This window comes from Musca autumnalis, unplaced genomic scaffold (genome assembly GCF_047663935.1).
Source record: "Musca autumnalis isolate F117 unplaced genomic scaffold, ASM4766393v1 scaffold_4, whole genome shotgun sequence".
Classification (NCBI taxonomy): Eukaryota; Metazoa; Arthropoda; class Insecta; order Diptera; family Muscidae; genus Musca; species Musca autumnalis.
In genome coordinates this window covers 144,115,496-144,403,853 of record NW_027411977.1, presented here as the reverse complement: position 1 = coordinate 144,403,853, position 288,358 = coordinate 144,115,496, and the positions used below count along the sequence as shown (strand labels likewise).

Sequence of the window (288,358 nt, the reverse complement as noted above, 5' to 3'; positions counted from 1 at the left end):
CTGCATTTTATATTTTGTCTTAATGTAGGTATAGTTGGGCTTTGATTCATGAAATAAAATGTTTTTTTTTTTTTATAAAATGCATGTGTAAAATTGCATAACAAATGCATAACATCAATAGCCCACATTAAGTTATATCCCGGAACAGCTTCGAACATTATGCGTTTTACCCTTAATGGGTACAATAGTTGCATATGGATTGAGTCCGCGTCGCAAGTAACCAGAACTATTGTGGCATTAATGCTTGCCACAGCTGCAAAAATTTGATGGAGCATGCTCCTAATATTCTCATCGGTATATTTTGGTTCTGCTGCCACCCCTACCAAAATATGCCAATCCGAAAGCAAACCACTCAACAGAAAAGCATATACATATCTGTATCCGTCATCGCTTACCTTCAGTCCGTCGAAGGAAAGAATGCATTGCTTTTCCGCTGGTGGTTTGCTATCGAAATATTGACGAATAATGGATTTTGTGTTTTCTTCAAAGCCCATTGGACTGTCCGGTAGATATAGTTCGATATAGTCTATGGGTGGGTACCGAAATAATTTTTCCTCCATTTTATAGCTTTTGTTCGAAACTAGCAGTTTGGTCATTAAAAATTTTATTTCTCTGTGGGAAAAAGGGTAAGTTGATTTGCCCGTAAGAATATCAATCCACATTTCAGTATGTGACCGGTCGTCGATGTCATCATCATCATCGCGATGATAGTATGATTCATTTAGATCAATTTCCATAACATCATCGCTATCGCTATCATTGTTGTGGACGACGACAGATTCAACTGCAGCTGTAGATGTAGATGCAGCTGAAGAGGTCATTTCGGCTGGAAGGCTGCAGTTTATTTCGACTTCACTATTGTGGCCATCGGCACTGGCTGCAGATGGCGCAGGCAATATAGTCGGCGTAGCCCATCGATATATATATTTTTTCCTTGATATTGCATTTGGGTGGAAATGCAGAGAGCATATATACATTTTTCTCAAATTTGAATTGCTGTTATATTGCTGCCCATATTGTTGTAATATCGCAATCCATCCAGGCCTGACAGAGTGAAATCTTAGGCCATTATCATCGCCGGTTGGCCAACAGCTCTCCTTGCTGTTACATGCTGGAATGCAGCATTTCTTTCTTGATGGCATCTGAAAATATATAAAAATATAATGTTATTAATAAATTATTTATATACTGTATGCGGAAGGAAATAACAAATTTGCAAATTTGATAACAAAACGAACAAAAAACAGGAGTTTATTTGAACAGAGATTAAAAATAGGGGGGAAAACTGGTTGTAATAAGGGGGAAAGCAGGGTTCGTGAATTCACTTTTGATTGTTGATTAGGGGGTTTGTGAATTTGTGTTCACTCAATTACCCAAATACCATATTTTAATAATAATTTTAATATTCAAGCATAGAGGGCGTTTATGTATTGTGTCAGACCACCAGCGCCATCTGACTGACTCTGACGGCAAAGCTGACTTTTTTATTTGTTTTTTATTCCTTGCATACGAAGTACTTACTTACTTAGTTGGCCCATTACAGAACATTTGTTCCATAGACCGAACTAAGAAAAGATCTCCATTCCTCTCTGTTTTTCGCTTGACTTTTTGGAATACCGCGCCTTTCCATTTCTTCATCCACTTGTGTGCTCCATCGAAGCTTAGCCGATTCTGCGTGCACCGCCATGTGGCATGTATTCATACGCCTTTTTAGCGGGTTCATCATCGCTCATTCTCATGATATGGCCTAGCCAACGCAATCGTTGCATCTCGATACGTTTAACTATATGCATGTCTTTGTATAGCTTATATAGCTCGTGGTTCATACGACGTCGATATTCACCGTCAACGCAAACCGGCCCGTAGATCTTTCGAAGAATTTTCCTCTCAAACACACCAAGCACTGCCTTATCTGCTTGCGCAAGTACCCATGCTTCGGAGCCATACATTAGCACGGGTAGTATCAGCGTTTTGTATAGTGTTATTTTTGTTTGACGAGATGTGGCTTTGTTTTTAAATTGCTTACTTAATCCATAGTAGCATCTGTTGGCCAATACAATTCTTCTTCTTATTTCACAACTGATGTTGTTTGTTGTGTTTATGGCAGTGCCGAGGTAGACGAAGTCTTTAACTACCTCAAAATTATAGGTACCAACTTCTACGGTTGGTCCGAGCTCTATGGACGCTTTGCGCGTCGACACCATCAATTTGGTCTTTTCGCCGTTTACCGCCAGACCCACTTTCGCAGATTCTGCTTCGACCTTCCTAAAGGTATCAGTTACTTCCTATACTGATCGTCCCATGATGTCTATGTCATCAGCATAGGCAAGTAACATGTGGCTATTGGTGTAAATTGTGCCATTTCTTTTGACATTTGCATCTCGTATTACCTTTTCCAGCAAAATGTTGAATAGGTCTCACGAAAGGCTGTCTCCTTGTCTGAAACCTCTTTTGGTACAAAATTCTTCGGAGAGGTTCTTTCCAATTTTAACTGAGGACCTAGTATCAGTTAGAGTCATCTTACAAAGCCGGATGAGCTTTGCGGGAATACCAAATTCAGACATTGCATGGAATACCTTTAATCGGAGGGGACTGTCGAATGCTGCTTTATAATCGACAAAAAGGTGAAATGTGTCGATCTGCATCTCTTGGGTCTTCTCTAGGATTTGCCGCAGGGTAAATATCTGGCCAATGGTGGACTTGCCAGGTCTAAAGCCACATTGGTATGGTCCAATTATCTTGTTGACCATAGGCTTTATTCGTTCGCACAGTATCCCTGACACTATCTTATAGGCAATAGGGAGTAGACTTATGCCCCTATAGTTGGAGCATACAGTCTTATCTCTTTTCTTGTGGACGGGACATAGGATGCTCAGGTTCCAATCGTCGGGTACGCGTTCTTCCTTCCAGATGGTGCTAACTAGCTGATGCATACACCTTATCAGCGCGTCGCCTCCGGTTTTAAACAGCTCGGCTGGTAAGCCATCGGCTCCTGCTGCTTTATTATTCTTCAGCCGGTTGATTGCTGTTTTTACCTCATCTTGGCCGGGTGGTATACATTCTATACCATCTTCTGGGATTGGATCTGCGGTATCATCGTCTTCGCCACTATTGGATACCAGCAGATTGGAGAAATGTTCCTTCCATATCCTGAGCACGCTATCTGTATCTGTTACCAGATTACCTTGCTGGTCTCTACAGGAGGATGTGCCTGTACCAAAGCCATCTGTTTGATGTTTCACTCTTTGGTAGAATTTTCGGACTTCATTCTGGCTCCTGTACATCTCGATTTTTTCACACTCCCGCTTTTCCATTTCTCTCTTTTTCTTGCGGAAAAGACGTTTCTCTTCTCTCCTTTTCTCCCGATATCTCTCTCGTGCGCTACGCGTTGCTACTGATTGTAAAGTAGCTCTATATGCCGCATTTTTATCTTCGGTAGCAGCACGACACTCCTGGTCATACCATGAATTCCTTTGTGGAGGTCTCTGGAATCCAAGTATGGATTTTGCGGCTGTTTGCATGGAGTGGGCAATATTTTGCCATTGTGTTGTTATGTTATCGGGACAAGGAGTGCTCGCGTTAAGCAATTGGGCTAGTTGAGTGGAATATGCTGTGGCTATCTGTTGTGTTTTCAGCCTATCGATGTCCAACTTCCGCGTTGTGTCTGTTCGTGCTTTATTTGCAACGTTTAGACGGGTACGTACCTTTGTTGCAACAAGATAGTGGTCCGAATCAATGTTTGCGCCTCGGAACGATCGTATATCCAACACGCTGGATGAATGTCTTCCATCTATCACAACATGATCAATTTGATTACTTGTTCTTTGATCTGGGGACAGCCAGGTGCCCTTATGAATATCGAGATGCTTAAATCTGGTACTGCTAACTACCATGTTTTTTGCAGCTCCAAAGTCTATCAGCCTCATACCATTGTCAGATGTTTCACTGTGGAGACTGAATTTCCCGACTGTTGGGCCAAAGATATTCTCCTTTCCAATTTTGGCATTAAAATCGCCTAGAATGATTTTAATGTCATGGGCAGGGCAACGGTCATATGTTTCTTCTAAGCGCTCGTAAAATATATCTTTGGTCTGTTCGTCCTTTTCTTCAGTGGGAGCATGAGCGCAAATAAAGCTGATGTTGAAGAATTTAGCTTTTATTCGAATTGCAGCAAGTCTTTCATTCACTGGGGTGAAGCTGGATACCAGATGTTTTAGTCTCCGACTAACTACGAATCCGCAACCAAACTCATGCTTTACATCATGGCAGCTATAATACAGTGCGTCACCTTTAGGTGTTGTTGTGACGCCTTTCCCAATCCATCGTATTTCCTGTATGGCAGTAATATCGGCCTTGTACTTTTCAAGTACGTCTGCCAATGCGAAGACTGCACCTTCTCTATAAAGAGTGCGAACATTCCAGGTGCAGATTCGCAGATCATGGTCCTTAAAACGTTTGCGGGGTTCGTCAACTTTAGAGGGGTTTGTTTTTCTTTTCTTTCGTTTTTTCATAGTAGGCTGTTTTTTCTAGGGGAGGGTTACTAACCCGACGCCCAAACCCAAGTTTTTAACGTTCTTATGGGTGAACGCGCGGCACATGTTAGCTCACTACCTTTAACGGGTGTTAAAGGCAGTTCCCCAGGTGACACCACGAGGAGGTCAGTGTCCACTTGAGATGAAAGAGGGACCAAGATAAATCCTGGGCTTTGCCATGTTAAAACCGGTCAGGACCGTTCCTTGGTATCTTCCATCCCCTACGTCACCCCTTGCATACGACTTAGTAAATTTAAAACTATATAAAAATACATTGAAATAGGAACTCACCTTAGTATATGAGTATATGTAGTATATGTTATATAAACGAATATTCAATATGTATAATATATATAATGTTCGATGACAAATCATGAGTTATGAGTTATGCATGGCTTTCCGCTTTTCTGGGTACTTTGTTATGATGTAGGTAGGTAGGTATGATGTATATGATGTAATATGATGTGATGTAATGTGATGTAAGTTGATGTAAGGTATGTAAGGGCTGAATACGAAAATGTGGGAATGGGAAAAAATTCCCAACTCCCATGCGTTCAGAATAGGGCTGGTTATAATTTCCAAATTAATGGTATGTATATGTTAATCTTTTTAGTCTGTATTTAATTATTCTAATTTTATACAAAAATTAGATTTGCACATTTAAATCCAAGAATACTCACGTTTCCATCATTACCGTGCGTCTAAGTAATGTAAATTCGAGATTATTCATTCTATGATAATTATTAAATAAATATATCATAGGATTTTTAAACAAACCATCAAATACAACATGGAACCATAAAGAAAAATTAGAAATGCAGAGGAAAAAAAAATAGTCAATAAGGAAAGGATCATGTCGACCGGGACCGACTATATGATACCCTACACCACTGTGAATATGTTAAATTGTATTTGGGAGCTATATCCAAATAGAACAATTTCAAAGTCAAGGCTGTAGTTAATTAAAACAATGAAAGGACAAATGAATCTTACAAAATTTAATATTTAAATATTCCCGTGCGACTACCGTCATTCCAGTGCTTTGAAAAATTCATTAAAATCCATAAATATACTGCGGGTCGTCTTTACCCCAGAGCACTATAGGTCAAACGGGCCATTTTATTGACCAAAAGTCTTAAAGTTAAAACAAGTATTTGGTTTAAGTTAATGTAGCGTTTTTAGATTCAGGGAGAAAAATGGAACAACGTGGGCCAAAAAATTAACCCTTTATGGACCAAATACACAAATGGTACCTTAACCCTTTGGAGGCAAAAACTGGAAGGTCTGTTATTTGTCTACAGAATTAAAGGCATCGACATCCGATAAGTTCAGAAGTTTTTTTGTAGTGTTTCGTTTTAGTTTTAATGTGAATATGCCTTAAAATTATTACCTTGAAAATCCCACACTATGATGTGACATATTTTGACTATAACTGTCTATATTTATAAAAGATTTGTAAATAATTTGACTTTAGAACACAGCAGAATGCTGTATACTCCAATTTGGCTAACATTATTTGGTAAGAGGTTTAACCCTGACTTCAAAAAAAATCAATATTATGGAAAATATGGTAACCTAAAAAAGTTGTATAATTCTTGTCGAGCAAATTTACGCAAAATCACATAAAATTTTCTCCATTCGGCACGAGTTAATGAACCAATTTCAATTTTCACTTTCATTGCCGAACGTTGCCGAGACTTTAAAAGCGTACATAACCTCAAAATGTTCTACTTTCTTCGAAAATTCAAAGTTAACACCCATTTAATAACTATTTATACACATAAATGATGATAGGAGGACATTTTTGATAAATAGATATCGAATACTTTCTAATCAAATCGTTACTTATGCTAATGTTGAACGTATACAAGTAAACATACAGTATGCAAAGTTCATATTCGTACACCCCTAAAAAATGAATAAAATCGTTATTAATTCCATATTTTATGTGCAAATATGAAATAATTGATAGGAATTACCATAACGAAGAAAGATTTAAGAATAACAAAACAAATTTTTAATTTATTCCGTCATTTAGGTATAGATGGCGCCTGTGGGGTTGGCAAAGTTCGTATTCGTACACCTATAAGCACTATATATTTGGAGTTTCTAAGGATTTTCAAAGCAAAATACCGCAAATTGTTGTTCTTTTCTTCTTTTGGAATGACTCTGCTATAGAAACATGTAAAAATAACGGTAATTTTATTAAAATTTTTGTATGAATAAAAAGTCGGACGAATATTTAAAATACTTACGAAAAATGTGCTATATATGATTAACTATTGCAATTTATTCCCAAATTTGGGACGAAAATAGCTTCTGTTACAATATTCGAGGTCTAATATGAAAATAAATTTTTTCAGCGTTTGGAAATGCAAAGAAACGTAATCCGGGCTTAGGTAACGTAAACACATTTTTGGTTTTTACTTGGGAAAAATCGCAAGTTTCGTTTTATATTTGACATAAAATGTATTGAAGTTTTAAAATACGGTTTCGAAAATCATTTTATGTCGAAAAATTAGAGAAATTATGAAGAAAAATGAAACTGTACAAGTTTTCATACTGTCTGAGTACGACTGAAATTCTACGCTTACTATGAACGAGGGTTATGACTGTGAAAATAATGGTTTTTACTTCTTGAAAATTATATTTCTTTACAGAAGGATCCAAAATGAGTTCAAAAATGTCGAAAGAATGAAGTAAATTGTCCAGAAATGAACGAGGGGCAAGCTTTTTAAGAAATGTAATATTTTCGGGGAAATTCTCTTCCTTAAAAATTGATTATTCCTCGTAATTTCCGCTATGTCTTGACATAAAATGATTTTCGAAACCGTATTCTAAAACTTCAATACATTTAATGTCAAATATAATACGAAACTTGTGATTTTCACCAAGTAAAAACCAAAAATGTGTTGACTTTACCTAAGCTCGGATTACGTTTCTTTGCATTTCCAAACGCTGACCACATTTTTTTCATATTAGACCTCGATTATTGTTACAGAAGGACTGCTATTAGCTATTTTCGTCCAAAATTCGGGATAGTTAATCATATCTAGCACATTTTTCTTAAGTATTTCAAATATTCGTCCGACTTTTTATTCATGCACAATTTTTAATCAAATTACCGTTATTTTTACATATTTCTACAGAGGCATTCCAAAAGAAGAAAAGAACAAAAATTTACGGTATTTTGCTTTGAAAATCCTTAAAAACTCCAAATATATAGAGCTTACGAATACGAACTTTGCCATTCACACAGCGCCACCTATCCTAAATGGCGGAGTTAATTAAAAATTTGGTTTGTTATTCTTAAATCCTTCTTCGTTATGGTAATTCCTATCAATTATTTCATATTTGCACATAAAATATGCAATTAATAACGATTTTATTCATTTTTAGGGTGTACGAATATGAACTTTGCATACTGTATTTCGTTAACAAGTTTTTAAAGATATTTGGATAATACATATTTGGCAGCCTGCCATGTAACGGTATAATTTCTCATACAAAAACAAAATTTATTTTTATTATATTTGAAGTGTTTCTTATAAGAAAGTAACACAAAATAAGTGAAAATACAAAGTGCGAAATCTGACTTTTGGCCAGTGAAATGGGCTGTTTGACCTATAGTGCAGAGGTATCCCGGAAAAACAGAGGTTGTTCGGTCAGAGTTAGAAGAAGACTCAAGGTCATCTGAGTATAGCTTTGTGACGGTGTCCGAGGAACCCAGTTTCGAATGGTGGACACAGTATACTCATAGAACCGAAAAACGCACCAAAAATAGATGTTCGGATTCCGCCGTGTCAATACACCACAAGCCACAGCACCAACCCAAACAAACCTATTAGCCGTGGATGAAACACATGCCAGTGAAAACTTTGCGGAAATAAGTGAGTACCCTACCCCTCTGCAAAGTCGCATCGATAAATTGAAAAGCAAATGGAAGGAAGGCCACAGAACTAAGCTATTGGTTAAGCAAGATGGGTAGCACTACCACATCATCATTTCAAACGACGGGGCAGTGAAAGTATTTCTTCGGACCTCTGTCACATTCGACACAGTCGAACCCAAGTAGTAATGTCTCTGAGACTACGACTATTTGAATGTCATTCCTTTAGGCTTCCCTGCTATTGGAAAACAATAACAACGCGTAAGCCCACCACGGGGAACAGAAAGAAATCAGAGGGACGAAGGGAGGCCATGTAACGCACAAAATTCACCATGTTCGTTTTTGGAGTTCATTATTTTATTTTCATAAAAATTTACATTAATCTATTTTTCCTGTATGGTAAATTGAATTTAAAATTATGTTTCATGGTATAACTGAAATGAGAATGAATTATATTCGAATGATTTGGACAGGTACAGAAAGTCTTAATTTTCAATAACTATTATCCGTATGCAAATAAGTTGGCAATAGTCAACAAACGAACACGAAAAAACTATAATAATGGTGCTCAAATTTCCCTAGAATTTTCTGATAATCGTCCATTGACAATAAATCCAACACCTGAAATCGCATCATCGGTGCTCTAACCACCGTACCCACACGATGAACAAATCGAGCCCATCCCTAAAGTGCAGTACACATTGTCAGTTTTGAATGCCGATTTTTCGCAATTATCGATAACTGTCCAACCGTCCAGCAACCACAAAATATTTTGTGGTTACATGATGAATGACAAAAATAAACGGCCACACTAGCAAGCACCCGCAAAGCTGACATTTAAAGATGGCAATGTGTACCCACCTTAAAGCCCTCGGCACATACGGTCCGCTTAGTGACACGTTGGGACACCCGTTGTCCCAAAAAAGTTAAATTACGTTTAACTTGAATGCGTCAGCCACATTGTTGTTTTTCAAAAAACTTGGCATCACTTACACTTTTTTCATGTGGTTGTTGTACCGCGACGCTCAACGCATCGTATGTGCCGAGCGCTTAACAATTAAAAGAAATAATCGTTGTTGGTAAAGATAAATTGAACGGCGTTGTGAGACTACTTGAGTTACAACATCGAAAGTCCGAAGAACTTGTATAATTTCTAAATGAAAATATGCTATTAGTTCCTAGGACAAAGGTAACGGGATGCCAATGCCGACAAATAGTGCACCAAAAACTTTTCAACGAGACTGATGATAAAAAGTCTGCATTTCGCCTAAATGTTGGAAAACTTATAGATGTTGTGGATATTACGTGCAATGCAGACGATTGGATGCTGTTTATTGCCACCTCCTAACACTCGTAAGCCCCCGGCACATACGATACGTTGTGCGACGCGTTGCGCGTTGAAAACAACAACCACATGCAAAATGTGTAAGTGATGCCAAGTTTGTTCTTGAAGTTTTCATGTGGTTGTTGTAACACAACGCTCAACGCGCCGTATGTGCCGAGGCCTTTACAGCCTAAAAGCAGTTATGCTGCACAAACGGAATAAAGCGCTCAGCACATACAGTGCGTTGAGCGTCGCGCTACAACAACCACATGAAAAATGTGTAAGTGATGCCAAGTTTTTTGAAAAAGAACAACATTGCTGACGCATTAAAGTTAAACATAATTTAACTTTTTTGGTACAACGGGTGTCCCAACGTGTCACTAAGGGGTAGTTTACACTATATGTAAATGTCATATGACACAAAATAAAATCATTCCATATCTATCCACGGAGGCAATGTGGAGCAGAGAATGACTTCGATCACAAAAAATTTCATCACACTCGTCCATTTACTCGATTTTTGTTCATAACGTTGTTGTGTTTGATCTGCATAGAATGATTGTTTTTAAATAGGCTCGAACAAAACGATCAGGTTTGATGAGTTTTATCCGCACACACAAAATGAGCGTTTGTGGTTGTGTGTTTTGTTCAGTAACAAGGGATGATCGAACATATGACTCGTTGGTAAACGTTCATAAATCTGATTTTCGTTTTCAATCGAGTTTGCTCTGGCTCAATGATTGTTCACGTGTTCGCTCAACTCAGTGTTTTTTTTAACATTTCAGTAAATAGCAGTTAGTTTTTTGTTTATGAATTCTCATTGCATGAAATGCAAAATTAATAGGAAATTTGAACCTATCAAATGAATTTACGGTTATTTTTATAATATTTATAAAATATTTACTTTAAATAGCATTTGCTGTAGTATGTATATAGTATCATATACTTATATGAAACATATGAAATTAATTTTGAATTAATTAATTTATTAAATCATAATTTTTAAATCATATAGGTACATACTTTATTGAAATTAATGTTTGTTGTACTTTTATAAGAACTACTGTTGTCTCAAATCCAAATGAAATAAACGTTTTTTTTGTTTTTTATATATATTTAATTTCTACTAATTTATTAATTTTTTGTGTATGTACATTTTAAATATTGTAAATCGAAAATATCCACCATTCATACAATTATTCACTGTAACTCATTTTTTAACACACACACATACTATTTTCGTCTGTTGTGATTTCAATCAGATTAAATATTCTGAGTTTGAGTACGATCAAATCACTCACTTCACAAGGAAAAATCAAAATAATCACATTCGCTGTGGCTGATCGTCCCGTTAGTAGCAATCAAATATGAGTTCGTAAACAAAGCAATCAAGCGAGCCACTTGAACGTTAGCCACGTTCAAGTTAGGTCACAACATTTTTTGTGTTTGTGTGAGCGACTCGAATAAACAATTTACAGCCGACGGTCTGATTGAATTGAATTAGTTTTTTGTTATGAGTGTTCGATCATACACAATCGCACTCAAAGCCAGTCTCTGATGTGGAGACGTAGTTTTATTACATTATTGCTGGTGTGGACGCACAGAGTAAATTGCGTAAGGAAAATCTCCAATATTGCACATATTAGCGAATATATGTATAACGATGGAAAAGTTCATGTCATATGACATTTACATATAGTGTAAACTACCCCTAAACGGACCGTATGTGCCGAGGGCTTAAGAAACCATCTGTAGTACCCATCGCTTATTGCACGGGCACAGACGATTCATAAGAATGCTCAAAAACCATACAGGCTGCGGTACATACGGCGCGTTGAGCGTCGCGTTACAATAACCACATGAAAAATTCAAGAACAAACTTGGCATCACTTACACATTTCTCATGTGGTTGTTCTTTCCAACGCGCGAAGCACAACGGACCGTATGTGCCGAGGCCATAAGCAATTAATTACTATGAACATACAGTGAGTCACAGTCAAAAATATCCACTTCAGTTTCTTTCATTAAAACAGCGATTGCTAATTGTAGGTTAATAAAATGGTTTTGTTCTTTTTTATATTTTTACATTAGTGTCTTAACTTAAAGTTAATAATATAAAATTAGCAAAATTCATGTAAATTTAGATAGAAAATGTTAAAAAAAACATCTCTTTCTACCTCACAGTGAAAAGTATCCACACTATAAAATTTGATTAAACAAAAAGGATTTCTTAGGTGTTTAGCACTTGGTATGAAATTTAACTAAATTTTCGTTGCAAGAAATCTGAGTCTTTCCCCATCCTTCTTTCAAGGCATTTTTCAGGGTTCCTACACTTTGGTCTGTTCCAGTACTGATTTTTATTATTTTTTTCGATAACATAAAGGAAAAAATGTTATCGTAGTAAAAAATAGTAGCTTTTTGCAGGCTCTGGAACAGAGCAATTATAAAATAAAATTAACAAAATTCAGGTAAGTTTATAGCCCGTTTCCACGGTACGTCGTTCGTTCTCTATTCGTTGTTCGACCCATAACTACGAATAAATTACTTATTTCCCCACACAAAATTCTATGAACGAACGACGATTTTTTTACGTTGTTCGATTAGAAATACTCTCTGAACGACGAATAAGTATGTCCCATCCCTAACAAATGAGAGAATTTATCGAAAATATAAATAAATAATAATTATGACATGTCTAAATTCAAAATTGAAAAATTTGCTGAAAACACAAAAATTTTTAGAAAAAAGGTGAATGAAAATTAATGAACAAAACATTTTATATACATACAGTGAGTGTCAAAAATATTCGGTTTTCAACAATATTAACACCACAGTATTTTAGAAACCCCTGCCCAATATCCAAAAATCCAAATACTAAAAAAAATGTTGGTCCTGTGGCAATTAAAAAGTGTAGGTAACATGGATCCTTGGCAACCCTATAAGCGAGTATAACAAAGAAAACGTTGTTAACCCTGTTTTCTATGCGTCAAAAATATTCGGTTTTTGTAACTTTTATTAAATATTTTGGCAAAAACCGGTCAATATCGAAAATTTTCTGCAATATGAGTATAAATTTCAATAATTGCGAACAGAATCTTTGGTCCTGTGTGCAAAAATATTATAATTCATAGCAAATTATTAAAATTTAGGGCTAAGGAAAAACGCCATCCTAGACAAGAGAAAACTTTTTATATTTCTTTATAAAAACTGCAGAAAAAAGGGAATTTTTGCTTATTTTTGAACATTAAGTCGAATATAGTTGATATAATTTGCAAAAGTCACGAAAATACAGAAATAATCGATTTCGTGAAACACGTAAGCCAGCCAAACCAAGAACTGCGAGGGAAGGTAGAGGAATCTCCTGAAAAATTACGGCTAAACCGCCCTTAATTTTCTTGAAATTAGTCACCGAGTCCTAAATGAGATTCAGAAGATAAAAAATATGCACTTACATTCCAAAAAAATCGTAAGGATAAACCCTTTCATGGCCTTGTAACACATCACACACCATCGGCTTATTTATAACCAAAAATCTAGTTCAAATTTCGCCTTGATGTACCTTCAAAACTTGATGTGCATCAGAATCTTGTTGAAATGGAGTTAGTTTTGAATGCCTAAGCAGGAAAATCAGTATACCACCAAGTTTCCTGCCTTTCTGTGCACTCCAACACAAAAAGTACGAAGAAGCTTTTGGGAGCAGGTATTTATCAATGACTTATGATGTGTTACAAGGCCATGAAAGGCTTTATCCTTTCTATTTTTTTGGAATGTAAGTGCATATTTTTTATCTTCTGAAAGTCAGTTAGGACTCGGTGACCAATTTTAAGAAAATTAAGGGCGGTTTAGGCGTAATTTTTCAGGAGATACCTCAACCTTCCCTGTCAGTTCTTGTTTTGGCTGGCTTATTTGTTTCACGAAATCGATTATTTCTGTATTTTCGTGACTTTTGCACATTACATCAACTATATTCGACTAAATATTCAAAAATAAGCAAAAAATCGCTTTATTTTTGCCGTTTTTATAAAGAAATATAAACAGTTTTCTCTTTTCTGGGATAGCGTTTTTCCTTAGCCCTAAATTTTAATAATTTGATATGAAATATCATATTTTTGCACACAGGAACAAAGATTCTGTTCGCAATTATTCAAATTTATACTCATATTGCAGAAAAATTTCGATATTGACCGGTTTTTTGCCAAAATATTTAACAAAAGTTACCAAAACCGAATATTTTTGACGCATAGAAAACAGGGTTAACAACTTCTTCTTTATTATCGCTTATAGAGTTGCCATGGACCCATGTTACATACATTTTTTAATTGCCACAGGACCAACATTTTTTTAAGTATTTGGTTTTTTGAATATTGGGTGTGGAGTTCTAAAATACTGAGGTGTTATTATTGGTGAAATTGAAAACCGAATATTTTTGACACTCACTGTAGATGCAGAAGGAAGATGGTTGTGTTTCCTTCTTAATTCCACACACATTTCTTGTCCATTAGTTCAAAATCGCGTAAAAAATCAGAAACAAAAAGGAAACAAATAACTGAAAGTCTGTATACACAAATATTGTTTTGACATGTCTCTCTCTCTTTAATTTTGGGAATACAAAATTATTCAGAATTTATGTACAGTGGCACAGGAAAGTATACATACACCCTACAAAAATGCAGTTTAGGCTAAATCGTTGGGTTTTTTACAGCAACAACTGCACTCTGTGGCTCCTTGGTGACAAAATAACCATAATTATAGGCCGTTTACATATAACCGGGTTAACCCAGTGGGTCTGGGTTTCAAATGTCATTTCCATTGTGTATACTTCAAATAAATCCTCATAAAGAAGGTTAACCCTGCAAAAAACTATAATCTAAACGCCGTATTACACAAATTTATTTTAATCTAATACGTACATTTAATACAATTAAAGAAATTCAATTTCCACAACACAGAAAAGTATACATACACCCCAAGGAAATACGAGTATTATCGTAAAATTTATGGAAATAGTAGCAAAATTTATCAATTTTTTAGTTTTGGCGAATGTCTCTGGGTGTGTGAGATATATTTTAGAGAAAAGACAATAATTTTTGGGGATCAAATGCCGTTACTTAGGGTCAAATTTCATATATGCCTCGTTAAAGCTGACCCTTGCTTAATTTTTTGCGTTTTTAGGTATTGTACTTTATAAAAAGCACAAAATTCGTATCAGATGGCAAATCTTGAGACCCTAAAAAGCTTTGAAGTTGTTTTTGTGCATAATATACCTTCCTGAACGTCGATAAATGCACGTTTTCCCTCAGATTTTTCAGGAAGTGAATAGATTCCGCCGAATTCTTGGTGCAAATTACATATAGATGGCCTTGAATTGCCTTGTAATATTGTCGGATACAATGCCTGGGCATTAATTGAATCAGAAATGTGACATATTTTGTTACAAACCTGTTCCCAAAGCTTCTAAAGCAACAAAATATAATCACTACCAAAAAACCATGAAATTTGTACTGTGAACAACGTCGTTTTCGTATTATGATCATTACCGTTACTATAGGCGCGAAACGTTTCGTATAATTGTACATTTCTGAGTCAATTGATGCCCAAGCATTGTATCCGACAATATTACAAGGCAATTCAAGGTCATCTATATGTAATTTGCACCAAGATTTCCGCGGAATCTATTCACTTCCTGAGAAATCTGAGGGAAAACGTGCATTTATCGACGTTCAGGAAGGTATATTATGCACAAAAACAACTTCACAGCTTTCTAGGGTCTCAAGATTTGCCATCTGATACGAATTTTGTGCTTTTTATAAAGTACAATACCTAAAAACGCAAAAAATTAAGCAAGGGTCAGCTTTAACGAGGCATATACAGTCAACCAAAAAAGTCTACATACACCCTATAAATCTCGGGTTTTAAGGGTAAGGAAGCATTTTTATGAAAATTCAAGTACATAGTTCTATCTCATATCCCTAGTAAACAATATTATATACAACAAAAATATATTCCATTATACGAATAACGGTAAATTCTATAAAAATAAAAAAATTTTAGGGAAAAAGTGTACATACACCCAATGAAATATTAAGATTACCGTAAAATTTATGGAATAAGCAATTCAAATTTTACATTTTATAGCATATCGAATGCCTCTGGTTCTCTATGATATATTTTAGACAAAATAGGAACATATTTGTGGATTAATTGCCGTTAGTTGATGTCAGACTTCGCGTATAGCTCGTTAAGGCGGACCCTTGCAGATTTCTTTAAGTTTTTCAGTCTAGTAGTTTATGAAACCCCGGAAAATACAGTGGGACTAATAATTTTGGGATACAAGAGCGCTATGAAGTTTTTCTTGTGGATAATATATGCTCTTGAGCTTCGCTTAATATACGAATTCCTGAGTTTTCTCATAAATTTTATAGTTTTCACAACATTCCAATGGGGCAAATTACATGCAGAAGCCTTCGAATTACCTTGTAATAAGGTCTGGTACAATCCTCGAGCATCCATTGAATCGGCAATGTAAAAGTATCCGACATTTATAGCGCTTCAAGTGACCCCAACGATCATAATACGAGAGCATACTAGTTAACAGTGTAAATTTCATACAAATTTCATACATTCTTTGGTGGTGCTTTTATTTTGATGCTTTGGAAACTTTAGGAGCGGGTTTGTAGAATAATGTTGTACATTTCTGATTGAGTTAAGGTCCAAAAATTTATTACAAAGTAATTTCAAGGTTCTTGCTTGTAATTTGACCCATGGCATGCTGTGAAAACTATAAAATTTATGAAAAACTCAGGAATTCGCATATTTAGCGAAGCTCAGGAGCATATATTATCCATCAGAACAACTTCAAAGCGCTCTAGGATCTCAAAATAATTAGTCCCACTGTATTTCCTGGGGTTTCATAAATTACCAGACTGAAAAACTCAAAGAAATCTGCAAGGGTCCCCCTTAACGAGCTATACGCGAAGTCTGGCCTTAAATAACGTCAATTAAATCACAAATATGGTCCTATTTTGTCTAAAATGTATCATAGACAACCAGAGACATTCGATAAAGCCATAAAATGTAAAATTTGTATTGCTTATTCCATATATTTTACGGTAATCTTAATATTTCATTGGGTGTATGTACACTTTTTCCCTATTAATTTTTTAATTTTTATTGAATTTACCGTTATTCGTATTATGGAATATATTTTTGATCTTTGTAATATTGTTTATTAGGGATATGAGATAGAACTATGTACTTGGATTTTCACAAAATGCTTCCTTACCCTTAAAACCCGAGATTTATAGGGTGTATGTAGACTTTTTTGGTTGACTGTATGAAATTTGACCCTAAGTAACGGCATTTGACCCCCATAAATTATTGTCTTTTCTCTAAAATATATCTCACACACCCAGAGACATTCGCCAAAACTAAAAAATGTATTAATTTTGCTACTAATTCCATAAATTTTACGATAATACTCGTATTTCCTTGGGGTGTATGTATACTTTTCTGTGTTATGAAAATTGAATTTCTTTAATTGTATTAAATATAGGTATTAGATTAAAATAAATTTGTGTAATTATGGTTATTTTGTCACCAAGGAGCCACACAGTGCAGTTGTTGCTGTAAAAAACCCAACGATTTAGCCTAAACTGCATTTTTGTAGGGTGTATGTATACTTTCCTGTGCCACTGTATGTTAAAAATGAATGAAATGTGTGTAGTTAAATATAGAAGATACATTTGAAGGAAAGTCTATTACTTTTCCTATTCATTTAATGTATATTTTATGTGTTTTCGGTTCAAATTCTCGTGAAAACAAGGAAACAAAAATGAAGGAAATTTTGTTTATGTTTTTGTTAATTACGAATGGTGTCGTGGAAACGGGTTAATTCGTGTACGTCGTTCGACAGGCGAACAACGTAATTGAAACGCTCGTGTGAACATGACATTAGATAAAAAAATAAAAATTGTTAAACAATATCGATTTCTACCTCACAGTGAAAAGTATGCACTCTAAAAGTTTCATGAAACCAAAAGGATTTCTTAGGAGTTTAGCACTTGGTATGACATCCTTTGTTATCCTTTACAGCTTTTAGCCTTTTTGGCAAAGATTTAACTAAGTTTTCGGGGCAAGATATCGGAATTTTCCCCATTCTGCTTGCAAGGCATATTTCAGGGTTCCTATACTTTAGATGTTACGATTTTTTATATTTGTCTCCAAAATACTCCATAAATAATCTATAGGATTCAAATCCGGGGATCGGGGAGGTGTTTGAATCACTTTTGGGCAGTTACATAGCATCCATTTTGGAAAAATATGTGATTTTTGCTCGGGCTCATATATTGATAAAATTGTAATGTTGTCCCAAATCCCATTTTTTCAGCGCCTAAATTTCAAATTATCCTTTAAGAATGTTTAAATAATTCATCTTATCCTTATTTCCTTCGATAAAAACAAGATTCCCTACACCGGAAGCACTTATACAACGCCATACCACAACAGAGTCTCCTCTGTGCTTTACTGTTGAAATTGTGTGTTTGGGGTCCAAGGCGGTATTTGCCCTATGACATACCTTAATTGGTCCATATGACCAAAACAGGCTGCCAATGAAAGCAATGAAGACAACTTTAACCTGTTTTGGTCATATGGACCAATTACAGGTACAGGTACAGTGAGACAGAAAAGTATACATATACCCTACAAAAATGCAGTTTTGGCTAAATCCTTGGGTTTTTTACAGCAACAACTGCACTGTGTGGCTCCTTGGTGACAAAATAACCATAATTACACAAATTTATTTTAATCTAATACGTACATACAGTTAGGCAAGAAAAGTATTGCAAAAACCAAAATTGTAGAAAATTTCATATCAATTGTTCGTTTATGGTAACAACTTATGTTAAAACTATACGGTTTTTTGTGCAAATCTCTTGCTATAGGTCCTTACAACAATAATCCGTCAAAATATGCAAAGGTTATTTTCGATTTATAACAAATACGGTCAAAAATAAGAATTAACTACTATTTGGGGGTGACAATAAAAGTATTGCAATGGGAAAATCAGTACTATAAAATTATAAAATTTTTGCAATTTTTTGCGGTCATTATGCATTTTTATGACTTTTTCGGCTAATAATAGACTAACAGTATTGAATGCAATAAAGTTCAGTGATAAAAAATGTGGTCATGGAGGGTCTTCAGACAGGTAAAAAACGCATGGGACCATATTAACAATAAACAATGACGAAGAATGAATATTTGACTCAATATGTATTGTAGGATAATGGAAGAATGCAAAACAGTCCGATTTTGGCTTTGAGAACATCGAAATACCTCTGGAAAGTATATGGAAAAAATTGACACTAGTGTAGTATTTTGAAACGACCTACGACAGAGCACTATTTCGTCTCTCAATGGTATTGATATGATTTAATTTTTACTAAGTAGATAGATATTATCCTCTGCTATCATAATAAATACAAAAAATTGCGCCAAATCCAATAAAACCCATCAAATATGGAAATTAAACCGCTACTGGAGAAGCTGGAATACCGAATATTTGGGTACTATATTCTTTACATGGAAAATAGTATGCCAAATTGGCCAAATTGGGTTCACGGATATAATAATGATTAGGAAGACATCCCCACTGACATCATTAGGAAATATTTAATAGTCATTAGTCTGAAAGTCAGAAAAATCGATCCCGAAAGCTCAAACAAAGTCAACTACCACCATTCCAAAGACCAGATCATGACATGTTAATTTTATTTGTGTAAATTGCCGATGTAATATAACAACACAAAACTCCTAAATACATCGAGCCAACATCCTGATATCAACCCTCATAAAATGTTTGGGTCCAATTTAACAAAAAACTCCAAAAATATCCTCCAACGAAGGATCAAGATTTACTAAAAATTGGGGAACCAGTATCCTTAGAGTGGAACATACCGAGCCTTAATTTTTGGTTCAACTAAGCTCATTAATGCTCCAATGAATGAATAAAGTGGTTAGACAACTCATTAAGGAACACACCTTTGGTAATTCTCGAAGAAACCATCGATTTGGCAATTTTTGCAATACTTTTATTGTCACCCCCAAATAATTTAATTTAATTTTTTGCGTTTTTAGGTATTGTACATTATAAAAGGCACAAAATTCGTATCAGATGGCAAATATTGAGACCCTAGAAAGAAATATTCGGTTTTCAATTTCACCAATAATAACACCTCAGTATTTTAGAAGCCCATGACCAATATCCAAAAAACCAAATACTTAAAAATATGTTGGTCCTGTGGCAATTAAAAAGTGTATGTAACATGGATCCATGGCAACCCTATAAGCGAGAATAACAAAGAAAAAGTTGTTAACCCTGTTTTCTATGCGTCAAAAATATTCGGTTTTTGTAACTTTTGTTAAATATTTTGCCAAAAAACAGGTCATTATCGAACTCTTTCTGCAATATTAGTATACATTTTAGTAATTGCGAACAGAATCTTTGTTTCTGTGTGCAAAAATATTATATTTTATAGCAAATTATTAAAATTTAGCGCTAAGGAAAAACGCTATCCCAGAAGAGAGAAAACTGGTCATATTTCATTATAAAAACAGCAGAAATAAAAGGAAATTTTGCTTATTTTTGAATATTTAGTCGAATATAGTTGAAATAATGTGCAAAAGTCACAAAAATATAGAAATAGTCGATTTCGTGAAACACATAAGCCAGGCAAAACCAAGAACTGGGAGGGAAGGTAGAGGAATCTCCGGAAAAATTACGGCTAAATCGCCCTTAATTTTCTTGAAATTGGTCACTGAGTCCTAAATGACGTTCTGATGTTAGAAAATATGCATTTACATTACAAAAAAATCGCAAGGATAAAACCTTGCTTGTAATATTGTCGGATACAATCCTTAGGCATCAGTTGACTCAGAAATGTACAATTATACGAAACGTTTCGCGCCTATAGTAACAGCAATGATCGTAATACGAAAACGACGTTGTTCACAGCACAAATGTCATGCTTTTTTGTTAGTGATTATATTTTGTTGCTTTAGAAACTTTGGGAACAGGTTTGTAACAAAATATGTATGTCACATTTCTGATTCAATTAATGCCCAAGGATTGTATCAGACCATATTACAAGGCAATTCAATGCATTTTGTATGTAATTTGCGCCAGGAATTCCGCGGAATATATTAACTTCCTGAGAAATTTGAGGAAAAACGTGCATTAATCGACGTCCAGGAAGGAATATTTTGCTCAATAACAACTCTCAAGATTTGCAATCTGAAACTAATTTTGTGTTTTTTATAAAGTACAATAGCTAAAAACGCAAAGAGTTAAGCAAGGGTCTGCTTTAATGTGCTATACAAAAAGTCCGACCTTAAATAACGGCATTAAACCCCAAAAAATTATTTGTTTTCTCTAAAATACATCTCAGACACCCAGAGACATTCGCCAAAACTAAAAAATGTATAAATTTTGCCACTAATTCCATAAATTTTACGATAATGCTCGTATTTCCTTGGGGTGTATGTACAGTGAGTGTCAAAAATATTCGGTTTTCAATTTCACCAATAATAACACCTCAGTATTTTAGAACCTCATAACCAATATTCAAAAAACCAAATACTTAAAAAAATGTTGGTCCTGTGGCTATTAAAAAATGTATGTAGCTTGAATCCATGGCAACCCTATAAGCGAGAATAACAAAGAACACGTTGTTAACCCTGTTTTCTATGCGTCAAAAATATTCGGTTTTTGTAACTTTTGTTAAATATTTTGGCAAAAAACCAGTCAATATCGAACTTTTTCTGCAATATTAGTATAAATTTCAATAATTGCGAACAGAATCTTTGTTCCTGTGTGCAAAAATATTATATTTTATAACAAATTATTACAATTTAGGGCTAAAGAAAATCGCTATCCTAGAAAGAGTAAAAATGTTTATATTTCATTATAAAAACGGCAGAAATAAAGGGAATTTTTGCTTATTTTTGAATATTTAGTCGAATACATTTGAAATAATGTGCAAAAATCACGAAAATATAGAAATAATCGATTTCGTGAAACACATAAGCCAGCCAAACCAAGGCCTGGGAGGGAAGGTAGAGGAATATCCTGAAAAATTACGGCTAAACCGCCCTTAATTTTCTTGAAATTGGTCACCGAGCCCTAAATGACTTTCAGAAGATAAAAAATATGCACCTACTTTCCAAAAAAATCGTAAGGATAAAGCCTTTCATGGCCTTGTAACACATCATAAGTCATTGATAAATACATGTCTCCTATAAGCTCCTTCGTACTTTTTGTGTTGGAGTACACAGAAAGGCCGGAAACTTGGTGGTATACTGATTTTCCAGCTTAGACATTCAAAACTTACTCCATTTCACCAGGTTTCTGATGTACATCAAGTTTTGAAGGTACATCAAGGCGAAATTTGAACTAGATTTTTGGTTATGTAAATAAGCCGATGGTGTGTGATGTGTTACAAGGCCATGAAAGGCTTTATCCTTTCGATTTTTTTGGAATGTAAGTGCATATTTTCTATCTTTTGAAAGTCATTTAGGACTCGGTGACCAATTTCGGGAAAATTAAGGGCGGATTAGCCGTAATTTTTCAGGATATTCCTCTACCTTCCCTCCCAGTCCTTGGTTTGGCTGGGTTACAGTCAACCAAAAAAGTCTACATACACCCTATAAATCTCGGGTTTTAAGGGTAAGGAAACATTTTTATGATAATCCAAGTACATAGTTATATCTCATATCCCGAATAAACAATATTACAACCAACAGAACTATATTCCATAATACGAATAACGGTAAATTCTATAAAAATTAAAAAAAATAATAGGGAAAAAGTGTACATACACAAAATGAAATATTAAGATTACCGCAAAATTTATGGAATAAGCAATACAAATTTTACATTTTATTGCTTTATCGAAAGTCTCTGGTTGTCTATGGTATATTTTAGACAAAATAGGAACATATTTGTGGATTAATTGCCGTTATTTAATGTCAGACTTCGCGTATAGCTCGTTAAGGCGGACCCTTGCAGATTTCTTTAAATTTTTCAGTCTAGTAGTTTATGAAACCCCAGAAAATATAGTGGGACTAACAATTATGGGATCTAAGAGCGCTATGAAGTTGTTCTTGTGGATAATATATGCTCCTGCGCTTCGCTAAATATACGAATTCCTGAGGTTTCTCATAAATTTTATAGTTTTCACAACATTCCAAAGGGTAAATTACATGCAGAAGCCTTCGAATTACCTTGTAATAAGGTCTGGTACAATCCTCGAGCATCCATTGAATAAGCAATGTAAAAGTATCAGACATTTATGGCGCTTCAAGTGATCCTAACGATCATAATACGAGAGCATACTAGTTAAGAGTGTAAATTTCATACAAATTGCATGCATTCTTTGGTGGTGCTTTTATTTTGATACTTTGGAAACTTTAGGAGCGGGTTTGTATAATAATATTGTACATTTCTGATTGAGTTAAGGTCCAAAAATGTATTACAAGGTAATTCCAAGGTTCTTGCTTGTAATTTGACCCTTGGAATGCTGTGAAGACTATAAAATTTATGAAAAACTCAGGAATTCGCATATTTAGCGAAGCTCAGGAGCTTATATTATCCATAAGAACAACTTCAAAGCGCTCTAGGATCTCAAAATAATTAGTCCCACTGTATTTCCTGGGGTTTCATAAACTACTAGACTGAAAAACTCAAAGAAATCTGGAAGGTCCGCCTTCACGAGCTATACGCGAAGTCTGACATTAAATAACGGCAATTATTCCAAAAATATGTTCCTATTTTGTCTAAATTATATCATAGACAACCAAAGACATTCAATAAAGCAATAAAATGTAAAATTTGTATTGCTTATTCCATAAATTTTACGGTAATCTTAATATTTCATTGGGTGTATGTACACTTTTTCCCTATTCATTTTTTTAATTTTTATAGAATTTACCGTTATTCGTATTATGGAATATATTTTTGTTGTATGTAATATTGTTTATTAGGGATATGAAATAGATCTATGTACTTGGATTTTCATAAAAATGCTTCCTTACCCTCAAAACTCGAGATTTATAGGGTGTATGTAGACTTTTTTGGTTGACTGTATGTGTTTCACGAAATCAATTATTTCTATATTTTCGTGACTTTTGCACATTATTTCAAATGTATTCGACTAAATATTCAAAAATAAGCAAAAATTCCCTTTATTCCTGCCGTTTTTATAAAGAAATATGAACAGTTTTCTCTTTTCTAGGAAAGCGTTTTTTCTTAGCCCTAAATTTTAATAATTTGCTATGAAATATGATATTTTTGCACACAGGAACAAAGATTCTGTTCGCAGTTATTGAAATTTATACTAATATTGCAGAAAAAGTTCGATATTGACCGGTTTTTTGCCAAAATATTTAACAAAATTTACAAAAACCGAATATTTTTGACGCATAGAAAACAGGGTTAACAACTTCTTCTTTGTTATTCTCGCTTATAGGGTTGCCATGGATCCATGTGTTATGTTAACCTACCATAACTTACGTTACGCCAGCCACGGCGTAAGGAGCGCATTTCACTGCCATTTAGGCAAGGGTCCATTTTCGTTTTTCGCGCAATGTGGCAATACCGCACATGCACAAAAGACGATCACGACCACCAAAAAGAACACGAAGAAGGCGCCATTAAAATATTGCATTTCATTTTTCGAACGACACCAATAAGGAGCAAGACGTGCTCAAACAAAAGGTAACACAACCTAAAGCAAAGTTGCAAATTCTAATTTGCAAATATTTGCAAGTGCAAAATTAATGGTGCCGTGAAATTATAATTGTATTCCTGGCTTGCGAACACAAAGTAAAATTACCCAAAAGGGGTAGGTGAGTTTCTTTCATCCACGATGTGGGAAAGATAAAAAAATTAATGAAATGGTCTTGCAATTTTTTTCTTGTGGTTTATAGAAATAACCAGTGACGACACAAAACCTCGTGGTGCCCATATCACGTTACCGTTACCTGGCACATCTTCACAGACCACAAGTTGGGAATAATTGGAATTGTTTCTGCCTTAAACCACCAATCTGCAAACATTCCCAGTGGACGAAAATATTTCGTTGGTGTCCTTTTACAATTTGGACGCAAAGCAAATTAACAATTGCTTGCAAAAATTTGTGCTCGTCTTGCTCAACCTTTTTGCCGTGACATCATAAGGCAGAACAATTCCCCACCAACCGACGTTTGATTTCATTTTGCGTTTTGTGCGACACACATTTCTCTTGTTAGAATGCCAATAAGAATCCAAGTACCCTGCCGTAACACCAGCAGCGGTGGATACTGATCATACTCAATTCCATGAAACATCATTGTATCACCAGACCACACAACGTTACGAGTGTCCAGTGATATAACCATATAACCACCATCTCAATATTTTGTCGCAGCTGATAATTAATTTGAAGTGCTACCCCCCTCCACCACTACCATAGTCAGTAGCAGTCAATTTGTAGCAGCGCAGAAAGTTCCAGAATTCAAGTTGAACACCAGATAAGTACACACTTTGAAGGAAAACAAAAATCATCATTCCCGTAAGTAGAGTGTACTTGTGCAGTTTGTGTGACAGTGATTTTTTTTTTTGGTTACCCTTTGTTCTTCGCCACAGGCGGGGAATATTGCGGTCCACATTTTTGCAAATTTTATTGACGGTCAGCCAATTTTATAAACAATTCCATAACATATTTTGCCAGCCATGTACCATGTTGGGTACATATTTATGTAGACGCGCAAAAAAAAAACATATTTTGATAGTGGTATATGTAATAATCAGATGTACGTGTAAAGGTGTTCCTCCGCATGGAACGGGTTAGGTCTAATCACGTGTTTTATCATACCGCGTTTATACCTATAAGGTTAATTAATTTATTTTTATGCTATTCTAGATTTAACCTAGATTAACCACGCTCTGAGCATGTTACAAAATGCTATAGAGGCATGCCAACGACACCTCAGCATACCATAATGTAACTCAACCACGCTCTGAGCATGTTACAAAATGGCGCCCAACGTAGAAGCTTTTTGTTGAAATTAACAACATTTAAGCATTTTCGAGTAAAAATTTTGAACTTTTGTGCAAATTCAGATATTTTGTTATGTAGGTCTTGAGTGTGTTTTTTTATGATGACACTCAATTGCGACATTACGAATAATGATAAATAGCACTATTTCTAGAATATCATCCTAAAGAAATATATTTTGTATGTCTTAAGGGAATGATTTTAAGGCATTCCTTATATTTGCAACAAAGTATACAAAGTTCAAGTTTTTTTTTTTGACATTCAAAGCATATAAAGTCATTCGTAGTCGATTCGTTTAAGGTCGACGCGTAATTAGCGGTATGTTTGATATGTTTCTTTCAATTCCAAGTCGCAAGTAGAGCGTTTTTAGGAAGTCATTGGCACTCACTGCCGCAATTGTGTTTTGTTTTCTGTTGTTGGCTTAAACCAAAGTTTTACCTATAACCTTAACCATATTTATACATCTTTGATCTTGGAAATTTGTTTAAAGCAAATAAGCAAATATTTTGACAGAATTGCACTCATTTTTTTGTCAATGTAATAACTATTGAAATCCGGTTTCAGAATTTTGGGATTCAAAGTTTTTCTTTTGAAAAAATAATTTAGATTCTGGGGACGCTGATTAGACCAACGTTAGTTGAAAGTTCCTGCTTACTACATCCTAAACCTTTTGACCTACAATTATTTGGTATTTTTCTGCGAATTATTGAACATAAATTTTGACGTTGATTCATTTTGATTGTTGGCACTTGATGACTTTGTCGTTTTTTTTTATCTGGCACCTACACTTTTGTACAATTTTATTTCCTGTCCGGTTTGAGAATTGAATGTGGAGCATCGTCGTGGAACCTGGTGAAACCTTTCGAGATTTCAATTGGGATCCGTGGTGCATTAGTTTTTGTCAGATTTTTCAGAAGTGATAGTAATTTACTATTCACTTTGCTGGAATTTTCTACAGTGGTAATTACCATTCTATTTCCGATTGCGTGAGGCATAGGGTCGTCGCCCTCAAGACATTTGTTTTTCTCTTTTTGATTAAAAGACGGCAGGAGGGGTTTGATAGGCTCAAGCTACCGATTGCTAGTTCTTACTTTTAAATATATAAGCTTTAAGTAGTAATATATTTTTGTTTGTTTTCACGTACACACAGGGTGTACACAGAACTGGACTAACTGTACCCGAAGACTGGTCTTCAGTTCGACTCGAGGTCAGCTGAAGTACCTTAAGGTTGTAGGGGCGGTTAGTCTGGAGAGCCTTCGGACGGCAGCGCTCAACCTTGAGTTGGAGCATTCTCCGTAGGGCTGATTGCTGTCTGGTTGTCGATTTCCCAGTGTATCTTTAGAAAGCCGTTCTATGCTTAACTAAAGATACACTGAAGAGACCTCGAGAAACTTTTGGAGGAAATTCTAACCGGCAACAACCACTCTCTACGTTTGAACAGTTTACCCCATAGAACAATAGGGGTAGGCGAAGAGAACTGAAGAGCCTATCGAAGTTCTATATATATTTTTTTTTTCCTTTTACCAGCCAAGACTTTATTCGAATATTATTCGAACTAATTTTACCCGGACTTACAAACATTTATACTGATCTACCACAGCCTAGAGAAAATAATTTATTGCCTCGATTTATTCTGTTCTACAGAATTTCTGAGCATTTGTTCTGGTTTCGAGATACTTTGCAAGACTTATTGATTTTTGATTCTATTCTTTTCGAAATACCTGACCTGTTGTAACCATTCAGTATTCTGGTTGCGTTTTGTTGCGGATGAGAATTGCAATATTGGATTTTACTATCTCGGCTATATATATTTTTGGAATTTTGTTGAATTTATGGTATCATACCTACCTTTTGGATAACCTGTTGATCATTGGAGAAGACATACCATTGAATTTTGATTTCTTGAACTTTTATTGAGATTTTTATTCGGACTGGTCAGTACAATAACTTTTTTGGAAAGTTTATTGTTTTTTTTTGGAGATTTCGTTTTGTTTTTGGAAACCATGCAGCCTGCTACAGGGGCCAAGCCAAAAACTTACAGCATTATTACCAGGTCGACAAGCCAAGCAGTGGGAGAAGCTGCTGGAACAGAACAAGGTACTGAATCTGGTAACCCTGCTAGCGCTGATGGTAACGATCCGCCGACACCAAACGAATTTGCAAGTCCACCTACTCTTGCGCAGGTAAATGAGCAACCAAGTACCATTACTAGGCCTTCGTTTAGTCCTTTGACAATTCGAGGCAATGATGAAGATCAGGTTGATAGACTTAGTAGCACAGGGGTTCTTGACGTTGTTCAGTCCGCTTTAGAGGTCACCCAAGCATCAATGGTTGAAACCATGAAAAAAGAAATGCAGACAGCGATTGCTGCTGCAGTTAGAGAAGCTTTTTTTAAAACAGTCCCTCCAGGGAATCCAAATGATAGACGTGAACTACCTTCTCCGAGCATTGATTGGCCCAGAGAGTTGCCACCTTTACGAACTGAAACAGCACATGCAGGTTCAGGTAGTCGTAGCAATGAAGTTCCAAATCGTTATAGGGAAGATTTTTGTAGACCCAGACATCCATACCTCAGCAAGTGGGGCATTAAGTTTGATGCTACCCCAAAGACACCGAATGTTGAAGATTTTATATTTCGCGTAGAGCGACTTTGCAGAAGCTATGGTTGTTCCGAACAAGAATTAGTAGACGAATTTCACCACCTGTTAGAAGGCCGTCCTTGCCACTGGTATTGGGGAAAGATCCGACAGTATCCAAACATGAACTGGGAAAGTTTAAAGATCAGTATAGTCCATGAATTTCAACGTTTTCAATCCAACTTAGATGTGATGCGGCAGATTATGGATAGAAAGCAGGGTAGGAATGAATCTGCTACACAATATATCGATGCAATCAATAACCTGCGCACTCAGTTGAGGGAACCTTTGAAGGATTTCGAGGTTATTGACATCCTCAAAGCTGGATTGAAACCCAGTCTTGCTCATTTGACATTTAGTGGAACATTTTACTCCGTGGAACAATTTAGGAATGAAGTCAGGAAAGCGGAAGAGTTTCTTGAAAGAGAATCTTCATCGAGATTTAGGACAAGTCCACCCACTCGTATGGTGAACGAGATAAATGATAACGATTTTGATGATTTAGTACAGGAAGTTGAAGAGTTGAGGCTTCGGCCAAAGGCACCCGGTGTTTCTAAAAGTGAACCGATGCGTTGTTGGAACTGTAATGACAAAGGTCACACTTTTAAGCAATGTACTAGTTCTCAACGTTCTCTTTTTTGTTTCCGCTGTGGTTCACCTGGTGTTACAGCTCCTCAATGTAACAACTGTAAACAAAACAGTCGCACTTTTGCTTCTTCTAAGGCCGAATCAGTTTCTACTCAAACAGTGGACTGACTAGTTTCTCATGATGTTTCCACTTCTACAGATTCAATTGTTCCTGACAATTCTATTTCACCCGGACTTTCTCATAACTCTGCCAGAACCAAACCAGATTTAACATTGCCATTTCACATCCGCATGGCAAATTATCTGAAGACTCGTGAACGCATTTTTAATTCAGAGATTTCCGCTAATGCAAAAGCTTTTGTTTCGAATCGCATTCTGAAAACTCGTGAGCGCTATAAGCGTAGACGATTACATCGTCTTTCCGTTTCATCCACTACCTTTTCTGATTTTAAGTCAAATGATCCTCGTCCTTTTCGGGAAGTTTTAGTAAATGGAGTATCTGTTTTGGCCTTATTCGACAGTGGAGCCACTGTAACTTGCCTCGGCAAAAGTTGTTTCTCTTTGGTTGATAAATTGAATTTAAAAGTCACTCCGGTGTATAAATGTAGTGTAGGTACGGCTAGTGGACAGCGGATTTCTTGCGCAGGAAAGGTTAAAGTTGATCTCACGTTCGATGATGTGACGAAGACCATGGATGTATATTTGATACCTGGTCTTGAAAATTCCATGTACTGTGGCGTCGATTTCTGGAAAGTTTTTTCTATTGCACCTAAGCTCATTAGCAGTCTCGAGATCTCTTCGGTAGTTAGTGATTCCGATATGCATCCTTTATCGATTGACCAGTTAGCTATGCTTGAAAAAGCTAAAGAAAGTTTTCGAGATTTCGAAAAGTTTGGTCTTGGGAAGACCCATTTACAAGAGCATGTCATCGATACGGGGAATGCAGTCCCGATTAAGCAGCGCCACTATCCGGTGTCGCCAGCTGTGGAATCATTAATTTATCAGGAGTTAGATCGCATGCTGAGTTTAGGTGTAATAGAGCCCAGTACATCTCCGTGGAATTCGCCTGTCACTCTCGTTCGTCGTGGAGAGAAGAATAGGCTGTGTTTAGACGCGCGCAAGTTGAATGAGGTGACAGTGAAGGATGCTTATCCTCTGCCCTTCATTGACGCTCTGCTAGGCCGGCTTCAGGACACCTACTACATTTCAAGCATCGATTTGAAAGACGCTTTCTGGCAAGTTCCCCTTGCAGTTGAGAGTCGTCCGAAGACTGCGTTTACAGTGCCGGGGAGACCGCACTATCAATTCACCGTCATGCCGTTTGGGTTGTGTAACGCAGCTCAACGGTTATGTCGGTTGATGGATAGTGTGATCTCACCGGACCTGAAAAACAAAGTCTTCGTGTACCTCGATGACTTGCTGGTAGTCTCACCCGATTTTGAGTCCCACGTTGAGCTACTAAGCAAGGTTGGTGAGATGCTGTCAAGGGCGAACTTGACCATTAATGTGAAGAAATCGAAGTTTTGTCGCCGAGAGTTGAAATACCTTGGGTACATAGTAGGTGAGGGCAAACTTAAGCCAGACCCGTCGAAAATTAATTCCATAACAGATATTCCGATTCCTAAGACGACTCGGGAAGTTCGTCGTTTCCTAGGTATGTGTTCCTGGTTCAGGAGGTTCATCCAGAACTATGCCGAGATCACAGCACCAATGACCAACACCTTAAAGAAGGGTAAAACTTTTTCTTTCGATGAAACGGCAATTGAAGCTTTCAATAAACTGAAGGTAGCTTTGACTACCAGTCCCGTACTCAACCATCCTGTTTTCGATAAGCGTTTTTACGTTCAATGTGACGCTTCAAATATCGGCCTCGGTGCAGTCTTGTACCAGCTAGATGCTGAAGGTCTGGAACGTCCCATCGCCTTTCATTCTGCGCAACTCTCGAAGGCTGAACGTAACTACAGTGTCACGGAGCGTGAGTGCCTGGCTGTCATAAGTGCTATTAAGAAATTCCGCCCGTTCATAGAACTTATGCCCTTCACTGTAGTTACGGATCACAGCGCATTGAAATGGCTGATGGGGCAGAAGGATCTCAGCGGACGGTTGGCAAGATGGAGCTTGAAGCTTCAGGCTTTCAATTTTGATATTCAGCACCGCAAGGGATCTCAAAATGTTGTCGCCGACACACTGTCACGATTGCACATGGATGAGTTGAATATGTTTGTGGATGAAAAGCCTTTAATTGATCTGTCTTCTCCCGAATTTAAAAGTGAAGAATATTCACAATTGGTTGCGATGGTTCTCGAGAACCAAGAAAGTTTACCCGATTTAAAAGTTTCTGATAATTTTGTATACAAGAAAACACTTCCTTCTGACGGTACACCGGTTCATGAAAATTTTACTTGGAAACTTTGGGTTCCCACTGGATTGACCGAAACTTTAATAGAAAATGCACACACGTCTTCACTTAAATGTCATTGTGGTATCGGACGGACGATCGCGGCACTTCGTCAATATTTTTATTGGCCCAAAATGGCGAAACAAGTTCGTGATTTTATCAATTGTTGTGTTCTTTGTAAGGAGTCCAAAGCTCCAAATAAAATATTGAGGGCCAAAATGGGTAACGAAACAATAACAGACCGACCGTGGCAAAAGATTTTCATTGATTTTATCGGACCGTTTCCGAGATCGAGATCGGGTAACGCATTTATTTTGATTGTTTTGGATCACTTGACAAAGTTTGTTTTATTAAAGCCACTCGCGAGAGCCAATTCGAAAAGTGTGGTTAAGTTTTTAGAAACCGAGGTATTCCACAAGTTTGGTGTGCCACAATTAGTCCATTCCGATAATGGCAAACAATTTGTGTCATCCGAATTCACGTCATTCTTGGAAAGGTACGGATGTAAACAGATACGGAACGCGGTTTACTCGCCCCAAGCGAATGCTTCCGAGAGGGTCAATCGGAGCATTATCGCGGCGATTAGGACGTACGTTTCCGAGGATCAAAAGGATTGGGACAAATATTTATCCTCAATCGAATGTTCTTTGAGATCCACTTTGCACACTACACTTGGCTGTTCACCGTATTTTTCTTTGTTTGGTACACACATGGTTACACACGCGAGTGAATATGAATTGGCACACAAACTTGGAGTTTTGGAAGACGGGACGGTTGATATTTTACCGAAACACGACGTTATGCAGTTGGTTCGAGACAGGATTAAAACAAAAATGCACGATTGTTACGAAAAATTGGCGACGCGTTACAATACTCGATCTCGCGACATCGTTTTCAAACCGGGACAGGAAATACTCAGGCGGAACTTTATTTTAAGTGATGCCTCCCGCCATTTTAATTCTAAACTCTGTCAAAAATTTGTGAAGTGTAGAGTTGCCAGACAGGTAGGAACGTCCTTATACGAGATTGAAGACCTACAGGGTAAAAAGATAGGGGTCTATCATTCTAAAGATCTACAGCATATGGTGCCTACCAAATAATTGCCCGGCTTTTATAAATTTGTTTGTGAATTTTTTTCTCAGGGTCGTAGTTCTTCCCCACCCCTTACATAGTCCGGTTAACTTCCCGAATCAGTGAGGCTTCGGCAGGCCTCCACCCACGTGTTCGGGTTTGTTATGTTAACCTACCATAACTTACGTTACGCCAGCCACGGCGTAAGGAGCGCATTTCACTGCCATTTAGGCAAGGGTCCATTTTCGTTTTTCGCGCAATGTGGCAATACCGCACATGCACAAAAGACGATCACGACCACCAAAAAGAACACGAAGAAGGCGCCATTAAAATATTGCATTTCATTTTTCGAACGACACCAATAAGGAGCAAGACGTGCTCAAACAAAAGGTAACACAACCTAAAGCAAAGTTGCAAATTCTAATTTGCAAATATTTGCAAGTGCAAAATTAATGGTGCCGTGAAATTATAATTGTATTCCTGGCTTGCGAACACAAAGTAAAATTACCCAAAAGGGGTAGGTGAGTTTCTTTCATCCACGATGTGGGAAAGATAAAAAAATTAATGAAATGGTCTTGCAATTTTTTTCTTGTGGTTTATAGAAATAACCAGTGACGACACAAAACCTCGTGGTGCCCATATCACGTTACCGTTACCTGGCACATCTTCACAGACCACAAGTTGGGAATAATTGGAATTGTTTCTGCCTTAAACCACCAATCTGCAAACATTCCCAGTGGACGAAAATATTTCGTTGGTGTCCTTTTACAATTTGGACGCAAAGCAAATTAACAATTGCTTGCAAAAATTTGTGCTCGTCTTGCTCAACCTTTTTGCCGTGACATCATAAGGCAGAACAATTCCCCACCAACCGACGTTTGATTTCATTTTGCGTTTTGTGCGACACACATTTCTCTTGTTAGAATGCCAATAAGAATCCAAGTACCCTGCCGTAACACCAGCAGCGGTGGATACTGATCATACTCAATTCCATGAAACATCATTGTATCACCAGACCACACAACGTTACGAGTGTCCAGTGATATAACCATATAACCACCATCTCAATATTTTGTCGCAGCTGATAATTAATTTGAAGTGCTACCCCCCTCCACCACTACCATAGTCAGTAGCAGTCAATTTGTAGCAGCGCAGAAAGTTCCAGAATTCAAGTTGAACACCAGATAAGTACACACTTTGAAGGAAAACAAAAATCATCATTCCCGTAAGTAGAGTGTACTTGTGCAGTTTGTGTGACAGTGATTTTTTTTTTGGTTACCCTTTGTTCTTCGCCACAGGCGGGGAATATTGCGGTCCACATTTTTGCAAATTTTATTGACGGTCAGCCAATTTTATAAACAATTCCATAACATATTTTGCCAGCCATGTACCATGTTGGGTACATATTTATGTAGACGCGCAAAAAAAAAACATATTTTGATAGTGGTATATGTAATAATCAGATGTACGTGTAAAGGTGTTCCTCCGCATGGAACGGGTTAGGTCTAATCACGTGTTTTATCATACCGCGTTTATACCTATAAGGTTAATTAATTTATTTTTATGCTATTCTAGATTTAACCTAGATTAACCACGTGATATATTACAACACGTTTATATTTACAAGGTTAATTTATTTTTGCGATTTTCGATCTAAATTTATTGATCACGTGTTATGCTAAACCACGTTTATACCTACGAAGTTAATTTACCATTGCGATTTTTAGATTTGATCCGAACTGATTATTAAGATTAATCACGTGTTTTATTAACACACGTTTATACGTACGAGGTTAATTTATTTTTGCGATTCTTGATTTATACAATATAATTCAAAATAGTTTGTTTTTGGGTATTTTTACCCAATTTTCCTTAATCTAGTTTGAGATTTCATCAATTATAATCATTCGGAGGCACACGCTTATACCCAATATTATTTCAACATTGTTTTTAATACTTTTTTTTTTCTGCTTCCATAAACTAAATCAAAGAATTGATCTGTCGTTAAAACTTAACGTAGTGAATTTTTATGTGTTTTCTAAATAATTTTTAAGAAATATTTGAATTATTGATCGTTAAATCTCTTTGGTTAACTGAGGGTTATTTAGCCCCACAATTTCTTGTCCCAAATATCTTTAGGATGGAAATTTTGCACCTTCTCATCGAGCTCGATAGGCAGGATTTCTTTTTTTTTAGAGTATAATTACCACAAAAACAAAAAACCAAATGATTTAATGAAATAAAACAAAAAAAAAAAAAAAAAAAGAAAGAAAGAAAGAAATAACAAAACAAAAGAAATCAGAAAACGAAAAAAAATATACACAACTCTTTTAAATTGTTATACTTAAGTCACAAGAGGACATGCCGACCCCTGCGAAGCAGTCTTCAGGTACTTGTATAATTTCTTTTGTTTTCCCCCTATTTTGTATACCCCGTAGTATACTAGAGAATAGTCAATCACAATTATTAACTAATTATATGATCCCTATAGAATTAACACTTATCTGATAAGTTATATATATAGTTGTTGGACTATTTAGTCCTATAATAAATTTATTATAATGAATTCTGAAATAATCCTGGATTTAAATATGATGAATTGGTAATCAATTAATAAGGTAATGTAAAGCTCGGTTAAGCCAACAACAGTTAAGGGGGCTCTCATACGATATGAGGCCCGACAGGGGATTTCATAATGGAATCCAGAGGGAGGGCTACATAGTATCCGAAACACCTATGGGATACTAGAGATTACAGAATGCATAATTAAGTATGGTGATTGCAGCCTTCTTGCTTATTGAACGAGTGACTTGGGAGTTTGTACATGTCAGAGCAAGGCCGAATGAGCAAAGCCGGGATAAATAAATATAGAGGCATGCCAACGACACCTCAGCATACCATAATGTAACTCAACCACGCTCTGATCTTGTTACACATGTTACATACATTTTTTAATTGCCACAGGACCAACATTTTTTTAAGTATTTGGTTTTTTGAATATTGGTTATGGGGTTCGAAAATACTGAGGTGTTATTATTGGTGAAATTGAAAACCGAATATTTTTGACACTCACTGTATACTTTTCTATGTTGTGAAAATTGAATTTCTTTAATTGTATTAAATATACACATAGCCCAGAAAGTCTGCGTTCACCTTACTACTTTTTAAAAATCATGCTAAAACTTTAATAAATAGGTAAATGAGATCAGTTTTTCTTTCATAAATATGTTATTGGCACTCTTTAGTACCAGAATGAAAAGAAAAATTCCAGAAAATATATTATTATTGCGAAGATAACGGTAGAAAAGTGTTACAACTGCTAAATTAAAGCCCCAAAAAGTCTGCGTTCACTTTGTATGTTGCAATAATACCGTTAGTTTTTTTGAATTTGTTTGAAGTTTTCTCCCATTTTTAATCAATATTGTCACAACTGGTCATTCTGTGAGGTCGCTTGCATACTTAACTTAAAAAAGTAAGTTATTTCAAGAATGGAAAACAAGGGCAAAGAAATTGGCATAGATAAAAGGAAATTTCTAGATAAATTATGGAAAAAGATATCGAAATATTGGCGAAACTGTAGGTAGAACATATTAGTCCATACATAGAGTGATAATTTACTATAAACAAACCAGAATTTTTACGTCAAAACCCAGATCTGGGCACTATATAGGAGCCAAAACCTTACAGTCTCAGCAGTATGCTTTGAAACATTATGTTGTTGCAACCAAAATTTCGTGGTTCTTCTGCATTTTGGTTTAAATTGCGCTTCATGATGTTTAGGTAACCATACTTGTCCATTGTCGATTCAATAAATACAAGTTGGCCCACTCCAGAAGGTGGTACACACCCCAAACCAAAACAGCACCCTCGCCAGTTTTTACAGTGTAAAACAAGATTTTGTTTTTTCAAGCGCTGTTCGAGCTTTCCCCAAACAGTTTGAAGTCCTTTCATTGCAAACATATAGAACATGCTTTCGGCCGAAAATATGACTTGATTCCGGAATACTTGGAGGCTTGTTTATGTATTCATTAGCAAATTCAATATGCTTCTGCCTGTTCACTAGTGATATGTACGGCTTTCCCCGTGCGACTATACCATGATATCCAGCTTTATGCAGTATTTTTCTGGCGGTTTGTGCACAAATACTTTTTTTTGATGCCATTTTCACATTTTCAACAATTTTTGAAGTAATTATCGGTCTGTTTGTTTTAACTATATTAGTTATGTTACGCTCCTCCCGTTCTGATAATATTTTTGACCATCTAAAACTGAGCTTTGACCGTCCAGATCTGGGCATTGACTTCAAAATTCCGATTTTTTTATAGTTAATTATCACTCTATGTATAGACTAATATGTTCTACCTACAGTTTCGCCAATATTTCGATACCTTTTTCCATTATTTACCTAGAATTTTCCTTTTATCGATGCCAATTTCTTTGTCCTTGTTTTCCATTCTTGAAATATTTTACTTTTTTAAGTTAAGTGTGTAAACGACTTTACAGAATGACCAGTTGTGACAATATTGATAAAAAATGGGAGAAAACTGCAAAAAAAAATTCAAAAAAATTAACGGTATTATTGCAAAATACAAAGTGAACGCAGACTTTTTGGGGCTCTAATTTAGCAGTTGTAACACTTTTTTACCGTTATCTTCGTAATAATAATATATTTTCAGGAATTTTTCTTTTTATTCTGGTAGTAAAGAGTGCCAATAACATATTTATGAAAGAAAAACTGATCTCATTTACCTATTTATTAAAGTTTTAGCATCGTTTTTGAAAAGTAGTAAGGTGAACGCAGACTTTCTGGGCTATGTGTACATACATACGTATTAGATTAAAATAAATTTGTGTAATTATGGTTGTTTTGTCACCAAGGAGCCATACAGAGCAGTTGTTGCTGTAAAAAACCCAACGATTTAGCCTAAACTGCATTTTTGTAGGGTGTATGTATACTTTTCTGTGTCACTGTATGTCATAGGGCAAATACCGCCTTGGACCCCAAACACACAATTTCAAAAGTAAAGCACAGAGGAGACTCTGTTGTGGTATGGTGTTGTATGAGTGCTTCCGGTGTAGGAAATCGTGTCTTTATCGAAGGAATTAAGGATAAGATGTATTATTTAAACATTCTGAAAGGATAATTTGAAATTTAGGCGCTGAAAAAATGGGATTTGGGCAACATTCCAAATTTTATCAATATATGAGCCCGAGCAAAAATCACATATTTTTCCAAAATGGATGATATGTAACTGCCCAAAAGTGATTCAAACACCTCCTCGATCCCCGGATTTGAATCCTATAGATAATTTATGGAGTATTTTGGAGACAAATAAAAAATATCGTAACATCTAAAGTATAGGAACCCTGAAATATGCCTTGCAAGCAGAATGGGCAAAAATTCCGATATCTTGCCCCGAAAATTTAGTTAAATCTTTGCCAAAAAGGCTAAAAGCTGTAAAGGATAACAAAGGATGTCATACCAAGGGCTAAACTCCTAAGAAATCCTATTGGTTTCATGAAACTTTTAGAGTGCATACTTTTCACTGTGAGGTAGAAATCGATGTTGTTTAACAATATTTATTTTTTATAACCTCAGCCTTTAGGCTAGAAAGGGTATATACACTTTCATACGGGCAAAATGTGCCTCATCGAAATAATGGTTTTAGACCCCAAGTATGTTTGGACGAAATGTGTTTCAGACAATTTGGAGTCGATTTAGCAATGTCCGTCCGTCTGTCTGTCTGGCTGGCTGGTGCGCACGATAACTCTCGAATGGATCAACCGATTCGGCTTTGGTAATATTTTGCCCAAACTTAGTTTAAGTTCGAAGATGGGCTATATCGGTCCACTCCTTCCGGTCCACCTCCCCCACAAAAGTTCGAAAATGTTCGGAAAATTTGTGGGCATGATAACTCTTGAAGGGAATAACCGATTTGGTCCATACTTTGCACATCGTAAAATTTCTACCAGACTTGGTGGGGTTCCAATATGGACTCAATCGGCCCACTCCTTCGGGTACCTCCCACACACAATTTCGGATAAGTTCAGCTTAGGACCTGCTCTCGAATCGCTTCGACTTTTGTTGCAACAACTTGTATTAACTGCCCTCCATACGACGGTACAAATTTCATCAGGGGCAAGTCCATACTTCCTGAGAAAATAGCCTGAAAGATGCAAAAAGCCCCTACGGCACCGTGTGTAGTGGTTGGAGCGCAAGATAACTCTCGAAGGCATCTGCCGATTCGGTCCAAAATTTTGCCTTCGTAATATTTTGTCCAAACATAGTTTAATTTCGAAGACAAGCCATATCGATCCACTCCTTCAGGTACCGCCCCCACAAAAGTTCAAAAATGTTCGGAAAAAGTGTGCGCACGATAACTCTTGAAGGGAGTGACCGATGTAATCCATACATTGCAAATCCTAATATATCTACCAGATCAGGTTCGAATATGGACTATAGTTGTCTACTCCTTCTGGTACCTCTCACACAAAATTTCGGATAAGCTCACTTTAAGACCTGCTCTCGAATCACTTTTTTTCAGGGGCAAGTCCATATTTCTTGGGAAACAGTCCGAAGGTGTAAAAAACCCCTATGTCACTATATGTGGCGGTCGGAGAGCACGATAACTCTCGAGCTGTTCAACCGATTTGGTCCAACATTGGGGTTTCGTCATATTTTATCCAAACTTAGTTTCATGGCGCTATGACCAAAATGCTATGACGATATCACTTGAATGGGGCAACCAATTTTTTCCAAACTTTGGATTTCCTTATATATATTGTCAAAATTTAATTTAACTTCTAAAATGGGCAGTACCGGACCTCCCTTAGGGTACCTCACCCACAAAAGTTCAACATTTGTGTCTTAGTGCAGTTCATTCCTAATCCAGATTTTTGTCGGCAAGTTCAAATGTCCAAAAAGGGCCCCACAATTCTGAAGAGACCTTAAATACATTCGATCTGTCCGCAGGTTAAAGTTTCACTTCACATTGGCTGAGGGTATATGTATATCCGTCGGCAAAGCCGACTGACACTTTTTTACTTGTTTTATCTAAACTTACCTGAATTTTGTTAATTTTATTTTATTATGTTTAAGTTAAGACACTAATGTAAAAATATAACAAGTAAAACGTCGTTAAGTTCGGCCGGGCCGAACTTTTTATACCCTCCACCATAAAATAGTCTTAATTAAAATGGAATAATTAGGGTCCTTTCACAATTTTAGGTGAAACAGCTTTTCGACAATGGATAGACTCCTACTGCCTCCCAATATTGCTTAAATTACACTGTGAACACAAATGATGGGGCAGAGATAAAAACCCAGAAGGACAGATGCGCCGTGAGTCGAACTTCCGCGTTATGGCGTGATGAAGTTTTTGTAAGAGACCCTGTAAGCCATCATGAATTAGCATTATATCTTTGTTTGTTGTTTTTGTAGATCACTTAAGCAACCGTGAACAAAGATATAACGCTAATTCTGATGGCCCACAGAGTCTCTAACAAAAATTTCATCACGCCATAATGCGGAAGTTCGACTCACGGCGGATCTGTCATATGGGTGGATATACCAAAACATGGACATATTTATATTGACGATTATTTTTGAATAGACAAAATTGTAGCTAAAATTCTCAAAATACCGATCATTACATCTAGTTCGGTTAAAAATTGCAGCAAAAATTCTCAAAATACCGAAAATCGGAAAATACCGTTTAATGGGGGCTATACCAAAACATGGACCTATGTTGACGATGTTTCATTGGAGATGTTTTATGACCGCTGAGAACTTCAAATGTCCAATTACAGCTATTTTGGTTAAAAACTGTAGCTAAAATTCTCACAATACCGAAAATCGGGAGGTACCGTTATATGGGGGCTATTCCAAAACATGGACCTATGTTGACGATATTTGGTGGAGATGTTTCATGACCACTGAGAACCTCAAATTGCAAATTACAGCTGGTTCGGTTAAAAATTTTAGCTAAAATTCTCAAAACACCGAAAATCGGGAGGTACTGATATATGGGGGCTATACCAAAACATGGACCTATGTTGACGATGTTTCGTGGAGATGTTCTATGACCACTGAGAACTTCAAATGTTAAATTACAGCTATTTCGGTTAAAAACTGTAGCTAAAATTCTCAAAATACCGAAAATCGGGAGGTACCGTTATATGGGGGCTATTCCAAAACATGGACCTATGTTGACGATGTTTGGTGGAGATATTTCATGACCACTGAGAACCTCAAATGGCAAATTACAGCTAGTTCAGTTAAAAATTGTAGCTAAAATTTTCAAAATACCGAAAATCGGGAGGTACCGATATATGGGGGCTATACCAAAACATGGACCTATGTTGACGATGTTTCGTGGAGATGTTTCATGACCACTGAGAACCTCAAATGTCAAATTGCAGATAGTTCGGTTAAAAATTGTGGCTTAAATTCTCAAAATACCGAAAATCGGGAGGTACCGTTATATGGGGACTATACCAAAACATGGACCTATGCCCATATCCTTTGGGATATAAGTTTGTTGATCACTAGGAACCCTAAGTGCCAAATTATAGCTAATTCGGTCTGCAAATGTGGCGAAGAACGTCAAAACACCTCAAATCCGGAGGTACCATTATATGGGGGCTATACCAAAAAGTGGACCGATATAGCCCATCTTCGAACTTGACCTGCCTATGGTATTTCAGCGCTCTATCTCAATTATTGCGGACGCGAGAGTGATTACAACAGACGGACATGGCCAGATCATCTTAGAATTTTATCCTGATCAAGAATATATATACTTTATAGGGTCGCAAATGATTAGTTCGATGTGTTACAAACGGAATGACAAACTTAATATACCCTCCATACTATGGTGGAGGGTATAAAAAGGAATGAAATCGCTATCATTAACCAATTCTTAAGCCCTCGGCACATAGGGTCCGTTTAGTGACACGTTGGGACACACGTTGTCCCAAAACAGTTAAATTATGTTTAACTTTAAAGGCCTGCGTACATAAGCTGCCTTGCCTGCTTACCTTGCTTACTTCTGATAAAAGAATAAAAAAGAAAAGGGCAACCCAGTTCGAAATTTCCTCGGCCTTCTTTATTCTTTTATTTTTATTATGTCAAAAATGAAGCAGGAAAGCAAGGCAATCAGACAGAGCAGCTTTTGTACGCAGGCCTTAATGCGTCAGCCACATTGTTGTTTTTTAAAAAACTTGGCATCACTTACACTTTTTTCATGTGGTTGTTGTACCGCGACGCTCAACGCATCGTATGTGCCGAGCGCTTTAGCAATCGCAGTTTTAATGAAAGATACTTTTGACTGTGATTCACTGTATTTTATTTTTTTAATTGTAGGTTAGGACACTGATGTAAAATATAAAAAAAAACAAATTAATTTTACTAATCTACTCTTTGCAATCGCAGTTTTAATGAAAGAAACTGAAGTGGATACTTTTGACTGTGACTCACTGCAATTGGAAAATATATTCCGACTTGAAAATAGTCGCAGTACTAGCCGGTCTCTAAAGAAAATGTCGCACAATGTCGCGAGTTCATATTTACTGTGGCCAAAAATAGAAGGAGTTGTCGTAGGTGCATCAATTTTGGTACACGTACCTATTATCGACTTACAATCTTCAGGACAAAAAATTGGGTTGGTCGGTCCACGTTTTGATATAGCCCCCATAAAACCGTACCTCCCTATTTTCGGTATTTTGAATGTTTTAGACACAATGACCAACCGAAAGTATTCAAATTTTGTGGTTAGTCTTCGGCAAAGGTATCAAACATTCCAACAGAGAATTGTGGGCTTAGGTCAACGTTTTGATAAAGCCCCATACAACGGTACCTCCCGATTATCGGTATTTTGAAGATTTTAGCCTCATTATTACACCGAAATTGCTGAAATTTGATATTTAGTCTTTGTAGGGGCATTATACCTTCACCTTGAAATTTGTCTGCATAGGTCCACGCCTTCATACAGCCTCCATAGGACGGTATCTCCCGATTTTCGGTATTTTGGAGGTGATTATCACACCGAAATGGCTGAAAATTGTTATTAAGTCTCCGTTGGGGGACTTATAACTTTCCACCAGAAATACATATGTCGGTATAGGTCCTCGTCTTCCAATAGCCCCCATAGAACCGTGCCTCCTCATTTTCGGTATTTTGAGTGTTGTGGCCTCAATATCCACCCGATATGACTGAAATTTGGTGTTTGTCTTCATATTGTTTGTGAGCATATTGAATTTATCAAACTCTTGTCTTTATATATGAGAAATTTCCTTTAAAAAAATTTTGTACCGATTAGTGGTCAAAAAACGGTCAATCTTTTGTAAAAATCGAATTTTGATTTTCGCTGTTCACAATTTTTTTAAAAATTGATATTTTAAAATTCTCTCGTTTTAAAGCAGGATTATTAGGTACTTAATAAGCTCACAAAAATATATGAGATAGGTTCATTCGTTTTCGCGCTACAGCCATCACGCAAAACGATTTGTTAAAAAAGGGGGTATCCTCTCAGTGAGGTGGTCGCTGAAAAAGAGAATGACCTCTGCAGCTGGGACCTTTATATATTTGAAGTACTCAATTTTTACTACTCATACAGCAACAAATATCGATATACACTTTTATACCATTTTTTCCCACTCCACTCAATTTAAATTTTGTTTCAAAAAATTGATAAACTTAGTAATACATGTTTGGGTAAATGTAAACACTATAGCTCTGTTCCTTTACGTGCAAGAATCTTCAAGTTTTACAACTTTTTACTCGAAAAGCGTTCCTTTACTTCAGACACCATACAATTCATTTGGAAGCAGATTACAACTTTTGCTACTTTTGCCGGTTTTACCACTTTCAAAAGTAAAGGAGCAGACCACATATGATTAATATTTACATGCACACAAAAGTGTAGCCAAGTTTATTACATCCCAAGAGAACTTAGGAACCATTTTTGGAGCGACCGTTACTTTTAAATTTTAAATATTAACGCATAATATAATTTATTAATTTTAGAAAACACAAAAATACGTATTAACTAAAATTGTCGGATTTAAATCCTCATATAGCAAAAACTACTTCACGTATCAGTACCAAAATTCAGATTCTTCTTAATTAATATGTTTTCTATCACTCGCCATCAATAAATTTGTTCACGGTCGTGACACTGTGTGTCGGGGTATAGGGCAGATGTGCTTTATTTGCGATTGGAATTCACGATATGTTGGGGATCTATACGAATGCCATAGTTGGAAAAAAAGAGATATAATTTTTTGTTCAGGAAAAGGCTCACAACCCATTAAAATGCGATTATCTCAAAACGGGCAAATGGCGTATGACACCGGCGAAATGTTGCCAAAACGGATGGAGTACTTGTAGCTTTCAAAAAATATCAAAAACCGAGAAACTGTAAGATTTTATGGCTTCGCCATGTTAGTTATCAGATTGGTCTATTGTGGCCTGTTTACTCCTTGAGCCATGGTAAAATAATAAAAGGTAGTATGTCAAATTGAGTTAAAAAGAACCCTGTATGTCTGTACGGGAGCGTGTCAAATACAGAACAACAATAAAACGAAATGACATTTAACAAGTAGGAAAAGCGTTAAGTTCGTCGGGCCGAACTTTTTATACCCTCCACCACAAATTTCAGTCATTTCGGTGGATTAATGTGGCCACAACCTTCAAAATACCGAAAACCGGAAGGTACTGTTCTATGGGGGCTATATGATGGGGTGGACCTACATATACCTACGAATTTCTAGGGGAAAGTTTTATACCCCAAACGAATACCAAATTTCAGCCATCTCCGTGTGATAATGAGGCCAAAACCTTCAAAATACCGAAAATCGGGAGATATCGTCCTATGGGGGCTATATCAAAACGTGGACCTATATAAACATTTTATGGTAGAAATGTTTCTTAGCCTCTGGAAATGCAAAATACAAAGTTACAACCGATTCTGCTGTCAAATGGGACTAATACATTAAAAATATATTAAAATTACGCGTACTTTATATGGGGCGTTATATGGGGGTAATACCAAAACGTGGACCTATATACCAACATTGGTAGGAATGTTTTTTGGCCTCTGGAGACACAAAATACCAAATTACAACCAATTCGGTGGTAAAATGGGACAAAAATCTTAAAAATTCCTTAAAACGAGGACGCGTCACGCGTCTTTTTGTATGGGGGCTATACGAAAGCGTGGACCTACATAGCCCGCTTTCAATACCAAAAGTCCGTAGTACATATAATAGATTTTCCCAAAATTTCATCCACCTACGTCAATCCGTTGAGTGATTTCCACAGACGGACGGACATGGCTATATCGATGTAGAATTGCACGCTGATCAAGAATATATATAGTTTGTGGGGTCTACAATGATTATTTCCAGTAGTTACAAACGTAGTGACAAACTTAATATACCCCCATCCTATGGTGGAGGGTATAAAAACAAAATATATGGTCTGTTCCAGTACTGCAAGAATCCACTAATTTTTACTATTTTTTCCGATAACATAAAGGAAAAAAATGTTATCGTAGTAAAAAATAGTAGCTTCTTGCAGGTTCTGGAACAGAGCAATAGTTTGTTTGTTCCTACATATTACGAGTACGTATGTACAATCAACCAAAAAAGTCTACATACACCCTATAAATCTCAAGTTTTAAGGGTAAGGAAGCATTTTTATGAAAATCCAAGTACATAGTTCTATTTCTTATGCCTAATGAACAAAATAAAATACAAGAAAAATATATTCCATAATACGAATAACGGTAAATTCTATAAAAATTAAAAAATTAATAGGGAAAAAGTGTACATACACCCCAATGAAATATAAGATTACCGTAAAACTTATGGAATAAGCAATACAAGTTTTATATTTTATTGCTTTATCGAATGTCTTTGGTTGTCCATGATACCTTTTAGACAAAATAGGAACATATTTGTGGATTAATTGCCGTTATTTAGGGTCAGACTTCGCGTATAGCTTGTTATAGTGGAACCTTGCTGATTTCTTTGAGTTTTTGAGTTTGTTACTTTATGAAACCTCAGAAAATACAGTGGGACTGATTATTTTGAGATCCTAGAGCGCTTTGAAGTTGAATGAGAAGCCTTGGAATTACCTTGTAACAAGGTCTGGTACAATTCTCGAGCATCCATTGACTCAGCAATGTAAAATTATCAGACATTTATAGCGCTTTAAGTGACCCTAACGATCATAATACAAGAGCATAGTATTTAACAGTGTAAATTTCATACAAATTTCATGCATTCTTTGGTAGTGCGGATAGAGTGGATTTGTAGAATAATGTTGTACATTTCTGATTGAGTTAAGGTCAACAAATTACATCAGAGTTGTAATAAAGTAATTCCAAGGCTTCTGCATGTAATTTGCCCCTTGGAATGCTGTGAAAACTATAAACTTTATGAGAAAACTCAGGAATTCGTACACGCAGAAAAATTTATGTTAGAAATATGTTTGGATCCAAACAAATATATGTTTGGGACCGGTTGCAAACAAATTAATGTTTGGATCCAAACATAATATGTTTGGGTCCAAACAAATATATGTTTGCAACATTTTGTAACATATCTCAATTTGATATGTTTGGGTACCAACATATTTTTTATGTTAGAACATTTTTTTCATGGGTGGAGAGAGGATGTTTGTCAACGAGAGTAATAACAGTGCTCTCGCGGCTGTGGATTGCTGTTTTATAATGAAGAGTTGTGTGTATTGTATAATAGAAGACGTAGAAGCGAAGAAGGGGGCTTTGGTGGCGTGTATGCGACAAACTCGTGTGTTTCTTGTTTTGTTGTTGTTAACCAACTTAGGAGGAGAAGAAGAAATGATATGAATTATATTTTATTTCTTTCTTCAGTGTTTTAGATGCCTTTGTAGAGTCAAGACGGTAAAGTGAGTGAATAAATCAGTGTTTTGTGTTTTCTTAAAGAAATTGTGCTTTTTAGTAAATTAAATGCCCAATACATTTTATAATTGAATCGGAAAGTTGAATGGAATTATTTTATTGGACAAGGAAGAAATCGCATTTAATATTGGTAATTACATACATACTTATGTATATTTGAAATATGGCATATCCATATTTATTTATTACATTACATAATCATTTGATTCTAGATGCCGATTCCCCGCTGATGATTTCAACTATGAGGACAATTTGTTTTATTTCACAACAAAGGAGAAGCGTTCAACTAAGTTTCTATATATTTTTTCTTTTTAAAAGTGTGACTATTTACAAATTATTTCAATCAATTGTTCTTTTATTAAATTGTGTTATGTATTTCTTTGGAATTTTGTATGTACCTATGTGTTTGTTGTTCTTTTGCCTTCCAATAAACAACCTCAACATTTGTGTGTATACTATGGAGATAGCCAGTGAGTTCTTACTGAGAGCAAGTGAGCACACATTTTAAAGTGTTTTACATTGAATTTTACGCTCCCTTGCTCTTAGTAAGCGCTGACTGGTGCATGTGTTTGTTTTTTTTTGTGCCTTTTGGGTTTGTATTTTTTTGCACCCAAACATATAAAATGTTTGCACCCAAACATAAAATTGTTTGCACCCAAACATAAATATCTTTGCACCCAAACATATATATGTTTGCACCCAAACATATATATGTTTGCACCCAAACATATATATGTTTGCACCCAAACATATATTTGTTTCCACCCAAACATATATTTGTTTGCAGACCCAAACATATATTATGTTTGGGACTGTTGCAAACATATATATGTTTGCTGCAAAATATGTTTGGGACATATGTTAGAGAGGCCGATTTTTTTTTGCGTGTATATTTAGCGAAGCTCAGGAGCATATATTATCCACAAGAACAACTTCAAAGCGCTCTAGGATCTCAAAATTATTGGTTTTATAAACTACCAGACTGAAAACCTCAAAGAAATCTGCAAGGGTCCGCTTTAACGAGGTATACGCGAAGTCTGACCTTAAATAAAGGCACAAATATGTCCACAAATATGTTCCTATTTTGTCAAAAAGATATCATGGACAACCATAGAGTTTCGATAAAGCAATAAAATGTAAAATGTGTATTGCTGATTCCATAAATTTTACGGTAATCTCAATATTTCATTGGGTGTATGTACACTTTTTCCCCTATTCATTTTTTAATTTTTATAGAAACCATATAGGATATATAGGAACCAGACAGCATCAGTAAAAGTATCCGGTGAAACTTCAGATGATGTAGTAATATCAAAAGGTGTTCGACAGGGGTGTATACTTTCACCATTATTGTTTAATGTATATGCTGAACAAATATTTCGAGAATGCGTAGAAGGAAAAAGGATTGGGATAAAAATACATGGACAATTCATTAACAATATTCGATACGCTGATGACACCATGATAATAGCGAGTTCTTTAGTTAGACTCCAAAGTCTCTTAAGTTCCCTCAACGAGATAAGTAATTCATACGGATTATACATAAATCTTAATAAGACAAAATATATGATCGTTAGTAAAAGTACCAATTTCTACAACTCCACACTAAAAATCCGTGAATCAGAAATAGAGAGAGTAAAATCATATAAATACTTGGGAGCACAAATAAATGAGCAGTGGCAAACTTCTAATGAAATTTCGTATAGAAATGGCGAGAGAAGCGTTTCTCAAATACAAAAAAAAATACTAAGCAACCACGACATCAACATTGAGATTAAAACCCGCTTTATCAAGTGCTATGTATGGTCTGTTCTATTGTACGGGGCTGAAACATGGACTGTAAAATCAGCAGACGAAAAGAAATTGGAAGCATTTGAAATGTGGGCATACCGACGTGTGCTCAAAATTCCATGGACCGATCGAGTGTCAAATGCCGAAGTTCTGCGAAGAATGAATGTACAACGGCAGCTAATTAAAATCATCAAACCCCGGAAAGTTTCCTATTTGGGACATTTGATGAGGAACAACAAATATAAGATCCTGCAGATCATTTTCAAATCCCAAGTTGAAGGAAGACGTGGTAGAGGTCGACGAGAATTGTCCAGGCTAAAAAATATTCAAGACTGGACCGGATACCGCGATGAACTCAGTCTTCTAACAGCGGCTAAAATCCGACAATTATCGCTTTCCACATAAACTAGATATTTGCAAGAACAATGTAATAAAATGTAATATTGTATGATCGCTTAACATCCGGATAACGGATATGCAAATAAAGAAGAAGAAGGAATTTTTCAAAGTACGGGAATGACGGTAGTCGCAGGGGAATAATATTTAAATATTAAATTTTGTAAGATTCATTTGTCCTTTCATTGTTTTAATTAACTACAGTCTTGACTTTGAAATTGATCTATTTGGGTATACAGTGAGCGTCAAAATAAACTTTACACCACTCAACGTTTTTTTTGATTGCATTAGCTTTGTTCCTTTACTTTTTTAGTGGTAAGAGTGGTAAAAGAGAAAAGTGTCAAAATTGCTCAAAGTTGCTCTCTCTTGAACATTTTTACCAGAAAAATAAAGGAACGGAAAAATGGTAGATCATGTCAAAAAGAAACATAAAAAAACTATTTTCGTCTTTTATTTCACAGTTTTTAATTTAGTTTTGTCAGCGTTCGACTTTTTCTTCTGTTTTTCGTCCATTTTCTTCTTCATTGTGAAATAATCGTTAAACAAAAGTCGAAAAATTAGTTCTGCCATTTTCTACCTGCAGAAATCTGTCTGGTAGCCTGTGGTAGAAGAGAAAGCCATTTTCGCTCTCTCTCCTCTCTCAATCTCTTAAAAATTGCTTCCCGTTTTGCCACTTTTCGGGGTTAAGGAACGCTTTACAGGTTAAAAATGGTAACAAATGGTAAAAATAGTAACCACAGGTAAGTAAAGGAACACATATGGGCGAATGCGTCAGATCCCTGCCCATATGTTACGTAAACCTTTGGTATTAGCCCCATTACTCTAGACTAGGGTCTCTAATATCGTGTCAATAAAGGTGGAAGATATTGTTCTCATATCCCGGAACCTATAAAAGACATTTATCCGCACTCCGTTACTGTCATGGACCCCCTGGAGATACAGGAGGCTCTTAGCTTAATTTTCCTGCTTATCTTAAGGCCTGGGTACATAAGCTGCCTTGCCTGCTTGCCTTGCTCTGCTTCATTTCTGACATTACAAAAATAAAAGAATAAAGGAGGCCAAGCCAATTTCGAACTAGGCTGCCTTTTCTTTTTTATTCTTTTATCAGAAACAAGCATGGTAAGCAGGCGAGGTTGCTTATGTACCCAGGCCTTTATTTCTTCACTAGGCCGTTTATTTCTTGGAAATACACATCGAAGCGTAAAATTCATTATTTCAATATATCAAATAAAATTCCATTTTTTAATATGAATAGTTCCTAAATAATTAGTACCGGACATATGTACAAATTACAGCCAAATTCTATTTTTCAGATTGAACACGTGTTTATATCAAATTGAATGTCGAAACAAAATGTCAAAGGTGAAGCAAGGCGAAGAATTCAAAAGTTCAACAATTTTCAACTTTGTGGCCTGAAGCCTCGCTTTGTTATGGCCTTTCCTATTGAAAACAATACAATTTCACTTTTGCGATTTGAAGCGAGGCAGAAAAAATAAGCAACAAAAATCCATTGTGTTCTCGCCTTAGTCCCGGTCCACACTAGCGTGAATTTCATTAAAAAATTGCATGAAATTGGGCGTTTCTAGATCGAGTTCCTAAGTAGAGTAAAATCACCAAATTGCTATAGTAGGGAATTCGATCTAGAAACGCCTAATTTCATGCAATTTTTTAATGAAATTCACGCTAGTGTGGACCGGGACTTAAGGTCTTTCGCATTGTACTGGAGAGTAAACGAACAACATCAAGCAACAATTTGTAAAAATGTTGAGTAAACGAACACACGCAATTTCATCATGCCTTCCATGACACAATTTACCCAGGTATTGGCATCGTAAAATGTTGAATATGTTATGTCAAAAATGTCTTTATGTTCTTGGGGAAATTACAACAACAACAAAATTTTATAAAGGGATTGACTTTTCATATTCGATCAGCTGGTGTGATACCATTACCTGGGTAATTGTGCCATGATTCCTTCCATGGTACAATAAAGTAGAGGTAGGCCAGGTATGAAAATCACTTAAAAATGCTACCCTGCAGCAATGGCTTAAAACGTCAAATGGCATGGTACAATAATAATAAGACATCGGATTTCTGCATGTTTTTTATTTCTCATCCGATTGGACTCAAATTTTGGATCTAGGCGTTTTGAGGGTCAATTTTTCGATATTTGGGGTCATATCAAAAATATGCAAAAAATATGCCAAAAAATATGCAAAATATGCAAACAGTTTTTGGTCGAAAATCGTCAAAAAAGTCGTAAAATTTACAATTAAAGTTGGAAAAAATCATCAAAAAACTTTAAAGTGACCTAAATTAAGACTGTTGGCCATTTAACGTCGATTTTTTAGCAGATTATTGTGTTACTGATACCTCTTACGACGGTGTGGTGTAGGGTATATGGTATTGTAATACTATTTTTATTGTTAAACTATGCAAAAATATAAAATTTGATAAAATATTAATAATTTTATGTAAATTTAATATTTTCTTTGTCTTAGTTTGTAGCTTTAGGCTGGTTTTAACTCAAAGGGAAGAAATCGATGTCGGATTTTTTTAGGCGGGGGTGCCGCCTAAACTTTTTACTTAGGTTAGATTTTAGATAGATTTAAGATTAAGATTGCCAATTGAGCACCATTGGAATAAGCTAACACGTGCTACTGGAGCCTCGAAGTTATGAAAATCTCGTCTCTCTCGGCGACCCATATCTGTGGAACAGTTAAAGCTATTTGCCCGTATTATTCATTAAATTTCCGACAGAAGAGATAGACTTTCCTTTATCATTAGATATTGAAATTATTGCAGTAAAAATCCGCTTGGGAATGTTATCAATGTATATCTCGTGCTCGTATATACCGCCTTCTTCAAGTGTTGATCTATATTTGAAGCATACTTCATCTATTATTCATGCTTTTCAATCAGCCAAACCGAATGATGTTCTTGTAACTCTTGGAGATTTTAATTTGCCTGAAATAAAGTGGTCTCAAAGTTCTGATAGTAATGAACTTCTTCCACATACAACTTGCGAACGTATAAACCAAAGCATTAACCCTTTACTCAGCATTGGTCTATCACAAATTAATAATGTTTACAATAACTACGCCAAATTGCTTGATCTAGTATTTGTGAGCCATCCCTGCGATATCTTACTCTTCCCATGTAATCCTCTTGTCTGCCCCGAAGATAAATATCATCCCACATTAACTTTACAATCTTCCTTGCCGTTTCACTGTAATAAATCCACATCCGTTAATACAAAAAATAATAACTACTGCTTCTCCCGTACAGATTACAATAAGCTAAATTCATATCTGAGCTCTGTCGACTGGACTTCACTACAATCATTAAAATCCTTAAACGAAATGTTAAAAAAGTTTTATTCTATCTTAGAAAGTGGTTTATCACAAGCTGTTCCCAAAAGAAAAATAGTAATGAATACTGGACCCCCATGGAATTCTGCTTCATTGTCAAAAGCAAAAAACAAAAAGAACAAACTATATAAAAAGTTCAAAAGAAGTGGTAATCTTTCAGATTTTGCAAATTACTCCATTGCAAGATCAAAATACACTACCTTAAACAGACAGCTATATAATATGTATATAAATAAAATAAAAAATCAATTGGTATCTAATCCCAAATCATTTTATAGTTTCATTAACGACAAGCGTCGGTCTAAAGTGTTCCCCAAGATTGTAAAATATGGTTCGGTTTCTGTCGATGATGATATTGGTATCTCAAACGCATTTGCATCATTTTTTAAATCAACTTATTCTGATAAGTCGCATATTTATGATTTCCAATACCCATATACAATAGCTGAGTCTTCTTCAATAAGCCTTCCTTTATTAAACGTCACAACAATACTAAAAAACATGAAAAGTTTGAAAAATAATACTACCCCTGGACCGGATGGAGTCCCTGCATGTATTCTAAAATACTGTGCAGATAATCTTGCTTTTCCATTATACATACTATTTAATAAATCTATGTCAACAGGACACTTCCCTCCAATGTGGAAGGAATCTTTTATTGTCCCATTATTCAAATCAGGAAATAGATCAGAAGTATCTAATTACAGAGGCATTGCCAAGTTGAATGCGATTCCAAAATTGTTTGAAAAAATAGTAACAGATTCACTATCTTTTCAGGTTTCATCTATCTTGTCAAATTATCAGCACGGTTTCCGAAAGAATCGATCCACTGTCACAAACCTTTTGGAACTTACTACCACTGTAAACGAAGCTTTCAGATGTCGCTATCAGACAGATTGCATATATACTGACTTTAGTAAGGCATTCGATAAAGTTAACCACAATTTATTACTCCAAAAGATACATCTCATGGGATTTTCCAATATGTTTGTGAAGTGGATAAAGTCTTACCTATCAGGGAGAGTTCAAATGGTTAAATTTGGAAATGCTATCTCCCACAAAATTTCTGTACAATCCGGAGTTCCGCAGGGAAGCCATCTTGGGCCTGTCTTATTCACGTTATTCATAAACGATTTACCAAGTGTTATAAATCATTCAAATATTTTGATGTATGCAGATGATGTCAAAATTTATTATTCGTTTAATAATTCTACAAACCACATTTTCCTACAATCTGACTTAAACAGATTTTATGAATGGTGTGAAACTAATTTATTAGAATTAAACTTACTGAAATGCAAACATATGTCATACTATAGGCTAAAGAAGATAAACACAACTTATTACCTACATGATCGTAAAGTTCAATACGTTGAGTCTTTTAACGATTTGGGAATACATCTAGATCACCGATTGGATTTTAGAGAGCATATCTCTTTAATTACTAACAAAGCTTATAAAACGTTGGGATTTATTAAGCGATATAGCAAGGAATTCGCCGACCCTTTAGTAACAAAGCAATTATATATATCGTTTGTACGTTGTACTTTAGAGTATGGATCGATTATATGGGACCCACCCTATACGATTCATTCAAATGCAATTGAATCAGTACAGAAACAATTCCTTCTATTTTGCCTCAAAGGTCAAGGTTGGAATCCACAATCTCTACCTTCCTACGAAGATAGACTGAGCATAATTAAATTACCTACACTAAAGAGTCGCCGTGTTATGCTGAATGTAACATTCCTTTTAAATATTCTACAAGGAAAAATAATTTCGGATTTTATCTTAAACAAAATCTTTATAAATGTCCCCTTCAGACAATCACGAAGCTACCAGCTATTGCAAATAAATTATTTTAGATCAAACTATGCAAATAATGACCCGCTACGTCGAATTTTTGTTGATTTTAATAAATTATACGATCTTTTCGATATTTCAGATAATCGCAATACAGTAAAACGAAAAATTATATTACATTTAAATACCTAATGAAACATATATTTATTGTAAATATTTAGTTGTAACTTAGTCTGTAAGGATTATATAATCTATAGACTTAATAAAAAAAAAAAAAAAAAAAAAAAAAAAATAAAGGCCATTCTGTTTATTTTATATTCAAAAACAAAATGCGTAAGTATTACTGAATTCGAGATAGAAAGCCAGTGTCCCGATTAACGTGACTACGTACGCCTTAGGGTGAAAATGGAGCCTATCTGGGTATAGCCGACTACTTGGAGAACGCATTGTTTTAGTTGTTCGTCCTTTGTAACTAATTGGTTGTAATCTGTGGTGAGCTCGACTCGGAGTTAATGTGACTTTTTTATGAATTTCGAACAGTTGTTCTTTTGTAAGTTTGGGTCCAATATTTCCATCTTCTTCTGCTTGCTTTGTTAAGATTTTTGTCGCCATTTGACTCTTTACGGTGTTTTGCACTGTCGGATCAAACAATGCCAAGCCAACAAGTTCAGGACTAAGATACCACAGGTGATTTATCATTTTTATTTCCTTTTTCTGTCTATGTTTTCGTATTTCAATAGATTTTCAATGAGGTCTAGGTATTCTTTTGATTCTAAACGCTTCGTAGAATCTGAAGAACCATCTGTCCCGAAAATAATCAAGCGCAGCTTCAACAAAAACTCCTAACCATGAATTGTCATTGCTGCTGGATCCCTGTAAAGTGTCCTATAGGAGCGTTAGTCGTATCATTTTTTCTACAGTAGAAGCTCTCGGAGAGGGCCCCAACAAATATATGATCTTTAGAAGCTTTATCCGTTTATTCCGGAGAATAAACAGTGAAAAATACTAGCAACAACTTCAAGGAAGATACCCCAAAACAAGGCTATTTGCGTGCACTGGCATGGAAAACTATTACCAGGTATTCCCAAAACAGTGCAGAAAGAACGGGTTGCTGTTCTGGTATCATCTGGTATGGGGGTAAAGAACAACTCCTGGGCGTTCCTGAAACTGACAGTAGCTCAGGGGCGAAACAAGACTTAGCAGTGTACGAATGCCTAGAATAATGGGGTCTTACCAGCTTGAGCAGATGTTAAGTCGAGAGCTTCTGTACCTGCGTACAGATTTATAAGGAATATTGTTGAGAGGGATTTTTGACTGCAAGTTTGGCAGCACATCCGGACATCAAACAAACATATTCACGTGATTTCTATAAGAATAGTCTGCGATTGACAAATCCAAGTTTGATGTAGGCGAGAATGTTTTAAAACTACTTCCCATTATTTTTCGAACCCGGTTTAACGCGCCCAGAACGTTTCTTATTTCGTTTATTTATTTTGTATCAAAGGACAACAACTGAGTGTTATAAATGAGAGTGTGGGTTATTGATTTTACAAAACCTATAATGAACAAGATAATGGTTATGTAGATATAATATTGGATGGATTGGGTAAACATAATCAATTGGTTGAAAAGGATTAGAGACAAAAAATTGAGTTTAATACAACAAATAGTGAAAGCGAAATTCAGAAATATTTTTTAGGTCCAAAAAAAGACCTAAACCGCATTGAAGATTTATTGAAATACGAAACAAATATCAGATAAAGGAAATAACAAAATGATATATCATCTGTGGTATCTTAGTCCTGAACTTGTTGGCCTGATCTGATGGTTCAAACCACCGTAAAGAGCCAAATGCTACAAAAATTTTAACAAAGCAAGCAGAAGAAGATGGAAAAAACCAAACTAATAGTACGGTTACACTAGAGTTTTTATGCCGAGTTAACCCACTTCGAGAGAATTAATTTGACGTTTGCGCTATGGAATTGACATTTGAAATCTCCACCCACTGGGTTAATCCGGCTAAGTGTAAGCGGGGTATAACAAAAGAACAACTGCCGAAATTTCCAGAAAAAGTCTACCAGGCGTAATTACAGGGTATACTTACTTGTTGTTCAAGAGATTAAACATTAACTCCGAATTTCTTCAAAAAGATCCTGTAACTTGTCCGCAGAACATCAATTGCCAGGAAGGGTAAAGGATGTTAAACAACTTGAAAGTTGTGAACGACATAGCAGAGCAAGGAGTCGAGTTCATCACCAAGTAGTCATCTTTACCCAGATGTCTCCAAAATCACATTATGTCAGCCCCTTAAATAAATTTAAATATGAACAAAATGTAAAAGACATTTGTTTTCATTCCCAAAAATTGATAATATGGGAAGAAATAACAAATAATTTAAAAAATTAAGTTACAATGTTTAATTTATAAAAGCACTTAAAACTAGAACATAATTTTTAATGATGGATTCTCTCAAATAAAACGCTGGTGGCCGTTAATTATTGCCACAATTTTTAATTCAAATGCAAGCGTTTTATTTGAGAGATTTAATCATTAAAAAATAATTTCTAGTTTTAAGTGCATTTGTAAATAAAACACTGTAACTTATTTTTTTAACTATTTTTTATTTTTAACTTTTCAGCATTTAATTTTTTTGACCACTGCGAACCTCATAACAAAATTATAGCCAATTTAGGCCGAAAATGTAGATAAAAACTTTAAAATACCTGAAATCGTGTTGTACCGTTATATAGGGGCTATACCAAAACCTTGACCTGAGTCCAACATTTTTAGTGAGGAAGTTTCTGTACCATTGGGAACCCCAAATGCCAAGTTATAGCCAACTCGGCCTAAAAATTTAACCAGAATCCTTAAAATACTTTAAATCGGGTGGTACCGCTACAGTGCCCGAAATAAACATAGGTTCACATGTAAATTTCTAATTTTTTCATAATTCAGATGAATTTTATAGGATTTTATAATTTTGTATTATGGAGTTAGGCACTCCCAATAATATCAATATATAAATTATTTGATTTTGCCACAAAATAAAAATGTGTAAATTTTTAAACTTTTTTCCCTTATTTTTGGTGCGAAATAATGATAGGTTCAGGGCAACTATTGGGGATTTACACGTATAAATTTGGGGAAAACTTTTTACAAATCGTTGTTTTTTTAGATCGCCGATGTCCAGCGAGTAATTTAGTTTAGAAGTTGTCCCCGAATTATTTTCAAAATGCAGATTTGTTCAACACTTTACAGCAATTTTCAAGAAACAAATTTTTAACGTGGGAAAGGAGGTGAATCTGTGTTTGTCAGAGGCAAGGATCATTTCAATTTGCATGAAAAGAGTACCAATCAAAAAACTAAATCCAGTTTTTAAAAAGTTTCATAAATTGGGCGCAAAATTTGAACGTCAAAAAAGTCTAGAGGGTTCTCCAACCACTTTGACGGCAAGAATCGCTTATTTTTCAATTTATTGGAGTTAAAATAATTTTGCATCTCAAAACAACAGTCAACGTGATCTTCCGTTATCGAAAATGCGATGTGAACAAACGTTAGTAAGCTCGAATCGACCTAGGAAGAATACAAAAATTGCCAAGGGAAACAGCAATCGAGCCTGAAGAAGAACAGACGTAGGTTTAGGTAAAAATGCTTATGAAAACTGGATGGGAAATTGTTTGAGTAATAGACAAAATCCATCCTAGCCATTTTGCATGACAGTTCACAGAATTTTTAGTCGAAATCTGGCGGTTATCTTTTTTGGGCTCGGTTGCAGTTTTACTTGACAATTTTTGTATTTTTCCTAGGGCGATTCGAGCTTACTAACGTTTGTTTACATCGCATTTTCGATACCTGAAGATCAAGTTGACTGTTGTTTTGAGATGCAAAATTATTTAAACTCCAATAAATGGAAAAAATAAGCGATTCTTGCCGTCAAAGTGGTGTTGGAGAACCCTCCAGACTATTTTGACGTTCAAATTTGCGCCCAATTTATGAAACTTTTTAAAAACTGGATTTAGTTTTTTGATTGGTACTCTTTTCATGCAAATTGAAATGATCCTTGCCTCTGACAAACACAGATTCAGCTCCTTTCCCACGTTAAAAATTTGTTTCTTGAAAATTGCTGTAAAGTGTTGAACAAATCTGCATTTTTAAAATAATTCGGGAACAACTTCTAAACTAAATTACTCGTTGGACATCGGCGATCTAAAAAAACAACGATTTGTAAAAACTTTTCCCCAAATTTGTACGTGTAAATCCCCAATAATTGCCCTGAACCTATCATTATTTCGCACCAAAAATAAGGAACATTTTTTTTACATTTTTATTTTGTCGCAAAACCAAATAATTAATATATTGACATCATGGGGAATGCCCAACTCCATCATACAAAATTATAAAATCCTATAAAAGTCATTTGAATTATGAAAAAATTAGAAATTTACATGTGAACCTATTTTTATTTCGGGCACTGTATATGGGGGCTCTAAGAAAAAAAATGGACCCTTATTGATTTTGGTTTCATATTCATGTATTGTCATCCAAGTCTGAAAAGTGTGCAAAGTTTTAGTTCGATTGGTCAACTACAACTGTGTGGAAAATAAGTTACTAGATTTGAACTAAACAGACACAAAAGCAAGTTAAATTAAACACTGTAAAAAGTGTTTTTTCACAATAGACTCCATTTTCACCCTAACTGCTAAACCTAAATAACGACGGGACGTACACAAATATTTCACCAACCTACCAAAACAACGCTCTCTGAGCGTCCGTATTACCCAAATACGTTGAGTCCCAAATCACATTTAAAACACAAAATCCGCGGCCGAAACTTACTTAAATGTTTTCATTCGTAAAACAAATAATTTTCCTTTGCAATGAATTGTATTTCATGTTTTGTTGGGCTTTTGTTTTTAAAATACAAAACACACAGAAATACAAACAATAACGTTCTGTCATAGTTGAATTTGTTCAAATTACAAAAAGTATACGCTCGACGTATTTCGGTAGTTCTCATAAGAATACATGTATTCTACTTTTTTCACCACACACGTCCTGGGTATACGTCCGTATATAGGTATGGACCTAAGGCGTTTTCGGGACATTGGCTTTATTATCTTGAATTCAGTATTACTTACGTATTTTGTTGTTCGGCAAGAAATATTAAGAATAGTATGGCATTTAATTTAATGCATAACAAGGGCAAATAGTTTTAACCGTTTCATAGATATGGGTAGCTGAAATCGTCAAATAGCCAAAAAGTCGAGATTTTCATAACTACGAAGACCCAGTGGCATCTGTTAACATATTCCAATTGTGCTCAAACTTTAACAATCTTAAAATCTAACCAAAACTTAATACTTTAGGGGAGTGCCGCATAAAAAATCCGACATCGATGTTTTCCCTTTGAGTTAAAACCAGACTAATGCAACAAATTAAGACAAAGAAAATATTGAATTTTAAATAAAATATTTGACAATTTATCAACTTTTATATTTTTTAATAGGTTAAATAAAAAATGGTATTACAATATACATATAACCATATTTTTATATCCACACTGTGGTAAGGGGTCTCAATAGCATAATAATCTGCTAAGACCGTGTTTAGACATTCAAACTGGAAAGAAAATTTTTCTTCTCAATTTCTTTTAAAATTTCCGTTTTGTTTAGACACGGAAATCATGTTTGTGTCAATTTTATAATTTTTCTTATTCTTCTTCACACTCATTTTCTCATTGCGCCGTTCAAAAACAAAGCCAAGGCAAAATTGTAATGAAAAGTAAAAATGGACGTGTGTGATAAAAAAATAATTATTAAAGGAACCCTTGAATTGCATTTTAATTTTGATATTTCCACTTATTTCGAATTGTTTTTGCTTAAAAAAATAGTTTTCCTCCAAATGGTTTTTTTCCAATCGCTCCGCTGTTGTTTGTTTCTCGACAGAGAAAATAAAATGAAAGAAAATGCAAAAAGAAATCTGCAGCCAACTTCAGGTTGTATACGAAGAAAAACGAAACAAAACAGAATTTGCCAGTACAGAGGTGTGTGTACCCCCTCTTATTCCTCTCTACTCCCTCGCCCATAAACTCAATTTTCTTTCCCATCAACTTTCCCTGTATAAACAGGGACTAAAAAAGCGACGTTAAACGGCCAACAATTTTAATTTAGGACACTTTGATGATTTTTCCCAACTTTAATTGTCAATTTTACGACTTTTATGACGATTTTCGGCCAAAAACTGTTTGCATATTCTGCATATTCTTTGCATATTTTGCATATTTTTTTGCATATTTTGCATATTTTTTGCATATTTTGCATATTTTGTGCATATGCAAATATGCAAAATAAATACAAAATATGACCCTGCCATTGAATTTAGATTTCTTTGAAACGAATTTTGATCCAATCAGAATCTTCGTATCTTTATTATTAAAAAATATGCAAAATCCGATGTCTAATAATAATGGTAGATGTATCTGCATAGCTATCCCGTTTTACAAAAACATATGGAACTTAGAGCTTCACTTTTTATATGTTAGAAGTGCCAAATAGAGTAAAAAAAAATTCTTTAGCTAGGCTCCAGAATATTCTTGTTGGAAAAGTGTTCCAAAAATAGCAAAAGTTCTCCCAAACTTATGACAGTGAATAATTTCATTCACTTATTTTCTACTTGACAAGTTTGGCTAATCTGACATCGTGATTACTGGTATCCGATTTGCAGATAAATGTCAGCAGAATTTTTACAAAAATTGTAATTTTTACATTCCCGTACCTTTGGAAATTTTAAATTAATTAATTTAAATTAATATCAATATTTGACAAATCGTTTTGCTGAAAAAATCAACAGTTTTATTTTGCCACGCGAATACACATTTTTTGTCCTTGTTTTCAATTTCAAGATATAGTGTTACATCAAAAGTTTTTTGTTGAAACAATTCAGCGATGCATCTACCTTTATGATTGCATAATGTCAAAAATAGTACAAAATGTCAACACGGCTTTTGACAGATTAGGCCATAAAAAGAAAAAAATTGTTATCAGCTGTTAGCTGTGGCCTACCTTTACCTTATTTTACCATAATTCCTTCCATCTACTGGTTTACGATACTTTACAACTAATCACTCATTGATGTAAATAAGCAGTTTGCTATCAGTCTTGTTTGAATTTCACAAGTGTGTTTAATGTTTATTATTTAGTGTGTGTTTTGAGAAAATGCTTGCTACAGCATCCTTGGCAACTGCGTCGATTCCTGACAAATCATGGCAGCCAAACTTTGTCACTCTGGAAACTACGTAAGTTGGGATAAAATACACATTGGGGAGACTAAATACATTGCATTCACTTACTATAGAATGGGCGAGATAACCATTGAACTTTATTGGAAACATGCTCCTAATACATGTAGAAATTTTGCGGAACTATCAAGACGGGGCTATTACAATAATGTAATATTTCATCGCATCATTCGTGATTTCATGATACAAGGAGGTGATCCTACGGGCACGGGGCGAGGTGGATCTTCAATATATGGAGCTGAATTCGCCGATGAAATACATCCGGATTTGAAACACACCGGTGCCGGTATCCTTTCTATGGCAAATTCTGGACCCGATACAAATGGTTCGCAGTTCTTTATCACATTGGCACCAACACAATGGTTAGATGGCAAACATGCTATATTCGGTAGAGTTTATACAGGAATGCAGGTAGTAAAACGGATTGGTATGGTGGAAACGGATAAAAATGACCGGCCTGTAGATAGTGTTCGTATAATTAAAGCAAAAGTTGAGAAGATATAGCTGTGCAGTAGTGAACGTGAAGTTTTATTGTAATTATTTTTATTTTAATACATATAATAAATATTATACACATAGATAGGACCGTTATTAAATGTTCTATTTTATTATTGGATGGATTTTAAAACGCAAAATAATCCAATCTGAAGGCATTAAAAATATAAGTTTCACATTCGGAACGCTATAAATCACTTTGTAAAATCAAAACTTTAACAAAAGAAGACTTATAATAACGGGGGATAGTATGCTACGTTTAAATATACATATAACGTAAGCTTATATTGACTAGCAAACCATTGCAACCAGATATATGCTAATTATAAATAAAAGATACTTAAATACAAAAAGCTTATAACTAAATTAAAGGACATAATGGAGCAACGAAGGATTCATCATTGAGTTCATCCTTGGATTCCTTCTATACTGTGTTGTCTAACATATCAACAAGACGCTTTATTTCTCGGCTGAAATTGAATTTTTTAAATAGACAAATATGTAAATGTTTATTAGAAGAGCATTTATTAAAATATTAATAAAATTATAAAAATTGAAAATATGCTACAGACTTTTAATATGTCATTAAGCGGATATCGAAATGAGTGGACCAAATTATTTCACTGACATATCCAACACTATTGCTTGGTTTACATTTACGAAATCCCCTCGATTTCAACTGTCAATTCCATTGCTTAAACGTCAAATGAAATCGAGTGGATTTGAGATGAGTTTTCATTTGATGTATACACGAAGGAATTGACAGTTGAAATCGAGTGGATTTCGTAAATGTAAACTATGCATATGATACGAAAACGTTGCACATTTGTTCAGGAGGTGTCAGAAGGAATGTTCCGATATATTCGATTAATTAAAAAAAATTGTGTCTCTAGGGTTGTGAGATAGATATACAGGGCTTTTGACTTATACGGGTATGTGATGAAAACCGAATCGACTCAATTTGCAGAATCGAAATGGTAGGTACTCGTACACTCTTTTGCTAAACGGCACCATACAAACACTGGATATGTGGGGTATATAAATATTCAACTCACATTCGTCCTCCAAGCTGTTCGGTAGGCTGCATAGATTTGGAAATTTCTTCCGTTTTTGCCATTATTGTGTACATGCATTTAATATTGGCATCCATGCTATCCGTTAACTTATTCACAGCATTCTTATGCACTTCAACATTATCTGCTGTAATCGAAGATATGGAATGCAGTAAATTGCATAAATTTTCCGTTAAATTGTCCACAGAGGCAGCCAAGTATTGAGCTTCGATTTCAATATCATTTAAGACATTGGCATCAATTTGGGGTATGATGGGCGTTTGGAAAAACTGTTTTGTCATGCCAACATTTCCGCTAATCGACGCACAGGGAGTGCTCTGATGTGACTCTGTTAAAGTAACAACATTAAAAGGATAAATAAAATCCATCATAAACATTATTTGTGTCCTAAAAACTCACCGTCACCAGCTTGTGGACTAGCCAGACGTAATTTTTCCTCCAGATTCTCGGCCACAAAATGCCTCATCTGACCTTCCGAGTTCTCAGTACCCTCCAGTTCATATGGTATTACATCACTTAGAAGGCTTTGCGGGCGTTTTGGTGTCTTACTGCTGTTGTCATACGAGCTGCTTTTGGAATTTTCTTCATCGTCGTCTTCATCCTCCACACTCTCATCATCCTGTGTTGGATTCGTAGCAGTTGGTGTCAAATCATTCAGTACACTGTCAGGTACCGGTCCAGCATACTGGGCTAAGAAGGGGATTTCTTTATACGAGGAAACATCCGAATTGGATGTAGAAGTTTTTCGACTTTTAACTGTTTCCGTAGTGGTTTCATCGCCATCAGTTGCTTCTGGTGGTAACCCATATCTTGGTCGTATGGGTATATCCTGAACTCGTCGAGCCATTTGTATTGGTAACGAATAAGGAGAGGTTGTTCTGTAGCTTACTTTATTATCATTAACAAGTTTTAATGTATTTGTATCTATTGTTTTTTTTTAACAAAACAACCTATATTAGAGTTCTGTAGCATCGGAACGAACTAGTTCATTGGAACTATTCCGATACTGGAACGATAGGGAACTACATCCGGCTCTTGCATTTATTGGTTTGTTCCTTTACTTTTGAAAATGGTAAAAACGGCAAAAGTAGCAAAAGTTATAAAATGCTCCAATATGAATTGTATTGTGTCTGAAGTAAAGAAACGCTTTTCGAGTAAAAAGTGGTAAAACTTGAAGATTCTTGAACGTAAAGGAACAGAGCTTATATAAGTATAAGTAAGTCTTATGACTATGAAAATTTTCATTTACGTGAAAATGAGTTTTTAGGCAAGAGGTGTGAAGGGGGTGAAACAGTGTACACAAAGTTCTGTAATTTCCTTTTGTTTAAATTCATAACTCTCAAACCAATGTAAGTAAAGCAATGAAAATATCAATATTTTCTTTTGATTTCATATACATATGTATGTACGTGTGTGGATGTCAATGAAATTTTCGTAGAAAATGACAGAGTTTCCAATGAAAATGTTCATAGTCTGGCATAAGACTAAAGAGCTATATTTAAATGAAAACAATTTATAGAACCCTGATTTTTTCTGAATTCCTAAAGCTGAAAACACATCCAACGTTTGAGTAAAGTTTTGTGTCATTTGTGGTAGAAGAATAAAGAAAAATTCAATCAAACTTGCTCCATGAGCATCTAATCATTCTTGCACTTTTTACCAGTTTTTTACCCGTATTGTTGCTTAATCATATTAATCATACTTGCTCCATGAGCATCTAATCATACTTGCACTTTTTTACCAGTTTTTTACCCGTATTGTTGCTCCACGAGGATCTAATCATACTTTGTCTTTTTTATCTAGCAGAAATGACACAAAACTTTACTCAAACGTTGGATGTGTTTACAGCCTATTGCTTGGTTTACATTCGGCGTCGTTTCGTGATTTCGCGCGGAATCAAGCAAAATTAGGTATCTATTTTTTGTAGGGATACGCAGTGAAATGCAATAATCGGTTTTTCGATTATACGGTTTTCGTGAAAAACTTGAAAGTAGATTTTCGGTTAGTCGATTATTTGAGAGTGTACTAAAAGTCGACTTTTGATTATTCGTTAACCGCCGAAAACCGATTATAATCGAATATATAATCGACCATTTTCGTTGATGCGGTCCGTTATGTAAATATGTATAACAAAGTACCGTCCATTACGCGTTTTTAGCAAACCCAATAGTAAACTACGACTAATATTCGACTACAAATAATTATAGACTACGACTAGTAAGTAAGTAAGTAATATTTTATTCGAGTCTTCTTCTTTTTCGTTGGTATAGATATACAAAGTAAGATGTTGACAATTTGTAATTCTTAGAACTATTGTTGTCTTGCTCTAATAACAATGAATGTAGATTATATGCTACATGCGAATTTTGTGAGAAAGCAAAATGAAAATAAAAACAAATGAAATGTCAATAAGGTATGCTCGAGGCCTAAGCTATGACGAACAGAGCTGCGTGTCTGAATATAATAAATAATAACATTTTAAAACTAAATAACAAAAAAGAGAGCTGTTTGCGATATGAAAAACAGCGAATATGTGTATAGATCACAGTTGGTAAGTAAATGTAAAAGTATAAACGAGCGCTCTTAAAATACTAGAGCTGTATAAATATACAAACAATTTGCAATTCTGTTCCAGAACTGCAAGAATCTACTATTTTTTACTATTTTTTCCGATAACATAAAGGAAAAAATGTTATCGTAGTAAAAAATAGTAGCTTCTTGCAGGTTCTGGAACAGAGCAGTAATATGCTTAAAAAGCAACATAGTATAACTAATATTTTTTTTTTATATCACAGATTGTAGACTATTTATCCTCTATGGGAACCTGGAAGTGAGGTGGCGAAGAAAGGTGGCGTTGTATAGTCATCATTATCGTCCTCTGGATTCTCATTCAGGATTCCTACCGATGAAAGATAAGGCAAGTCATTCCAGGAGGTATCTTTTTCCAAGTCATATATTGAGTTTAGTAGGGAGTTTTCATGTTCAGCCAGCGTTTCTATGAACCTTCTATGATGCTTGAATTGTATATGTAAGTATTTGAATATTTTTTATGTGGGGTTTCAAAATTTTTATCCACGCATTTTCTTAGAACTTTTCTCTCCAGTATTTCCAACTCTTTGGCCACTATTGGAGAAATAGAGAACCAGATTGGAAAACCATAAATAAGGATGGACCGTATCGCCACCTTATATAGCAAAAGCTTGGTATTTTGCGGTAAATATTTGCTATTAAGGATAAATGAAAATCTCCCTAACATTTTCTTTGTTTTTTTCCATAATTGAGCGTACATGGACGTTGAATTTCAGCAAGTTATTGAATGTTATGCCTAAGTACTTCATTGATGTCTTGAAAGGAATATCTACGCCATCCAGTGAGAGCCTAAGCATTTTACTTTCTGGCACCACATACCTGGGGCACTTCCCCGATGCATTACGAATGCAGATCGCGACAGACTTTTCAGCATTGATTCTTATACCCCAGCGCTTGTAAAAATCGTTGATTATGTTCAGGTGAGTAGACGCGAAGTTCAATGCACATGATGGAGACATATCATGTGCGTATATTAGACAGTCATCTGCATATAGTATGGCTTTCGAATGCTGAGAGACATGTGGAAAATCGTGCAGAAAAATGTTGAACAAATATGGCGCTAAAATGCTGCCCTGAGGGACACCACTTTTCACATCACCGAGAGAGGAAACTGCGTCTTTAATTTGCACCATGAATTTGCGCGATGTGAAAAAACTCTGCATGATTTTGACAATGAATGGATCAACACCAAGTTCAATAAGCTTATATAAAACTCCAAGGTTGTTGCATGGTCAAGCGGGGCTCCTCAGCTGGTGATGTTACCAACCCCTAATGATCATATTCAGGCGGCTCGTGGTCGGACTTGGCAAGAGGATGAGAGCATAAATGAGTCCCATGCTGGAGTGCCTCCCAATTATTCAACTTACATGCCAGTTTATTGTATGTCCAAGGGGGACATGACGTTGATTAATGATTCAGTAGAGGGAGTGTGGGGTGTCCACAAATAAGTTTAGTGGCGTCACAATATATGTGCAGCGGTTGTGGTATTGCAAAATTCGTATTATTCCTTTCTTTTTGTTAAACATGCTGCGTTTCATGAAGACCAAACAAGCTGTGATTTCGTTTTTTTTATAGTTGGTTGGCGGCGCAGAAAAGTTCGTGTTCCCCATAGATAAAAAGCAATTCTTGTTAATTTCTTTTCTTTGCACGTGTGCTTTTTCATAGAGGCCAGAAAATTCTGACAACGAGTGATGTGGAATATGCATTAATTGAAATTCAGGTACCGATTATCCATGTGAACAATTACTTGTGAATACAAGGGACACCTAACTTCAAGCGGAACTTAGCGTAAATTCCGACGTAAGCGTAGGCGTATATAAAAATAATTATTGTTTTTTTTAAAAAAAAGCGAAAGCAAAAATATCCTCCTATACAAAAATAATTATATAGATGTATTGATGGGATTAATGACGTAATAGGGAATTTTCACCAAATACCATAAATTGCCAAATAAAAGGCGTAAGGGGCTGAAATTTTGAAAGAAACCGTACGATTTGTTGGAGATCAGTTATTTTTTTGTGTGTTGTGGAGTGTAGCCTGACAATTCACAATAAGCTGACAATTGATGTCAATAAAAAAATGGAAAACCGCCATGAAAATTCCAAATGAAACGAAAAGGTAAAGGAAAATTGGTAATAAAAATGGTTTTCTCGGGAAAAATAGCATTTGGCGGGAATATTCTACCCTTATAAATAGCCGATGAGAGATAGACAAACCGTCGTTTTGCAGCAGCGGACGTTACATACTAAATCCTCGTCAGTGTTAATAAGTGCCAAACAGATATAACCAAGAGTGGCAATAACATAACAAAGTAAACAAATTGTTTAGTTCAAAGTAATAAACGTTTTATTGTGAGTAAATAAAAACTGGTGTAGCTTTTGTTACAGTTGTTGATTGTGGTGTTTGTGGTGTTTTGTTCTTTTTATTTAAAGAATCTGCCGTGGAACTGCTGATTTGGTGTTGCACTGGCCTTCTTATTGATTTTGACAAAGGCCAGTGCATAAACTTTATCCCCATACACATAGTCTGCGCACGACTGTGGCTACGTTGGATGTTTTGACCGTTGATGGTTTTTTTGTTTGGAGACAGGAAATTACGATCTCGTCTGAAGGCCAGGAAGGAGAAAATATTTATTGGCCCGCCAAGTGTATTGTGCGAGAAAAGAACCACTCCATTCGTATGTGATAGCCCCTCCTTTTGATTGAAAGGTGCGCTAAAAATAAAAACCCAAACCAATCAGTATACCGAAAGAGGCGATTATAAGGTAAAGTGTCTTACCGTTAATGTGTATGTCCGTCCTTGTTGGTCGAGTGCAAAAAGATTATAACAAGCTGGAGCGTTGATTTCAGCTGCTAAAAGAGAAAAAGAATATCGATTAGAAAAGAAATCTGTTTGAAAGAGGAAATAATATATTTACATATAAAAGAAGAGCATTTGATGATAAAAAGAAAGCGTATTCCATATTAAATAAGGTCATAATAGTGTGTAAGTTTTCGTTCAAGTAAATTGCTTATTTTTGTAAGGGAATAATACTACACGGAAAAATAGAGGTAGTGTACAGGCTGAGTAAATCAAAGAAATAGGAAAGATATTAGGACTGCAGATAAATTCTGTTTGACAACATAGTGGTTGTAGTTCCGTCTAATTGAGCTCCATTAGTCGAAGGTAAAGAATTAAAGTGTGCCGATTAATTAAGGCGAATTTGCAGGACTAAAAAAATTTCTAGGATCTATGATTGACTCCAAATGAGCCATTATTGAAGATATTGCGAAAGATAGTATTATTTCTAACTGGAAACTTGGAAAGATTGTTAACAGCATAGGATTTAAGAATTTGTTCAATAACTATAAAATTAAATGTTTTTTTAATAAAAATATGTTTGTGTAATGTTCTGTGAAGGTATATAAATATGGTTGTTTAAGTCAATTTGAGTGGAAGGTGATTGGATGAGGTAAGTGTAGGAGCGTGGTGTGTGGTTTTTGGGGTCCGAATAGAAGATTAGGGGAGCCTTCGGACCATGGAAGGGAGGGCACAGTGTGGGATTGGAAAAAATCAAGGTCCCCGTGTAAATGAAGAGCGAATTGGGCATGTTATTGTGGATCGTTCAACTATCATGTTAGTCCTCTGGGATTGATTCGGCGGGTTGAGTTCCCATGACCATATGAGACGAAAGAGCTAGTTGGCAAGCCAAGAATCATCGCCGTGAAGGAGGTACATAATAGATATGGCGCCCAAGCGAAAAAAGAAGAGAAATAGGCTAATGGCGCGGGGCAAAATGGCGGCACAAAGTGACGCTATTAGGCAAAGGCGTTGTTAGTCAAGTTAGTATATGTACAGAAAGACCAAAGTACATCCAATAGAAGACTAGAATGTGAAAACAATAAACCAAATGAAATTAAAAAAATGTCATGGTTTGACCTGGATGTAATAGAGCATCCAAACTGATAGTACGGTTTTGAAGTGCAATATTATATCCAGAACGACAAAGATATCAATTTCACCATAGTACACCGAATAAGAGCTATAACTCGTGAGTTCCTACTATTGACCACGACCGTAATGTAATTATTCGATTTTTTTTATATTTTGATCCGTTAAACGATAGTTGATATAGGAAACTATAGAATGGAAAAAAATGCAAATACCTTTTGGCAAGAAGTATCCAGAATTGAACATTTTGCAAGATTCATTTATACGTGAACAGCTTCTGAATTACTTTGAAAAGAAAGTCATGTGGAATATAGTTACTGTTACCTGTTAAGATAAATTGTGACTGGATCTTCATTAACACGACCCCATGGGGGAACACTGTCATTTATAATGTCATACGAAAAACAAATAATATACCACACAATGCTCTATATGAACCTCTGAAAATACAATCATACCTTCCACGATTATAATATATGTTTTAACTTGTTGAATAGTAGAAATAAATGTGTTTATATATGTTTTAAGTGTTTTGGTGGTACATCTATATATGAAAACAGTGATATTAAGAATCACATTACTAAGATTGTCTCTGAATATCAAAATTGGTTAATCTGATGAGATAACGTGGCACATAAAAAGATCAGTGAAACATATAAGACTTGTTAGTCCATTTGATATAGTTTGGGTCATGAGCTATTACACGCGCTATCAGAAAAAAACAACTAAAAGAAGTAGGCCTGAGACATTTGACATCAATAGATCGGTTTATTTTCCAGAACACAGTAAACAAAGAAGAACAAATATGGCCGAGAATAATAATAATGGCATGAACGGTTTTCAATTTATTGATATGGCAAATTCCATTTTAAGGCGGGATCAAAACAATGGTAATGGCAACAATAATAATGCCGTAACACAAGTTGGAGCTGAAAATGATGATATTTTGGACTCTAGTATTAGAAGTTTAGTCCAAAGTGAAGCAGCATCGGTTCAAAAATCTTTGGAAGAGAAAGTTCAAAGTCTAGTTCAAAAAGAAATGTCAGATGTTCGTAAAATGATAGAGAACTTATCTAAAAATGTCCAGGATTTAGCAGCAGCGGTTAGTGTAGTCCCAAAATCTAATCAAGAGAACCAAAACGGTAAGGAAAGATCCACTAATAGTGCTTCCAATAGGTCAGCAAATAACTTGGCGAATGCGACAGCAGAAAGTAGCTCGGCTAACAACAATATGAACTTCCTCAATGAAACTCTCAAGATCAGGGTAGACAAATTAGGACTCAGTTTTAGTGGGGATCCTCGAGACATACGAGTCAATGATTTTATATACCGCCTTGAAGAAATGCGTAAACAATACAACATTCCATGGAACGAAGTACTGAGAGACTTCTCATTTTTAGTTACCGGCCAAGCTAGGGAGTGGTATTGGCTTCATAGGCAAACATACGTAAATATAGATTGGGAGGGTTTAAAACAAGCTCTGCTAAGTCAATACCAAAGCCCCCAATCCAAATTTGACATCCTGAGGGAACTCCTAGAGCGTAAACAAAAACCCAATGAATCGGTGAATGCGTATTTTCATGAGATGGGGCTTCTGCGATCTAGACTTATGCAACCCCTATATGAACATGAAATTATTAAAATTATAAAAGGAAACATCAGGGAAGACATAAAACGTCATGTTTATCAAATGACGATTTCTACTGTTGAACAGCTTCGTATAGAATGTATCGAGGCAGAGCGGAATTTTCCTCGCCGCGATACAAGGCCTTTGCCAGCACCCCCACGTCAAATAAGGCAAGTTAGTGAAATATATGATAATGAGGCCGAATATGTCTCTGGCGATTACCAACCAGAAAATGAGGACAATATATCTGCCTTGCGTGTACAACAGCAAAGAATGCCAGTAACCTGTTGGAACTGTCGTGAGCCCGGACATGTTTTCATGGAATGCCCTGCTGAATACAGAAAACTTTTCTGTTATCGGTGTGGGAAACCGGATACCACTACCCCTAAATGTCCACATTGCCAGGGAAACCCGAAAAGGGGCGTGGAGAAGGCAGGAATTTCACGTCCGACGGACAATCCTGTCAATCAAAACAAATAAATTTTGGAAACGTTAAGATTTTAAGTAACGATAGAAATAAGAACAATGTAGTTAGGAATAAGATTAATATTAGTAAAGATACCTTTTATGCCGGAGAGCGACATTATATGCCTTTAGAAACACGTCAACAAAATTATGAAAGGGTCAAAGATCGAATTTTTAATTCAGAAGTCAAACCAATACCTAAGAAAGTGATGAAAATGCGTGAAAAGTCCTTTCAGTGGAGAAAACAAAAACGGTGTTTAGTTGAATCTATTCAAACAGTCACCAAACAGAAAAATGATCCGCGAGTTTTTGCAGAAATAAATATTATGGGCAAACCCATTCAAGGCTTGCTAGATACAGGAGCGTCTGTTAGCATGCTTGGAAAAGACTGTCAGAAATTGGTTGAAGAATTAGATATTCCCATAATTCCAATGAAGAGCAAAGTAACAACAGCTGGAGGAATCGCATACACAGTACTAGGCAAAATTAATGTAGCGGTTAGTTATAAAGATATTGAAAGAGAGATTAGTCTATTTCTTTGCCCAGAACTGGAACAAAAATTGTATTTGGGGATTGATTTCTGGCGTGCATTTGAGTTAGCACCGGAAGTATTAGGTGTGGCTGAAATTGATTCAGAGAAAGTTCAGCAAGACATGATCCAAGATAAGTCCACATCCAAACTAAATCCGCACATTTTGACAAAAGAACAATCGGAAAGGCTAGAGGAAGTTAAAAAGAGCTTCATCACCTTCGAAGAAAAAGGTCTGGGGTGTACAACCTTGGAGAAACATGCGATAAAGTTGATTGAAGGGGCGGAGCCGGTGAAAGATCGTCACTATCCGATGTCACCTGCTGTACAGGCCATAACCTACGCTGAAATAGATAACATGCTAGCTCTTAAAGTGATTGAGGAAAGCGATAGCCCGTGGAGCAACCGCACTACAATCGTGAGGAAGCCTGGAAAAAACAGATTCTGCCTCGATGCGCGCAAATTAAATAAACTAACGGTCAAAGATGCGTATCCGCTACAAAATATCGAGGGTATCCTGAGTCGAATCGATGAAACCTATTTTATTAGTAGCGTGGATCTAAAGTATGCATTCTGGCAGATCGAGCTTGAAGAAGAAAGTAAACCGTACACCGCTTTTACAGTCCCAGGTCGTCCATTGTACCAGTTCCGCGTGATGCCATTCGGCTTGTGCAATGCCGCACAAAGATTGTGCCGACTGATGGACAAAGTCATTCCACAAAGGCTTAAAGAGAATGTCTTCGTGTATTTGGACGACCTACTGATAATTTCGGGTGATTTTGAAACACACATGCGGTTGTTAAGTGAGGTGTCAGAATGCTTACGGAAGGCCAACCTTACTATTGGATTAAAAAAGTCGCAATTTTGCTTTAAACAATTAAAATATCTAGGTTTCATCATCGGCGAGGGAGTCCTGAGAACCGATCCGGATAAAATAGAAGCGATCAGGCGAATCAAAATTCCGAAAAATCAGCGAGAAGTCCGTAGCTTTCTGGGAACAGCCGGGTGGTATCGGCGTTTCATAAAAGACTTTGCATCGATATCTGCACCTCTGACCGACACCCTCAAAAAAACTAAAAAGTTCAATATAGACCAGAAAGCGATAGAATCGTTCGAAATGTTGAAAAAAGCGCTTACAACAGCGCCAGTACTTCGTCACGCAGACTTTTCTAGGCGATTTTTCATTCAGTGTGACGCTTCTGAATACGGCATAGGCGCAGTATTGTTCCAATTGAACGACCACGGCGAAGAACACCCAATAGCTTTCTTTTCGCAGAAGCTGAATTCATGCCAAAGGAACTACAGTGTCACGGAAAAAGAATGCCTCGCTGCCGTGATGGCCATTAAGAAGTTCCGCCCCTACGTAGAATTAATGGAGTTCACCGTGATAACTGACCACGCAAGCCTCCAGTGGTTAATGAACCTGAAGGACCTAAGCGGACGTTTGGCACGATGGTCTCTCCAACTACAGAGCTACAACTTTGAGATCGAGCATCGAAAAGGAAAGGACAATATTGTCGCTGATATGCTCTCTCGGCTTCCAACAGCAGATGAACTGGATGTAGATCAGGTTTTCGACTTCGAAACAAATGAATTCGACAGCGAGGAATACCAAGAACTGCGTGAAAATGTAGAAAAAAATCAGGAACGACTCCCAGATTTGAGAATAGTCAACAATATGATTTTCAAGAAAGCACTAGCTACATCGTATAATGAATTGCACGAGTTTCAGTGGAAACTATGGGTGCCGGAAACATTAACACATACTTTGATCGAACAGGCACACGAACCACCGACGGCGGCTCATGGAGGTTTTCACAAAACCCTAAACCGTCTGAAAGAAAAATATTACTGGCCTAGAATGTCATCTCAGGTGCGACAATACGTATCCAAGTGCACGACATGCAAAGAAACTAAACCAGCTAATGAGTATACCCAACCTACCATTGGGAACGAAGTTGTCACCGACCGTCCCTTCCAGAAACTCTACATCGATTTCTTAGGTAAATACCCCAGATCCAAAAGCGGAAATGCATTTATTTTTATTGTCGTGGATCATTTTAGTAAATTCACGTTCCTAAAGGCAATGAAGGAGGCAACTGCGTCGAATGTGGTGAAGTTTTTGATCGAGGATATATTTAGAAAATTTGGGGTCCCTGAAGTCATCCACAGTGACAATGGAGCGCAATTTATAGCCAAATCGTTTAAAGAAATGATTGAGACCTATGGTATTAACCATATTCAGACAGCCCCGTACTCCCCACAGTCGAATGCTTCGGAACGGGTAAATCAGTCAGTATTAGCCGCGATTAGAGCATACCTAGAATCCGATCATAGAGACTGGGACTTATACTTGACCGAGATAGAGTGTGCATTACGTACCTCTGTACATACAGCCACTGGGGTGACTCCATTTTTTTCTTTATTTGGGTACAACATGTACACCCATGGGGCAGATTACAAACTTGCCCGAAAACTCAAGTCCCTAGCTGACCATGAAATATCCCAACTAGATCGAAAAAATAGGTTGGAACTCATACGTGAAAAAATCAAGCAAAACATGCATAAGGCATATGAGCAAAGCGCTAAACGGTACAATGTGAGGGCCCGTCAAATTCAATTCGCCCCCGGTCAAGAGGTCTTTAGACGAAATTACGCACTCAGTGATTTCGGGAAAAATTTCAATGCCAAGTTCGCTAGAAAATTTATGAAATGCCGCATAACTAAACCGGTAGGTAATAATATGTATGCCATAGAAGATGTGCAGGGGCGACCGCTGGGTACATGCCATGCAAAAGATTTAAAAAGGTAGATTTATTGTCTGAATAGGAGTTATATCACAATCAACATGACGTCGAGTAAATATGCAATACTGTCTTATTTTGGGAAGTTGGTGCGAGATGGGGTATCTAACATGCCGTAAGACACCGAGCTTTACGCGCATGACTATGGTTTACAAGCTTTCTGAAGTGCCCAAGAACTCCGAAGCAATATACACGAGCTATGTGTGTACAGTTCGAGTAATAGGCAAAAAGAAAAAAAAACATAGAAAAGAAGTTGCTGTAGGAACACATGTTTTAGAAAAAAATCCTTACGTTGTATTTAGCAAGAAATATTAATCAGTTGCAATCCTCGATATTTTATTCGTTTGCGAAAGTAAGAATTGTCCCACCCTTTTTGCCACCCTTTTTTCCTATTTTTGGGGTAGAGAATGGGAATCGCAAAAAAAAAATAATAATAAATAAGGGAACAGTCTGCTTTAGCTTAGTCCTTATACCATACGTATAAATAAACCAAGAACGACTGTCACGTATTGAGTGTCTAATCGTAATTCGGACGTCTAAATTCCCCCATAACCCAAACACGGTATCAAAAAAATAAAGCAGTAAGCTATTCTTAATTGTAATCAGAACATTTCTCTGTATGCAAAGATATGGGGCGTTACCCAGGTTTAGGATCCGTATGGATTTGATCACAAAAAAAAATAACCATAATATAGCAAAGGGAGTCAACGGTTTTATGACAGTCACCTGCGTAAATAACATTTGTGATATCTGTGCATATATGTGCTATATACCCCATAATTACCCAGCAAACCAAATGTCGGATGTCCGACACGTCTTAACAATTTCGGAAGCAACGTCGTTCAGATTTCGTTCCGATTTCTAAACGATTTTTCGGACCGGAAATAGTTCAGATTTAGTACCGATGTCGTTCCGATTTCGGAACGAACGTCGGAAAGAAATTTCCTTTCCTAATTTCCCAAGGATTTTCTTCAGATTTCGTTACGAAATCGGATCGAAATCGATACGATGTCGCTCCGACAATTCGTTCCGAAATTCTGTCAACCACTTCATACAACTTTCGTTAAGATTTCGTTAAGATGTCGGTACGATTGGTTTGCTGGGTAATTACCCCTTGTTAAAGAGCAGTGTGTGTTCTACAAAATACGTATATGTATATGTTGGAAGTTGTATTTTTTTTACGACAAACAAAGACAAAAAATAGAGAATCGCACCAAAGAAGAGTAATATGTTGTACACACACACCCACACACACACCAACAACATAGGGTGGAAAGTTTGCGGAAGAATGTAAAAAGTTTCTTACCAAAACAGACAGCTAACTTTTCTATCTATAAGTGGAAGATTTTGGTATAGAGTGTGAGCCATTAGAATCCCATTAATGTAAAGACAGAGGGAGAAGATCACTACAGAGAACTCACATCTAATAAAAAAAGTAGTAGAATACTCCACTCAAGCAATCGAAAAAAAAAATAATAATTTTATGCTGATCTACAGTTATAAGATGAAAAGAGGTTGAGTTTCTATAAAACCCAAGTCCTCGCCCGGCAAATTCTGGAATAAAAACATATTGTAAGATGCCAGATTCTGGTACTTTATAATATAAACATAATCTAGGCGAAAGACATACCGTCAAGAGCTCAGAGGTTTAAGTAGAACGGGACAAGTCTGTTCTCTATCTAATAACCTGACTAATAGTTTCTTGTATGGCTACTACAAACCGGTGGTGGCAGATAGAACAAATTCATGACGTATTTACTTATTCATTTATGTTCATAAACAAATCAGGGAACGAATAAAACCACGCAAGGCAGGTTTATATAAGGTAGAAGTGACAATCAGCGGTTTTCATTTTTTTTGTAAATTTAGTTTTCAAAATGTAATAGGGTCTTCTCATGAAATTCGAAACGTGTTACCATAAAATAATGTTTTCCATCCTAATCGTCTAATGAAAAATGCCTACGAGTGTTCTGAGTGCGTTATATTTACATTTTGATTCAAATTTGATCTATTTTAGAGGTTTTTCAAAATGTATTTATGTTTTCCTGGAAATTTTTTTTGGAACGACCCTATTATTCAATAGTTTCTTGGACAATTAATTTTCAATAATAACCATGTAGTTTTGTAGATTTGGTAGTTGTTGTAATTCATACATATACCTTATATAAATTTGCCTTGAGATCATGTAGGTACACCAAGTATTATATGTCCAAAATATTTTAGACGGAGGTAGTCTTTCCTGTATGTGTACCCTATTAGTTGGATTGGGGATGTTTGGCATGTAGTCTTTGACGGGAGAGAGTGTCAATATTCATCTAGGCAATACTTTCAGTAGATTTGAAATATATTATAAATATATGTCGGGAAATATAATATGGTTTCGATTATATGGAGGTGGTTAATCTGTCATGCCGTTCTGACAGGTTCGGCATCACATTATAAGGATATCTTGCTTGAGACCACTGAAGTATTCTCCTTGAATATATATGTTCAAAAATACTCAGGTACATAGTAAAGTTTCAAAGTGAACTGTAGGAAGTTGTAAAGTAGTAACTTAACTAGGGTCTCCAGCCCGTTGGGTCTTTGTAATTGAAAGCGGTCAAATTGAGATTGCAAGCACTGAAGATTGGAAGACATAACAGCATACTATTTAGGGGCAGATGTCATAAAAAAAAAAAAACACCGACAGATCGGGTTTTGTTTCTTTGTGTTGTATGCACGACCACAATTAATTAATAACCTTCAATTCATTATGTTAGGAATAATTCTGGAAAGAAGGACGAACACGAAAAAATAAACACTGTCACTAAGAACCAAATGAATAAATAACACACACTTCACATGTATTAGAACAGTCTATTTTGAGCAAATAAAAACATTGGATGGTTATGACATGCTACCTTTAGATTACATAAAACATCGGTGAGGCACATAACACCACATAGACACACATCCACATACCGCAAATAGAACTGGGGGTAAATTCACGTTGCAAGATGCAAAAAGGCGCCGTTCCTAGGGAAACGATAGGTTAATGCCGTAGTCGCTGAAATATAACCAGTTTTACTTACAGGCTTCAATCATAGTGCCCGGCATGAGACTGGCAGGGTGTGGGAGTTCCCCACGTGGAACGTAGACGTACTGCCATGCACATCGATGTCTTCATTGTGACCTCTAAGACCTCGAAGTTTTGTTGCATGGTCAAGCGGGGCTCCTCAGCTGGTGATGTTACCAACCCCTAATGATCATATTCAGGCGGCTCGTGGTCGGACTTGGCAAGAGGATGAGAGCATAAATGAGTCCCATGCTGGAGTGCCTCCCAATTATTCAACTTACATGCCAGTTTATTGTATGTCCAAGGGGGACATGACGTTGATTAATGATTCAGTAGAGGGAGTGTGGGGTGTCCACAAATAAGTTTAGTGGCGTCACAATATATGTGCAGCGGTTGTGGTATTGCAAAATTCGTATTATTCCTTTCTTTTTGTTAAACATGCTGCGTTTCATGAAGACCAAACAAGCTGTGATTTCGTTTTTTTTATAGTTGGTTGGCGGCGCAGAAAAGTTCGTGTTCCCCATAGATAAAAAGCAATTCTTGTTAATTTCTTTTCTTTGCACGTGTGCTTTTTCATAGAGGCCAGAAAATTCTGACAACGAGTGATGTGGAATATGCATTAATTGAAATTCAGGTACCGATTATCCATGTGAACAATTACTTGTGAATACAAGGGACACCTAACTTCAAGCGGAACTTAGCGTAAATTCCGACGTAAGCGTAGGCGTATATAAAAATAATTATTGTTTTTTTTAAAAAAAAGCGAAAGCAAAAATATCCTCCTATACAAAAATAATTATATAGATGTATTGATGGGATTAATGACGTAATAGGGAATTTTCACCAAATACCATAAATTGCCAAATAAAAGGCGTAAGGGGCTGAAATTTTGAAAGAAACCGTACGATTTGTTGGAGATCAGTTATTTTTTTGTGTGTTGTGGAGTGTAGCCTGACAATTCACAATAAGCTGACAATTGATGTCAATAAAAAAATGGAAAACCGCCATGAAAATTCCAAATGAAACGAAAAGGTAAAGGAAAATTGGTAATAAAAATGGTTTTCTCGGGAAAAATAGCATTTGGCGGGAATATTCTACCCTTATAAATAGCCGATGAGAGATAGACAAACCGTCATTTTGCAGCAGCGGACGTTACATACTAAATCCTCGTCAGTGTTAATAAGTGCCAAACAGATATAACCAAGAGTGGCAATAACATAACAAAGTAAACAAATTGTTTAGTTCAAAGTAATAAACGTTTTATTGTGAGTAAATAAAAACTGGTGTAGCTTTTGTTACAGTTGTTGATTGTGGTGTTTGTGGTGTTTTGTTCTTTTTATTTAAAGAATCTGCCGTGGAACTGCTGATTTGGTGTTGCACTGGCCTTCTTATTGATTTTGACAAAGGCCAGTGCATAAACTTTATCCCCATACACATAGTCTGCGCACGACTGTGGCTACGTTGGATGTTTTGACCGTTGATGGTTTTTTTGTTTGGAGACAGGAAATTACGATCTCGTCTGAAGGCCAGGAAGGAGAAAATATTTATTGGCCCGCCAAGTGTATTGTGCGAGAAAAGAACCACTCCATTCGTATGTGATAGCCCCTCCTTTTGATTGAAAGGTGCGCTAAAAATAAAAACCCAAACCAATCAGTATACCGAAAGAGGCGATTATAAGGTAAAGTGTCTTACCGTTAATGTGTATGTCCGTCCTTGTTGGTCGAGTGCAAAAAGATTATAACAAGCTGGAGCGTTGATTTCAGCTGCTAAAAGAGAAAAAGAATATCGATTAGAAAAGAAATCTGTTTGAAAGAGGAAATAATATATTTACATATAAAAGAAGAGCATTTGATGATAAAAAGAAAGCGTATTCCATATTAAATAAGGTCATAATAGTGTGTAAGTTTTCGTTCAAGTAAATTGCTTATTTTTGTAAGGGAATAATACTACACGGAAAAATAGAGGTAGTGTACAGGCTGAGTAAATCAAAGAAATAGGAAAGATATTAGGACTGCAGATAAATTCTGTTTGACAACATAGTGGTTGTAGTTCCGTCTAATTGAGCTCCATTAGTCGAAGGTAAAGAATTAAAGTGTGCCGATTAATTAAGGCGAATTTGCAGGACTAAAAAAATTTCTAGGATCTATGATTGACTCCAAATGAGCCATTATTGAAGATATTGCGAAAGATAGTATTATTTCTAACTGGAAACTTGGAAAGATTGTTAACAGCATAGGATTTAAGAATTTGTTCAATAACTATAAAATTAAATGTTTTTTTAATAAAAATATGTTTGTGTAATGTTCTGTGAAGGTATATAAATATGGTTGTTTAAGTCAATTTGAGTGGAAGGTGATTGGATGAGGTAAGTGTAGGAGCGTGGTGTGTGGTTTTTGGGGTCCGAATAGAAGATTAGGGGAGCCTTCGGACCATGGAAGGGAGGGCACAGTGTGGGATTGGAAAAAATCAAGGTCCCCGTGTAAATGAAGAGCGAATTGGGCATGTTATTGTGGATCGTTCAACTATCATGTTAGTCCTCTGGGATTGATTCGGCGGGTTGAGTTCCCATGACCATATGAGACGAAAGAGCTAGTTGGCAAGCCAAGAATCATCGCCGTGAAGGAGGTACATAATAAGGTGACATACGGAATCAAAGGCTTTTTGTATATCCAGTGAAATGGCAACCGTACAATTTTGATCATTTAAGTTTGACGTGATGTCGTTATGGAATTTAAGCAGGGCATGTTGAGTAGAGTGGCCTCGCTTAAACCCAAATTGAAAATTAGGAATTGGGTCAAATGTAAATTCTTTTTCCAATTTCTCTTTCAGGACCAATTCAAACAATTTCCCAATATTTGACAGCAGAGAGATGGGGCGAAAATTATCCATACTGTCGGTGGTGGCTTTCTTTTTAATGGGAATTACTTTGGCGATTTTCCACTGCGAGGGGAAGTATCCGTTGTTTATGCAATTATTAAAGATACAGGTAAGTAAATTTATTGTGGAGTCAGGAAATCTTCTGATGATATAATTAGAGACTCCATCTGGGCCACAGGATCTTTTTGTATTTACATTCCCCATAATGCATCTTATCTTATCAGGAGAAACGAAATGATATGAATCGGCATTTTCAAGTGCATTAAAAGATTCATCAAATGAATAAATGTGCGAAGATGTTGAATTTACACATGACCACACTCTATTATTAAGATCATCAACAGGAATTACAGGAACAGTTTCTTCAAAAATTGATGAATAAAAATTTTTGAAATTATGTGCAATATCAGATGTGTTTGTTATGATATTATCACCAAGCTTGATTTTATTACAGAATGGGGCCTTGGATTTTCCTGTGAACTTGGCAATTTCTTTAAATGCAGATGGACTTGGTTTGATTTTCTTCAATCTATTGTTGAATGTTTCTGATGTTTCAATATTTATGAGCTCCTTAATAATAGTTTTTAGTAGTTGACCAAGAACCTAGTACAAACTCAATCGACATCCAAATTATCTAAAACGGATTTGGTCTTAGCATAGTCCATATCTACATTAGGCAATTTTCTTTGCGGCAATTGTCTGTGAGAGAGGGTGTTGAGAGGCTAAGGGTTAGCATATGCCTCACCTCTCTCTCCATCAAAATGACAATTGCCGCAAGGAACATTGCCTAATGTAGATATGGACATAACCACTATTTCTATGATACACATTTTTAACCTTATCAAAGGGCATACAGGTACTCGTACACTCTTTTGCTAAACGGCACCATACAAACACTGGATATGTGGGGTATATAAATATTCAACTCACATTCGTCCTCCAAGCTGTTCGGTAGGCTGCATAGATTTGGAAATTTCTTCCGTTTTTGCCATTATTGTGTACATGCATTTAATATTGGCATCCATGCTATCCGTTAACTTATTCACAGCATTCTTATGCACTTCAACATTATCTGCTGTAATCGAAGATATGGAATGCAGTAAATTGCATAAATTTTCCGTTAAATTGTCCACAGAGGCAGCCAAGTATTGAGCTTCGATTTCAATATCATTTAAGACATTGGCATCAATTTGGGGTATGATGGGCGTTTGGAAAAACTGTTTTGTCATGCCAACATTTCCGCTAATCGACGCACAGGGAGTGCTCTGATGTGACTCTGTTAAAGTAACAACATTAAAAGGATAAATAAAATCCATCATAAACATTATTTGTGTCCTAAAAACTCACCGTCACCAGCTTGTGGACTAGCCAGACGTAATTTTTCCTCCAGATTCTCGGCCACAAAATGCCTCATCTGACCTTCCGAGTTCTCAGTACCCTCCAGTTCATATGGTATTACATCACTTAGAAGGCTTTGCGGGCGTTTTGGTGTCTTACTGCTGTTGTCATACGAGCTGCTTTTGGAATTTTCTTCATCGTCGTCTTCATCCTCCACACTCTCATCATCCTGTGTTGGATTCGTAGCAGTTGGTGTCAAATCATTCAGTACACTGTCAGGTACCGGTCCAGCATACTGGGCTAAGAAGGGGATTTCTTTATACGAGGAAACATCCGAATTGGATGTAGAAGTTTTTCGACTTTTAACTGTTTCCGTAGTGGTTTCATCGCCATCAGTTGCTTCTGGTGGTAACCCATATCTTGGTCGTATGGGTATATCCTGAACTCGTCGAGCCATTTGTATTGGTAACGAATAAGGAGAGGTTGTTCTGTAGCTTACTTTATTATCATTAACAAGTTTTAATGTATTTGTATCTATTGTTTTTTTTTAACAAAACAACCTATATTAGAGTTCTGTAGCATCGGAACGAACTAGTTCATTGGAACTATTCCGATACTGGAACGATAGGGAACTACATCCGGCTCTTGCATTTATTGGTTTGTTCCTTTACTTTTGAAAATGGTAAAAACGGCAAAAGTAGCAAAAGTTATAAAATGCTCCAATATGAATTGTATTGTGTCTGAAGTAAAGAAACGCTTTTCGAGTAAAAAGTGGTAAAACTTGAAGATTCTTGAACGTAAAGGAACAGAGCTTATATAAGTATAAGTAAGTCTTATGACTATGAAAATTTTCATTTACGTGAAAATGAGTTTTTAGGCAAGAGGTGTGAAGGGGGTGAAACAGTGTACACAAAGTTCTGTAATTTCCTTTTGTTTAAATTCATAACTCTCAAACCAATGTAAGTAAAGCAATGAAAATATCAATATTTTCTTTTGATTTCATATACATATGTATGTACGTGTGTGGATGTCAATGAAATTTTCGTAGAAAATGACAGAGTTTCCAATGAAAATGTTCATAGTCTGGCATAAGACTAAAGAGCTATATTTAAATGAAAACAATTTATAGAACCCTGATTTTTTCTGAATTCCTAAAGCTGAAAACACATCCAACGTTTGAGTAAAGTTTTGTGTCATTTGTGGTAGAAGAATAAAGAAAAATTCAATCAAACTTGCTCCATGAGCATCTAATCATTCTTGCACTTTTTACCAGTTTTTTACCCGTATTGTTGCTTAATCATATTAATCATACTTGCTCCATGAGCATCTAATCATACTTGCACTTTTTTACCAGTTTTTTACCCGTATTGTTGCTCCACGAGGATCTAATCATACTTTGTCTTTTTTATCTAGCAGAAATGACACAAAACTTTACTCAAACGTTGGATGTGTTTACAGCCTATTGCTTGGTTTACATTCGGCGTCGTTTCGTGATTTCGCGCGGAATCAAGCAAAATTAGGTATCTATTTTTTGTAGGGATACGCAGTGAAATGCAATAATCGGTTTTTCGATTATACGGTTTTCGTGAAAAACTTGAAAGTAGATTTTCGGTTAGTCGATTATTTGAGAGTGTACTAAAAGTCGACTTTTGATTATTCGTTAACCGCCGAAAACCGATTATAATCGAATATATAATCGACCATTTTCGTTGATGCGGTCCGTTATGTAAATATGTATAACAAAGTACCGTCCATTACGCGTTTTTAGCAAACCCAATAGTAAACTACGACTAATATTCGACTACAAATAATTATAGACTACGACTAGTAAGTAAGTAAGTAATATTTTATTCGAGTCTTCTTCTTTTTCGTTGGTATAGATATACAAAGTAAGATGTTGACAATTTGTAATTCTTAGAACTATTGTTGTCTTGCTCTAATAACAATGAATGTAGATTATATGCTACATGCGAATTTTGTGAGAAAGCAAAATGAAAATAAAAACAAATGAAATGTCAATAAGGTATGCTCGAGGCCTAAGCTATGACGAACAGAGCTGCGTGTCTGAATATAATAAATAATAACATTTTAAAACTAAATAACAAAAAAGAGAGCTGTTTGCGATATGAAAAACAGCGAATATGTGTATAGATCACAGTTGGTAAGTAAATGTAAAAGTATAAACGAGCGCTCTTAAAATACTAGAGCTGTATAAATATACAAACAATTTGCAATTCTGTTCCAGAACTGCAAGAATCTACTATTTTTTACTATTTTTTCCGATAACATAAAGGAAAAAATGTTATCGTAGTAAAAAATAGTAGCTTCTTGCAGGTTCTGGAACAGAGCAGTAATATGCTTAAAAAGCAACATAGTATAACTAATATTTTTTTTTTATATCACAGATTGTAGACTATTTATCCTCTATGGGAACCTGGAAGTGAGGTGGCGAAGAAAGGTGGCGTTGTATAGTCATCATTATCGTCCTCTGGATTCTCATTCAGGATTCCTACCGATGAAAGATAAGGCAAGTCATTCCAGGAGGTATCTTTTTCCAAGTCATATATTGAGTTTAGTAGGGAGTTTTCATGTTCAGCCAGCGTTTCTATGAACCTTCTATGATGCTTGAATTGTATATGTAAGTATTTGAATATTTTTTATGTGGGGTTTCAAAATTTTTATCCACGCATTTTCTTAGAACTTTTCTCTCCAGTATTTCCAACTCTTTGGCCACTATTGGAGAAATAGAGAACCAGATTGGAAAACCATAAATAAGGATGGACCGTATCGCCACCTTATATAGCAAAAGCTTGGTATTTTGCGGTAAATATTTGCTATTAAGGATAAATGAAAATCTCCCTAACATTTTCTTTGTTTTTTTCCATAATTGAGCGTACATGGACGTTGAATTTCAGCAAGTTATTGAATGTTATGCCTAAGTACTTCATTGATGTCTTGAAAGGAATATCTACGCCATCCAGTGAGAGCCTAAGCATTTTACTTTCTGGCACCACATACCTGGGGCACTTCCCCGATGCATTACGAATGCAGATCGCGACAGACTTTTCAGCATTGATTCTTATACCCCAGCGCTTGTAAAAATCGTTGATTATGTTCAGGTGAGTAGACGCGAAGTTCAATGCACATGATGGAGACATATCATGTGCGTATATTAGACAGTCATCTGCATATAGTATGGCTTTCGAATGCTGAGAGACATGTGGAAAATCGTGCAGAAAAATGTTGAACAAATATGGCGCTAAAATGCTGCCCTGAGGGACACCACTTTTCACATCACCGAGAGAGGAAACTGCGTCTTTAATTTGCACCATGAATTTGCGCGATGTGAAAAAACTCTGCATGATTTTGACAATGAATGGATCAACACCAAGTTCAATAAGCTTATATAAAACTCCAAGGTGACATACGGAATCAAAGGCTTTTTGTATATCCAGTGAAATGGCAACCGTACAATTTTGATCATTTAAGTTTGACGTGATGTCGTTATGGAATTTAAGCAGGGCATGTTGAGTAGAGTGGCCTCGCTTAAACCCAAATTGAAAATTAGGAATTGGGTCAAATGTAAATTCTTTTTCCAATTTCTCTTTCAGGACCAATTCAAACAATTTCCCAATATTTGACAGCAGAGAGATGGGGCGAAAATTATCCATACTGTCGGTGGTGGCTTTCTTTTTAATGGGAATTACTTTGGCGATTTTCCACTGCGAGGGGAAGTATCCGTTGTTTATGCAATTATTAAAGATACAGGTAAGTAAATTTATTGTGGAGTCAGGAAATCTTCTGATGATATAATTAGAGACTCCATCTGGGCCACAGGATCTTTTTGTATTTACATTCCCCATAATGCATCTTATCTTATCAGGAGAAACGAAATGATATGAATCGGCATTTTCAAGTGCATTAAAAGATTCATCAAATGAATAAATGTGCGAAGATGTTGAATTTACACATGACCACACTCTATTATTAAGATCATCAACAGGAATTACAGGAACAGTTTCTTCAAAAATTGATGAATAAAAATTTTTGAAATTATGTGCAATATCAGATGTGTTTGTTATGATATTATCACCAAGCTTGATTTTATTACAGAATGGGGCCTTGGATTTTCCTGTGAACTTGGCAATTTCTTTAAATGCAGATGGACTTGGTTTGATTTTCTTCAATCTATTGTTGAATGTTTCTGATGTTTCAATATTTATGAGCTCCTTAATAATAGTTTTTAGTAGTTGACCAAGAACCTAGTACAAACTCAATCGACATCCAAATTATCTAAAACGGATTTGGTCTTAGCATAGTCCATATCTACATTAGGCAATTTTCTTTGCGGCAATTGTCTGTGAGAGAGGGTGTTGAGAGGCTAAGGGTTAGCATATGCCTCACCTCTCTCTCCATCAAAATGACAATTGCCGCAAGGAACATTGCCTAATGTAGATATGGACATAACCACTATTTCTATGATACACATTTTTAACCTTATCAAAGGGCATACAGGTACTCGTACACTCTTTTGCTAAACGGCACCATACAAACACTGGATATGTGGGGTATATAAATATTCAACTCACATTCGTCCTCCAAGCTGTTCGGTAGGCTGCATAGATTTGGAAATTTCTTCCGTTTTTGCCATTATTGTGTACATGCATTTAATATTGGCATCCATGCTATCCGTTAACTTATTCACAGCATTCTTATGCACTTCAACATTATCTGCTGTAATCGAAGATATGGAATGCAGTAAATTGCATAAATTTTCCGTTAAATTGTCCACAGAGGCAGCCAAGTATTGAGCTTCGATTTCAATATCATTTAAGACATTGGCATCAATTTGGGGTATGATGGGCGTTTGGAAAAACTGTTTTGTCATGCCAACATTTCCGCTAATCGACGCACAGGGAGTGCTCTGATGTGACTCTGTTAAAGTAACAACATTAAAAGGATAAATAAAATCCATCATAAACATTATTTGTGTCCTAAAAACTCACCGTCACCAGCTTGTGGACTAGCCAGACGTAATTTTTCCTCCAGATTCTCGGCCACAAAATGCCTCATCTGACCTTCCGAGTTCTCAGTACCCTCCAGTTCATATGGTATTACATCACTTAGAAGGCTTTGCGGGCGTTTTGGTGTCTTACTGCTGTTGTCATACGAGCTGCTTTTGGAATTTTCTTCATCGTCGTCTTCATCCTCCACACTCTCATCATCCTGTGTTGGATTCGTAGCAGTTGGTGTCAAATCATTCAGTACACTGTCAGGTACCGGTCCAGCATACTGGGCTAAGAAGGGGATTTCTTTATACGAGGAAACATCCGAATTGGATGTAGAAGTTTTTCGACTTTTAACTGTTTCCGTAGTGGTTTCATCGCCATCAGTTGCTTCTGGTGGTAACCCATATCTTGGTCGTATGGGTATATCCTGAACTCGTCGAGCCATTTGTATTGGTAACGAATAAGGAGAGGTTGTTCTGTAGCTTACTTTATTATCATTAACAAGTTTTAATGTATTTGTATCTATTGTTTTTTTTTAACAAAACAACCTATATTAGAGTTCTGTAGCATCGGAACGAACTAGTTCATTGGAACTATTCCGATACTGGAACGATAGGGAACTACATCCGGCTCTTGCATTTATTGGTTTGTTCCTTTACTTTTGAAAATGGTAAAAACGGCAAAAGTAGCAAAAGTTATAAAATGCTCCAATATGAATTGTATTGTGTCTGAAGTAAAGAAACGCTTTTCGAGTAAAAAGTGGTAAAACTTGAAGATTCTTGAACGTAAAGGAACAGAGCTTATATAAGTATAAGTAAGTCTTATGACTATGAAAATTTTCATTTACGTGAAAATGAGTTTTTAGGCAAGAGGTGTGAAGGGGGTGAAACAGTGTACACAAAGTTCTGTAATTTCCTTTTGTTTAAATTCATAACTCTCAAACCAATGTAAGTAAAGCAATGAAAATATCAATATTTTCTTTTGATTTCATATACATATGTATGTACGTGTGTGGATGTCAATGAAATTTTCGTAGAAAATGACAGAGTTTCCAATGAAAATGTTCATAGTCTGGCATAAGACTAAAGAGCTATATTTAAATGAAAACAATTTATAGAACCCTGATTTTTTCTGAATTCCTAAAGCTGAAAACACATCCAACGTTTGAGTAAAGTTTTGTGTCATTTGTGGTAGAAGAATAAAGAAAAATTCAATCAAACTTGCTCCATGAGCATCTAATCATTCTTGCACTTTTTACCAGTTTTTTACCCGTATTGTTGCTTAATCATATTAATCATACTTGCTCCATGAGCATCTAATCATACTTGCACTTTTTTACCAGTTTTTTACCCGTATTGTTGCTCCACGAGGATCTAATCATACTTTGTCTTTTTTATCTAGCAGAAATGACACAAAACTTTACTCAAACGTTGGATGTGTTTACAGCCTATTGCTTGGTTTACATTCGGCGTCGTTTCGTGATTTCGCGCGGAATCAAGCAAAATTAGGTATCTATTTTTTGTAGGGATACGCAGTGAAATGCAATAATCGGTTTTTCGATTATACGGTTTTCGTGAAAAACTTGAAAGTAGATTTTCGGTTAGTCGATTATTTGAGAGTGTACTAAAAGTCGACTTTTGATTATTCGTTAACCGCCGAAAACCGATTATAATCGAATATATAATCGACCATTTTCGTTGATGCGGTCCGTTATGTAAATATGTATAACAAAGTACCGTCCATTACGCGTTTTTAGCAAACCCAATAGTAAACTACGACTAATATTCGACTACAAATAATTATAGACTACGACTAGTAAGTAAGTAAGTAATATTTTATTCGAGTCTTCTTCTTTTTCGTTGGTATAGATATACAAAGTAAGATGTTGACAATTTGTAATTCTTAGAACTATTGTTGTCTTGCTCTAATAACAATGAATGTAGATTATATGCTACATGCGAATTTTGTGAGAAAGCAAAATGAAAATAAAAACAAATGAAATGTCAATAAGGTATGCTCGAGGCCTAAGCTATGACGAACAGAGCTGCGTGTCTGAATATAATAAATAATAACATTTTAAAACTAAATAACAAAAAAGAGAGCTGTTTGCGATATGAAAAACAGCGAATATGTGTATAGATCACAGTTGGTAAGTAAATGTAAAAGTATAAACGAGCGCTCTTAAAATACTAGAGCTGTATAAATATACAAACAATTTGCAATTCTGTTCCAGAACTGCAAGAATCTACTATTTTTTACTATTTTTTCCGATAACATAAAGGAAAAAATGTTATCGTAGTAAAAAATAGTAGCTTCTTGCAGGTTCTGGAACAGAGCAGTAATATGCTTAAAAAGCAACATAGTATAACTAATATTTTTTTTTTATATCACAGATTGTAGACTATTTATCCTCTATGGGAACCTGGAAGTGAGGTGGCGAAGAAAGGTGGCGTTGTATAGTCATCATTATCGTCCTCTGGATTCTCATTCAGGATTCCTACCGATGAAAGATAAGGCAAGTCATTCCAGGAGGTATCTTTTTCCAAGTCATATATTGAGTTTAGTAGGGAGTTTTCATGTTCAGCCAGCGTTTCTATGAACCTTCTATGATGCTTGAATTGTATATGTAAGTATTTGAATATTTTTTATGTGGGGTTTCAAAATTTTTATCCACGCATTTTCTTAGAACTTTTCTCTCCAGTATTTCCAACTCTTTGGCCACTATTGGAGAAATAGAGAACCAGATTGGAAAACCATAAATAAGGATGGACCGTATCGCCACCTTATATAGCAAAAGCTTGGTATTTTGCGGTAAATATTTGCTATTAAGGATAAATGAAAATCTCCCTAACATTTTCTTTGTTTTTTTCCATAATTGAGCGTACATGGACGTTGAATTTCAGCAAGTTATTGAATGTTATGCCTAAGTACTTCATTGATGTCTTGAAAGGAATATCTACGCCATCCAGTGAGAGCCTAAGCATTTTACTTTCTGGCACCACATACCTGGGGCACTTCCCCGATGCATTACGAATGCAGATCGCGACAGACTTTTCAGCATTGATTCTTATACCCCAGCGCTTGTAAAAATCGTTGATTATGTTCAGGTGAGTAGACGCGAAGTTCAATGCACATGATGGAGACATATCATGTGCGTATATTAGACAGTCATCTGCATATAGTATGGCTTTCGAATGCTGAGAGACATGTGGAAAATCGTGCAGAAAAATGTTGAACAAATATGGCGCTAAAATGCTGCCCTGAGGGACACCACTTTTCACATCACCGAGAGAGGAAACTGCGTCTTTAATTTGCACCATGAATTTGCGCGATGTGAAAAAACTCTGCATGATTTTGACAATGAATGGATCAACACCAAGTTCAATAAGCTTATATAAAACTCCAAGGTGACATACGGAATCAAAGGCTTTTTGTATATCCAGTGAAATGGCAACCGTACAATTTTGATCATTTAAGTTTGACGTGATGTCGTTATGGAATTTAAGCAGGGCATGTTGAGTAGAGTGGCCTCGCTTAAACCCAAATTGAAAATTAGGAATTGGGTCAAATGTAAATTCTTTTTCCAATTTCTCTTTCAGGACCAATTCAAACAATTTCCCAATATTTGACAGCAGAGAGATGGGGCGAAAATTATCCATACTGTCGGTGGTGGCTTTCTTTTTAATGGGAATTACTTTGGCGATTTTCCACTGCGAGGGGAAGTATCCGTTGTTTATGCAATTATTAAAGATACAGGTAAGTAAATTTATTGTGGAGTCAGGAAATCTTCTGATGATATAATTAGAGACTCCATCTGGGCCACAGGATCTTTTTGTATTTACATTCCCCATAATGCATCTTATCTTATCAGGAGAAACGAAATGATATGAATCGGCATTTTCAAGTGCATTAAAAGATTCATCAAATGAATAAATGTGCGAAGATGTTGAATTTACACATGACCACACTCTATTATTAAGATCATCAACAGGAATTACAGGAACAGTTTCTTCAAAAATTGATGAATAAAAATTTTTGAAATTATGTGCAATATCAGATGTGTTTGTTATGATATTATCACCAAGCTTGATTTTATTACAGAATGGGGCCTTGGATTTTCCTGTGAACTTGGCAATTTCTTTAAATGCAGATGGACTTGGTTTGATTTTCTTCAATCTATTGTTGAATGTTTCTGATGTTTCAATATTTATGAGCTCCTTAATAATAGTTTTTAGTAGTTGGATTTGATTTGATTTGATCCCCAGCGATCGAAGATTTTTTTTAGGTTTCTCTGCCACTGATGTTTTATTTTAAGGAAGTGTCTCACTCTGTCTGAAAGCGGTAATTTCCCCTCCTTCAATTCAATTTTTTGCGAGTGTATGTCATGAACTTGAGAAAAACCAACATTAAAGTTATTGATGACGCTATCAATTTCACCATTCTCTAGGTTTCTGTTGAATGACAGCATATATTGGCGTGACATTGTGTCCAAATCCTGACGGAATTCCTCCCAATTTGTTCTTTTGTAGGATGTAAAAAATTGAGGAGGATTTAAGGTGATATTTGCATATTCTAGTTTCAACTCCAACTTTACAGGAAAATGATCCGAAAACGTCGGTATGGTGGAAATGGCATAGTTTTGATTTATAGTATCAATTAAATGGGAACTGATTAAAAAATGGTCCAGGAAAGAAGAACCATTTGGGTAAGATGGATTCGAATCACATATCCTGATGACTTCCATCGAATTATCATCAAGCCAAGAAGACAGCAGTCTACCGTTTAGGTTTTCGTAGGTATCACCCCAGTATGGGCTTTTGGAGTTTAAGTCACCACCAATCACAAAACCATCGACATTATTGGAGAGTTGCATTAGTTTGTTCAGATCCGATTCGAGCCTTTGTGTGGGAAAATTACATGGAATATAAGCTGATCCAACCAAATATTTCTTTGTTTGACTACTGGAACTCATTTCCAGTTGGACGAACGAGGTATTTATACTCATATCTTCAGTGGATACCCGTTGAAATTGAATAGACTTTTTTATGCATACTGCAACACCAAGAGGAGAATTGTCATATATAAAATTGTACCCATTAATCTTGATGAATTTGTTTCTCCTTAAATGACATTCTTTAATGAATGCGACATCTATATTGTTATAGTGAAGCATGTTGGCGAGTTCAACTTGTCGGCTTTTGTCCACTAGGGATCTAACGTTGAACGTCAGGAACTTAATAGATCTATGGTCCATAATTAGATCTAACCTTTGATAGAAGCAGCATAAATTGCTTTTTCGCTTCTTCCTTTGACATTTGTTTATACTTAGATAAGAACAATTGGATTTCTTCTTCTAAGGTAAGTTTTTCTGGTTCCATGAAAAACTTTGCAAGCTCCAGGAACTGTTCAATGATTTGTGGTTTTTTATTTGTTTCTTGAACAATACTATTGTCGGTTCTGAACATACTAGCAAATGACTTACCAGGGGAATACTTAGCCGGGTTGAGAATTTTAGACACATTTCTTTGAGCAGTTGCTTTATCTTCCTGTGCTTTAGCTATCTTATTTTTTCTGGATGCAACATATTTTTTGTAAAATGGACAGCCTCTAAAATTTGCGGGGTGCCCATGTTTCTCACAATTGATACAATATGGTTCTGTTGTATCAGAACTCGTCCGTTGGCATTCACCAGGAAGATGAGTTTGGTTACACTTTACGCAATTGTACGATGAGTTACAATTACGTGAAACGTGTCCCCACTTTTGACATCTAAAGCATTGGAGATCGCCACTTTTCTTTTTTGGTTTCTCCCAGTATATTTTTTGACTATAGATTTCGTCAATATGTGTAACTTAACCGAATTTCTTCCCCGGGTGAAGTGAAACCAACATGAGACCCGTGTCTCTATTATTTTTAACGGACGAAGGCGTTTTATATTTTGTTACCTTGTCCACTGTGTGTGGAATCAGTATATCCAGTTCTTGCTTAACTTGTTCGGGTGAAGCGTGATTATAAAGACCACGAATTATTAAAGAAGTCTGTTTTAACTCCTTCGGCGTAAAAGAATAAGATTGCACATTTTTGTCTTTTAAAATGGCCATCATTGATGCATGAATTTTTGGATCATTGAAGTAAATTTTGCTTTTGTTTTTATTAACATTCTTGACTTGGAATGAAGACTCAGGAATTGATGATCTTAATGTCTCTATTAGTGCGTTAATATTGACATTAAACACGAAAATGGGCGGACACCAAGAAGTCTTGGGTTTGGTGTTCACATCCTTGGCTTTGGCTGGTATTGGGTTGCTGACAGGGGTTGGAACCTCAATGTCAATGTCGGCCAAAGCTCCTAGAATACCATCTTTATTCTGATCTTGTGGGATAAAGTTCTTTATCCTTTCATTGAGATCAGAAATGTCAACATTGACGGGTGACAATGCACCTTCAATCCGTTGTCTTTTGCGTTCATTTTGTTTTATACATTTTGTTTGTGTTTTTAGCGCATTTGCTAGCGCCGGTACAGGAATATTTGATGTTGATGCAATTACTTCCGCGCAATCCAAATCCATGTCTGGAGGTATGGAATCAGGCTCCTCCATTGCAAATCAATGCAATAAGGAAGCCTTCGCTTTATTGTTGTTTGAAAACTCAATATATATTGGAAATAATTTGTGATTAAAAACAATACGTCTTGTATGTTCGAATGTTGCCACCTTTTTTCAGACTACGACTAATGGTCAACGAATAATAGTTGACTCTGTCTTTCGAAAGTCGATTAAGAATAATCGATTATCCGGTTTTCGCACAGTCAATAGTCGACTACGACTTTTAGAAATTTTGCTGCTAATAATCGATTAACCGAAATCGATTTTACGTATCCCTAATTTTTTGCAGTCAAAAGTCTAAAAATCTTAAGCTGGGTACACATTGTCAGTTTTGAATGTCGATATTTCGCAATTATCGATAACTGTCAAACCGTCCAGCAAGCACAAAACATTTCCTGTAGTGGGATTCTGTAACTCTCTACCGATGGAATTAACGACAAATGTCGATAGTTAGCGATATTTGTCGGTAAGTGCTATTCTGTATACAAATTCTACCGATTTTTATGTCGGTAATTATCGAAAATCATCGGTCAGTTACCGACGAAAAAAAAGGAGTCGTTAAGTCTACCGACATAAAAGAATTTTCATATTTTAAACAAAAAAATCAATAAAAAACAAAATTTTAAGAAATGATTTTGGAATATATATTATGCCAAATAAAAAGGTAAGCTGAGGTATATTTTTCTTTACGCATAAAAAAGAAAATTCTGCTACATATGGTGGATCCTTTCAGTTTAATTAATAGGAAGCTTATGACACTTTACGAATTGGAAATGTATATATTTTATAAAATAATGGATGAAATTGGGGGTCATTTGGTAACCTCCAGAATTGCGCGAAAAATTTCTGAGAAAATAATAACTATTTTCAATACGAACAAAATATGTTTAAGGATATATTCCGTAACAGTTTCTACCCATATAAAAATTTATTGGTGGCTTTGATTAGCATCAACAATAAAAGAAAGAATATCACCATGGTCGTCATATTCCCTGATAATACGTAATTCTGAAATGACAGATCAATAAAAAAATCCTGTTCAAAATACACATATTAGCTTCGTTCGTACCCATATAAAAATTTATTGGTGGCTTTGATTAGCATCAACAATAAAAGAAAGAATATCACCATGGTCGTCATATTCCCTGATAATACGTAATTCTGAAATAACAGATCAATAAAAAAATCCTGTTCAAAATACACATATTAGCTTCGTTCCAGAACTAAAAAGTTTTTACACATTTAACACATTTTGCACATTTTTACTCGAAATGCGTTCCCGTACACCAAAAAAGTTGCAAAATGTTCACTTCTCTTTGAACAAAAATGGCGCTGAATAGCTTTCTCTTTAGAAACTTTTTACACGACAAATTTGAGCGAGCAAAAATGTGCAACATGTTTGCCGCCTTCCGATTGGCTGACATGCCGACTTTGACATTTGTTCCAGATTTTTTGACGTTTCTGCCATTTTTTCGTTCCCGTACATTTTGGAAAAATGTCAGCGTTGAACTCATTTTTGACAGTTTTCTCTTTTGAACATTTTACCATTAAAAAACTACTGGAACGAAGCTATTAAATGTTAGAATTATACATCTTCTTTTTCACTCTATATTCGATCTTATTAAAAATACCCCTCCACATCATAAAAATTCTGAAAACAAAAAACAATTCAACCAATTTGTCGAATATTACACCACGTTTACATTAGAACTTGTCGGGTTATGAGAATTTATATGTACGTATACCCAATGGATTTGACAATAAAAATCCACTGGAATAAATAAAAAAATAAAATATATGTAGTTATAAGTAAACGTACATTTATAGTTTTAACTACGATTTTTAATATTTAGTTTGAATTTTTCTACATGTAATTTGAAAAATAATCATTTTATATACAATTGTGATTTAAATAATTTCATTAGCAATTTGAATTATGTTAATTTTGAATAAGCATTATGTCGTTTAAAGTGTGATTTTTTTTCATTCCATTTTGAAATAGCCTTCATCTTCTTTAAAGTTCCGTCATTCTACCGATATTCGTCGGTAAAATTTTTGTATCGATAACATTGAAATACAGAATAGCACTTTCGGTAATTCAACCGAAAATTTTCGTTAATTGTCAATATCGGTTCGGTAGAAAAAAAGTTAGAGAATCCCACTACTGGTTGCATGATGAATGACAAAAATGAACGGTCACACTAGCAAGCAACAACAAAGCTGTCATTCAAAACTGACAATGTGTACCCAGCTTTAGTCGACTTTTGTCTGGAGGGAAAATCGCATAATCGATTACCTTGTGATCGATTTTGAGTCTGCCCATAGATTGTTGACTTGGTCGAAGGTCACACTAGAGTGGTTTCATTGAAACTTTTAGGAATTTATAGATCGAGTTGCCCACTACAGCAACTTCATGATATCACTCTATTGTGGAACTCTACCTAGGAACCCTTGTTTTCATGAAATTGTTTCAATGAAACACTCTAGTGTGACCTTCGACTTGGCGGTTTTACAGTTTCAAAAGAAAGCTCGGAAATCGACGAATAATCGATTGCAATTGATTTTAGTATCAAAATTTGTAAACAATGTGAAAAAATATTTAATTACTTTGTTACAATGCTATTTCTCATTGTATTCCCGTACTTTTTAATGGTAATGTTAGAAAAAAGAGCGAATTGTCAAAAATCGCTTTCCCATAGTCGATGGTCAGACTAGCACGATTTCAACATGGCGACGTCATGTTTATAGGCGAGGGGTATGAAGTATTGAAACCCATGTACATGGTTTTCTGTGTTTGTTGTGTTGCCTCTTCTTGTTATTCGTTTCAAGTTTGTTTCATCCATTTTCTTTCATTTTATTTTCGAAAGCAAACGTTAACAACAAAACAAGCATAAAAACATATAACAAAAACATTTGATTAATGAATGAGTGAAAATTTAACTATTAATATTAATTTAATTATTAATGTTAATTATTTTGTGTTGTTTTTTAGTTTATTTATGTTTGTTTTGTTTTTATTGGTATGAGAAACACAACAAACGCGAATGGTAACATAAAGAGGACACGCAAAAATCTTAAATTTCACGTTAACGTGTGTGGACACTAACGAAACTTGAAAAGAAACTTTAACGAAATTGGTTTCAAGAAACCTTGCTAGTCTGACCATCCACATACAAATTTCTTAAAAAATTCGGGAACGGAAAATTGACGGAAATTTCAAAAACTCCAGCAAAAATGCCAAAATCCGCGTATCAGTTATCGTATTCAGATGCAAATTAACATGCTGCTAGCTTCTACTAGGCCAAATTTTTATAGCAGAGAACAGGAGAAGAGGGTGTTATTCACAAAGAAGTGCAAAACGCCTGTTAGACTATGAAATTATACTATGATTTAAACTGTGAATCCCATACAACATACGTCAAATAAAATCCAGTGGATTTAGAACTACGATTTATTGGACGTATATACTATGGAATTGACATTTGAAATCGAGTGGATTTATAAATCTAAAGGTACTACAAGTCTTGCTAGATTTCGGAATATTGGAACGCATTTCAGGCACTAAACGGGAAAACTACTGCAAGTAGTAATATTTTGCAGGTTCCGAACAAAACTTTTATCTATCAAAACTTATTATGATGTCTCAACGATAAAATCATTTTTAAGTTTTTCATTTGTTAGTATTATAAACAAATAATACGATATATAGATAATTTGACGATAAATTTCGAAATAAAGCTAACTAGGCGTTTACACCAGTTTGTCTTCAAATACAACTCTGAATAACTAACACATATATACATTTGCCGGCTGTCTTCCAGCTGTCCACCATTTTTTCACAGACAGTCGGGTTAACAAATTTTTGACATTTTAGTGGAAAAGAAGTGAGATGATAATTCAAATGTGTTGAAAACAAAAGAATATTTACAAAAACAAAATATGTGAACGGAGAACGGAAGGAAGCGTTGATTTTCAATTATAATTTTACAACTGTATTTGCAATTGTCTGGACGCCTACGTCACACAGGCAAGTTTTAGGTTTTTGACAATCAATACATGAACTCAACTGTCCTCTCATGTGTAAACGCAGGGTAATAGTGCGGTTACACTACAGTTTTTTGCCGGGTTAACCCACTTTATGAGGATTTATTGCTTAATCTGGTCAAATCTGACCAGATTTGCCATACAAAAATTAAATCCTCTTACGACTGGGTTTATTTTAAATCCGGCACAAATCCACCAAAAATACAGTGTTGTATTTGGTATTTGTGCAAAAAAATCCAACTCTACTCAAAAAGTACCAAAAGTTGCAACTGTTTTTGCAACAGAGTTTGTCGTGTTTTACACGTTTACGATTGGTCGCATGAGATTTTATAGAGTTAATAAATCTAAAGTTACTTGAAAATCATAAAATTATTTATTTTTTTACATTAGACACTTTTTTAACAAAAAGTGCGCTTGATACCATGACACAAAAATGTATCCCTGTGTGTAAAATATACCAATATGAGAAAAAAGGGGACGATATCTCATACGAGAAAATGTAAAAGTGTAAAACACGACTTTATTAGTTATTTTGTGTGTATACGTAAACAAACATCAGCTGACAGTTTATATCCTCGAAAAGCTAAGTGTAACCAGCAAAGATTAACCCACTGGATCTATTAAACCCAGTGGGTTAACCTTCAATAGTGTAACCGGGGTATAACTCTATTTACAACAACTTTTTTTTAAAAATTCATGTTCGATCAGCAGCGCATATGCATCTACCTTTATTATTGTGATATGTTTAAAATCAAGAAAAAAATAAGTGTAAACACCGGGGCGTATTTCATGATTTCGTGAAATCCAGTGGATGTTGGAGCGTAATAGTACGGTTACACAAGAGTTTTTTTGCCGGGTTAACCCACTTCGAGCGATTTATTTGACGTTTGCGCTATGGATTTGACATTTTAAATCCAAACCCACTGGGTTAATCCGGTTAAGTGTTACCGGGGTATAAGTGGTACTTTTACCATTAAAAAGTAAAGGAACAAAACTATTAAAAATCGTGCTAGGAAAATCGAAAATCCACTACGAAAAAACGTTTCGACTTTCTCAATAACCAAAAATCGACTTTGATTTTTAGACTTTTCAAAACCCAAAATACGACTTTGATTTTTAGACTTTTCAAAACCCAAAATACGAGTTATCGATTAATCGAAAACTTCACGCAGAAGAACGCGTTTAATTATAGGAAAAAATACGACAAATTTTCCAAAAGATTTTAGAGTAGTTTTAAATAAGAATTTAAGTGTAAAAAACGAATCAAATAGCTGTAAAAATTTCATAATGTGTGAATTCGTCGCGTATTGAAAAAGATTTACGTGCAAATCGAATATTTACACAAGAAAAAAAAACAAAGAATTTCTCCGTTTTATTCGACCAAATTGTGTTTCGCCAATCCACATATACAATCCAAATCCACATACATACAAACACACACAAACGGAGACTCCTCTGTACAATGTGTTTTAATTGTATTAAATTACAAATAAAAATAATATAAAAATAAAAAAGTTCAAATTGAAAATCTCAATTTTAAACTATCAAAAACCCCATACTGACTGAATTCAGTGCAGTGAAGAAAAGTCAGAAAAAGAAGAAAAAAAAAAACTAAACCTATTTAAAGTATATCAACCCGAAAGCATATGTGTGGTGGAAAGAAGTACAATATCTCCTTACCACTGAAAAGAATGAAGAAATAAGTGGAGTGGATAATAACCACAAAAAGAAAGAATAATAAAAATCATAAGAAAATGTAAGCAAATCATATTTTTTTTATTTCTTTGTGGCTAAATATTGTAGATGTGTTGTGTTAGCTGACCTGCGAATACAGATATTTACATACATACAAACTGTTTTTTTGTTTTTGAAAGAACGAAAGAGAACAGCCGTATCGTTTTCAGTTGTTCAGTGGTGGTCTTTCAACGAAATATGAAGGAAAAGCTATATGAAGAATAATTAAAAATCCCAATTTTTTGTCAAATATTTAGCAAATAACAAGATTCTGCTAGGTGGAGACTTAAAACTCTCCACCTCTGCGTTGTGGTTTTATGTAAAGTTAGTCAAATGTAATTGGCAACGTAAACGATACGAAACAATAACATTGTATTTACATATAAAAGTATTATACGTAACTGGATTTATTTATAGCCAAATTTACATGACAGTTTGAATGACGTTTAGGGCTGAAATTTTTACCATAAGTAAGTTTTCCTGGGATATGGCAAAGTGGGACAGAAATGTCTTACTTTAACGCAATTACGCTGCTTATGGGAACCCTCGTATCGCGTTGACATTTTTACCATAAGTAATCTTTGGGACCCTGATCACAGCGATAGATTGGCAATCCGAGCGGAAGCCTATACTTCTCGAGATATCAATTTTCTTTGACTTCCTTGCCCTTCTGGAAGGAGCTTTTACCTAAAGTCCCCATATTGGAATAGTTTCAATCATTCAGATATTTACCATTTGACCTCCCGCTTAAAGTCATCTTCGGAGGAAAACCATTTTGTAGTAATCTGTTAATTGTAGTTTTTTTCGGAAACTATCTTCTGGAAATTGATGACAATTTTTTGTAAATTGAAAAAAAAAAAAAAACAGAAAATTTGATCTTAACAGCTTTCGAAAATGGGTCGGTAAAGGAAAGAAGTTCCGAAGATTGTCGAAGACTTCTTTAAATATCTTCGAATTGTGAACATTGTGGATGCGCCTGTATTCGATAATGAAGCAAGTAAATATGCGATGGCGTTTGACGGAGATAATTTTAGATAACGTTCTGTTAAAGGTGTCACCAATAGACAAAAGCAAAATTTTGCTTGTTGGCTAACAGGTTTTTCCGGAAGTATGGAGTTTTCTAACAAATATATAGCGTTGTAATAAGTACTAAAAGGTCTTTTTGCAGTAAGAAAATTTATATAATTTTAGTGAAGGATTCTGTTCTTCTGCCCCAAACTCAGAAAGTCTCCTACCTGGAGCGGCTATGTGTGTCCATTAAGAATTGGAAGACTTCGATGGGTTGTAGCCACAGAGCTACTGGAGTTAGTTGAGTTGGATTGGCATACTGGGCAGATGTTTTGCTCGGTGTGATCGATCATCCGTGTTCCAGCCAGCGACTGCCACCTCAGTGTACACATGTTTATAAACACACATAGGCAGAGCATTTGCCTTGGAAGCTGACTTATTCTGCTACGATAGATGGGCGGTTTCTGAGTACGGCACACACACAATTTTTGTACTGCCTGGATGACTACATCAGTGTGAATGCCATTTAAGCCTGCCTGATAGACCCGTTGATCTAGAGGTTTGTAAACGAAGAAGATCTTCCATGAAGTGCCAAGATTGTGGCAAATATGTACGTGGCGATATATCGCAAGCAGGTACTGCATTGACAAAATCTTGGTGTGTTGATCATGTCATTAAGGTGATTCACTGGTGTCATTCGAAGGCATCTTATTATAGCATCCATCAGCACGATGCTGGCCGACAGCTTACTTACAAAGAAACATTACTGACCTCTTATAAAGCAATAGGCCGATCTGTGATAAGCTATGCGGCGCCAATATGGTAAGCAAAGCGCCACGAAGTGGAAGAATATTCAAACCTGTCAGAATGCCGACCTGAGATCTGTTACAGGTTGCCTCCTCGTGACACCAGTGAACCATTTTCACGAGAGGACTGATATTTTACCGGTACAAGATGTTGCAGAGCATCCGTGAACATCCTTGCAATCTAGTGGACGGACTTCGTCCACCCAGTCACGTCAGGAGATATCTTCATCTATCTGTCACGCAGGCACTACAAAGGTACATTGTGAATGCCGTATTTGGAGACCACCCCCATCCGTCGTAGCGGAAGAACGCCAGCTGCCAAGGAAATCACGAGAACACATTACTCCAGTTCAGATCCGAACGCTGCAACCGCCTCAGTTCATATTCATGTGGTTTTGGACCGCACGACACGCTGCATATGTTTAGTTGCCTAGCTAACACCAATCACCTGTCTTTTGATTCTTTATGAACGCAGTCTAGGTTGCAGAATTTTTGAATCTGGACACAGAGGAACCTGAACCAGATAACTGAGGGAGCATATTTGGATTACTACAGCAACAACTCTTTATTTCTGAATACTACAAACGACTACGTCCGCAATTCAGTTAAGTGCTAAACGTTTCCAACACGGCTGGAGTAAAGTCTTCTCTACGTCCTCGGACTGTTGTTGTATGGTCGACGGCCTTCGTTAGGTCAAGAACCACTACGACTCTTCGGACCTATTTTGTATTTGGGGATAATAAAATAATGGTAAACCATTACAAATTAATTTGACTGAATGAAAGGTGCCAATAAAAGTTGACAACACTGTAGCTATCGGTAATACTTAGCAGCAACTTTATTTTATACAATTACTAGCTGAACACGGTGCGCCTCCCTACCCAGAATAAGGTAAAATATATTTTGACACATTTATTGGTAGGACAATTTTAGTCACACATTCCAATTTTCACTAAAATCGTGTATATATAGCGTGTTTGGTGCATCAAATACATAAAATCGGCCGAAAATATATATGGGACCTACATCCAAATCTGAACCGATTTCAATATACCTAATTTGGCAAATTTATTTCTCGACCAAATTCCTTCACACATCCAAAATTTGTTTGGAGACATCTGTTACCATTCTATAGATATTTTCATAAAGATCTAAATTTTTTGGACCTACCTCCGATGAGTTACAGAATTCAACAACAGACCCCGAAGTCGCATATATTTTAGATTAGTACAAGCTCTAGTTGAGTAAAAAATTGCTTTGCTATATCAAAAAGTCCATTGAACATTTGGTAAATCGATGCGGTTAAAAGTCTACACCGAATTATTTTACCATTTGCTTTGTTTGTTCTGTTATTTCTTTTATTGTTTGTTTATCATAATTTCTTTTGGTGTTTTCGTTTTGTTTTTTGGAAACCATTCGGCAACAACAACGACTACTTTTTTGTAAACACCGATGCAGAAAATAAACAAACAAAAAAACAGAGTTTATGAGTTTGGAGACTTTTTTATTTTTTGTTGTGATTACTTTTAACCTGACCGACCGAAGATGATGAACAAACACAACCACCCAACATCCACAAAGAAGCATAAAATTTGTATAAACACGAAAAACACTTACCTCCACCCTAGTCGGGATCGTTGTATACCTTGCTACCACTAAACAGTGTTGCTTGCCAGCCAACATTCTCACTCATTTCAACATTTTACTTGTTTGGCTTGGCTTTTGGTGGCTACAGGGTGTGACAGTTGACGTTATTTTCTTGTTTCCTGCTGTTTGGTTGTCTCTGGCTGTAAGGCATTCAGTCAGTCAACCACACCAAGAGACAGGAATTCAAGCGTATTTAAACAAATCGTATAACGAACGACGCAAAGAAGACAAAAAGTGACACAAAAACTGTTGACGTCTTTGGTGTTGTGTTGTCAGCGAATCAATGTTGAGATGTTTTCTCGAATACAGAAAATTTAGAAATATAAGGATGGACAAATGCTGCGGTATTTTTATCCACATGAGTGTCGTATTTTCTTCCGTGATGCGTGCTGCTTCTTAAGGCAAAGAATTTTGTAGTGACGTATCTATTATAATAACACTTGGCATGAACCCATGTGAACTTTCGAAATTCCAAATTAGGCAGGTAATTCAAAAGGGCATATTAACTTCAATGTTTGTTTCCACCATTAGATATTTGGTTTGTGAAATGGGTTTCTACAAATGGTAAAGGCCAAAGCCCACCACGGAAAAAGGGTAAATTTCATATCATTGAACTAAACATGAGTCGAGAGTGCACTGAGAGAAGTCTCCCATGTCCCTTATGGAATGTTTGTGCGAACATATGTAATTCAAAGAACTTCTGGATACAATCATTGTTTAGGCGTTGGGTAACGTAACGAACTAGGATATGGACTAACCTCAAATGATAACGACCACTAATTGGTGTTACAATCCCACGGCAGCGGGTTCTTTCGTACCGGATTGACCCGGAACCATAGTGTTTCGGCCAGCGGCTGCCAACCCAGCATTAAACTTATACTTCTACGTAGGTTTAAATGCTGCTACAACAACAACAACTAATTGGTGTTATATCGGCATATGTCAATAAAAAACAGATTTCAAGGAAATATGCAAATGAGGTATTGACAGCAGATGCAAATCAATATGTTTGTAAGTTCATTATTCTGCTTAATCTGGCTCTGGGTCTATCTCCAGTTCTAGGAATGTGGCTGCTTCAATGGGATGTAACCACAGATCTACTGTAGTAAGTTGAGTAGGTTTTGCAGGGCAGTTGAAAAGGTGATGCTTGTCGTGCGGGCCTGTGCAGCATGTTGGACAGATGTTTTCCACGGTGTCATCGATCCTTGCCATATGCACCATCCCGAGCGTAGTTGGGCCAAAACTACTCTGGTTTGTCGTGGCAGCTGACGCTCCTCTGTTGCGATAGTAGGGGTCCTCCAAGGGTCGTATTCATACGATATTTGTTTATGGCATATGCGATTGCCCTGTCCTATCCACCATATGGTGATAAAGATGGTTCTCACGGTAACACCCGAGCAAGTACCGCAACGAAAGCATGCAATTATGCTGCTGTACTGGAAGAATCTTTGCCTCTTCTTGTAGATAGTACACTGGAGATATGAGGAGGCACCCTGTTGCTGCCAAGGGCAGCATTCTGACTTGTTTATTGTTTGCAGGAAGAAGAAGAGTTGCAAGTGCTTGCTGGAAGAAATTTTATCGAGCAAGAATTTGCAAACTCTCAGTAAAATAGCTGTCAAAATGTCTCTCTCGATTCGCTCTCTTTTGCTGGACTTTTGTGTTAACAGACGACTTCCAGCAACAATTGGTACAAATTGTTACAAATTTTAGGGTAACCAGACAAACCTATTGTACTTGGCGGTTTTATAGTTTCAAAAGAAAACTCGAAAATCGATTGATGATATTGACAAAAATGTTCGTGAGTTAAAGGGTGATGTGGAGGCATGTAAACAAGTTTCCTCGATTGTTAATGATCTACAGAGCAAATTGGATAGTATGAAGAGACAAAATAATGTACTGCAAAGGCGCTTGAAGCAGAGCAAATAGTATAATTATAATGAATTGCCTCAAGGGCTAAAAGGCATTAGTCAGGCTGTTATCAAATTGTGTAGCCTTTGTAATGTAGCACTGAATGTGTCCGATTTGCAACACTGTTGCTAGCTATTTCGCCAAAGGTAAACCTATCCTGGTGAAGTTCAACTCTGTGTTGACCAGGGACTTGGTTATGGCGAGCTACCATCGTGCGAGCAAAATTAAAGTTAATGATGTCATTGGAGGTGAATTACTGTCGAGGGTCTACCTTAATGGTCACCTTACTTCTGATGCTGCTAGGCTTGTTTATATTTGTCGTCAGCTGATTCGGCGTAAGCAGATAAGAAAATATAAGCAAATAAATGGTGATGTACCGAGAGTAGAAATTTCTTATTCTAATAAACCAACTCAAACACTTAATGTGAGAGAATGCGAGAGTATATTTGGAGATTTTAATAATGAATAATTATGTGATTTTGTATTAGAACTTTTCGATGTATGTATGTATGAATGTCATTAAATTAAAAATTTTCAGGAACATTTTTATGAATATTTTTGAATTTGTTTTCATGATTTATGTATGTTATGTTTTTCAACATTTGCTTTGTTCCAGAACCTACAAGAAGCTACTACTTTTTACTACGATAACAATTTTTCCTTTATGGTATCGAAAAAAATAGTAGAAAATAGTAGATTATTGCAGTACTGGAACAGGCCAATTATTGTTATAATGGTAAATTTTTGGTTCCCCAGCAAATTTTCTTACACTTTTCTCAATGGCACATAACATAAACATTGGGCCCATAGTTAATAATGCGGACTTTTTTAAAAATTCTCTTCGCAAGTATAAGAATAACATATACTTGGCACATCTGAACTGTCAAAGTATCTGCCCGTCAAATTACAACCTGAAGTTTTTAGAGGTTAAAGATTTGATTAATGGGAGTAGTTTCGATATTTTTGGTCAATCAGAAACATGGTTAATGGACCATATCTGTTCGAGGTCTATATCCATTCCTGGCTACTCTTTTGTAAGAAACGATCGACCAACTTCTCGAGGAGGGGGAGTCGGAATGTACATTTCCAACAACTTGAAATTTCGTGTAGTATATCGGTGCCAGGAATATGGTGTCTGTGAGTCAATTTTTGTCGAATTTTCTTCTAACAGTGACGTGATCCTTTTCGGTAAATCTAAAGTAAATGTTTTTGAAGAATTTCATTATGAGCTTTTTGTCAGGTATTCGAATATAGTCCTGGTTGGAGACTTTAATTATAAACTATTTGACCTAAACAGGTCTGAGCATATGAGATTATGTTCGCGCTTAGGATTATCTGTAGTGCATAATTCTTTGCCAACTCATCTCGATGTATCGCACATTCTACTTCATTAATAGATTTTTCTTTATTAAGTCGCAGCGAATTGTTGGAATACTCAGCACAGGTTCTATGCCCATCGATCTCACATCATGCACTTATTTTCGGTTCATTGAAAGTTTTTGTGCCTCAGCGTGATGCATTCATTGAATATCGTGATTATAATAGAATTAAATGTGATGATTTTTATCAGTTTTTATTGACTGTTAATGTCGATTCTTTCTCTTTTATAGCAAATGCCAATGAACAGCTCGAAGTTTTGAATTATATTATATCAAACCTGCATTCATTTGTACCTGTTATTAAAAAGAAAATAAGCAGTTCGAATGATATGTGGCTTAAGTCCAAATCCATTTTGTTATCGAAGTCCTTAAGGGATATAGCCTACAAGGAGTATGTGCGTCGGCCTACACCAGAAAACTGGGACAAAACTGGGACAGGAACAGATCTAAATCTGTCCTTCGTCGTGAAAGAAGAAATTACTTCACTATGTTCTTTAGAGGATTAAATCCCTCACAAATTTGGAGTAGGTTGCGCGCAGGGGGTTTAATTGGTGATGATGCTGGATGTGTTGGTGGTCAATTTGATGTTAATGAACTAAATGATTTTTTTGTCCAGTCTGCGTCTGATCCAATTACTGAGAGAGTAGGCTTGTCTGGTTATATTGGAGAACATTCCTCTTTTTCTTTTGACTGTGTATTTGAGGACGGTATATTCAATGCACTGAATGTCATTAAATCTCAGTCCTTGGGTATTGATGGAATACCAATTTCTTTTATAAAAATGATATATCCATATCTGTCAAATTTATTTCTTCACTTTTATAACACAGTATTTACATCAGTATTTCCTACTGCATGGAAGGTTGCCTGTGTAGTACCCATACCCAAAATTAAAGGTTGTTGCTCTGTTGACAACATGCGCCCTATAAGTATTCTCCCTTCACTTTCCAAGATTTGTGAGCATCTTATGAAAAAGCAAATGTGTAATTTTATTGAAAACCATAAATTACTAAATCCATTTCAATATGGTTTTAGGCATGGGCATAGTACTTTTTCCCACCTATTGTATCTTACAGAGACAATTAGGGAAGCAGTAGATGTAATAGTGGTGTATTAATTTCGTTAGATTTGTCTAAAGCTTTTGACAGAGTAGACTATGCGACCCTAATCCAAAAATTGAGTAGGGATTTCTTCTTCATTAATACTGCTTGCAGACTTATTTTTTCTTACTTAAATAGTCGCTCTCAATTTGTTGATTATAATGGGCCTGAGTACGTTGTGTTAGTAGTGGGGTTCCACAAGGCTCAGTTCTGGGCCCCCTGCTGTTTATTTCGTACATTAACGATTTCAATGTTTCCGTTGATATGAATACCTGTCTTCCATTTATATATGCTGATGATATCCATTTATTTTTTCAGTCTGCTAATGCTATTAGCTTGCTATAGGAAAACTTGGATGTAGGAAAACTCTAGCCATTAGAGCCAGGCTGAAGCGAGATATGTCTGTAGTGAATAGACTGGTGCAATAGGAAAGCTAAACCCTTACCTCCACATTTGGTGCGATTCTTCCTTAGTACGTTGTAAACATCACTACGCTGTAAGCTGCAGTTTTTGTTGAGCTTTGTTTTCTGCACCGGCCAAGTCTGCAGTTTCCGTGAAATTGGCAAAAGAACTCTAAAAACCCTATAGACGTCAGAAGTATTGTGTATACTTCTTTTCTTAATGTCGGAGGCTGAGGGTATATATATATATATATATATATATATATCTGTCGGCACAGCTGACTGATAATTTCTTACTTGTTTAACAAAATAATTTCTCTTTTGTTTTCAATAAAAATAAAATATGAGTCTGGATTTTTTTCTTCCGCATTCACATTTGAAATGGCACGCAGGAAAGCGCTTTAGATCTTTTTTTAAGTTTTATATAAAAATGTAAAATATAGTTCTAGGGTAAGGTAATTACATGTACCACCACACTTTGTTTTCAAATTTCTAATTCCAATTTTTGTTTTGTTTTCAAAATTACAGTTTTGCTTTGTTTTTTTTTATAGCTAAAAGTCGACTCACAATTAAGCTGCCTCTAACCCTTTGTTTCATCTGCTGCTTATGCCGCGTTTATTTTTTAGCTTAAATTAAAATAGTTTTTGCATTTTGTGTGCGTAATTTTCGTTATAACCAACCACCCCTTTTTGACTGGCTTCATTTCCTCTTTATTGTAATGGAATTTCCCCTGTGATTCAAGTTGGGCGTACACTAAACGGCATACTCTCTGTGCATTGCAATTAAAGTACAGGAAGTTGACTTTTACACACATCAAGGTATGGATGGACACATACTGTCCTCGCTTATTATTTTCAAAATTACATCCTGAGTTATTTCTTTAACGAAAATGTATTTGCTGTTGTTTAGGTAATAAACAATACTTGCAAGAAATTCAATTTTTTTCTCAACCACTAATAAATTTCTATTTTAAAGAGATTTTCTTGCTAGAACAGAGTCACAATGCACCACTCTGTGGCTTATGTATTTTATTAAATGACCTAAGCTATTCCATTAAACAGAATTTTGCCGAACCGTATTTGACAAACTAATGGCTATCCGCTCGGTCATCTTCGTTACAATTTAGTTGTAAAGTGTAGTTTACCTTGCACCGTAAAATGCTATGAACCGGATTTTACTTCAATGGTTTTAGTTTTAATTGCGAAAAGAACAACCATTTCAGTAATGATGACTATGGCAATATTATTGGGCACGGTGATGACGGTTTCTTTTAACTTGTAGAATTATCGAATGACTGAATGATCCAATGGTGTAATAAATAATTAGGCTTGGAATAAAGAACATTTGAACAAATTAAGGGTTATACAGGTAGTGATATTCTATTCATGGTTGCGATGTTGGAATCTATGAGTCGGAGTCGAACAATGTTGCTGGAGTCTGAGTCGAAAAAAATAACTCTACTTCGACTCCAGACACATATACTATAAAGATATGAACATTAAATTTTTGTGGACGTTTATTAATATTTATAGGAAAACTATGAGAAAGCATGTAAGATAAAAGTAAGTTATACTCCGATAGAGGATGATTTAGAGGGTACTTTCTACCATCTATTATTTTCATATCTATCTTGATTAGTAAATTAATGTCGAGAACTTTTTTGATCCAATTGATCCTCTTCATCTTTGCAAGCAAACCGAAATTGGCCCGAATCCGAAACACTGCTCCAAACAAAAAGATATCTTCTAATCCCGTAGTATTAAGCAGAGTACGTAAAAATACTTTAAATAAAATTTCCAATCGTTTCGTTTCGTATTTTCCATAGGAACAATACAAAACGAAACATAACCCTCGTTGGCCGAGCTCGCTGTTTAGTTTCGTTTTGTTTACATTCGTGAGTACGAACAAAACGAAAAGCGAAAAGTACTCAACTCCACAACAACAGATAGAAAACTAAATAGTACTTAACACATGTGAATAAATCAAAAACGTTTGGTGGTTGATAAAATTCACTGTGGTATGCTGATGTTAACTTATAGGGTTGTTAAGCAATCACATGTGTGTGTGTGTGTCATTGACCATAACGCACGGCAAACGTTTCCCAAAAATACTTGTCGTTTCGGTGGTGAATGAAACAACTTGGCAAAGCATAGCCGAAGTTACATTTCACCAATCGTACGGTTTCCATCTTTTTACGTTGAAAAGTTTGTGTTTTTGTTTTGGTTGTGAGAATGAAACGATTCAGAGAAGCTGAAAAGTTTGTGGCGTTGTGTGATTGGTACGGGAATAGTTTTGTTTCTTTCCGTTCATTGGTATTAAGCGACCACGTGTCCATCGGTGTCTTAAGGGGTTTGCAGTACAGTTCCTTTGTGTCCAGATTAAAAAATCCTGCAAACTGGACTGACTGCGTCCATGGAGAATCAGGAAACAGGTGTGTGCAGTCAGCTGGACAATTAAACAAATGCAGCGTGTTGTGCGGTGCCAATCCACATACTGGTCATCGTGCCATCAAATCGGGCCCAATATGAATTAAGACGGCCTGTACAACTGTATCAGTGTGACTTCTATTACGGGTGGCCTTGTAGGCTCGTTGATCTAGAGGTCCTCGCTTATACATCTAGACCTTTCTCTCTAGATAATGAAAATCTCTGCTGCCGTGTCTGGGTGGGTGAAGCTTGTCCACTTGGCTATGGCAGGTAATGCATCAACAATATCTTATTGTGCTTATGCCCAGGTAAAATCTTCGTCAACTCATGAAGATGGCTGTTGCATTCCTCAGGAGGTATTCTGGCAGATTTGAATATTCTTCCACTACGTAAAGACCTACCTATTGCCTACCAAGGTTTATTTGTCTGCACCCCTTATTCCTATTTTTGATCTTGTGGCATATAGCTGTGGCAGACGACTTAAATATGCTAGCAAAAGTTACTCCCAATATTTTGGTGCAGTTTGTAGTCAGAATCCATGTGGTGGACAGTGTGGCAGTGGATTTAGCGGCGGATATTTTCATATTCCTCAGATGGAAGAACTGCACTAAGTCAGTTATGTAGATATTTAACCAATCACATATGTCCCGACGCCAAGATCGTACAAACATCCGCAAACATTACTATCTCCATGCCGTCTGGAGGGTGTGGAATTTCAAAAAGGTAGAGGTTAAACAGTTTTGGAGATATCACCCCATCTTGGAAACTTCATACTGTACGGTTATTAGACTTCTAATATCTAAATTAACCAAACGACGCCCCACACACGTAGTTGATTATCCAACGTTTCAAATACGGCTGGAACAGCTAGACATGGTTGACGGTATCATAGGCGTTCGATAGGTCAAGAGCTACCATGTCTGTTCGGTCGCATGACCTGTTCTGATTCAGTCCTCGGCTGATATGTGTGGAAATGGCGTGTAATGCTGAAATTGATTCTCATCATGGGGAGAATCTTCGCGACTGAACGATCGGCCTGTGTGTTCGCCTATACTGGCGTTGTTGCTTGGCTTCAGTAGCGGGACCACCCAAACACTTTTGCTTGGGAACACTTGTCAAATACTCATCTCCAGATTTTTCCAGTTACTTAAGCATTACCATTAAGTTTCCGTTTTGTTCCAACGCTTTGGATGAATTAGATAACATCTGATTCATCGGTCATGGTAAATTGTGCTACTGAGAGAGCTCTTCTATGGCTTCCCAGCAAAAAGTTTGCCTCCAAAGAGGCAGTTAAATGATATGTACAAGTGATCTGGAAGTGCATCAAATTATGCATTTTCACTCATGATTTTTACAAGAGCGTGACTACGGAAAGACGCACTCCATTGCACTGCATTTTAACTGACCCTCTGGCACTGCATTTTAACTGACCCTCTGGCACTGCATTTTAACTGACCCTTTGGCACTGCATTTTAACTGACCCTCTGGCACTGCATTTTAACTGACCCTTTGGCATTGCATTTTAACTAACCCTTTTGGGTAGAATAGGAGGCAGTCCAAAGCACGTGTTTTGATACAGGCATTCTGCAGAAATTGTGCAAGCCATTACAAAATATGCCAGAACAAATAAAATGCATTATTTGTGTAAAACAAAAATATTAAGAACTTTATTACATTAACACAAATTATGAAAATTCCCCATTGAATTCAATCGCAAACATGCGCGTTTCCTCTGCTCTCCATTTAATCCAAGCTGAACTGTTTTTGCTTCATCTGCTAAATGGGTTGTCTTCCCATCACCAGTTTGATTTCCACATGTACTCCAACAGCACTCCATTCGGAAATTTTCTCCTCGTGAGTTACCGGAAAATGTTCACAAATTAAATATTTTTTATTTTGTATTAACAAATATTTGGAAATGTTACACGCTTATCTCTTTTTGGAAAATGTATTCCGCTGCCTGTAGAGATGTACAAACTGATTTATGTACATGTAGGGATCTCTAACAACTGCTAATAAAATGTAGCGAATGGAGTGCCTTTTTCACGACTCCGTTTGGACTGCATCCGGATGCTGTTAAATTGTGGGGAATTGGAGTGCCTTTTTCACGACTCCGCTGAACTGCATCCGGATGTTGTTAAAATGTGACAAGTGGATGTGATTCTTTGGATTGCATCCAAATGCGGTTAAAATGTGAGGACTGGAGTGCCTTTTTCACGACTCCGGTTGAACTGCATCAAAACTTGCCGTGACAGAACTAGTCCACATTGCACTACTTCCAATTTATTTTGCTGGGTTAGCACGCTTTCCATTACCCTATCACTCTCAGGTTGCTCGCTCTACAAATTGCCGGTTAAAAAAAAAAAAAAAAAAAAAAAAAAAAACAAGTAAATAAGTATCAGTCGGCTTGGCCGACAGAGATATACCCTCAGCCTGTGTATATTGAAAAGATTTTTTCCTAAGTTTTAAAAATTTTGGGCGTATGAACCGACAAAACTGTTGATTAGGATTAAAGAGCAAAAGTTTTGCGGACGAAATACTTAAAGGAATGGATCGACAATGGACCATTATGGAAGTGGATCTCCAGCCAGTACATATGGTGCCATAGGAAGTGTGGATTTGCCCCTAAAAACTTTTACCATCGTAATTGAGGCAGCGAATGCAAGTTGCTTCAACAAAAATCAAAGTGATTCGATAGCAGGTCTTAAAGTGAACTTATCCAAAATTTTGTTTGGGAGGTACTGGATGAAGTGGACAAATATAGTACATATTTGAACCTGATCTATATCTGGTAGATATATTAGGATGTGTAAAGTATGGAACAACTCGGCCAATCCCTTCAAAAATTACCGTACGAACAATTTTTCCGAATATTTTTGAAATTTTGTGGGGGAGGTACCTGAAGGAGTGGACCGATATGGCTTATCTTCGAAATTAATCTATGTTTGGACATAATATTACTAAGGCCAAATTTTGGACCCAATCGGCAGATCCGTTCGAGAGTTATCTTGCGCTCCAACCACCTCACACGTTGTCATAGGGGTTTTGTGCAACTTTCAGGCTATTTTCTCAGGAAGTATGGACTTGCCCCTGATAAAACTTGTACCGTCGTATGGGGGGCAGTGAATACAAGTTGCTAAAACAAAAATCAAAGCGATTCGAGAGCAGGTCCTAAACTGAACTTATCCGAAATTTTGTGTGGGGGGTACCCGAAGGAGTGGACCGATTGAGTCCATATTGGAACCTCATCTAAGTCTGGTAGACATTTCACCATTTGCAAAGTATGGACCAAATCGGTTACTTCCTTCAAGAGTTATCGTGCGCACAAATTTTCCGAACATTTCCGCACTTTTGTGGGGGAGGTACCGGAAGGAGTGGACCGATATAACCCATCTTCGAACTTAAACTAATATTACGAAAGCCAAATTTTGAACCAAATCGGTTGATCCGTTCGAGAGTTATCGTGCGCTCCAGCCAGCCAGACAGACAGACGGACGGACATTGCTCAATCGACTCCAAATTGTCTGAAACACATTTCGTCCAAACATACTTGGGGTCTAAAACCATTATTTCGATGAGGCACATTTTGCCCGTATGAAAGTGTATATACCCTTTCTAGCCTAAAGGCTGAGGGTATAAAAATAACACGCGCACTTTTGCGGATATGTCACCTTAACGCCGTTGAACATAACATATTATTATTATACCAATCATGCATTGATTCTGGTGGTCTAGCCACTTCAAGTCCTCTAACACCAGACGGTTTGTTATTGTCATCGAAAAACGAACTAATATCAGACACATAGCGCAGGGCACAACTATTCATCGAGGTTATGTAAACATTAAACTACTCTACCTCCGCAGTCCCACACTTTACTGCTACCATGTATGGGTCACAATGGGTTCAATCAAACCAATGGAAAAATGCTTTTTGAACGCTTTAACAGCATCTTCTGGCGAGGAAAATCGTTGACAACGCCTTTTTCTTGATGTGCGGGAATAAAAAGAATGACCCATGAATACCACGTTTTGGTCGGCCAAAAGGCGGTGGAGGCGGAGTCGATGTGTGAGAACTCGCATTTTCACGGTCCAGAGCAACTTGTGTCTCTTGTTCGTTTTTCGAATATCTCCAAAGGCTTTCAGGCAAACAAATTGTTGTGTACCACTAATTGGTACAATTGATCTCCTACGTTGCTTAAGCGGAATAGTCGCCATATGGCCAGTTTTGCCGAAGATACAGGTAACCATTTGCTTCGAAGTGCTTCTTCCACGAACAATTTTAGTTGCATTTAGCTCGTCTTTTTAGATCCACCCGGCCGATTGTGGTTTGTTTAGGGCTCATACGCTTTCTAAGTTAAAAATGGTAAAACTTTAAGAAACTTTAACGTAAAGGAACAAAGCTATTGTATGTATGCTGGTGGAAGAAATGCCCAAGGGATGACTCTATTTCACGGTATCTCACTTGACGATCTTGAATTATCAGTTCACTCACGGCATCAATGTTTTCTGTCACAACGGCCGCTTTTGGACGACCTTCACGACTTTCGTATTTGAGTGAGCGTAGGAAACGATTGAAATCATTAAACCAGTTTTTCGCAGTGCTATAGCATTGAATTTCATCGATGCACTCTTGCCGGGACAATCCGCGTCGGAAGTTGTGGAACATGGCCAGACGAAAATGTTCACAAGTAAATTTTTAGCAAAGTGATTTTTTACAACTGAGAGTAGATCCAGAGGCTCCGTCGTTCCGCTAAATATTACCAATGGTTCTCAGCCTTTGATAGTATCTTGCAAGACCTGTAAAGTCTTACTTAATAATTTGCTGAGCCTCCTGAGTGGTGGTTTTTTGTTATTCGGCTCATGTGGTTGCATTGTAGCCAGCATTTTTAATCCAATTTTCATCACTAATGGTTTGTGCTGCATATATTTTCAATTTCGAATTAAATCACTATGAATATTGCGTTTTACATTCGCAGGATTATTTTTTGTCACTATCGCATTCGGGAAGAGATTACTTTACCATAGCGAGTGATTACTTTTTCAAATCTTTGTCTAAAACTGTTGTAATTTATTTCTCCAGTTCTCCTAAGTGTTTTGAAAAAAATCAATGTGTTGGAATTTCTGTACCTGATATTTAGGCCTCTACAATTATTTAAATTCGATCCCACAAAGTATCATGCGGAAGACTAAATTTTCAATGGAAAACTGACAGATGCTAAACATCAATGTTTGTTGTTTTTACTATATTTGGGACGTTTTTATCAGCGTTTACATACATTTATGTTGTTTACGTTTGATTTTTTGGTAGAATCAGAAGAACAGGTGGTATCAATATTGAATAACCTATTACAAGATTTGCCAATTTTATTGTCTGTAGTTTTCCCCTTTTCTATAGTTAAAAAAAAAAAAAACAACAAAACAACGTTTATAGAGCATCTTTCACATTTTTTTATTTTTTATTGTCAACTTTTTTACTTAAAAACACACTTCGTTTTTAGCAGTTTTATATAAAGAACACAGTGTTCATTTATGTAGGTCTCAAAACTGGTAACAATTGTTTTGTTTTTCTTTTTCTGACTTTATTATTCTACAAGTGTGAGAACTGGTTTTTTCAAAATTAATACGACAATGAGTTTCGATTTTTTTTAATTTTTTTCTACCTTCTCAGGCCAAAAACAAACATCAACAACCAGTTAATTTCAGTTCAGACACATATTAAGATGCCGAAATGTTTCATTGGAGAGGAGGAAATAACAACCGAAAAAAAACAAAACCTAAAATGATGGCTAAAGCAACAACAAGTACAAGTTGAAGAATACACGCATCGGCCATAACAACAAATGGACTTGATTAACCAGTCAGTTAGCCGTCATTTGACTGGCCTATAAATCGAAACGATTTTTTTCAAGCCCTTCTACAAAAATAAGTACAAGCTGAAGTCAAACGCAGTACATACTTGCTCTGTACCAAGATGTTGTTTTTGATTCTTTTTTCATCTCATGAAGTGGGGACTGTACAGTTAGATTTATATTTCAGTTTATGCTGACAGGAATATTCTATGAAACACATACATATTTCTGAGCTAAGACTGTTTTTTTCTATAAATACACATTTCAACGTTTTTTTTTTCAAAATTACTGCCTGGCATTTAGCATTAATAAGGGCATCACCTAACCGAAATTTAATGTGTATGTGTATTGTTGTATACAGGGGATGTGGAGATGACAACGTAACCTTACGAATGTCTTAGTCCGTGCGCTTTAGTAAATCTCAGGTCCCAGTTCAGGGAAACAACACCATATCAAAAACGAAACCAAAAAATCGGGTCTATGATCCAAAACGAAATCTGAGCACGTCAGTTAGAAGACAAGAGTTTTTCATTTCAGATTTGCGGAGAGAGATGTACGGATAAGTTGAGGTAATTGAAGTTCTTAACAAGATTAAAATGCAAAAACGAAACAACGCATTATAAGAAGTTAACAATGTCTTCGTGAATTTATGAACTTATAAATTTTGAAGAAAATAAAATATGTACATACATATGTATGTACAGTGCTGCTCAAAACATTTGCAACTGGAATGACTACTTCACTTTTTATATAGTTCTGAGGTAATTTATGGATTTGAAATGCAAATATTGTTGTAGGTTGATTGTTTATTAACCCCTTTTTAAAGATTTAAAAAAGAATTGGCAATAATTGCACTTCTTTTACAAAAATACACGAAACAAAGCTCGGACTCACTTTTGGTCCTGCTCAAAACATTTGCAACTTAGAAAATTTGATTCAAAATCTGAAGATATTTTTTGTGTTTTGATAATATATTGTGAGCTTAACCTTTTATTTATTACCTGGACACATCATGAAGGTACCCAGGTAACTAAATAAATTAATATATCCTTTTGAATCCTGTCTCTAAGGATAATTATTAAATACAAAAGTTGTATTAGATATTTAATAGTGTAGATTCCATTTTAGGGTCCCGGAGCCTTTTATATGAATTCAGATCACTTAAGCTGATCGGGTCCGATAAGAACACAAAAAATATTTGCAAAAAATTTCTACTTTTACGTGGTTATACATACGTTTTGTTTGGGTATTATGCCAAAAAACTCTCTTATACGACATCTGTGGTATGTACGTGGTGCGGTCTCAACATATTATATGTCTGGTTAGTTTTTAAATCCAATAAATATCTCGACCTCATGCCTCTAGTACCATCTCTGTCCATAAAAATACCTCCAGGTCAATATAAAACACCATCTTCGTTTTGGGTCAACTTTTTTGTATAAGGAGACAAATTCGATTATCATTCGATTTGGTGATCAAGTACATTTTTTCAAGTCATATAACTCAAAGATTGATTTAAGTCGACGAAAAATACTCGATTTTATTACTCCAAAATCAATTCCAAACATTTTTGGCAACATTTATATGAAAAATTGAACGTTTCCTGGAAATTACTGTTTTCCTAAAATTTGCCCATATTGATACACCGGTATCTATGGTATGTATCAGAGGGTTTTGTATAGATTTATCGATGTAAAGCGTTTATTTAACGTCTGTTGATGACATCTAAGGGATCTGATTAATAATTCGCATCATTATTTGATTATCCCCTGCAGTGGATCTAGTTGTACATTCACCTCCTTTCCATCATATCGCAATTTTAGTACTTGTTACGCAGTATACAGCTCAATATTAAATATTGTCATGTTCTTATATTTATTTCTGGACTGCGTTGGATCCACAATTTTCAGAAATAAACATTTTTCATATCTTTGATACAAATTTCGGACCATAACTTTTGATTTTATTAAAAAATTAGAAATATCTTGTTTTCGGCAAACTTGTCTGTCAAAATTAAACATAGGCGGCATAAAATGTATTCCTCATGAAAGCTTTTTGCCCTCTTCTTCTGACTAAAACCCATCAAATGCCAATCAATACAAAAAACTCAACAAAAATTAGCTAATAAATATTCGAACCACGGAGTTGCATATGTTTTGAGCAGGCTAAAACACGTGATCCTCCGACATTTCACACATTTCTGTAACATAAGTGTTAAGAACTGAATAATCATTTTAAAATCTTGAATGTAGGGTCAATAAAGAATCAAATTGCAAAAATAAATATATTTCAAAACATAAAATGTCCTTAAAAATAGTCTAAATGTGATATAGGCATCTGAGTTGCAAATGTTTTGAGCAGCACTGTAGGTGAATAATTCAAAACTAGATTTCTTCATGGCCGCATTAAAAACATAGATAAATATAACTTACTAGCAAATTGCCCGCTACTTCGTATGCGGAAAGGATATAAAAAAAACAAATAAACAATATATAATATGGAAATGGCGAACACTGAAAATTTTGTTGTACTTATACCAATTTTAATCAATATTTATTGTTATTTTAGTAGTGTTCGTATTTTCAAAAAGATCAGCCGTATCTCACCCTTACATGATAACAGATAGACCAACATTGTACACCAATACTCACACTAAATCCAAAAAATACAGATTCCAGCACTGTCCCTGCACCCAATAGTACGATTTTCCAAAACTACCTCAATCCTTCACTTCACCAGTAACCTTAATTCCAAAAAACAGGCTTCCACCGCTATCGGTGCACTCAAATTGTACCATTTGGTATATTTCGTGGCCATAAGTACGAATTTCAAAAACTACCTCCATGTCTCAATCCTTAACTCCAATCGTAGTCTTACCAAATTCCAGGATTCCAGCTCTATCCGTTCCCCCAAATACCCACTGTACCAAATTTAATACCATGTAGTACTTTTCGTACCCATAAGTACGAATTTCCAAAACTACCACAATCCTACACTCCAACAGAAATCTCAATTCCACATTACAGGATTCTAGGTTTATCCGTTGACCCAAATCCAAATTATACCAAATTTAGTGATTTTCGTATCCATAAGTACGAATTTCCAAACTACCTCAATCCTACACTTCAACATTAATCTCAGTTACGAATTTAAGGTTTCCAGCTCTATTCGTTCACCCAAATCCAAACTGTACCACATTTAGTATTTTTCTTTACAAAACTAACTCCATCTTACACCCCAACAGCAAGCTTAATCCTAAATTTCATTATGCCAGCTCTGTTCGTTCACCCAAAACTACTTCCATTTTACACTCCAAATGTTGCCTACGAAGTACGAATTTCAAATTATCTCAATCCCATACTCTAACATCAATGTTAATTCGAAATTTCAGGGCTACAGCTCTATCCGTAGAAACTAAATCAAATTGTACCAATTTAGTATCACTTAGTATTTTTCGTAACCTTAAGTACGAATTTTCTAAACAACTTCCATTTTACAATCCAACAGTAGCCAATCTTATACTCCAGCAGCAGTTTTTATTCCAAATTTCAGAAATGCAGCTCTATCCGGTGACCCAAATCTTAATTGTACCAATTTTATTACTTTTCGTAACCCATAAGTACGAATTTCCAAATTATCTCCATCCCATACTACAACATCAATCTTAATTCAAAATTTCAGGATTCCAGCTCTATCCGTTCAACCTAAATCCAAATTGTATAAAATTTAGTACCATATAGTACTTCTCGTACCCATAAGTACGAATTTTCAAAACTACTTCCATTTTACACTCCAACAGTAGCCTTAGATCAAAATTTCAGGATTCCAGCTCTATCCGTTCACCCAAATCATAATTGTACAAAATTTAGTACCATTTATGTACGAATTTTCAAAACTGCTTCCATTCTATTCTCTAATAGCAGCCTTAATTAAATTTTCAGGATTCCAGTTCTATTCCTTAGCCCAAATCGTAATTGTAATAAATTTAGTACCATTTAGTACTTTTCATACCCATACGTACGAGTTTTCAAAACTACTTCCGATCTACTCTCCAACTGTAGCCATAGTTCAAAATTTCAGAATTCCAGCTCCCTCCGCTCGCCCAAATCGTAATTGCACAAAATTTAGTACCATTTAGTACTTGTCGTACCCATAAGTACGAATTTTAAAAACTACATCCATTTCACTCCCCAACAGTAGCTTTAGTTCAAAATTTCAGGATTCCAGCTCTATCCGTTCGCCTAAATCATAATTGTTTCAAATTTAGTACCATTTAGTACTTTTCGTACCCATAAGTACGAATTTTCAAAACTACTTCCATTTTACACTCCAACAGTAGCCTTAGTTCAAAATTTCAGGATTCCAGCTCTATCCGTTCACCCAAATCATAATTGTACCAAATTTAGTACCATTTAGTACTTTTCGTACCCATAAGTACGCATTTTCAAAACTACGTCCATTCTAATCTCCAACAGTAGCCTTAATTCAAAATTTTAGGATTCCAGCTCTATCCGTTCGCCCAAATCATAATTGTACCAAATTTAGTACCATTTAGTACTTTTCGTACACATGTGTACACTTTTCCTAAACCACCTCCTTATGTCAACCGTTCCTCTTAACCTTGATTCTCACACCAAATTTCAACCTTTAACCTTTATCCGTTCACAAAATACGAATTGGTACCAAATTTAGTACACTTTAGTACTTTTAATACACTTATAGTTCGAATTTCTAAAAACCCTTTAGCACATCCTTCCTACACTCCATCAATGACCTTCATTTCAAATTTCAAAGTTCTAGTTCTACCGGTTCACCAAATACAAACGGAACCATATTTAGTACATTTTAGTACTTTTCGTACCCTTCCAGTTCGAATTTCCAAAAACCCAGCCTTATCTGACCCCTTCGGACCAAGAGTCATCCACACCCAAAATTTCAGGATTTTAGCTTCAGCCGTTTCGTCTGGGCGTTGATGAATCAATCAGTCAGTCTGTCAGTCAGTCAATCACTTTACTCTTTTATTAATATAGATATATCTTCTCTTTTTAATAGGTAGTGAATATTATTTGTCTTTTTTATTCCTTCAAAGCACACACGTCATCGTCATTTTTCATAAAAATGCATACATACATACATCTACGTAAAAGCTTTTAGAATTTAACATAATCTGAGAATTAATAAACATCTAAAAAAACGTTTCTAACTTGCTGGCCTTATTGTTTTTTGTTTGTGTTTGATTGAAAACAATAAAATCAATGAAATTCATTGCTAGTTTTGTAGACGAATTTTTGCTTCACATCGATTAGAACAAATTTTGAGAAATTGCATTTACTTTTCAATGTGAGTTTATGTACTTTTACTACGATTACAACTTCGGTGGTAAGTGGTTAAGAAAAATTAAATATAAGATTAAGCAGAAAACTGTCAATCAGCACACTTTTCCTAGTGTCTGATTGCTCATGCCTAACTTTGATCAAACGACACACGGTGCGAAAAAAAAAAACAATTTAGCGAAACAAATTAATTTTTGATTTAACAGATCTGGTTTGGATCGATGATATGAGACCTTTTGTTCATGGTCGAGTCCGAGTGGTGTGTCGAACGTAGTACGAAATGACTTAAGATAATGTTTTCATGTCTAAAATACTCTAGAAATGAAAGTCAAAATTAGGCAACCCCACAAAATATTAAAAAGTTTTGCTTAAATGCAGAATATGATAACATTTCAGATCATGTAGATTTTTCTTATGTTAAGCCTAATGCCAAATAGTTCACATAATATAATCAAGTAGTACCAAATTACAAAAATAAGTGCCGAAACATAAGTTGAGTTGTTAGAGAACAACTTAATAGATTTTGCTGGAGAACTGTACGGATATAATTGGACTTTCCAGCAGCATAATGCCTCGAATCACACTGTTCGACATACAAAGGTGTTTTTAAATGCACGAAATGTACCGTTATTGGAGTTGCCTGCTGTAACCTATGGCCACAAACTCATTGAAGACCTTCGCCAAAGTTTTAGCGAAGTCTAAGTAGTGCACGACGCTGAAAGAATTGAAATGTGCATTATTGGCGGAATGGGAGTATATCACCACTAACACCTTAAGAAACCTAGTCGGTTCTATGACACGAAGGCTACAACAAGTCCTAGTCCACAAGGGCAATACAATATCATGTTAAATGTACAATAATTTTGTTCATTATTATGAATTTTTTAAAAATTTTCGTTATTGCACATATAAATATTTTCTATGAAAAATTTTTTATAAGTTATTTTTCTTTAATATGAAATTAATAAGAACGCAATTTTCTTTTTTTTATATTTTAAAAGCAATCGTAAGCACTAACTGCAATGTAAAAATAATATTGGAAATATATTTTGTTTTCGACAATAAATATCACAATATTAGTTTGCACATATAATTATTTTACGTAGGTACTTCAATACAACTCGTGGTGGAGGGTATAACAAGTTCGGCCAGGCCGAACTCAACGCCGTTTTTACTGGTTTTCAAATGATTATTTTTCAAGAAAACATTGTGTCATGCAGTATAAAGATTTAATTAGTTTTTTAATGGGGTGTGCTTTACTTATATTTGCGACTAAAATGCTTTTTTTAACATGTTTTTAATTCAGAATTTCATTAGTTTGTGTTTTTTTAATAATAGAGATATAAATAAATAAAACAGAAAAATACAAAACAAATATACAACCTTATTTTCTTAAAAAATTATCATTTAAAAAAAATGTACTGAGGGGGTGCTTTAGTTTTGGTCGATCCTGTACTTACTTAGCTGACCATGTACAGAATAGTTGTTCCATAAGCCGAACTAAGAAAAGATTTCCTCTCCTCTTGTTTTGTTGCTATATTTTGCCCATTAGGGATATCGTGCTTTCTGATTTTTGGTTCCACTTGTTGATTCCATCCAAGCCTTGGCGTTCCAGTTCTGGGGCTCGTATGTATACGCTCATTCTCGAGAAATTGTCTAGCCAAAGCAATCGTTGAAACTCGATACGACAAATAAGACAGTATACTCAGCGATCCCACTGAGTTGTCATTGCATTTGCTTTTCTCCCTCACGTACACTATGCGTGAACAAAAACAAACAAAAAACATCATTTGGTTGTTGCCTTTTTTCACTCATACATTCACACATGCATCCGTTTTGTTTGTATTCCTCTGGTCGGCGCTGAACTATACTGATGTCTTTGTATAGGCGATACATCTCGTGGTTCATAAAATGTCATTTTCAGCGTCGACACGGATTGGGCCATAGATCATTCGAAGAATTTTTCTCTCGAACACACCAAGCACTGCCTTATTTGCTTGCGCAGGTACCCATGCATCGGAACCATACATTTACACGGGTAGTAACGGTGTTTTGTAGAGCGTTTTTGACGAGTTGCTTTGTTTGACGAGATGTGGCTTTATTCTTAAACTGCTCACTTAGCATCTGATGGCCAACAATATTCTTCTTCTTATTTCTCAACTGATGTTGTTTGTTGTGCTTATGATGGTGCCGAGGTAGTCGATGTTCTGTTCTACTTCAAACTTCTTCTACTTCTTCTCTGTTGGGTAGTAAAATCTTCGGAGAGTTTTTTTCATACTTTAACTGAGGATCGAGTAAAAGTTAATGTCATCTTATAAAGCCGAATGAGCTTTCCAATAATACCCAAATCAGACATGTGATTGTGATTGCAGCTTACCGGTGTACAGTGGTTGAGTATAGTTTTTTCCTGGTCAAAACTATGTAACTTGTGAAAGGATAGAGATATTTTCATATTGCAGTATTCAAGGTCAAAGTTAAAAATTTGATTTTTGTCGTATTTTGCATTAAAATACGAGTGTTTTTGAGTTTTTCATATGTTCTAACTATTTAATAAAAAATAAAAAATTAAGCTACGGTGTTTTATTTATAAATGCACTAAAATCTAGAAAATAATTTGTCGCTTAGCATCAAGTAGTATATTCTTCATGATGGAATCTCTCAAATAAAACGCTTGCCGCTTACCACTGATAATAACCAAATTACAGCCAATGTTGGCCGAAAATGTAGATAAAAACTTTAAAATGCCTTAAATCCGGTGGTACCGTTATTTGGAGCTATACCTAAACCTGGACCTATGTCCACAATTGTTTGTGGGGAAGTTTCTGTACCATTGGGAACTCCAAATGCCATGTTACAGCCAATTCAAACCGCTATATGGGGGCTATAGGAAAAAAGAGGATAAATATAGGAAAAAAGAGGATACATATTGTTATTTCATACTCATGTATTGTCATCCAAATCTCAATAATGTGCAAAGTTTAAGGGTCTGTTTCACTATGTTGAAAGAAAATGAATGCGAACGAAAAACACCTAAACTTTGCATTTCATGGTAATATTGACTTTGTTTTTGCTTCGAAACAACTAAAAAATTTGAAAATCATACACGAGTTAAGTAGTTTTTCATTCGTTTTCATTTTCGTTCGACATAGTGAAACTGTGTGCAACTGTGTTAAAAATGAGTTACTAGATTTTAACTAAACAGACTGGAAATAAAGCAAGTTAAATAAAACACTGTAAAAAGGTCAAACACCAATAAACCAATAAAAATACAAAAAATTATAGCCCGTTTCCACGGTACGTCGTTCGTTCTCTATTCGTTGTTCGACCCATAACTACGAATAAATTACTTATTTCCCCACACAAAATTCTATGAACGAACGACGATTTTTGTACGTTGTTCGATTAGAAATACTCTCTGAACGACGAATAAGTATGTCCCATCACTAAAAAATGAGAGAATTAATCGAAAAAATTAATTATGACATGTTCAAATTCAAAAATTTGTTGAAAACACACAAATTTTTAGAAAAAAGGAAAAAGATGAATGAAAATTAATGAACTAGGCATTTTATATAGATGCAGAAGGAAGATGGTTGTGTTTCCTTCTTAATTCCACACACATTTCTTGTCCATTAGTTCAAAATCGCGAAAAAATTCAGAAACAAAAAGGAAACAAATAAATGAAAGTCTGTATACACAAATATAGTTTTGACATGTATCTCTCTCTTTAATTTTGAAAATAGAAACATATAAAAATATATTGAAATACAAAATTATTCAGAATTAATGGAAAAAATGAATGAAATGTGTGTAGTTAAATATAGAAGTACATTTGAAGGAAAGTCTATTGCTTTTCCTATTCATTTAATGTATATTTTATGTGTTTTCGGTTCAAATTTTCGTGAAAACAAGGAAACAAAAATACAGGAAATTTTGTTTATGTTTCTGTTAATTACGAATGGTGTCGTGGAAACGGGTTAATTCGTGTACGTCGTTCGACAGGCGAACAACGTAATTGAAACGCTCGTGTGAACATGACATTAGAAAACAATTTTTGAAACAGAACATTGTCGGCGTCGTTTTTATTGGGATAGCTAATACAATTTTGTTTCTTCAAAATAGTCTGCCTTAATCCCATTGTTGTTGTTTTATTATTTTAAAACAACTAATTTATTAGTGGAAAAGATTTGGCATTGTTCGCCAAGGGTTAAGGCAAGGAAGACTAGATTCGATCCACGCCACTGACGATTGATGTTTGGGTATAAAAAGTTTCTTGTTGAAGAAGTTATTGAAAAATAACTTCGGTGGAGAATATCCACAAACAAGAAGATGAGATCCAGTGGCGTGGATCAAAACTAGTCTTCCTTGCGAACAATGCCAATCTTTTCCACTAATAAATTAGTTGTTTTAAAATAATAAAACAACAACAACGGGATTAAGCCAGACTATTTTGAAGAAACACAATTTTTCAAACTTTTTTTTAAATTTTTTTCAAATACATTATTTTTTTTCAAAAAATTTAAATTTTTTTCCAAAACTAAAAAATACTCCTTTTGATTTCATAAAACTCTTATGAAAACTCATATATTAAAAAATGTCCATTTGTGTAAAAAAGCTGTAATTTGTATGGAAAAAAAAACACAAATTTGTACCCATGTAATTTCAAAAAGTGTTAAACGGCCGGAGCGCTTACAAAAGTATATATGGGCTGAAAGAGGACACTCACGGGCATCATTCTTTGAAAACGAAAATTTGTTCCAAGCTTTTCCCTAAAAGTTCTAGTCCACTAGAGTTGGAATTTCACTAACATTTAGTACCTGAGGAAAAATAAAATAGCTTACTTCGTGTAAACGCTACAGTAATTTAAACGTTTCTTAAAGACAATAATCCCACCTTCCTAACAAAATACAATGAACGCAATATCTGTTACAGTTTTCCAGAAATATCTATTTTTTCTCCAGAAATTTGCAAAAATTACGTTTTTTCCAAAATTGCGAAAAAATGGTCGACTTTAGGAGCTCGCCACGTCCACACCTTTCAATATTTTGTCCTAACCTGAAGGTTTCCTTCATTTCAGTATGTTTACTATCGAATCTCTTATAGAAATTAACAATCGGTGACGACAAAAAAATAGGGTTTTGGCCTGGAAAATCGATTCCTGAATCACTGTGCGCAATGAGCATTTTTGCCACGATCTATGGCAGGCTTTACTTATAGTATAGCCTTCCAAAAACAGGTTCTTATTTAACCAATAATCACCAACAATGACACAAACATTAAATTTCACAAAAAAGGTACGAATTTCTAAACCCACCTCGTTATCTCATGCTACACTGCAACATTTAGCCAAATTCCAAACATTACAATTCTTCCCTTTACCAAATTCGCTACCGATTAGTATTATCGAACGCATAATTGCGAAACGTATCAATCAGATCAAATGATACAAAAAACCCTTTGGTACATCTATTTGGCACACCATCCAATGACCTCCATTCCAAATTTCAGAATTCTAGATCCGATTCTAGCCCAATACAAATTTTTAGTACATTTTAATACCCTCTTAGAACGAATATTTCAAAGTCGTTCAGCCGTTTCGTCTGGGCTTTGATAAATCAGTCAGTCACTTACCACTTTACCCTTTTATATACATATTTCTATTATCTATTAGATGTTTTGTTAAATTCCTATATCAATATTCATAACTCATACTTTGAAATTATTAGTTTGTATACAACCAGAAACGAGCGTGTATTCATACATCTATCCTAGACATGTTTCTGTTCGGCGAGGGTCAATTGTGAAATTGCTGAACAGGAAACAAGCATAATAATCGCAGAAACAACATCAACTTACTTACTTACTTACTTAGCTGGCCCATTACAGAACATTTGTTCTATAGGCCGAACTAAGAAGAGATCTCCATTCCTCTCTATTTGTTGCTTTGCTCTCTGGAATACCGCGCCTTTTCATCTCAACATCCACTTGTTTGCGCCATCTATTCCTTGGCCTGCCAATTCTGCGTGCACCGCCATGTGGCATGTATTCATACGCCTTTTTAGCGGGTTCATCATCGCTCATTCTTATGATATGGCCTAGCCAACGCAATCGCTGCATCTCGATACGTTTAACAATATTGATGTCGTTGTATAGCAGATACAGCTCGTGGTTCATGCGACGTCGATATTCACCGTCAACGCAGATTGGTCCGTAGATCTTTCGAAGAATTTTTCTCTCAAACACACCAAGCACTGCCATGTCTGCTTGCGCAAGTACCCAGGCTTCGGAGCCATACATCAGCACGGGTAGTATCAACGCCACCTTTAAATCAAGCTAAAAATAACAGAAAAACAACAACATTAACTCACCCATCAGATGGACTCACAACTCGCCTTGTGTTTTTTGCAACTTGTGGTTCCTCTGCCGGCTATTCTACACATTCCCATTATTATGACGGTGATTCATTATTTGATTTGACTTTGTTGAATGTCCTGTTTTGTTTTGTCTGCATATGTGTTTGTTTTGGTTTGGTGGTGGTATCATTGTTTAGTCGTCGTGCCTTTTCATTCCTCAGCATTTGGTGGTATCCATCCATTCAAGGAAATCGCTTTCTATTGCGTCGTTGAAAATTTTGTGTTGTCAGCAACAGTAAATGTTGTGAAAATCCTGCTGTTGTGGTCGTATAATACAATGGTGGGCCCAATACCGACCGACTAACTTTTGCGATTGTTTCAAATGTAAAACATGAACTCATCCATCTAACTTTCCCCGCCTTTATCGGGGGAAAACCCATTACATGTGTATGCACGTACATAAATACAACAAACCATCCTTCCACAATTGTTTCCAATCTCGACCTAACTTTATCAACATCAACCTAGTCTTCCGTTTACGGTTGGTATTAGAGCTGGGCGCGTGTTAGTGTGTGTGTGTGCGAAGTATACATTGTTAGTTTCCTTCCAGGCCAACGCTATCCCACCCACAATCACGTTGCCCTGAACCACCTTCGCAAAATGATTCACGTTTAGCAGGCAGTTTTATATAAGAATTCCGTATGTATCTCAAAAATAATTTTCATTCAAAAAATCTTAAAAGGGAAATTGTTTTCGTCGTCATTGGGATTTTCTTGTTTTTCTTTTTCTTCCTTTTCCACTGTTTCTACTCCACTCTCTTCTCCTACTCTAATCCATAAGTATTTGTTTTCCTAATTTTCCTTGATTTAGACATTATTCTCTTTATTTTCATTATTAATGTATGAATGCATGTCTCCTCTCCTGGAATTACTCTCGGAATGTTCTCTGGTTTGTTTGACGTGGTAATTGATTTGCCCGACACGGTGTTGCCATGTATATGTATAACTAGGGAAATAAATTTAGATGTATTATGGTACTTTCCCCACAGAAGTTGTCCATACTTTCTGAGAAAATGGTCCGAAAGCTCTAAAAATTCCTATGGCCACCACGTGTAGTGACAGGTGGGCACGACAAATTTTGAACGGATACCGCGTCTTTATAAACTTGTATAAAGTTCAATGATGGACATCTGTCCACTACTTCGGGCAGCACTCTCTCTCTCTCTCTAAAGTTTAAACAATTTCGTCGCCATGCAATTAATACCTTACCCTCAGCCTTTAGGCTAGAGAGCATGTACACTTTGTTTAGAGTTGCGTCGTTCATGAACGAACCGGCTCAAAGGAACGATTCCGTGAAAAGAACGAACGGATCCGTATCCAGCTCACTCTTTTATATCGTTCATTTAGATCCCCGATGGACGAATCATTGCTGCTTACATTGATTTTGCAGTCAAACTCTAAACAAACGGTGGATTAGCGTAAGCAGCACAAATTTTCACACAAAACAAACAATGATCCAGAGCTCTCTGAGAGCTACTCTCGCTCAGTAACTCACTTCATTCAGTAGCACATCTCGTTCATATCTTTCTTTTGCATCATTCGTTCATCTGGTTCTTTCATATCAAAACCACCACCACTACGTTCAGAAACAAAACCACCCCCTTAGCACACAAACAAACAAACAAGCAAGTAACACAACAGTTGTGTCATTCGTGACCGAACATTATCAAAAGAACGATTCGGTGAAAAGAACGACGGAGTCATATGCAGCAGAGAACGAATGACTTCATAAGAAAATAAAACATTAAAATGTATTGTTGAACGAAAAAGAGCCAACGAACGAAGTAAACGACCCGGATCTTTTTGGTGAACGGAATGAAAAAGATCGATCCGCTCAATGAACGAGATTGCCCAACACTAACTTTGTTAGGATAAAAATGTGCACACGTTAACTCTCGAAGGATCAACTTATTTGGTCCAATATTTCTCGGATTTGAATATGGATTATATCGGCCCACGTCTTCAGGTACCTAACCCACAAAATTTTAAAATATTTTGGAAAAATTGCTTACGTGTCTACTCTTGGTTTGAAAATGTTTGTAGTATTTGTCTTTGCGGTCCCACTACACTGCCATAATTATTTAGGGAATCAAATCCATACATCATGGGATAATGGATCAAAAGCTCTAAAAACTTCGTCGGCACAAATTAAAATGACTAATGAGCACGAACGTACGAATTAAGCATTCGATTTGGCTGAAACTTGACTTATCGTAAAACTTCTTCAAACCGTGCATGAAGTTCCAAGAGGGTCTATATATCTTCGGGTACATCTTTCACAAATTTCAACAATTTCGCTTAAGTGCAATTTAAGATCTGTTCCAGAATTCATTGGAATAACTCCCAAAATAATATTTATTTCCAAAACGGACTATGTCGGTCCATTCATTCAGGTACATCCTAACTACTGCGATTTCAACAACGCTGATCCCCTCCTTAGACGAGTTTCAGGTAGACCAGGCCCTGGGGAGCTGGATAAATCATATGCTAAGTAATAGATGGAAAAGCTATGCCCTACACGACGTATCAAAAAGAAATTATTTTTGGCCAAGAAACGTCACAGGAGGGATCTTATCATCATTACTGTGGGTTACTACCCTAAATAGTCTATTAAGGACCTTAACCGATGAGGGATTTGAAACAGTCTGCTACGCAAACGACTTTATAGAACTTCGTACGGGAGATAATCCAAAATTGCTTTATAGAAGAGCTTAAACGGCTCTTAAAATATCTTATAACTGGGCCAGACGGAGAGTTAACTAAAGAAGGAGATTTCTCGGAACCAGTTTTCGTTAATAAGATAATGAACATTTCGCGAACAATTAAGTACCTGGGGGTAATTCTGGATAGGAAACTTAAATGGAAGGAACATATTCAGAAAAGGGCTAATAAAGCCTACAGATGTTGCTCAAACTGCAAAAGGGTTATAGCCTCAAAATGGGGTTTCAATCCCAGGATGGTTATACAGAAGAGTTATTAGAACGATTCTAACGTACGCAGCTGCGGTATAGTGGACAGTTATGGACAAAAAATGCAATGTGAAAATATTGCAAAAAGTCCAAAGAATGTGTTGCTTAAGCATTAGCGGTGCAACGAGGACAACTCTAAATAGGGCAGCTATAAGACTTAAATTGCAGCTATAAGACTTAAGTTGAGTTATGTTTGGCGACGTTACGCTGACTGATCTGAAGTTATTTCAGTAGACAGTTTGTAGAGCATCCCGAAAGCCACAGGGCGAAGAGAAGAGTACTATGTTGCATTAGATCTTCTCCTGCCGAGGACGAACCACCACAATTTACAATGGATGATGTTGTGAATGTCATCAGGTAAGTCCCCAACCCAAGCATGTCAGGAGGGATCTTCATGATCTAGAAAGATAGGTTCAATGTTACAAGCGAGAACCCCTAGATCAACAAGCCTATCAATCAGGTTTAAATAGCTTTCATACGGATGCAGTTGCTGATGCCATAAATAACTATCGTGTAAATGCGGTAAAGTTGTGACCAATTCGGTTACTCCCTTCAAGAGTTATCGTCCGCACCATTTTAGCGAACATTTTTGAATTTTTGTGGGAAAGGTACCAGAAGGAGTGGCCCGAAATGGCTATTTCCGAACTTAAAGTAAGTTTCGAAAATTTTATAATTGAACCACAAAGATCTCATACGGGACAAGGGAGACTTCTCTCATATCAATGAGTGCACCCCGATTCATATTATCTCAATGATAAGGGACCTACTGTGTATTGCCGAGTCCGAACGGCGTGTCCTAAAGACACCACTTGTAGAGAAGTTTTACATGGCTGAAATACTCAGACTAATTCAGGATAGGAAACATAAATGGAAAGACCATATTCAGGGAAGGGCTAATAACGCCGACTGATGATGTTATGGGATCCTATGTGTATATACCAAGCGTAACTCGAATGACCGAAACATAAGAGGCAAAAAATGGCAAATGTGCAGTGGTGCCCTGAATATTGACAATTGAGCGGGAGATGAGACCTATTCCATTTATCATGGGACTCCATTTATTATGGCGCAAATACCTATAATTTCTCAATCATTATTAATCTTTTCTTTAATTTCTTTGCAGGCACGCTTATTAAACATACATAAATTGTTTAAAGGTAAGTGACCAATTATATTATGAATTAAATATATTAAATCGAAAATATATGAATCAGAGGTACTTATTATTTTATTATTTTCAATCGTTCGACATTCGGTGTGCTTAATTATATGGTATTCTGCTTGATAGGATTCGAAATTGTGTCTAGCCCTAGATTAATAAATTAGATTATAAAATATAGGTATGGTAGGACAATTGTAAAAATGCCGTGTGTCGTGCGGATCTGCACCGTAGGCTGGGCAGATATTTTGCACGATGTCATCAATCCTTGCCCTATAGGAACTTAAATGCATACATCATCCCAAACGTAGCTGACCTAAAACAACTTTGTTTAGTCGTGAGAGCTCTTCAGATGGGGGATGTTTTCCGAGGACGAATTCACACGATAGTTGTTTATGAGATCTGCGATTGCATAATCTAGGGGTTTCTCTCTTGTAACGTTGGACCTTTTTATAGATCGTGAAGGTCCCTCCTGACATACCTGGGTGTGGTTCCTATCCACCATATGGTGATTAGAGTGGCTCTCACCCGAGTAAGAACTGTAACAAAAGCTTGCCATTGTGTTGTTATATTGGAACAATCTTTGTCTCATCATGTAGATGGTCCACTGAAGAGGTTGCGCTTATAATCGCGGACGACACTGGCGCCGCATAGCTTGCCACAGGCCAACCTATCGCGTTATATGTGGTCAACAAGGTTTATTTATCTTCACCCCAAGTACTGGGGGCTATGTACTTGAGGGCCTTGTTCCTGCATCTCAATTTGTCGCAGATAGCTGTGGCATGCACGGACGACATGAACATGCTGTCGAGTGCGACCCCGAGAATCATGGGGTAGTTGGTGCTTGGAATTCTGCTACCATCGATCATGACATTTAATTCGGTGCTCACCTCTGCCGTCCATGTGGTGAATACAGTGGCTTGGACTTCTTGTTCCTAAATTTCTAATACGACTAGAGTTGCCGTGATGTGCTGCTTACGGAACCCTGATGATCGGCAACTGGATTGCTATTTCTGACGATGGGGAGGAGTAAAACCTCAAGTGTATTTACTACGGGCGACAAAAGCGAAATTGGTGTGTACGATGCACCTGCCATCAGTGGTGGGTCCACCCTGCCCATTTTCCAGACTTCGTGAATGATGTGGGTGGCTAACGACAGATAGACTCTACTCTCGGCACATACAGCTGTTTCACCATTACCATGGAGATTCCATCAGGGTCCAACGCTTTTGATGATTTTTTGCTTTCCTGATGACATTCATGATGATATTGATTCATCCATGGCAGGAAGAGATCTAATGTGACGTAGTACTCTTCTATTCGCCCTGTCAACCCCAGGGTGCTCGATAAACTGTCGATTAAAATAACTTGCGCACGTCTTCGGATCAATCAGTGTAACATCGCCAAACGTGACGGAGGTTCTATCTTCCTTCTTTCCAGGGTTTAACCCCGTTGCCACAATTCAATAATTCCGGCTCCACTGTTGCAGCTCTTCAGATAATTTAGCCATTTCTCCCGCTTATGCTTACCGACCAACCTGTTAACTTCCAGTGCCAGCACCCTGACTCTGGGATCACTGGATTTGCACGACGAAACTCATCACGCTTATTTGGTAATCCTGTTGCCTCTGCTGGAAAATTTGGTACACTTCGGGTATTCGACCAGTCCTGCTCTATTATCCGAACATCAGATTGGACAGATCTCTGAAGCGGTAATTGGTGAACACTCGGAAACTAGGTCAATTAGCTTTTTCATCATTAATGAAAGTGCGGCGTTCAAAGGTGATGAAATTGGGCGGTATGCGAGACAATTATGGGGAGATGGTCTGACCGAAGAGAAACGACGGGTTGTCATTCATTTGACAGACCAGGTGACACGATGGTTATATCTGTGATGGTGAACTTTAAAACTCTCCGCTTTTTCTAGTAGTGGCGTCCTTATTAATCGTGCAAAGTGTAGAGCTATCAATCTGCGCAACCAGCACTAAAGTTCTCTGTTGGTTTCCGAGAACAGAATGCCACAACTCATGATGATCAAAGTACCCCAAGACCAGAAGGTTATAACCTTCGAAAAGGGGCCTAATACTGGGCAACTATTTATCGGCGGAATGTATATGTTCAGCAACTCCACCTTGTCAGACACATGACTGTTACCCCCATACATTCCATGTACGGGTCAATAGAGCCAGGCTCGAGCGAGATAGGTCTGTATTGAACAGACTGGTGCAATAGGAAAGCTAATCCACTTCTGATGCGATACTTCCTCAGTACGTTGTAACTAACCATCACAGCGCTGTAAGCAGTAATTGTTGTTGGGCTTGGTTTCCTTCACCGCCGCGTCAATGAAATCCAGTATTTCCTCGATCTTATCTAGGAGTCCATTGCACTTAAATTGCAAAAAGGATGAATTTTCAGAGATTGGAGCAGCTCAGACGGCTACTGTTGGGGGACTTTGGAGGAATGTGTTCACGCAGCATGTAGCAACATAGTCCCTAGCAGGGACGAGTTCAGACAACCCCCTAAGATACACCCACTCCTGCCATCTATTGCATCTCTCTGAAGGTTGAGTGTGATGGATGCGGTTGTGACAAACTGAGCACATCAATATTGGTCCTGGGTCTTCCTCCGTCCCGGCACAGACCAAAAGAATCCGGAGCATGCAACTGTTTAAACTTAACTCACAGTGTACGCGATAAACATCATTTGAGATGAACACATGTTTTTGGTTTGAAGACATTACTTTGGTCGGCGCTGGTTTAAATAATCGTTCTTTTAAAAACTTTTAATTTCCTCATATTCTCCACAACTATGTTGGCAACTCTGACTTTCATCAACACTTTTTGACATGTATTGAATGTTGCAGACACAGAATTCTTCTACCCGGCAATTGGTGTTTTTATATCGTTCTTGCTTTCTCTTCCATTCTTGCTAACTTGGCCATAACAACAAAAACTTTTCAGTTTACTATTGTTGACGGCAAAATGTCCGCATATGGAATGAAAAATACAAATACAAATTTCAACTACCAATTCTCCCGGTAAGACACACATTCACAAAGAGATTTATGGAGAGATAGAGAGAGTATTAACAATGTGGGCTTTATACAACAGTCTGGTGGGTCGCTATATTCGAGCTCACCTCTTAGCTAAAGTCGTTTTGTTATGACCATGTGCGGCGGCACAAGACCAGACCGACCGACCACCTACGCCGAATAGAAAGACCGAAAGAAAGCACAACAATAATAGCGAATAACTAATGTTGGTGGCTACGACGGCATTGCGAGAAAGATACATTCACTAGACGACTGTCACTCACTCGTCGTTTCGTTAAGACATTCAAATGCCTTTCAAAAGCCACCAACGTTATTTTTTGGACCAGCAACAATAACAAACAACCTTCTCTACGCAAAACAATCGCTTGTAAAGGACGATATGGTGGCTAGAATGAGAGAAGAAAAATCCAATCCAAAATAAACAAAACAAAAAATAGTGGCTGTCATAGATTATGGAACACCGGCGGGTACTGCGGGCAGGCAGGCAATGAAATTTTGTGTTAAATTTATTGAAGCGCTTGCGTTAGTCGTCGTCGGGTTGCAAAGAGAAAGTAGTAAAACTGCTTACACCGTCTCATGTAAAACAAACAGCAACAACAACAAACCACTATTAAATTGAGAGCAAATGTTTTAATACGAGTTGTTGCGGTGCTTGCAAAGCCGACCGCCATACAGTCAGCCAGCCAGCCACCCAACCACCCAGACTGAGAGAAAAATGTACAAATATGTACTTTTGGTACTTTATAGAAAAAAAATAATAATAATAAACACAATTACTCGCATACTATAGCAAAAATGTACACATGAATTTCTTTACAATTGGCTGGGATAAATGTTGCCACATTTTACATAGAGGCATAAAATCGTATATTTGGTCGGAATATTTCAACAAAGTTTGCCTTTCTTTTCCTATAGTTGTTGTAACAGTGTGTTTCTATTATATGTTTGTATGTTCGTTCTTCTGCTTAATCCGACTCAGCGTCAATCTCCAGTTCCAGGAATATGGCTGCTTCGATGAGATATAACCAGACCCACTTGGGTTAGTTGAGTAGGTTTGGCAGAGTAGTTGAAAAGGCGCAGTGTGTTTGTGTGACAGATGCTTTGCACGGTGTCACTGATCCTTGCCCTATGGGGATTTAGACGGCTGCGCTATCCCGAGTGTAGTTGAACCAAAACTATAATAAAATCAGCTTGAGCCAGGCTGGGGCTCGAACCCACGTCCTTGAAAAACACTTACTCATAATATGAGTCATAACTTTCAAAGACTTCGCTAAGTGTTTGTCATGAAAGCCATACAATGATTGAACAAATATTCAGCGTTGTAAAAAACAAATTGCATTTGAAAGAGAAAAAGTTAGATGATATCGAAGCCGCCCCACAGCCGATATGTCTGAGGAGCCTCTACCCACGGCGAAGCATGTCATGTCACATAGTGGTGGTAGTGGGTACGTATCGTCGTCTTTCCTTTTTCACTTGCATCATTGGTCATTAAGCTAGTTTCTAACGAAAAATTAATTAACAAGTAAAAAAGTATCAGTCAGCTTTGCCGACAGAGGTATACCCTCAGCATGTGTATATTAAAACAATTTTTTCCAAAAATACGTGTGTATTTAGGGGGTTTTAAAAAATTTGGGCGTTTGAACCGACAAAAATGTTGATTAGGATTAAAGATCAAAAGTTTTGCGGAGGAGATACTAAAAGGAATGGATCGACATTGACCGTTATGGAAGTGGATCTCCAGCCGCAATATATGGTGTCATAGGGGGTTTTCACACTCTTCGGGCTGTTTGCTCAAGAAGTATGGACTTCCCCCTAAAAAAACTTTTAATATCGTAATTGAGGCAGCGAATGCAAGTTGCTTCAACAAAAATCAAAGTGATTCGATATCGGGTCTTAAAGTGAACTTATCCGAAAATTTTGTGTGGGAGGTACCGGATGGAGTGGACAAATATAGTCCATATTTGAACCTGATCTATATCTGGTAGATATATTAGGATGTGTAAAGTATAGACCAATTCGGCCACTCCCTTCAACAGTTACCGTACGAACAATTTTTCCGAACATTTTTGAACTTTTGTGGGGAAGGTACCCGAAGGAGTGGACCGATATGGCTTATCTTCAAACTTAAACTATGTTTGGACAAAATATTACTAAGGCCATATTTTGGACCATATCGGCAGATCCGTTCGAGAGTTATCTTGCGCTCCAACCACCTCACACGGTGTCATAGTGGACCGACATAGTTCATTTTGGAAGCGGGTCTTATTTTGGGATTCATTGCTTTTTATAGATTTTGTGCCCACCAGTCATTTCAGTTGGTCACCGTATAACTTAGAAGTTTTGGGCCATGATGTCAGGAAACATGGACTTGCCCACGAAAAACATAAAATCGCTTAAACAGGACCACAAAGAATAGCATCTGTATAATTTTCCAAAGGTACTTCGAACAGATCCTAAACTGCGATTAAAGAAAAATGTTGAACTTTTGTGGGGGAGGTACCCTAAGGAGAAGACCGATTCCTGAAGTAAAACTACATTTGGACAAAGTATTAGGATATCCTAGGTTTGGACGGTTGCTCCGTTCAGCAGATATAGGGCGAACTATTATAGTGACATTTTTTAACTTTTGGGGGTGGGTAGAGGTGCCGGAAGGTGCGCACCGATAGTGCCAATCTTTAAACTTAAACTTAGTTTGGCCTAAATATTACAAAGGCCAAATTTTGGATTGATACGTTCCAGAGTTATCGTACGCATAGTGCCATAGGGATTTTTACAGCTTTCGGTCTATTTTCTCAGGAACTTGCCCCTGAAAAAACTTGCACCGTCTTAATGGAGGCAGCGAACACAAATTGTTACAGCAAAGATAAAAGCGATTCGAAAGCAGGCCTTAAAGTGCATTTTCCGAAATTTTGTGTGGGAGGTACCTGAAGATGTTGACATATATAGTCCATATTCACGCCTAATCTATGTCTCGTAGAAATATTCGATGTGCAAAGTATGGACCAAATATGTTACTGTCTTCAGGCGTTATCGTGGGCACAAATTCTCCGAATATTTTCGCACTTTTGTGGCACAGGTACACTCTAAACTTTTTTGTTGAATTTCACAATGATAATGATAGGCAACAAGATGCGACACAAAAATGCGTAATTTTCAACAGCGTTGTTGTTGTAAAATTGTACGCAATATTTGTTTAAAATTTACATATTTTGGGTTGCGATTTTAGATACAATTTATTGTAATTTTACGCACTTTTTTACGAAAATGTATGCAAAAGAACCCAAATAATTTCTGAATGTATTTAATAAAACCACATTTTGAATATGGAGGAAAAATTGTTTTATTTATTTAAAAACATAATTTATTTCATTTATGTAATTAAAATTACTAATAAAACTAAATACATATAAACTATATTTATTTAATTATATGTATATAAAATCTGGTTGCAGATTTCTAAACTTTAATTCAAATTATTTATGACACTAAAAAATATTTTACAATTAATGCACAACTTTCTCGGCTTTTATGCACTTTGTTACAATTTTTATTGACTTAATTGTGATTTATTAAGAAACAATATCTTCACAATCTTTCGTCCGCTTCGAACAAAGAACTGCGAGCAACTTACACGTGTTTTTGAGTTTTGTTGTTCTTCTGCTTGAATAATACACATCTTTTGTTGTGCGAAAATTAATTGCTACTGATTGTGTTTCATTTCAAGCACTTTCTGTTGCAACTACAGTTTCTGCAACACTTTATGTTTGAAATTAAGCAGTTTGTGTTTATTTTCAAGCACATTCTGTTGAACCTACTGTTTTTGCAATAATTTGTGTTGGAAATTACGCATTTCCATAAATTGCTCTATAATTTGTTAATTCTTACGCACCTTCTAAAAACCAACAAAAAAATTACAGTGATTATCATTGCAATTTTCAACAAATAATTTAGAGTGTACTTAAAGGAATGGTCCGATATGGCTCACCTTCGGACAAAATATTACCATGGCCAAATTTATCGTGGGCTCCAACCACTACACATTATGCCATATGGAATTTTTACAACTTTCTGGCTTATTTCTCAGGAAGTATGGACTTGCCCCTAAAAAGACTTGTACCGTCGTAAAGGGGGCAGCGAATACAAGTTGCTACAACAAAAATCAAAACGATCCGAGAGCAGGTCCTAAACTAAACTTTTTCGAAATTTTGTGTGGAAGCTACCCGAAGGAGTGAACCGATAGAGTCCATATTGGAACCTTATCTATGTCTGGTAGATTTCACGATATGCAAAGTATGGACTAAATCGGTTACTCCCTTCAAGAGTTATCGTGTGCACAAACTTTCCGAACATTTTCGAACTTTTGTGGGGGAGGTACCTGAAAGAATGGACCGATATGGCCCATCTTCGAACTTAAACTAAGTTTGGACAAAATGTTACGAAAGCCAAATTTTGGACCAAATTAGCTCATCCGTTCGAGAGTTATCGTGCGCACCAGCCAGCCAGACAGACAGACGGACGGACATTGCTAAATCGACTCCAAATTGTCTGAAACGGATTTCGTCTAAACATACTTGGGGTCTAAAACCATACTAGCGCCGCATAGCTTGTCGCAGACCGACCTATCACTTTGTATGTGGTCAACAAGATTTCTTTATCTGCACCCAAAGTGCAGGTCCCTGATTACAATGTGCTACAAAAGTTGACTAAAAAAATATTCAAGCATTCTGATTCAAAAATGCTATCGTGTTTGGGTCCATGGATAATGAAAATAGGCTTGGTTCCCTTGGGTCACTTCGTTGTTTTGTTTTATAAGGGTAAATGTAGTGAAAAACGGGGTATCTAAGATTTTCAATTTTTAACGTGCATAACTTTTATTTTTCACAACGGATTTCTACTAGCTTTCTTTTCTTTTAAAGGGGCAAATAATATCTTTCGAACAAGCTATTGAAGCTTTGAAATCGGTTAATTAAATCGGTTAAAAATCCCACCGAAAAACGGGAAAATGATTTTCCCGGTGCTCCAGGCTGCTAAGAAGATACCAAACAGTATAATTATTTATTTTCACCAAAAAGGTAATTAAGTTAGTTATCCAACGCTTCAAACTTGGCTGCTCAAACAGCATGCGGTGTTTGACAGTATCAACGCCTTTTGATACTTTTGATACCACCATCACTGTTCTATCGGACGGCTTGTTCTGGTTGAGTCCTCGACGAATTCATATGTGCGGAGATGGCGTGCAGCGCTGTTGTAGTGCTGCTTGCGGAAACCACGCTGATGATCGGCAACTGGATTGCTATTTGTGATGCTGGACGAGGAAAGCCTCAAGAGACTTTGCTATGGGCGACAAAAGCGAAATCGGTCTGTGCGTTTCAGCTTTGCTGACATCCTTGTCTGACTTCAGTAGCGGGACCATCGGTTCAGCATTCCTATAACAATTCCATCAGGGTCCAACGCTTTGGATGATTTATTTTTATTTTTATCGTCCATTGTAAGTGTTGGTGGTTAATCCTCTGCAGGAAGAGATCTAATGCGATGCAATACCCTTCTATTGTCCTTGCACTCCCGCGGGATGCTTGGTCAATTAAAATAAATTGCGCACCTCTTCGGATCCTTCTTTCCAGGGTTCGAGAGTGACTTAACCGTTGTCCACAATTCACTTATTGCGGATCCAATCTTACAACTTTTTGGATGATTTAGCCACTCGATGCCATCGACCAATCTGTTAACTTCCAGTGCCTGACTCTGGGGTCATCACGCTCATTTGTTTATCCCTCTGCTGGGAAATTTGGTCTCACTTTGGGTATTCGGCCGACAGGTATATGGTGAGCGGCTGCTGGAGTGATGAGTTCTGGGAACGTCCGTTCTGCTACCTGAACATCAGAAGGATTGACCAGATTTCTGAAGCGGTGATTAGTGAACTGTTTGAAACTCTGGCAACTAGCTTTCCCATGATTGATGAAAGTGCGGCGTTCAGAGGTGGTAAAATCGGTCAGTCTGTTGATAAACATAATTATGGGGAGATGGCCTGATCCAAGAGAAACGACAGGTTGCCAGGCCACGTCATTTGTCAGACATCTCTTCGCTAATTCTAACACTCTTCGCTAATTCTAATAGGGGCTCATTGATCGTGAAAAACGTAGGACTATCAATCTGCTCAGCCAGCACTATAGCCCTCTGGCCGTTTCCGAGGACCGAATGCCGCAATTTATGATGAGCATAAAAGTCTCCAAGACCAGACGGTTATGTCCTTCCAATAGCGGGCTAATGTTGGGACTATATACGTTCAGGAACTCTACCTCGGCAGTTCCACACCTGATAGCTACCCCCATACATTCCAAGTACGGGACATCAGAGCCAGGCTCAAGCGAGATAGGTCTGTATTGAAGAAACTAGTGCAATAGGGAAGCTAATCCCCCGCCCCCACTTCTGGTGCTATCCTTCCTCAGAACGTTGTAACCATCACAACGCTGTAAACTGCAGTTGTTGTTGAACTTAGTTTCCTAAAACCGACTCATGAAATCCACTATTTCCTCTATCTTACCTTGGGCCCATTGTAATTAAATGCATTTTCGGGAATTTGAACAGCAACGGCTGGTGTTAAGTACAGCGTGTGCGGCTACTTCATCACAGCGGTATATGATTCTATACTATTCTAACGTGGCCAATATGGATACCGTCTTAAAGCTTATAGAGAGGTCACCAAGGTCTACCTATGGTAAAGATTTCAGCCCGATCCGAGAGGTGGCCATAAACAATGTAATTGTCATAAAGTAAGCCATTTGCGAATTGTCAATTATATATCTAGTTCTGACCTGGGCCCGAGGGAATGCCTATGGTAAAAATCTCGTACTCATACGAGAGGTGCCACTAAACGACATTTAAGCCTTATTTTTTTATAGATAAGCATTCTAACCCATTACCTAACTTCTCTTGTTCGACATTGATAAATGTGGCAACTTTGGTCAGGGGCTGTTCAATTAAATTTTCTCTCAAACAATTTTGGTCGGTCGTCTCTGTGTTATTGTTTGTGAAGTGTGTTGCTGTTGTTGTTTTTCCTTATTTCTATTTAGTTTTGCAATTACTCGTTTTCTTCTCAACACCAGTCCCAGCACAACCAGCCCCAGCTATACTACATGTTTCGTATGACGTTTCGGTTGTGTTCTTGTTTTTAATGCTTTTGCTCCGTGAGCTATACACGACACATTCGCTCACGCTTGGCTGGCTATTTTGGTTGGGCATACACTGCTGCTGCTTTAGCTCGTAGCTGCTGCCTTTGCAGTGAATTTTTCGCAACTCAGAGTGATTCATAACATCGGCGTATACGGACACCAGTTACGGAAAGATAAACTAGCCTCGTCGACGTTGAGCGGTGTTATTTTCCATTACATGTTTGTTATTATTGCTACAGTAGTTTGCTGATTATTGTTGTTGTAGTTGTTGCCATCATTTGAAGAACTACGCAACACAACAACTACTACTACTGGAAGAGTAGAGAAACAGCAGCTACAAACGAGCGTATGAACGAACGAACAGACAGTCACCACCAGTCAATTCTGAGGTGTTTGTTTGTCTGTCCACCGTGTACCGCGTCTATCGCGCAAAGTGTTTTCTCGAGGTGACACACTCATACACTACAAGTAGGTAGTGTTAACGGTCTGGCGTTTAGTCGGTCGATCGGTCGGTCTGTCGGTCGGATTGTTGGTTGTGTGTCCCCACAAAATCGTCATCCAAAACATCGTTCGTCGGTCGTCTATTGAATCCTCGGTATAACTTGAATCTATGACAGTTTCAGACATAGCGAGAGAAAAAGAGGTAGCACCGTGTATGTGTGTCTGAACCACTGATATGTGTAAGTGATTGCTCCGGTTAACATAAATGCTCTTAAACAATTTTTGTCGCCTTGTAACCAACCAACCGTTATGGTTGGTAGGTCGCTTGGTGTTATTGTTGCTGCTGGTTACTTTTTGTCGGTGTTGTATCGCCGGGAGTCACGAATTCGATAGATTGATTATAACAAACATACACTAGAGCAGAGCCTACATAGGTAGATCTAAAACATATACACAGTTCAGTCAAAGATTCATCCATCCATCTATCCGTCCACCCATCTACCCACGTAGATACGTACATACTTACATATATTGCACGTATGTATGTACGTGTTTGTATGTGATATTGTGTGTGGTATGTTGTATTGGTGTTTAGCTTTTTTATTATTTGATTACAAACCACAAGGTTGCCCCGCAATGATGGTGTGATTCGCCGCGAAAGAAACCTCTCTGCTGCCGTTGCCGCTCTTCCATTACAAACGCAATCGCCAATTCGATAAGCAGCAACGACCTACGTCAGCATTGTAAACTGTGAAAATTGTTTATGGAATCACTAATCAAAAAACACAAAGAAAAGAAAATTACATAAAAAATAGAAGATATACTTTATTGTTGGTGAGGCTTAGGAGAAAGAAGAAAGTACATTGGCTGAAATCATCGCAATAAAAACACTGGCCTCAAAGAATATCTAAGAAGTAATTTTATTTGCCATATGGAAAAGAAAGGATTTCATTAATATGTTCAAGAAATCGTAAGTGGGTGTTGCAACAGTTTTCAAGTCCAAGACCCCGTGTTAAACAGGGAGTTCCACAAGGTGGGGCGATACCTCCGGAACTGTTTAACCTCTGCATCTGTCAAAACGCCGCCCTGAGAACTGCAACAGAGTGCCTCTCATGTCTTTGGTGGACCATCTACATGAGAAGACAAAGATTCTTCCATACAGCAACACAATGGAATTCTTTCGTTGCAGTACTTGCTCGGGTGTTACCGTGACAGCCATCCTAATCATCATATGGTGTCCTCCGAATTAGTTGTAATTTGGAATCTTTCAGAGGTTAGAAACCATTTTCACAAAATATGTCTATATAGACCACATTTTGGTATAGCCCCCATATTACGGTGTCAAACAGTTAAATATTAATTCCCGTTTAGCTATTGACCAAAAACAGTAGGAACCCAGTTCATAGGAACCCAGTTCTCAGTTGGTACAAAATACCTCCTTCCAGTTGTTCTCAGTGTATCACCACTACAATGCTTTAACAAATTAGTATATATATCGATATTTTTAGACAATGTACAGGTACCTCATCTCCATTATTTTTGAGCCTAATATACGAGGGCTGAACGATAACTCTCTGGCCTAACAATGAATACGCGAATATTTACCATCGAGAATAGTTTTATTTTGCTTTTCAAAATAGGTAGGCTTAATCCCATAGTCGTTGTTTTAATATTTTATTAAAACAACTTTAAGTTATTAGTGGGAAAAATTGGCGATGTTTACCAAGTGGTAAGGCAGGGAAGACTATAGTTTCGGATCTCGCCACAGATCCTCATCAGTTCCCTTGTTTCTTGTTTTTCAGCAAGAAACTTTTTAACATGGGTATAAATTGCGTCAATTGCTCGCTCAAATGTCCAAAGAAATACTCTGATCGAGAATTTGTTTGGCACTTCCTAAACTCGAGCAACTTCTTTGGATCCGAAAGAATGGTCTTCCCTGCCTTACCCCTTGGTAAACATCGCCAATTTTTCCCACTAATAAACTAAAGTTGTCTTAATAAAATATTAAAACAGCGACTATGGGATTAAGCCTGACTATTTTGAAAAGCAAAATAGAAGTCGTCATCCCAAATAAAAAACGCCAACCCTCCTAATAATAGTTTTATTGAATATTAAAATTTACGCTCACTTGCTCTCAGTAAGCGCACATTGTGCACGGATGATTTATACGCTTTTTCATCCACTCAAACCAATTGTTGAATCCCTCTTTCCACTCCGATTTAGACACCTCCAAACAGGGTTGTTGAACGCTTTTACAGTACTTTCCCCAGTCAGGGCTGTACGGCGTTTGACCCATCAATTCTACGTTTTGTCCGGTCAAACAGGCGCTGGTTTGAATCGAGGGCCCGCATTGTCATGATGCAGAATGATTCGATAGTTTTTATTCACAATTTCTGTGCACCAATCCACAGGAGCCTCTTTTTGAGCGTTTGTCCAATTTTGCTGGCCAGGTGTCCATGCAATATGAAATGTTAGTTAGTGGAAGAACTACCCAAGGATGCCACTATCTCACGGTATATAAAATGGCGATCTTGCATTATACGTTCAGACACGGCTTAATTTTTTTGTGGCACAACGGTCGTTTTTGAAATGAATTCATTGAACCAGTTTTTCATAGTGCTACAGGATGACCCTTTATCAACATACAAAGATTAATTTTAATCGATACAATCTTGCCGTAATTATCCACGTCGAAATTTGTGAAAAACGATCGGACGAAAATGTTCACAAGTAAATTTATTTTTTTTTTTGCAAAGTGATTTTTTCAAGTCACTGTAAACAACACGTATGACAAACTGTCTTGAGAACGTAAAGGCTAAAAACTGTCAAACTGTCCAAAAAAAGTTTCAAATGGCGCCTGGCAACACGCGATATTGCCTAGGCCAGATAGTTTTCGAGCTGCCCTCGTAAAATTGTTCTACTATCAGTCTTATGTCCGAATTGGGAATCGATCTATATTGGGAATCGATCTAATTGTCTTTTGTTTGGTTTTCTTAGTGTGTCGTCGTGATTTATCGTGTAACAGTAACCGATTTCGTGCAATCATCTATTTTTTCCAATCATAGATCAAGTTTATCGGTACACTCCTCTTTCGGTCACCTTCTTATAAAATTACAAAAGGTTTCCTGAAGTGAACACTTAGAGTTGGTTGAGGATCGTAGGTAATTCCTATGGTCCTGATCTAAACGATATAATAGTTTTTGTCCATAATTCCCGAGATAATGGCAGGAATACTCTAAAAACACTTCGACCATCAATTAATATAACTGGAGAGGACAATAAATCTCAATAGAAATATTTGATTTTATCGTAGTATTGAACATCGAAATATTTGTTCCAAATTTAGATAAACTTCGAAGGTGGTCTTGATTGGTCCACTTGTAGTCCTTTATATAAGCGCCATCCCACAAACATACTAGAATGTAATAAAGGAGATTTCTCTCAGGTGTATCTTATGACACCACTTGTAGAGCATTTTTTCATTGCTGAAATACTCAGGAACACAGCAAAATTTGAAGGAAGGGGTTCTATGCGATGACGTGATTCATGGCATCTTTTGCATTGGTATAAAGGAAGTCGTGATAGATCCGATCTTTTCATTAGCATTTGAACCCATGCAAAGGAAGTCGTGAAAAATCCGATCTTTTCATCAGCTTTTGAACCCATTCCATTGATCTAATAGAGATGATGTATATACACATTTTTTCAATAGACTTGAAGTTGTCGGAGGCTCGAAATCACGACCAACGTTTTTAAAACTCTCGTCGTAATGTTGCCTTACATTTTCTAACCAATTGATGTTTTACGAAGCGTCGGTCAAACTCTGCAATTAAAAGGAAGGAAGTTCCCAATCATCGAGCTGCACTTTTTGATATTATAAGAGATGTCTGTTCTAGGATGTTTAATTAGTACCATATCCTAATGCCTTTCTTGCAATTGTTTGCTTGAATTCGATTTCAAGTACATGTAATGTCTGTCGAATCAAGATGAAACGTTGGATAGGCGACTAAATCTGGCATAGAATGAAATCAATCAAATATTGCATCTCGAAATTTGAGAAAAAATCCGAAACGAAAAGGAAGTAATAACTTTTGGAAATCTATTTTATAAATGAATAATAAATTAAAAACGCGTAAATGACATTTTCATAAAAAAGGCTCTCCGTTCGTTACATTTTTTAGCATATCTATAGAGATCCATACAAGTCGCTATGTAGATTAAATTGCAATTTTGGACGTAAACTTCTTGCTGATAATTAGTTTGAGTTAATAAAGAGTTTAATTTATCATAAAACCATATTTCAATACAGCATTTTTCATTTTTCAAACAAGATATGTCATGCCAAAAGGTTGGTGAAAATGACATGTCAAAGTAGTGGTGAAAATGAAATGCCAAAGCATTGGTTAAAATGACATGCCAATGCATTGGTGTAAATGGCATGCTTTGGATCCAAAAATGAATAGCATCTTTTGCAGTCCACGCTCATATAAAATTCATCGATGAAGATTCTACAAAGTTGTCACCCATGATTGAATAGCATCTTTGGCATCGAACATTTTGCTGGGAAATGTTTGCAACATTACTCTGAGGGGTATTTTCGGGAATCAAACGGGACATAAGGCGAGTGTACATATCAATTCACCCGGTGTAGTCCTTATACAAAAATTCTTAGGCAAACCCATACTCCCCGATATAAGTAATCCGAAAATTTCCTAACCAACAATCGGAATTTTTTTTTTGCAAAAATAAAGGAAAATATGTATTTGTTCTAGTTGCCGGTGTGTGATCTGTCCTTCAAACAAGCTCATAATTTTGCTTATTAATTTCGTTAATGGTCACTTCTCAAATTGTTTTGAAATATGTATTTACAAGGGGTAGTCTTTGTGGTCCTGAATAGGGATAGGCGCGAGCCTAAAAAATTAATCACGGACATGCACGAACACTGACTAAAATGTTTATACATTTTCAGGTACTTTTCAATTCAGTTCAATTCAGTTTCAGATTACTGCGTATAATATACAATATTAATTACATTTAATATTCTGAAAAAACAATAGTTTAGAAATATAAAATTTCTTTCCTACTCAATGAACGGAAAGAAACAAAACGATTCCCGTACCAATCACACAAAGCCACAAACTTTTCAGCTTCTCTGAATCGTTTCATTCTCACAACCAAAACAAAAACACAAACTTTTCAATGTAAAAAGATGGAAACCGTACGATTGCGGAAATGTAACTTCGGTTATGCTTTGCCGAGTTGTTTCATTCACCACCGAAACAAGAAGTATTTTTGGGAAACGTTTGCCGTGCGTATTGTCAATGACACACTCAGACACACACACACATGTGATGGCTTAACAACCTTATAAGATAGCATCAGCATACCACAGTGAATTTTATCAACCACCAATCAGCATACCACAGTGAATTTTATCAACCACCAAACGTTTTTGATTTATTCACATGTGTTAAGTACTATTTAGTTTTCTATCTGTTGTTGTGGAGTTGAGTACTTTTCGCTTTTCGTTTTGTTCGTACTCACGAATGTAAACAAAACGAAACTAAACAGCGAGCTCGGCCAACGAGGGTTATGTTTCGTTTTGTATTGTTCCTATGGAAAATACGAAACGAAACGATTGGAAATTTTATTTAAAGTATTTTTACGTACTCTGTTCCTACTACATTATTAATTTTTTAGATATAATATGTTGAGTGATTTGAAGATAGTAGTCATCATAGTAAGTCATCCCTCTCTCATATAAAACACTTATAGCCAGCATTTTTTCCAATCCTCGAAACACTTCTCCGGTTTCGATTTTTCTTTTACCTCCTGACTCATAGCAAAACGCTTTCCTTTCATCGGTGTCTTCAGTTTTGGGAAGAAGAAAAAGGCAATGGGGCCCAAGTCCAGTGAATATCGTGGTTGAAGCATGATAACCCACAACCCAGCAAAAAAAATCCTCCCAAAATAATGGGTTTTTATAGTACTTTTTAGTAGTCGTAACTACTTACAAAACCCCCTATTAACCCATTATTTCAACAAGGGCATGTCGCACTGGATAACTAGTTATTCTACGACCACTAGAATAACTAGTTAGTCTATGGCCACTTGAAGATGAAAAATTAGCTAAAAGCATATCTTCTATTTTTAGAATATTTAATGTGGAATTTATTTAAATTTCGACACACTTCATATTTTTATTATATTTTATTCCGCTGTCTGCTGGATTTGATCTTGCCAATTTCTGATTTGTAGCCGAACACACTACACACTAAACGCTTACATGTGCTTGCATTTGCACCACCAACTGTTCTATGTTTTGTTTAACAAAAAGTACCCGGCCGGCGCACGGTGGTTCAGAAATGGATTTTCCTGGCCAAAAATCAAAATTTTGTTTTGTCAAAGATATTTAATTTCTATGTGGGATTCGATAGTAAACATATTGAAACTAAAATATTTGGAAGGGGTGGACGTGGGGTGTCCCTAAAGACGAACATTTTCCAATTTTTGGAAATAAGTATTTTTTTAAATTTCTGGAAAAAAGTAGCTATTTCTCGGAAACTATAACGGATATTGTGTTTTTTTGTAAGGTAGGTAGGATTGGCCTTTAAAAAATCATTTTAATAAATTACCATAGTGTTCTGTCAGGTACTAAATTTTATGAAATTCCAAATTTAGTGGACTAGAACTTTTGTGGAACAACATGAAACAATGTTCTGCTTTCACAGAAAGATGCCCGAGCGTCTCCTCTTTCAGCCCATATATACTTTTGTACCCGTCCTGTTCCGTCCGTTTAACACTTTTTTAAATTTATTGAAATTACATGGGTAAAAATGGCTGACCTCCGTATCGTCAGTTGCTTCGCAAATGACTGCAAATGTATGTTTCTTAACGCCGTAGTAATTAACAACTGTGAAGCTTCGTGTTTCAAAACGTCAAAAATATGCATTTTAACGCAAGTAAGAAGCGAACATATATCATTTTTATTTCTGATGCATTTAGTTGCATTTTCAAGGAACAATGCATGAGTGTTTAACTGAAATATTTTGACGAAGTTTGAACAACACAAAGCAATTGACAATACGCTAGTCCCATATGAATTACAGCTTTTTTAAACAAATTGGCATTCTTGAGTATATGAGTTTTTATACGAGTTGTATAATATGCTGTTTATATTAGAGCTTTTTGCAGGGTTAACCTTCTTTATGAGGATTTGTTTGAAATATAAGCAATGGAATTGACATTTAAAACCCAGTCGGTTTGTTAAATCCGGTTATATATAAACGGGGTATAAATTTTATGAAAACCCAAAGAGTATTTTTTTAATTTTGAAAAAAATTTAAAGTGTTTGTAATTTCACTTTTAAAAAATTTTTTTTAGATTTTTTTAGTTTTTCGGTAATTTTATAGTTTATTTATTTGACCATCTTTAATATATAGGAAGATATAAAAACCACAAAACACACATATTTTAATGAAAAATAGTAAAAAAAAACTCGAAAGTTTCATTTTGACCATTAATTTCTCTGCAACTACCATACCGAATTTGACCGCCTATAATTCATCTGAAAGCTGATTGTGTTATCTGTCTAACAAAAAATAATTATGAAAATATCTCTATCCATTCAAAAGTTACAGAATTTTGACCACTGAAAAACGATTCTGAACCACTGTGCGGCGGTGACGTTGAACACGCAACCCTCTGATTTGTAGGCGGACACACTCATAACTAAGTAAGGAGTAACATAAGTAGTTATTTTTGTTTACATTACTTTGCAATTGGCTACATAATGACTAACGGATCCGAATTTTTGCTAGGAAGCAACGGCAAAATCCATTATTGGGTTTTCCACAATTCTGTTCGTTTGTGACGAATTACTTCGTGCAGACGGCGCATAACTTCAAGGTAGTATTTCTTATTGACCGTATGACCTTGTGGCAAGAATTCATGATGCATCAACTTATTGCAGTCGATGAAAACAGTGAGCAAAACCTTTGCATTTGACTAAAGTTGACGTACTTTTTTCGGTCATCTTCTCGGTCTTTCTTTAACCGGTGATACCACAATTGAACTTGGGTTCTACTCATAGTAGACAGAATCGCCAAACGCCACATTCAACATTTAAAATGTCCTTTCGCATTTATTATTATTTTTATACATTTATACACTTGATACGACAAAAACTGTGCCTCATAGAAATAATGGCTTTAGACCCTAAGTATGTTTGTACGAAATTCGTTTCAGACAATTTGGAGTCGATTGAGCAATGTCCGTCCGTCCATCTGTTTGTTTGGCTGGCTGGTGCGAACGATAAATCTAGAACGAAGCAACCAATCGGATCCAAAATTTGGCATTCATATTATTTGCCCAAACATAGTTTAAGTTCGAAGTTGAGCCATATCGATGCACTGCTTCCGGTACCTCTCCCACAAAAGTTCAAAATTTGTCGCTAAAATGGTGTGCACGATAACTTTCGAAGGGAGTAACCCAATTTGTCATGAATTGCATATGGTAATATTACTTTCTGTCATAGATCGGGTTCGAATATGGACTATAGGTGCACTTTCGGGTACCCCCCACACAAAATTCGGAAAATTTGAAATTTAAGATCTCCTCACGGATCGTTTTGAAATTTTTTTTCAGCATATTATCCTTGCGATGGTACATTGTTTTTCGTGGGCAAGTCCATACTTCCAACAAACCTTGACGGCAAATCCGCAACTCAAATGGCAAATCGGCAAGATACCTCTCAAACTTTTTCAAAAATTTAAATCAGAGGTTTTCTTACTAAACATGTTTGGTACAGTATTTTTTGCTTGCCTGCACATTCAGAAATTGCACGACTTCTTGTGCAGGAATGCCCAAAATGCAGATTCGCTTACCTGCCCAACAAAGCAGATATCTTTCGTATTACTTACGTGCATATAATGTGAAATAATAAATTGAGAGTCATTTAAAGTTCGAGAGAAAACACATATTTTTTTACTATGCATTCTCCTTTCCTGTGTTGTCTTCGCTTTGCACAAGTCTTATCAATACAAAATCAGAGTGGTTGAATTTTGTTTTTATTTTGAGTTCACAAAAAACTTAAATTTGTTCTTGTGCAGATATACACAAATTCTACAACAATTGAAGTAAAATCACCAAAAATGTTAATGCAGCTTGCTCAAAATGCAGCTTATTGAAAGGAATCTAGAGAATAGTTGCCTAAAAAAGATTTTTGGTCAGGAAACGCCAAAATGCAGCTATGAATGATACAGGTAACCAGATTTCACAGTATATATCAATGATTTGGTATAGCCCCACATTACGGAACCTGCAGATTCCACATATCTTGAAGCAAACTTGTGATATAAAAATCAATATATTTTACATATGGCTGAGGGTATATCTCCATTAGCACAGCTGACTTATACTTTCTTATTCTGTTAATTTTTAGATTTTGAAGGTAGGTTTTTAATAATAAAAGCTTTAAAAGTAGAGAATTTAAAAATACCCGTCTTCTTTTTGGGCCTTAAAACTGTCCACCGATGTGTATTTTTTTCATTCATTGGTTACCGTAAATTTCTATTACAGCCTCTAACGATATGCAGCTATGTCCTGATACTGACGCCGGCACTGATAAATAGCAGGCAAAACAAGAAAAGTTTTTTTCGTATTCGATTTGTTTTATTTATTTTGAAATGCTCTCTAAACATGTTTTTGTTTTTATTTTTAATCACATACTCGACGCTCTCTCTGTAAAAAAAAAGTAAACCTTTTCCTTGTACATATTTATCTAAATAATACCACAAAAAGGAGAAGCAAAAATGAAAATAATAACAATGTAATTATCATCTTAAGCGTATGCATAATCTTCATTACAGTTATCGTCACACAACAGTTGCTTATTTTTTTTATTTGTCAGGTTGATTCTTTGGGTTTGATGGAACCCAAAATTCCGGACGCACTTCTGAATACGTTTTTGGCTTCATTTTTTGTTTCTTTTTTATTTTTATTCTCCTAGGTATTTTTGCACGCACTCATGTCGAGAGATTTTTCTACGCTATTCGTATCTCAATCGTCTTTGATGGTGCCCAACAATGCCGCCATACAGATACCACCAGCCTTGCTATGCCTTCGCCTTCGCCTCGGCTCTCGCATTTTCATTAAACAAAAGTTGTGTTGTTTTTTGTTGTGAGAGTGACAGCAGATATTTTAGTCTGGTTGGGGTTTTTGGTTAGTTTATATTTTTTGTTTGGACCTGTTTGCAGCTGTTGGCTGGCGGCCGAACAGCCAGGCAAGCAGGCAGGCCATTTTGTTGGCCGGTTGTTTTGACTGAATGACTATTACTGTCAGCCTGCCAGCCAGCAAGTCAGTCTCGGCCTACTATGTACATACATATATACCTATGAATGTTTGTGTGTATATTTTTTGTTGGCATAAAAGTCATACCCGCCTTTATATAAATCGCTTAGGTATTATGTGTATGTCTGTAGCTATCTATGTACAACGTTCGATGTTATTCCAAAACAAACCGGCTTTTTGTGAAATTTGCCTCTTGCCAAACAAATGAAAAAAAAACTGAAATTGTTTGTTTTGTTTCGTTTTTGGGCCTAAAAGTACGGCCGGTCAATACATTGTTGCGTTAATTTTTTATTGGGAAAATAAATTGAATCTCTATTGGTTATAAAATTTGCAAAAATTGAAATTTTGCTCAAGACCCTACGAAAATTGTAGGAGATGTATTATTATATTTAAGCGTGTTGGTTTTTATTATCCTGATAAAATAAAGAAAAACGGAAACCGCCCTAAAAAAATAGAATATACAGTGGTGGCCAATACATTTGCAACAAAATTGCACGTTTTAGAAAAATGTCTCTAAAATATTGTTTTGAACGTGATTTTAGGTATTTTTTTTTTACAATTATTTATAGTTTAATGCTTCAAAAATAAGAAAATAAAAAGTTTTGACTTGAATACCACAACAATTTTGAAAAAAATAAAATTAAAAATACATAACACGCCTTAAAATTTAATTGTCAAAACATTTGCAACTGGACCAAATCACATGCAAAAATCTTCAATATTTTGTATAATATCATTTTTTATATGATTCAAACTATTTCCTTTTGTTTTTGGAAAGTCTAAAAGAGAGTAAAAATTTGAAACTGATATTAGTCATACGTACTTTCCCGGTGGGGTGGCCGGACATATGGGAGAAGCATGAGCATGGGTTCAAGAGTCAGAAGCTGCGGATATAATGGAAATTTCTTCATATTTCATTTTTCAATTTAATAGGGTGTAGTTATATCGTTTATTAGCTAAAATCAGAAGTCTGGGTCACGAAAAACATATGAGCGTAGGGATTGTGGACCCCTACCAGGGTGAGTAATATTGACCTATTGACGTTATAACGGGCGGTATCATTGGAAATTCGGGAGTCTATAAACTTGAAAAGTTTAAGAAAGCTTATCAGATGATAATGTTCCACACAAATTTAGTATATATAGATTTCCGGGAGGAGTACAGGCTTCCCAATAAAAGAAAATGTTTCAACACATTTAGTGTTCGCTTTCTAAGGGAATTTTTGATAGTATTATTGTTTCTTCGAACTAAATATAATGTTTCTCGCACCCAAATCCATTATAATTACATTTTTTTAAATAAATTTATGGAATATGCATAACGTATTCTAACGAGCAATTAATGTATTGAAAAATGGGAATGGGAGAAATGGCAGGGAAGCCCCTGATCTTACCGGAAATGTCTATATACTAAATGTGTGTGCTAAATTATCATCTGATGAGCTTTCTAAATCTTTTCAATTTTATAGACTCCCGAATTTCCAATAATACCGCCAGTTATAGGGTCAAAATATTAGTATTACTCACCCTGGTAAGGGTCCAATCCCTACGCTCATATGTTTTTGGAGACCCAGACTTCTGATTTTTGCTAATAAACGGTATAACTGCACTCAAGACTCTAAAGAAATGTCCATTATTTCCGCAGTTTCTGACTCTTGAACCCATGTTCATGCTTCTCCCATATGACCCGCCACCCCACCGGGAAAGTACGTATGACCAATATCAGTTTAAAAATTTTACTCTCTATTAGACATCCTAAAATAAAAGGAAATGATTTGAATCATACAAAAAATGGCATTTTACAAAATATTGGTAAACTTCCTGTTTGACTCTACGGGTCTACGAGTTCTTAAATTGTTGTAGTCGTCTCTATATCCTCGAACAGATTGGCATGGTTGACGGTAACGAAGGCTTTCGATAGGTCAAGACCAGGGATGCCAAGATGGTGGATTTCCCGCTACTTGTGGTGATTTTTTAACGTAGAAAATCTACTCTTTAAGCAGGGATGTCAACTGTTCCGACGTAAAAATCGTAACAGACCATATGTCACCATACGTCTGTAGAGATCTTTACCTCGGAACCGTTGGCATCCCTGGTCAAGAGTCACCATGACAGTTCGGTCGCCCGGCCTGGGAAACAATTTCTCATCATGGGGAGAAGTAGAGTACCTTTATAATCTTTGCTAATGGTGACAACAGTGAGATCGACCTGTACGATCATATCGGCCCACTCCTCCACAAAAGTTCAAAATTTTTCGATAAAATAATGGTGTGAACAATAGCTGTCGAAGGCAGTAACCGATTTGGTCCATACTTTGCGCATCGTAATAATTCTGCGAAACATAGATCAGGTTCAAATATCGGTCCACTCTGGCTGGAGCGTACAATACCTCTGAAACGAATGAACCGATTTGGTCCAACATGTGGCCTTCGTAATATTTTGTCCAAACTTAGTTTAAGTTCAAAGATGAGCCATATCGGTCAACTCCTACAGGTACCTCCCCCATAAAAGTTCAAAACTTTTCGATAAAATGATGCTCACCATAACCCTCGATGGTAGTAACCGAGTTGGTCCATACTTTGTACATCGTAATATTTCTGCGAATCACAGATAAATGTCGAATATGCATTATGTCGGACCACTTCTTAGGGTACCTTCCTCACAAAAATTCAACATTTTTGTTTAAGTTTAGTTTAGGGTCTGTTGGAAGATCCTTTGGAAATGTATACCGATGTTACTCCTTGTGGTCCTGATATGTTCTTCATGGGCAAGTCCATAGTGGTCCAAAAACTCTGACCAACTGAAATAACGGGAGGGCGCGCCATCTATCGAAAAGAAATGACTCCCAAAATAAGATACACTTCCAAAATTGACTACGCCGATGCATTCCTTCGTGTACCTCCTCCCCAACACTTTTGAGCTTTAATCCAAATATAATTTTGATGTTGAATATTTGGTCAAATAACAATTTATAATTGTGTTATGAGTTCTGTTAGCTTATTGAACCTTTGAGATGTTTGCAAATAAAACAAAAGTTTATTGCATTTATTCCCAAATATAATTTTATCGGCAAGTTCATACGTATAAAAAGGGCCAAAAAATCAGAAAACCCCCTAATACATAATTACTGGGGAAATGGATTTCAGTTGCGTAACCAGTATTCGATTCGATTTTGTCAATAGATAAAAGTTTCAATTCAAACAGACTGAGGTATATCTCTGTCGGCAAAGCCGACTGATACTCTTTTACTTGTTTTTAATAAAAAAAAAATTACCCACAATAATTTAAAATTAATAAATTTACATTTTCTGTTTTTTCTTCTCTTTGCAGTGTTTTTTCGCCTTTATTTAATTTGGTTTCGAAAATTATAAAATAAAAGAATTGTGTATAAAACAACAACAACAAATAAAATTATAAGTAATATCTAAAACAAAATTAATTTAATTAACAACAACAAATTAGATTTATGTAAATAGTTAAACACAACAAAATACATAACAAATTATTTAGCTTGTAGAATAGTTATTCAACACAACAACAACAATAACAGAAAACCAAATACCACAAACCCACCCGTCTCCTTTTAAAGTTCCCCGCATTTCTGCAAAAATACCGAAATAAAATAATTGATGAAAATGCAACAGTATCAAATAATCAATCAATCGATAGATAAAAAGCAACAAAACAAGTGTTTATATTTTGAAAAATTATAGAAGAGGGTATTAAAAGAAACTACCCCTAAAACAAAAGTAAATAACAGCAACAAAAGTAATTCACAAGTGCATACATACAAATATTTCATGTGCGTGTGTCTATGTAATTTTAGTGTGTCTGTGTAATTAAACAGCATCTAACACATATTTATACATTTGTCTATTGGTCAAATAGAATTCGAAATTGTAAAATAAAGAAAAAAACAAGAAGCTGTTGATATAAAATCAGACACAAAAGCCCCCCATTAAGAATGTATGCGTAAATCAAAGAAAATTATCAGAAAATTTCAAAACCCCCCTCTCTGTCTTCTTGCGAATGCAGCAGCAGCAGTGTAGAGATATTGGCGTTGGCGGTGCAAAATTGGCAACTGTTACGGTGGTAAACAAATTGAAATTGAATACGACGCCGACGACATCCAAGTGTTATAACACAACGGCGTCATCGGAAACCAAAAGCAACGCCAAAAGAATAACAATTTGCGTTGTATCCAAGAAAACCGACCGAAACAACGATCGGCCATCATCATCATCAATTGCTGCAAGCAGTAGTACTGGTACTGGTAGTATTAGTGGTGGTCGGTGGTAGAGGCAGTGGTAGCCTCCAATAAAATATCAAAAGAAAATTGTAACTTAAATCTGTCCCATTAATTAAACCCCCACTCGTTCAAAGAAAAGCAAAGCCACAAAAGAAAAACAAATAAAAAAGAAAGAAAGAAAAGAAATTTGTATTCCAATTGTAAGCAGAGACAAATGAAAACGTCTTCGGTTACAAACGCAACTAATTTCGACTACTCAAGTCGCCCTGAACAGGAGGGTGTACAGCAGCAACACCAACACCACGAACAACTTTTACAACAGCAAGAGCTTCAGCAGCAACAGTCAGAGCTGGACCAACAACAACAGCAACAATTTGACGAAGAAAACGATCAACAATATTACGACGACGGTACCACTGCCAATACCACTACTACCACAAATACAGTGGGTACCACCGATGAAGAAGTAACTATCGCTTCCGCTGTAGAATATCAAGCTACTAGCGAACCCAGATCGTTAATTGTGTATCCAAGCAAAAAACAAATTGCCACAACGCCCTTGGTCGATGACGAAGCTGACTATCCCCAAGAACATCAGCAACAACAAACTCGTCATCAAAGGACAGTTATTGCCGCTGCCGCCGATAGTGAAAGTTTTATAAACAAGGAACAGCAGCAGCAACAGCCACCAGCCCATCAAGTCATTTATATCGACGATCCCAGCGTAAATAGTTTGAACGGTAGTGAGGTCCATATTAACGATCCCATCACAACCACAAACTATTCATCAGCACCGGAATCAAATATCCGTTATTCGTCCAAGGTAACCAAGAACAAATATCTGCAACAGCAAGAACTACAGCAGCAGCTGGCTCTACAGAAAAGCTCATCATCAAAGCGCAAACGTGAAATATCAACAGGTAAGTTATACATGCATGCCAAATGTTTGAATACTAACGATATAGGTGATATTCCAAATTTTAACAGAATTAGGGAGGAAATATTAGATATAACAAAATACTAGATATAATAAATATTTGATATAACAACGATTAAAACATATTCAGACAATATAAATTAGCATAGGTATATTAGGTTTAAAATATCGAGGCCACCGTCAAACCCGATAACCTTCCGAAACAAATCCAAAACCAATTGAACTTAGTCCACAATGCAAAAAGACTAGGGCAAGAAAATGAAAAATGCCTAAGGACGAACGAAATGTTAACAAATTAAAGTCATTGGAAGAACGTTGTCCCCTTCGAGAGTCGAAATCTGCTTCAAGCGCAAAAGGCATTGCAAGAAACAAAAATTTTCTATCTAACCCGGCGTTTATAAATGCCAATATTGGCAAGACAATAGCAAAAATAGAAAACTTTTTCACAAATACATTTACAAATTTTTAAATATGTATAGAGAAAAGTATGAATGTATTGGTGAAAATGGTTTGTAAATTTGCTATTGCCTTGCCAATACTGTCTGTGTGTAAACGCCTAGTAAAACCCTTACACAAACCGAGCTAACAATCGAAGAAAACCTAAGCTTTTTTTGATTAAGACACAGTGCCATCGGCAGAGAGTGTATGTATCAGATGAAGCACTGAAAATCGACATCTTAGTGGTCAAACAATCCACCATGAGGTTCTCACCATACAAAGCAGCGGAACCGGACCCCTACTTCAGGGGTGGTGGACAATATTTCGTCCAAGCTGGTCGGAATTTTGAACTTTTGCGGAGTACGTACCTGAAGGAATGAACTGACACAGTCCATTTTGGAACTGGATCATTTTAGATAGTCATCGTAAGCATTAGAGCTTTTGGATTATTATGTTGGGAATAATGGACTTTTCACGAAACACATAATTTCGCTCTAAACAGGGCCACAAAGAGTACCTTCCGTGAAAATGCCACAAAAACAAAATCCTAATATGCCTGATGATCGGACTTAACACCCGTGAAACGTAGCATAATGGTTGGATGATGTGTGGGACTTCGGTAGACTCCTAATTATTCAATGTACATACCTCTTAGGTCATAACAGCTCAACTCGAAAGAGAATTAATTTATTACATAAAATGTTGAATATTGGGAATAAATGTTGAACTTTTGTGAGGGAGGAGGGTACCCGATGATATTGTCCAACATATGTATACACTCTTGGAACGTGATGTGCTTTTGGAAGAAATTTCATTATGGACAAAATTTCAGTAATCTGTTTTCACTCGTTTCGTGAGTTATCTTGTACACCAGATGGATCCGTTAGGGTTATTTGGAACCTTTGGTCCATTATCTGAGGAAGTATGGACTTGCTAAAAAATATAGTATTCAAAAGACCGCGAGCACACCCTGACTTGCGCTAAAATATTAAAGTTTTGCGCGAGAGGTACCCGAAGGAGTGGATCGATATAATCTATATTCGAACCTGTAGTGCGATTCTCTTACCAATTTTTTGAGGTACCGACAAAAATCGGTAAAATTAAAACGCGTATAATTTCGGTAATTAACGACGTTTTTCGGTAATTTAGCGACGAATAAAAAGTAGGCGTAAAGTTATTTTAAGTATACAACTTTTACTTTGGGAGGTTTTTGATAAGTCTTACAGGAAAAATCCAAAAAACTGAAAAAGCCATTAAAAGTAAGAAAAAGGTTCCGCTTAGATCTTTATAGTCAGTTTGATTTTTTTTGACCATATAAGGGAAAAAATAATAAATGTGGAAAAAATATTGTCCGGAGTTGGAGTTTTTTTCCGAATTCGGAACCCTGCTCGAAGTTTTAGCCTCAATCTAACAACGAAATGGATGGAATTTAGAATGTGGCCTGGTCGTTATAGGACCACGTTTTTATATAGCGTCCATAGAACGGTACCGCACGATGTTATGTATTTTCAAGGCTTAAGTTGAATTACTCTATGGGAATGGGTAAAATTCGGTATGTATCTGCTTGTATGTATGTATCTACTCGTTTTTATGTAGCCCCATTGAACGGCACCTCGCTCGGTACCTACATCGATTTTCATTATTTTTAAGGTTTTAGCCAAATAATCCTACCGAAATAGCTGGAATTTCTTTCTTATTAAGTGTTTGGTGGGGTATTAGATATTCCGACTGAGAATTGTCTACGTTTTGATATAGCTTCTATAGAACGGTACCTCCCTGTCAATTCGTCTGTCGACGTCGAGGACTTATGTGAAAATATAATCAAAATTTTTGGATGCGGCAATGGGCTTGGTGTTTGGAAAGTTGTACTTCTGAAAAGAATGTTCCATATAGACGGGAACTTAAAGTCCTAAACTGTATCTAAATGCATATTGTCTACCTTTGTGATGGAGGTACCAGTAAACTGGGCCTTAACATTTCAAATACCGGATTCGCCAATTACATACAAATTTCCTAATTTAATACAAAAAGATAAATTGTGTTGCCGATTGTTAAGATTTTGAAAAATTATGTTGCCGTTATCTCGGGATAAGCACCACGGTGGCAATGGTATGCACACCCGGGACCTAACTCTCGCATCCGTTATCGAGCGAGTTTTTGTTCGAAGAAAAATTAATTGGATTCCCTTATACGATCAAAATTATTTAAAAAGTTATCGATAAGTAAAAGTTATCGATACATACACAAAGAAGTTGTTGTGCGGCAAGTTTCTCGTAAAATGAAAATTGTATAAAATAATAGAAAATTGTGAAAAATTAATGGCCTGTTTCTCTAAAGGTAAGGTCACATTAGGCAAATATTTGCTCCAGCGACCGGCATTGTGCGCATACTGAGATCAAATAAGTGTTGATAATACATTGAATTTATGCCAACTTGCTCTCAGTAAGCGCACATTGCCGGTCGCTGGAGCAAATATTTGCCTAATGTAACTCTACCTTTAGACAATTCGAATTCAAATCCGTTTGAATGACTACCAAACACCTACTGTTGAAGAAAAAAATTTATTTGATTGAAAACACAAATGAATCATATATTTTTCAAAAAACAGAAGTTTGGTAACATTTCGAACGAATTTGTATTCGAATTGTCTTAGTGAAACAGGCCAAAAAATTAATAGTGACCCGAAATAAATCCACTATTCAAAAATATAAAAATCGCATTCTGGCATTGGAAGATATATTTTTAATTTTTAAGAAACGACGCCTTTTTGTCTATTTTGTCGGCGCACACTGGTCGAAACCTCTGATCTAGCGGCGGAAAGGTAAAAAAATCGAACTATAAAATTACGAAATATTTTCCATTGTATAGATTACAGACACTTTGCAGACAAAGATTTTGTTTTTTTCATTTTTGTTGTTGTAAATATTCACTCAGTTATTCACTATCAAATACGAGAATTTTTGTTGCACCAGATTTTAAAAAATTGTTGCTAAAAAATTATCTTCATATTTGTTTAAATGTTAAATAAATTCGTAATAAAACTGGACAACATTTATTTTTAATTAATAGCAGAGGGTGAGATTTAAATTATAAAAAGTAGTTTGGGGTCTGGAGGCACTTAGTTATATAGCAATAAATTTTCAAAAAATTAATTGTTTTTGGGTTCGATTATTTTTTGGGAAATTAAGTTGGACTCTCTAGATACGGAATAACCACATTTGGGCTGGAAATATTTGCAAATCTTCTGAGGACTTCACTTTTAAAATAAGGGATTTGGCATGAAATTCATACAAATTTAGATGTGCATCTGTATGGGAGCTATATCAAAATATGGAACTATCTTGAGACATGTTTGCAAGGAAGAGTTCTTCCCCCGGAGACACTATAATACCATATTATAGCTAAATATGTTAATAAGTATGGGATAACAAGTAAAAATTTTTTTAGTTATAAACAGGGTTAAAAATGCTAACGCCTCATTAGCAAAAGCACCGAATTTTTGCAGCTTTGCCTGCTAAAATTTCTTCGAAATATTTTTAGCAACAATGAACAACGGCAACATGTAGCAAGAAATTTCACAAAAATATTGCTAGCGATGCTGATGCTATTTGATATTGTCGCTATAATAAAATAGCATCGGACATGCATACTCATATTTTACAGCACACATGATCAACACATATCAGAAAAGACAATAAGCAACAAAGATTCAACGGCTTAGCCAGGTTTTCAGCAAACAATTGTTTTTGAGATCAGGGTTACCAGTGCAATGCATTAAAAATCACGGTATTTTTATTTCTAATTTTTCGTTCAAAGGACATGCGAATTTGTGGTGAAGCCGTTCAATATATATATTTTTTATTTTTAAACTATAATCATTATTATTGTTTAAGATCTATCATTTGACGGAGGCATTTTGACATGAAATGACACCTTTTTTGTTACTGCGTTGGCAATACTATTCACAAAACCACCCCTCGCTTGTCGGTTTGCTTTCGATTATGCCTAACGAAAAAAGTTTAGGCGTAGAAAACGAAATAAGCCAAAATGTACAAAAATAAATATGCGTTCGGTTGCTTATTTAGCCGTGTGTGTCAATATTGTGTAGCAGTTGAAGTGTACAGCTAATGCTAATATTTTTAGATGCTGGCTTTTAAACCCTGGTTATAAATTTCGCACAAAAAATTCAAAAATAGTAGATTTTTGTAGGTTCTGGAACAGAGCAATTATAAATTTCGCTTGTTTCACTTGAATTCCGTTTTTTCTTTTTCTTAGCAATTCCTTTGAAATTTGCAATTAGTTATTAAAATGAACTAAAAATATTTGATCTGTCTTTACAAATTCATGTTTTACAAAATTACTTATGACAGCAAAATATCAGAAAATCGTCATTTTTTGGGTAAAAAGCCGTCAAATCGTCATTTATCAATTTTTGACCAAAAAATCGTCAAAATGACCATAAATCGTCAAATCTGGCAGCCATGTTTGCAGACTAAAAATGGTAAGAAATGGTAAAATCTGCAGATTAAAAATGGAAAGAAATGGTAAAAATGGCCACATCAAGCACGTAAAGAACAAAACCATAGAATCACTTTCTGAGTCGATTTATACATGTTCGTACGTCTGACTGTTCGCAAAGTACAGGTCGCATTTATTTTTCGTATCAACTGTAAATTGTGGACGATAATTTTTTGCTATTTATTGCTTTTGTTGAGAATCGGTTCAGATTTGGATATAGCTCACCCGCTTTTAGGTATTTGCTGCACAAATCACACTATGTATGTCGAATTTTGATTAAATATGGAAAATATGGCGCATTAAGTATAGAAAACATTTCGTCAAATTATATTGAGATCGTACAGTTGGCTCCGCCCGACTTTGATCCTTCTTTACTGGTCTTAAATTTATTTTTATACCCTACACCACTATGTGGAAAGGGTACTATATGTTTGTTTTGGTAAAAATTCATGTAACACCGCGAAATATTCGTCGGAGACCCCCAATGTGGTATACCAATCTTCATATCTCGGCGAGATAAAGCGATTTTGAGATGTGTGTCCGTCCGTCCGTGTGTTCGTCTGTCCATTATAAATTGTAATCAAACTCCAGGCCGCAATTTTGGATTGATCGTCACGAAATTTGGTATGGAGGTCGGTTTTACATCAGAATAGATCGCTATTTTAATTGGTGATGATCGTAAAATATTTAGCGGTTGAAATGGACCAAAAACATAATTTTTATCCGATGTTGTATATGTTCTGTAGGTCGCAATAATAGTCAGATCGCCTCGAAATTTTGAATACGGTAAGAGTATATGACAAAGAAGTAGCTTGCAATTTGAGATGGCAATCAGATAATATTTATAGGGATAAATGGACCAAAACTTTTGTGTGAAAATTGTGAACAATTTTATTATACAGCTTATATCTTTATTCCTGAAAGAGACATTCGGGGCAAGTAAGCTATACTTGGAAGAGGAACGCTTGACCTTTCTATTGATGTCAATTGTGTTGGTGTACATGATAAGGTAACAGAGTTACAGCCTAATATACCCTGTTATTTGACGAAATTTTGCATGAGGTGAGAGTTTAGGTCGGAGAAGAGGCCTACAAATTTGGATGGTAATCTGATATTATTTAGGGGGTGAAATGGACCATTACATTTGTATGAAAAATACAAAAAAAAATATTTTTGGTCTATATTTTTTTCCTGGAGGGCATATACCGGCAAAGTAGACTACATATGAAAATAGAACTACTGATCTTCCTCCCGATGAAAATTGCAATAAAGTGTATGCTAGATAACGGGCCTACTGCTTAATATATAATGGGTTATGTGCAGAGAACCACATTTTCCCATTTCCAGTTGTTGCATTGTTGCATATTACATGGTGCCCTAACGTTTTAATTGTCCAATTGGATTTTTATACATACATTGCAGCATGATTCGCTTTGCCACCTTCTTTCAAAACGATTCCCCAGCCAGGCAAAATCAAATTTTGAAACGGTTTTATTACGCGATGAGTTAATACATATATGTAGTGGTGTAGGGTATCACATGGTCGACCCGTCCGACTATAGCCCGCTCTTACTTGTTAATAATAAATTTTTAACATGTAAGCAATATTAAAAAATTAATATTATCATATTTTTAGAATGTTTATTGTTATTCAAGCAATAAACGACGCAGCCGAAAAAATGTCGGCGACGCACAGTGTTGCCACTTCCTTGTAAACGTGGACAAAAATAGAAGGAGTTGACCTAGGTCGATGAATTTTTATACAAGTACTTATGCGGGCATAGGAATGAAAAATTCCCATTTTGGTCCATATCGGTTCAGATTTGGATATATCCCCCATACATATATTTCTCCGATTCTGCTATAACTCAGCCAATTTTAATTGTACCGCCTTCAAATTTAATATGCGATATTTGCTTGGGCCTCTGATCAGTTTTACCGATTTTGTTAAACATCGGATCAGATTTCGATATAGCCCCCACATATATATATTTCCCCGATTTTGCTATAACTCAGCCAATTTTTATTGAACCGCCTTCAAATTTAATATGCGATATTTGCTTGGGCCTCTGATCAGTTTTACCGATTTTGTTAAACATCGGATCAGATTTCGATATAGCCCCCACATATATATTTCCCCGATTTTGCTATAACTCAGCCAATTTTTATTGAACCGCCTTCAAATTTAATATGCGATATTTGCTTGGGCCTCTGATCAGTTTTACCGATTTTATTAAACATCGGATCAGATTTCGATATAGCCCCCACATATATATATATTTCCCCGATTTTGCTATAACTCAGCCAATTTTAATTGAACCGCCTTCAAATTTAATATGCGATATTTGCTTGGGCCTCTGATCAGTTTTACCGATTTTGTTAAAAATTGCTTCATATTTGGATATATAAAACGAAGCAGTCAAATAAAGTGAATTTATCCACTGAGCAAAACATGGATTCTTGCTCATTTCGTACAAATTGTATATGATGATATGGTTGTGGCTCCGAGAATCGGATTTTATAGGATGTAAACTTTGCATTTTTTAATTCGCAAGGGATGTCTGTTTCATGTACCAAATGGTCGAAACTGCAATTTGCTGCAATTTTTAGATACACTCCATGAAAGAAGCGAAATTCGTGAGTTTTGTATAACACGTTACTGTTTCAATCAACATAACGGTAATTTATGTATACACATTATATGTAAACTTTTTTTTCATAAATTGCAAGACTATCGACCACTCTTTAATTTCCTATTCAAAAGTTGTGGAATATGTCAATAACTTCTTTAAAAAACTTCCATGAACATGGGTTTCTTTTTTAAATACATTTTAGTAAATGTCACATACGAAAAATGTTCTATGTTTAACGAGCTATAACTTTATAGTAACACCAAATATCGACAACATCTTTGAGGTTTGTCCTATTTGAAGTGTTCTCAGTAAAATAAAACCATAAAATTATAAAAAAGTCAAGAACACATTTTTCGATTTTTGTCCACTGAGGCAACACTGTGCGACGGGGGCACTAACATTTTAACTGCGGCTCGGCTTAGACGACTGTGAGCCGATCGGTGCAGGTCTCTGATTGGGGGTGAGCTTAGGTTAATAAGAAGGGCGATCAAATCGCCACATGTCTCATACACAGTTTTTTGGCTGAATTTAAATTTTAACAAGTAAGAACAGACTATAGTCGGACGGGGCCGACCATGTGATACCCTATACCACTATCCCTGTGCACTAGCTTTCCGGGCTAGCTGTTATAAGATGTGCATTAGAAATTTTACCAATTTTCACACAAAAGTTTTGATCAATTCAACCCGCTAAATATTATCCGATCATACCGTTGACTTGCACGCTACTTCTTCATCTCAAACCAAAACTACGTTTAAAATCGAACCGATCGGACTATTATTGCGACCTACAGAGCGGCTACAAAATCGAGCAAAAATTTTGTTTTTGGTCCATTTCATCCCTTTAACATTTCACGATCATCGCCAAAAACTAATCAGTTCTATTCTGGTCCAAACCCGACCTCCATACTAAATTTCGTGACAATCGGTCCATAATTGCGGCCTCTAGCTTGATTACAATTTTTAATGGACGGACAGACGGACGGACGGACGGACACACATCGCTAAATCGCTTTATCTAGTCGAGATATGAAGTTTGGTATACCACATGAGGGGTCTACGACGAATATTTCGCGGCGTTACATGAATTTTTGGGAAAACAAACTTATTATACCCTTTTCCACATTGTGGTATAGGGTATAAAAACACAAAATAAATATGTAGGCTTTAAAATATACATTCTAATTTAAAAATTAATGCTAAGAAAGTCTACCTCCAAATTGAAAGATAAATTAAATAATTATAAATCTGTTCGAAAAATGGGAACAAATATATTTTTCCCACTTAAAAAAAAAAAAAAAAAACAACAAAGGGACTAAATAACTCATACACAATTAGTTTGTACAGACTGGTGTCCACTGAACTATATGGTGAACTAGATCGTTCAAACGAACTAGATTTTAACAACTCTAGTTCCAAGGCATTGGTATCAGCTTTTTCGATATTGCATTTAAAAATTTGAGTACCACTTGATTCGAATTCTCGAGGTATTGTCAACTGACATTCTTTGTTGATGTTCTAGTGAATAAATCTATTACTCTGGGAACGAATTTTTTGCCAATTTCGATTTTGGAAGGGACGTTGCGGCTGTTGCGGCTTCCCTACACACGATTTTGAATAAATTTTAAATGACACAAATTGACGTAGACGCCTCGTCTTGTTTTCTTTTCACAACAATTTGTTGTTGCTGTGCGAAATTTTTGTTTATTGTCCATCGTTGTTGTCGTCGCCGTCCGTCGTCTTGGTTGTTGTTGTGGTGTGGTAGAGATAACAAATATCAGACATAGAATAAAATGATATTGCGTTCTTGTTTTCGCTGTCTTTATTTCCATACCGAACGAGCGAATCAACGGCGACCAAAGCTACTCTGTTTACTGGGTTTTCATCGTCAGAAAAAAAGAAACGCCTCGGCATGGTTGGCTGCTGCTGATGTTTGACTCCAAGATAAAGTGTGGTGGAGGTCGGTCGCGTCCACAACGCAATATCGTTTGTTTTGAATTCTCGTGTTTACAGTATCGGTTGTTTGTGTTGGGGCTGTTGTTTGATTATATACCATTGTTGTATATGTATTTGTTTGTTATTGTCTGCGTTAAAACTTTGTTATCAAAAAAAAAAAAAAAAAAAAAAAAAAAAAAATACTAATAATAATAATACACGGTGAATAGACATGTGCGGTTGTTGTTGACGTTTTTATTATTATTAATTTCTGGCTCTTCTCTGTATTTCACATGTGTGTGAAGATAAATTGGATTTCAAATTGGAAAATTTAAATTTAGCAAAGACACGAACCAACAACAGCGTACTGTACAGATCACTTCTAGGACCAAATTTAAGTTTGAATTTAATGAACAAAATTTAATTTAAGAATGAAAATTAATATTTTTATAATATTTGAACAATATTTAACTGAATTAAAGGAAACTGTAAAAATTTATTTAGCATATAATTTTATTATATTAATGAGGTTTGTTTAAACGTTTAAATAATTATGTACGTGTCAAAAAATTATTTTATATTCCCACTACGAAAACTGCTAAAGGGAAATTATTGTGGGGCCCCCCACTAAATAATGGGGAGGGGTTCGTCCACGGAATATTTTTTTCTGGATAGGGCATCGAATGTACATCAAGCCCATGTCTTTCAATAGATTCTAAATATATTCAGATTTTGGGAAAAAATTATTTTATATATTGCCACTGCGAAAACTGCTAAAGGGAAATTATTGTGGGGCCCGCCACTAAATAACGGGGAGGGGTTCGTCCACAGAATATTTTTTTCTGGATAGGGCATCGAATGTACATCAAGCCCATGTCTTTCAATAGATTCTAAATATATTCAGATTTTGGAAAAAAAATATTTTATATATTCCCACTGCGAAAACTGCTAAAGGGAAATTATTGTGGGGCCCCCCACTAAATAACGGGGAGGGGTTCGTCCACGGAATATTTTTTTCTGGATAGGGCATCGAATGTACATCAAGCCCATGTCTTTCAATAGATTCTAAATATATTCATATTTTGGAAAAAAATTATTTTATATATTCCCACTACGAAAACTGCTAAAGGGAAATTATTGTGGGGCCCCCCACTTAATAATGGGGAGGGGTTCGTCCACGGAATATTTTTTTCTGGATAGGGCATCGAATGTACATCAAGCCCATGTCTTTCAATAGATTCTAAATATATTCAGATTTTGGAAAAAAATTATTTTATATATTCCCACTGCGAAAACTGCTAAAGGGAAATTATTGTGGGGCCCCCCACTAAATAACGGGGAGGGGTTCGTCCACAGAATATTTTTTTCTGGATAGGGCATCGAATGTACATCTAGACCATGTCTTTCAATAGATTCTAAATATATTCATATTTTGGAAAAAAATTATTTTATATATTCCCACTACGAAAACTGCTAAAGGGAAATTATTGTGGGGCCCCCCACTAAATAATGGGGAGGGGTTCGTCCACGGAATATTTTTTTCTGGATAGGGCATCGAATGTACATCAAGCCCATGTCTTTCAATAGATTCTAAATATATTCAGATTTTGGAAAAAAAATTATTTTATATATTCCCACGGCGAAAACTGCTAAAGGGAAATTATTGTGGGCCCCCCCACTAAATAATGGGGAGGGGTTCGTCCACGGAATATTTTTTTCTGGATAGGGCATCGAATGTACATCAAGCCCATGTCTTTCAATAGATTCTAAATATATTCATATTTTGGAAAAAAATTATTTTATATATTCCCACTACGAAAACTGCTAAAGGAAAATTATTGTGGGCCCCCCACTTACTAATGGGGAGGGGTTCGTCCACGGAATATTTTTTTCTGGATAGGGCATCGAATGTACATCTAGACCATGTCTTTCAATAGATTCTAAATATATTCATATTTTGGAAAAAAATTATTTTATATATTCCCACTACGAAAACTGCTAAAGGGAAATTATTGTGGGGCCCCCCACTAAATAATGGGGAGGGGTTCGTCCACGGAATATTTTTTTCTGGATAGGGCATCGAATGTACATCAAGCCCATGTCTTTCAATAGATTCTAAATATATTCAGATTTTGGAAAAAAAATTATTTTATATATTCCCACGGCGAAAACTGCTAAAGGGAAATTATTGTGGGCCCCCCCACTAAATAATGGGGAGGGGTTCGTCCACGGAATATTTTTTTCTGGATAGGGCATCGAATGTACATCAAGCCCATGTCTTTCAATAGATTCTAAATATATTCAGATTTTGGGAAAAAATTATTTTATATATTGCCACTGCGAAAACTGCTAAAGGGAAATTATTGTGGGGCCCCCCACTAAATAATGGGGAGGGGTTCGTCCACGGAATATTTTTTTCTGGATAGGGCATCGAATGTACATCAAGCCCATGTCTTTCAATAGATTCTAAATATATTCATATTTTGGAAAAAAATTATTTTATATATTCCCACTACGAAAACTGCTAAAGGGAAATTATTGTGGGGCCCCCCACTTAATAATGGGGAGGGGTTCGTCCACGGAATATTTTTTTCTGGATAGGGCATCGAATGTACATCAAGCCCATGTCTTTCAATAGATTCTAAATATATTCAGATTTTGGAAAAAAATTTATATATTCCCACTGCGAAAACTGCTAAATGGAAATTATTGTGGGGCCCCCCACTTAATAATGGGGAGGGGTTCGTCCACGGAATATTTTTTTCTGGATAGGGCATCGAATGTACATCAAGCCCATGTCTTTCAATATATTCTAAATATATTCAGATTTTGGGAAAAAATTATTTTATATATTGCCACTGCGAAAACTGCTAAAGGGAAATTATTGTGGGGCCCCCCACTATTGAAAGACATGGTCTAGATGTACATTCGATGCCCTATCCAGAAAAAAATATTCTGTGGACGAACCCCTCCCCGTTATTTAGTGGGAGGCCCCACAATAATTTCCATTTAGCAGTTTTCGCAGTGGGAATATATAAATTTTTTTCCAAAATCTGAATATATTTAGAATCTATTGAAAGACATGGGCTTGATGTACATTCGATGCCCTATCCAGAAAAAAATATTCCGTGGACGAACCCCTCCCCATTATTAAGTGGGGGGCCCCACAATAATTTCCCTTTAGCAGTTTTCGTAGTGGGAATATATAAAATAATTTTTTTCCAAAATATGAATATATTTAGAATCTATTGAAAGACATGGGCTTGATGTACATTCGATGCCCTATCCAGAAAAAAATATTCCGTGGACGAACCCCTCCCCATTATTTAGTGGGGGGCCCCACAATAATTTCCCTTTAGCAGTTTTCGTAGTGGGAATATATAAAATAATTTTTTTCCAAAATCTGAATATATTTACCCCCAGCTTTTGTAAAAATTTTTATTCTTCTCACACGAATTGTCAAATTTTGTAGATCAATGTACTCGCTTTAGCGCAAATGTAGAACGCTGATTTTTAAATGGGGAATCATTAACGATATATGGAACGGGTATACGAAAAATTAGATGTGTATGTCATCTGGGGGCTGAGCTATGAATGCCTAAATTATTACGAATATAGACGAACGAACAAAAATAAGTTACAAAAACTGGGGGTTAGAATCTATTGAAAGACATGGGCTTGATGTACATTCGATGCCCTATCCAGAAAAAAATATTTCGTGGACGAACCCCTCCCCGTTATTTAGTGGGGGCCCACAATAATTTCCCTTTAGCAGTTTTCGCAGTGGGAATATATAAAATAATTTTTTTTCCAAAATCTGAATTTATTTAGAATCTATTGAAAGACATGGGCTTGATGTACATTCGATGCCCTATCCAGAAAAAAATATTCCGTGGACGAACCCCTCCCCGTTATTTAGTGGGGGCCCACAATAATTTCCCTTTAGCAGTTTTCGCCGTGGGAATATATAAAATAATTTTTTTTCCAAAATCTGAATTTATTTAGAATCTATTGAAAGACATGGGCTTGATGTACATTCGATGCCCTATCCAGAAAAAAATATTCCGTGGACGAACCCCTCCCCATTATTAAGTGGGGGGCCCCACAATAATTTCCCTTTAGCAGTTTTCGTAGTGGGAATATATAAAATAATTTTTTTTCCAAAATATGAATATATTTAGAATCTATTGAAAGACATGGGCTTGATGTACATTCGATGCCCTATCCAGAAAAAAATATTCCGTGGACGAACCCCTCCCCATTATTTAGTGGGGGGCCCCACAATAATTTCCCTTTAGCAGTTTTCGCAGTGGCAATATATAAAATAATTTTTTTCCAAAATATGAATATATTTAGAATCTATTGAAAGACATGGTCTAGATGTACATTCGATGCCCTATCCAGAAAAAAATATTCCGTGGACGAACCCCTCCCCGTTATTTAGTGGGGGCCCACAATAATTTCCCTTTAGCAGTTTTCGCCGTGGGAATATATAAAATAATTTTTTTCCAAAATCTGAATATATTTAGAATCTATTGAAAGACATGGGCTGAATGGACGTTCGATGCCCTATCCAGAAAAAAATATTCCGTGGACGAACCCCTCCCCATTATTAAGTGGGGGCCCCACAATAATTTCCCTTTAGCAGTTTTCGTAGTGGGAATATAAAATAATTTTTTCCAATTTTTTTTTGACACGTATATAATTATTTAAACGTTTAAACAAAACTCATTAATATAATAAAATTATATGCTAAATAAATTTTTACAGTTTCCTTTAATTCAGTTAAATATTGTTCAAATATTATAAAAATATTAATTTTCATTCTTAAATTAAATTTTGTTCATTAAATTCAAATTTAAATTTGGTCCTAGAAGTGATCTGTACAGTACCCTGTTGTTGGTTCGTGTCTTTGCTAAATTTAAATTTTCCAATTTGAAATCCAATTTATCTTCACACACATGTATTTCACATGTTTGTTCTCACTCTCCCCATAGCTCCCATTTGTGTTTGCTAATTTGAATTGATTGCTGTTAATTGTATAAATTTAATTTTTTGTGTAGTTTTTTTTGTTGCTGCTTTTTCTTTTAGTTATTTTTATTGAAAATCTTACTATATTTCAATATGAAAAGTAGATTTCCATATATGATATCCTTTAATGAGAAAACTAGCTTTCCTAAATATCTGGGACAAATTTCAGTGTGTTTTCATATTCATGAAAAATGTTAAGATTTCGATACAGAAGTTTCGACTGGGTGTTGAACACCTGTCAGCCAGGCACTCATCACCTTTTTTATCTTCAGTGGTGGCCAATACATTTGCAACAAAATTTCACCTTTCAACAGAGTGCCGTTATATCATTTGTTAACCAAAGTCAGAAGTTTGGGCCTGGAAAACGATATGAGCGTAGGGATTGGGCCCTTATTAGAATGATAAATACTGATCTACTGATCCGTTGTTGGCGGAGGCCCAAAGTAATTACAATTTTGCAGCTTTGGTAGTGAGTAAATAAAATAATTTTTCACCAAAATGTATCTAGAGCTTCCTAAAATACATAGGCTAGATGGTCTTACCCTTTAGCAGTCCTGTAGTGGAATTCTGCAACTCATTTTTTGACTTACCGACAAAAATCGGTAAAATTAAAATGCTTATAATTTGGGTAATTACCGAAATTTTTCGATATGTTAATAACCAAAATAAAGCTATCGCTAAGTCCTACCGATAGCAGCAGTGTTGTCAACTTGTAGTGATACTTTTCACTCATAATTTTGCGTTTTTATTTTGCCGATTATTGTCGGCAACTCAAAAAATGTGTTACAGAATTCCACTACTGGTTGGTATATAAAAAAAACTTTTTACCAAAATCTGAATATATCTATAGCTTCCTGAAATACGTAGGCTAGATGGACTTTCACCATTTTTGGCGGGGGCTTTAGAGGGTAAATAAAATAATTTTTTACCAAAATCTGAAAATATTCAGAGCTTCCTGAAATAAATAGGCTAGATGACCATTCAATGCCCTCTCCAGAAAAAAATATCCTGTGGATCCACACCTTACCGTTTTTACTAAATCTTTTTACTAAAATCTGAATATACCTATACCTTCCTGAATTACATAAGCTAGATGCTCCGTCGATGCACTTTCCATAAAAAATATCCCGTCGACCAATCCTTCACCGTTGTTGGGCCCAAAGTAATTAGCTTTAGCAGCTTTGGTAGTTGGTATATCAAATCATTTTTTACCAAAACCTGAATTGTATATCTAGAGCTTCCTGAAATACATAGGTTAGGTGGTCTGTCGATGCCCTTTCCAGATATCCCGTCGACCCACCCCTCACGGTTGTTGGGTAGGGGGCCCCAAAGTAATTACCCTTTAGCAGCTTTTAGCCAAAATCTAAATATATATATATTAGATATTCCTGAAATACATAGGCTAGAAGGACTTTCATGCCCTTAAAAAAAAATCCCGTCGACCCACCCCTCACTTTCGTTGGGTGGTGGATAAAAAATACACTTCAACAGATGTGGTAGTGGGTACTTTTGTTTAAAATTAATTTTTGTACAATTACTTAAACGTTTAAAGAAACCTCATACGAGGGCGGTTCGGAAACTTCTTAGCCTATCAATGAAAGAGAATAGTTAGTTTTTCAAAAATATTTTTATTTTTCAATATAATCTCCTGAAACTTCAATACACTTAGTCCAAGTCACGCACTTTTATTCGTCGATCATTTAATACCACATCATGCACTTTGGCTACAATTTCTGTTGTTGTTGCTGTTTTTGGACGTCCACTACGTGGTCCATCTTCAATGCTTGTACGACCACGTTTAAATTCAGCAACCCATTTTTTTACTGTTGCATATGAAGGAGCACTTTCACCTAACACATTCACCATATCATTATGAATTTCTTGTCCCGATAAACCTTTTTTATGTAAATATTTAATGACAGCAAGCATTTCTAATTTTTCCATTGTAAAAAAATTGCGGATGCGTCTTTTTTGAACATCTGTTTCTATATGAAGGAGTTGCCAGATCGAAACAAAATTTAACATGTGTTCATAACAGAGATGGAAGTTTCCAAAACACTTAACTTTTTTCTGTTTATACCGCGCTTTTTGTGCTAGGCTAAGAAGTTTCCGAACTGCCCTCGTAGATACAATTAAATTGTATATTAAATAAATATTTACACTTTCTCTTAATTCAGTTAAATATTCTTCACATCTTATAGCAAATTTAATAGTTTTATTCTTAAATCAAATGTTGACATTAAATTTCAATTTAGCCTCAGTGGTGCTCTGTTAATTTTTTAAGAGAGCTCTGTTAATTTTTTGCGCGTCTTTGCTAAAACTAAATTTTCCAATTTAAATTCAAATTCATTTTCACTCACATTTGGGTCTTTAGGAACCAAATAATTACGTAAGGTCGTTGGCACAACTGCCATTCGTTTTTATTTAAAATATAGCTTTTTAAAAAATAGAGGAAAGGGGAGGTCCCCGCCCCCTCAGAAATTCAACAAAATATGAAGCCCATTTTCACCAGGGGAAACCTTGTACATTCCCTGAAAATTTCAATAAAATCGGTTCAGAAGTTTTGTAGATCTAACATATTTAAAAATGAGGTCGTGGTCAATGTTTCTTTCCGTACTAACCTCGTTCCAGCCGTTCTCAACTGATGCAATTACCAACGAACGATATTTGATATTTATGTATAGATTTTTATTAATCATAATCATAATTGCTTACAAATCAACCTATTAACCCATTACTTTAACACACCAAATAAGTAGTTATTTTTTACCATAAAAAATCGACAATTATGCTGAAAACCAGTTATTCTACATATTTTGACGGAATTGAACATGTGAACTTTTGACTTTTTGAATTCGGTACGAATTCGGCATCAGAATCGGATATTTTTTTCAGAAATTCTGTTTGAATTCGAATCGAATTCGGAAAAAAATGTTAGCTGGGTAATCGCACTACTACAGGATCGTTTATACCCATGCTTGCACATCAACAAATTTTCAGTTTTTCTTTCTGTAAAAACCTAACTTCGTCTATGTATGATCTATATGATTATTTGACCACTAAAAGTAGGCAATTAAGCTGAAAAATATTTATTCTAGTTTGACGTAATTGAACAAATTTTTAACATGTAGCTAAACACACTACACCCTGTACCACGCACACTGAGGGTTGTCTAAACCCATGCCTATACATCAACAACTTTTCACATTTTTGTTATAAAACAAGTAAAAAAAGTATCAGTCGGCTGTGCCGACAAAGATATACCCTCAGCCTATGTGAATTGAAACTTTAATGTACGAACAAATCGACACAATTGTTGAACTTTTTTCGGGGAGGTACCATAAGGAGAAGATCGATATCGGCCATTTGGTCCAACGTTTGGACCAATTTGGTTGCCCCGTTCAAGGTATATCGTGCATACAAGTTTTAGTGACATTTTTTAAATATTGGAGGAAGTACAGGAAGTTGTTGCCAATCTTCGAACTGAAACTAAGTTAGGACACCTTTAGGACTGTTTTCTCAAGAAGTATGGACTTGCCCCTGAAAAAGCATTTACCTCGTAATTGAGGCAGCGAATCCAAGTTGCTTCAACTGAAATCAAAGTGATTCGAGAGCTGGGGCTCAATTCTGTTTCTATGAAAATTTGAAATGAAAACGTTTATAAAGGAAAAAATTTTCAAATGAAAACAATTATAAAGAAAATATTTTTCATTTCAAATTTCCATAGAACAAGAATCCAGCCCCAGGTCTTAAAGTGAACTTATCCGAAATTTCATATTCAAACTTGATATACATATGGTAGATATATTAGGATGTGTAAAATATGGAACAAATCGGTCACTCCCTCCAAGAGTTATCGTTCGCACAATTTTTCCGAACTTTTGTGGGTGAGATACCTGAAGGAGTGGACCGATATGGCTTATCTTCGAACTTATACAAGTTTGGACAAAATATTACGAAGGCCAAAATTTGGACCGAATCGGCAGATCCGTTCAAGAGTTATCTTGCGCTCCAACCACTACACACGGTGTCATAGGGTTTTTTTGCACCTTTCAGGCTATTTGCTCAGGAAGTATGGACTTGCCCCAGATGAAACTTGTACCGTCGTATGGGGGGCGGTGAATATAACTTGTTAAAACAAAAATCAAAGCGATTCGAGAGCAGGTCCTAAACTGAACTTTTCCGAACTTTTGTGTGGACGGTACCCGAAGGTTTTGACCGATTGCGTCCATATTGCAAAGTATGGACCAAATCGGTTATTCCCTTCAAGAGTTATCGAGCGCACAAATTTTCCGAACATTTTCGAACTTTTGTGGGGGAGGTACCGGAAGGAGTGGACCGATATAACCCATCTTCGAACTTAAACTAAGTTTGAACAAAATATTGCGAAAGCCAAATTTTGGACCGAATCGGTTGATCCGTTCGAGAGTTATCGTGCGCTCCAGCCAGCCAGACAGACAGGAAGACGGACGGACATGGCTAAATCGACTCCAAATTGTGTAAAACGGATTTCGTCCAAACATACTTGGGGTCTAAAACCATTATTTCGATGAGGCACATTTTGCCCGTATGAAAGTGTATATACATATATACCTTCGTTAGCATAAATGCTGAGGGTATAAAAAACTCGTTTGCGACGGTGAACGTTGAACTCACAACTTTCAGTTTTTTAATCGGACACACACCCTCCACCGAATTTATTACTTGGTAATGAGTTAAATAAGTATTTTTGCGTTGTAAATTTTTCAAGATATATCTCATTAATGTGAATTTCTTAATAATTTTTGCACTGAAACATATACATATACATATATACATATGTTTGTAATATATAAAAATATATACTTAAAATATATATTTTTTAAGTACTCTTCTCTATTTATATGTTGCCGACATGTAAATCCTTCTGGAGCCCCGCATGCTTTGTTGCAAGTTATTCGTCAAGCACACTTGTAACTTATTCAGGCTTCCAACATTTGTTTTTTGTTCTGTGGAAAATTTTGTTCCACTCGTTGCTATCCTCCTTATCATCTCCATCACTGCCATATTTTCATCGACATTCGCCGCCACAACATAATTTGTTGTTTGTTTGCAGAGCTCTCATAGTTGTAGGCTTTATGTGTTGATACTTGTCCAACTACTTACTTTAAAGAAGAAAAAAGAAATATTCCACAGAATAAAACCAAGGAAACTAAAAACAGAAAAAAATGAAACACTTAACCCCACCAAGTCCCCTTACCAGTAGCCAAAGACTGATGTGAGCGATATGTCTAGGAATAATCTAAAGTTGGTTTTCCAGTTTCGTTTCTTTCGTTTGACGACGACCTACTCTTTCGATGGTTGGTGGCGGCGGGTATTAGATTGTATGTATGTAGTTTGTTTGCCTTCTTCTTGCCTTTCTTTCCAACTCGAAGAGCTTTACTTTTTTTTATAAATTATTCTTGTTACTGTTTTTATCTTATCGCACACATACCATTCATCTATATTTTTCCCTGAATCCTGATTATGAATTTTATTACTGTTGTATAAAAATTAACTCTTTCATAGTCATGTCCTTTCTATCATGGCAGTTTTAAAACATTCCAAGGATATTGCTTGAGGGAGGCTGAGGATTTAAAGTTCATGTTTTCCTTTATTTCTCTCTTCCATGGAATTGTGCAAATCAGTTCCTATGTTGTGGGATTCGTTTAAGTATTGAAGATGTTAGTTCTAATTGAAAATTATATTTTACGCCAGTATGCAACAATTCACACATACATATGTAAAAAATATATTGTAAAATATATTATTTAATTATTGGTTTTCCCTTTCTTTTCAGGTTGGTACTCATACAATTATCCTTGTCTTCATTAAATATGTAAGGTAATATTTATAAATAGAAGGAACCACATGACCACATACAGGAAATATATTTAGAGAATTAATAGGTATTGTAACTATGTAAAAAGTAAGAAAGTATCAGTTGGCTTTGCCGACCGAGATATGCCCTCAGCCTATGTGAATTGAAACTTTTAACTACGGACAGATCGAATACTGGCTACAGAACCATAATTTTTTTCCCAAAAACTATGTATTTAGGAGAGTTTCAGAATTATGAGGACAATTTGGAAGATTTGAACTTGCGGTCTTTTGAACCACTATGTCAGGAAGCATGGACTTGCCCACGAAAAACATAAAAACATGAAACATGAAAAACAGGACCATAAGGAGAATCATCGGTATAATTTTCCAAAGGAGCTGCACTTAAACAAAAATGTTAAACTTTTGTGGGTGAGGTACCATATGCAGAAGAAAAAACAGGACCCTAAGGAGAAGCATCGGTATAATTTTCCAAAGGATCTGCACTTAATCAATAATGTTGAATTTTTGTGGGGGATGTACCATAAGCAGAAGACCGATACGAACCATTTTCGAAATCCAAATGTGGAACAAATCGGTTGCTCTGTCCAACAGATATAACGTGTACGACTTTAGTGCCATTTTTTAAGTTCCGGAGGTTGCGGACTAATATTGCCCATCTTCGAACTTAAACTAAGTTTGGACAAACGCGAAATTTGATCAGTTCGATTGCGCAGCAGCCTCTACACATGGTGCCATAGGGATTTTTACAACTTTCGGGCTATTTTCTCAAAAAAAAAAAAAAAAAAAACTTGTACCATCGTAAGGGGGCAGTGAATTCAAGTTGTCACAACAAAAATCAAAGCGATTGGAGGGGAGGTCTTAAACTGAACTTATCCGAAATTTTGTTTGAGAGGTGCCCGAAGGAGTGGGCCTATAGAGTCCATATTAAAACCTCATTTATAACTGGTAAAAATTTCACAATGTTCAAAGTATGGACCAAATCGGTTACTCCCATCAAGAGTTATCGTGCGCACAATTTTTGCGAACATTTTTAACTTTTGTGGGGGAGGTATCCGAAGGAGTTGGACCGATATGATCCATCTTCGATCTTATATTAAGTTTGGACAAAATATTACAATCGATAAATTTTTAACCAAATCGGTTGATCAGTTCGATTGCGCTACAGCCACTATAGATCGTGCCATACAAAATTCAGGCTATTTTCTCAGGAAGTATGGACTTGCCCCTGAAAAAAACTTGTACCATCGTACAAGTTGTCACAACAAAAATCAAAGCGATTGGAGAGGAGGTCTTAAACTGAACTTATCCGAAATTTTGTTTAAGAGTCCATATTGAAACCTCATTTATATCTGGTAAAAATTTCACGATGTTCAAAGTATGGACCAAATCGGTTACTCCATTCAAGAGCTATCGGCGCACAAACTATGTTTGGACAAAATATTACGAAGCCAAAATTTTGGACTCAATCGGTTGATCTGTTCGAGAGTTATCGTGCGCTCCAGCCAGACATACAGACGGACGGAAATTTCTAAATCGACTCCAAATTGTCTGAAACGGATTTCGTCCAAAAGCATTAATTCGATGAGGCACACTTTGCTCAGCATAAATGCTGAGGGTACAAAAATATATATTGTTGCTGTTGATATGAATGTATTCTTTCATTTTAAAAACATCAGTTCGAATCTATGTTCAGCTCAATCATAAGAAAATCCCTGTTGTTGCCTAAGTCGGTGCAGGGTTTCGGAACACATTGCCACACCACGACAGTTGGGGTTATTCTGAACGAAAATTGCCCTTGAGTTTTTTTTCACCATCTCCCTTAAGTTGAAACGGCGGAAAAACAAAACTCACAGGGAATTTTCATTCAGAATAACCCCCTAGCTTACAAAAGATCGAAGCTGAAAATATTTTTTTGTTAGCTTCTACTTTAAACAAAAATTTACCAATTTGTCTTTCTTCAACAATATATCAGCAACAAGCAATCTGGATTTGCATTTCTACGACATATTTTTTTAACTAGAACACATAAAAAATATGGTCACAATAAATATATTTTTTTCCCAAAAATTATTTTCTATTTCACGAATGAATAAACTCAAGCCTACTAATAACTGACATAACGTTTATTCCATTCAAATATTGAACAAATAAAAAAAAAGCGGTAAGTTCGGCCGGGCCGAACTTTTTATACCCCCACCAAATACTCTGATCGGTCGGTCGATACCGTTATATGGGTGCTACAAGAAAACGTGGACCTATGACCATAATTTTTGTTGGAGAAGTTTCTTGATCACTGGGAACCCTAAATGACAAATTATAGCTAATTCGATGTGCAAATGTAGCTACAAACGTTAAAGTACTTGGAATCGGACGGTACCGTTATATGGGGGCTATACCAAACCGTGGACTTGTATTGGCAATTTTTGGTGGAGAAGTTTTTTGGTTATTGGGAACCTCAAATGTCAAATTTCAGCTAATTCGGTCAGAAAATGTAGCTAAAAGCCTCAAAATACTTTAAATCGGGAGGTGCCGTTATATGGGGGCTTTACCAAAACGTGGACCTAACTTGACCTGCCTATGTAAAAAAGGCACTCGGGTGCTAGAGTGATTACAGCAGACGGACATGGCTAGATCGTCTTAGAATTTTATCCTGATCAAGAATATACATATATACTTTATAGGGTCGCAAATGATTAGTTCGGTGTCTTACAAACAGAAAAACAAACTTATATACCCTTCATACTATGGTGGAGGTTATTAAAAGGTAATCGTTAACATTGTAAAAAATATGTATTTAAAATGTACCGTTATTTCGTTCTAACTATTTCTAATTTCTTTCAAGTCAATTTTTTTTTATTTTATGTACGATAGATCGGTATTTTTCCCACTGTGCATTGTTTGGTATCTTTCATCCCCTATGTCACCCAAATATTTCCCTCCAACTTAAACCTATTTCGAATATGGACCATATCGGACAACTTCCAGTGCCTTTTCGAAAAATTTACGCCGGAAACTTCCACAACTTCTTTGGCCACCTACGATAGGGCTATTTATGTTTGAAACTGTTATTTGTTTTTTTTTTTTTTTTTTAACAGACATACACTGAAAGAAACATGTTTCATTGCATCAATGAACGGATTTCATTGATTATTTTTCAATGTTGCATTAATATAATGAAATGTTGCATCTATGCAATGAAACACTTTCAAATGCGTTTATTAATGTAATACAATTGGTTCATAGTATTGATATAACCGTTTCATAGCAATAATGAATAAGTTTCATTGCATTAATGAAATAATTCATTAATTTTACTATAATGAAACGCAAAGAAACTTTTTCATTTATTCATTGGCAATGGCAAATTTCATTGAGATTGTGGGCATTTAGCTGTCAGCAGGGTCGACTGACTCTTTTTGTGCTTGTTTCCCTCGAGTTTATATGAAATGTGCTCAGTTGCAAATGGAATTATAAGGATCAATTTGTAATGTATTTCTCCAACTACACATAAAAGTTTTCGACGTACATTTAAAAAAATATTAGTAGTGAATGTATCCAAAAAATCCATACATTTTCTATGACATCCTGTTAAGGAATTATTATTTTGCTACTCCTATGGTACTGCCAGCCATTTCCAAATGTTTAATATATAGAGGAAATTTTGACTCATATTCTTCCATGACAGTGTGCCATTTGCACTTAAGCGTATTATGGCTGACATTTTTTAATGATTTATATTAAAGTCCTCCATAGACAAGTCTATTTTCTTTCTATTCCTTTCTATGTATACCTGTTATTTGCATTACTGGAACATACATATGTATACAACTACTAAGAGTTATGGAAGTAGTAAATATGTATATAACAAGCAAGTATATTTCCAAGCAGAAAAGGTGAGGCCAAACATGTTATTTTGTTCCTGTTTGCAAGCATTTTCCTTAGTCAATTACCTTTAGACAGGATCTATACAATGGGTGTGACATTTTTTTTATTTTAGCTGTCATGCTAATGTCTGTTATGTACTCGACGATATCATTTCCATCATTAACAGATGGAGGCCATATATGGCTGGATATATTGGTAAACTTTGCAAGTAAGGATTCCTTTATTTAAGGTCACTTTTATATCAAGATATTCAAAAGTCCACAACCTACATAAAATCCTACACAAATGATAAGGTAGCAACAGATTCGTCTTTGTTATTGTCGAGTTGTAGGTTTCTTGTTACAGCTTTGCGCAGTTTAGTTACTTTTTTTTTGTCCCTAGCCACAACATGCCTTAGTTGCGGTGTTAACATCATCGTCCATATCCATCCGCCACATCCCCGAACAAAAGTATTTTATTTTTAGCCTGATATGTGTCCTACTTTTTTTGTGATTAAGAAATGAAAGAAGACAGGCAACAATTAAATGCTGAATAATTTACGGCACAACTTTGCGTGAAATGCAGGAAGTAAACGAAGGAAAGGAAAATGAAAATACATGTGTGCCTTGTATTAGTGGGAAGTATGGTTGTAAAAAAGGCTGATTATACGAATTTGAATAGTTGCTACATCTAACGGTGTCGTCGAGTTTACGGACCGCTTAAACAGATTTTGTTAAGAATTTGAATTTTGTCTAATTTTTGTATTTGAATGTTTAGAAAATGTGTGTAAAAAATATCAATATGGACTCACGTTGTGATTTAGGCCCCATAAAACGGTGCAATCGGATATGACATATTTTGAAGCTTGTGGTCACATTGACTATCCATGTATTTGTATTATGGCATTTTGGATTCTCAGTGCAAATAATTTTTCGTGCAAGCTTCTTTCTTAGGTAAGTCCATACTTCCTGAGATACTGATCCAAAAGCTGCAAAAAACCTCACCGGGATAAGCTAGGCTTAGTATCCGATTTGTTCGAAACTTTCTACGTTATAAAATTTCTTCCGAACGTATATGATGTTTTAAGGTCTATATTGGACAACACTTTCGGGTCTCTTCCTCACTTTAGTTCAAAATTTTCGCTTAAGTTCAAGGATAGTTTTGAAGGTAATTCTTGTGGTCCGGTTTACAGCGAAATTAAATCTTATACCCTAGACAGACGGCAGCGTTAATTTTCATTAACTGCCTTAATTCAAATTAATTCGTGCATTATCCACATTCTTAATCAAACTGAATTTATACTGAATTTAGGTATTTCAATATGGCAATACCGTAAAAGAGATCTCACATTCATGTGGGAGAGAGAGCATATTCATGCTCTGAGACACAAGGAAAACAACATATTGCATTGCAAACAACAACAAACCAGTTTTTTACCAGCAATCAGCTGTTTCGTAAATGCAGAAACTGTAGTGTGTCAGGGTAAAATTAAATGCAGATCTTAATGCAAATTAACGTTGCAGTCTGTCTAGGGTATTACGTTACATCAATGAAATTCATCATTGATTTTGAAACAACGTAGAGCATTATTGAATAAATGAACCAAAAAATACAAGTGACCAAATGCTATAGTCGGGACGGGACCGACTATTTGATACCCCACACCACTACCCTGTTCATAAGCTTTTCACTGGTAAACATTTTTTAGGGCGACACTAAAGTTACACTATGCAACACTGCAAATGCAAACAACATCTAGTATGCATTTTTTTAACGTAAATATTGAGACTACAAAACCCTAGTTGGGTTTTGTCCTGTCAGGTCCAGTTCGGATTTTATGGCCTCATCTAAACCAGGCTAAAAATACGTTTATTTGCATTTATTGGGCCTTTGTCTTAAAAACAAATAGGAATTTGGCCTTCCTGTCTTTATAGCCCTAAACTAGTAGAACTTATATGTTGATCAGACCGACCACATACACGCAGAGAAAAAATATTTTTCGGTTTTGTTGGAACAAAAATATCTATTTTGGTTCCAAAAATGTGTTTGTTTTGTGCAAACATTGTAATCCAAATCCAAAAATACCATCTTTTGTTCCGAACATAGAAAACAAAAACAACTTTCGAATTTCCGCAATATTGTAAAAATCGTTAACAATACCGATTGTAGGAACAATCATAATCTAAATTTTTTACAAAACATATTGTCAGCCCTGAAAACCAGATACTAAATTTTTTGATTTGAGTGTATATACTTCTCATATACACTTTCCGCACAACTTTGATATAAATATCGCGTATAATATTACGAGCATTGATGAACGCAATACATGGTTTGCTACTTTAGCTGACAACAAAGACAAACAAAAAGCCACAAACAGCCACCACAACATAAGGAATAATTAAACACCATAACAAACATGAAAAGGAAAGGAGAAAGATATAAAGAAAAAGAATGAAACCAAAACAGAAACAAATAAAAACAAGAGTCTCATTGTTGGTATACATACACACAAAAACAAAGATAAAGGCAGCATGTCATACAAACACCACAACTCACCAAAATGGTTTTTTCAACACGGCATCGAATAGCGAGAGAATTTTTCAAAGAAAAGAGAGAAATATTGTTCAGTTGACACAAACTATTTTTGGATTTAACAAAAACGATTGTTGGATTCACAATACCACATAAGGAATCCAACAATATGTTAACAATACATATTTTGCTCTTGGAATATTGTTGGATCAAACATATTTTTTCTCTGCGTGTAAGAAAAACTCCTTCTAGGGCATCAAACCCGATAAAATATAGAAAAATTTTACATAATTTCTGGAATTCTGATTGGTATCTTCTAAACTGTTGAGAGTGGAACCAAGGAACCTTTTGCAAAAGTCTTCCAAATAATGTTCTCAGCAATTCCTCAGAAGATTCTGAAACCCAAAAATGCTTATTTCATGTTGTTTCAGCGGTATTTTGTATCATATCTTTTACAAAACGCATTTCAAACTCTGTTCGCACGAGCAGTTTATTCTCGTATTTGGGATTTCACCACATTATTGACATATTTACTAAATTGCCGTTGAAAAAATATAATAAAAACAGCGTAATAGAGGCATATTACAACAACGGCATGTTCTACAAATTTGCTTCAGAGGTCAGAAGAAGATTCGCATTGGGTTCAGAGATATAGCCCCGAATTTCATTAAAAAGTCAATATTTAACCATGTTTAGATGGGACCATAAGATCCAAGCTGGATCTGACACAACAAAACCCAACTAGGGTTTTATTCGTTCGGATCTGTACTTTATAAAAATCTTCAGTTCAAATTGTTTTCACAAGACTACATTAAAAATGTTTCACAGTTTGAGTTGTGCCAATTGAACTATATTGAACGACCTTGTTCACTATCTAGTTCAATGGACACCGGTCGTTTTATGAACAAACTGCGTATACGTAGTATTACAAATTAGTTTGTATGACGTTACTCATACATTTCTGAACTAGGACAGTGAACTAGGTCGTTCAATTGCCCAACTCTATTTACTGTGTTATCAGCCACCCTGACTTTTATACCGAATCACTTAGTGCTAACTGAACCAAAATAGTAAAAAAGCCAGGGCTACGTCGGTGCAAAGTTGGGATATTCGGCATTACAATTCAGATTAATAAAAGGAAAATTTGATGTATTACCGACTATCTTTTCTTCCTTCATTGACGGGCTTTCCTTTTTTTGAATACCCCTCCACATAAGTTTTTTGCCATTCCATTCTGATTATTAGCCGACCATCACCAAACTGATATTCGTCATTAAATTTAAAATCCAAAAAATAAATTGTAAAGGTGGTATTTTCTTCTTTCATTATCAGGTTTTACTTTTGGTATACCCCCTTTAGTAAGCGAAATTTATTCCTTTGCTCAACTACCAAACATTTGACAATTATTAAGCAAAATTTTCAGAAACTATTTGGAACGAATGAACAATGAAAGAGAAGGATTCACTAAACTATATCGCTCTCGGAACTATTTGGAACTATGGAACTATATTTCGGAACTAGTTCCTTTTGGGAAAAGGAACTAGAAAGATCGATCCTCTCCAGGAACTATTTTCTATATCCCTATTATAAGTTGTTTGCATTTTAGTATTGCCTAGAGTTTTCGAACATATTTGGCCCATCCAACCTTAATACGTTTTTAGTTTGTCTTTTGTGTACTTTTTTATTGTTTTTTCTTGTTCGATAACAATTTACTTGATAAATTGCGTCCTTGTATTTCTGCAACACCAACAAGTTGGGTTTCTGAAATAATTATTTTATGTTTCTTTCTATGGGGTGGCTCTGTGCTTTTTATTGGTTTCTTGTGGTATTTCTCGATGGGTAGGGTTTTTTTTGGATTATCACAGTAGTGAAGTATGTAACGCTACGAAAACACTACTCTGTAGCCACAATAAGTGCATCACATAAAATATTTTTTTTTCAGCTACATGGTGCAGCTGTAAATTGTTGTTTCTGTATGTCTCCATTTATATGAACAACATGTTGACAATATCAATAAGAAGAAGAAAAATTTAAGCTCCTTACCTACAATCTATTTGTTAATATTAAATCTATGATGGAATGAATATTGCTACTACATTCCATCCTTAGCGTTTGCCCAATACAAGTGATCATATGGGATACGCACAGCCAATACAGTGGGCTATGGAACACATTTATTGGAATATTTATCGCAATTTGGGAGAGCCCAAAATATAAATTTGTCTTTTTTTCAGAAAAGTGAAACTTTTTTAGTACAAACTTTTTATTTCATTTGAAGAGGAGGTGACCTTTTTGAAGGTTATTTTAAATATATGATTTTTGTACAAAAAAAAAAAAAAAAACAAAAACAGTAATAGCTTTATAGTTTGGGATTTCACCACAAATCCTTATCACTTCTCTTAGCTCCTTCTATTGAAATCAAAAAAACTCTCAATTTCATATGCTAGCGAGCTCAATAATAATTATGGCTAGTGAATTCCCAATAAACTTATTTCTTTTTATTATTATTATTTTTATTTTGTTGTGGCGAAATACGTAACTTCCTCCCACTTAAAAAAAAAACTTGTTCTAAAATTTGAAACAACAATACTGAACATAAGCTGAATATCCTTCACAAATGATATTATTATTTTATTATTTTTTATTTTCAATTATACGTTTTTGTGCCTTCGATCCTTCCTTAGCCCCCCTGGCATATAGGAGTATTGTTTTGTTTTTTATATAAAAATACCCGATTCTTAAAATAAAATTTTAAAAATTCTTTGAAGTTACAATTACAAATTAACTTCAACACACATTAGTTTTGTTATTGTTGTTGTTGTTTTTCGAAACTGTCGTATTGTTATCACACGGTCCGTCGGTGTGATTGTTGGCATTAGTCGTCGTCGCCGAAATGTGAATGAACTACCAATGTTAAACCAAATTGCTTTGTTTTTCAAGCAATGCCAAACTGAATTGAGTTGTCGTTTTTGTGTTGTTGTTGTTGTTCTTCGTGTGAATGCCAATCAATGGAATAATTTAATACATTACAACAAGTATTATTTAGTTCGTTACCATTCTATCGTATAAGAAAACAAAATCAAGACAGTTTCAGGACCGACTTTGTACACTGTATATTATATATGAGTTTTATATACCATTGTTGAGACTAAGAGGAAGCTTTACATCCCAAAAAAGTGCAGGTTATCAGGTATGGCTTGTAATGAAGACAGAAAATCAGTAGACAACGGAATTTTATGCAAACCCAATTTTTGGTCCGATTCATGTTGAATTTTGGGACTCGGCATATTTTTGGCTTCTGATTAAATTGCAATCGAAACATATGACATATGCAAAATTATGCTTACTACTTACTTAGCTGGCCCATTACAGAACATTTGTTCCATAGGCCGAACTAAGAAAAGATCTCCATTCCTCTCTATTTGTTGCTTCGCACTCTGGAATACCGCGCCTTTTCATCTCATCAGCCACTTGTTTGCGCCATCTATTCCTTGGCCTGCCAATTCTGCGTGCACCGCCAAGCGGCCCGTGTTTATACGCCTTTTTAGCGGGTTCATCATCGCTCATTCTTATGATATGGCCTAGCCAATGCAATCGCTGCATCTCGATACGTTTAACAATATTGATGTCGTTGTATAGCAGATACAGCTCGTGGTTCATGCGACGTCGATATTCATCGTCAACGCAGATTGGTCCGTAGATCTTTCGAAGAATTTTTCTCTCAAACACACCAAGCACTGCCATGTCTGCTTGCGCAAGTACCCAGGCTTCGGAGCCGTACATCAGCACAGGTAGTTCCAGTGTTTTGTAGAGCGTTATTTTTGTTTGACGAGATGTGGCTTTGTTTTTAAACTGCTTACTTAAACCAAAGTAGCATCTGTTGGCCTATACAATTCTTCTTTTTATTTCACAACTGAAGTCGTTTGTTGTGTTTACGGAGGTGCCGAGGTAGACGAAGTCTTTTACTACCTCAATATTATAGGAACCAACTTCCACAGTCGGTCCGAGCTCAATGGACGCATTGCGCGTCGACACCATCAACTTGGTCTTCTCACCGTTACCGCCAGACCCACTTTAGCAGATTCTCCTTCGACCTTCATAAAGGTATCAGTTACTTCTTTTACTGATCGGCCCATGATGTCTATATCATCAGCATAAGCAAGTAACATGTGACTATTGGTGTAGATTGTGCCACTTCTTTTGAAGTTTGCCTCTCGTATAACTTTTTCCAGCAGGATGTTGAAGAGATCACACGAAAGGCTGTCTCCTTGTCTGAAACCTCTTTTAGTACCAAACTCTTCGGAGAGGTTCTTTCCTATTTTAACTGAGGACCTCGTGTCAGTTAAAGTCATTTTACAAAGCCGGATGAGCTTTGCGGGCCAAATTCAGGCATGGCTTGGAATACCTTTGAACGCAGCGGGCTGTCGAAGGCTGCTTTATAATCGACAAAAAGGTGGTAGGTGTCGATCTGCATCTCTTGGGTCTTCTCCAGGATTTGCCGCAGGGTAAATATCTGGTCAATGGTGGACTTGCCAGGTCTAAAGCCGCATTGGTATGGTCCAATTATCTCGTTGACCATAGGCTTTAGTCGTTCGCACAATATCCCTGACAAGATTTTGTAGGCAATAGGGAGCAGACTTATGCCCCTATAGTTAGAGCATACAGTCTTATCTCCCTTCTTGTGGACGGGTCACAGGATACTCAGGTTCCAATCGCCGGGTACTCGTTCTTCCTGCCAGATGGTGCTAACTAGCTGATGAATACATCTTATCAGCGTGTGGCCTCCGGTTTTGAACAGCTCGGCTGGTAAGCCATCGGCTCCTGCTGCCTTATTATTCTTCAGCCGATTTATTGCTGTCTTTACCTCATCTTGGCTGGGCGGTATACATTCAATACCATCTTCTGGGATTGGGACTGTGGTATCTTCGTCGTCTTCGCTGCTATTGGATACCAACAGTTTTGAAAAATGTTCTTTCCATATCCTGAGTACACCATCTGTATCAGTTACCAAATTACCTTGCTAGTCTCTACAGGAGGATGTGCCTGTACCAAATCCATCAGTTTGATGCTTGACTCTTTGGTAGAATTTTCGGACTTCATTCTGGCTCCTGTACATCTCGATTTCTTCACACTCCCGCTTTTCCATCTCTCTCTTTTTCCTGCGGAAAAGACGTTTCTCCTCTCTCCTTTTCACCCTGTATCTCTCTCGTGCGCTACGCGTTGCTACAGATTGTAAAGTAGCCCTATATGCTGCATTTTTCTCTTCGGTGGCAGCACGACACTCCTGATCATACCATGGATTCCTTGGTGGAGGCCTCTGGTATCCAAGTATGGATTTTGCGGCTGTTTGCATGGAGTGGGCAATGCTTTGCCATTGCGCTGATATGTTATCGGGATGAGGAGTGCTTTGATTAAGCAATTGGGCTAGTTGAGTGGAATATGCTGTGGCTATCTGTTGTGATTGCAGCTTACCGATGTCTAACTTTCGTGTTTTGTCTGTTCGTACTTTGTTTGCTACGTTTAAGCGGGTGCGTACCTTTGCTGCAACAAGGTAGTGGTCCGAATCAATGTTTGCGCCTCGGAAAGATCGTACATCCAACACGCTCGATGAATGTCTTCCATCTATCACAACATGATCAATTTGATTTCTTGTTTTCTGATCTGGAGACAGCCAGGTGCCCTTATGAATATCGAGATGATTAAATCTGGTACTGCTAACTACCATGTTTTTTTCATAGTAGGCTGTTTTTTCTAGGGGAGGGTTACTAACCCGACGACCAAACCCAAGTTTTTAACGTTCTTATGGGTGAACGCGCGGCACATATTAGCTCACTACCTTTAACGGGTGTCAAAGGCAGTTCCCCAGGTGACACAACGGGTAGGTCAGTGTCCACTTGAGATGAAAGATGTATAAATTTTGCGTATGCAAAAAATAATATGTGCATATGTAAAAATTATGCATTTTAGATATTTTCTTATGCAACAAATATTTCAGTAATATATACAAAAATGTTTGTGTGTAAATTTTTTTGTTTAAAACTCTCTTCAGACAATTCAATAAAATAGAGAAATGTATAACCAGAGCAACAACCTTCAAAATACCGAAAATCGGGAGGTATCGTTCTATGGGGGCTATATGTACCTATACCGAGAAATTTCAGGTGGAAAGTTTTATACCCCTAACGAAGACTAAATGCCAAATTTCAGTTATTTCGATGGGATATTGAGGCTACAACTTTCAAAATACCGAAAATCGGTAAGATTGTATGCACGCAAGCTACAAAACAAAAACAAATCAAAACATTTGCTCTCTCTTGCACGCTCTTTCTTTGCGTTCGGATCGTATTATGTGTGTGAATTGCGACAAATGGCTGTTCGGCACTGATATGAACTCTTTGCCTACCATGAAATCGGAAATATAGTTTAGGTTCTGACTAGCCTTTTGAAATGATTGTATTTAGGAGTTGAAGTAACCAAACAATGTCTTAAAAGATCCGAATATTTATTTTATATTTGTTGTATTTCAGAAATAAGACTTAGAATGTCTTGTGGTCGACTCTTAAAACACAATTGTGATCGGCCCAACTGGGTCGCCTGTGGCTACGTTGCACAATGTTTCAGGAATCGATTTTTGTCCAAACTTTGTTTAAATTCGAAGATGGACCATATCGGTCCACTTCCTCGGGTACCCCCTCCACAAAAGTTAACATTTTTTTTCGCAAAAATTATGCGCACGATAACTCTCGAAGGGAATAACCGAATTGTTCCATACTTTGCACATTTTCTACCAACCATAGATCAAGTTCGAATATAGATTGCATCGGTCTACTCTTACGCGCACCTGTCGCACAAGACCTACTTTTGAAACGCTTTGATTTTTGTTGTAGCCACTTGTATTCACTGCCCCCATTACAACGATACAAGTTTTTTCAGGCAAGTCCATACTTTATGAGAAAATAGCCGAAAGGTGTAAACAATGACTATTGTATCATGTGTAGTGTCTCTCGACACTATTATTAACCGATTCGGTCCAAAATGGGCAATATCGGTTCACACCTTCCGATACCTCCTCCATAACAGTTCAATAATGCTCCGAAACATTGTGCGCACTATAACTCTCGAAAGCAGTAACCGAGTTGCTCCATATTTTGCAAATCGTAACATTTCTATCACTCATTCGGGTACCTCCCACACAAAATCTCGGAAAAGTTCAGATTAAGACCTGCTCTGGAATCGCTTTGATTTTTGTTGTAGCAACTTGTATTCGCTGCCCCATTACGACCGTACAAGTTTTTTCAGGGGCAATTCCATGATTCCAGAGAATATAGCACAAAAGTTGTAAAAAATCCCTATGGCACCATGTGTAGTGGTTGGAGGGCACGATAACTCTCGAACGGATCAGCCGATTCGGTCCAAAATTTAGACTTGGTTAAATTTTGCCCAAACTTAGTTTAAGATCCGGTACCTTTCCCCAAAAGTTAAAAAAATTTCATTAAAATAATTCGCGCTATATCTGTTGAACGGGGCAGCCGATTTGGTCTAAACTTGGGATCTCCTAATATTTTGTCCAAATGAAGTTTAACTTAAAAAATGGTCCATATCGGATTTCTCCTTAGGGTACCTTCCCCACAAAAGTTTAACATTTTTGATTAAGTGCAGTTTAGGATCTGTTCAAGTTCATACGGCACGTTCGTGCGTTCAAAAAGGCCACAAAATCTGAAAACCTAGTAAATACATAAATAATTATTGAAGAAAAGGATTTTGTTTGCGTAGCCGATAGGTGAATGTTTCAATTTACACAGGCTGATGGTACATCTCTGTCGGTAAAGCCGACTGACTATTTTTTTTTTCTTGTTCTTTTATTCGAATTTCTCAGGAGACTTCAGCCAAACAAATTTTTGTACCACTCGGAATTAACCGTCCTATGTTTCTCGAGCCGTATAGTAGTCACATGGTCAATCTTGCCGAAGAAACAGGAAGAAACCAATTGCTTCGAAGTGCTTCTTCCATGAACAACTTTCGCTTGCGAAGACCCAAACGGTCGATTGCTGTTTTGTTTCGGACTCATATCGTTTGCACCAATAAACATGAGCCTTTTTTGAGCGATTGTCAAATTGTGGTGGAACTAACGAGAAAAAAAAAACATTTTTTTGGTTCATGCAATATCAAATCTTAGTTGGTGGAAGAAATACCGTTATCTCACGGCATAGCGATCTTGCATTATCCGTTCACGCTGGGCTTAATTTGTTTTCTGGCACAACGTTCGTTTGTTAGCGAGAGTCGGCCACGATTGAATTCATTAAACCAGTTTTTTTTACCCTCAGCCTTTAGGCTAACGAGGGTACGACCAAAAATGTGCCTCATCGAAATAACGGTTTTAGACCCCAAGAATGTTTGTACGATATTCGTTTGAGACAATTTGGAGTCGATTTAACCATGTCCGTATTTTGTACAAACTTAGTTTAAGTTCGAAGATGGGCCATATCGGTCCGCTCCTTCGGGTACCTCCCCACAAAAGTTCTAAATTTTTCTATAATATGGTGTGAACAATAACTCTCGAAGGGAGCAATCGATTTGGTCCAAACTTTGCACATTGTATTATTTTATCCAGTCATGTATTAAATTGGAATATGGACTCCTTCGGGTACCTCTCCCACAAATTCGGAAAAAGCGAAGTTAAAGGCTCCTCTTGGATCGTTTTGATTGTTTTATGTAAGTTGAACAATCTACCCCTTTTACAACGGTACAATTTTTCCGGAGTTTGTCCATACTTCCTGAGATAATGGCCCAAAAGCTCCAAAAACCCTGCCGGCTCAACTAAAATGGTTATTGTACACGACAACTCTAAAACTTTTTCAAAAATTTCTTCCAAACTTAGTTTAAGTCCCAATTTACATTAGGCGAGTTTACTTGCGGCAATTGTCAGTTTGTAGGTGAGAGAGGGTGCTGAGAGGCAAAGGGTTACCATATGCCTCACCTCTCTCTCCTTCAAAATGACAATTGCCGCAAGTAAACTCGCCCAATGTAAATTGGGACTAATGTAATTTAATATGTATTTCGATTACACTATGAATCAGAAGTTTGCTAACTAAAATTGTTTGTATACGTCGATGATTTGGTATTGATTGCCCCACATTATGGTACCTACAGATTGCACGTATTTTAAGGGGTGACCCCCAGTTGTAAAGCCCAATTAAAAGCATTTGTCATGATTTTTTTTTCCAAGAAAAATATGAAAAAATATTAGGTTTTAGGGAAATGGTGGAACCAAAAAAAAAAAATATTCCGATCGACTTGAAAGTTTTACCACATATTCTTTGATACTTATACTTTAAAATAGGCCTGTAATTTTTTTAGATTTTCCGAACTTTACAAGTGGGGGTCACCCCTTAAAGCTAACTCGTGATTATTGTTTTGCTTTTTTTGGGCAGTTGCTGAGGGTATATCTCCGTCATCTGACTGTTCGTAGTGCATTATGATGGTGCTTCATCGCCATACAAAGATTTAATTTCATCTCTGCACATTTGCCGTGATAATCCGCATCGAAAGTTGTGGAAAATAATTGGACGAAAATGTTCACAAGTAAATATCATTTTTTGGCAAAGTGATTTTTTCAAGTCACTGTAACAACGCAACACATCGTACTGAGTACTTTTAGGCTAAAAACTGTCGGAATTTCTAAAGGAAATATCAAATGGCCAGAATGTTATCGTGCAGCACTTGTATATCCTTTTTTAATAATTTTTTTATTTTCCAAATGTATATTTTCCGAAAGATTCCACAATCGCAGGCAGCTGAGATTTAATGTTTAGTCAATAATCACATTATAATATTCAATTGCATTTTGAATGTATAGGTTTCAGTGGTATAGCAGCGGTATAATTTTATGCCGCCCACTTTAGCCCATCTGCAATATCCACTTCGCATTGAAAACAAAATAAAACAGACAGTTGTCGCTACGCTAAGTTGTGGTCAGGTTTTGTTGTGGCAAACGAAGCACTAACCACTCTTGTTGACCGCGGTGAAAATGTATTCTTTAATCTTGTCGCAAAATGAAATAAAATGTTTGTCAATGTCATTGAGCAGAGCTAACTCATCACTTGTCACATCTGTCTATTCTCAAATAAATAAATTATTCATTGTTGGCGTCATTATTATTATTTTTTGTGATTAGTGTTGTTGAAAGAAAATGTTTCGTGAGCTACTCTGATTCGTTGTTGAATATTTTATTACGAAATAGTTATTAATGTATTATTGTCTGTGTCACGTACAAACACGCACACACATTTTTTTTAATGTGACCTCTAGCTGGTTCTCAACACTAAAAAAATTTAGAGTTTTTTTTCACAATTTTCAATTCATTATCTCTAAAGTAACAAGATTTCGAAACATTATTAGGCCATTCTTGAATTATGCTAGGCACGACTTAATGTCTTCAAAACATAAGCTTTAAGGTGAACTCTTTAATATTCCTTACTCCCTTTGTACTACACCTTTTCAGATGTAATTTAAAATATTTTAATTGTAATTCTAGAATTTTATTTGTAATTCGTAACATATCATTTGTAATTCGAATTATTCCATTTGTAAATCGAATTATTTTATTTGAAATTCAAATTATTCCATTTGTAAATCGAATTATTTCATTTGTAATTCGAATTATTTTATTTGAACTTCAAATTATTCCATTTGTAATTCGAATTATTCCATTTGAAATTCGAATTATTCAATTTGAATATCGAATTATTCCATTTGTAATTAGAATTATTCGAATTATTTTATTTGAAATTTTAATTATTCAATTTACAAGTGTAATAATTCGAATTTCAAATGGAATAACTCAATTTGCAAATGGAATAATTCGAATTACAAATGGAATAATTCGAATTACAAATGGAATAACTCAATTTACAAATGGAAAAATTCGAATTACAAATGGAATAATAGAATAATTCGAATTACAAATGAAATGTTACGAATTAAAACTTAAATGTATCGAATTACATCTGAAAATGGTGTATACACAATTTATTTTCCTTTCACACGATTGTTGCTTTCAACCTTTCAAACGCATGCTTTTGCATTTACGTCTTTGAGATGATTTACTTTCCACGCTGTTGTCGCTGTACGCTTTTTTGTTTTCGTTTATTTTCAGTGTTTAACAACAACAGCAGCAAATTAAAAATAATTTGTTTAAAAAATCCAAATACACGCACACAATTTTTATTTGAGTCGATGTGAACTCTGCTAAAGTGTGTTTTGTTGCTGTCTTTGGTCGAGAAAGCGGAGGAGGGGGGGCTTTGACATGTTTGTCTTCTGTTTACAATGTAAATTGTATTCAAAAATAAAAATATCGATTCACATCGAATAGCTTGGCTTATTTGCGTTGTAAATTTCAACTAGATAAGCAGACGATTTACGTCAGTATATTTTTTTTGTTGTTTTTTATTTTTATTTTTTGTTTTTAAAAAGACATGAAAGAAAATATTTGTTACTAATTGCAATAATAACAAGTTATTATCGAAAAGTGGTATTGAGGATGGGTTATATGACAAAAGGAGATGGGTGTACGTACATAAATATTCGGTTGTATTTTTTATGCTTGAATCATAAAGAAATGGTTGACATACCCAAGTTAGAGTCTGCAACAAGGTATCATGACATTTATTCAACGCTGGTCAAATCCCTTAGCTAATATTGGCTGCATTTCCTAAACATATAGGTATATAATAGAATGTAATTATTCCACAAACATCCCGGAAGGGACACGGAAGATTATCTCATATCAATGAGTCCACCCCCATTCATACTGGCTCAATTATATGCGACCTACTGTTTATCGAAAGTGTAGCGGAGGAAAATTTTGAATTTTGAAAATGGGTCTTATTTTGGGAATCATTCATTTCGATAGATATTGCTCCCAAGTTAGATCAAGTTACCGAGGAGAGTTATAGTGCGCATTATTTTTGCGGAAAATTTTACACTTTTGTGGGGGTGACCATTGTGACCCGTCTTCGAACTTAAACTAAGTTTGTACAAAATATTACGAAAGCCAAATTTTGGACCGATTTTTTTATCCGTTTGTGAGTTATGTTACTCTGTAGCCAGCCAGACCGATTGTCTAACACGGATTTGGTCCAAACATACATCGTGTTAAGGGGTGACCCCCAGTTGTAAAGCCCAATAATAGCAATTTTAATAATTTTTTTTTTCAAGAAAACTACGAAACTTTTTGGTAGATTTTTTTTCATTTTAATGAGCAAAACTTAAACTATATTCTAATTTTTCTTGTTCAAAAATATTTCGTAGTTTTGTGGCAAATGGCCGTCTACGACACTTGTTTTTATTATAATTTTTTCGATTTTGTGAAATTTGATAACATTATTTAGATGAGGCATATTTTGGTCGTATGAAATTGTATATACCTTGTTAGCCTAAAGGCTAAAGGTAGAAAAATATCAGAAAATTATTTTAATAATTTATTTAGAAATCAATGTCTTGCTGACATACTATTGAAATCATAGACTACTAAAATTTCAATACAATTCGGGGAACTTATTGCTAAACAAAACTCAATCACATTTTTCAGGTGTCATTTAATTTAGAAGGTATTATCAGCCTTATTCTGAACGTAAATTCCAGGTGGGGTTTCTCACTCTCCCCAATAAGTTGAAACGATAGAGATACAAGACTCACGGGGATTTTACGTTCAGAATAAGGCCGAGTATTTTTGATACATTACTACACAATTTTCAACTTTAATTCAGAAAATAGCAGATGTAATTCAGAAATTCCATTTGAAATTCAGATATTTTATTTGAAATTCAGATATTCCATTTGATATTCAGAAATTACATTTGATATTCAGAATATTTCATTTGAAATTCAGAACCCTTCAATTATTTTTTTTTTTTTCAGAAAATAATTAATTTATAAAATATAATTCAAATATTTACGTCTACAGAGAGACATTCTAGCGTTGTAAAGTAATTTTGAATTTCTATTGAAATTATCTGAATTTGAAATGGAATATCTAAATCTAAATTGAATTTCTGAATTTCAAATAAATGATCTGAATTTGCAAATGAAATTTCTGAATTAAAAATAAAATATCTGAATTTCAAATGGAATTTCTGAATTACAATTGCTATTTTCTAAATTACAGTTGTAAATGGTGTAGTAACTCTGAAAGAGTGGACAAAATAATGGGAGATTTTTACATTGGGTGGGGTTGATTATTATACATCGTTTTTTTTTAAATAAAATTTCTTCAATAAAAAAATAATTAAATTAAAACATTAAATAAATCCATTATGTTGAACAAACATATAAGTAAAACATTAAATACCACCCCTATTTCAAAGTTTGCGGCCCATGTAATAGTAAAATTCATAAAATTCATTAAATTTTCAATGATGCTACAAAGAAAATAATTAAATTCTTATAAAATATTTTGCTAATTAATTTTTATTGTGTTTCGTTGCAGGTAATTTAAAACGTAACTTATGCAATAACAATAACAACAATAACACACACAATTAATTATTATTGTTTGAGCATTAACAAATCAGTAAGTGCTAAGCAGTTTTTTGTTTGTCTTTTTTTACAATATTTCATTTAATATTATTATTATTATTATTATTATTATTATTATTTATTAATAGATTTATACTTGTTACAAGGAGTTTTACACTAAAAATTTGCATTCTATAATAGGCTAGCAAAATGCTGTAAGCCATTTTAATTTACAGATTAATATATTTAGTATAAAATACGATCAGAGTTTTTTTTAATTCATTTAAGTAACAATATTTTATACGATTTTGTTTCTAATTAAATTCATTTAATATTAGACTTCTATATTTTATACAAGTTTCCATATATTTATATAGTGATACATAATTTAGGCCATTCAATATCCTACATACTTCAGTTAATGTTAGAGTACTTCTACCGAAATACGCAGTTCTATATTCTTTGTATACCGGGCAGATACCAATAAAATGCAGTGTATCTTCAGGCACGTTCAAGTTACACACTGAGCATATGACGTTACTGTCGTTACTAAAGCATCTTGCATTTAGATTTAGTAACCCACACCTCGCTTTCAGAACTAAACTACTCGCTCGTGCAGATAGCTGTGTAATATAGAGCGGATTAAGATCGTAGTTTAATAGATAGTATAAGTCATGATGTTGGGAGTTTGTAGCGCTTATGCGAAAATCTCGTTTGTCTTTGATATTGTGTAATTCAATTATTTCTTTCGAGAAATAACATATAGGTAAACTTTCATTCGGTGGGGTATAATGTAGAGAAGAGCATATATTAGACCAATCCTTTGCCCAAAATATTCCTTGTCGAATAATCTCCTCTGCTAATATCCGCGGTAGTCTATGAGAGTTTAAATGTAGAACTTTATTGATATAATCAAAATGCAATTTTAATGTTGAAACATATAAGGTATTCAAGCCTGTTTCGATGTGTAGCACGTAATTCGGAGTGTTATCTGGAAGAAGTAAAATTCTCTTTATAAAAAAACGAAAAAGCTTCTCTACTTCTTCATACCGTTTATAACCCCAAACCTGGGCACTGTAAAACAATATAGATTTCGAACAAGCATCGAATATTTTCAATTTATTCGCATATGATATTTTAGAGTTAGAAAGGTATTTTGACCAGGTAGAGTTGATTGCTATCTTTGAAGCAGAAAGTTTCTGTTTCATATGTCTGTTGAAAGAGAGGTTGTAGGTTAAATCAACGCCAAGATATTTGTAACTATTGACAATTTCAATCTCATCCTCACCAAAATACCATTTAAGATTACGGGATATCCTAGAACTTTTGCGAAATACCATAATTTTCGATTTAGAGAGATTAACATTTAGACTCCATAATGAGCAATAATTACGTAGGGCATCAATCATTTCTTGTAACACATCTGAAGAGTTAGATAATATGACAATGTCATCAGCATATAAAAGTATTTTTATATTAGTGTTGGCAACATCTATACCTCCGGGGAGAAAATCAGGTAGGTCATTTAAGTATAATGAGAATAATAAGGGACTTAGAATGCAGCCTTGCCTAACACCAGACTCAGCGGGAAAGAAAGATGAAAAGTTACTTCCGTCCCAGATCCTACTTTCAGTATTTTCATAAAGGTTCTGTAAAATTCGGACTATTTTAGACGACAAACCCATGTTAGAAAGTTTGTAAAACATGCTGTTTCTGGGAATTAAATCGAATGCGGAGGAGAAATCTACGAAGAAGGAATATGTACGATTGTTTTTCTCGTTGTTAAGGCTTATTATATTTGTTAGGTTGAAAATATTATCAACCGTGGAATATTCTTTGCGAAATCCAGCTTGAAATTCGTTTAAGATATTGTTCCGTGAGGTCCAATCTGATAACCTGTTGAGCAGTATATTGCAGAAAATTTTACATAATGTATTTATGAGGGATAATCCTCTATAATTAGTGACAACTGTTGGGTCGCCTTTTTTAAATAAAGGTATAAGAATTGATCTTTTGAATGATATTGGAATTGTCTCGCGAAGGAATATTTTATTAAATAAATCTATTAAATAGACGTGAAAACAATGAGGTGCATATCTGTAGAATTCGTAAGAAATTCCATCTTCACCAGGTGATTTTTTAGGCTTTAGCCTTTTTAGAACGTTGGTCAACTCCCAATATTCGAATGGTGAATCCAAAAATACATCTATCCTGTAGGGCATAGACCAACATATCGTGTTAGTATTGGTTCTGTTTAATAATAAAGTGCCAAAATGTTCTAAAAAGTCATTAGCGCCAAGACCTGCACTGGCTGTGTGGCTTTGATTCTTTAATGACTTCGACAAGTCCCACCACTCTTTGCTACATGTCACGGAGTCTAATTTCTTTATGTTGTTATTATAATACTCTAACTTCTTGAGGCTACAGGCTTTTTGAAAGATTGTTCGTGAAGAATAGTACCTGATTCTGTTTGTTAAGCAATGGTTTTTTCGGTATTCTTTAAGGTTTCTGCGCATAGTTGCTCGAAGTCTGTAACATCTCCAATCGAACCACTTCTGTTTAGGTTCAAAATATTTACGTTTGTGTTGTTTTGCATTAGCAAGTTTTATATTACTTGTTAGCATATTTACCATATCTTCCACAGTTGTATTATTTTGAATCGCTTGGGCATTACAGAGTGCAGTTAGATTTTGTTGGTATTGCGATTTTAACTTATCTTTCCAGTAAAGTTTTTCTAAGGGTTTCTGGGGTTGCCTATTAACCATACAAATAGGAATCTTCATAGCGAGACAAAGTGGCATATGATCTGAGAATGGTTCGTACCCAACCTTGAAGTTATCGATATATTTAAGAAAATCAAATGAACAAAAACAGTAATCTATTACAGAACTACCCATAACCCCACAAAAAGTGTACTCCCCATTCTCATCCCCCACTGTCCTGCCATTAACGACAATTCCACCCACATCTTCAATCAGGTTTAACAGTTTTCTACCTTGCGAATTTATTGTTTTATCCTTAGATGTTCTAAGTTCTTGGATGAGGGGAAAATCCCCCACGATGTTTTTATCTAATATTTGCTCTTCCCCAATACGAGCATTGAAATCCCCAATAATACAATAACTATTAGGATTAAGATTCTTCAAAAACGCTTCAAACTTTTCAGCATCATTCTTCCAGTTTGTACAATTTAGATAACAGGGAATAAAGTAAAACAGATTGTTATTAAAAGTTGCACACAACAATACATTGTCATAGATATTTGTAAATTTCAATTTATATTTGTTTTTTAATTCCCGTTTAAAACCAAATAGACAACCTCCACGTGCACGACCAGCTCTATGTATTTTTTCAGCATCAATCCACTGAACGCAATAGTTTTTAAAATAAGGTGTGAAATTGGCTTGTTTATTGCACACAACGTGTGTTTCAAATAAGAAAAACATGTCAAACTTATTGAGGTATGTTAAAAAATTTCCAAAATTTAAAGATTTTTCGAGATTAGCAACATTATAGGATATTAAATGGCAGAAATCATATTGCTATTGTGTATTATTATTGTAATTTCTGTCTTTAAAAGTAATTTCATAGGAACGGTCGCAATCAGAAAGGACATCAGTTAAAAATTTAGCATCATGCTCAGATTGGGCGTTTATTTTTCCATTTGACCAGGTGTACTTTTTGTCATTAATAAACACGCAGAATTCGCCAAGATGAATCTTCAGCTCTTTCTTATGCGTTATGGTTTTGACTACTTGCCGGAGGTGAAAACGAGTGTTTTGTTCTTCTTGAGTATAATCTTTCTGAACGAATATTTTTTGGCATATAAATGTTCTTTTTGCAGCTAAAACGGTTTGCACTTGACCAGAAGTGTCTAACGTAAAAAGAATGGACTTCCCCGATGCCAATACTCTGGAATGGGATATCTCAATGTGGGAATTTATCGAAATTTTGCAGATATCTAGGAATTTGCTTTTTGCCGTGTGAGGATCAGTGCAGTTCAAACCGTTTACTACTATATTTGTTGACCTAGTTTTGCGGTCTATAAATTCTAGCCGGTTTGATAATTTTTTAATATCCTCTTTCAGTTTATAATTTTCCTCCTTTAGTTCCTCAATTTCTGCTCTGAGCACGGTTATGTCTTCTTTTTTTGCCACATCTTTTAGTTTGTCATCCAAAACCTCCGACAATTTGTTCCAGGAGAATACATCTGGTTGAGAGTTAACAGCCATCTTTTGAATCGAGAAGTGTTTTTTCGGGGTACCCTCTACTTGGTCTGGTGAGGTCGATAACAGCGTTCTTTTACTCATCAACGGACAAATATGTGTGTAGTGTGAACGGAGTGTTAGATTCTGTGTATAGTTATCGTTATCGGTCTGACTATAATCGATAATGTTGTATCAGCTGTTAACCGCAAGTTTGTTAGAGCAGTACCAGCATTTGTTTACTTTTTATTTTGTTGTGTTGGTGTTGAATATAATCGTTCCAGTAATTTTTGTGTAATTTTCATAGAAAATTAATTTTAAAAATGCAAAAAACAGCTCACCAGTGGCCAAAATATTGTAAACTTTATATTCCAAGTATGCAGGAAGTGAGAGTTAAAAAGAACAAATACAACACAGTATGTATAAGTGATCGGTCTGTGCTTTGTTTACAAAAAAGACTAAGCGGCTTAAAAACACGTCCGTCTGCTTTCAACTTTATTATCCATTTAATATTTAATTAGGAGATTTTTGTAAAGAATTATAAATTCATACATTTGAGTGGTGGGTGAGGTAAGGGAAAAAAGTATTTTAGAATCATTTGGAGCTGAAAAAAGTTAAATTTTATTTTACATGGGGCTTCACTTATTTACTTCTTCGTCATACTTTTACATTTTTAATTCATTTAAAATTTCTTGTGGCGTATAAATTTTACAAATTTATCATTGGTTTCTTTTAGCACAACTAAATAATCGATGGGCGATACAATGTTGCCAAAGACTTCAATTTTGTTTGAATTCCATAACGTGACTGACATCTTCTCTAAACGAGTTAGCTTTTATTTCGTTTTTCACTTTTCCATATGTAGTGAATAAATGTATCTCTCTATATTTTGTTACAAAGTTGTATCTGCTTTGAAATGCAGGAGAAATTGAAGAACAAATGGTTGATATATATTTTTTATGACTCAAAGACATATTTCTTCATGGCGGTATAAAATGGAATACAAAAACTTTATTTCGAAAGTTAATTTCAATATGCAGTACATATTCACATACAGTAGCTGAAATATAAGTTGTGTTGATTGCCAAAACTAGAACTTGGTTTAGGCTATACCCTTATACGATGATTAAGTGCATTATCTCGATTTATTTGGCATACAGGGAGTCACAGCCAAACGTATCCACTTGGGTTTCTTGCATTAAAAATGCGATTGCTAAAAGTTAATTAATGAAAGTGATTTTACATTTTTTTATATTTTTACATTAGCGTCCTAACTTAAAATTAATAAAATAAAATAAGCAATATTTAGGTAAATTCAGATATTTTTTTTATTTGAACAGTTTTCCTATTATTATTTTTTTTTTTTGCAAGTGGAAACCGAAAGCACAACCACCATTATTTGACATGTTTATGCTAACGAGGATATATACACTTTCATACGGCAAAATGTGCCTCTTCGAAATAATGGTTTTATACCCAAAATATGTTTGAACGAAATCCGTTTCAGACAATTTAGCAATGTCCGTCCGCGATTTTTAAAAAAGGGGTAAAGCAGGGGAGAAGTCGTCATTCTAAATAAAAAACGCCAACCCTCCTAATTGTGAGACCGGACACCGTCGAGAAAGTGTTGGTTTATTTGCTGTATTAGGCAGTACCAACAAATTAGTTACACAAAAAATTGTAGCCGTTTGATAAAAAAATTCAAATATTCAATAAAAAATTTATCGATTTTCCGGCGATAAAAAAATTGTCATATAGACAAAATTCAATAAAATTATTTGATCACAAAGTAAAAAATACATGTTGATAAAATAAAATTGTAATATCGATTAAAATATCGATTTTTTATTTTGAACTGATAAAATATTTCACATATTGACAAAAATATTTATCAAAATATTCCAAATTTTGCTTGATAAAAAACCAAATATTTTCTTGATTAAAAAAATTGTTGAATGCATCCAATCGATAAAAAATATTCATATTTACAATTATTTTGTTGTTTTTTTTAACACATTTATAAATGGTGGTGGTTATTTATTTAATTGAAATGACAAGTACAAAAGCAACAACAGACTCACAGGTACATAAAAAATAACAGATGAACAACAGAAAGAAAGAAAAACGGAATGGAATAATTAATAACAGAAGTACAAAATTATTTAGTGCCACACATTAATCTTAATATAAGAAAACAAATAAATCACTTTTAAATATAAACAAGTAAGAACAGACTATAGTCGGACGGGGCCGACCATGTGATACCCTATACCACTATCCCTGTGCACTAGCTTTCCGGGCTAGCTGTTATAAGATGTGCATTAGAAATTTTACCAATTTTCACACAAAAGTTTTGATCAATTTAACCCGCTAAATATTATCCGATCATACCGTTGACTTGCACGCTACTTCTTCATCTCAAACCAAAACTACGTTTAAAATTTCGCGCCGATCGGACTATTATTGCGACCTACAGAGCGGCTACAAAATCGAGCAAAAATTTTGTTTTTGGTCCATTTCATCCCTTTAACATTTCACGATCATCGCCAAAAACTAATCAGTTCTATTCTGGTCCAAACCCGACCTCCATACTAAATTTCGTGACAATCGGTCCATAATTGCGGCCTCTAGCTTGATTACAATTTTTAATGGACGGACAGACGGACGGACGGACGGACGGACACACATCGCTAAATCGCTTTATCTCGTCGAGATATGAAGTTTGGTATACCACATGAGGGGTCTACGACGAATATTTCGCGGCGTTACATGAATTTTTGGGAAAACAAACTTATTATACCCTTTTCCACATTGTGGTATAGGGTATAAATACAGGGAACATCGTTGAACGCTTCTCGTTGTGAAATAAAATACATTCTCCTGCCACATTGAAAATCATCAGCGGAAAATGGGTATCTGTAATGTGAGAAATTGTACATCCATATATATTTCAAATATATAAAATGTGTTGATGTTATTACCAATATCACATGCGGTTGCTTCTTTGCCCAATAAAATATTCTTGTTATCCTTTTTCATATTCGTGAATTCAATTATAAAATGTATTGGCCATTTAATTTACTTGAAAAGCACCTTTACTTTAAGAAAGCACACAAACACAGATTTATTTCTGCACTACCGATCCACATACAACGACTGCTTTAAAGAAACTGCCAAAATAAACCAAACTGATAGTTAAAAAATGTTATCTGCCTTCCTTAACCACCAAACAGAAAAAAAAAACATGAGAACTCGTACCGTTTTTTTTCTTTCCCTCTTCGTTTGTTAGGTTCATAAAAATCAGCAACAAAAAACAGTAACAAACTTATTGTATACATACAAGCCTTCACCCGAACACAAATAAAAAAAATCCAAATGCCACACAAACGCACCATCCCTCCATGCCGCAAATATTCCATCACCATGCTTTGAAATATACATAGCAACGACACTCACATCTCAAGAAAAAAACACAGCACATTGTTGTAGCGCTCTCGTTATGCCCTAAAAAAGTTCGTTATGCCCTAAAAAAGTTCTCTTGAGAGCGAGAACATGGGACAAACGTTGGAAACCATTTTAACTACAGAAATTTATTAATAACCATAAACAAATTTCAATAAATTAGTTGTTTGAAATCGTTTATTGATCGCTTTCTAGTAGCATTTTCATGTTTGATAAACATTTTCCCATTATATTCTTAATATTTTATCGCATTTCGACAATAATATGGTGATAAAGCTTTTAATCAAAATTTCCGGGGTCACTTTTTTCTGTGTATGTGTATTTCATTGAGACTCAACGAACGCATAGTAGTGGGAAGAATTTGATTTTGTTTGCAACTGAAGTTGTGCGAGTTTAGGTAGTGCCAAAGAAATTCTCGGTCAGAGTGTTTCTTTGGACACTTATCTATTTGAGCGAGCAATTGACATTGACAAATGAAATGTTACGAATTACAACTGGAATGTTTCGAATTACATTTGAAAAAGGTGTAGTGTCAACTCTGGTAAATTCAGATAAAAAATTAATAATTAGGAATAATTCGGATTACAATTGAAATGTTTCGAATTACAACTGGAATTCTCGAATTACAAATACAATGTTAGGAATTACAAAAGGAATTCTCAAACTACAACTAAAATGATTCGAGTTACATCTGAAAAAGGTGTAATGTGAAAATATAAAAAAAATGTAACAATTTTTATTTTTTGTCTGAATATATCTGAATATTGCTAATTTTATTTTATTAATTTTAAGTTAAGACGCTAACGTAAAAATATAAAAAAGACCAAAATCTTTTTCATTAATTAACTCTTAGCAGTTACAGTTTTAATGAAAGAAAATGAAGTGGATACTTTTAACTGTGACTCACTGTATATTGTTTGAAAATGACAACTTACATCCACTGGATTTACTATATCAAGCATAGCCTAAACGGCGTATAGGGAAGAGTAATTTATAAATCCGCCTACAGTGGTAAACACCTTTTAAATGGTTTTAGTAACAGTTTTTCACTTGATATCCTATCCTATTGAGTGACTAAAAAATAAAAATGGTAATTACAAATTCCTTTTATATAAAATATATAAAATATTATAGCCACATCACTTTGTTCAAGTCGTGGCATTTTCATCATCCCACATACAATCCAGCAACGGCCCTTCAACAATCCTTCCTTTCCGCCTATACTACCTGCAAGTTGTTGACAGTTATTAGCAAAATGCAATCAACACATTTTCATTAAAAAATTATATTGAATGTTAAACTATAAATGTCCTTACCTTTACCGTGGTTCCTGGGCGTTTCCACTTTAATATTATAAAAGTCACATTGAATCCAGTTGCAAGGATAATACGAATCGCCCACGTTTTATTATTAACCAATTAAATGAAAGTGATTGTTAGCTATAAAAATGATTGTTTTCCCACAACACAAAATAATTAATTCTTGAAAACTAATAATAATTATAAAAATAAAGAGAAATAAGAACTAAAAATATTATCTTGATGTCTTCTTGTTTGTGTGCTAATTGTGTTTAAAACGAAAAAAAAATATTCCTTTGCGTAGATACTGACGTCAATGCAAACAAAATCCGTTGGAAAAAACTGGGTTTCGTAGAGAAACAACAGTGTGTTGGTGAAAAAAAGGACGAAAAGAAAAACAGTTGTTTGTTTTATTACACTAAGAAAATTCAAGGAAAAACTTGTAAACTAATAGGTTAAATTAAGTGTTGAAAAAATTGTATTAAAGAGAGGACCGACTTTGGCGGAAATTGGGACCTTATTATGGGACGTATGGCCTTCCGGGTTATTGGCAAAAACCACCCGCGCTTGACATTTCAAAATGATTCTAAAACTGGATCTGAAGTATACCAAAAAACATTTTTGCACATGATATAAAAGGATTGGAACAATTGGGCGGTACTCCCTTCGAAAGATCATCAATCATTTTATTCGGTGGCCATAGGGTTTTTAGAGCTTTCGATCCATTATTGCGGAATGTGAAAACATCACATATTATGTCGGCTTAATCAAGACCACAAGAACCAAATCCAATATAAAGTTCAATGCGATCTTCGAACCACATTTAAACTGCATTTAATCGAACATTTATGAAATTTTATAGTGAAGGAACCAAAAAGAGTTGACCGAGGTAATCCATCTTGATCATGATCTGTGTAGAAGAAATATTGGGCAATACAAAGTTGGGATCAAATCGGTTACTCCGTTGGAGAGTTATCGTCCGCACCAGCCCGGCCACCGGACAGGTAGACGGACGGCGGGACATATCCAAATTAACCATACGGTTGGTGGCTTTAAAGTGAGGAATATGGCCATATTGAAAATAAATTCGCCTTAAATTCAACTTATTTATCTACCATTACTGTTATAAATAATCGTTTCCTACAATATTTCCCTTTTAAAATAATGACTCTGTTGTTGTTGTAGCAACGCAAATATGTTCGTATATCTGTCAGTTATCTGGTTCCGGTTCATCTGTGTCCAGATTCAAATATTTGGAACGATAAAGAAACAGGAGTCTGGTGAGCGGGGTTACACGCAGAGAAAAAAAATATGATTGATCCAACAATATTCGAAGAGCAAAATATGTATTGTAAAGATATTGTTAAATTCCAAATGTAGTATTGTGATTCCAACAATTGGGTTTTGTTAAATCCAAAAATTGTTTTGTCAACTGGACAATAGTTCTCTCTTTTCTTCGACAATTTTTTCTCTTCTCTCGCTATTCGATGCCGTGTTGAATAAAAAAAATAATTATGGTGAGTTTTGTTTGTATGACATGATGCCTTTATCTTTGTTTTTGTGTGTATGTACTCTTGTTTTTATTTGTTTCTGTTTTGTTTCATTCATCTATCTTCATTGTGCTTTGAGGTTTGGTGTTATACCGGAGTTTGTCATGTTGTTTAATTATTCCTTATGTTGTGGTGGGTGCTTGTGGCTTTTTGTTTGTCTTTGTTGTGAGCCAATGCAGCAAACCACGTATTGTGTTCATCAACGATTGCAATATTATACGCGACATTTATATCCAAGTTATGCCAAAAGTGTATATGTGAAGTATATACACTCAAATCAAAAAATTCTGGGCTGGTTTTCTGGGTTGACAATACTTTTTGTAAACAAAATTAGATTATGATAGTTCCTACAATCGGTATTGTTAACGATTTTTACAATATTGCGGAAATTAGAAAGTTGTTTTTGTTTTCTATGTTTGGAACAAAAGATGGTATTTTTGGATTTGGATTATAATGTTTGAACAAAACAAATACATTTTTGGAACCAAAACAGATATTTTTGTTCCAACAAAAGCGAAAAATATTTTTTCTCTGCGTGTAGGTGGACAGCAAAACAAATGCAACGTGTCGTGTATGGCATGTGTTGGGTACCACGTCACACAGTGTCACGACCGTGGCCAAAAATGGTAAAAACTAAATACTTCGTTGAACAAATTTATTGATGGGAAATGATAGAAAACATATTAATTAAGAAGAATCAGAATTTTGGTACTGATACGTGAAGTAGTAAATCCGACAATTTTAGTTAATACGTATTTTTGTGTTTTTTTTTTCTAAAATTATTAAATTATATTATGCGTTAATATTTAAAATTTGAAAGTAACGGTCGCTGCAAAAATTGTTCCTAAGTTCTCTTGGGATGTAATAAACTTGGCTACACTTTTGTTTGCATGTAGATATTAATCATATGGTGTTTACATTTACCCAAACATGTATTACTAAGTTTATTATTTTTCTGAAGCAAATTTTAAATTGAGTGGAGTGGGAAAAAATTGTATAAAAGTGTATATCGATATATTTTGCTGTATGAGTAGTAAAAAGTGAGAACTTCAAATATATAAAGGTCCCAGCTGCAGAGATTTGCAGACGAATGTGTCATTTCTCGTTTTCAGCGACCACCTCACTGAGAGGATAACCCCTTTTTTAACAAATCGTTTTGTGGTATTGGCTATAGGGCGAAAACGAATGAACCGATCATCATATATTTTTGTGGGCTTATTAAGTACCTAATAATCTTTCTTTAAAATTTAATTTTAAAAATATCAATTTTTAAAAAAATTGTGAACAGCGAAAATCAAAATTCGATTTTTTACAAAAAATTGACCGTTTTTTGACCACTAATCGGTCAAAAAATTTTTAAATTAAATTTCTCATATATAGAGACAAGAGTTTGATATATTCAATATGCTCATAAACAATATGAAGACTAAACACCAAATTTCAGTCATATCGGGTGGATATTGAGGCCACAACACTCAAAATACCGAAAATGAGGAGGCACGGTTCTATGGGGGCTATAGGAAGACGAGGATCTATACCGACATATTTCTGGTGGAAGGTTATAAGTCCCCCAACGGAGACTTAATACCAATTTTCAGCCATTTCGGTGTGATAATCAGGCTAAAATCTCCAAAATACCGAAAATCGGGAGGTACAGTCCTATGAGGGCTATATGAAGGCGTGGACCTATGCAGACAAATTTCAAGGTGTAGGTATAAAGCCTCCTACGAAGACTAAATACCAAATTTCAGCAATTTCGGTGTAATAATGAGGCTAAAATCTTCAAACTACCGATAATCGGGAGGTACCGTTGTATGGGGGCTATATTAAAACGTGGACCTAAGCCCACAATTCTCTGTTGGAATGTTTGATACCTCTACCGAAGACTAACAACAAAATTTGAATACTTTCGGTTGGTCATTGTGTCTAAAACATCCAAAATTCCGAAAATCGGGAGGTACGGTTCTATGGGGGCTATATCAAAACCTGAAGATTGCAAGTCAATAATAGGTACGTGTACCAAAATCCATGCACCTACAACAACTCCTTCTATTTTTGGCCACAGTTAATATGAACTCGCGACATTGTGCGTCATCAATTTGGCCCTAATTCGAATTGGGGCGCCTGCGTGCGTAGGTGGGGAAGTCTATCCACTAGACAGTGGCAGGAATGCTGACGCCAATAACATCCAAGCAGGTACTGCATCTACAACTTTTTGTTGTCGTGCTATACCGTTTTCTCATGAATATGACCCACTGGTGTCTGAAGAGGCAACCTATTGCAGTCCGCATGGCGGCATTCTGGCAAGTTTGAATATTCCTCCACTACGTAGAGTTAACATTTTCATACCACACTGTCGTCGTCTACCACATACCTGCTATAGCTTTATATGAGATCAGCAAGGCCAGAAAATTTAGGATCATGTTCCTTCTGATCTTGTCGCAAATAGCTATGGGTTGCGCGGACGACTTAAACAAGTTATCGAATGTTACATCCAATATTTTGGCTAGTTTGTATTCGGAATGAGGACATCATTGACCAATATGTTCAGAGGGAGCCGTCCAGGTGATGAACAGATGGAAGAACTGAACAGATATGTAGACATATAACCTCTCACATTTGTCATCGACTATACATTACGATCTCTATACCGTCTGGAAAGAATTTCAGAAAGGTAGAAGTTAAAATGTGCCTGTGTGGTAGAAGTTGGATGCCACCGTGGTGCAATGGTATGCACATTCGCTTTGCACGCTGATGGTCGTGGGGTCGACTCCCCGGCCAAGAAACCTCAAATTTTCAACGGTGGCAACGGGATGTTTGTGGAACGATTATTATAAAAGTTGAACTGTTCCAAATATATCACCCCGCTTTGGGGAACTCCCTGTTTCATTCTAGGGGCCTTCGACTTATTTTCTTATTTTTGAATCCGCAAACGATGGCGTCCACACCTATACACCTTTTTCAGATGCAATTCGAATTATTTTACTTGTAATAGGATAATTCTATTTGTAGTTCGTAAGATTTCATTTATAATTCTAGATTTCCATTTGTAATTTGAATTATTCCATTTGCAATTTGAATTATTCCATTTGTAATACGAGTTATTCCATTTGTAATTCGAATTATTTCATTTGAAATTCGAATTATTCCATTTGTAATTCGAATAATTCCATTTGTAATTCGAATGATTTCATATGTAATTTCAAATAAAATAATTCGAATTACGAATGGAATAATTCGAATTACAAATGAAATAATTCGAATTACAAATGGAATAAATTGACTTTCAAATGGAATGTTACGAATTACAAATGGAATGTTGCGAATTACAAATGGAATGTTACGAATTACAAATAGAATTCTCGAATTAGAAATGAAATGTTACGAATTACAAATGAAATGTTACGAATTACAACTAAAATGTTTCGAATTACATCTGAAAAAGGTCTAGTTGATTATACAACGTTTCAAACACGGCTGAAGGGAAGTCTTTTCTATATCATCAAACAGCTTGGCATAGTTGAGGGTATCGACGGCCTGTTCGGTCCAGTCCTAGGTTGATATGTGTAATGCTGTGCCTTTTCCGGAATCCATGCTGATGTTGGGCAACGGTTAAACTGCTTCCTATCATGGGGAAGAGCAGTGTCTCAAGAATCTTTGCTACTGGCGGCAAGAGGGAGATCAGCCTGTACGATTCGCCTCTGTTGGCATCTTTGCCTGACTTCAGTAGCGGGACCACCCTGCCAACTTTCCAAGCTTCTGGTACAATATGAGTCGCTAACGATAGATTAGGGACACTTGTTCCTAATGCTTGAGCATTACCATGGAGTTTCCTAGGAATTCCTTCCTTTGATTGTGGTGATACTTCCCCTGCTAATAGGGCTTTTACAAGTCGAAGCACACTTCTCTTCGCCCTATCACTCTCGGGATGCTCTATAAAATGCCGGTTAAAATAACACGCGCACCTCTTCGCATCTGTCACTGTCACGCCTTTGAAAGTAACAGAAGTTCTATAATCTTTCTTGCTCGGGTTCCATTGTGATTCATCATCTCCGAAGACAGGATGTCAAAGTTCATGATGAACATTGAAGTTCTCTGAGATGATCAGACATATAACGCAGAGCACAACTATTCATCGGCAGTGTGTAAACATTAAGCAACTCTACCTAGGCAGTCCCACACTTTACTGCTACCCATTTATGGTCAGCTAGGGTCAGACTTAAACGCGATAGGTATGTACTTGACAGACTGGTGTATAGGGAAGGGAAGTCCTCCTCCGTTGTAACCTTTGCACCGCTGCAAGCTACAGGTAACGGTGAGCTTTATTTCCTGGATCGCAGTGACCATGATTTTCTTTCGGCTCATAACTTCTGACTTTGTTACGGAAACAGTTGCGATTTAATTGCAAGAGGCATTTTCGTGGCGCTAAACTACATGTGGTGTTAGAACAGATCAATGGCCGGGGTTCTTGTACATCATGGCACGGTCCAAAAGGGCTCGGAGCAGACATTCCGGGATATATTCACAAATATACGAACAAAAACACATAATTGTTGAGGTGACGGTCCCTGATCGGAGGTTCCTCCGAAGCAATCCGGTACATAGAAACGGCTGCCGTTGGAAGGTTGGTTTGTAAGTAGTTGTGGCTATCACGCTTTGCACACACCGGGCTCAGTTCCAATATCAGACAACGGTGACAAAAATACCGCTTTGCGTACTGCACGTAATTATATTTCGGTAATTATTTCCCTTAGCGTAATATTGGTGTTTCATCCACATAAAACTTCCGCAAAGCGGTGTCGTTAGACACATAGTTCAGACTCGGCGATGAAAAGGAGCTCCCATTTCATTGAACTAATATGAATCAAATACCAGTCATTCATATCGTCTTTAAACCTTCCATATAGTTTATATCAAAAGCTAGAAGCGTTCATAGCTTTAAATTATAACTTCCATCGACCTCGTCTTCTCTAGTGATCCGTTCTAGTGGTGATGACATTTTTCTTTCACTGTAAATTTCGCAGCAAATAATAACTGTCCTCATTGAAGTGTTCTGTATTTTAGCAAAACAAAATGAAATTATGACAAAAACAACAAACAACACCACCATCTTTAGAAGAAATCGTGGCACTCGAAACGGCGGTGCGGCGGCAACAGCAGCCACCGCTGACGCTGATAATACATCAAAGTCAATTAATGATACAAAATTATAATCGCCATATAATATGACAACAATAACAACAACAAAACTACAAAACGCGATGGAGGAAAGAAATTCATCTAGAATAAGACGAACGAAAGAAGAATAAGGAGGCGGTAAAGGAGGAGGTAAAGAACTGACATGAAATACTAGGTTAACAAGTGCTAAGTAACACTCGAACTGCTGCTGCTGTACCCAGTAAGGCTGTGGTGATTGTTAAAACGAAAACCAGAAAAACAAAAACAAAATATGATGACACAAAGCAGAACAGACACTAAACGAATAGAATGACACCTATAGAACGAAAAAATATCTTATTTTTGTGGTGGTATATCAGAATCGTTCAGATTCCGTTTACTGTTGGTTTAAGATGACCGACATTTGATTTGGAGTTATTACTTTATTTGTTTTTTTTTTAAATTGATATATTTCAAGTAATTTTCAAATGCCCACAGGGAATTGGTGTTAACAAGAAAGATACTGTAGATCTTTAGAGCAGAGTGAAAACTACCAGGAACCGACCATGTGCTACCGTAGGGCACCATTACACTCACTACACAAATCTATGAAAATATCCTGATTCTCGAACCAAATAAAAGCTCTTTAGAACATTAATAAATAAACGAAGCTATCTGAAGAATGTATAATTTTGACACCACTTTTTTTGCAAATATTTTAAATCTTTCCTATGCCCAAGGGGCTCTGCTTTCTATGTCGACTAGATGTAGCGCGGATGGTGCCAAGCAGTCATCAGCATTCTGGCAGGATTAAATATTCATCCACTGCGTAGCGCTAAAATTTGCATACCACGCTGACGCCGCATAGCTTACCACAGACCGGCTTATTGCTTTGTAAGTGGTCCTTGTCAACACCCCAAGTACTACCGGCCAGCGATTGAGGACATTGTTCCTACTTTTGATCTTACCGCAAATAGATGTGGCAGTGGTTTTAGCGGCGGATGGAAGAGCTGCACCAGGTCTGCTATGTAGGCATTTATCCTACCATATATGTATATCATCAACGATAGTAAACGACTCCACGATCGTCCAATTATCCGCATACATTACGATATCTATGTCGTCTGTGGAATTTCAGAAAGTTAGAGGTTAAGCAGTTTCGGAAATATCACCCCACCTTGTGGATATCCCTGTTTCACTTTACTGGTTTTGGAATTCTTGTTTCTAAATTCCGCAAACTATTGTCGTCTGCCCATATATTTGATTATCCAACGTTTCAAACATGGCTAGAGAGTGGTCTTCTCTATATCCTCGAACAGCTTGGCATGTGTGACGGTGTCGAAGTCCTTCGATAGGTCAAGTGCCACCATGACTGTTCGGTCGCACGGCTTGTTGTGGTTCAGTCCTCTGTAAAGCTGTTGTAGTACTATGTAATTTCCCCAATCCATGTTGACTTTGGGCAACTGGAAAACTCCTTCTTATCGTGGGAAGAAGTAGTGCCCCTAAAATCTTTGCTACTGGCGACAGGAGAAAATTCGGCCTGTACGATTCATCTCTGCTCGCATTCTTGTCTGGCTCCTATAGCGGGACCACCCTGAAAACTTTCCAGGCTTCTAGTTCAATATGGGTGTCTAAAGATAGATTGAGGATAATTGTTAAATACTCAATTCCGGGTTCATACAGTTCCATAAGCATTACCATTGATATTTCGTGTGGGCCAAATGCTTTGGACGATTTTTCGGATGACGTCTACAACAATGCCTATCGTTAATTGTTGTGGTACCTCCTCGGCTGGAGGGGTCTTGAAAGCTGTTCTGTCATCCTTCTTTCCCGGATTCGAGAGAGATTCAGCCGTTGCTCACAATTTACTTAATCCTGCATCAATGTTGCATTGCTTCAGGCGGTCTAGCCACTTTTTTCCGCTTATGTTTGCCTACTAACCTGTTGACTTCAAGAGTAAGCTATCCAATTCTTGGGTCTTCAGGGTTCATACGACGAAGCTCATCACTCTCATTTGCTTTTCCTGTCGTCTGTGCTGGGAAATTTGGTCTGATTTTGGGTATTCGGCTACCCGAATATCTAAGGGAGTGAGCAGCTCTATGTATGTGTATCGATCTGTTTTATATATTTTCTGAACCCTTGCTCAATCAGCTTTCCCATGGTTCCGAAAAGTACCGCGTTCATGAAGTTGGGCGGTCTAGTTTCGGAGACGATGATAGAAAGATGGTCTGAACCAATTGAAATTCCGTTTTGCCAGCATACGTCATTTATTTGACCTGGTGCGACAATGGTGATATCTGGTGAGCTGTGTCCATCTCCTCTTATCCTCGTAGGAGCATCTTCATTCACCGTGCAAAACGTGGAGCTGTCAATTTGCTCGGCGCTGTACCCCTCTGGTCATTACCTAGGACGCAATGCCAAAACTCACGATGGGCATTGAAGTCCCCTAGCACCAGACAGTTATTGCCCTCTAAAAGCGAACTTATATCGGGCATATAACGCAGGGCACAGATATTTAGCAGCTCTACCTTGACAGTACCACACTTTACTGCTACCCCCATATATTCCATGTATGAGTCACAAGGGTTAAGCTCAAGCGAGATAGGTCTGTACTGGAAGGCAAGTACTCCTGTTCCGCTTCTTGTGAGATCCTTCAACAGAACGTTGTATCCATCGCAACGTTGCAATCTAGTGAGTGGGTGATCTTTAAAGTCCATAATTTCGCTGAACTTATTGCGGAAATCGTTCTAATTGAATTACAGGAATGATGCATTTTCGGGTCGCTGAAAAACAACTTGTGGCGTTATTGCTCTTAGAGAGACTGCGGGGGCGTCTCGTATTCCGACGACGAAGAAGAATCGGACGACGAAGACACACTGGGAGATGTTCTGGCACATCAATCAGCAACATACCTATCGCAGTAATCCTGGGTACGACTAAGGCCAGAGCAGCCTCGGAAGTGAACTCAATCCCTACATCCATTACATCTCACCATTGCCGACATCTGGTGGATGCGGATCTGGGAAACGGAACAAATCCATACTTTGCCCGGGGTTCATCTCTATCCTTGCACGGGTCAAAAGAGCTTGGAGCAGGCATTCGGGGATAAAGCGCCGCTTCCATGTTGAAAAAAATACATGAACACAAACACATAATTGTCGAAGATTTCTCAGAGTCAATCCGGCGCATAGAAACGGTCGCCAAGGGATCGCAAGGTGGTGTGCTTACCATTGCACCACGGTGACACCCAATCTAAATATAATCTGAATTGTCCCAAGTTTTAGTATTCAAATAATCCCTACATAAACTTACATACCTCACACAACATATCTCGATATCAAACCGATTGCCTTTAATTGTGTTGTATACCTATTTCCAACAATTGTTCAAATTTGCATCTAACTAAACTTGCTGTCCTCACTCACACCCCCCTGTACATTTGTTTAAACTTTGTGTCCAACACAATTTTCCTTCAAAATTTGCATTTATGAAAAAGTGTTCGACAATCTGTTTTGCGGCATTTTTCCTTTTTTTTGGTTTTTGTTTTGGACAATTGTTGCTATGCCGCAGCAATGTTGATTGTGCAAAGAGATAGTTTTTTTGTTGTTGTCGTCATTTCTCTTTCATCTTTTAGTATGTCAATTGTTTTGAACCTTCCGATGTATTCTCTATTGTGCAGCAGTGGCAAACAAATTTCCATAAATGTTGGTGATGATAGCTTTCGTCTCCCTCTCGTGGCTCAACTCCCCCTACATAGACACTAGAGTTGTACAATCTAGTTCATTTGAAAGATCTAGTTCAATAGCTCAGCTCTTATAACTGAACTAGTTCAGTAATCTAGTTCATAGTTCACTATCCAGTTCAATCATTCGGATCAGAAACGTTCACGAAAACACACACACTTATACCAAATAGGAACAAACATTAGAGAAATAATTAAACTGCAAAATTATTACATTTTAATAATTTTATACCATTCATAAATAAAGATTAAGTTTGTATTAAATTTAGAAGAAAACGTCCTTTGCAAAAAAAAATTGAAATTAGAATTTCATTTACGTGGCTGGCAAAAAATCTTATGTTGTGTGTTTGTACAAATTATAACTGCGAAAAAAGCTTTATGTATGTATGTTTCTTTTTTTTTCTATCCAAAACAAGGCACATTGAATGATAATGGATTCGATATATTGGGATGTGTTATGTCAACAATGTTCTTTATGTAGAAATTACTTTTATTACAATGGGTGTTGACACTTCACATTGTTCCAAAACATAAACAAAACTCATTACATTACGAAGGCATCACTTAGCACAGAAAACGGCGTCACTTTATTCATATGTGAATGACATGCTGAACTAGATTGTGAATCGTTCGTTCGTTGATCGTTCTTTGTGGATCTTTCGTACTGCGCTCAGTGAGCTATTGAACTATAATGAACTATATCGACTGATCTAGTTCATACGCTCTTTTCAATGAATCGTTCAATTGAACTAGTTCGTTCATGAACTATACAACTCTAATAGACACATATTTTTTTAGCCACCCAAAACTAACGGCAACGATTTGTTATCATGAATATGAGAATTTTCGCAACTTTTTTCTTCTTCCTCATCCTAAAACATAATCTAGTTTATGTTGTTATCTTTGTACTCGTCGTAGTTGCTGTTTCTATGCAATCAATGGCTATGATGCTAAAGGAGGGAGGAATGCATGGCCGAGCGATTTCTATGCAAACTGTAAACTGAAAGATGAGAATTTTCTTTTAGATGTACCTACCTAAATTTGACAAACTAACATTTCAAACATTTTAATGTTACTTATATACAATTTGGAAATTTACCATGCAATATTTTTTTATTTTATAAATTTTTTTACAAAATTAATTAATTAATTCTTTATCGCTTCCTACAAATTGCATTATCTTGGTTTTTTTTGGATACAATTTTGGTGCGAATATATGTATATTTATTTCTTTTGTATTCAATATTTATGAGCAATCGTGTCAAATCTATCAAATGGATGTTTGTCGAGAGAAGTGTTATGTTTATGGTGGGTGGTGCTTATAAAATTTAACAATCATAAAAAAGTAAACAATCGCTTCTATTACCGTTATTGCTATTGGAAAATATTAAAATGAAGCAATTTACAATAAATTCATTTCCACACACCCCGATATCACGTTGAGCCGAAAATATTTTTTCTCATGAAATACTAAAAATAAAGCAAAAAGCACGCGCATTTCATTATACACTTTTACCTCTGCGATGTGTTGATAAAATGCAAATAGATTCGAAGAACAACAATTTTTAAAAACAAACCGATAAGTATGTCCATAGTCGGGACGAGACTTTTCCCCCCTCATTTTCGCCTATTTTAACCCCTCTATAGCGAATACTTTTCTATAACGAAGTTTGTATAATGAACAAGTGGAAATTCTCACACAAAATAATCTGTCAATAACGATTTTTTTAAAAAGTTATTCATTTTAATTTACACAGTAAATGTGAAACAAAACACATTCATCAACTTTTATTGAAGTTCACACTCAAAAGAAGAAGCACAACTCATTTATCAACACTCTTAAAATAAAAATTGATTCAAAATACGTTAAATTTCCAGTGACTACACTGAAAGAAAAAGCTTCATAATATAAACGAAATCTTACGTTCCATCAATGAAATTTGTCATTGATTTTGAGCCATCGTAGGGCTTCATTGAATAAACGAAAAAAGTTTCATTGAGTTTCATTGAAGTAAAATTAACGAATTTTTTCATTATTGCAATGATCTTCTTCATTGATGCAATGAAATCTCTTCATTAATGCAATGAAACTTCTTCATTGATGATGATGATTAATGAAATTAAACTTTTTCATTGATGCAATGAAACCTCTTCATTAGTGCAAAGAAACTTCTTCATTGATGCAATGAAATACTTTCATTAATATAATGAAATACTTTCATTAATACAATGAAATACTTTCATTAATACAATGAAATACTTTCATTAACGCAATGAAATATTTTCATTAGTGTAATGAAATACTTTCATTAATGTAAAGAAATACTTTCATTAATGCAATGAAGTCTTACGTTGTCTCAAAATCAATGATACATTTCATTTGATTTCATTTATTTTATGAAGTCATTTCATACTCACGTAATGCATAAAAATTAAGTCAACGCTAAATATGTTTAATTCATTTTATTGCAATTAGTTTTCACCATGGATACAATACGTCATTTTTGATTCGTTAGGTATTAACTAAATACATTAATGATACCATTGGTCGTTGTCATCTGTAAGTAAAATTGAAAGAATAAACAATTTGTTACTAAATAACTGGTTTTCTACACAATAACTTACCTTCATATTTTGCCGTTCAGTCATCCCCTGAGTACTTCAGTGATGTTGGGATACAGCATACAAAGTTCACATAAAACAACTGTACATATAAAAACTACATGAAAGAGTTTTAGTTTAATATTTGTATTTTCTTTTCACATTAAACACTTCATACCTACTTTCAACGAAGTTTATGATCCTATTGGGCGTTGTCACCATTAAGTAAAATTGAAAATCATAAAAACTGTTAGTAATTTATTTGTCTTTATTTGTCGCTGGACACCAAACTCTTGGCATTTTCTCCGTCATTCCATTCTTCTTTAGATTTTCTATTGCTTGCATCTATTACAAAGAGAAAAACCAAATAAACGTAAATTCACTTATATAAACAAATGAATACATAAAACTTAACAGAAATAGTTTGTCCAATATTTACATACTTACTTTTCTAAGTTAAAAACACGAATCGTAAAATTTTAATTCATCCGCACTTGGCGGCGTTATAATGTCAACTAAAACAATGTTGTTGACAATTTGCTGATCAACTTTTTGGCAGACAGGGTTGTTTTGCCTAATCGTGTTTTCTGTTGTTAAACGCACACACGCACATTCACACCGCACAGCTGGAATTTACTTCATAACAACAATGAAATACATAACAAGGAACAACAGAGAGTAACATACCGAGAGAATAAGCCGTGATACACAAGTAGAAAAATGAGACAAACATTTTAATGAGAATGAATATGTATGTATATCAAAGCCAATCGCTAGTAAAGCAAGTAAGGAATTTTTGTACAGTTACGCTTTTAGTGACGCTGCTGCTAATATTCGTACATACATATGTATGTTTGATGTATGTGATTCTATACACACATATGTATGTCCTTGGCAGATTTATAAATGTGTTCTGTTTATGATTGTGGAAAATTTAAAACATTTGTTTAATAAAGAAAAATAATTAGAAGAAAAATTATAATATAAGGGTCATAATATAGATAAGATTTCAGACCCTTTTTTCATTCCGCAAAATAGTATTGGGAACTTCAGAAATATTGCAATTATTTAATGAAACTGTTGCATTTATTTAATGAAAACGTTTAATTTATTCAATGAAACTGTTTCATTGAATTTTCCACCATTTTCCTTAAAGATGTTTGAATACTAGTTTTTTAAGCACATACTATTTAGCATCGTTTCAATACTCACATATTTTTTCAAATTTAAAGAAATTAGAAGTTTCATTACATCAATGAAATACGTTTCATTTATTCAATGAAACCAAAAATCATTAAAGTTTAGTTAACGTAAGGTTTCATAGCATTAACTAAACATTTCATTGTATTAATGTAACATTTCATAGCATCAATGAAAAATAATCAATGAAACCCGTTCATTGATACAACGAAGCCTTTTTCTTTCAGTGTACTATGCGTGGTTTCATTTCATTGTCTTAAAATGACTACTTTGCCATTTTGCCCCGGTTTCTCTATAACGATTTTTTTCTATAACGTAGTAATTTGTCGGTCCCACGTTACAGAGGAGTTCGACTGTAATTCCTTTTGGGGATGAAAGCCCTTGGAGTGTTTATTAAGAATACCGAAGGACAGACTCGCCGTGAGTCGAATTTCCGTGTTATGGCGTGATAAAGTTTGTGCTGAAGACCATGTAAGGCAAGGCATCTGAAATTAGCGTTATATCTTTGTTAACTATTGTTTTAGCTTATTTATGAGATGAATTGTCAAATCGAATGAGGATTATCTTCGCAGAGCATTTCGACATTCTAACTCGCTTCCCTCAATGTCCCTTATTTTAAGAACCGCTATAAAAGTACCACAAGATGTCGTTTTTCAGCTTCGAAATGTTCGCTTAGAATATTTTAGGTACGACTCTCATTGACAACTAATCGATTTTGTCGCGTTTTCATGGTCATTTTTGACATTTACCCTGTTTGGGCTCAGAAAAAACTATGTTTGATGTTTTTGTAAATAATCCTCATTCGATTTGACTGAAAGACAAAGATATCACGCTAATTTTAGATGCCTTACAGGGTCTTCACACGCAGAGAAAAAAATATGTTTGATCCAACAATATTCCAAGAGCAAAATATGTATTGTTAACATATTGTTGGATTCCTCATGTAGTATTGTAAATCCAAAAATAGTTTGTGTCAACTGAACAATATTTCTCTCTTTTCTTCGAAAATTTGTTTCTCTTCTCTCGCTATTCGATGCCGTGTTGAAAAAACAATTTTGGTGAGTTGTGGTGTGTTTGTATGACATGCTGCCTTTACCTTTGTTTTTGTGTGTATGTACTTGTGAGACTCTTGTTTTTATTTGTTTCTGTTTTGTTTCATTCTTCTTTCCTTTTCATGTTTGTTATGGTGTTTAATTATTCCTTATGTTGTGGTGGGTTCTTGTGGCTTTTTGTTTGTCTTTGTTGTCAGCCAATGCAGCAAACCATGTATTGTGTTCATCAATGATTGCAATATTATACGCGACATTTATATCCAAGTTATGCGAAAAGTGTATATGAGAAGTATATGCACTCAAATCAAAAATTTCTGGGCTGGTTTTCTGTATTGACAATACTTTTTGTAAACAAAATTAGATTATGATAGTTCCTACAATCGGTATTGTTAACGATTTTAACAATATTGCGGAAATTCGAAAGTTGTTTTTGTTTTCTATGTTTGGAACAAAAGATGGTATTTTTGGATTTGGATTACAATGTTTGAACAAAACAAATACATTTTTGGAACCAAAACATATATTTTTGTTCCAACAAAAGCGAAAAATATTTTTTCTGTGCGTGCAGCAGAAACTTCATTACGCCATATCTCGGAAGTTCGACTCACGGCGGAGAAGTCCTTCGGGATTCTTAATATGCTCAACAAGGGCTTTCATACTCAAAAGAAATTATCTATGCCCCAAAATTTCGGTTTTGATATTGCTCCAATAGTATATTTGGTAAATTTTAGCCTTATATTAACCCACTTAGCGCCGAGATTTTTTTTTGCGAGAAAACTTAAAATTGTTTATGAAAATTATATTTTTGAAACTTTTTAAGCATTTCTTAAATAAATAACGCTTTTCTCTAAAACGTATAGTTTTCCTGTAATCGGGCCTGCTTTTAAAAGTGCCAAAACTTTGGAGGGTAATATAGGTGTATGTCAATCCCTTGGTTTTTGATTGAGAAAATACTCTTATTATATTTCTAACAAATCCCTGACTTTATATGATTCTAACATTTATGAATAAATTTTTATTTTTTTTATTTTTCATCGAAAGTCGAAAATTATAACAAAGTCGATTTTTTGAATAGCTTGGGTTTTACGTCAGTTGCGTGGAAATGCGTAGATCAAATGAAGCGCTATAAGCGTGAAATGACAGATAACAGACAATACTATAACAAAATGCAAAAAACCCCACAAAAATATTAGAAAAAAAAACAGAGTTTACGTCAATTTGTGCAACCATTTTTTGTGGCGTTTAAACGACCAGTGGCTTTATCTGCGTTAAAATCGCATATGCACAAGTCGCATGTGCACAGTGATAGCTCCCGATCCATTCCAATATTACAACCTGCAAAATGCTTTTAATCTGCGTGCTGCCCTATACGGGACATTAAATGAAAGTTGCTTACGCCTGGGAAGTTTTTACGGATTTTGAAACTGTGAGAAAAATCAAAAACAAAAAAAAAAAAAAACATTTTTAGGGTCTTTTTAGGTTTTCACGGAAGCTTGCTTCGAAACCGCAAGTCCTATCGTAAAGGGACTAAAAAATGTTGTAGCACTAACAATTTTCTACAATGTTTACCTTTATGACTTTTTAGGTCTTTTTAGGTTTTCACGGAAACTTGCTTTGAAACCACAAGTCCTATCGTATAGAGACTAAAAAATATTGTAGCACTTTCTTCTCTACAATGTTTACCTTTATGACTTTTTCCTATTTGGGAAATTATGGGCTATCGAACTGACCTCTGCTAGATTTCTCATATAAATATTATTATGTTGCATTAATAAATCAAAAAGCTATATTTTGAATAAATATTTGACGTAATACTGAACTCTTACCTGATATAATTTGCACTATACTCAATTTATCGGCACATCTGTATACATGTGTGGATCGTTAGTTAAATAAATTTTCATTTTGGTCATTACTAAATACATCACATAGTCGTATCCGAACAATTTGCAAAGTTCAAAGACCTAACCAACCAACTTGGCAAGAGTTGCTGAGTTTTACATTCTGAGTCAACTCATTAAGTAAATACACTTGTTTGCCATTTACTGTAGTAGATCCTTTTCGCCTTTATTCCGTGTTTTTTTCTGTTGCCTTTTATTTTTCTCTGTTTGCGAAAGTCCAAATTCCCAAAGGCTATAGTCTGAAACGCAAACAAACTCATAGCGAGACCCCGTGGTAGACGTGTTAAAAAGATTATATTTTCATGACAAACGGAAAATAAAACCGTTCAAATTGGGAGTAATGTTTCTTGTTGTTGGTGCTATAACACTATCCACAGGCTTTACATGCATGCAGTGAGTGCAGCAGGATGGGGTTAAAAGTGTATTCATGTCCACTCGTTATAGTTATGGAAACATTACACCATTAAAGCTAACTAATGGTGGTGCTGTTCCTACTGCTTTATGTCCTTGTCAGTACATGTCGTTGCCAAAGTATATTTACAACCAAGCCTCGATTTATGCCATTAATGTTGACGAAAATATTTTTAGCTAATCGACTATGGAAACATTTTCCCGTGATTAACTAAATAAAGGGGATTTCTGTTTTTTTTTTTGTTATCCTCTGAATGTAGCGACACATGTTATAATCAGAACGATGCAAATGTTGACTAAGGTGTAGTCAGTCGTTTGGTGCGTTGCTGAATCCCCCTCTATGGAATGTTGACATTGAAACAAACTGTTGTTGACTATTTTTCAATGCACTTGGCATCTGCCATAAATTTCAATATTGATCAACAGTCTAATGTGTTTGGCGATGGTGGTGTTGGTTGGTGTTTGTCCGTTGTATATCCTTGTTCTTATAAAAACATTATGGCTAATGACGTACATACATATATTATTTTTCTATAACATATTTAACTGCAAACACAAATGTATAAACATACACATTTACTCATGTGGTCCTACTCTCTTTACAACATTGAATTTCCATTATAATATTCAATTACTTTCCATTTCTAGCATTTCCCCTGTAATATATGGTTTTATTTCTCGGTGTGGTTAACAGATTCCAGACGATTTCAGATGGTTTGTTAGTGAAACTTTGACCTGTGTGGCTAGTAGATGCGGTTATCATTTGAAAACATATCTTGTCATTATGTTTTCTATAGTTTATACTGGCGCCTTTGTGGTGCAATGGTAAGCATGCCCGCCTTGCACACTGAATTCATCGTTTCGACGGTTGCAAAATTATCCATCTGCGCAATGTTGGCGACATTTCCCTAGTATTTCAGTCACTTAAAACTTCTCTACAAGTGGTGATTGGAGCCGGAAATAAAGAAAAATTCGTTAAGTTCGGCTGGGCCGAACTTTTAATACCCTCCGCCATAAAATATTCATAACTAAAGAATGTGATTTCCTGTCCACAATTTAAGGTGCAAAAATTTTTCGACAACGGATACCCCAAATGCCCAAATTATCTAATCTAATCTAAAAAAAGTGTTGAATCAGGTGTACCATTATATGAGAGCTATATAAAAGTGTGGACGTATTTTGACAATTTTTGGTGGAAAAGTTTTGTGACTGCAGGGAACCTCAACAAATGCCAAATTTCGGATAGTACCGTAAAAAAATTTTGCCAAAAAATCAAAATACCGAAAATCGGGAGGTACCGTTATATGAGGCCTATACCAAAACATGGTCCTATATTGACAACTTTTGGTGGAGAAGTATTGTGATAAATATACTGGGGCTACCGTTATACTGAGGCTATACCAAAATATGGACCTATGTTTATAATTTATGATGGAGAAATTTTTTGACCACTGTGAACCTCCCTTGGTAAACTACAGCTACTTTGGTTAAAATTTGTAGCTTAAATACTCAAAATACCGAAAATCATTAGGTACCGTTAAATGGGGGCTGTACCCAAAACATGGACCTATATTGACAATTTTTGGTGGAGATGTTTTGTGTCCACTAGGACCCTAAAACATAAAATTGCTGGAAGTTCTTGCATGCAGGTCCCTCCTGGCATGTCTGGATGGGGGTTCCTATGGTGATTAGGATGACTCTCATGGCAACACGAATCTTTGTATCCTCATATAGATGGCCCACTGAAGTCATGAGGAATTCTGACGGATATGAATATATTTCCACTGGCGTCACACAGTGGTTATGAATTGTTTTTCCTGGTCAATACTCTGTAACTTTTGAAATGTCAATTTGTGTAAAAAAAAACGAAAACGAAACATTGTTCCGTCTTGTTCTCTAATAGTTCTAGTTCACTAAAGATGGAATTTCACTTCAATTTAGCACCTAGAAAAAAAATATCTCACTACATGTAAACCCTACGGTAATTTATTTATTTTTATTTTAAAGACACAAATCCTACCTACGCACACTGCGAAATATGAGCACTTTAGCGGAACTTTACTAATAACTTTTAAAGGAAAAGGTGCAGATTCCTAAAATTTTGCACAAATGTTTATTATATTAGTGGACAGTGTGGGGCTCAAATTGGGCCACATAGACCCGCGGTTTCCTGTAGCGCTCATGTAACGGTGGCTGCCGTTTTTACGTTTTACATTCATTTTTCCATCGATTTTGATGCAAATTGGTATATTGAGTTTTCAGCGGATAGAAAACTTATGTACAAAATATTTTCAATATAGGTTCGCGTTTTGGAATAGCCCCCACATGCCGGGTTCCCTCATATTGGGTATTTTAAAGGTTAAAGACAAAAATTGCAGCCAATTTTGATGCAAATGTAAATTTTAAGATGTTAGCGAATAAAAAATCCTCCTCACACAAATGCTGTCAACATAGGTCCACTTCTGGGTGAAGCCCCACAACCCTACACATCTATTAAGGAGTAAAATGTCAATATTTTTTGTTTTCATTTGTATCTATAATGTTTATTGGTCCATTCTGCAGGTCTGTACCATTAATTTTGTTAATAATGCCTTTCAGATCAAGTTCAGGTCTGCACTGCATTACAATTTTTAACGTATTTTGGTATTTGCACCGCAGCATCTAAAAATTTTGCAATATATGTAAATCACCAACATTTAGAGGTCAAAACTATGAAAAATTGCGAGAGGTTTCTTAATTTTACAGAATTTATCATTGTTAGAATTAGTGAGTCCATTTCTTCAAAACACAGTCAACAATGGCGTTCATTGTCGCATTTACCTTCCACTTTTGGAAAATGCAACCGAATGAAATTTCCGAAGTCTTTTTAAAAAATCTTGAATATCTCCAAAGACCGCGCGATACCGCAGCAGTTTTATAGCTTTGCGAACAGAGGAGAATCCAATCTTTCAGATTATATATATCTTAACACGTGAATGTACGTAATTCACTTTTGAAATGTCCACGGAAAATAAAAAATTATAATTTTGAAAACTTCAAAAAATTACTTCTTTCCGACTAAAAATGCACGAAAACAATAAGGGTTTTTTGCATTTTTTAAAGTGTAAAATATCATAATTGTTTTGTCAAATATGAAGAAAAATAAATCATGGCATACTGACTTACTATTTGTCCGCGCCACTCCATGTATTCAATGAATCAAAAATACATTTCTTACAAAAAAAAATTATTAAACAAAAGTGCAACTTTAAGTACATTTTTAAGTCGTTTCGTGGAATAAATCGGTAAACTGAGTATGGACCATTTGCAGTGGAGTACTTAGCTAACGATTTCAATAAAAGTTTAATTAATTTCATGTACTTTGAAAATCCCTTAAAGTTCCACTAAACTTCCCAAATTTCGCACTGTGCTACGTAACAAAAAAATAGTGAACACAATATCTGCTATAGTTTTTGAGAAATAGCCATTTCTTTCACCAGAAATGTGCAAAAATTACATATTTTCCAAAATGGGGAAAATGTTCGTCTTTAGAAGCACGCCACGCCCACATATTCCAATATTTTGACATATGCGTTGCAAAGCATATCTACACCCCAAACGCTGCCAGCCTTCAACATATGACATCAGGGAAGGTAACTGACTCCAAGATCGTACAATTGACCAAAGAATCCGGAGCAGCTATTGCAGGATATTCTGCTCCCAACACAGAAAAAGGTCAATTCGGTGTAGAAGAACCCGTCGTCGTGGTATTGTTGGTCTGTAGTGCGATTCTGTAACTCCTTAACGACAGAATTAACGACGATTGTCGGTACTTAACGATAATTTTCGGTAAGTGCTATTCTGTAACCAATTTTAACGATTTTTGTCGGTAAATTTTGTCGTTAATTACCGAAAATTATTGTTAAGTTAACAACCAAAAAAAAGTAGTTGTTAAGTCTTAACGACAGTACATTATTGCAATATTTTGCTGAATTTTTTTAACAACGGCGTTCTATATGAACATATGCTATGTCAATAAAGGCGGTACACAAGGTAAATTCCGCCTTATTGAGAAAAAATCTTCTTAAGGCATTTACATAAGTGTTAACTATGAAGGATAACAGGGGGAAGCTTCGCCACTGTTGTGCATTCGCCGGCGCCGATTTTATTGAAGCTGCATAAAGATCACCAAAGAGAAAATTAGAGATCTTCGATTAACACATAACTTTCCTTTAGAACACCTTTATGTAGCATCAATTAAATCGGCGCAGACGAAGGCGCAACATTTGCGAAGCTGCCCCATGCTACTACCCTACGTATGAAGATTGCGCTAACCTTTGTTTTACTTATTAAAGAGGAAAAATGTTAGCTAATGCTTCAAAAGAACTCAAGTGTGGTAATGCTATGTAAGACCTATAGCAATGTCCTTAACATCATCTTTCTAGGAGGCATGTGCCGTGAATAAAATAGTACGTGACACGTGAATAGTATTACTATAACCTACTTTGTTCTGTGATAATCTCATAGATTTAAACTCAGCATCACTAACAATCAGAATGCTAATTTCATACTCTCCGCTATGAGAAATTTATTTTAATGTGGGCGTGAATTGAATATGTGAATATATAAACTCAAATGATGGTAACGTGGATCCACGATCACTGAACGGGGCTTAAGTCATGTCAAATATCACAGGTGAATTTTGATACAGAGCGCCACAACCCAAAATATGATCCCAACTTTTAAATAACAAGTACAACTGCGCTTTTAAAAAGATGAATGGTGGTTTTATCACTTTTATTACTTTTAAATCACACACACAATAAAAACATCTTAAGAAATGCTTCATTATTAGCATCCGTAGCCATCCAAAAGACACACATTTGAGCCACATTCCTTCAAAAGTCTGAATTGTTTCCTTCTTTAACGCTTCATGTTTTGTATTCGCTACGAAATAATGTTTTCAGCTTCAAAATATATTTTAATTGATATTAAATTATAATATTTGACATTTCCTTCCAATCGATATTCGTCGGTATGAGTTAACAATTTCTACAATCGGTAACATAAAGTTACAGAATAGGACATTCGTTAACTCAACCGAATATTTTCGTTAACTACCGATATCGGTTCGTTATTAAAAAAAGTTACAGAATCGCACTACTGATCGTCCTTCTCTTAGGTGGGGATAGATATGGCCGATGGAGAGAAATTTTGTTTTAATCAGAATTGCAGCAAGCCTTTCATATTCACCTGGGTGAAAGAGGAGACTAGATGTTTTTGACCTCCGATGGATTTGTTTTTCTTTTTCCTTGTTTTTTTACATAAGGATGTTTTTAGTAGTTGTGGGTTACTAACCCGACGCCCAAAGCAATTTTAACGTTATTATGGGTGAATGCGCGCACATGTTAGCTCACTTCCTTTAACGTCCTGGGCTTTGCCATGATAAAGGTGGACAGGACCGCTGCTTGATATCTTATATCCCCTACGACGTCATTACTTATAATTCGACATCCGAGTTTGCATACAAAAAGTCTGAGTGGATAAAAAATCGTTTAATCGAATATAGAATTAGGAACGGTGTGTAGTTTTTCAGAGCTCCGATTTGCCCCAATTTACTCGTGAGTGAAAAATACTCGCAAATAGGAGTAGTAGAAGAGTACGACTATTACACGAAGTTTACTATCCACTCTCTTGTTTTATGTGGGAGTGCTGGCGAATACTCCTTGTTGAAATATAAGAGTGGGAGTCAAAATGTTCGAAATAGAGTAAGAGTTTACTCTAAGAGTGAGACCGAGTGGAAAAATTTTTGTTTTCAATTTTTATGTACATGTGTAGTAGCAAACGGTTACAGATTAGCGGCAGTGAAACGGTATAACAGAAAGAGTACTCGACAAGAGTAGAATCTGCTCGATTTAGAGCGTATTTTACTCCCACTCGAAAACAAAGAATATGCGCTCCTATTTGAGCTGCATAGAAAAATAGAGTATACTCGATTTCTTCATTCTACTCGCAGGAGTACTCCCGCTCGGATTCGAGTAATATTTGATAAATGAAGTAAATGATAAAATATATATCATGTTTTCGATATTTCTTTATATTTGAACAATGAGATTTTACAATTAAAAAATTATATAAAAATTTTAAGATTTGAAATCAAAAGCTATTCTAAAAAATGGCAACATTGCTAATTGTAAATGGTACAACTCGTTTATGATGGTGCGGTCCTTCACCCCTCTCGCATAAACTTTGCCTTTTCTGGACAACATCATTTCGACGATTTATTGCTCTGCATCAATCAGATGTATTTATTTAATTAAATTTTCATTGCATTCAATTCGATTCGATCGAAAACGAATTTGTAATATCAACGCTGACGATGATGATGATGACGATAAAGTCTTGCAAGTCGGTCAGCATTTGTGCCGGCTGGAGCTACCTAGTTGGTCATCCATCCGTTCATGCAACCATCGTCGTCGTCGTCGGTTGGTATCAATTGTTTCATTTTCAATTTGCATAGTAAATGTTATATGACAAGCAACAAAAATAACCGCAGCATACATACATGGAACTGGATGAATACGATACAAACAACTAAACGACAAATTTAGCTTCAATGTGGCGGCTTGTAACATTATTTATTAGTTTGTCTTTCTATCTTCTTGTCTTATGGCCGGCTTGTGTTCGTTCATTAGATTGGAATAAAGATGCATTTCCATCATTTTAAGCTACTTTTTTCTCATCATTCTTGTTCAATACCAGAACACATAGAGAAGTCCCACTGACTAACTAAGTAAGGCACCCAGTTGTCGGTTCTATGTTCATTCCTCTTACGTTGTTTGATTCACCCTGAATACTTTCAGATGCATTGAGAAATCTTCATTTCATTTCACATCAGCCACATCAACATCTAGGCAACAAATTGAAGTAATAAAAAGTGTATTGGACTAAATTAACCGAGCAACAGCAACAACAACAGCGGGCAGCAGATCAGAGTAAAATGCCGTTTTGCCAATGTCTGTTTGTCAGTCCGCAGTCAGTTGTCTACGGTATGATTGTGTCCGTCCATGGGATTTCTTCACTACACATTTTCTTTTTGTTTTTGATTTCATAAAGCGGCAAAGGAGGCAAGGCAACAAATCTCATCATCAGGCACTCTGATGAATATGAGTGAATGTTTATTTGTATGCGCATGCATTTGCTTGATAGAAAATTGTTTGCAAATCTAGGCAGAAGTGGAACTTAATCAACGTCAACAACAGTTCACAACATCTTTATCAAATCATCAGCATATTCATTATCGTCATCAACATGTATTGACAGCAGATCTGCACAATGGAGTATGTTTGGCGGATGTTTATAAATGTTGCCTCCCTTCCTCTGGCTATAATTTGGGGGTTTTAGTTTAGCTCAAAGCGTTTCCATGGTTTAATAAACATTTTGGAAAATTTAAATTTAATGTGGAATAGGACGACAGCAGCACACGACCGCAATATAATTTCCTAATTTGGTGTAGGATTTTTTTTTTTTTTTTTTTGGAATACTTGTTGCTGAAAAAATGTGATCTCTAATGAAATCTGGACCACAAAATTACTACAGTAAACATTAAAAAATATCGGGAAGTGACCCTGAACTGGATGAAAGTGTAAAATTTTTGGGGTTATTAAGTTTTAACGGCGGAAAGACAAAACTAACGGGAAATTTTCGTTCAGAATAACCCCCTTTGACTTTTGTTTGGGGAAAACACTAGATGAAATGGGACTCAATATTAAAATGGCAGAACCAATACCGGCTACTCGAAAAAAAACCTACCTACTCCTGCTAATTAACAAAAAAAAAAAAAAAAAAAACAAAGAAGAATGAATCAGTCAGCGGTGCCGACAGAGGTATACCCTCAGCCTCAGTAAACACAATACCTCTGACGTTTATAGAGGGTTTTCACTTTTCGGGCCAATTTCTTACGAGATATGGCCTTCTCCCGAAAAAATAGGCATACACAACATGTTGCCAAAAATTTAATAAAGATCCCAGCAGAGTCCTTAAACTGCAACCATTCCAAACTTTGTGTGGGAGATACCCGAAAGAGTGGTCCTATGTGGTTTATATTCGGACATAATCCAAGTCTATAAGAAATACTAACTACGATGTACAACTTTTGGACCAAATCGGTTTCTCCCTTCGAGGGTTATCGTACGTACCGGGTAGTAGTTGTTGCCGGCAGACTTTTTTTTAGCTTTTGGGACATTATCTCAGGAAGTATGGACTTGCGCGCAAAAAAAATTGTGCTGTCATAACAGAGCCCACAAGAAAAACTTGTTGCAAAAAATTTAAAAAGCATCCGAGACGAGCTGGTAAACTTTATTTTCGATATTTTTGTAGGAGTTACACGAAGGAGATACCGATTTAGTGCATATTTGATATATGCCTGTAAGTAATATTACCATATGAAAAGTTCGAACTATCTTCGAGCTAAAACTAAGTTTGGACAAAATATTACTATATCCAAAATTTGAACCTAATCGGTTGATCCTTTCATCCAATTATATGTACTTAGGGTCTAAAACCATTATATCGATTAAGCGTAAAGGCTTAGGGTACAACAAATATTTTGATTGTTGTCTGTCAGGTTTTTAGGACCTTTTTGGGCCCTGGTCCTGGGAAGAATGGGCTTCTTCAACAACAAACCCATCAACACAATTAAAATATATTTGGAGAACTAATCTTCAAGGCAGCAAAGTGGTTTATTTCAGCGGTCAGAATTTCTCTCATGAGACATATTTATTCATCCAGGGTATCACGTTTGGCACAACAGCCCGACCAAACAACCCAGCTGACGATAGAATTATCTAATATAGAGCGAAAATAAGGAATCTTGTTCTCGAACATAGGGCTTCCAAATGGCTACAATATCTCGACCACTACACAATTAATTTTAAGCAACTATGGTCCACAATAAGATGTCTATCTGGTTCATGTAAAAACTAAAAATCTCCCTGCTAAAGCCTTTAATGGCATTCTAAAATGTGCAACACAGTTCTGTCGCCAATTTGAGGCTTAGAGGCCCCAGTGACTCGTGTTAGCATATTTCAATTGTGCTCAAACTTTGGCAATCTTAAAATCTAACAAAACTAAACATTTTAAAGTGGTAGGAGGGCACCCCTCCGACATCGATTTTTTAATACCACCCTAGTGTAGTCCCGATATAACAGTACAGCCCGATTATGGGTATTTTGACGTTTTTGGTTACATTTTCATGCGAATAAGCTATAATGTGGCATTTGGGTTACTAACGTTGAAAACACTTCCCTACAAAAAATTGTGGACATAGGTCAACATTTTGGAATAGTGCCCATATAACGGTACCACCAGCCTTTTCGGGCATTTTGACGTTTACAGGTACATTTTCAAAACGAGTTAGTTATAATTTGGCGTTTAAGTTTCTCAGTGTTCAAAAACGTATCTGCAAAAAGTTGTAGACATATTATGTCCACCGTTTGCTATAGCCCCCATGTAACGGTTCCGCCCGATTTCAGGTAATTCACTGAAAGAAAAACCAACTACGTAATATGAATGAAATCCTACGTTGTATCAATGAAATTTGTCATTGATTTTGAGCCAACGTAGAGCTTCATTGCATAAATGAAAAAAGTTTCATTGATTTTCATTGAAGTAAAATTAACGAAATTGTTCATTAATGCAATGAAACTCCTTCATTTATGTAATGAAACTTTTTCGTTAATGCAATGAAACTTTTTCATTAATGCAATGAAACCAGTGTTCGAAAATAAACACTATGGCATCGTACCGTACCGTTCTGTACCGTACCAAGGTGGATAGGTACACTACGATAGTGTACCGCTCCGGAACACAAACACTTAAAAATATTTTAGTGATACTGTACCGGAACACAACGATAATCGTACTGTACCGCATGCCGGAGCACTAAAAATCGTAGTGCTCCGACTGCGGAACACTAAAATTTTAGTGTTCCGATTGCCGGATAACTAAAAATCATAGTGTACCACGTGTTGGAACACTTATAAATAATAAAGGTATTATGTTTTCTTATGAAAATTAAATATTTGATGAAATAAAAATTAAGATAAACTGTTACATCCATGTATGTTTAAATTAGCTAACACATTGCGAAATTTGGTCAAAATTATGAAAAAACAATATTTAGTTTTTGTGGAATTAAGCACAAAGATCGTCGGGCCGGAGCACTAAAAATCGTTTTGTACCACGTTTTTAAACTATAAGGTAATGAACCATATGTACATGAATTTATTATGATTTCTGAGGAAATTAAATATTTTATATATATTTTTTAATATTTTTGGACAATGGAGCACTAAAAATCTTAGTGTTCGTCTGCGGAACACTAAAAATCGTAGTGTTCGGCTTCGGAGCACTAAAAATCGTAGCGTACCACGAACCGAAACGCTAATAATAATGTTAAGATAATCGTCTGTTTATTATGTGAGGAAAATTAAATATTTTATGTTTTTAGAATAAATAAATATGTATTTATTATTTAATAAATTATTTATTAAATTATTATTTAATAAATAAAAATTAGAAGAAAATGTGTAAAACATCTGATTTGATTTTTTTTAGACAATGGAGCACTAAAAATCGTAGTGTTCGACTGTGGAGCACTAAAAATCGTAGTGTTCCTACTGCCGGAACACTAAAAATTTTAGTGTTCCGACTGCCGGATCACTAAAAATCGTAGTGCTCCATTGTCCAAAAACCAAAGCAAACATACATGGATGTAACATTTTATCTTAATTTTTATTAATCAAATTTGACCAAATATTTTATTTTCTTAAGAAAGCATAATTCCTTTATTATTTTTTAGTGTTCCAACACGTGGTGCACTACGATTTTTAGTGATCCGGCAGTCGGAACACTACGAATTTTATTGTTCCATTGTTTCGATTTTTAGAGATCCGGCAGTCGGAACACTAAAATTTTTAGTGATCCGGCAGTCGGAACACTACGATTTTTAGTGCTCCGCAGCCGAACACTACGATTTTTATTGTTCCATTGATTCGATTTTTAGAGATCCGGCAGTCGGAACACTACAATTTTTAGTGATCCGGCAGTCGGAACACTACGATTTGAAGTGCTCCGCAGCCGAACACTACGATTTTTATTGTTCCATTGTTTCGATTTTTAGAGATCCGGCAGTCGGAACACTAAAATTCGTAGTGGTCCGGCAGTCGGAACACTACGATTTTTAGTGATCCGCCAGACGGAACACTACGATTTTTATTGATCCATTGTCCAAAAATCAAATCAGGCGTTTTTCACGTGTTCTATTAAAATTTATTTTTTAATTTGTATTTATTAAAAAAATATAAAATATTTAATTTTCCTCACAAATCATAACAAACTCATGTATCCACAGTCAGAACACTACAATTTGTAGTGCGCCATTGTACAACAACCGAATCAATGATTTTCATGTTTTCTACTTAAGTTCCCAATGTTATTTATTAATATGTATATATTAGGGTTAGTCATTTTTTTTAGATTCAAAATCTGTGGAAATAGCATATAGGGCAGGCAAAAACAAGCAGAATTGCGTTTTTACTTTTTCGAAATTGTGAAAAAACGTTCCGCACAAAATGCAATTACTTTAGCTCAAAACCAACTTTTTTAGTTTACTTTTTTTTTAAATTTGAGAAATTTTTTTCTGCAATAGTTGTTCTTGGAAATAATTTTTTTTAGTTGGTCTTAGTGCATCGATTTCAAATATGCAATTTGATCAAAACAAAACGGCAAAACAGCTTTTTTTATTTTATTCGGTATTTTTGCTTTAAAATTTTTGACCCAGTTATCACTGTTTTTTGGACATTTTTGCAACTTTTTTTAAACGATGTGAACACAAACTACGAAAAAATAATTTAAAACTCAAAACGATATAAATTATGTATTATGACATTACTTCTGTACTGTCAAACTTTTATTAGAGCAACTCGTTTAAAATTTTTAAAACTGGGAAATGAAACCGAGTTGCAAATTTTAAAATCGATGTAGCTTAAAAACTAAATGGCAGATTTTTGATCGAATTGCATATTTGAAATTGATGCACTAAAACCAACTAAAAAAAATTATTTCCAAGAACAACTATTGCAGAAAAAAATTTCTCAAATTTAAAAATTTAAAAAAAAGTAAACTAAAAAAGTTTGTTTTTAGCTAAAGTAATTGCATTTTGTGCGGAAGGTTTTTTTACAATTTCGAAAAAGTAAAAACGCAATTCTTATTATTTTTGCCTGCCCTACATGCCATTTCCACAGATTTTTGATATTCGAAAAAAATGAAAAAATGACTAACCCTAGTATACATACTTGGATTTAAGAGGTGTATCTGAGTTTTTATGTCTTAATTTGTACTTATCTCAAAAATTATAAATATTTAATTTTCCTCGCAAATCATAATTAACTCGTGTGTGGTACATTATCATTACGTTATTTTTTAGTGCTCCGACTGCGGAACACTACGATTTTTGGTGCTCCGACTGCGGAGCACTACGATTTTTAGTATTCCGACTGCGGAGCACTACGATTTTTAATGTTCCGACTGCGGAGCACTACGATTTTTAGTGTTCCGACTGCGGTACCCAACGTTTTTAGTGTACCAAAATGTGGTACACTTCGTTTATCGTTGTGCTCCGGAACAGTATCACTAAAATATTTTTTAGTGTTTGTGTTCCGGAACACTAACGCTAAAAATATTTTAGTGATACTGTACTCGGAGCGGTACACTATGTTAGTGTACTGTTTATTTTCGAACTCTGAATGAAACTCCTTCATTGATGCAATGAAACTTCTTCATTGATGCAATGAAACTTTTCCGTTAATGCAATGAAACTCCTTCAGTGATACAATGAAACTTTTTCATTAATGCAATGAAATACTTTCATTGTTGTAATGACACTTCTTCATTTATGAAATGAAGCCTTACGTTGGTTCAAAATCAATGACAAATTTCATTGATACAACGTAGGATTTCATTCATGTTATGAAGTCATTTCATGCTCACGTAATGAACAAAAATGAAGTCAATGCTAATGGCCTGTTTCACTAAGACGATTCCAATACAAATTCGTTCGACTTACTACCAAACTTCTGTTTTTTGAAAAATATTTGATTCATTGTGTTTTCTTAGAGAAACAGGCCATAAATATGTTTATTTCATTTTATTGCAATTAGTTTTGACCATTAATACAACAAGTCATATTTAATACCACAGGTATTAAGCACATTATTGATAGTATTGGGCCACGGACAGTCTCCGTAATTCCACTAATAATTGGATTTTCTATTTTTTTATCTCCATTGCAACTATAAATGAAAATTAAAAAATTAAATAAATGAACACATAAAAACTACAAAAAATAATTTAACCAATATTTGAATTTTCATTTCACATTATTAAACACTTCATACTTACCTTCAGCGAAGTTAATTATGCTTTTGAGCGTTGTCATCTGTAAGCAAAATTGAAAACCATAAAACAGTTTTTAGTAATTTATCTGGTTTTTTTTCTAAACATTAACTTACCTTTAACATTGGCCGTTGGACAGAAAACTATACAACAATACAACATTTTCTTTTTCTAAGTGAGAGATGCTTCGTTGGCCAATGATAACAGTTTCACCGTCATTCCACTCATCTTTAGATTTTCTATTGAATGCTTCCATTACAAGAAAAATATAAATGAAAATTCACTTAAAGGAACAACTGAACACCTAAAAAATAATATTTACATTTTCTTTTCATGTTAAACACATCACAGTTTTTAAAGTTGAAAACAACAGACGCAAAATAACTCTTTTTTCATCCACACTTGACTTGACACTTATCGCAAACCAAAACAATGTTCTTGAACATCTTTGATGTAGCTTAGAAAGCGGTGGTTGTTTTGCCAGCACGTGTTTTTTTCTGCTTGTTAAAAACTCACCACCACAAATGGAATTCAATGAACGACAATACAAACAATAACAAGGAACTGAGAAGAGCATTATTTTTAATGTGGATGAATATTTATGTATACCAACGCCAATCGGCGTCAGTAGCGAATCTTTGTACAGTTGATGACGTTTCTGCTAGTTTTGGCAAATATTCGTGCATACATATTTATGTATGTGATTCTATACATATGTATGTATGTAGCCAATATATAAATGTGATTGGAAAACATTTAATTTGTATAATAAAGACAAAATAATTAGAAGACAAATTTTATAACTTAACAGATTTACAAAGAATACAAAACGCAATGTTTCATTTATCTAATGAAACTCTTTCATTTATTTAATGAAACTGTTTCATTAATTTTTAAAGCAAACCAAACACATCGAATCTATACATTTTCTCCATTTTTTTTTTAAAAAAGACGTTTGCGTACTATTGTTTTTAGCCTATTCTATTTAGTTTGAATTGAAAACATACATATTTTTCTTAAATTTATAGAAATGAAAAGTATCAAAAATCATTGAATTTTAAATAACGTAAAGTTTCATTGCATGAATGAAACATTTCATTTTATTAATGGAACGTTTCATAGCATCAATGAAAAGTAATCAATGAAATCCGTTCATTGATACAACGAAGCATTTTTCTTTCAGTGTTGGATTTTATTATCTACATTTTCGGCCTAACGTGGCTGTAACTTGGCAGTTGTCAGTCAACTTTGTGAATATGGGCCCACGTTTTGGTATTTATCGATACCACCCGATATCAGGTATTTTTAAGGTTTATATTTTTATAATTATTTGTTATTTCCCGATATCAATGGGCTTTGAAGGGAATATTAAGTATTTTCTAGTTAAGTCGAATCTCTCTGATCATATCGCTCAGCCCAAAAAATCCAGTTCCGAGAAAAACTCGTTTTAAGTTGGCGATTGCATTTTGACTTCCCAAATTAAAAATATTATTACACAAAAAATAAAATAACTACTTGGACCATATTTTGCAAACAACTTACCAAATATTAGTGCTAAATTTCTGTGCACGATTAAGCATGATTTGAAGTGTTTAAGTGTTTCACAAATTCCAAAAAACTGTATTTGTAGAATTATGCCAAACCCGTAGAAAATGAGCTTTATCTCGTTGAGTTTTAGAGATAACAGGAAAATTTGACACTAGATAAAGTAGAAGTCTGGAAAAATTGCTAACTCAGCAAACGCATTTTTTGAGTTATGTCACTATTTGAGTAAATGAGCGATATCTAGGTATATCTTGAGATGAGATGAACCCTTGCATCCTGTTGAGGATACTATACCTCTTTTAGGTTGCTTTGAGATGATCCCTTTATTCTCCTTAATTACTGCATTTTCAAATCCACAATTTAAATCCTTTAACAAGTCAAGCGTATACCAAATTTAAAGGAATTTTCAGGATAAGATGGAAAGCATATCAAGTATGTACAAGTACCGCAACTTATTTCGAAGTGTTTCTCGTTTTTTTTTTTGGTTATTTGAGATGAGTGCTATGTTTGGAGAGAAAGGAAACTGGTTCATTATAACCTTTTACTTTGTGGTGAAAACAAAAGAAGAATCTCAACAATAAAAGAAATTACCAAAGGTAAAATGAGGATAAGTAAAAAAACAAACGCCACCAAAAGAAATCAAGTTAAATCTTTAAGAAGAACAACGAGTTCTGTTCCAAGCTCTTCTTTCTATCCGCTTTGAGTGTATTGCTAAGGTGCTTAGTCGGTCGGCATTGTAGTAGCCCATAGCCGTACGATGGATGGATGAATGAATGGATGGTATGTGGTGGTAGCACCATTGGATACCTGCAAATGTGCGGTGAAATGTAGTTTAGTATAGCGGCGTAAAGCATAGCAAAGCTATGTAGAACGTAAAGTATTGCATTAAGCTGACGCGTTTCATCGTCGTTGTCGTCGCAGTCGTGCATTGTGAAAACAAAAACTTCAATTGAGGTCACATGCGATGATGTTGATGATGGCAATGTAAGGCAATTGCACTCTCACGTATTTGTATATGTATTAATATGTTGCTGTGTGTGTTTGAGTGCAAGTATGTTGTTCACAAATGTTGTTGTTGTCATTGTAATTTTTGCTGTCACTGCACTCTATGGCGGGCAATCAATAGATAACAAAAACAACAACTATGATACCAATGACTTTTGTTGGCAGTGTGGACAGGGTTGCCGTTTCAGATTTTATTTGCCAACTAAAAAATGTTTCAGAAAGCGTTTAACCAAAAAATAATTCATGTTTTCTATATTAGTCCAAATATTGGGCAGAATATAATGTTGTCTGGAATCACACCCCATTAAGTGATCAAGAGATGGTGATGTGATGAGAAAGGGATCTAAGCTGTACATACGTAGAAATAATTGTTAGGGTACTTGAGCACAAGTAAACAACTGCGACAGCGTGTCGCAGCAACGACCCGCCAACAACATTAGAGAAAGCAACACACCATCGAGTGTTGCTCCACAAAGACTATCAACAACCAAGCCATTGGATGCCAATCGAAAAATGCGTTCAAAAGCAAACAACAACCAAACATGATAACGACAAGAAAAAAATGTGCATATTTTTTCCAACACCGATGACAAACATTGGGCGCCATTCGAACAACCAAACGACCAGTAGTCAGCCAGCCTTTCCTTTCTACATTTTAGCATTTGTTTTTTTTTTGTTTTTTTTCCTTTTTTAATGGATTGCAAAGTGAATAACAAAAAACCAAACTACTACTCGCCGCTAGTGCAGCACAAGAATTAATGAACGCATTTACAAAAAACAAATAACGAAACGAATTGGCCTGAAAATGAAACGTTGTCGCTCACATCGAATGGACTTTGGGGCTAGCCTTTGGTTTTTTCTGATTCTACTGTTGTCCGCATATTTTGACAAAATTAAATTGGATTGCCAATAGTCAATGATGGGTGCAATGGAAAAGTAAGGAAAAATGTTTAATTTATTTTTTCCCCAAATTAACAAAACCAATTAAGGTCTGTCAAGTACAATGAACTTTGTTGTAGCCTCCGACCATTCATTCCACTCGTTTAGGTTGAAAATAAAAAAATCTGCAAAATAACTAAGGTTTGGAGAGGTTATTTTGAAGTTAGTTCAAAACATTATTACTCTTTACCAAAATAATCCTCGCGGCAGTCGCATTTATTTATTATTAGAGTCTGAAATGTCTCTTTGCGGCACTAAATGGATATATCAATGTTGTGGACGAATGTTCAAAGCTGTGACAGAATAACACACTGCGGAATACAACTCTTTAGGACACCAGAGGACCATCTTAATGAGAAGGCACAAAACCATGGAGTTGGCTCTTTCTATGGATATTGCATGGATTGTTTTAGTATTGGCAGTACGTCCGATAATATCAATAGGAAAATCAGTTTGTCAACAGTGGATTAAAAGAAAATATCTATATTATCGATAGTATCATCGATAGTTTCCCAGTTCTTAACGGGAAAAAAGGTCTTGCATCTATCGGGCTGCGTGGTATGGCTTGTTGATATCTGTTGAATTTTAGCTAACAAATTATATTTACATGCATACCCAGCAAACCAATCGTAACGAAATCAGAACAAAATTCGGACGCTACGTCCGATGTCGGATCCGAAATCGTAACGATATCTTAAATTATGAAGTGGTTGACATAATTTCGGAACGAAATGTCTATTTCGTTCAGAATGCGGAACGGAACGAAATTGGAAGAAACTCCTTGGGAAATTCGGAAGGCGAATTTTTCTTCCGAATTTTCGTACAGATTTCTGAACGATTTCGGAATAATGTTGTATGAAAATCGGACGTACCTTCCGAATCTTTATAAAGATTTCTGAACGATTTTGGAATAATGCCGTATGATTTAATAATGATTTAACTACTTGTTCCGCTTATGCTCACCCACCAACCTGTTAACATACAATGTCAGCTCCCTGACTCTGGGGACACTGGGCTTGTTTCGACGAAACTCATCACGCTCATTTCCCTTCTCCTCTGCTGGGAAGTTCGGTCTCACTTCGGGTACTCGACCAGCAGGTATTTTGCGAGCGGCTGTCGCAGTGATGATATATCGGAAGGTCCTTTCCGCAACCCGAACAACAGAAGGATTGGGCAGATCTCTGATACGGTATTTAGTGAACTCTCTGAAACTCGGCCAATCAACTTTCCCATGATTGACGAATGTGTGGCGTTCAGAAATGTTGAAATCGGGCAGTCTGTTAATGGCGACAATTATGGGGAGATGGTCTGATCCAAGAGAAATGGCGGTTTGCCAGGTAACATCATTTGTCAGACCAGGTGATACGATGGTTATGTCTGTGACACTCTCCTCTAATTCCGGTAGGGGCGTCCTCCTTGACCGTGCAAAATGTAGTGCTCCCAATCTGTTCAGTCAGAGCTGTACCCCTCTGGTTGTTTCCGAGGACCGAATGTCACAACCCATGATGCCCATTAAAGCCCTCCAAGACCACGTTAGTTCTACAACTGATAGCTAGCCCCATACATTCCAAGTACGGATCATTGGAGACATGCTCAATCGAGATATGTCTATATTGTATAGACTGGTGCAATAGGAAAGCTAATCCCCCCACCTCCACTTGGTGCGATCCTTCCTCAGTACGCCGTAACCATCACAACGCTGTAAGCCGCAGTTGATCTTCTTTCGACTCATGAAGTCCACTATTTCCTCGATCTAACCTCGGGGTCCATTGCAATTAAATTGGAAAAAGGATACATTTTCTGGGATTGGAACAACAACGGCTGGTGTTAAATGCTGCATTGCTGTTGGGGAGACTGCAGAGGACTTTCGTAGTTTGACGACCGCGACTCGATGGGGGTTGTGTTCACGCAACAACATAGTCCCTGTCGTAGTCCCTCACATGGACAAGTCCAGAGCAACCCCTTAGATGCCCCCACTCCTGAGATCTATCTCACCGAAGTTTGGATATGGGTGAAGATGCGAATGTGACATCCTGGGTTTTCCTCCGCCCCGGCACGGACCAAAAGAATCCGGAGCAGGCATCCCGGGATATGCTGCTCCCAATACAGAAAAACAATACAAATACAAACATATGTACACTCAGGTGGCAGCTGCTGATATTATCATTGAGTTGTGTGGTTCCGGGTCAATCCGGAAACCGCGGCCGTGTGCTTGTGAACACAGTGGTAGTCCTGATCGCCATAGAATTGCAGCGTGAGCGTATTCTGCGCTGCGCCATGGATTTATCTCCTTGAGCCGATGTTCACTCTTTGCTGCCAATTCCTGCACTACAAAATCAATCCGTTGAACGGCGAACTTAACGCCGTTCTTACTTCTATGGATTACATATGAGTATCCATTTCGTTATATGCAAGCCTATTTTGTGCGAAGCATTATTTTACAGCCAACCCAACAAAAATACTCATTACAAATTGGCCTACTTTCTCATTATTTTAACATGGGCATGTCATAGGGAGTAAGTACTTATTTTTTTACCACTAAAAAGTAGATAAATAAGTAGTTACTCCCTGGTTACTTCAAGGCGTAACTACTTATTTATTTACTTTTAAGTGCCAAAAAATAAGTACTTACTCCCTATGACATACCCGTGTTAAAATAATAAGAAAGTAGGCCAATTTGTAATGAATATTTTTGCTGGTAATAGTTGCTTCAGAGCAGTACGCCTAATATATACATATTTAAAATGAACAATTTTACAATATTAATTTAATCGATTCCTATTTTGCCGATTTACTACTAATAAAATATGTATACAACAACATTTAATTCCGCTTTCGATTTCCAATATCTTTCGAACGGCTGTTAGCTATTCCTCATTCAAACACTTCCGTTCGGCAAATAAACATGGATGGATATTATTTCAAATGTGTATGCAGTTTTCGTTTTGTAGTTGTTGTTGTTTGTGGTTAATTTCATTAACTGGTATTTGGTTTTATTTCCTTCTATGCCGCTTCTTTCATTGCCTCACTGTCGCCCAATAGCTGTTTTATTATGAAGCTGATTTTTTGCGTTGCCATTTTGCTTTTGTGCCTTAGGATCTGTTCAAAGATAATGCTAAACTATGATTAAACTCTATGTTCATCAGTCACTTATGTACTGAAATTGGGTGTAATCTCCGCCGGGGTGCAGGCTTAACTTCATTTAATGACTGACGTTCGGTCTAAGTGTTTGACTGAATGAATTGCTGTTCTCGCTGCGTAACGTAATTCCACACAATGCCAATTGTATTACTAGGGAAGTTAGTTTAGCGAATGCCCGTCCGCCTCTAGGCTGTGAAATATGAATCATGTAAAAGAAGTATAAACTAAAGCGTAAGAAGACCAACCAACCACATGCAGGCATTTACAGTCGCTGTTTTTACTTCAATAGCGACAAATGTTTTTGTTTGTAATGAAGTTGAATATATTGTATGGATGCTGTTGTTGTAGTGATACTTCAAGTCGCAACAGTTGCAGCGTAAAATGTTAATGCACTCACTCACTCTCTGCCACTGTTGATTGCTATTGAAATAAGCTCTGGAAAACAATACAAACTGTTCGCAACATTCATTACTAAAGTAGGAACCAAAAAACTTCAACATGGTAATAAAACATGATACTAAGTGTAGTTGTTATTGTACTTTTTATTGTTTTTTTTTCATTTGTTTTACAATAAAGCATTAATATTGGCTTAACCCCAGTGTTGTTTTTATATTTTATTAAAACAACTACTTTAAAGTTGTTGTATGATATTAATTACCAAAGGGGTTGGGTCGAGAAGATTTTGTCACAAATCCTCATTAGATCTCTTAGTTTTTTTTGTTTGGGATAATCTACCCAGAAGTAATGTTGTGACAGGTGTAAGCTTAAATACATATATTTATTGACAAAGATTGATTGATACTGTGTTCGCAGTCATGACAAAGCAAAATGCAAAAATTTAAGAACAGATATATACGTATGTACAATAGAGTGACCCAAAAAATCATTTTTTCCATGAACCTTATATATGAAATTTTATGACAATCGTTTAACAGTAACCCGTGCCAACTTACCGATCATTGTTTCCATAGTAATTTAATTTGTATGGGGCCAAGCGATCTTGATTACAAATATGTATATAATTTTGTTCCTTGGGAGTCCCATACATCCTGTATGATAAGTGGTGCATAAAATCCCAAAACTTTATTTAAGTGACCGGTATTTGACCATTGAACAATTTAGAGCAAATCGAAAACCAAAACTTTATACATAAATGTACTTTTCGAATAGTTTCGTAAAAATATATCCTTGTCTTGATCGCCCTCTGTCGATGGAAAGGCGCCTACAATATTTGAAGAACATGGTTTTAGAAGATATTGAAGAATTTAGCTTTTATTCGCTGTTTGTCTTTCATAACCTCCGGTTACCACAAACCCACTCGAGTCCAGGTTTATGGCAAAAACAGGGCTCTACGATGATCATACCTCTTGTAAGGCGGCAAAATTGGTCTTGTACATACAATCTGATCTTCTTTACAAAGAATATCTACATATATAAATAAAGGTAAATTATTACAAGTTTTTAATTATTTTTAGTATTGAGTTCAGAGTTAAATTGATGGCGATTCCTAGCCACGAATCACTTTGATTTATGACCTTAAAATGCCTTTGCTTTTTCCAAATGCAGATTGAGATTACAATAATTCGATATCTGCGATAAATAGGTAACCGATCATCAATTGGCCTACAGTGGCGCTAATACAGTGTTATTGTTGTTGTAATAAAGTTTAATTAATTCTGTTAAATTGTTTCATAAATATTATAAATGTATGTCATTGACTTAATGAATAATTTTCATATATACTCCTGTGATGAACACAAATGATAACTTTTAAGCTTCTTTCTGCGGATATTTTAGTTATTTTATTCACTAGGTGCTTCATTTGATTTGTGATTTTTTTGTTGTGCTATTTCACGTAAAGTTTTTGCAGCCACCGGCAACTATTTAACGTTATTGAAATTGCATCCTCTTTTGTCAAAATTAATAAATTCAAATAGGCAATGAAATTTGAATTTCACAGCATTTTTGCAAAATTACTAGTATGCCGTAGTGCTTTCACCACATTGATACAAATATATTCATACTAGAATTGTACCATAATTAATTTGGGAATAATGTCTTTAGGAGCATTTTATTGTCAAAAAAATCCATAGATGGATTTAACCTCTATTGTATTGATGTCATATTTTCGCAAACATTTTAAGCGGGGCAACATTCAAAGAAACCTTTCGAAACTGATATGGAAACAATATGCAATTCAAACCCCATTATGTCCTTTTATAATACATATACATATATATTTTTTATTTAAAAATGTCTCGTTGTATAGCCAGGGGCGGCACTGGGGGCTGCGCGCCTCAATTGTATTATTTCAACTTTTTTTACATTGGGTCCCTCCCCCTTACAGTGGTGTAGAATTTAATGTCGGTGCCGTAAACTATATTTTTGAACCTTGTAAATCAACCTGTTTAAGATTTCGTCGGAGCTTCCTCCATCTAAAAATTTTCAGATACTAATTTCATAGGATTCGCTTGATATTTTGTGTATAAATAAAGTGGGCCCTTAAATACTATATAGATACATAACACTGTTTGGTATAACATTGCAAAAGTTCATACCAATTAATAAATGAAAATTTTTAACGAAAATAAAACCCACGCTGTTTGGCCGCTTCCGTTTCGCTCTCTCCCGCACTTATTACATACAACAATTTACCATGAATTAGTGGTAACGAACCTGCCACAGTAGCAACGTAGCAGCAGTGTTGGCTTTCATTTATTTGTGTGTAATTTGTAATGATATTTTTTGAAATACGAAAAAAGCTTCATTTAATTTAAACGGATTTACGCCAAAATGATTTTAACACAAGCAATGGCGCGCACACACACAAAGACACACATGTTGAAAATAATATTATATTACATTGTTAAAAACAAACAACAATTGATAAACCCTGTAAATACGCGTTTGAATTATTTTAATGTAATAAAAAAAGAGGAAATTTCCAATCTGCCAACAGATTGCTTTACAACCAACAGTGAAACATTTTCGATTAAATCTCTTGCAAGCTTCAGTGGGAAATATATATAGCCCGTCAATAACTTTAAACCAAAAAGTAAATATAGAAAAAAATATTCAACTATTCGACAGCTTCGCTTAACATTAAATATTGTTGAACTGCAATATTTAGTAGTTTTTTGTTTTTGTTTGTTTTATCGAACTGTTTTTACGCCTCCTTGATCAGCAGATACTTAATTGCATTATGTAAAATTGCAATCAGACACCACCATCCCACAGAGCGCCAGCTTTATTTGGGGATTGTTTGCTTGCTGCTACCTACACCCGGACAGGGTCTCTACAAAATCATATTTGCTAGCTGACACTTTTTGTTATTTGTCTATTTTCTAAATAATTTATAATTAAACATTTATGAATCATTCCAATGCACTTACATTTGCACTTAATAAATAAATATGCATGTAAATATAAGGGTATATCACAAAACCACGTGTTTTTAGTTTCGTCATTAAATATTTATAAATTAAAAATAATGCAATTTTTTACTTAAGTGAGCACAAAGTGGGCAGATGATTCATACAATTTTTCTATGCAAACAAATGTAGAATACAATCAATAATATGTAGAATACAATTTAGTCTTATACAATTTGGAAATACCCTTCTGTTGACATTTGCTACTTTGGCCAAGTATTAAGTGAAAATTACAACAAATAAATAATGAAATAAATTGATTTTTATACCCTCAGTAGGGCGGCCCAGAAAATTACAAAATTGTTTTTTTGAAACGCCTACGCCCTAAATTTTTTCCATTTGATCCAAAAACATTATATATGAAATTTTATGGCGATCGCTAACCCGTGCCTGCAGAGGGATCTTTGTTTCCATAGTAATTTGTATGGGACCAAAAAGGTAAATTTTCACGAATATGCTTCAATCGATGAAAAAATGTGTGATGAGCGATCTTTATTTCCATAGCACTTTGTACGGGAGCCGAAGGCGAATTTTCAGGAAATCGCTCTAAGGTCACAATTATTTTCAATAGATGAAAAAACTCTTCCAATTCATTGTTGTGTCTAAAAAACAATCCTACAACAATTTGTGAAAATCGGCTCGGATTTTAATATTAGTTATATTGTGGGGCCCAAATTGCCTATAATTGGCCATACAGCGTAAGCCAGTGTATTTTTCTTTTTACTTATTTATATCTTTATGATTGGAAAACACAAACATAATGAATTCTGAATTTAATAAACAAAAAAATCATTTTAGGACGCAAATATATGCGGACAAGACTAAAGCACCCCCATTTTAAAGTACAACAAAAACTATTGAAATCAATATTTCTTTGCTATCGATTATTCTGGATGACACAAGCATATCTTTTAGTCATATAAGATATTAAATTATTAATTATTGCAAGCGATATTGCGTCCAAGGCTATTTTTGCGGCGTCAAATAAATCTTCTTTGGTTTTGCAATTTTTTGGTTGATATTTGAGTTAACGATCTCCCACAAGTCCCAATCGAGAACTACGATCAGGGTATTGGGCAGGCCAATGGAGAACATCTGCCGGACTGTTTTGGACTCATTCCTCAACCACTTTCGATATATATTTTGGCTCGTTGTCATCCTGGAATGACCATTTAAGTGTCATCTCATCTTCAGCATAAGGCAACATCACGCCTGTTAATACGTTACGATACTTGAAACGATCCATAATTCCATTAATTGTATGAATTGCTCCAATCCCTGGTCCAGAAAAAAATTCCAAACCGTCGTTCTCCGCCTTTGCAGTATTTAGGATTTAACCCTTGCCCATTTGGTCCACGCCTTATTCCATCAGAATCCTTTAAATTAAACATAGATTCATCGGAGAAGAGCATCCTCCATTTTTGAGCTCCCAGTTCAAATGGGTCTTGGCGAATTTCAGTCTGGCTCTTTCATTTTTTGCCGATATGAAAGTTTTTTTTCTGGTCGTCGACTGAGTAAGCCGGTTCTTCTGTGAATCGTTGTTTTGCTAATTTTTAAATCTAAACGATTTTGTATTTGACCAGAATATGCTGTAGCATCATTTTTGGATGAATATGTTTTTGTGTAGCCCCCTCATAGTGGTACCTTCGGATCTTCGGTATTTTGAGTATTTAAGCCACAGTTTCCTACTAAATAGGCTGTAATTTGGCACTTAGGGTTCCTAGTGGTCACAAAACATTTCCACCACCAAAAATTGGGGACCTGGGTCCACGTTTGAGTATAGCCCCCATACAACGGTACATCCCGATTTTCAGTATTTTGAGGATGTAGACTAAATTTTCCGAAAATGAATTATTTCGCCTGCAATAATTAATAATTTAGTATCCTCTATGCCTAAAAGATGTGCTTGTGTCATCCAGAATAGAGGATACGTAACGAAATATTGATTTCAATAGTTTTTGTTGTACTTCAAATTGGTGGGTACTTTAGTTTTGTCCGCTAATATTTCTGACCTAAAATGTTTTTTTTTTAAATTTTAACTTTGTTTAGTCTGAAAAAAAAATCTGAATTGAATTCCTTAGTTTTGTGTTTTCCAATAATAAAGATATTTGTAAAAAGTAAATGAAAGGAAAAATAAATTTAAAACTTATCTAAAAAAAGAAAATATCATTTTAAAATACTGTATATGTATATTGAAGCAATATCAAATCTGTAGTGCGATTCTCTAACTCATTTTTTAAGTTACAAATAATTGTCGGTAAAATTAAAATGCGTATAATTTCGGTAGTTGCTGATGTTTTCCTGTAAGTTAGCGACGAATAAAACGCAGTCGTAAAGTTCTACCCATAGCAAGAGTGTTGTCAACTTTTATTTGAACTTTTCATTCATAATTTTGCGTTTTAATTTTACCGATTTTTGTCGGTAACTCAAAAAATGAGTTAGAGACTCGGACTACTGGCCCAATTTTCACACATTTTCGTAGGATTCGTTTTAAAGGCAGGACAATAAACTGGTAAAATTTTTTCATCAATTGGAAAATAATTGTGGCCTGCGATTTCCGGAAAAATCGCCTTTGGTGCCCGTACACAGTACTATGGAAATAAAGATTGGTCAGGGGCACGGGTTATCGTTAACCGATCATACACTTTTGTAGAAGTCGTTTTTTAGCCACAACAATGAACTGTTAAAGTTTTTTATTGATTGGACCGTACATACATACGACATTTTCGTGAAAATTGGCTTTGGTCCCATACAAATTACAATGAAAAAAAAAAGATCACTCTGGTGGCACGGGTTTACGTTAACCGATCGCCATAAAATGTAATATATAACGTTTTGGATCAAATGGAAAAAATATATTGGGCAGGCGTTAAAAAAAATCAATTTTCTTTGGATTAACGAGGGTGTATATACACTAGGGTTATGAATTTTAACAACCTCGTATACCTGTATCATATTTTGATGCGTTTTTAACTAAGATTAGATAAAAATTTTGATTCGATAAAAAAGCTCCCACGCAAAGTCTTTTGAAAATTTTTCTATATGAGCTTTTTTGACAAACTTTTGAAGTCAGTATATATAAGCAGATTAGTTTTCAATGAGAAGTTTTTCTTTGGCAACCTCACGCAACCCCAACGAATGTGTTTGCAAAACAAGACAAACCTTCCCCACTGTTGTGTGTTGTTGAATTGCAACGAAGGTAACATAACAAAATGTTTCTTGATCTGCATTACAGCAACAGCCAAACATACAAACCGAGCCAGTGTTTCTCAAATAGAGCATTAATGGCGCTTTTTTGTTTTACTGTTTTTATGTAGTCTCCAGCATGGCTTATACACTTTTTCATGAGCTCAAACCAATGGTTGAAGCACTTTTTTCACTCCGATTGAGACGCCTCCAAAACATTATTTCTTAACGCTTCAACAGCATCTTCATCAATCTTTGAGCCCGCCTTTTTCTTGATGTGCGGGAAACAAACGAGGTCATTGGCTGCCAAGTCAGGGCTGTACGGCGGATGACCTATCAATTCCACGTTTTGTCTGTTCAAAAAGGCACTGGTTTGAACCGATGTGTCATTCATGGTGCACAATTATTCAATCGTCTTCTCTTGTTCATCTCCTCTGAGGAGATTCAGGCAAACAAATTTTAGTGTACCACTCTGAATTAACCGACCTACGTTGCCCAAGTCGTATAGTCGACACATGGTCAGTTTTGCCGAAGAAACATGCGACCATTTGCTTCGAAGTGCTTCTTCCAGAACAAATTTCGTTGGATTTGGCTCGCCTTTGAAGACCCGATTGCTGTTTTCTTTTGGGTTCACATGTATTGGTCCAAGATTCGCCTGTGATCATCTTATAAACGTAGTTTGAGCACCGCGAAGCTTTTTATTTACAATTTCTTTGCACAAGAGCCTTTTTTAAAGCGATTGTTAGTCAAATTGTGCTGGATCTAACAAGAATGCATGCAATATCAAATGCTCGCTGGCGGAAGAAATTGTCAAGGATGCCTTTATCTCACGGTAAATAATATGACTATCTTGCATTATCCGTTCAAGCATGGCTTATTTCTTTGCTGGCACAACGTCCGTTTTTGGACGACCCTCACACGATCTTCGTTTTTAATATGATTTAATTTTAACGATGCGCTCTTGCTGTGATTATCCATGTCGAAAGTTGTGAAAAATGATTGGACGAAAATGTTCAGAAGTAAATTCCATTTTTAAGTGATTTTTTCAAGTCACTGTAAACAACACAACACATGGTCGTATGTCAAACTGTCCTGAGTACGTTTAGGCATAAAACGTCCAGACTTTCCAAAAACGTCAATTGGAACCTGGAAACACATAGTGTTGCCTAGGCCAGAAAGTTATCGTGCAGGCCTCGTATGAACTTCCTCTTAAAAAAGAAAGAATGTGTCTTGAGCAGAGATGCACAAGAAGAGCATGCTATTCTTGGCAATTGTATGGGAAAGAGAGTTGTGTTTAACGTTTTCGTAAAGGCTGCTTGAGCGTCATTGTCTTCGCTAAGGCTGAGGGAATAGATAAGACGGATGTTAAACATTTTATTAGTTACTTTCGCTTGTTTACATAAATTTGTAATGGGTTATACAGCTCATGTGGCTTCCAATTTTTTTCTGGGTAGGTCCATGGCAAATTATGGCTCTACCCATATGTTTTATTATAGTGTCTTTCCTTCAATGCAAAGTCCTGCAATGCAGCGTTGAATGTACAACTGGCCTTCTTTGTATGAAAATCGGACATTTCAGGCGCAGATCGCGGATTGTTTTTCATCATTCGTTCATTGTAAGGTATTTTTCCATTTTGAACACGAGCTTTTATCGCACTCGTATTTAAACTAAAAACTTCATATCATTAATGAAATTGTACGTTGTATCAACAAAATCTGTCATTACATTAATGCAAAGAACTTTATGGAAAGTAAATTGTTTTTTTAATTAGTTACGTTTTTTAAATTTATGTTCATTAATTTTATGAAATATTTTGATTTTTTTAATGAAGTATTTTCGTTTATATTGAAAAAACGATTATTTCATTATTTTGGTCCATTGTTTTCTTGAATTTTGAACGGTTAAGTATCTGCATAGTTCGTATGCTCTAGAAAGTTGTTTACTAAGATCTAACGTACGTTTTTCTAGTTGGTTGTTTGCTTCAATTTTGATCGGTTTGACATCTGTAGACTAAAATACGAGAAAAAAAAATTAAAAGAGAAATTTCAACTTGACGATTTTGACCTTAGGTTGAATGGATTTTATGTGTTCACAGTTATTATTCTTTAAGACGAGAGGTACAACTTTTCTTTTACGAGTAAACCCAAATTATTGGCGGTTTAGATGATATGTGCCTGACAAAATGATCCCTTTTGACATCAAGGCATCAGGTCTTTTTGACTTTTTCTTGTTGTGGTAAAATTTTTGCAGTCACTGAAAACTATTAAATGTTATTGAAATTTATCTGTCTAACTGCTTAACTTGTGGTCCAGATTACAATAAAAAATTTTTTTCGTAGGACACCCCATACTCGATAATTACTAAAAACAATAAACATACAGTTATCAAAAAAAAAAAAAAAAAATACTGATGAGCACGTTAACTTGCAAATTGAATAAGCGAAACTTTGCATAACGTAATATTTCTTTAACGTGTATATCACCATTCCTGGAATGTCTGTATGGGACAAAGCCTTCTAGAACCTTTCTCACAAAAGCTCAAAATTTTTGCTTGTGTGCAGTTTAGCGGATATTCAGGTTCTACTGAAGGTAGTTCTTTAATTCCAAGAAGGGGGTTTTAATTAAATTTCGTAATACTTGTTTGTTTTTATTCTTGAAAGAATTTTTAAGAATAAGATTTTTACAAAATATATTTTTTTTTTCAGAAATTTGTATAAGTTTTACACATAGTTAGTTGGTTTGTTGTTAGTTTTGTAAACCAAGCGGATTGCTTTCAAAGCATAAGTTTTTAAGGTAAACTGCTAGAGTAGGTTAGGTATTTAGATGTTAAGCACTTAATATGACTTTATGGAGATGAGCAGAAATATCAAATTAGTGAAAATAAAATGATTTCACCACAGGATATCCTAGTCTTGCGTGTAATGAGAAACTCATATTACTCTAAAGCTACACATTGAAACTTTCATACGAAACTTTCACAGCTTTTTCCACATGGACATTTATAGCGTAGTGTTTTGGAAACTAACGCCCTGCATAAATACTGAAGGGTTAAATTACAGTCTATTTACCAATTCCAACAATGCGAGCATAAATCTGCAGCAGATATATACAGATTTCCACATCTTTTTCAACAATTTTCTTTCCGTGTGTAATGAGTTTTTCTGTGTCTTCTGTCCGATTTAAAGCATTATTGTACACGGGGAGAGAGATTTGTTCTCTTAACAATTTGAATTTGTTAGACTTTTTATCTTGTTTACCTCCAAAAAGGTAAGCAAAGTTACAGTCGAAACAAGAGAGATTATGTGATGATCTACACAACTGCCGCTGTGCATAAACTTTTAACGGTACTAATTTTTATGAAGCCGTTCGCAGAATTTTTTGAACTTTTTGTCGAGGGAAAATCGAAGAGAATAATCGAGTTTACAGAAGAAATCTTTTAGATGATGTGCAGATTTTCGGTAAATTTTCGGAAACAAGCGCAGGAAAAAAAGGAGAAATTTTTAAATAAATCTTCCTGAAAATTGATTCAATTTCTCAGGAAAATTTAGAGAAATCGATAAATTTGTTGATCCAACTTCAGAAAACTTCGTAAAGAAATAAAATATCAGAGCCCTCAGCAAAATTTGTTTAGTACGAAACCAACTTTCATCGACAATGTTTTTGGGCAGAATCAAAAAAATCTGGGGTACCAAAAACAAGTAAAAAGTCCTTAATTTCGGCCAGACCGAATTTTTTTATACCCCCACAATAAAATATTCCTAATTAAATTGGAATAGTTTTCACGGTGCGCCTGAACTAAAATTATGAAAAGAGCTTACCTGGTGCTTATTCTGAAACTACAATGTTAAAAAAAATGCCGGATTGCTTTTTAAATAAATCGCGGTCAAAGTTCACATTTTTAGGGTTTTTCTAAGTTTTCACGATTTTGCTTGTAAACCGCAAATATTATCGAAATGGAATTAGAGAAAATGTAGCTGTGAAAATTCTCTACACGATAGATCTTTATGACATTTTCATAGGTTTTAACATTTTTGAGATATAGAAGTTCAAATTGGGACAATGCGTCTACTGTCTCGCCTCCTTAAAAAACAATGTCATGCCCGGTGCGCCTTTCTTTTTTATTTGCAAATTCGGTATTCGAATATAAGCGACCATACAATTGTAGCATATTTCATTGCAATTACATAGATTACAAATGTCATATTTTTTTCATGACATTTATAAATTATTGATAATTCTTTCAAAACTGCTTCTATTTCTTGATATACTGCGCCTTTACTAACTTTAAATGCAAACCGCTTACCACTGGGAAGTTTATGCGGATTCTGAAACAGAAATTTTCATAGACGAAAAAATCCAAAAACAGGAAAAAAACACTGGAGTGATTTTTTTAAATAAATCGCGGTCAAAGTTCACATTATTAGGTTAATTTTAGGTTTTCGCGATTTTGCTTGGAAACCGAAAGACCTATCCAAATGGGGCTAAAGAATATTTTAGCTGTTGTTCCTAGGTTGCAGCATTTTTTTGAGATGTATGAGTTTAAGTTGGGAAATTGCAGTCATGACATTTTTTTATAAGGAGACGATACAGTCAGTGCATTGTCCCAATTAGAAGTTCTGTATCTCAAAAATAGTCAAACCTACGAAAATATCATTAAGTTCAACCTTGTAGAGAATTTTCACAGCTACAACATTTTCTCAACAGCTACAACATCGCGAAAACCTAAATTAAACCTAAAAATGTGAACTTCTCATCTATGAACATTGTAATTTCAGAATCAACACTTTTAGGTGCAAATTATATAATCTAAAATATTTATCTAAATTATCTAAACTAATCTAAAAAATGTTTTCGGTTGTACCTTTATATGGTGGCTATATCAAAGTGTGGACCTATCTTGACAATTTTTGGTGGAAAAGTTTTGTAACTGCAGGGAACCTCAAATGTCAAATTACGGGTAGTTCCGTCAAACAATGTTAATAAAACCCTCAAAATTACGAATATCGGGAGTTGCCGTTATATGGGGGTTATATCAAAACATGGACCTATAATGACGATTTTTAGTGAAGAAGTTTTTTGACCACTGTCAACATCAAATATCAAATTACATCTAATTCTGTTGAATATTGTAGCAAAAATCCTCAAAATACCGAAAATCGGGAGGTACCGTTATATGGGGGCTATATCCAAACATGGACCTATGTTAACGATTTTTGGTGGGGGATTTTTGGCGTCTACAAAGAACCTCAAATGTCAAATTACAGCTGATTCGGTTAAAACTTATAGTTAAAATCCTCAAAATACCGAAAATTGCGGGTACCGTTATATGGGTGCTATACCAAAATATGGACCTATAATGACGATTTTTAGTGAAGAAGTTTTGTAGTCACAGAGAGCCTCAAATTTCAAAAGACAACCAGTTCGGTTAAAAATTGTATCAAAAATCCTCAAAATACCGAATATCGGGAGATACCGTATTTTTGGAATATAAGTTTCTTGGTCACTAGGAACCCTAAATGTGGCTAAAACCCTCAAAATACCTGAAATCGGGCGATAAAGTTATCTGGAGGCTATACCAGAACGTGGGCCGATATTGAAATTAAACTTTCAGCGTCCTATCTCCATTTTTGTGATTACAAAAGACGGATGGACGGACATGCATTGATCGCGTTACACACTGAAAAGCAAACTCTATATACATACCTCTCTTACTATGGTGGATGTTATAAAAAAATCATTTCCATTTTACGCATCAGCTACGACAATTTCGAATCTACATGAGTCGCAAGGGAAAAACCTAGTGGTTGTAGGCGATGAATTTGAGAAAAACTCAAGTTAATGTTTGATTTTATACAGTCTAAGAGTTGTTCAAAAATTCAATACTTTAAAAACGCAATTCTAACTCAAAGAATATATCAGAAGTTTATTTTAATCAGATATCTACAATAGTCTAGAAGTTATGGTCAATTTTTATAATTGCAAAAAGTTGCTGATTTGTTCCATGTGTTCTTTATGTCACATGGAACAAATCAGCAACTTTTTGTCAATTGTGTTCCACCTCCCCTAAGTGAAGTGTTGCTGTGAACCGGAAAATCGGGGGGGTCAAATGAAACAGTTGTATGTATGTACCATTTTCTATGTTTCCTTTATATTTATTGCCACTTGTCACTTTAATGAATCGAGATTTTTTCTAATTTATCTTACATGTTTTGTGTTAGGAGGCGAAAATAAATTTAGTTGCATTATAACTAGACAGCGGAATCCTATGCAAATGTATATATGGATAGGATGGTCGTAGAGAAAAATCTGATTAGACAGAAACTAGTTTTATCAAAAAATAGCGAATTAGGCCCAGAAATGTTTGCATATTTTGCATATCGTGCATATTTTGACATATTTTTACATATTTCTATAAAATGAGCATATGCAAAAATATATATAAGGATTTGTGGTCTAAAAATCCCACCGAAATGATGGCTGAAATTTGGTATTAAGTCTTCGTTAGGGGTATGAAACTTTACACCTGAAATTTGTCCGCATAGGTCCACGTCTTCGGATAGCCCCCATAGAATGGTACCTCTCGATTTCCGATATTTTGAAGGTTGTGGCCTCAACATCACACTTAAATGACTGACATTTTGTTTAAAGTCTTCGTTGGGAGTGTAAAACTTTCCACCTGAAATTTGTCAGTATAGGTTCACGTCTTCATATAGCCCCCATAGAACGGTACCTCCGGATTTTTGGTATTTTGAAGGTTGTAGCCTCAATATCCCACCGAGATTTGGTATTTCGTCTTCGTTGGGGGTACAAAACTTTCCACCTGAAATTTCTCGGTATAGGTTCACGTCTTCATATAGCCCCCATAGAACGATACCTCCGGATTTTGGTATTTTGAAGGTTGTGGCCTCAATATCCCCCCGAAATGTCTGACATTTGGTATTAAGTCTTCCTTAGGGGTATACAACTTTCCACCTGAAATTTCTAGATGTAGGTCCACGTCTTCATATAGCCCCCATAGAACAGTACCTCCGGATTTTTGGTATTTTGAAGGTTGTGGCCTCATTATCCCTCCAAAATAGGTGAAATTTGGTATTAAGTCTTCTTTGAGGATATAAAACTTTCCACCTGAAATTTTTCGGTATAGGTCCACGTCTTCATATAGCCCCCATAGAACGGTACCTCCGTATCCCTGATATTTAGAAGGTTGTGACCTCAATATCCCTCCGAAATGGGTGAAATTTGGTATTAAGTCTTCATTGGGGATATAAAACTTTCCACCTGAAATTTATCGGTATATGTGCACGTTTTCATATAGCCCCCATAGTAGAAAAACCGACTAAAAAATCTGAAAGAGCATGGTTCAAGACCTTGAAAGGTACCTTTATTTCAAAATGTCAAAAATGGCGAAAACACAATGATCTTGCGAGAGAATCAAATAAAGCCTTGGAGAATTAACTCCACATCCACAGAACAACTAAACCTCGTACCTTGAAAGCAATCTACACATCCGCAGACGGCGGTGCCGAAAAGGACATTGAGGGTTATACTGAATGAAAATTCCCCGTGAGTTTTCTCACGTTCTCATTTATGTTGAAACGGCAGAGAAACAAAACTCATAGTTTTCATTCGGAATAACTGCCATTAGTAAAGCCCTTGGTCCATTCACACAATTGCGCAAAGTGTTTGGAATTCGAATTGTAATAGCGCTAAAACAATTTTTCTAGATTTATGTTCTCTCTGTGTTATTCTATGGTTGCGGAACATGGTTTGTGACAGAGAACATACAGAGGAGATTGCGTTCGTTCAGATGCCTACGAAGAATTCTGTGTATGTTTTGGCTTCGATGAACGCCTAACGAACAACTGTGGATGGAGGCAAATATGGTTGACATAAATATCGAAATCTGTAGAAGAACATTTGGCTTCGCACACCTTCGCACAACACAAGAAAAAGTAGGCAACCGCGTTTAGACTATGGGATGGGTTCAAACAAAAGTGTTTCATTATATATTTATGTATTTTATTGAATTAAAATGTTTGTAATAATAACAAATTGTAATGCAAATAAGCAATACTCTGAAGATATGACTGCTATGACTATATTGTTTCCCTAGTATATAGTTTTACTCTTCTCTATCCCCTTAATCATCTCATTTACTGCAATAACACAAAATAATGCTCTTCTTGCCGTTGTCAATTTCACATGAAAATCGCATCAAATCAAATTTTCCACTTTCTTATTTGGGAGGAAAACTAATCGATTTTCTCTATCATCGTCGCCATGGCAATGTCATGCCAATCTATGAACTGACACGTGGCAAATTTCATGATAAATAAATTTGGATTGATGGGTAGAAGTAACATTAGCTGCTGCCGTCATCATGCAACACGTAGTAATACCATGTGATGATGAATGTGCCACCATGTAGCAGCAAAAACACACACAATCCACCATTTATCAACCGTGAATATTGTGTACATATCTGTTGCACACATCTAATTTGTACATATTGTGAAATTTCTAATGTTAAATATGTTGCGAAGCAAGAAGTATTACCCTGGTGATAATTAATTTTTTATTTAATTTTCTTTTCTTTACAGGTAAGCGTAGCAGCCCGGCCGGCAACGTTCGTGAATAAGGAAGTTCAAATGAGATGCGGTGGGGTAATACTGTTTATAATTAATATTCTAGCACAGAATTGAATGAGGAATGCGGTAAGAAACAGCGGATTAAATAGCTTACTAATCGTGTGCCTGTCTTTTTTAATATTGAAGTTATATGCAAATATTCGTGAAATCTGTAGGTGAATGAGGAAATATCGAAGTATATATTCAACATTACAATTATTCAAATTTTCTAACAAGTCGATTTAGTAATTTACAATATGTATATGATTTCGGCTGAATATGCTTACTAGGGTTATGACAATTTATGAAATGAAAAAAAAAATCTCAAAAATGATTTCCTGTTGCACGAATGAATAAACTTAAGCCTACTAATAACTAAAATAACGTTTATTCCAATCAAGTATTGAAAAACGTCATGCACAAACCTCCTTGAAAAAATTTTATTTTTTTGTTAAAAATTTATATCTTTGAAAAAAAAGCGTTTACGATATTTTTATAATTCTCAGAATTAAAGAAAATTTAGAAACAAATATTATGTTAGTTCATTTATCTCATGTGACTCTAAAGTTTATTTTCAGTTATATATCTGCTTACAGTTTCATAAAAATATTGGCCATAATTCTGATAAATTCAAATTTTTAAAACATTTTGTGCGTGAGGCTTTTTACCGAATCGCCTTATAATTAAGATTTTATGTAATCTTATGTAGAAACTCATGAATGAAACAGGGATATGAGGTTGTAAAAAAGTCATAACCCTAATGCGTACATACAAAGGTTTGTCTAACTAGTTGTTGTCTTTCCAAACCGCTACTGGTAATAACAATTTTTATTGCAGGAACATGTTTACATTAAACAGTCTGCGCTTTTTTCAAAAAAGCAAAGGTACCTACCGGTAATGGAATTGTTAGATCAACTCAATTTCTTCCTCATCTTCACAGAGCCCACAGTAGCAATATTACTATCCTTTCACTTGCTAGTCATGGAATTTATGCAGCAGCGACCATTGATGACATCCACAACAATCCTGATCTTAGTTTTGCTTAGGGTGGTGGATGGGGTCAATTTCACTATACCCAGCAAAAGATTGGGAGCCACATGAGCCGAATAACCCATTACACAGTAACGTAAACATGAAATTTCTAATTTGGGTTATTCCTTAAAAATTTTACAAGACAAAACTTCTTTCTTCACTCCGTGCCAAGTAATGAGTACGGTGGCACGGAGCGTGTAAGTCCGACTATAAAACCGAGAGTTATGTGTTTAACGCTCACCCTCGGCAAACAGTTTTTATACCTTCCACCATATGGAGGGTATAATAAAATTTGTCATTCCGTTTGTAACACATCGAAATATTCGTCGGAGACCCTATAAAGTACATATATTATTGATCAGCATAAAATTCTATGTCGATTTAACCATGTCCGTCCGTCCGTCCCACTGTGGGCGAAATTCAAATCTAGCGGGGAAAAAGTTCGAAAACTGACCAAGAGCTAAGTAAAAATCATTAATGCAGTATTTTTCCAAACATACTGGTAGACCTAAAAATAACAATCAGTATTGTATTTAATGGTTATTGGCCGTTATAACGGTACATTTACTAGGAGTTTTTTTGCAAGTGATAAAATCGAATTTTTTTTGATGACTTGTATATTGACAAGTAATATGGACAAATAAAAATAAATATGACGGTAATTTAATTTTTTCAGATAGTTTCTAAGAAGTGCTTATTAAAAAAATAATTGTAGCATTATTTAATGTTGTGAATATTCTGAAAAAAAAATCTTTAAACATTTATATGAGATTTTTTCCACTTACAGAATTTTGAGTAAAGTGCAACATATGGGAAACACACGGAAACACTACAGGACTTTTTTAATATTTGGGAGATTTGTATGGGGGATATACCAAAACGTGAACCTAAGTGAATAATGTTTCGTGCGTAGATGTTTTGTCTATTAAAAACCCGAAAACAAAATTTGCAGCCATTTCGGTTGGAAAATGTTGCTAAAACCTTCATAATTCTGGATATCTGGAGATACCTTTATATGGGCACGATATCAAAACGTTGATCTAGGTCGAACATTTTTGGTACGGAGGTTTTGTGTGTACTTAGAACCCGAAATACCAAAGTACAGTCAATTTGATTGGAAAATATGAAGAGTACATTCAAAATAACGAAAATCTCGGGCATAGACCAAAACGTGAACCTAAGACCCCCATCATTAGAACTAATGTTATATACCCCTGAGGATCCTAAATACCAAAATAAAGCAAAATTAACAGTGAAATGTGGTCCACATATCCAAAATACCTTGTATGCGGAGGTACCGTTACGAGGACGATATGCTTTAACGGTGCGCTATATTCGCCATACTCAGTGTAATCATACCTATACAAATAAGTAACATCTTTACCAAATAATAGCCGCTTACCTCAATTAGTTTAGGAGTTATTAATTTTTCCCCGCTAGATTTGGATTTCGCCCACAGTGCGTCCGTCCGTTCGTCCGTCTGTCTGTTGAAATCAAGATACAGTTCGCAATTTTAAAGATAGAGAGTCAATATTTGGCACAGACATTTTTATTACTTGCAGGATGGTTGGTATTGAAAATGGGATATATCGGTCCACGTTTTAATATAGCCCCCACGCATTCATATAGCCCCCTTAGAATGGTACATCCCGATATTCGGTATTTTGGAGGTTTTAGCTTCATTATCCCACCAAAATGGCTGAAATTTGGTACTTAGTTATCGTTGGGTGTATAAAACTTTCCACCTGAAATTTGTTGGTATAGGTTCACGCCTTCATATAGGCCCCATAGAACGGTACCTCCCGATATTCGGTATTTTGAAGGTTTTAGCTTCATTATACCACCAAAGTGGTTGAAATTTGTTAATTAGTCTTCGTTGAGGCTATAAAATATCGTTTCATCTGAGATTTGTTGGTATAGGTTCACGTCTTCATATAGCCCCCATAGAACGGTGCATCCCAATATTCGGTATTTTGAAGGTTTTAGCTTCATTATCCCACCAAAATAGTTGAAATTTGGTAATTAGGCGGAGTTAATTACTTTCATAGATGAAAGAAAACTAATTATTCCATTCTCTTTCAATTTAATTTTGGTGGAGGGTATAAAAAGTTCGGTCCGGCCGAACTTAACGTTTTCTTACTTGTTTGTTAGAAAAATTACGAAGAGTTGGTGATGCACACACATGTAAGAGTTTAAATAAACCTTAATGTTCGTACGCGTGGCAAAGTGGCAGCAGTTTGAATGTTCAAATCCAGCAGAGAGCGAAATAAAAATTTGTAGTATGTTGAAAATGACCATAAATTCACCTCAACTGTTCTAAAAATAGAACATATCACTAATTTACTCAAAGAGTGACACATCTTGCGCAGACGAATTGAATATGCTATCGAACGTTACACCCAATATTTTGGGGTAATAAATGGCCGGAATCAGTACACAAATCAGTGAACAGTGTGGCAGTGGATTTAACGGCGGATATTTTCATATTCCTCATATCGTCACCTGAAATGTCCAAAGACGTAAACCTCAACGTAACCCTTTGAGGGGGTCAGCTATGTAGACATTTAACCTATTACATATGTAATAGACTATATGACCCCACGCCAAATTCGTACAATCATCTGTACGATCTCTATGCAGTATGGAGGGTGGTGAATTTCAGAAAGGAAAAGGTTAAAAAGTTCCGGTGATATCATCCCGCCATGGGGAGCTCTCTGTTTCACTCTACGGGGTTTGAACTTTTTGTTTCTGAATTCCACAAACGACTGGAGTCCACACATATTGTTGATTATCCAACGGATAATGGAGAGTGATTTTCTCTATATCCTTGAACAGCTTAGCGTGGTTGGTGGTATCGAAAGCTTTCGAGAGGTCAACGGCATAACGGCCTGTTCTGGTTCAGTCTTCTACTGATGTTGGGCAGCTGGAAAACTGTTTCTCATCATGCGAAATTTGGTCCAAATCGACGAAAGGATCGTTAGTAATCATTCGAATCAGCCAACCAGACTGCCAGACATTCGGACGGGCAGGGCTAAATGGACTCAACCTGGCCAACTCCTCCATAACGAATAGTTCTCTGTAACTGCGCAAAATGGTCTCATTATAATGAAAATTATCTAAAACATGTTAATTAATTATAAAAAAATTGAAATTCTGTATCTTTTTTGCAATATTATTTTTCTATGTTTTGAGGGAAAGCTTAAAATATAGGTTTCCTTCAAATTAAATTCCATCACAGTGAGGAATTTAGTCTGAATTTTCAAAATGCTTATGGCATTTTGAACCTCGATAACAATTATCATTTTTTTATTTTAAGAATTTCCACGTATTAGAACTTTTAGTTCGAATAGACATACCGTCCATACCTACAGTTACCCTTAAACACCTCTCTAGTACGCCTATTCTACGTACATTTTTTATTGCATTAATTGTCTCTAATACTTCCGTATTATAATTACGTTCAGTCTTTCATATCATGAGTCAACTGTTTTATATATAGAAAACCCTAATAGATGTACCATTATATCATTCACATATTCAATTATTAAATATTTCAACTAGTGGACCCTCATGTCGGAATTACTCATTACATTGTGCTAAGCATATTCCTTCAAATATCCGACAATGATTCGATTTCTATTCCGTTGGAGATTAATAACTGTAGTTGGGCGAAAGTAAATATTTTCCCACATTTATTATTCTATGAATTCGTTTGTGGTGTTCCCATTCGGGACAAATGTTGCTGCCAACTCAAATGACGTTTTTTTATACGATTTTAATACAGTTGACGTTCATCGCCGCCGCCTATTGCTGTAACCATTTTTCTGACAATTAAATAATTAATGCCATATACAATCAACATATCTATCATTCATGAAAGGAATTAATTTAAAGTCAGCTTTTGTCTAACCACTCAAAGATAGATTGTCGTTATAAGTATTCTTTCCTTTGTGTTCCAAAACTAAAAAAATACACTCTACACACAATGAGATGGACATGGACTAAATTTATATATTGGTTCGCTGGATGAGTGGAGTTAAGCCAGAATGGATAAATTAGTAAAATGCAATGCACATTTGTTTGACTAAGTTAGTAGTTGGTTGGCTTATAGCTGCTGTTGCTGGTTGGTTCGATGCTAGTTGAGCGTGGTCGTGGTGTTGCAGTTCAGTGAATTCTGTTCGTTGTGCAGCTGCAACAAATAGCAAAAGTGACAACAAAAATAACACCAATAAATATTATTTTTCTTTTGGCCAGACAACAATTTTTGTGTGACTCTCACACCACACACACATGCACACACGTTAAAACAAAATCTCCCATTTATAACCACAAGAATATTTGAAAAACACAAATTTGCCTATCTCGTATGTTTATAGATGGCGTTGTACCCCCGGTGCCGCCATGTCCATTATAAAATAAAATGGCAATGGTGGTGGGATGCTGCCAACCATCGGTCAGACACTCACTATCTGTCAATTGTGGTCTTTCTTCCATGCACTGTTGTTCGAAACGTAACTAAAAAATGTGAATATTGTAAAGATTATTTTAATGGACACCTTGATTATTGTCGTAGATAACTGGAGAAATTTGTTGCCAGACACCATACATATTGTACAGGATGTTGAAAAGATTATTCGAAAGACCTTTGTCTTTATGGCTGAAACTTCCTTTGGCACTATTACTAACAGCATGTCAGTAATATCATTATCAATATTCTTCACTCCTGCAGTCCTTTCCAGCTGCATAATCTGGTTATTATCGGATTTACCAGATCTAAAAACGTATTAATAAGGCCTATGTCGCTCACACAGGCTTCGGTCGTTCACACAGACATTCGATTCGATTAAATAGCCGAGCCCTGTAATGTTAACCTACAGTCTTACTTATCTCCTATACCCATGTATTAGATACGCAAGTTCCAATCATCTGATATGCGCTCCTATTGGTGCTAACGAGCTGATGCACAAACCTTATCCGCTTGCCGACTCCGATATTTAACAATTCGGTTGGTAAATCGTCGTTTTCTGCTGCCTTTTTATTCTTCAACCGGCTTATCGCTGTATTCGCCTTGTTTTGGCTAATTCAAGATACAATATTCCCTTGGTAGTCTCCGGCGGCGTGCCGTCATCAAATAATTTTCGGAGATCATTCTGGCTTTTGTACATATCGATTTCTTCACAATCCACTTTTTCTTTGTCTATCTTCTTCCTATTAAAAATAGGGTTTCCCCTCAACCTTTTCTGCCGATATATCTCTCGTATCCCTATATACCACAATATTTTCTTCCCTCCAATTTTCTATTTCTGGCACATCAACAGTCTTGATCGTACCCTGGGTTCCTTTGTAGAGGCATCCAGTCTGATAGCCACTTTCCGTCGTTTTTGTTGTTGTTTCCTGCTCAATTCGGCTCTGACTCTATCTCCAGGTCTAGGAATGTGGCTGCTGGTTGTAACCAGTGATCCTTGCACCATACCGTGCTTAGTTGAGCAAAACTACTCTGGTTTGTCATGGTAGCTGACGTTCCTCAGGTGCGATAAATGGGGGACTTTATCTGAGGACCACACTCACACGATAGTTGTTTATGGAATCTGCGACTGCACCTATGTAAGGATTATTTAAACCTTTTGATAGGCTTGTTAATCTAGGGGTTCTCTCGTGTAATGTTGGACCTCCCTTACTAGATCATGAAGATCTATCCTAATACGGCATTTGAATTAACTCTCACGGTAACAACCGGGCAAGTACTGCAACGAGAGCATGGCATTGTCTTGTCGTACTGGAAGAATCTTCGATTCATCATGCATGCCCTGATGACATGAGGAGGCAGCCGGTCGGCGTACTGACAGTTTGAATATTGTTCTATCGCGTTACATTTAAGTTCCCGGACCAAACTGGCTCCGCATAGCTTACTATAGACTGCCCAATCCCGTAACTTAAGGACCTTGCTCCTACATCTCAGCATGTCGCAGATAGTTGTGACATGATCGGACGACGTGAAAATACTGTCGAAGGATATACATAAAATCTTGAGGTAGTAAGTGATTGGAATTCTGCTGTCATCGACCATGACATTCCACTTAGTGCTCACCTCTGCAGTACATGTGGTGAACAGAGTGACAGTAGACTTAGAGCCTTTCCAGCCTTTCATGAATGACATTAGGGAAGGTACCTGACGCCAACAAGATCGTACAATCATCTCAATGCCGTCTGAAAGGGTGGAATACCAGGAAGGTAGACAGTTCCTGAATTCAAACTTGGACAGAGAAAAGTCTGGTTGTCCTCAAACAGTGTGGAGTGCTTGACAGTACTAAAGACTTTTGAAAAATCGAACGCCATCTGTATTACCGCATGGCAACGACATTGTCGTGTTGTGCTGCTTACGGAACACATGCTGATGATCGGAAACTGGATATCTATTTCTGATCATGGGGAGGAGTTAAGTCTCAAGAGACTTTGCTCGGGCGACAAAAACCAAATTGGTCTGTACGACTCAACTTTGCTGGCGTCTTTATTTTCCCGATTTCGGGAATGATATGGGTGGCTAGCGACGGGTTGAGAACTTTATTGAGATATCCGACTCACGCAAATCCAGCTGTTTCAGATTTACCATCAAGGCCCAATGGTTTGGATGATTTAGCGCTTCTGATGACAATCTACCGGTCCTATCGACAAACTGTCGATTGAAATAACTTGCGCACCTCTTTGGATCAGTTAGCGTAACATCGCCAAACATGACTGAGGTTCTATCTTCCTTCTTTCCAGGGTTCGAGAGTGACTTAACCGTTGCCGAAAATTCACTAATTCCCTCTTCAATGTTGCAACTCTTCAGATTATCTAGCCTCTGCTGGGAATTTAGTCGGGTATTCGACCAGCTGGTATTTGCCTTCTCATTGATAGTGCAAACCGTAAAGCTGTCAATCAGCTCAGCCAGTACTATACCCCTATGGTCATTGCCGTGGACCGAATGCAATAGGACTGGTGCAATAGGAAAGCTAATACCCCACCTCTACTTCTGGCGCTATGCTTACTTATTACCTTGTAACCATCACAACGCCGGTGTCAGATCTGTTGGATTTGGTGATTGGGGTTTGCGGGGGAGTATTGTATTCTGATGACGACAAATCACTGGGGGCTGTGTTCACGCAGTATGTCGTATTACCTCATATGGACTAATCCAGAGCAATCATGCACCCACACCAAGCATCTATTGCATATCATCAAACTTTGAGAGTGGCGGGTGCGGATGTGACAAACCGAGCACATCCAAAAGAGTCGGGAGCAGGCATTCCGGATATGCTGCACCCAACACAGAAAAAGGATACAAATACAAACATATGTTCATGCCGCTGGCCGGAACACCCTCCGCATTGGGATTAAGCAAGTGATTGTAAAATATTAACTCATAGTTTACCTTTTGTTGAAATTGTTTTTATTTTAACACCACTGTGCATCAACGCCTTTTACAGATAAGATGGAAAGTGCGTAGTGATGCCGGTTCTTCAATGCGTCGTTGGCTGTGCTTACGCTTTGTTCTGTTGTTTCAGCAAGCAGCCTTTACATGTTCTTGTCTAAGTTGTGGAATTTTCATTTCAGAATTTTTATAAATTTAACAACATTTTATTTTATTTGACTTTTCTATGGCATAGAAGATGGGTGGCGCAGCGGTGGGGTGTTTGCACGATTTTTGCCTGCTAGCAGCACTAAAGTAAAATTTTACTTTATTGTATTTTAAGAACAGACAACGGAGGAGACGGCCATACTTAAAATGAAAAAATGAAAATGAAAAGCGACGATATTCTTTTCCTGTTTTGTGTGGCTTTTGTGTTTCTTTTTGTTTTCATGTTTTTCTTTTTAAAGAATAAAACAAAACAAAAAAACTTAAACACGACAAATCTGCACCTTTCTTTATGGTGTCACTCTTCAAGAGTTCCTTGTAATAACAAATAATGACCACACTTTTGTTCTAGCTATATTCGTAGCCAGAGTGAGTGTTCATGTGTGCGCGTGAAGGGGGGGAGGGGAAGGGGGAAGAGATATGGTGTGGAAGTGCATATTCTTTTCTTATCCACAATAGGCCAGTTTATTCGTCGAAACATTTTTCAACAGAACATTTATTAGTTGGCCAACAGTCAACAAAGTGCAGCACCTTAACAAAGAAAGCCAAAAGTGGAGGTCTATGGTCTTTTGGAATTTCTGGCTAAAATGCTGTTTCAAAATCTACTAAGAAATGTCTACAAGCTGGGGAAAACATACGATAAAGGTGGAAATACAGAAAAAAGTAGAGAAGGATAAACAATTTCTAGTTAAGTTGCCATTGGCATTTGAAGTTTACTAATATTGCTTTATCTTCTTTTTCTCTGTTCTTTACAGAGTGCGATTGTGGTTGTTTGGATTCAGCGTCTTCTACAAACCTCGTGGTGAACGGTGGCAACAAATCCTATTCAAACTACAGTAACAACAACAGCAGTACTGGCATTAAAAACTCCACCAAAAGAGAGTCGGCAACGACTGGCAAAGAAATCAGTGTTGGGGTCATAAGCAGCAGCACCAACGTGGCGTCCTCGGCGGTGGGCAGCAACAGCCTCAAGACGGCTCATACCAAAGTTGCAACATCTGGGGGCCATGCCAATACGCAGGCCCCCAGTAAACGCTCTAGCAGTGGGGCAGACGGTGACTATCAGCTGGTACAACATGAAGTGCTATATTCACTATCCGCTGAATATGAGGTGAGTATACGATTTTTCCTTTTTTTAATTTCAATGTAAATTTTATAAATTCTCCTCTCCCTTGATTTCCATTCTAGGTTTTAGAATTTTTGGGTCGTGGCACATTTGGTCAAGTGGTAAAATGTTGGAAACGTGGCACCTCGGAAATTGTTGCTATAAAAATTCTTAAAAATCACCCCTCATATGCTCGTCAGGGACAGATTGAAGTGTCGATATTGTCGCGTTTAAGTCAAGAAAATGCAGACGAATTCAATTTTGTACGTGCTTTTGAGTGTTTTCAACACAAGAATCATACCTGTCTGGTATTCGAAATGCTCGAACAGAATTTGTATGATTTCTTGAAACAAAACAAATTCTCACCTTTACCTCTTAAGTACATAAGGCCCATATTGGAACAGGTGAGTTAACTAACAAAATAGAGGATCTAGCAATACGCTGCAATTACTTAGTTTGGTTCGTACGGAGAAGGCGCCTTTAAAGTCAAATGTAAACAAATTTGGAGATACATTCCCTCACCATCTATATGATGGGGGTTATTTTGAATGAAAACTCGCCGTGAGTTTTGTCTCTCTGCCGATTCCACTTAACAGAGATTGACAAAACTCACGGAGAGTGCCTTGGGCTTTTTGTATTCTTATGTTCCTTTTTCTTTTCGTTTTAGGTTTTAACAGCTTTATTAAAACTTAAGCAATTAGGTTTAATTCATGCCGACTTGAAACCCGAAAACATTATGTTGGTAGATCCAGTAAGACAACCCTATAGGTAATTGTTTTTAATGGGATTTTATTTTAAGAAATGTGAAATCTAATTTAAATTATTTTACAGGGTCAAAGTCATAGACTTTGGCAGTGCTTCACATGTCAGCAAAACAGTTTGTAATACATATTTACAATCACGTTACTATCGTGCACCCGAAATTATATTGGGTTTGCCATTTTGCGAAGCCATTGATATGTGGTCATTGGGCTGTGTTGTTGCTGAGCTATTTTTAGGCTGGCCTTTGTATCCAGGATCATCAGAATTTGATCAAATCAGGTAAGTTGTATCTCGACGTTCAAAAAAGAAAACCTTTTTTGCAATTCTCTCTCTGTCTCTTCGTCTATTAGATACATATCACAAACTCAAGGTTTACCCACTGAACATATGCTGAATAGCGCCTCAAAGACATCGAAATTCTTTTATCGTGATACAGACTCAACGTATCCTTTTTGGCGTTTAAAGACCATAGAAGAACATGAGGCTGAAACGAATACCAAGAGTAAGGAGGCGAGAAAATACATTTTCAATTGTCTGGATGATATTGGCCAGGTGAATGTGCCCACAGATCTTGAGGGTGGTCAGTTGTTGGCGGAGAAAACAGATCGTCGTGAATTTATTGATCTACTGAAACGCATGTTAACCATTGATCAGGAGAGACGTTTATCACCCGCGGACGCCTTAAATCATTCATTTACTCGACTAACCCATCTGGTGGACTATGTCTACTGTAATAATGTCAAGGCCTCGGTACAAATGATGGAAGTTTGTCGAAGAGGCGACTATCATCCGTAAGTTTAAATGTTGAGATAAAGAAAAAAAATTGGAGTTTTTCGAATATTTTCCTTTTTTCCACAGAGTACAGCCCACATCCACCCTGGTGACAAATTTCGTTCCAAGTACATCTGAAAATATGACATTTACCATTAATAATCAGCTAACAAGTCAGGTTCAACGTCTGGTACGAGAACGTCCACTGGCTTATGAGGGTCTTTATCAAATTTATGGCGGCCGAAATGTTGGGCGCCAATATCCCCAAGGTCGCACAGACACCTTCCAACATCAATTGGTATCGAACATTTTATGCCCGCCATCGTATCAGGCAATGCCCAGTCCCACCAAACATGTTGTAGTTGGTAGTGCAACCATGCAGCCACCTCTACAGGTAAGCGTTTTCAATATTTTTTTAAGAGAGTATGGAAAACAAGAAGAAATTGTGTTGTTGAGTTTTTTTTTTTTTTTTTAATATAACAAAAACAAAATTACATAGTTCATCCTAAAAAGAAGCAGCAGGTGGCAATGACTTAGTTTGGATATACACTTTGGCATTCTATTTCCAATGGAAAAGGATCTCATAGCTATGGAAGAAATGAAATTTTGCCTCTCAATGAATGGGAGGGGATATACTGTTAGCTCGTGAACGAGTCTGTGCGAACTACGGAAATTTCTACGATTTTTTTATACCAATTTTTATTTTATAAAAAAAAAAAAAAAACATTATTTAAGCAAACAATAAAGGCAAGATTGTAAAGTGTTTGTACTTATGAACATGGGTAAGGGTTTCACAGTGATAATCGATAATAGAATTGTATTCATTGATATTAGAGAACGCTTTTGCACCATGTTTTGGTTTAGTACCCATATAACGGAGATTGTGGTTTTTTGAAAGTTTAAGGCACATTATCCAATCTGGCTGGAATTTAGAATTTGGCGTTGCCTAGGAAATGTAGAATACCACCCTACAGACCCCAGTAGTACCCGACGTTGTGATAAGTGGATAGTTTAAGCCACATTATCCAATTGAATTGTCTGAAATTTCAAATTTCTGCTTCCAAAGGGTAGACATGCACGCTCCTATAGTAATAACCCCGCCTCTCCTCCATTTTTTTGTGATCTACTCTAGAGGTTTAAAACTTCCTTGCAGAAAAATTCATACAAATATTTCCACGTTTTTATATTGCCCATGGCATTTTTAAGGTTTGAGGAACGTAGATTTTAAGGATGCGGAGCTATCAATAGTAGAGTAACTGCTTCACTGGGAGAATTGAAGAGGATGAAAATGAAGTTTCCTGACTATTGCAGCGTTGTTGATCGATGGTTCGTGTCCTCGCATTTGTGTTACTGCCTCCGCAGTGGATGTGGCGAGCATTCGCGTCGCATCAAAGGATTACCTGACCTATGCTCCCAGCTCGTCCAGCAGCTCCCGTGATTAAAATTACAATTTTCGAGATGTCACCTCTACTTTTCTCCACTTAAGAAGAGAAAACGGTATGGTTATTGCCGCTTAGTCCACTCACCTTAATTTTTATACAAATAATGTTCCTTGACTAGGGCGATGTCTAAGGTCACGAGAGTTTGCAGGAGTTCGGCAACAGCAGGTTTGCAATGATGTGCATTAATCCGCAGAGCTAAATTCTTGGTGCTTCGTCCTATTGGTGGCTCGAAGCGATTCGGAAGCATAATCTTCCTAATCCGAATTAAGCAACCGACCCAGCATCAAAATTATGATGCTACAACAACAACGGATACGCCTATTCGGATCAGCCTTGCGAACGATTGCCAACCTTAGATCACAGGGGAAAATCGGTCAACAGCATGGGCTTCATGCTGTCCGTCGCCGACGCTGACGAATGGACCGGACCGGCTGTGAATGCGTCAACTTCTTCGAGGCTGATTTTCCTCCAATCTCATAATCTTCACAACCACTAGTTGTGATTTCGGATTGGCCGTCTGAGGACTAGCGACTTTTGATGTGTTGACGAAGACACAGAGGGGTTTTGAAGTTGAGGCAGGTGAGAGAACACCTAAACCGGCTCGGAGAAATTAATTACAGTCTCAGTTTGATTTAATCGCTTTGTTCGAGGACGCGCCTTTACCTGAACAAAAGGTTCCCTCGTTCCCTTGGAGCCTCGACATGGATTCCCCCTTGTCCTTAAAGTGGGAATTTCGCTTATAGGAGGTTCCCTCTAAGCTATTTGAGGATATTTCTCTCGAACTTCCTCGCAAACTTGAGTTTTGATCTTCTCAGTTCAAATTTGCTATCGCTGATCGTATTCGGATCTATGTTTACGCATTCTTATCTATTACTTCTTTAGCATTGACATTTCCGGTGGTCAGAGGTATCAGTGAAACCATTCGTCTTTTTGATGGCTGATTCTCCTTTTCCACTTTCCACCCCCAATGCTTCTTGTCTATGAAGTCCGGTTCAAAGAGACAGGTCAATTTAGCATCCTTTCCAAAGGATTGGAAGTGGAGGCATGGATCACTGTCGTGTTGATGAACTTGTGGAAGTGAAGTCTGAAGGTACCAAGGCATCCACACCTACATCAGCCAACGACATATTTTAGGGTTTTGCTTTTTCTTAGTAAAAGTTAGTATATCCATATATTCATTGTCTCCATTCCTTGGCAAGGACTTGACAACTAAGCCTATTATTCGTTGAGCTCCCAGGTATCAACGAGATTACGTTCAAATACAGTGTATTTTCTATTGCAAACCTTGAAAACACGAACGCAGTCTCTTTTTAGGTACGAGATCACTATCTGGAGGCACATTAGAAATTGGTAAAATTTTAAATTTGGTCTTCACTTCTTACAGAAAATCTTTGACATAGGTCTTATGTTTTGGTAGTTTCCTCATTTAGCTGCAAGCTTAACCTATGTCCGGGGAAGCCTACTGCGTCCTTATTCACACTTTAAGTTAAACATTGTCTAAAAAAGAATTAGCTGGTACTATCGTCCTTCAAAGTTCTTCTATATTTAAGGTAAAAGGGAGTTGATCATCCATACAAGTTTTGGATACCTTAATAACCCATCAGCTGTTTAATTTCATCAATGCTGGGCTTACTGTGTTATGTAGGTTTCTGATCACCAATAAAAAAAAACAACAACAAAAGTTCCAACACTGTTTGCAAGGGGTTTCCCCGTTTCTCAATGATTTACATGCTTTTTATATGACTGCAGTTGCCACTTGAAGTTTCATAACACAAGGATAATTTTTAGGATAAACTATTATTATATTTTTCAACAACACTTCTTGCATATACCACATATTCCGTACTGATTTTTTTAATTTCCGCAACATTTGCATGGAATGACTTATATTCATTAATTAATTTAAGTTTACTTCACAGCAATATGTCAATGTTCCCGTACCAGTGTCTATGGTTGAACCAACATCTGGTCAACGTATGCTGCTGACGAATCGTGTGCAGGCTAGCGGTGTAGCCTGGCCACAAACAAGTCGTCAAATGGCCTTAGTGCCATCATGGCCGCAACAGGCACCGGCTCATTCGCTAATTGTTGATCCAGCACCATTCTTGAATGTTGAAGAAATCTATCCAAAACATTTGAATATACCTCGTAATGATCTCAAAAAGGAATCACCCGTACATCATTTAGTGTAAGTACAAGATGATAGACCATCTAAAATATATTTGATACGATTTTAATTCGACGATTTTTTCGAATATATTCCAACAGAAGCAAAGGAAACTCCTATCGTGTACCACGTCATGACAAAAAGGAAAATCAGCAATTGTCACCGGTCAAGAAGCGAGTCAAAGAAAGTTCTCCACCACACCAACAACGCTACAATCGTACGTCTCATGTATCGCCACAATTTCATAACAGCCATCACAATTGTAATTATGGCAGTAACAATGGCAATGGCTATAGTGGTCAAGCTATTGGTGGTGCAGTGGTTACATCCGCCTCTTCAAGCAGTAAGCTTTTCTTTCTTTGCAGCCTCTGAGTGAAAGCGCAAACGTTTAATAAACTTAACATTTTCTAATTGCAGACATTGTCAGTGCTAGTGGCAGTCACCATCATCATGGCTCCACATCAAATCAATCGCATGTTATTAGCACAAATCCTGTATATGGCAGTCATCACATTGCCAACAATTGCGGTGGAGTTAGTGGTTCTTCGGGTAACAGCAGCAGTGCTGGTGGTTATCATCATCACTCGTCTTCATCTTCTGGAGGACATCATATTTCGTCACATCATAGCCAACAGCCTCAACATGCGCATCAACATCATGGTGCCATTGTCAAGCAGCAGACAATAACCATACACGACACGCCATCGCCGTCTGCAGTAATTACCATTTCTGATAGCGAAGATGAAGGTAACGATGTACCAACAACAGCTGCGTCATCATCATCGAATGTCGCTCCTGGAAAGCAACGAGCACATGCTCAGTCACAGACCACATCGTCAATGTTGCAGCATTCGGCATCTTCATCCTCCTTGGGTGGCTGTCGCAATAGTGGTCATCAACATAGCCATTCGCATCAGCAAAGTCAAAGCCAACAGCAACAACAACAAATGCATCACCAGCAGCAACCAACCTATGGTAATATATTTTTATTTTTTTAGATTTGAATGTATCAAAGGAGCAGACTAAGGCTTAGTTTTGGCAAACAATATCCACAGTTTATTACAAATTGTTCCCCAATATTAATTTTAATTTTCAATGAACTGGTGTTGGAAAACATTTTTAATTCACAAAATGTTGCCCAAAACAAGTTTTCCTTTATTTTCTTCTTTTTCGTGGTATTTATAAAATTCAACCGGATGTGGCAAATAGACATAAAGTTGAGACTTTTTTTTTCAAAATTTCATTTCACAAAAATTAATTGGCTTTACGTAAAGGTGCTAGAGACATAAATGAGTACTTTTATTTTCTCTAATGGTCCTTCGGTGTTTTTTTCTTTTCATTGAAAATGTTTCTCCAAATATGTTTCAAACACTAAATAAAATTCCCTAAATTTGTTATTAGCTCAAACATCTGCAAACAATTCTTCAAATCAAAATAAATTTCAACAATATCAGCAAGCGATGAATATTAATCATAATCATCAAACGCTATCACATCAGTCTCAACAACAGCAACAACAACCGCATCAACAGCAACAACAGCAACAACAACAGCAGCAGCAACATCAATCGCAGCAACAACAAACGACACATCATCAGCAAACGCAACAACATCAAGTGTCGCATAATGTTGCTGCTGCCGTTAAAAATAGTTCAAGTAATGCTTCTTCTTCTACTTCTAATCATAACAATATCAACTCGAATAGTAGTGGTAGTAATAGCAATCATAACCATAACAACCATCATCATCACATAACTACTACTAATGCCGGCAACAACATTAGCTTTGATCACCACAGTAAAAGCACAGTTAGCTCGAATGGCAACAACAAACCGGTTTCATCGAATGCCACAAATCATTTTTCTTCCTCCACAAAAACCTCTTCATCATCGTCCAGTAATAGTAATAACAATAATAGTAGTAGTACGGAATTTGGAGTTGGCGGAAGTGGAACCGGATGTGGGTCTGGATTTGTTAATTTTTCAGAATCCGGTTGTCATAACACTCCATCTCGCAGCAGTCAGAACAATCAGCAACAACACAATTCGAGCGCTAATTCGAATGAAGTTAAACATCAAATAACATGTGGTGGCATATTTCACTCCTCCTCTTCCAATACCAAATCTGTTTCCACTTCCATTCAACACAATTCTCACAACATTAGCCATAATAATAATAACCAACCAAATCATAAGCATTCAACCTCTAATCTTTTGTACGGTGGTGGCGGCGATAGTAGTAGCAATCACAATGTTGTTGTTGCTTCTTCATCGTCCTCATCGACTTGTGCCCCCAATTCGGCAAATTCTAACACAAATTTTTCAATATCCTCTAATCTATTTGCCACATCCTCTTCGTCCTCTAATTCCTCACATCATAATCCCTGTACTACCTTATCCTCCTCCTCCTCCACCACCACCACCACTTCAAACTCCACTTCATCAATAACCAACCACCATCGTTCTAAACATGTACAACTAGTAATACCATGCGTAACCGTAGGTGACAACGATCATGATGAGATGCGTCGCCGTAATCCCAACAACGGTGGTCACAATAACAGCAGCAATAATGTACATGCTGTTAGCAACAGTCCCAAACAACACCAACCACCGCAACAGACGCCTACATATCCAGCCTCAACCAATGTGAAATATGAACCTGGTCAATCGCAAAAGAAACGCATATTGGCCATGGCTCAAAACGAATGCTACATACCATCATCGCACTCTAGCACCAACAGCAGTTCACAGACCCAATCGCAGCCATCTAATAGTTTACCACACCTACCCACCAAGCAGGAACCTGTAGAATTCTACGAATATCCTGCTCATCAACAACAGCAAATGGACAATAAGCGTTCATCATGGGCAGCCGCAAACTCATCGGGTGGCAGTGGTGGTAGCCAACACCAATCGTCATCATCTGCTGTACCACCGTTGGCCCATCATAAGCGTGAAGCTCCATCGGCAGCACCATCTTCAGCCGCCGCTGCTGCTGGTACATATGTACAACAGCCTACATCATCGGGTACATCCGTTGTTCATCCACCAATGGCTCATTCGAAGAGTTCCTCGTCATCATCATCGGCCGCAGCAGCTGCCGCCGCTGTTGGACCACCATCATGGGGAGCGGCACAAGTGTATCGTCAGCCATCTCAAGGTTCCCAATTGCAGCAGCAGTCGTCTGGTAATGGTGGTCAATCACATCAGGGTAATACAACAACACCGATGGGAAATTCGCCTTCATCGGCGGCCGCTGCTGCAGCGATATTGCAGCAGGATATTTATGCAGCTGCTGCTGTTCAGGGTGATATGTATCGTCGTCCAACGGTATTTGTTTCACAGGCAGCACCAACTTATGCTTACAATCGAGCAGTTGTTGCTCCACCACCAGCTCATAATAGCTCGAGTCGACAGGTAAGTCCTTATAATTTTATTTGTCATAATATGAATTAACATAAGACACTCCACGGGCCTTACTAACTAGTAACCGTTAGCGAGGAGGGTAATGAGAAATTGACCTAAAATATACATTGACAGATCGAATAAGAGCCACAGGAACCGAAGATAAAGACATACAGACCAAAGATACTATCGCTAAAAAACGTATGACCGGTGCCCTGCACATGACATAAAGATTATTCTATTCGATTTTAATACCTTGTTGCAGCACACGCCTTAACGTAGCGTATAAATTAAATTAATAATAAGTAGTTCCGGAAAAGTAAGATTGCACCTAGTATTTTTTCGTAGGGATTTAGGTTAGGGGATATGTAGCGTAACTACGCCACTCGGAAACTTTCCGGTCACAATGGGTCATCCAAAGATATCAAGAAGGAAGTAAGGGTTAGAATAGAGTAAGACTAGTAAATGTGCGAAAAAAAGGAATGCAAAATAGGAAGTAGACTTAAATATTTCATATATATATTTATGAAAAAATTTAAGAGTAGTGATGATTGGTAATATGTCGTATAAGCAGTTTACGTATTCGGGTTGCGATGTCCAAGCCATTTCAAGTTTTTTTTTAATGATATTAATGGTAGCGTGTTCCAAAGTTGGATATAAGGTTAGACTTGGTGGAAAATATACATCAAGTAAATAATGCCTCTTGCGAGCTAGTATTGCTGGTGAAATTTCTAATTTCACAGTGTCAGGTAAGGACTCCAGTTATTATCCTAAATTCAGTTTTGCTCAAATTTATGAGTGAATTTCTTCTGTGGCCAAAAGGCTCTTGACACCTACGTTCATTATGCCATAATTTTTTGGCTCTTTCATCAAAGAACGTTCCAACGTTTCGAAAAAGTGGCATATGGGTGTTTTGCTAGACTTGTTCATTGTAATAGTTCATCTGTCTTTTCGTTTCCGATAATGCCACAGTGCCCTGGTATCCAACATAGTCGGAAAACATTTCCAATGCTGTTCTGCAGTCAAAGACGGCTTCAAATCCCGATGCTAAAGGAATTAATGCCTTTGAGGAGCCGCTCGACTATTCACAAAGATAGTCACTGGTTCAAAGATCCCAGCATTCAGACTTTTTATCAATTCTGCTGTCTTCTTGATCGGGAAGATTTCAGCTTGCAATACACAAAGTCGTTGTCCAACTTGTATGATTATTCAAGACCTAGCTCTTCACAGTATACGCCAGCTTCGGTACCTCCTTCCATCTGAGAACTGTCTGTATAGAAAGCCAGACCGTTCAGTTCCAGTCATCTCTACTTGGGATTACATCTTCAAATCTCAAGACTGATAATATACATATAATCGCTAATTTTTTTCAATTTATTTGTAATGCCCAGTCTTTCGACCTTAGGGCTAAATATTACATTTTATGTTAAAATAACAAATTGTGCCACTCAAATATACTAGCTTAAAAATATTAAGGACGGGGATGCTAAACTACTCGAAAGCGCAAAAAAAACTCAAGGAAAGAGTAAGCGGGGGGATATTAAACTACTCCAAACAGAGCTTACTAGGTTTATGAATAATAGTAAAATAAATAAGTTATAAATTAATAATAAAAAAATGTCCCACGAGGGCCCACTTTAAGTTGTGCCCCTAATGCCCTTAGAATACATCCATGTCCATAAGTGTTGTCGCGCCAACGGTTCAGTTCGTAGAAATTTACTCTCTTAACAAAAATAAGTGACCAAATCGCGCATGATAAAAATTGTCAAAATATTCTTCATCACAGTTAAGAAATAATTTGTCCTATGGGATAATTTTAGATTTTAGTTCAATTCCAATCATCGGCACTTCAAAACTAACAGCAAATATTTTATGAATAGCATATCTTTTTTACACATTTAAAAAATACAATTCTTTTTTATTTTTCTCAACAGGTCATACCCTCACATCCCTTGCCCGCTCACATACAATTCCCAACACAGTACAGTCAATTTGCACCCCTAAGTCCAGCCCAGGTAGCCGCCAGCAAACATGCACATTACGCGCCGACGAATATATGGTATGGGGGCGAATAAATACTGATTTAAACATAACGAGTGAGTCAACATCAACAACTAAAGAAAATGCAATAAAACTAAAAAACAATTTGAAAGCATTTCTCCTCTAAATGAGAATTGTTTAATAATATTATTTATTTTCTATTCCCTTACCTTTCGAAAACGTCCACCAACACCCGTATCCAAAAATATCCTTTACAATCCATCCCCATGTCTATGCCATTCTCCTCCTCCATTTGACATTCTATAGATCGTTCATGCATGATTGCAAGCAGCTAACAACAACAACAACTTTCCGCAATATACCCAATAACACCAAGACGATAAAGAACAAGAAGAAGACGATGGAGAACTTGTCGATTAGAAGTTATGAAGACGACGATAATGATAACGACTTAGAGGAAGAACACGACGATGATAATTTGATGACTACAGCGTCAGTGGCTGCAAAATCACCGTTGGACATACAAAATGTCCATTTTAATCAGTGGTGGTTTTTAATGATGCAACAGACAATTTATAATATTCAAACACAACAACAGCAGCAGCACCTACACCATCAGCCACCACATACAACACAACTTCCACTACCACCCCCTATGCCATTTAACACTCCAATGTTGCACAATTATTTTGCCAATAATGATAAAAAACCACTGATGATGACCACCGAAGCTAATATAGCAGCAGTTGCCACAAATAATGTTACTGAATCGAAATTGATAAATGATCCAGGAGAAGACAGCACAACGGCAACTGCTACTTCCATAACATCACTTTTCGAACACAATGATGCTACCAGACAGTCCCAAGAGGAACGGCGGCGACAACACCCAATGCAAAACTGTCTTTTCGAAAATTTCGATTATTTGACAAATAATTTGTGTCACTTTTATAAAATCTTCAAAGAGCATAAACTGCAACATCAAAAGCAACAACGTTCACGCATAAAACGTACGCGTTTTTAAGGTTACTACTATTAGTTAGATTACTAGGATTACTAAAATACATATTTACATATATTTTTCTCTTTCTTCCCTATCGTTTTTGTATCTTTTACATCTTCCTCTTATTGTCTTTGTAACCAATTATTTTATACACACATATTAGCTACTACAACTAGAAAATTATTTTCAACACAATTATATTTTATATATTTTTTATAAATACCCTACTGATTATTGTGAATAGAGAATACACATGTAAACGGAAGATCCTCCATAACCACATTGTGTGGTTGGAACATTCTGTCACTTGGAAAATTTATAATATCCATATCCTCCTTTTCTCCTCCCCTCCTCTTCGCATATAAATACTTGTAAATATTTATTATAAAAATTAGTAACATAAACTCAACAAAAACAAAAGTCCCCACTGCTTGAAAAAAATTTAGTAGTGGTTAGTGGGGCAAAAATTTACAAATCACTTTTTTATGTCATCTAGAATTTAAGCGCAAAAAGTTAAATGGAAAACTTGCTTATTTTGTTTACGTTTTTTAAATGGATTATTGTATTTAAACAGAAAAAAAAAACAATTTATACTAGAATGGTGTAGAAACAAAGAATATTTATCGACCTTCTCCAAAAATTATGATGCTCCTCAGAGTGGAGAAGGAAGAAATAGAGAGATGGCATATTTTTGTTTAATTGATCGATATGGCTTTACGTTTGTGTTGTAAAGAGTTTCCATTGAGGGTCTGTAATTTCCAGCAAACAATTTTTATTTTACTTACCAGACAAGTTATACAATTTTATGTGTATATTTATTTTGTGGTAATCTAAGTGCAGAATATTGATTATTTTATATATGTAATTTTTTATTAGTGGCTTTTTATTTATTCCTCAAATTTATAATATTATATTGCTGAAGTATGGCATATCTTAATTTTGTGTTAATAATTTGGATTTGGCATCAGCGCCATCAGAATGTGAGGCCTTTTTAAGGGCATTCACTTTTGGACGTTTGGACACTCACCACAGACGACAGCAGTAGTCCAAATACACTAACATGTGTACCATTTTTAAAAGGCAGACCCACGGTAGCGAAGTCTTTCGTACCGGATTGACCCGGAACCATAGTGTTTCGGCCAGCGGCTGCCAACCCAGCATTAAACCTATGCTTCTACGTAGGTTTAAGTGCTGCTACAATAACCATTTTTTTAAGACTTATTTTCATTATTTTTATTTTTTTTTTGGCATGTCAATGTTGTTTCGAATGGCTCTATTTGACCACTTTAATGCGTTTAACCTGAGTTCATATAATTTTGAAAAAATACATATTAGTTTTAGATCGTTTATAACCCGGTAGTCGATTTTGAAGTTTTTGGGAGAGTGAGGGAATGAAAGAGTTCTTTCCTCTCTTCTCTAGTTTATAAACTCAAAAATTACTCATAAAATTTTTTTCCCCTGTTACTACTGTGTTAAACCCCAATAAAATTAATGGTCTGTTTCACTAAGACGATTCGAATTCAAAATCGTCCGAATTACTACCAAACTGCTGTTGTTGTATAAAATGTTTGTTTGATTAAAAACAAAACTGAATCAAAAAATTTTCAAACACAGAAGATTTTGAAGTTCGAACGAATTTGTGTTAGAATCGTCTTAGTTAAACAGGCCATAAACATTTTAAAAGGAGAGTCAACAGAGAAAATTTTGATTTCGTGAAGAAATCCATAATTTTTATTTTGAAAAGTTTTTAGAGTCTAGTAATTTTATATATCTTTGGCTGATTTATACGGAACCCAATAGAATTTTTGTACGTAGCATGGAAATATATATTCGAGACACTTGTCTTAGTTGTAAGGTATTAAGAGAGATTTTTTTTATTTTTTAAAGTACTATAATTGAAATTTTTAGATTAAAGACAATACAGAGTACATAGATTACTTATCGTTGTCTGGATTAAAAATTGTTTAATTTAGCAAAAAATTAAATCATTTATTTAAACATAAGTTCTCAAATATTTATTTAAATTTGTAAATAGCCCAAAGTGAAAAATTGAGTCTGACACAAAACAGTCTCTCATCAGAGTTTTTAACTATTGTATTTTATTTGAAATTACAGACCCATTGAAATAACTTTCGACCATATGATGAAGCCAGCCTTACCTTAACTTATAAAGAAGATAAACTATTATAAGAGAATTATAATGTTTCGTTTAGATTTTCACAAAAAAGAAGGAAAAACAAAGAATATCCACGAAAATCTTTAGAGTTTCATGATGGTGTTGTATTTAATGTATTAACTACTAACTAATTCATATTCAATGAACTTTAAAGTGTATGTATTTTATTGCTATCTTATACATATATAGGAATATTCATACGAGAAAAACACACTTAAACACGCCAATTACAATAAACCACACAACTGAAAAAACACTTCCTTATTGATGAAAGAGAAAGAAACAAAACTAGAATTTAGAGTACCTTATAAAAAAGTAATGTTTTATAATATTAATGGCGTATAAATAATGGCTTATTATACAAGCATATAAAAAATACAATAACATCAAGAAAAAAGATGGTAACATAATAACAAATGCACATCCACCACACACAAAAGAAATAATAAAATATTTCAACTATTTTATATAAACAAAAACAGTGGTCATAATGAACAAGACTCACACCCAAGAAACAACAACAAATTTTGTATAAAGCCAACAAATTTATGGAATTTTTATTTGGCAATCTTTTAAAAGAACAAATGTTTATTGTTCGTTGCACGAAATAATAATTTATATATTTTTGCAATCATCATCCTTTTCTCTCCTTCTCTTCTCCTCCCCACTTATATCCTAATAGAATTAAGTATATTTTATTATGTTCTTTTATAAATTCTTTTCATATTCTATAGGTTATTTTTGTAAATTATACGTATGCGAAAAAAATATTATTTAGTTTATAATTCTGATTAGTTTGATTTACTTTCTTCTCACATTTGCAACTAATTGTATACAAAAACTATATATGTATAGAAACTTTAAAACATACTAAATACAATACACACATACTATTATATTATACTATATTTCTAAATACAAATACACCAACCAACCGTAGTTGTACCTTATAAATATTAATTGAAAAAAAGATAATAAATAAATAATTTTAGTTTTCTTTACTTTCTTTAATTCATTTTTTACTGCATTGTAAACTTAAGATTTATATTATTCAAAATAAATTATCAATTATTATAATCATCATGATTATTAGCTACATTAAAGGTTTTTACATAATATTATTGTTTTTTAATACTTCCTATTACAAAACAAACACTTAATGTTAAACCCAGTTATAAAACAAATGCTTAACATTATTATGTTTCAGTTTATATCTTCTTTTTTCTATGCAAGACAATACAATAATTGTATATTTATATGATATCGTTTTATTACTTCCTATCTTAAATTTAAGCCTAAACAAAACCTCATAAATACAAATCGATTGAAATTTTATTAATTTTTTACTTTTGTTTTTTTATTCTAATTGCAATATATAAATGCAAACATATATACGTACATTTAATATTAATTAATATATTAACAAGTTGTTTTTTTTTTTTCATTGCAATTGTATGCAATATGCTTTCATTAACATTATAATATTATTTATCAATAGACACAAATCAGTAAAAGTAGTTAGGTTTTTAAGAGATGCATTAATAATTTTGGAAAGTAATTCTTTAAAAAATAATTTTAAAAATTAATTCTAACCAAACTTGGGTTCAATGCTTAACTTTACCATACATTATTTCTTTAATGTATTCAAATCAGTCAGAATGCACCAACCCGCGATTGTTCTCTTAACAAACGCCTTTGAGAGTATTCCATAGATAACCTTAAATTTCCAACCAATTTATATCTTGATTGCAGGAGATTCGCCCAGGTTTGCCTTAAGGACCAAAGAGCGGTAATTGTGGCATGGTTTCATATTGAAAAATGTCAGCATTATGGAAGAAGTGGTGGACTGTTGTTTTGGTTTAGAAGTAAGTGACTACATCTTACAAGTGATCAACTTTAACGCCAAGAGCAATGTATTGGATTTGGACAGCAACTTCTGTATAGGGTGGTCACAATTTATTGCACGATTTGAAAAAAGTGTTCGCCAATAAGCCAATAATAATTCAAGACCTAACTATGGATTAGTTCGGCACATTAATTATAATATTTTAGAAGGTTAATCTTTCATCGCTGTCCTAAAAGACCTCAAATGCTGTTCTATTAGCTGAAACTAACAGGTACAGTACATGCTATGTTTGTGTAGTTAAGACACTTGTAGTCAGCTGATTCAACCAGGAAGGCTTAATGAAAAGAAAATATAGAGGGGAGAGTAGTGCTTCAAAAGTCTTCATTTCATTGCGTTTATGTTAAACGTTGTAGACACCTGTAGTCATTTGAGGCTTCTGAAAAATAACTAGACGACGGGATTCATACTTAATAAGGCAAATGAAATCTTATAGTCACCGAAAAGCACCGAAGTAGTCAGGGGCGACCCGCGGGCCTAAATTGTAATGTTTATACTTTTTTGTATATTTTACTATCAAACGTTCAAATTTTGTCCCGGCCACCATTCGATTTGTTGTCGAAATGCATTTCTGGCTGTTGTTCAACATTGCTCGCCTTCTATGCTCAATGAATTATCTCCCCTTCTACTTTGAGCCTGCAGGAATTGAATCTCCAACCCACCAAAAATGTCCCGTGATGACGACACATGCGGTATTTCAGTTCACGTTTTTGAGTAATAATAAGGAGAAAGTTTTATGGCGGATTTTAATCGGTCAGACAACCAGAGCCTTTTAGAATGGGTAGGATTTCCACTTGGAAGATGTCTGATATTGAGCTCCACCCAATATATACGGCCCAGAGCCTTTCTCCATTTTGGATCCACTTGTATAGATGCGAAGAGGTCTATCATGGGTCCAGTTACTCGTATTTGGTATAAATATCTTAGTCGCTCTGAAGTTGAGTCAGTGAAAGGTAATGACTGATCTCTACAGAGAGAGGCATTAATGGAAGATCACGCAAGTTGATCTACATCTTCATCTATCAATGGCTGAATTGCTCCTAAATACGTTTCACGCTATCCAGCTTTACCTGGTTTAACTTGGAGAAGAGGACAAGACTTAACAGATTTATGTATATGTATTCAATGTATAACCTGTGATCTGAGCCCCCAACTTTGATCCATAGGTGTTTTGAAGGAGTATAGCGCAATTAAGGCTTTATGCGATCCTCAATGTTCCTCCTTTATAGCCATTAATGTACCAGGAATAAATCGGAATCATTGGCTAATGTGGAGAGACTTAATCAGTACGATTATATGAAATTTTGAATCTCTCTCCTAACTGAGAATTAATGATTCCGTTTTCAAGCATCCCATCGTACACCCGGTCCATGCAGAAGAGACTCCCAAGTCTTCTCAAGATTTTTTAATTGATTCGCTTTTAACAAGGTTATTTGCTGCTTCAACATCAAGGAAGGTGGTCAATGTATGATCTCTTCAGGCTTTTTCGATGTGTGTCTCGCCACGTCACGTCAAGCGATTTCAAAGGATTTCCTTTTATATTTTAATGGGTTATACTGGTAGTATTGCAGGGGTGGGTTCAACTGAATTTAAGATAATTAAATTTAATTTTTAGAATTTCCAATTTTCTTTTTAATTTTAAAAACATAAATTCTATCTAAGATCGCCGGTGAAATAAATTAAAGTGGTGTTGCGCGCTTATGTCTGGGGTATTGATACATTTTCAAAGACAGCGTATTTCTCTAATGACACTGTGTATCATATAATAAAATGTTAGGTTTTAAAACTAGCCAATTTAATTTAGGCATTGGACCCTATGAAACAGGTTAAAATTTCGTTACATTACAACTATAACCATTGTCGATGTCATAACAACTCACCTATTGTTAGATGAAGATCTAGATTCGAAGTAGTACTACTATCTAAGCTATTGAAAAAGGTGATACATATATTATGAATGATTACATATGTATGTACGTTTGTAAATGCTGCTTCAGTTTAAAATTACTTTTTTGTTTTGGACAGTGTATTACTTCCTGATCTCTCTGTACCATTTGTATTAGTTTTATATTTGAATTCACAGTTGTTATGACTTTACATCAAGGATGCATGTTGTGATCTTTAAAGCGATTATAACGATAAGAACGATGGATATACATATGTATATGTAATTTTATTAGAATATCAAAGAAGTACTGGGAAATAGAGATGAAATTGCAGGGAGTAATACTGAAAAACAATTAAAATATACACAATTTTGAGCCTACAATTATTCGATTCCTAATTACAAAGTTATTTCTAATTTTATATTAAATTTGACTTTTATGTTGAATATAAATATGATTATCTGCCCTAACAATAACCAAAGAAACGAAAAGTGTAGATATAAGAAAATAAACTACAAAATTAAAAATATCTATGTTTTTTCGCTCACATTGAGCATACGCGAAATTTTGTCAAGTTTTTGAAAACTTTTAATAATCTGTTTTTTTCTATATTTTGAAATGGCATACATCAAACACTTCAATCTCTAAAATTCAAGCAAACTTTGAGTTTAGGTCTGCTACAAACATCTCTATTTCCCAAATGTAAGTTTTTGTTTACTGGTCTCTTTTCAAGCGATAAATTAAAAACACATCAGTGGAAAACAATACATACATATATCATATACATTTGGTTTAAAGATTGGTTGCAAAATATCGAAGTAATGGTTTCTCACTATTTAAAATAATGGCAACAATTCAATTAATTAATTTAAAAAATGATAATTTTTCAGCCTTTCAATGGTTTGTGTTTATATAAATTTTTTGTTTATTTTTTTGTTTATTTTTAATATATATATATCACACATGTTC

The 288,358-nt window shown here is 35.8% G+C and overlaps 5 protein-coding genes and 3 long non-coding RNA genes across 25 annotated transcripts; 4 read left to right on the top strand and 4 right to left on the bottom strand.

The window, feature by feature from the left end:
- Window positions 1-60,974: 60,974 nt before the first annotated feature.
- On the top strand, window positions 60,975-62,193 carry Cypl (peptidyl-prolyl cis-trans isomerase-like 1 Cypl). The gene is made up of 2 exons (XM_073985769.1): window positions 60,975-61,133; window positions 61,193-62,193. The coding sequence occupies exons 1-2, from the start codon at window positions 61,054-61,056 to the stop codon at window positions 61,638-61,640; spliced, it is 528 nt and encodes a 175-aa protein (XP_073841870.1). The 5' UTR covers window positions 60,975-61,053; the 3' UTR covers window positions 61,641-62,193.
- On the bottom strand, window positions 61,638-63,728 carry LOC141403398 (BLOC-1-related complex subunit 6-like). The gene is made up of 3 exons (XM_073985762.1): window positions 63,104-63,728; window positions 62,687-63,032; window positions 61,638-62,101 (listed from the first exon to the last, which is right to left on the bottom strand). Exons 1-3 carry the CDS (start codon window positions 63,549-63,551, stop codon window positions 62,056-62,058), a joined length of 840 nt encoding a protein of 279 aa, XP_073841863.1. The 5' UTR covers window positions 63,552-63,728; the 3' UTR covers window positions 61,638-62,055.
- A 2,542-nt stretch (window positions 63,729-66,270) lies between these two features.
- On the top strand, window positions 66,271-80,989 carry LOC141403404 (uncharacterized). Of its 2 annotated transcripts, XR_012412789.1 has the most exons (3): window positions 66,271-66,513; window positions 80,341-80,689; window positions 80,759-80,989. It is a non-coding gene; the product is annotated as an uncharacterized lncRNA (long non-coding RNA). The 2 variants fall into 2 exon arrangements; XR_012412788.1 differs by lacking the exon at window positions 66,271-66,513 and having other exon boundaries at window positions 80,533-80,689; window positions 80,805-80,989.
- LOC141403402 (uncharacterized) lies at window positions 67,868-77,860 on the bottom strand. 3 transcript variants are annotated; one of them, XR_012412785.1, is made up of 4 exons: window positions 77,720-77,860; window positions 77,549-77,663; window positions 68,072-68,145; window positions 67,868-68,006 (listed from the first exon to the last, which is right to left on the bottom strand). It is a non-coding gene; the product is annotated as an uncharacterized lncRNA (long non-coding RNA). The 3 variants fall into 3 exon arrangements; XR_012412786.1 differs by having other exon boundaries at window positions 68,072-68,142; XR_012412784.1 differs by lacking the exons at window positions 67,868-68,006; window positions 68,072-68,145 and having other exon boundaries at window positions 77,485-77,663.
- Window positions 78,283-80,019, top strand: LOC141403403 (uncharacterized). Its single transcript, XR_012412787.1, has 2 exons — window positions 78,283-78,968; window positions 79,050-80,019. It is a non-coding gene; the product is annotated as an uncharacterized lncRNA (long non-coding RNA).
- On the bottom strand, window positions 78,941-82,523 carry LOC141403399 (BLOC-1-related complex subunit 6-like). Of its 3 annotated transcripts, none has more exons than XM_073985763.1 (4): window positions 81,928-82,523; window positions 81,511-81,856; window positions 79,396-79,469; window positions 78,941-79,330 (listed from the first exon to the last, which is right to left on the bottom strand). In XM_073985763.1, exons 1-3 carry the CDS (start codon window positions 82,373-82,375, stop codon window positions 79,463-79,465), a joined length of 801 nt encoding a protein of 266 aa, XP_073841864.1. In that variant the 5' UTR covers window positions 82,376-82,523; the 3' UTR covers window positions 78,941-79,330; window positions 79,396-79,462. The 3 variants fall into 3 exon arrangements, with proteins under 3 accessions (XP_073841864.1, XP_073841865.1, XP_073841868.1); XM_073985764.1 differs by having other exon boundaries at window positions 79,396-79,466; XM_073985767.1 differs by lacking the exons at window positions 78,941-79,330; window positions 79,396-79,469 and adding an exon at window positions 81,085-81,214.
- Window positions 82,524-83,743: 1,220 nt separating this feature from the next.
- LOC141403400 (BLOC-1-related complex subunit 6-like) lies at window positions 83,744-87,520 on the bottom strand. The gene is made up of 3 exons (XM_073985768.1): window positions 86,925-87,520; window positions 86,508-86,853; window positions 83,744-86,211 (listed from the first exon to the last, which is right to left on the bottom strand). The coding sequence occupies exons 1-3, from the start codon at window positions 87,370-87,372 to the stop codon at window positions 86,208-86,210; spliced, it is 798 nt and encodes a 265-aa protein (XP_073841869.1). The 5' UTR covers window positions 87,373-87,520; the 3' UTR covers window positions 83,744-86,207.
- An 11,190-nt stretch (window positions 87,521-98,710) lies between these two features.
- On the top strand, window positions 98,711-280,796 carry Hipk (Homeodomain interacting protein kinase). Of its 13 annotated transcripts, XM_073985750.1 has the most exons (17): window positions 98,745-99,332; window positions 131,672-131,705; window positions 156,048-156,134; window positions 156,606-157,886; window positions 269,522-269,877; window positions 269,955-270,275; window positions 270,539-270,639; window positions 270,703-270,912; window positions 270,984-271,424; window positions 271,492-271,798; window positions 274,754-275,034; window positions 275,115-275,356; window positions 275,431-275,988; window positions 276,415-276,669; window positions 277,516-278,432; window positions 280,355-280,516; window positions 280,728-280,796. In XM_073985750.1, exons 4-16 carry the CDS (start codon window positions 157,181-157,183, stop codon window positions 280,493-280,495), a joined length of 4,836 nt encoding a protein of 1,611 aa, XP_073841851.1. In that variant the 5' UTR covers window positions 98,745-99,332; window positions 131,672-131,705; window positions 156,048-156,134; window positions 156,606-157,180; the 3' UTR covers window positions 280,496-280,516; window positions 280,728-280,796. The 13 variants fall into 13 exon arrangements, with proteins under 13 accessions (XP_073841852.1, XP_073841849.1, XP_073841851.1 ...); XM_073985751.1 differs by having other exon boundaries at window positions 98,711-99,332; window positions 156,048-157,886; window positions 274,766-275,034; XM_073985748.1 differs by having other exon boundaries at window positions 98,711-99,332; window positions 156,048-157,886.
- The last annotated feature ends 7,562 nt before the right edge of the window (window positions 280,797-288,358 follow it).

What these genes read in the sequence shown, in the direction of transcription:
- LOC141403399 (XM_073985763.1), bottom strand. Translation starts at nt 82,375, where the DNA reads ATGGCTCGACGAGTTCAGGATATACCCATACGACCAAGATATGGGTTA. An exon ending in TAGTCCACAAGCTGGTGACG is followed by an intron (nt 81,857 to 81,927) that starts GTGAGTTTTTAG and finishes TTACTTTAACAG; the next exon opens with AGTCACATCAGAGCACTCCC.
- LOC141403398 (XM_073985762.1), bottom strand. Translation starts at nt 63,551, where the DNA reads ATGGCTCGACGAGTTCAGGATATACCCATACGACCAAGATATGGGTTA. An exon ending in TAGTCCACAAGCTGGTGACG is followed by an intron (nt 63,033 to 63,103) that starts GTGAGTTTTTAG and finishes TTACTTTAACAG; the next exon opens with AGTCACATCAGAGCACTCCC. An exon ending in GAACAGCTTGGAGGACGAAT is followed by an intron (nt 62,102 to 62,686) that starts GTGAGTTGAATA and finishes ATTCAATTTCAG; the next exon opens with CCGAGAAATAAAGCGTCTTG.
- LOC141403400 (XM_073985768.1), bottom strand. Translation starts at nt 87,372, where the DNA reads ATGGCTCGACGAGTTCAGGATATACCCATACGACCAAGATATGGGTTA. An exon ending in TAGTCCACAAGCTGGTGACG is followed by an intron (nt 86,854 to 86,924) that starts GTGAGTTTTTAG and finishes TTACTTTAACAG; the next exon opens with AGTCACATCAGAGCACTCCC.
- Cypl (XM_073985769.1), top strand. Translation starts at nt 61,054, where the DNA reads ATGCTTGCTACAGCATCCTTGGCAACTGCGTCGATTCCTGACAAATCA. An exon ending in TTTGTCACTCTGGAAACTAC is followed by an intron (nt 61,134 to 61,192) that starts GTAAGTTGGGAT and finishes CACTTACTATAG; the next exon opens with AATGGGCGAGATAACCATTG.
- Hipk (XM_073985748.1), top strand. Translation starts at nt 157,181, where the DNA reads ATGAAAACGTCTTCGGTTACAAACGCAACTAATTTCGACTACTCAAGT. An exon ending in TACATCCGCCTCTTCAAGCA is followed by an intron (nt 275,357 to 275,430) that starts GTAAGCTTTTCT and finishes TTCTAATTGCAG; the next exon opens with ACATTGTCAGTGCTAGTGGC. An exon ending in ATAATAGCTCGAGTCGACAG is followed by an intron (nt 278,433 to 280,354) that starts GTAAGTCCTTAT and finishes TTTTCTCAACAG; the next exon opens with GTCATACCCTCACATCCCTT.